Source organism: Dermacentor andersoni, chromosome 1, assembly GCF_023375885.2.
Source record: "Dermacentor andersoni chromosome 1, qqDerAnde1_hic_scaffold, whole genome shotgun sequence".
Classification (NCBI taxonomy): Eukaryota; Metazoa; Arthropoda; class Arachnida; order Ixodida; family Ixodidae; genus Dermacentor; species Dermacentor andersoni.
In genome coordinates this window covers 225,623,177-225,903,838 of record NC_092814.1, presented here as the reverse complement: position 1 = coordinate 225,903,838, position 280,662 = coordinate 225,623,177, and the positions used below count along the sequence as shown (strand labels likewise).

The window sequence follows — 280,662 nt, the reverse complement described above, 5'->3', positions numbered from 1 at the left end:
TAAATCTAGTATGACAAAACAACTTCCCCCGATGGGGAACGATCTCACGTCGTCGCATTACGCGTGCGATGGTATAGCAGTTGAGCTACCACGGCGCTGTTTTCCCATCCACTTTCTTGGGTATTTATGCTTTACTATTAATGACCTTCCACTTAACTTATCATCCAACATACGCCTTTTCGCGGACGATTGCGTTTTATACCGACAAATAACAAATGCTTCAGACTGATCCGCTCTTCAGGAAGACCTCCTCCAAATCCAGGCATGGTGCAGCAAATGGTACATGTCTCTCAATATCAGTAAGAGTTCTCACGTGTGCTTTCATCGACGTGGTAATCATGTAGTACCGTCCTACTCCCTTAACAACGGCACTTTAACACAGTGTGAAACATTTAAATACCTAGGGGTGCATATATCTAGTGACTTATCTTGGACCCATCATATAAATCAGTTAACTAATTCCTGCAACTGATTACTAGTATCTACGCCGTAACTTGTCATCAGCATCTCCCTGAGTCAAACTACTAGCATATAAAACCTTAATCTGAACTAAACTAGAATATACTGGTGCTATTTATGACAACCATCAGGTTAATTTGATTAACACCATTGAATCGGTTCAGAACCGAGCGGCCACATTCATTCTGACTACTCCTACAATACATGTGTTTGAGCCTTAAAATACAGGTTGTGTCTTCCCTCGCTCATCTCCCGCCGCAAAAGTGCTCGTCTTCTTCTATTTTTTAGGTTCTTTCATTTACAGCCCACAGGTAACCAGGTCATCATTCCAGCCTATCGTTTTTCCCGCCACACACATCCTAATGCTGTGTATCTACCACGCACCCATTCCACTACGTATCAACGTTCTTTTTTTCTATACACAGCCCGTGAATGGAATACCCTTGCTTCTGACATCGCCCTCATCATTGACATTTCTCGTTTTCAAGCTGCCATCGAAGACCATCTTTCAAGTCATATTACCTAACCTGACACGCCGTTTTTTCAATGTGCCCAACCCTCATATAATGTCCTGTTCAGGGACCTTTGAGGTATAATAAATAAATAAATAAAAAAGTAACAACCTTCCTTCTCGTGTATACATTATATATATATATATATATATATATATATATATATATATATATATATCGCTCAAAAAATAAAATTCAATTTCAATTTGAAATCGCCACTGAATTTTTTTTGTGCCCATCCGAAAGGATGCTTGTCCAATGATAGTACGAGTGTCCGCATGATGTTGTGCATGTAGCTTGCTTGCCTCGGTGTTGAACATTTCGTCGTTTCCTCAGCCGGTGCCCGACGGGTCACATAGCGCTCACTCATTTCAGCGAGTAAACGCGGAGAAGTGAAGTACATGAATTCACAGGTTATTCATTTCTTTCGGGCACAGGAAATGGCTGTCCATGTTCGATGCAGAAGTGCCTAAACGACCGGCCCACGATGCTAATTTTATTTATTGCAACCGCAGTGGCCGGGGGGGGGGGGGGGGGGATGGCGGAGTTATACCTTTACGTGCGTGAAAAACGCCTCTCGAGAACTTGGAAGTAAGGTAGGGCCGCGGTCTAAGATCGTGCTGTCGCAAAAGGCTGCGCCTTAAGTACGTATGTCTTCAGAATACACGTATGCCACGTTGGCCTCGAACGTGGGCGTCTGGCCGTTTTCTTCTCCTCAGGGTCCTTGTCGGCCATTGTGGCAGCATATACCACCGGGCGCGCTTTTCTATTCTGCCACATTGTACGCATCGCTTTCTCTGGAACCACGCGTGCTGTTTTCAGAGCCGTACTCGAGACGTCCTACAAAACGGCCTCCACTCAGATGCGTGTCCGTGACGAGGCAGTGACCAGGGCGACGCCCATCCCGCGTCGGAAATGGAGCGCGTGCATTTGCTACACGGATGCGCATAGAGGGCGCGGCGCAACGCAGACGAGGCGTTCTCTAGCGGTGCGTCTGCTACGTGCACGAGCAGCCGATGCTGCGGTGGTCCTTGTGCACGCCGCGATGCTCGCTCCGTACAGAAATTACGTTACCTTATTTCGTCTCATTCTGCTTTTTCGTCAGCATCTGACCTAGCCGCAGCAAGCGCCGGGTCTCGTGCTTCGCCGTACGCAACTTGGCAGGTGGCGGACACGCGTTTTCGGCACCGCCGGAGCGTAACCTCGCGGAAAATCCGTAATCGTCACGCCGGTACGCGTTTCGCGTGCCTTCCTTACTTTTTATTTTGTCTCTCTCTCTCCTTTCTCAAGCCGTTCACTCTTGCTCTCGTCAACAGACGAAGGGAAGTGTTTGACTCAAGCACACAACTCGCGTTGGCGCCTGCCTTTCGTGTGCGTTTGAGTGTTTTTTTTTTTTCATGCGCATGTGTAAAAGAGTATACCGGGTGAGGCACGAACTCCCAACTTTATGCGCGTCAGCAGGGAAATCTCGCGTTCGTTTCGCGTCTCGCGTCGCGGAACAAGTCCATATTTCATCTTCCTGGTAGGGTCCTGTTAAAAAAAAAAAAAAAACAAGAGAGTGAAGAAAAATAAACAAATGGAAACGCAGAAGATAAACAGGGTGCCGGACGCACGTACTTCGTTCGCTCCGCCTAGGTTTGTCGCCTATAAAGCCGTCACTTCCCAAAGCGCCGCATAGGCAAACGCCGCTTTGCCGAACGCAGTCCACTGAATACCAGCTCGTTGCTTTTCTTTCTTTCTTTTTTTTTCCGTGTCGAGGATGATTCGAGCCGTTTTATTGATGTGTGAGGTACAGGATTTCGGCGAAGTAATGCATTCCGATGCAAGCGCATGGCATCTTACCGAAAGGAAAAAAAAAGAGAAAGTTTAGCAAAGTAACAAGTGGAAGTATAACTTTCGTAAAGACATATGTTAATGTTACGTGAATAAATCGTGTAATCGCAAGTCGAATTTTTCTTCTAGGTGCGGGAAGGCCGACCTTCGAGCTTCTAAAAACAAGACGTTTATTCGTGTGACCGGGAACAAGGTTCGTAGATCAAGATGGAATAGAGAGAGAGCCCGGGCCTCACTGACATTACGAACATTTGCTTCGTGGGCATTTCTAGATGAATCCTTAAGATATCGGCCTTAGAACTGAGTACAAATGAACGGCTCCGTATGCAAGTATGAGCCGAAAGAAAGATCTAGAGAGAGAGAAAGGGAGAGAGAGAGAGAGAGTGGCACGACAAACCTGTGTTTTTGATACCAGTGATTTATCAACCCTATTCACAGCAAACGAACCAAAGCAATCCTAGCTCTGGATTTAACCAAGGCATTCGACAAAGTCAAGCACGAGGCTATCACGGAAGCCCTTTCAAATCTAGGAGTAGGCGAGCGAACCCACACCTACGTCAAAGCCTTCCTATCCGCTAGGACGGCGGAGATACGCTTCGGGTCACTCACATCCGACCCTTTCACACTGGGAAGCAGAGGAACGCCGCAAGGATCGGTGCTCTCACTCCTCCTTTTCAATGTCGCGCTCATATCCACGGCACAGCGGCTCGAAGGAATACCAAACCTATCGCATTCCCTACACGCAGATGACATTACACTCTGGGTAACCAAAGGGAACCACGGAGAGATCGAGCACCTACTGCAAACTGGAGCAGACGTAGTCTCAGAACAGGCCAGAAAGATACGATTATCGTGCTCCCCGCAAAAATCTGAACTTCTCGTCATGAGATACAATCCACGAGGCCATACAAATACCTCAGTCCCTATATATATATACGTGAACGACACCCTAGTTCCCGAGGTCCAAACGATCCAGATACTAGGTATGCACCTACAAAGCAACGGCAAAAACACAGTGACTATCAACAAACTTACGGCATGCGTGAACCAAACCAACCGTTTGATCCGACGCATCGCCAATAAACACTTTGGGATGAAGGAAGTGGATCTTAGGCGTCTAATCCAGGCTTTCGTGCTCAGCCGTTTCGTGTACTCCCTCCCATATCTCAACCTGTATAAAGCGGAAAAGGAAAGGGTAAACTGCCTCATAAGACAAAGCTACAAGGCGGCGCTCCACCTGCCGAGATACACATCCACCGAGAGTCTTCTGAAAATGGGCGTCCACAACACGCTCGACGAACTAGTTGAAGCACACAGAACGGCGCAATACGAAAGATTAACCAAGACACTTGCGGGAAGACGCATCCTAAGGAAATTAAACATCCCGTACGAGAGCACTCAAACAAACGTCGGGCCCATACCCAGAGACATCTTCAGTCGCCTCAGGGTCGACCCAATCCCAAAGAACATGCACCCGGAGTATCACACAAAACGGAGGCAGGCCCGGGTCAAAGCACTCCAGAAACACTACACAAACCACGAGGAGGTGGTCTACGTAGACGTAGCCGAACTCGGAGAACGCGACGCTTTCTCCGCAGGGGTAGTAGGAAACGACCTCAAACCAATCACCGAGGTCACCATTTTTGGAAGGCACGTGGAAGAAGTGGAGGAAGCCGCGATAGCGATAGCTATCACAAATACCGCAGCCAAAATAATTTTCTGCGACTCCAAGATGGCAGTGCGTAATTTTGCCAAAGGAAGAACCCACGAACCGGCGCTACACATTCTAAAGAAAGTACATTTCACGCCTCACCAGATCAAAATGATCTGGATCCCTGCGCAGTCGTCCCATCCCGGGAACGAAGCGCCTCACAATTTCGCCCGAGGTCTCATCAACCGGGCAGTGAGCCAACCGATCCTGCGATGAACAAAGGAGCGCATGATAACCTACCAAGAAATTACGCAATACTATAAAAACGAAAGACTCGAATACCCACCAGGTGTGTGTGTGGAGGTAACTCCAAACACACACCTTCCCCAACACGTACAAACTATCCATAGTCTACCAAGAGATACGCTCCCCGAATGTACGCTATGCGAGGCCGACAAAGCCGATTTAGCACACATCTTGCACGGATGCCCTGAGCTCAAACCTAGAGTTGAATGGCAGCTATCCAACCGAGAGCAGTGGGAGGCTGCGGTGACCAGCTCGGAACCCGCGGTTCAACTGCGGGCCGTGACCTGGGCTTTAGAAGTCGCCGTAAGACACGGTCTGACGGCCACCTCACGAAGCCATCATGACTTCCCACATCTAATCTCATAAATCATTTTCTGTTGACGAATTAAAGTTTTTACCACCACCACCACGTTAAGCGACCGCCGGCGCATATGGAGATGTGTGTGGCCAACGTGTGACGATTACGCAGGGAACCTGAAAAAGAAAGAAAGAAAAATAATAAGGGTGCCCCTATCGAAAAGGCAGCTAGAACGCACGGGGACTCAGGCACTACATCTGCACAACCACCTCCATTTTCGACAAGGGGAGCACAAAATCGCATCGTCAGCTTTTTGCCATGACAGCCATGGCTCGTGTGCCCCATCCGTATACCGCTCGAAACTCCCTGGCAGTTCCTGTCGTGCACACACGCGAGCATAACGAGCCCCGATGCGTCGAACAGACGCGGTTGCTCTAGCGGGGTCGGCCGCCTAATTATACGCAGGACGCACGATACTACAGTCCACGCTTCCGTATCTGGGCCAAGTACACAAAAGCGCGTTCGACATGCCTCGTTTATTTCTTGCAGCAAGATCAAGAACGACCCCGCCGCGGCTCGAGGCAGCCGCGAAGAACTACGACCAAGACCAACAGCTCTGGGCCGTCCAGCAGGTCCTCGGGGCGCTCGAAAGGCGGGGAGCCCAGCGAGCCGGCAACGGCGAGCGGAGACCCGCGCCGACTAACGGCAACCTCGTAGTCGACGCAGGCCCTCGTCGGGGCGCGCGAGCGCCCAACTGCAGGTACAAATAACGTTTGCTCCAATCCAATCCGATTCTCGATTCGGAGTGGAAACAAATTTGCGTTGTGAACTGTGCCGTAGTTTCAGCATTCCCACACTACATTTGGTGGCATATACAACACGCTCTGCAACTCAGTACCCCATGGCACCCTCAGCTGAAACGATTTGCGCGTGCGCAGAAGCTGCTTCAAAAACCTGCTGTCGTCGAAGGTTTCATTAAAACAACGTCCATTGCTTAAAAAAAAAAGAAAACATTGTAATTGCGTACTGTATGTTGCGAAGTGCTTGTCACATTTTACTAACGTGTTAGTAACTGCAGTTAATAAGAATAGCGTTAGTGACATTTACTAACTAGACAAGGCAGCAACCCTTAGTAATGGGGCTCAGTAACATCAAAACGCAGTAACAGTTACCAGACAAGAGACACGGTCACATATATAAAGGTGAACATTCAATTTTTTTTTAGGTGCGCTGCGCTATTATTTACCGTATATAAGTGCAAGAGACGCGTGGGCTAAGGTATTTTTGCGATTTGTCGTTAGGTTTTACGACATGAATCGATGTTATAAAAGATTGCAGGTGCAATATACCTTCAACTTAAGCTCCAAGCGTCACGTTATGCATGCCGTAACGCAACACTTGGTGCCGCTGTTACATAATGTTCGTCCCTATAAGATATACTCAGATCGACGTGAACTTTAGACTGCTTTTTAGACTGTAGCATGGCTCTACTATCATCTTAAACCACATAGTGGGCCTGTGCGGTGTATAAGCGCCGCTTCCATGGCCATGATAAGGGTGGTGGCCATTTCAAAAAAGCAGAAATTTGAAAAGGAGACCCACATTTTTCCCGTTTTCTCCGTCACGTATTACACTATCAATTGATGCACGGTCGCACCAAGAACGTTCACCTGCCGGTGACTACTCTACCCGAAAAAGGAATAAGCGATATAAGAGCATAACGCATCGCACAATGCAACTAACCCGGGCTTCTACACGCAACATGCCCTCCGTGGCGTTTTCGCGGCTAGGCCGATGCTCTATCTGAGCCCTAGGCTCGATTCCAGACCGCGGCGCCTGCATTTCGTTGGGGGCGTATTGCAAAAAACGTTCGTGTACCGTGCATTGGGCGCACGCTAAAGAACCCCAGGTGGTCAAAATTAATCCGCAATCCCCCATTACGGCGTGCCTCAATATCATATAGGGGGTTTTGGCACGTAAGGTTCGTAGATCAATATGTAATTTCTGTGTACTATACTTTTTTTTTTATTCCGAAATATCATACTTTATTCTTGTGTGGGGAACCACTTTATCTGAAAACTTGGATAGGTTGCTTGTTCTGCAAAAAAGAAAAAAGAAGCCCTTAGAGCCATTGAAGGTTATTATGGCAGACCGCAGAATTTGCATACAGAACCCTTATTCAGGAAATGTACTATTTTACCTGCACATCAAATTTATTATTATTGTCTACTGCAATATATTTACCAAAAGAAACTTTATGTCACTCTGCCTGACAGGCCTGCCGTAATGAACCACTGAGAGGCCGCACGAAATTATTACCTATCACTCGGACTAACTACATGAAATAGAAATTAACCTCTCGGGTACCATTTGCAATCGACCAAACTTCGCTAGATGTGGAAATTCTCGGCTTCAGCAAAAGTATTTAAAAAGAATATCACGAAATATTTCAATGAATATCCTATATAGTTGTACTCGCTGTAGGATTGTACACGCTGTAGTACAAGTATTTGTTTTGTGATCTTTTTTATGCATGAATATTCAGTTGTATTGATGCATCGTCATAGTTGTTTTCTATGTACATTATCAATCTATTATCTGTTATTTTATATCAAGTTGCATATTTGATATACATGCGTATTTTGTTGTTATATGTGCGGTGAATGTGTGTGCTGCTGTCTGAAACAGGGAGCCAAGGCCTAGTCAGGCCTACCGCCTTTTGCCTTGGCTTCCCCTTTCGTTTGAAAGAAATAAACACCAAATAAAAAAAGTAAAGAAAAAGTAAAATGGAATTTAAAAAAAAATTACTACGCAACATGGCTTGATGAACCACCTCGCGTGTATCTGTAGCCGAAATTTCGGGAGCACAGCTCGTACCAGTTAGCACTCATCAGTAACGATAAGTACACCGTTAGGCATACATTTATATAAGCTTACAAGTGCGCCACGAGGTGTCGCATAATGGTTAATGCAATGCTATAATAAGAAACAACCGTTCATCCTAATCTGGCGCACTAAGAGCGACATCGAACAGCAGAATGGACTACAGGCAATCTGTCACGGCGCATCTTAGTCTCTACCTGTGCACTTTGTATAGCTGCTGCCATGTAACGGTCCCCTGGGCACCGCCAAGCCCTTGTCACGGCTCTTAGCCCCGCGGACCTTCCAGCATATTGTCTGGCAAATAAACTTAAATTTGATAAGGTCGCTTTCACTAAATTTGCCTCCGTGCCCCTGCCATTATCTTGCACTTCTAAATAGCTAGGAAAAATTGAATAATTGTCTGTGTTAGGTCTATAACAACTGAAATGGGAACTGTTTTATTATCTTTGTCATCTTGCAATTTTTTCTCTCAGACTTGTGCATTCTTCCCTGTGTGCCAGCCAGGCACCAGGTTACTTAATTTCCGAGGTCCACGACAAGTTTTTGGTTATTCCAATGAGTTGTTGATAGCTTATTTAAAACCCTCGTTGCTACAAGAAGCCGTGAACTTGTTTAATTTGTTCTGGGCTCTCTTAAAGGGGCGTTGCAATACATTTGTAATCCAAAACACTGTGCGCTCGATATGGCATCCCTCGAGTCGCTTTCTCGTGGAGGTTGCTGTCAAGCGCATATTGTGTAAACAAACTTGCAAAGCGCAACACCTTCCCCTCGAAGCATTCATTAGCTCTTTTTTTTATTTTATTTTTTGCTTTTTTTTATTTTATTTTTTTACAGTGCACGAACCAGTGGTTCGCGCACTGAGATGAACGGCGCACGAGCGACCCACAAATAAAATTCCCAAGGTTCCTCAAGCTTAAACGCAAGAATATAAGTGTGGTGCCCCACATTCACCCTGGTGTTGCGTTCACCCGGCGACATGCACACCTCGTTGGTCGCAGTGGCATTGATCCAAATTGCGGGTATTGCGCCTGAAACGTTTGCGCACGTGTCTTGCGTTTGCCACGCGTACGCGCGAAAAGGGTAGGAGCTGGTCGCTTCGACTGAACTCTTCGGTATTAGCCGACCGTTATGTTAGAAGACCTTGTTTCGGGTCCTTAGCCTGGTGCAAGTTGTGCAACAGCTAGTGACTGTAAGCGCAGCTCTAGCATTTTTTACAAGAGACACTGGACACACGGCCTTAGCGATGTCGCAGCGTAGTGGACTCATACATACGTTCTTCTTCCTCGTCATCGCTCATCACTATTTTCGTTCCCCGTCTACTTTCCGTAGTCCGGAGTACCTGACCAAAGCAAGCTAGCTGAGGCCGACCACCTCTCCGCCTTTCTGCAAATAAATCATTGTTTATGTTTGTGTTGTGTTTATTCATTATAGAACTACGTGTTTCTTTAAATTTCTGTTGAAAGATGTTTGTTTTGGTAATGCCTGCTTCACTGCGGTGTCCTTGTTAAGCCTTTGTTAAGCGTGCACTGCATGCATTTTACCATGTCACCGAAGAAAACTTTCTCGAGTGAATTACCTTGAAGAAAGAAAGAAAGGAATCCCCCCTGTCTTTCTTTCTTTATGGTGGTCACAAATCAGTAAAACAGCAAGAAAAAGAAACGAAAACGTGGACCCTCAGTATTTATGTTTTTTTCTTTTTTTTTTTTGTAAATAGGACGACTTTTCTTTCACTAGAGCTTTCCTACTTTAAGCAGAGACCACTCGCGAGATGTACGTACAAGAGCGTACGTTGCCAACAGAAGCCGCGCGTTCCACTTTTCACAAAACAGGGAAATTGTGGTTGGTACCGCAGGAAAAGAATGAGTTTGTACTTTCAAATAGGGTATAGCGTGAGTCCGTCCATGGCGGTGCATGGTGCCTTACAAAGAACAGCACAAGGACGGCTACGACAGCGACGAGGACAGGACGTGGCTAAATCTGCATCATGCTCCCACGAGGCTAACTCTGCTATCTGGCTTAAGAGGAAGCTTTAGCGCGGGTGCTTCTGTCTAAATGCGTGTAAAAGGAGAATTCGTTTTTCTCGGCAACCGCTGCACCAAACTTGACGAGGTTTGTTTCACTTAAAAGGAAAACTTAAAATCTAGTGACTGCCGGTTTCGAATTTTTGAGTCAGGTTGTCAATATTTTACTATATATTGGCAACTCTGACAAGTTTACAACACTGTAACCCACCAATGAAAAATGATATCACAATTCTGTAAATTGCATCTCATAGTACTACTAAAGCGAAGAAAATTCATATGTTACACATGAATCTAAAAAAAATTTAGTAATATGGAAATACAGATTTTACAGAACCATTGTACACAACGTAACTAATTCACGTGATATATGAATTGACATATTGAATTTCTCCACTTTGGATGATCTAATGGATGCAGTTTACAGAACCGTGATATCTGTTCTTGATGAAGAGTTAATAATTTGTAAACTTTGTGCTTTTATATTTTTCGAACTTTCGAGTTTTTGAAAATTCTTTCTACAAAATTCAGGCTTTGAATCGAAATTCCACTTCAAACAGTCACTATAATTTAACTATCTCTATCAAATGCAACAAATTTCATTAAAAATGGTCCATGGGTTATATCAGAAAAGCGTATTTGCGTTTTACATGTATTTGAATAGGCCCCGTCGGAATTGGGCCCGAGCTAAAGCTTCCTCTTAAGTTTCTTGCTCCATATTGGGGAACCAAACCATTCTCGGCAATCTACCTACAGCCTGGGATGTCTTCAGTAGGTTGTTCGGCTTCACTGAAACATTGTAAAACAGAGCACGCACATGTTCTCTTTGGGTTCTAGACTTCAGAGCGGTGAGAGAGAGAGAGAGAGAGAGAGAACTTTAATGAGAACCAGCAGTTTAGTCGGCTGGGCCTAGGCCTCCCACGATGGGACGTCGAGGTCTTGCCTCTTCGCCGCTTCCTAGGCCTGCTGGGCCGCCCGGAGTTGGTCGTCGAGATGGGAGCTGCGCAGGGCGGCGTGCCATCTCGAAGAGAGGGTCACGGGATTAAGGTCTGGGTCTTCATGTTTGCACTCCCATAGTATGTGGGGGAGTGTTGCTGATTGAGTTTTACAGATCTTGCAAGTCTGGCTCGGGTAGAGCGGTGAGGAAAAAGAAGATATTTCGAAAGTCGGTATAGATGTCTCCGACAGCAACTTCAAAGGCGAATTTAAACTCTTTGTAGCGCAAACGTTTACTGCTCTGATTTTCTAGCCGAAGAAGGAAATATAAGAGTTACCGAGAAATCCTAATTTGTAGGATGTTTGCCCAGCGTACTTTGCACGACAAATAAATAAATAAATAAATAAATAAATAAATAAATAAATAAATAAATAAATAAATAAAACAGTTGCTCCTGTGGGACCTATACAGTGCATTGAGTGCATATGACACGAGAGAGACAAAAGGGAAGGAAAGACTGGAGGTTAGCCAGTGTAAGTACCGGCTCGCTAGCCTGTGCTGGGGAAAGGGGGTAAAGAAAATAAAAGTTTAAAGAAGAAACAAATAAAAAAGGCGCTAGAAAAACTAGACGATTGCCACTTCACAGAGGATAAAGTTCTAAGACACTGGTCCGTGAACTGTGCGACAGACTTTGAAAGTTGTAGCGCGCAGCATAACGTTACTGTGCGCATATGACAAGGTGGTCACCACTCCACTCTAGACGAAGCTCGTCAACTTAGTGTTTGAGACCGAGCCCGACCCTTTAAGAAAGCTGCCGGCAGCGAAGCAGCACCACCTAAGACCGCCGTGCCAATGGCGAAGTCATTGGCCTGCACCTATGCAGATGAGTTTGAGTTAGTGCTTATTTTCCCCAACACGCACATGAGACGCACAAATGGTGGTGAGGAAGACAGGGTAACAGTTGCTACGAAGAAGCTCGACCAGTACCCTTCCCCCAGTGCAGGATAGAAAACCAGGATCTTTTCGGATTAACCTGCCTGCCTTTCCCACACAGTTTATCTCTCTCTCTCTCCCAGTTCCCATCTTTTTGCTTTTATTTTTGCACCGTGCAGACAGTGTAATACAAGACGAAATACAAGTATATCAAGTGGGACACAGCGTCTAAATAGAAAAGATATAGATATTATACCATGCAACCATAACAACATATGTGGGAACGCAAGCGCAATAAAAGAATTCTGCTGTATATGTATTACCCATGCTGGATAGCGCAATAATTAAACAATATACTTACATACGCAACAAGAAAAAAATATGCAACTGAATATCATCACAAAGCAAAGTGCAACACAACAGTGCAATCCTAGGTCAGAGGCAAAGCAGCAACAACAAAAAACACTACTAGATTGACAGCAATACAAAATGCTGCAACCTGCTATAACAAGAGCTCGCGCAACCTGTTATTTGGTAAGGCTTGTAATCCTTCCTTTGCTAACTTAGTTTTGTTCGGAATATGTGGGAGTCAATGTTGTAACATATGGAATCTATAGTTCGAGCGTAATGTAGGAACATACCAAAGTTCGTGATGAAGTGAATTAAAAGGTTTGTTTGATTCAGAAAAGGTGCACAGCACCCCAAACAAAAAGGTGCAGGAGGTGCCAGTTATGGTGTGCCAGGCTGCATCCACTCACTGCAAGGTTCAAGGGTGCACTGCACCGCGGTGGCACCTTGCCTTGCACCTTGTGCAGTTGAACACGGGGGTGCAGGGTGCACCGCTGCACCCCGGGGAATCGAATGCCTCGGTGCAGTGTACCGTTCGTATGTGCATAGGATGCAGAGAAACTCGAATAAACCTGAAGTGTTTACCTGCATGCAGGCCTGCCTGCAAGGGTATGTATAACGATCGCCCATTTTTATGAATTTGTGATTTAAGTGTTATGAGAAGATGACATTCGTAAAGAGAAGCGTGTGCACTATATCGCAGGTTCGCCATCGCATGCAATGCATTTCTTTTGCAGCAGTACTAAAATATTGATTGATTTTTAGTGGTGTTTCGCCAGACTATATAAGTGGTCCTAACTCCGGCTGGAAGAGAGAAACGTGTAGCACAGCACCAATTTCTGAGGGACAAGTAATATTTGCTGAACACTTCTCATAACACCAAGTACTTTGCATAATTTGGATCATAAGCTACCAGTTACAGAATGCCGTAACATGTTTTCCTGGAATACTACCCCTAGTGTTCTTTGTCAACGAAAGCCGTATCTGATTGTTATTTAGTGGGAGTGTACCAACTGGAATATTTGTATTTTTAGCATAGAGTAAGACGGCTTGTGATTCCGAGCATTTTATTTGTGGAGAGTTCGCAGTTGACTACTTAAATAATTTCCCTACGAAGATGTTAGCTGCATGAAAAATATCGTTTTCTTTATCATTCGTTATAAATATACTAGCGTCCCCAGCGTAATTTACAGCATTGTCTGGCTTTGCCAAGTCATTAATATACGTGATAAACAAAAGTGGGCCCAAAATGCTTCCTCGTGGAGCCCCGTATTTATATCTTCAAGATATCTGGTTTTCAATACATGCACTCCGACAGCGATGAGTTAACTACTCCTTTATTAGGTCCAAGGCAACTCCTCGTATATCAGAGTCAGTTAGTTGCTTGAATATGATGTCGCCATTAATACTGTCCAATTCTTTTGTGCCAAAGGTCATATTGTTTGCATCTACATTTCGCAGTATTAGTTCTTTTCGGTGGATTAACGTTGACTCGGTGGACATGCCAGATCTAAGTCCATACGGCGATGTCGTGATAACAGAATGGGTCGCGAGGAATTGGGACATTTGCTTGAAAGTGATTTTGTCAAGTGGTTTAGAAAATATAGGTAAAAGTGACATGGGCCTATAATTCCCGACGTTATTCTTGTCACCACTCTTGTACAAGACAGTCCCTTTGGCGGGTTTTATCGCTGGAGAGCAGTTGAAAAGGCCAGCGAAGGAAGTTCTAAACTTTTCTGCGTACTCATGGTACCTTAATTACTTGCTTGGTATCTTAATGAAAAAGTTAAAACGAGAATTCTCATCTACCCAGACTGTAGCACGAAGCTACAAAAGAAGCCCATACGGGTTTCTCATAAAGAAAGCCTCACAGTTGAAGAAAAATTCTTACCGCTGCGGGAATCTAACCCGGGACCAGCGCCTTCCTGGGGTGGTCGATCTACCATCTGAACAAACAAGGAGGATTGCACATGGCAGCGCGAGGGCGAATTAATCGACAACTTGAAGCACAGGGACACTGAATATGGAACAACATGTCTGCGCAAGCCCGGAAGGTGGAGGAAGGTTCAGGCTGCAGTCTGGGTAAATTACAATTTTTCCTGTCATTAACATTCCTCCACCTTTCGGGCTTCCGCCGAACTGATTTGCCTGAATGAGGAAGTGCATTTCCGCGTTGTAATTTGTGGGATCTGGCACTGCACTCTGAGGCATAGAGTGTGTTACCGCGCAAGCAGCTGATTTTTTCTTTGGCGGTCTCAGTACTTGTCAGGCCGTCCTCGCAGCATGGAACTAGTTGAGCAACTGTATTCATGCCTGCCCTCCGGCATCGGGCTGAGAGCCTGAAAAATAGTATCGCTGTAATTTTTGTTGGTCATGTGAAGTACATACCGTTAAGGGATGTCTTATTAGGCGCATAGCGGTATAAGAACATCGTTAAGGAACAGAAAGGGGGGGGGGGGGGGTGAGTACGGGGGGTGGCGCTGTTTGAAACTTTCTTGCTTGCACTGCCAAGCCATTCAGTCAAATAGGATGTAAAACAACCCACCAAATAAGGGAGGGTGCGCAATTTATGGTCATTTTTTTCTAAAGCATTTAATTTGGAGAAAGAAACTGATAATGTACATGCAGAAATAATTGGTGTATTATGTCGCCCCAGATTTGTTCTGCCAATACAGTTAAGTGAATTATAACCTGTTATTACGACGAGTATAGTTAGCTATGCCCATGCTTTTCGATACATGGAAAGGAAAACTAATAAATAAAAAGCTACCGTGTCTCAGAAACATGCGGTCAGGCTGGTTGCGAACGTGCGAGGCCATGTCCATATATTGTAGCAATATTTTCGCTTATTAACATTATCACTGTACGTGGTTCTTATGCTTTCACGTTGATTGCATATGTACCAGAATCTTGTTAGGACCAACACTGTAGAAGTGTTGTCACTGCATGGCCTAAAATGTAGGGCATAAATGTGTTTGTATAATGTGAGGCATAATATAGCATGGTTCACGCCACTTACCGGCCTGTTGCGCCGATTTCATCCATCTATAGACAGCCGTGTTGCCTTAACATGTATGAACGATGTGATATTTGTTTCTTTTCGTAATAAAGGGAAACACATCTGAGGTGCTACCTCGGTATAAAAGAGACAAGGCCAGCTGTAACATACAAGCATGATTAACAATGAAAGCAAATGACACACACAGACCTTAACCTAATAAGAAATTACAACATGAAAGAGCCATGAATATGCACAATGACAATTTCTAAGTAAGATATATTAAAATATGGGAACAAACGAAAGATTACTGAGTTGTCACGTTACAGCAAAGGAAAAGCAGAAGAGGTCACGTGCAAATAAACTGTTTACCAGTTGGCTCTGGAGATGTCATTTGCGAAGTTCGGTTCAGAGAAGTACCAATTGATCGATGCAGGAGGACAGCAGCCGGCTTTGTGTGGCCGACGTGAAGATGTGCTCGAGTGAAGCCTAACCGTCGAGAAGTGGGTCCTGCAGTCAGACGTCCCCGGGCTCTGCGGAAGGGGTGCTGCCATCGAGTGGAAATCCCCGAGGTTCCAGATCCAGGCATCTGGCACGCCGTTTTTCTGGGCCCCATCATCTTTCTCGCAGAGAACGTCGCATAGAACACAGCCCGCCACGAAAGTTCGACAGGCCGTTGGCAAAAGTAGAACCGGCTAGGTAGTGGTCCCGTGAGCCCGGATCCAAGCGCCCGTCATTCTCGCACATCTGTGGTATAAAAGAGACAAGGACGCACACGCCAAATTAACTTTATCAATACAAGCAAATGACAGTCAAGCTTATAAAACCTCACACTATATGGGGGTTACGATACTAAACAAATAAATACAGACCGGTCATTCTGTAATGTGGGTGCCTTTTGATATACCTGTAAGATTGGTTGGTTGGCTTATAGAAAAATGATTTTTTTAGATTTGTTTCGACTACCTGCAAAGGTTTCAGTGCTGCTGTTTTGTCGTCCTTGTCGTCTTTTATTGTTACCGGCCTTCTTCCAACGCACCGTGCTTGCGTACTTAACGCATCACAACATAACAAACAGAATCACACTGCGCTAGTAGAAGAACACCAAAAAATGTGCGATGAACGTTTTGTTCGTTTTATGCTGCCATGTGATGCATTCATCCTATTGCCTATGAATTGAGTGTACGTTTTCATTTTTCGTACCAATATTTGTAGCAATGACACTTATTGCCACTTTTAATGGGTAATTATATTCACGAAACATTCCCATTGCTTCTGAATGTCTTTTTGTAATACTGCCCTTGAATACGGTCGACAATACAGGCAATCGTATATGCTTTAAACATGCCCTGCGACATTGTACATCACTCATATAAGTCTAAGACGCTGTGTTGAGCACTGACCCGTGCGCAAAAATCTCTCATATGATCTTCCAGCCTTCCTTTCGGCTTAATCGACGAAGGGAGATGAGCGGGAGTCTTTTTACTGTGCAAACCAGTAATGCCCTGGTGAACTGGGTTTGAGCTTCCTTGACGTCGCGCTCAGTGCATATTTTAAATTGTTCTCGTTGAGAAGTTAAGAGAGACACTGACATAAGCGCAGGTATCGAGAAGGTCGAAGAACTCAAAATGATATCTGCAAGATTCTTAAATCGCGGAGTGATTATCACAATCATAAATAATTGCGAAAAGTGAATCCGTAACGTTATGATGTAACGCAATAGCATAACGCTCAAAGCGCACACTTTAAATCGTACTTATTTGTCGGTGAAAAACAATGATTTGGCAAATTAGATAAGATTTGTAACAGATAGAGTCGCTGAACTGGAGATTAGATCTGCGAAGTTTTAAGGTCATGGAGTTATTCGCATAATCGTAAGTAATTACTGAAAATACACACTGGGAAGCTTCGGCCAAGTTAAGCTTGGCTATTCGAAGAAGATATTTCATCGCAGTAGTCATTCTCAGCATTCCTCCCACAAAGACAGCTCGTGTCTGTCTCAGCGATATCAGTCAACGAAGTGTAGTTATTCGCGCCGCGGCTTTCGGCACAGCAGTCATTCTCAGCGATCCTCTCACAAAGCCTCTCCCTGTGTTAGGTGTCAGCTGTCGCTTACATTGTGTCGTCGTTGTCGTGCTGTTAACTGATCTGCCTTCCCTGCACAGGAAAATACATGAGAATGACAAAAGTATCTGTGTGTTTTCCATGAGATTCATGGCGCATGATGTCAGTGACTGTTGACACGAGCACATCTGTGTGAGTGCTCTCAGATTTCGATTATAAAAGCTTTCAATACCAATATTCATTCATTCATTTCACTCACTCACTCACTCACTCACTCACTCACTCACTCACTCACTCACTCACTCACTCACTCACTCACTCACTCACTCACTCACTCACTCACTCACTCACTCACTCACTCACTCACTCACTCACTCACTCACTCACTCACTCACTCAGAGACACTGCCACCTTAGTTATGAGACATTGCAGGGTGGATGTTAGAGTCAATATACCAATGCTAATTTAAATACCCGTTGCCTCCCTTTATTTGCCCGAGTCAGAAAATAAGTGCTCATCAAAATGTACTAAGTTAGGCGACATTGCAAAGTGCGAAAATAATCATATCATCGTCGTCGTCATCGCTGTTGTTAAAACAATAAAAAAGGGTGCCGTCTCAACTGGGATAGGTTCTATGTCAAAAAAATCACAAAGAAACACACATCGGCAACAGAAAGAAAAAGGAGAGAAAAAATGCAGCAACGCAATTTGTGCCACGATGGAACGCACTTCTTAACGCCACCAGTCTAGTGAGCAACATCACACCTGCATAATTCCGATAAGCATCCGCACCCGTGCAACCGCGACAAGACATATAACATAATGCCGGGAAGCAGAGCGAACCATCGCATTACATACGATAGCGATCGCTCGTGCCTACTCAGCGGCTCGAGGCTTATTACGAGCTTCGCAGCGATCGTTGTCTCTAACGCGCGCGAGCGTCCGTCTTCCTGCCCTTTCATTGCCACCTTTCTCACTTGGGCTTTCATTTCTCTTTATTCCCTGATATAATTTGTCACGCTTATCTGGGTGATAAAATGAGGCGTATTCAATTAAAGCACGTGTGAGCAATTGTGGTCGTATCATTGCTTTAGCTTAAGGTTCCGTTTACTTTGTTTCTCGCGATGCGCTTTCTAATAGCGGCGATTCGCGCACCGATGCACCGCTCTTGCTATTACGACGCCCAACTACGCATGGGAGTGAGCAACGAGTGCGATAAGAAAACGAAAATTATTTTTTTTTTCTTCACAGTCCACCGTAAGGACCGCGATGTGCGGATTGTCTTTTTCTTCCCCCTCCTTCCCCCCTTATTTTGGTATGCTTTAAAGTTTAAAAAGAAGAGCCTTCAGATGGTATTATGTGTAGGATTCACGTCAGTTTATACTCAAAGTAAGCAACAATTTTCCCGTCCTCAATTTACGAGAAGAGGGATACCGAGATGGTGGTTTCGTTTAAAAATTAGTTATTTACGCCGCTTTTACTAAATCAGAGGAAAACTAAATGGTTGGTTTTATTGAATGCGATATTACAAACACGTTTATGTTGCTCTGAACTAGGCGCAGATAGACTGACCTAGTTGAGCGAGGGTTAAACAAAAAAGGGGAAACTGTCAGGCGCGTCGAGCGCCTCGAGGCATGCTCGCCACGCGGTCATGCGCGTAATCATAGTTGTTCTGGCAAAGCCTCCCAGACTGTCTCGTGGCGTGCACTGACAGATCTTTGCGAAGGTATATCAGAGCACGTTAGCTCGCGTGCTGCTGTCAACTCACTTGGTTGCCTAGAATACGTCTGCGGCTACATACATCATTTTCTGACATGAACTATTTTTAGAATCAGGAATACGCTGGCATATCTATGTTGGCAAGAAATAAAGCAGATATGGGAACAAGAACCAACTGCAGTGCACACTTGAGCTATCAGACACCGATGGAAATCACCTTCAGAAGAGAAAAGGAAAAGATCCCTCTTGACAACAGAACAACTATATATGTAAGTGCAAGCCGCAAAGAAATAACTATAAAAGAAAGAAACAGAAAATGTGAACACCCTTTGGTTTACTCATTCTAAAACCGTCGCTGCGGTCAGAAAACGTCGCCTAATGCAAATTCCGGATCTGGCCTTGCTCTAAGAGGGCCTCAGGTTGTTAGTAAGCACCGGCACGTGCGCAAGATTCACCATATTTCCTTGTGAACATTGGCAGCACAACGTATAGGTGTGCTGGAGCACTGCGTATTCAGCAAAAAGTTTGCAGTAGCATCATGCTCAGCCGAATCTGATGCTTAAGAGCTTGTTTATTCTCGCTCATATCCTAAGCCAAGTCAAAGTGCCATTTTATTATGGCCTCAAGAGGCGGGCACCGCTTTTCCGCATCGCGCCTAGCTGAGGGGATCTTGAAAGTGCACGTCAATCGTTATCATAGGCTTCATTACAACCTTTCTAAACAGGCGAATAGGGAAGCTGTTGGAAGCGGCGATGGTGTTTGATCAGGCTGCCTTGTCCGCCTCGTTGCTCTATTTTGCAGACGGAGAGAAGCGATTCCAGCGTAGTGTTCGGGGCGCTTTTGGTGCGTGGAAAGTTGTTATGGCAGGTGTGCTGTTGCTGCAGTGCGACCACATCAATAGTTGAATGGCCGTTTCGAATCGATACATATGACCCACGCTGCAGTTGGTGGCTCAAGGGCATAACATAGAAAACAACGTACATGTATGTCTGCTGTTATGGCACAGGTGCCATGATTCATGAGGAATGCAATAACCGGTGTGGCGTCGACGGAACTCGGATTCATGCGGACGGTGGTGCGAACATTGCAGAAGTTGCGATAAATGTGTCCAAGTTTATAGAATATGAAAATGCCTTGCAGAGGAAGGAAATGCCACAATACGGTCATTTAATTTAACAACTGACTACATCAGCTGCAGAAGCGACTTCTACGAGCAGCGTGGATGTAGACATTTGTTAAAGATATCTGAATATGCGGCAAAACTAAAGCAATAAGCTGGAGCTTAGCGGCCGTCAACTGTCTTTTCAACGCGCAAAATGTGCATCGATAAACGCGTCGAAACTCTTTATTGCCCAGGAAAGGTGATATTCTTGCGCTAAGTTTTGCAGAAAGTTCAGAAAAAGCTCGTGATATGTTATATAGGCCTCCACGTTTTTTTTTTTTTTTTTCCCATGATATCGGCGTTTTACTAGCGGCACACATTGCTAGCGCGAACACTGGCCGAGAGAATGGGGCGCACAAGCTGAGGAAAACGAAATATAAGACGACTAAATTATTGAACTGGTAGACAATTGAATTATATTAAAAAAAAAAAGCCTGAACATCACTTGTCTTGTTCACCTCCATTGCTTCCCCGTGGTGTTTAGTTTCAGAAATGGGCCACGAACTGCGCGAACGCCGCATAACGCCGAATTGAGTGCGAGTTCGGCTTGTTACTGCACAGAGTTTATTGTGTTACGATCAATAGCGTGACAAGTAAAACGCAGATCTGTACATTTTGTCTTGCTTATGCGTATTATTATATATTATCGGATAAGTTACACAATCCTAAACACTTACTACAATGAAACTCTGTGAGTTCAGAATGTCCAAAACTGATAATAATAATTAGGCTTCTGTGTCTTTGATACACACCTCGTAGCTCTAAGTAAAGGCAGAACTTGTTATGAGGCTGAGTAAAACGCAGCATGTCGCAATTCAAGCAACTACGGTCAGGACCAGTATCCATTATAGTATACGTAACTTTCATACTCATTCAAAGTCTTTTATCTAATAGAGTACGCGTGAAGTACAGACAATACAAGATTACTTTTTGTATGAAAACTTGACACCGCTTTAGGTAAGGGTATCGAGGAATAACATCGCTCCAACGTAAATACTGCTGGTACGTAGTGCTTGTGTTTTACTGCTGCGCCGGTGAATGAGACAATTCCGTGCTGTCCCACGAAACAGGCGTAATCTACATGTATCAGCGTGTTAGTCCGCACGTGTATGTTGCTGTGCTGTCGGCCATTCAGTAATTGGCGCTTGCGGCGTGGCGAATTCATTAACTTTTGAGCGCGTCAAGCACAGCGGCCTCCCCTCAGAACTTTCCTTTCGTCCCCGAACTGCGAAAGGAAAGAAAAAAAAGCAGGCCCTTAATTGGGCGTTGTTATACATAGACCTGGCATGCCTGAGGGCGAAATACAGCGAGAGCGCCTCGCAGGCGGCCGAATCCAGCACGCGCGCTCGACACCCGGATGATCGCTTCGTGTCCGCGTGCTCAAGACGAAGCGAGTCGCACACGCTGCGAATCCGCCTCGCCATCGAAGCCGTACAACCGACAGCAGGAAAACGATTAGGCCGGCCCTTGCGCACAAGCGAGTTCGATTTCGTTCGGGGCCGCCGGCGGGCGCTCGCGCGAGCGAGTCAGCCGCACTGCCTCGAACCCAGTGCAGTAGAGCAAGGCCGCGGCTGCGGCAGCCAGCTGGGCGCTGGTGCGGCCGTAAGCACGGAACGGGACGCCCCGCGTCTTGGGCGCTCTCAGCTCGCCATCGGTAGGCGCTGGCCACCGTGAGGGGGCCCGCACAATGCCTCAGCGCGGTTATTTCGGGGACGCTGATTGATTCGCTTCGGATGCCGGTGCGAAGCATTCCCGCTTCGCTTGTTCCGTCGCTGTACACACACTTCAGGTCGGAGCGTAGTGCGAGTGAGCTGCTCTCCATTTGTCCTTGCCCTCAGGGAAGGACCTGCTCTTGTTTCGTCTGTCATATCCACTTAACAGAATACGGCGAATTCGCGGAATTCTTGGGCGTCCCGCGGCACACGCGCTGGGAACCGGAGACTGGTGCTGCGAAAGTGCGATTTCGTTTCTTTGGTGAATCAAGTCCTCCTCGACATACCTTTCAGCAACGTTGGAACTTTTCTTAAGAACCGCGAACTAAAAGTGCTATATCTTTCTCTTCTGTTTTTAATTTCTAAGCAGAGTTTAAAAGATACTTGTGTAAGACGACACACTTTCCCCAAGTTGGCGAGAGCTAGTACTCCGTTTGCATCTTTCAGCGCCTGTCGGTGGGGCGCCTTCCATGGCAGACGCTGACACGATGGTGACGCTGCCGAAACTTTGGAGAGCTGCTGAGTTATTCGCGTCGCAGTTTCTCTCTCATACATTTTGTCGCTTAACTAAAAAGCAACATGATATTCAGACGCGCACGTTGTTTATAATTGTTAATCTTTTTGCACGGGACCACTTTTCAGGTGCTAACAATGTAATTTATCGCTCAGTGCAAGGAGCGGCTACATGTATGCAAACTTTCTCGAATTTTATGGTTGGTTCTTTCTGTTGCCTATGTTGTAGTCGAACCTTGTGCAATCAGACTGTATGTGCGACGCGAATAGTGCTGTACTTTCTAGAAAGCACGCGGGTACCAGCGATTACGCTGGATCCTTCGCGCTCGACGCGCAGATCAGATTTTTCGACGATGGACGAAAGTGCTCGCCGCTATCATTGTGCTGAGTTACTCGTTTTGCTAGGCACAAGTATGCCCAACAAAGTATTACATTCGTGACTCCCAGTTATGCCAATGTGTGTGTGTGTGTTTTTTTTTTTACAGTCACAACAACGTGACAGTATTGTTATGGATGATAAAATCATGAGTAAGGGGATTACGGGGTGGCATTCAACATCAAACAGACCAAACAATAAATAATGCAAGTGCACTCCTTCACTTATGAAATCAATTTTTAAGACTTTTGTGACAAAAAAATGAGATCATTTCTACCCCAAGGTGGCAATTTTCTCAGTTCAATAATAAGCCGCAAAAAAGAAAAGAAGAAATTAGGCGATTTTCCTTGCTCTTGGCGCGAACCAGTTGTACTGGCGGAGCCATTTAGTTTTGACGTGATTCGTTGTGCGGCCACGCATGTGGATGTTTAGAAGTTGAATGCTTAGAAATAATCCAAAAGTATCGACACACTCAACGGTACATGTTTTATTGATTCGAATGACCGTGTGGTTACCGTAATGTATGCCAAGAACTGAAAGGACTGTCTGCCGCAGATGTTTATTTATTTATTTATTTTCAAATACTCGGGGGGGGGGGGGGGGGGTTGGCCCTCTTGGCCGTAACAGGGTGGGTACAGCAGGTTTGCACAAAGCGTAAAAAATGTAAACACTTTACAAACGTAAATAGGACATGAAGCAATGAATGTTGGAAATACAATGCAAAAGAAATAACGAAATACAAATACAATAGTTTGGCTAAGAAATACATGTTTCTAACATTGTGACAGTGATATTGGAAGCAGCATAAAAGAAAGACTATTGTATGTATTTCTAGAATAGTGTGACAATGTTTGCACGGCACCACTAAGATTCAATTTCATAAAAGGTTTTTAACGCGTTCCTCAAAGATTTTAATGCTACTCGACTGCAAAACAGACGCTGGCAAACTGTTCCATTCCTTAATCGTTCGCGGAAAAAATGAATAAGCGTACATGTCCAGATATGCTTTTGGAATTGAGAACATGCAATGATTGCTTGACCTGACGTTTCTAGCCTGCCTGGGAGCAAGATAGGGTGTGGTTTCAATATTGAAGTGGCCTTTTGATAACAAAAAAAGAAATTTAAGTCTACCCAACTTCCGCCGTTGAGCCAGTGGAGGCAAATCAAGCAACCGAAGCATTTCGGAAACAGGGTCAGTATGATAATACCGGGAAAGAATGAACCTTGCAGATTTTCTCTGTATCTTCTCAATGCGGTCTATTAACCCTGATTGAAACGGATCCCAAATGACACTGGCATACTCTAACGTTCGTCTAATGTAAGTTAAATATGCAAGTAGTTTGACGGGTGTCGTTTCTAGCTTTAATTTTCGGCGAAGGAACCATAACTTTTTTTCTGCAGCTCCACAAATTCTGTCTATGTGTGATTTCCAACTTAAGTCTTTCGAAATTGTTAAACCTAGGTATTTTATCGTTTCAGCTTCGGTTAGAATTGTTGAGTTCATCTCATAATTACACTCAATAACATGCTTTGTTTTGTTTGTAACTCTGAGCATGACTGATTTAGATTCGTTAATTTTCATTTTACTTTTTTGCGGCCCAGACTTTTACAGCTTTAAGGGCTTGACTAAGTGACGCCTGATCGTTTTGGTTATTGATTTCGCGATATAGTAAACAATCATCTGCAAATAACCGGATGGTTATGTCGTTACTTATGTTATGAGCAATATCATTTATGTAAACTAGAAAAAGAAGTGGTCCTAAAACGGATCCCTGTGGAACGCCGTGAGGTTATTTTTTATTGGTTAGATTTGTTACTATTTATTTCAACGTAGTGTGTCCGATCTGTAAGATATGAGCGGATCCACATAACAACATCATAATTTATATTCATTTCCATCAGTTTTTTAATTAATTCATTATGTACGACCACATCGAAAGCCTTCGAGTAATCTAAAAATACAGCGTCGACCTGCTTTCTATTGTTCAAGGAAGCTGAAAAATCATTGATCGTTTCTATCAACTGTGTGACAGTCGAAAGGTGCTGTCGAAACCCGTGCTGGTTGGGAAAAAAAGCTTTCTTGTCTTCAAGGTAGGTGTAGATTGACATTGAAACTATGTGTTCAAGTAGCTTGCAGCATACACACGGGAGTGAAATTGGCCGATAGTTTCCAATATGTTGCCTTTCACCAGACTTATGAACCGGAACCACTTTTGCGACCAGCCAGTCATCTGGGACCCGTTTTTGTTTCAGTGAAGAATTAAAAGTGATCGCTAGGTACTGAGCTACCCATTCCGCATATCTGCGCAGAAAGGCATTTGGTATGCCGTCTGGACCTACAGATTTTTTATCGTTAATTTTAAGCAAAAGAGCTACAATGCCTTCATGCGAAACCTGAATATTAGGCATTGGCGATGTGTACCGGGATTCTAGAGAGAGGGGAGAAAGACTATCTGCAGAAGTGTCAGTAAAGACAGATTGAAAAAAATCATTAAAACATACAGCCATACGTGAGTTGTCCGACACAAGTTCGCCATTAGCGACAATGACACTTGGACCTTCGTTATTATGCGACAAATGGCTACAAAAACGGTGCGGATCGTGCTTCATAAAGTTAGTTAATGTCACGTCATAGTAATTTGTTTTAGCAGCAGTGATATTTGTGCGCAATATAGAGCTTAGCGCCGTAATTTTATTATGATCTTTGTTTGACTTCCGTCTCTCACGGTTAATTTTCCGCTTTAAATGTATAATTTCGCGGGTTACCCACGGGTTCCGTTCATTTATTTTCTTCGTCCGAGTTGGCACAAATCTGTTTACGCAGTAAAAAACAATATCTTTAAACGCAATCCACATCGCATTGACATCATCCGTCGAAGTGAATTCATCAAAACACAGCGAAAGATGATCAATAATGCTTGTGTCATCGGCTCTATCGAAGCACAGAACATGCGTAGTACTACCAGCCTTCGGGTATACAGCGGTAGACTTTATCTCCACATAAACTAGCTTATGATCCGAGGGGCCGGTTTCAACCGATACGTCGTAGTCTTCAAATCACCCGTCTAGGAACACCAAGTCTAATACAGATCTTGATTTCCCAACTACGCGTGTGCACTCATGAACTACCTGTTGTAAATCCTTACTGAAAGCTATTTCTAGAAGTAGTTCACAATGGGCATCTTCGCGAGGCTGAACGCTAAGCGTGGACCAATAAATCCCTGGCAAGTTGAAATCCCAGCAATTATTATGCGACAGCTGCGCTTTTTAAAGCTTTCTAAGTAAAGCTGCATATCTTCAAGATAGGAAATGGGCGATTTAGGCGCTCTATAAACAGTTCCAAGAATTATCCTTGTTTTATCTAGCTTGATTTCACACCAGATGCTTTCATGCGTTGGAATGCCAGTAATTTGCACACAGTCAATATCGGCCTTGAATACAATAGCAACTCCACCCCCACGAGCATCGCGGTCTCTTCGGATGATTTTGTAATTAGGTGGTACGAGCTCTTGGTCTTGTATTTCGGGCCGCAGCCACGTTTCGGTTATTGTAAGCACATGGGGATCGTAATTAGCCAGGGTATATTCTAAGTCTCCAATTTTGTTTACTAAACTTCTAGCGTTCAAATTGATCAAGCGGAAGGCATTCGAATCACATTTTTTGTTCCGTCAGTCACCCGTACCAGCAGTAGGGCGTCTGTTAGGATATGAAACCTTCACACGGCTGCGCTTTGATTGATCCCACGTGTACACGTCAGCGTCCACATGTAGTTTGTCGTAATTCAAACGCACGCGATGCCCGTCCTCCCTTTCTTGTTTCGCGGAATCCCAGAGCATTTTACGCTTCGCCAGCGTTTCTTTTGAAAAATCATCAGAAATGGAGACGCCGCTGGCCTTCAGCATTCTGCATTGTTTGTAAATTTTAGCTTTTTCCCTATAGTCATAGAAACGGAGAATTACAGGTCGAGGCCGGGAGCTCTTTTTTCCTATCCGATGTATTCGTTCCACGGTACTCAAGTCGACGCCAAGTTTTTCTTCGAATACACCTACTAACACTTTCGCTTCAAGGTCAGTTAAGGATTCCTTCTCGCCTTCTGCTATTCCAAATACCACTAGGTTATTCCGCCTGCTTCTGTCCTCAAAGCTGTCCATTCTTTCCTGCTGCTGCCGAACTGTACTCTCTAACTGTTTTGGACAATTGAGCAATTGTACTCGCCTGTTCTTTAAATATTTTGGCAATATTTTGGCTATGGCAATTACGTGGTGCCATGTCGGCACTTAAGTGCGGATATGGCACTCGCATATATTTTAACTAGTTATAGATCTTTTTCTCAAGTTCCAGTCATTGAAACTGGGGAATCCTAACTCCCCTCAGAACGAAGCTACCATTTCTCACTGCCGGTGCCAACGGTCACCAGCGGTGAACTTCAAGCGATCGCTGCAGAGTTTCCGCCGAGCTCGACACGGAGAGCCTCCGGCCGTATACGTCTCAGCCTCACCGACAGCCAGGCTATGGTGCCCAGGAATGCAGCAAGACATTTAAAACGAGAGTTCTGACACGTGCAGTACCAACCTAGGTGTCGGCGCTCAAATACAGGTAGCTTGGAAGCCGCGCTGTGAGTTTCCGCGTAGAAGGAATGTTTTGTCGGATATATGAAAACCTTAGCTCAAGATTTTTCATCCCCGTAACTGTAGATCACCATGTTGCATAATGTTGAATAACAGAAACTTCAAGGTATTTGATCTCGTATAGTGCCACTACTAATGTCATTCGCCGAAGGAGAGTAAAACTCGAAGCATTTGGGGGTGACGCGCGCACTCACTAATGATGACCTCGAATGTGACTGATTTTCTCACGCGACGTCTATTGTGAATATTCATCTTATAAACAAGCCTTATATATTCCACACATAATATATATAATATACACGTAATAATAAACACATATTCCATCTACCAAGCAATGCTGCCGGAGAGCTTATATCTACTGCTCCATTATGTGTTACGTTGTGATACTTATGCGTCAGAGTTAAATAATTGTGCTATATTCCTTCAACCACGTGGATGCCTGCTACTAAGGAGAAAAGCAAATACAAAATGTCGAGATCATTTAGGTCCGATCAAGTCAAGCTTAGGACGTCAGCCGGATACGGCATACGCGTGGAAAAGTAGTTGCGGATAACACGGCAAACTACAAGAATCCCTAGAACTTCCACTGTTGAAGTTTCACAATATAGTTCCGTGTAACAGAACTAAACAGGTAGAACCTACATTTTGTAACTGGGAACATTATACCACATCCTTCTCATGGCATCGCGAAGACGGCCGTGATGTCTACAAAACATGATGTTGAAAAAAACGTGACTTCGTAGTACCCTATATAAGATGGTAATTGGATTTGTCTACTGGGTTTCACAATCTGAAGTCAAACCTTCCTTGCCTAAGCAGAGGAAGCGTAGCGTCCAACGCTTATATGGCACTCACACATGCTTTCTATTGGGTCATTCACAGGTGTCTTATTGCATCAAAAGGTCACTGCTGAGCTCCCTGCTTATGTCAGCACCATACTGAACAAGACAGAGAAGGCTCTTACCTCAGACGGAATGTTAAACAACCGAAATTGTTGGCAGACGCGATGCGAGACTTCGAAAAACTCAAGCATTGTCACTGTATTTTCCACGCGTTTTCATTGTGTCACTTTCCATGTCGTACTAATTGCGTCGTCCCGGTTTCGTAATCATATATTTCTGTCTAAATCATCGAAAATTACTCTAGTTCTTTCAGAACGTTCCTCGAACGTTTTAATTGACAGCTATTTTACAAATGTTTTTATCAGATGTTTTATCTATGTGCACATCATCCATGCATTCACGGACACTGAACATTTCGTCCATTAATAATTTCACAGCTGCGTCTAGCACGCTTGCTATGGGAACGGGTGACCGTGGAAATAGTTTATAAAGAATTAGTCTCGCACTAGTGCGAGCATACCCTGATGACCATTTTGTCCCTATTCGTCTGACTTCAACTTATGCCACCTCGGTTAGGTTTATAAAATCCTCACTTTATGAGAGATAATGAAGAGGAAAGGCAGGAAGGTTAACCAGATATGAGTCTCCGGTTTGCTACCCTACACTGGGGATGGGGGATAGGGGTTAGAAAGATGACAGAGAGGAAAACGCTAAAAAAAGAAAAAAAAACACGCACACATGGAGGCACACACACAAAAGGCGTTCCAGTTAAAGTCGTTCACACAGGCCGGTAGATCGCAAAAAGCGCAATAGCGCTTGCACGGCCTTCTTCTGTGATGGTAGGTCCTTTCGATGTTGTAGAATTCTTTTTTCGGATAGCGCTTGGTCGTCCAGTTGGTCAAGTTCGTGGCGAAGGCATGCCTTCTGTGTACTGTACTGCGGGCAGGCACACAAAATATGGCCAATTGATTCTTCATGGCCGCAGTGGTCACAGGTTGGGCTGATCCAACCTCCCTATGCGGAATGCATAGGCTTTAGTAAAGGCAACGCCCAACCAAAGTCGATATAGAAGCGTGGCGTCTCTACGGCGAAGCTGTGATGGCGCTCGAAGACTTAGTGTTGGATCAAGTGAGTACAGTCGCGTATTTCTTAAATGTGGCTCATTCCATTGCGACGCGGTGCACTGCCGAGCAAGTAGGCGGAGCTTCCGTGCTGCGTCAGTTCTAGAATGAGGAATTGGGACGTGGCGCTCCTCAGTATGGGCTGAGCGGGCAGCGTGATCCGCCCGTTCACTGCCGATAATCCCGCAGTGACTTGGAAGCCACTGAAAGGTTATCTCATGGCCTGCTTCACTTATGTGTTGCAACATCTCTGTAATATGGAATATTAGTTGTTCGTGTGGCCCGCATCGTAAAGGTGACAGTAGAGACTGCAGAGCCGCCTTCGAATCGCAGAATATTGTCCATTTATATGGTGGTTCATCACCAATGTGATGAAGAGCAGTAAAGAGCGCTGCGAGCTCTGCTGTCGTCGATGTTGTCGCGTGGGTCGTCTTAAATTTGATTGTTGTAGCTTTCGCTGGTATGACGATTGCCGCCGCGGAGCTACTTGGAAGGACAGATCCATCAGTAGAAATATGCGTAGAATCACGGTAGTTCTCGTACAAATGTAGTAGCGTGAGCTGTCTAAGGGCTGGCGATGATAGATCGGCTTTTTTCGAGATACCAGGTATTGTGAGGTTGATTTTTGGCTGAGCGAGGCACCATGGAGGAATCGAAGGTCTCGCAGCCGGAGTGAAACAAGCTGGCAATGATTCATCATATGCGGTTATCGTTTGGCTGAAAGATGTGTGTGGTCTGTCCGCTGTTAGGGAGGCCAAGTGGTGACGAGGCGTCCTGGCCAGATGCCTTATATGGGTCCTGAGTACTTCAATTTCAATGTGGGTCCTGACAAGGTGGTCTCCAGCGATTGCTATCGTAGCCACTGTTGAAGCACTTTGAGGCAGGCTTAGACAGATCCAGAGCACTTGACCCTGAAGACTTTGTATTGTGCGTAGATTTCTTTTACCTTTGTTGTTTATTGCTGGCAAGCTGCATCGCAGAAATCCTAGAAAAAGAACCCTGTACAGTTGCAACATGGCACTTGGCGACATTCCCCAGGTCTTCCCAGCGAAAAACTTGAACAGGTGACAGATGTCTGTCAACCGTTTTTTCACGTATGATACGTGTGGGCTCCATGACAAGTCCCTGTCGATTATGACACCTAGGAACTTGTACGATCGGACCCGTCGTATTATTTGGCCATTTGTCATTACACTGTAGTTGGCCATGGGTTTGCGCGTAAATGGCACTAGTGCGCATTTCTCTGAGGAAATTTCCAGGCCTCGATTACGAAGGTAGAGAACAGTTTGCGTGGCGGCTCTCTGAATTCTCGCTCGCAACTGTAGGCGTGTTACTGCAGACGTCCATATGCAGATGTCATCCGCGTACATTGATAGCCTGACTGTAGTTGGCACGTGCTCAAGGAGAGCAATTAGTGTTAGATTAAATAACACAGGGCTAAGTACACCGCCCTGGGGGACGCCGCGGTAGCTATAATGTAGACAAGAATGGCCTTCTTCGGTGCTTACAAAAAAAGGATCGCATGGATAAACAACTCCGTATCCATTTAAACATCCGACCACCCACTCCTACCTCTGCGAGAGCAGAGAGGATGGCTTCATGCGTAACGTTGTCATACGCCCCTTTAACGTCGAGGAATAAAGAAGCGCAGAGAATCTTACGGCATTTCTCATGTTGGATGTAGGTGACCAGGTCGACGACGTTACCACTCCAGGCGTCCTAGGACCATCCTCTCCATTACTTTGCCCACACAGCTCGCCAACGTGATCGGGCGATATGATGAGAGTTCCAACGGCGACTTGCCGGGCTTCAGCAGTGGAACAAGGCGACTTGTCTTCCAGGTTGTTGGTAGTGTGCCATCTCTCCAAGATTCATTGTACACCTCAAGGAGAACTCCTCTCGCTCGCTCCCCCAGGTGATTTAGAGCTCGGTAGGAAATTCCATCAGGTCCTGGCGCTGATGTGCGGCTACACAAAGCTAATGCTGCCTTAAGTTCGTGGATTGAGAATGGTAGATCCATCCGGTGATCACGTGGTGGCGGACAGTTACTCGAAGGCGATGGAATGTTGGTAGCTGTGAGTTGGCCGAATAATCTGGCGCAGAAATCCTCTGCCACGTCAATCTCCGATCTCTTTTGAGAGAGGGCAAGCGCCTTGAATGGGAATCGCTGTACGGGGAGTGTCCGGAGACCGCGCACCGTTCTCCATAGTTGCGATAAAGGCTTGCGTGGATCTAGCGACTCACAGAAGGCAGTCCAACGTTGCGATTCGAGCTTGTCTAACCGGCGCTGTATCTTCTTTTGCGTGCGCCTGGCGGTCCGTAAATCGTCCATTGTTTTCGTACGTCGGTATCTTTGTTCAGCACGTCGTCGGATTGCTCGAAGTCGTTCTAGTTCCACATCAAATTCCGTCAGTATCGAAGAGCATGTGAGAGTGCGCATAGTGTCTTGCACCGCGCTCTTGATTGCCTCTTCCAAGTCGAAAGATGGATTGGCGTCGCAGTGTTCTACCATAATAGACTGAAATTTAGGCCAGTCCACTCTTTGGATCGTATCCCGTATTTTGGAAGGGGACAATCCTCTGATCTTGATGTACGTGGGGATATGGTCGCTTCCGTGCGTCTCTATGTCCGCAAACCACCCTGCACGTCTGACAAGGCTTCGTGAGACGAAAGCCAAGTCAAGACAGCTGCTGTAGGTGGAGCCACGTAAGAAGGTAGGACTTCCATCATTCAGCAGCCAAAGTTCATTACTGGAGGCGAAAGATACCAGAGCTCTGCCTCTTGCGTTGATCATCGGACTTCCCCAGAGTGTATGATGGGCGTTGAAATCTCCAATGATGACCCAGGGATTGGAGGTTGAGGAAAGGATGTCTTGCAGTCTTTTGTAATCAAATCGACTTGACGGAGATAGGTAGGCGCCCACAAAAGTAAAGGCCAAATTCTTTTTCCTTACGTTTAGGCATATATATTGATTATTGTCATTAGGTGGTACAGGCTGATGAGTGTAGGTGAGGTCACGGCGAATACACAACAAAACCTTACTGTTTTCATAAACAGTTGACGACATAAATAATTCATATTCAGAAAGCCTGATTGTGTTCGATAAGTTCGGCTCGCAAATGACGATAATGGGAAACATATTGGCGTACACGAAGCGACGGAAATCCGAAGGGCGCGCTCTGAGTCCGCGCGGATTCCACTGAAAAATAGCTGCTTGTCGGACCTCTTCCCTAAAAGACCGTGGCTGTGGAGCCATGATCTACTCAAGGGTTGCAAGCACCGGACTCAGAGCGTCCAGTACTTGAAGCGCACTTCTGGCAGACGGTATGTGCATGTTGCTTAGCAACACGCGAATGGCATTTATTAAAGGCCTAATAAGTGCTATCACTTGCTTATCTGTTTTCCGCGACTCCTCAGATACAGCACTTTACTGTACTGGGGGCGGCTTCTTCTGCTGCTCTTCTGGCGGTCGTGTACGTGGAAGTGGCGGCCATTCCTTTGTGGAGAGAGATCTGGCAGTTTTCTCCCTTCCAACGTCGGTGTTCGGAGGGCTGGAAACTTCCGCTGGTGATGCTGCTTGACGAGTTGACTGTTCCTGAAAACTGGATGTTTTCCGTCGTGAAGACCTTCGACGGTGACGTCGTCTTCGCCGTACTTTCACAGCAGCCTCTTTGTGGGTAGAGTTGTCTCTCACCATTTGTTTAAGAATGGTGATCTCTTTCTTGATCTGGGGACAGTCTTTGGAAGAGGCGCAGTGATCACCCTGACAGTTAGGACACTTCAACTTCATTGCGCTGCAATTGTCTTCTGAGTGGGGTTCGGCACATCGAGGGCACACGGCCGAATTTCTGCAGACACCCTTCACATGGCCAATCTTCTGACAATTGAAGCATTGCATTGGTCTTCGAATAAATGGTCGAACCTGGTGGCGAAAGTGGCCGACCTTCACGTAGGGTGGAAGGCAGTCGCCTTTGAACGTTAGTCTCACACAACGTGTGTTGCCGAGGCGACAAACATGCACAATGACGTTGCGTTCACTTGCTGGTTTTATAAGAACTGGGAGGTCTGCATCAGGAATTTCATTGTCAATGTCATAGATGACTCCTGTTATTGTGGCACCATTCGTTGGCATGATGGATCGGACCTTGATGTTTCCCAGCTGCGTTACATGTTGTAGTATGGTCAGCGCGCTCGGGTTCATCACATCGATTGCCAGGATGTTTCGCCTAGTGTTTATCCTGACATCCTTGATCTCGTTTGGCACAGTGTTTTCGAGATACACGGAGAGTGCTTGCCTGTTGAGGACGCGCAGGTTGTCGGTAGCGTTCTGTGGCACAAACAGGATGGAGTGAGGCCATCGTTGAGGCGCTGTTTTCACAGTGTTCGAGCTGGACGCCGAAGATGAGTTGATAATTCTTCGTTTGGCCTTGCGGTACTGGACAAGTCGAAAGCCGTCTTCCGACGACTCGTCACCTGACGCAGAGTACAGCTCTGTGTCCTCGCTACCACTCGATGTGTTTCCTCGCTTCCTCGAACCGATGTCCGCGGGTGAACGGGAACCGGGAGGATCCTCGGGGTGTTGTACATCCATCACCGCGATGGAGGGGGCGGTAGACCCCACAGGTGCAGTGAGAAGTCCAGAAAAGCACAGAGACGGGCGAGATGTGTTCCGCAAGAGAAGCACTTCGTCTTCCTTTTTTTTCTACAATACTACCAGGCCCATCTTTATCAGACTTTCTCTGTCTGTTCTTTCTTTCGAACAACCTATGGTCCCACACGTCAGTTATACATTTCTCTCACAAAATTGTGCTGCCGTACGTAACCATCCCATACTTATTTACACAGATTTCGACTCGCCCCGTTTCCTCCATGCCTCTATCGGCAACGAACCTGAATATATCGAGCATTTCTTTGTAATCTGCTGTCAATTTAAAATCCAGAGAAGACAATCTTTGAAGGCGTCGGTCCGTCAACTGGGTATTTGTAATGTCAATAAAACGAGTGTTCTTGAATTCCTCCTCTCATCGAAATTCAACCGCAGTAGGGATTCAAACCTGTTACACTGCCAGCAGCAGACTACCGTATCAACTATACTCCATCTCACAAGCTGGTTGCAGCACTGTGGAAGCTTCACGAATTCTTAGCCAATAGGAAGGCCAAATGCCCCTCGATATGTGCTCAACCGCGCCGCGTCGTCTGCTTAGCGTCTGCTTGCCATCCTGTTATATGCTATATGGTTGGTGGATTGACTCAAAAGATGTTTTGACGTCGTCCCATAAGCTGCGTTTACATGTTTCCTTTTTTCATCTTTTCTTTTCTTGTTCCCCTGTTTTTTTCTTCTCGCTCTTTGTCGTCTTTATAGCCCCTATGTCCCCCACACCCACCCCATTGCAGGGTAGCAAGCTGGAAGCTCCCCTCTGGTTAACCTCCCTGCCTTTCCTCTCTCTCTCTCTCTCTCTCTCTCTCTACGTGTATGCGACAGCAGGGCTTCGCTTTACTTGTACACTTTCCCTGAAGTTGCCTTGCGGCCTCCTTAGCAGGTAGTGCGGGTGAATTCCGTTACAAATGTTCGCCTGCGCCACAGCGCCTGCTCGGCGTCCACTTGGCGTTTGCTCGCTACTATAGAGTATCTAAATAAATACCCTAGAAGAAAATGTGGAGCTAGTATCTACGGGGGCTCTCTTGGGCGTTGCCTCAAATTATTTCCCAACCTATATGAGAATGATGGGAAGTGCAGGCTACGGACTGACTTCGATCTTCAGACTAGTGTCGTTTGCTTGCGGCCCAGTAAAGGAAGCTATACTAAAATATTTTCTCGTAAAACCTATTTTTATTTGGGAAGTATCTTATATAATGCACAATACATCACATAAACTTTTTATGACTTTGACATTGAAGCACGGTTTACCACCAGGGCACACCAGGGTATGCATTGTTCTGTGATTCTGTTCCCGATTTAGCGCCAGTGAATAAATATTTACTCATTTTTACAACAGCGACAACAACCTTACATGACTTATATAAAAATACTCATCAAGTACTTATGGAAATAAAAATGCTGTATTGTGAGACAGTGTTGCGCCTTTGAGAGGAATGCTACAAGTGTCGTGTACTACGACGCCTGCTCGCTGCGAACGCGAGACTTTTCACACAGACGACAGGCACTTGCGAACTGTCTCGCTCTTTCGAAAGGCTGCGTCGACTGTCACAATTGCTGAACGTATTGAAGTACTTTTAAGCACATCTACTGCAGTGCTACCTGCGAGGCTTGTGGCCTCCTACGAGCGTGCTCCATTATATCTTATACTGACGTGCCGCTTCTGAAGCGCGCGCCAGCGGCGGTTATGGAGTGGGTTTGCGCTTACCCATTTTGCGAGCGCAGACTGCAGCCAGGAAGCAGCAACCTTTCCTACCACAAGTAAGTTTTTGTTCTCAAATGTCCTGAAACACACATTTCAATGAGCACATAAACGAGCAATGCTTAATGAAGCGCTCAATGAAATTTGACTGTCAAGCCTCTAGAAGTACGACCGTCTATGTAGTAAACAAAATGCGTCATACAAGCAGTCAGCCATCTTTCTATTATACTCTGCATCCCTAGTTGAACAAAGTTACTGGCAGGTTATTAAACACCCAGCACATGTGTGCAGCCAAACTTTACAGCTTTAAGGCTCGCACTGCAAATATAAGCATGTATACAAGAAGCCAAACAGCTGTTGCAAAACAGTAAGCTGCATCTACATACTGACCACGCAAAGAGCGACCGAATGAAAGATGTTACGTGCAACGGCAAGAGACAGGAAGAAAGCAGTGTGGATGCAAAAGGGGAAAGCTGATATTCTATTTGACATTAAGAGAAACTAATCGAACTGGATAGGTCATGTAATGCATGCGTAGGGCATATAACCGGTGGATCGGTAAACGTCAGCCTGATCAGTCATCCCAAAAGAAAGCACCGGTAGAAGCACAATCGCGACGCATTTTAATGAAAGCCCCACTTAAGCTTGTTACTAGGCACGCCACGTTTTCTACATGTTTTAAAGGTTCTAAGCACAGAACATGTCTATCGTGCTTGTATCAGTAGTGCCTTCTTTTCGCCCTTCCGAGGTTTGATAAAGCACGTAACGCTACAGTGCCAACCTAACACACTTAAGCAAGGTCAAAACGGTCAAAACACGTTCTTTCAACGTTTACGACACTGTCACTTTCTCGTCAGGGCTTCGTCACCACACCGCGACACAAACATCGGCCCAGCCGCTGGACCAGCGCGCTATCGCCACTTCGAGCAACAGAACAAAGGGAGAGAGCTTTGCGTCGCACTGCCCCACTGCAGGTTATAGCAATCGCGCTTGGAGCGAAACCAAACTACCAAAAAATACTTGTAGACTAATTCGCCAATCAACAGAAGACCAATCCGTAGCATGTACTTCCCATCATTCCCATGATAGTTGAACGATCGCAGCGCTAGAGTTCCCTCTAGTTATAGTAATATGAAACTCTATGCTTGCTACTGTCCTCATGTACCATGCTAGAGCGTGGTAATAAATTAATGATGCAGTGAACAATTAGGCTTTTCAAGCATTCTGCATCGTCAACACATCACCACTGCTAATGCTGTGGCGCCACCTGCCAACTAGAAATCAAACCAGTTTTACGGCTCGGTGCCATGCCTGTAGTCCTAGCAGCGTGAAAAGAAACAGCCAATCTCAATAATTGCGACCAAACATACCTAATGATTTGACCTCAACTGGAGATGAGACTTAGCGATGACGTATTTTGCCACTTGCTGCTAGCTGACAGGGCGGAGAGTCGGTAAAAAGTGCGAATTCGGATTGAAGCGGGTGGTAGGCACTGTATGGGCGCTGTCATGTTGCTACGGTTAGGGTGGCTTTAACGGTGACCGGCGGTAACTGCCATAGTAATTGTCGGTACACGATGCAGATGCGCAGAGGTCCAAACATTTCACGTATCGCTGTCTGTACCGTGTCATGTAGCGATCAAAAATAAAGCTCTCTATAGTGTAGCCAATAATCACCCAGTTACGCCCGGAACTATATACCGCTGCGCAAGGCCTGTGTACACCTCGTACCTTCGGCAGCGCTGCAACGTCAGATGGAGTATGTGTAGCTGTGGTGGGCCAAGGAAACCTTTTTCTTTTTATTCGACAGCATATTCGGTAACAGGGCGAAGCAGTAAGTCACACACATATAATTTTCACACCCCATGTCCAAATAGGCTGTACACATGCCTTCCACTTTGTCCTTGACCTGGACTATCTCGAACCGAGACAAAAGTACTTTGCGGACTGTGACTTGGCGTCGCTTTCACAAAATCCTTTGCTTTCCGCATCAAAAGGGAAGATAGTGCTACTTGTGACTACTGCGGCAGCGAGGAAACTATTCAGTATGTTATTAGCCGTTATTCTCGATACAGCGCCCACAGGCAGTCACTCGCGACCCAGCTGGCCCGTCTTGATGACCGGCTGCTTTCGGAGCAGACAGTCCTGGAACGCCGGCCACAGTCGTCACACCTCAAGTCGGCCAAGACACTCGTGAGGTTTTTACGTTCGAGTCGCCTATCAGACACAATATAGTTCTCACACAAATCTTCTAAACCGCCTCTAAATTATTTTCGCGCCTTTTGGTTTATCTTTCGGCCTATTTCTTCCGGATTTGCTTTCCCCCTTACCCTTCCTCCATTGCAAGACGCCTGAACGTTTCAAGCTATCTTTAAAAAGTTGATTAATTTACCTCGGCTAATTACGCGCGTGTGCGCGCGTTTGTGTGTGTGTGCGTGCGTGCGCGTGCATGTGTGTGTGTCTATTGATGTGCTAATTAATAAAGCATCTCCCTGAAGCACCATAAAAGCTGTGAATGAGGCTATTATATGGCAACCGTGACGTCACTTGCAATGAACGTATACGTTGTGTGTCAGCCCCATGCACTATTGCCTATACGCAAGGTGACGCAGCTAATGTTTGAGCGTGTATGAGTTTCCATGTGCGCGCATTTGGCTGCGTTCTCATGCTAATAATTAGTGTTTCCCTTCTTAGTGAGCCCAAGTTCATGAGTTGGCACTCCCCCGCTCCTTTCCGCCTTGAAATTTACGGGCAGCAAAAGCGATGCATCCAGCGCGTTCCGGTTGCCTTGGTCCCCATGGCATGCAGGTCAAGTACGTGGACTCTAGCTGCAAGTGACCTCGTGCAATTATAGAGAATTTTTAGGCTGTTGTTCCCGGTCACAATCACTAAGTAATACACGCTTTTCTGTATATGTGCATGATTTTCTGTACCTTACAAAATTGTATTCGACAGCATAGATAATGAGCAGTGCAGGACGTCATTCCCGTGTTGACCATATGATTCATATAACATTTTATTAGTGAGAAAATTTTTGTATATATATTTCAAGAGATAAGAGCAGGCCAATGATATCCCCTTGAGGGGCGCCCGCAGTAATTTTCTTAAGATTAGACTTAAAATTGTTGTGACTGAATTATTTGTAATGGCAACTGTATTATAGTCATGAGGTCAACGAATAACTCGCACTTCCCTGCATGCCCTATGTTTTAAGTTTAGATGACGATGGCCCATGATGGATGCAATCAAACGCCTTTGTGATACCGAGATATATAGAAAATCCTCTGCATTTTCCAATGCAATAATTATGCAGTCTTTTTGTGCTAGCTGTTGTTATATCCAGTGTAATACACGTGCTATACAGGCACCAAAGGGGACCTTAATGCCTCAAAATTTAACGCCATTCGAGCGGGGCCACGCGGACATACTTAGTAGCTGTAAAACTTGATGACACTTGAGACGTAGTGCGTTCTCACAACTCATGCGGCCGTCGAATGCATACCCTCGCTCCCAATGCTGGTGATTATGGCTGCCCATAGAAGATACATTTCTGAAGTAAACTGGCATAATTCCACATAAAATATAGTTATTAACATTTCAGTGTTATTTGTTAAACTTTTGCCCCTCTGAATATCCTTTCTGTAATATTAGGGTTGTCAAACAATCTTATTGCATTCACTTTAGCTGTGTCAACGCAACCTTTTACGCGAATCATGTGCGTGTAGTGGCAACTTCAGGTATAATATCATTAAGGAAATAAAGGTACTGAGCACATTATGGCACAAATCCGACCCGTGTGGCAAAGGTATAAAAAAGCACACCGAGCTGGCGACATCAGAACAAAATTGCTTTAGAAAACGGGCCGACGAATCAGTCGAATTTTTTCCAACCCTTTAACCCATGTTGGTTCGAATTTTCTAGATGAAGTGAAACCTTTATATTACGTGCATCTCAACGATAAAAGTCAAGGGGAAATAAAGAAAAAAATACCACTAAAGTTTTTCTCATGAACTGCCAAAAACTCAATCAGTTGTAAGCATTACATGGTGCTTCGAACATCGTAATTCTCAATTATAATGGCATGAAACGTGACCGCAGAATATTTGAAGAGAATTTTTATGTCACCAAAGGCAGGTTATATGCATTAGGTAGCAAGCTCCAAAAACAGCGTGCAGAAGCCTAACCTCCGCGCTATGCGAAGCATAGGCATTTGAAAAATTTCGGAGTGAGCCATATTTATTTACGGCACAAAGTCGGCAGATTATGTCATTAGCATTGATGACACTCATATTTCTGAAAAATAGTTGCGCTGTTTTTTCTTTATGTATATCGAATACTTCCAGCAAAATTATTTTATTAGTATTTCTGCAGGAATTACTGTATACGGGAAAGTATTAACAGAACTGCCAGAATGTATATGGAAAATTTGTTACTTATATCGCTGTCTCCACGTGATTCTACTTTCGCTAAGCACATGCTTTGGAAAACTGCTCGTTTGTAGTGCAAACATGCAAATCTCTGCAATAATTGCAGCAATAAGTTCGAAAAGATTGTTTATCTATCCAAATAGTCAAAGATGAGAAGAATTTTGTGTTGCACTCCCATATCATATGAGCGCACTCCCGCAATCTAAAGAATTGCTAGCTCTCCCTTAATCGAGAGTAGATATTAGCATGAAATGGCCACCGGCAAAACAGTGGTTGGAGATGATACTAGCCCCAACCTTAAAATGGGTGTAGTGCGTGCTCTCAACCACACACCCCACCACACCGCACCGCACCCCACTGCGACATACTGTGCACTGGTCCATATGGACACTGCAGAACACCGGCTGAAAGCCGCACGACAGGCAGCGAAAGACGCCAGGGAGACAAAGCGCACAGCTTAGCAAGAAATAAAGCGCCAGAAGGAGGCGCCACTCAGCGTGGCGCCATCTCTCGAGGCGATGCGAAACCCGCACTGTAGAACTCACGGACTGCTGGCATTTATAAGAGCACAGGCAACCCTATCTCAGCTCCAAACGATCACAGTGAAGTGTATGGTGTCCTGTATCTGCTCTTTGAACGTCGCCCCCCATATTGGACATGACAAGTAAAACTTCAGCGTACTATAAGTTACAGTTTCAGTGATGTTGTGAGCAAGCATTAGGAACAACTCAGTACCAATATTTTTTGTAACTTGTTTGGGCAGTAACTACCGTATGTAATGCGGTCCTGTACAAAGGGTTGGGGGCCAGAGACCGCATTTTCTTAAGTTTCGACTGGTCGCCCGGATAATCTCGTTTGGTTCTCGCAAGTTGCCGGATAACGGCTCTAGCTTTTAGCTCAAGGTCACTTGAAGGTCGCCGACAACGGGAGCTAAAAGCATTTCATGCTTAAAACGTGCCGCATAGGTGTCAGCTGGTCACCGGTCGAGCTCAGAAGGCTGCTGGAACCTGATAACAGAGATTCTGTTGATAAAACTCGTTCCTTAGGATAGGCTGGCGCTTCCATTTGTGTGTGAGTGCAAACCGAAGCACTAAACGCAGCTACAACATCACGCCTTCGAAGACGCCCATAAGACGGGAGGGAGAATCACGAGCCTTCGCTGTGCCGGCGTGCGTGAGAAATGGTCGGAGGTTTCTCGCTGCACCACGCACGTTTCGTACAGGAAAGAGAGAGAGAAACTTCGCTTTCTGTGCCGCGCTCCACGCATCTGGGTCAAATTTCACAAGAACGGGGTCATAGCTGGACTTTTTCCTTCTTGACAGCAGCCTCCCTCTGCAGGGAGACGCTGCAGGTTCTCGCCATGGAGAGCAAAAAACAACTTACGGCGTTGCTCAACTCTTTCCATAGATGGCAGTGCGCCTGTGAACTGTCTAGGATTTCTGGCTCGGGGACTGCGGGAATGAAAACTGCCGCTACCCTCAGATAAATGTGAAATATCGGTTATATCTGACAAATATCTGTTTTATATATGACCGTATACGAACATATTAGTCCTGATATACACTCATGTATCAGGATATCCAGGTGCATATAAGGTCAGATTTGCCAATCGCATTACTTGTGCAGCGCCATATTATATTCCTCCCATCTATGCCCATTACGGTATCAACGGACGCCTTACGCATACGTAGTTTCCTACACAGCGGCTTCATTATGTTTCACACTCTTTAAAGGACTTTTAAAGTTCTAAATCTTGCAGCATATTCCCAATTGTAAAGCCTTACAAAGTAGGTTCCTTATATTCCTGGCTTCTAGATAGCTTCCAGATATGGCAGTATATGAGCATACAGGAATAGCACATTCCATAGCTTCTTCCGCAGGGAAACGCCTTCACGTTTCTGCCCGCATTGGCCTTATCAGCTTCACATGCCCCAGTTAACAATGAACACCACAATTACGGAGGACTATTAAAATGTCCCGCTTTAAAAAAATACGTACGTAAACAGCGGAAGCTACAGGACTACAGGAAGACGAAATTACACAGGTGCTGACTGTCAATTGATGGTTAATTCATACGTACATTTCTGAGTAAAAAACACTTGTCTAACCAAGGATCCTAATCATGAGGTTATGTAATAATTGCTGTCTGGTTCAATTTTAAGTGCAATGAACAATCAACGTACCGTTCCTATTTTACTAATTCTATAGTTTTGATAATCGCTTCATATTGTACGTATTGTATATCACGTGCCGCTCAAAGACATGCATCAACTGCATTACGTTCACTGACATGAATATCCGCAATTTGGTTGAGGTACGTGACTTTTCAACAATATTTAACACCTCCTAGTCTCAAAAGGGCATACCTGCTTCAACACATTATACACTGTGGTGACTACAACGGTTGTAAATTGCATTTGAAAACAATGACTCTCTTTTATTTCGGAATGCAAGCACTGGCATACACAAAAACTACATATTTGAAGAGAACAAGTGAGCCATTACGGCGTCAAAATTAAGGTTTTAGTGTTAATTGCTACTTTGCGATATCAGTAGCTGTCATCCAGGTGAGACAAAATGCTTTTCTGGAAGCGTGATTTACATCTACTGTGTACGTGCATTCATTGCAATAAGTGTGTCCTTGACCTTAATTTCAGAACGCACAAAATTCGCGAGTTCAAAGTTACACAGTAAATGTTTTTGTCTGCTCATGTCTGCGGGACGCTCCGGGCAGCTAAAATAAACTTTTGCGTATAAATGTCTCGCGAAGTTTATTTACCATCGAGGTACCCTTATGGGTTTCCTTTGTAGCAATTGCTACAATTGGGTGGATGTCTCATTTTCCCTTAATTAACTTTTCCTCTTTGAAGGGGCGATCGTCCAGTTATTGACCGCAGTCAATAAATATCGGAAGTGCTTTCATCATTTCTGGCACAGCTTCTTCTTTGCAAATTTCTTTCTCCCATATGTGAGGACCCTTAAAGTGTATAATCAAAATCTTAATTCAAGCGAGACAAATGTGTAACAGGAAGGTAGAGACTTCAGGTGACCACCAGCAGAAGAACACGGGAAGCTTCAACTTGAGCCAACAAAGAGCTTTTCTTGTTCATTGACGAAAACAAGTTTCTTGGCCGAAACCTTGGCTCCAAGCTGAAGCGTTCATGGTTCGGTCAATGATTTAAGGTCAACTGCAATAAACCTCACATTGCCTGAATTGATTGCAGATTAGTAGTATATAATATCGAATGAATTCATATGACAAAGCTGCAGGGTGTTATGATTGGCCAGCGGGGATAGTGACCTTCTAGCCTCTCCTCCACCACTGCGACGAATCGCTTCGTGAAGCTAACAATGCTCCGCCTCCGACAGACCTGCGGCGACAGCAAGGCGAGACATTTAGTGGATCGAGTGTTGTTTGTTGGTTCACTGTCGCCGTCACGGACCAATCGGTGCAAGAAACTCCTGGAAAAGGATGTTCTGCGGCGTTTCCTCACGGCCTCCCATAGCCGCAATGGTCGTTTTTTTTATATACGTTCCAGCTAACTTCTGGGTCATCCGAGGAACCAAGGTGCCGAGGCACCTGCTTGAGTCAAGCGTGACAACCCCTGTCTATGAAGCTCCCCTCCTTTCTGGGTGTTCCGTGAATAAATGAGCCGGTATGATAGTGTACACCCTCGCCCTCAGCGTGGGTCCTTCGACGACCTTGAATGCTCCGATTGGACGAAGGGTGGACGGCAGATTTCCCTGACCTAAGGATCTGGGGAGGGTAGAGAGAGTTTAAGCAGACTTTTCCCGCTTCTCAGTGGGCTTCAATTCAGTCATGCTAGACTGGTGAGACGTAACGTTCTTGACTGATCCTCTAGACATTGTAACTAAACCCAGTACTCCTCGTTCTTGTTGAGAACATGTTCCTCCCTTCAACAACGTCCTTAGCGTAGATGAGTTGGACGCCGGCATGGGCCAGCTACGCCTTTTGACATGCCTGACCCCAACTCTTACAAATGGCTGGCAGTGGTGAGACGGACTTTGCAACGTGGTGCTGTGTCTGTGGTGAGTGCTTGGGTTTTGCTCCGATTCTCTAGGCTTCATTTTGTGGTTGTTCAGTTTAGAACAGCAAGGAAGCTGGATTGCTGATTGTTAGCTAGGTTATGTTTACCTACTTGTGTCTAGCGAGTAGCACCAATGCAGTAAAACAGCAATCATGAGTTTCAGGACATTGATGAGAGCCGAATTGTTGGTTGTCGGTGAAGAACTGGGCTTAGAGGAACACAAGGAAATGATGAAATCCGAACTATAAAAGCTGATTTCCAAACAGGCCAGTGTGAAGGACAATGAAATTGGGTTAGAACTCTAGAAAAAGAGAGAAACGGAAGAAAGAAGAACAGGACGGAGAGGAAGGTGAGAAAGATTGCGAGTTAAGAAAAATGCAACTTGACCTTGAAAGTAAGCGCTTGGAGCAGTCTCGGGCGAGTGAAGGGCCTCAGGAACGATCAAGTGAGGCAGAATCATACCGCATGGACAGGCTGTTAAATCCATTTGAAGTCGGGAGCGACATAGGGCTGTTCCTGGGAAATTTGGAAAGGACTTGCGAAAAGATGAACTTCGCTCCGACTACATGGCCACAGCGGTCGCTGTCTATGTTGCTGTGTGAAGCTGCTGAAGTAAGCGCAAGACTCAGTACGCAAGATACATATGATTATGCGAAGGTTAAGGCTAGTCTTTTGAAAAAGTACCGCCTTTCAGCCGAAGCTTTTCGGCAAAGGTTTCGAAACACGGGCAAGAAGGATAGCAAGGGATAGCAAGCACAGAAGCGTACGAGAGCAGAGACATGATTACTGAATGAATGTGCCTAAAGCAGTTTTACAAAAGCATTCCACAATCTCTGAAGCTGTGCGTGCAACACAGAGGAAACTTAAACACTGTGGAAAGGGCAGCTGATTTAGCCGTAGAATACGCTACGCGTAGAAAGCTGAACTCCGAGGACAGTAATTGGGACGATCGAAATGAACCGCGGAAACAATTTCTGTTCAAAAACGGATAGCAGGCGAAACGACCAGAGCATGTAGACGCAGATGTCAGCAAAGAGCGAAGAGAAGTCAAATCGCGAAACCTTCCAAAAAGAGCAGAAAAGGGAATTCAAATCTTTTAGACCGATCCGCTGCTATAAGTTCCACAAACTCGAACATGTCGTTGAGAACTGTGAGAAGCCTAGGGTATTTTTTTCCTACGTGGACGAAAGAGACGAGAACATGGAACTTTTACATCCGTATCTTCACGACCGGCATATTAATGGCAATCCATGCCGGGTGCTACTAGACAGTGGCGCCGCTATGGACACAGTCCATCCGTCTTACGTGACGGTGGATGTCTTCCCTTGAGAAGTAGCATGCATTAAACAGGTTGTGGAAGAACACAACATGCGTCTGCCGATGGCGAAAGTGAAAATCAGTGGGTCATTCGGGGAGCTCGTGACCGAGGCTAGAGTTTCCAAATCGTTGTCGCTGCAGTACCCTTACATTTTTTTCGAATCGGTCGGATCAGTTACTGCGTGAGAAGGGGCTGAAACTTCGACAGGGCGTAGTACAGGCGGTGACGTGATCCCAAGCTCGTCAAATCGCGTCGTTCTCGTCTGAAAATGCGAAAACCTCTCCAGCAAGAATAGCAAAAGAGGTAGCCTCGGCAACAGAAACCGAGCTAGGATCGAGGAATGAGAAAGCGTTTGATGAAATCCTTCCAGCTGACCAACTCAACGAGAGCGCATCACAAGGCATGGGTCAAAGTTCAAGCCTGCAGGGAGAGCAAGCTGACGTACTTGAAAGCGAGACAGGGTCGTTACTACCACCAGCCTCAAAGAACTTTGATCGGCTCTTACGTGGGGACAGAGAGTCACTGGCAGCCGAGCAAAAGAATGACGTCAGCCTAGCTAAATTACATGTAACAGCTAAAGAAGGCATTGCTAAACGCAACGTGACGATGCACGAGGAAGGAGGCTTGTTATATCGCCACTACAGAGACCGAAAGGGCAGTATTCTGGATCAGTTATTCGTGCCTACTAAGTAAAGGAAGGACCTTTTGGATCTGTATCATGGAAATTGGTAGTCTGGCCACCTAGACATAAAAAATCGAAAGAAAGATTGCTTATGGAATACTACTGGCCTGGTTGTTTCAAAGAGGTAGAAAACGTTGTGAAATCATGCGACGCCTGCTAGCACTCGGGTTAACCTGCAGAAACATGGAAAGCTCCACTAAAGGTAGTGCCCTTAATAACAGAACCTTTCAGACGACTTGTGATAGACACAGTATAGCCTCTACCAAAGACAAAGTCGGGTTACAGGTACCTGTTTACAAGGCGGTGTCCGGCTACAAAGTTTCCGGGGGCAATCCTTCAGGAAGAACTCAGCTCCACTGAAGTAGTACACGCGCTTTTGACAGTATTCGCACCAGTTGGGTTTCCAGCCGAAACTCAGGCGGATCAAGGGTCAGTATTCACCAGCTCACTGACTTCCACATTCTTACAAAAGTGCGGGGTGAAGTTAATGCACAGTTCCGTCTATCATCCTCAGTCAAATAGTGTAGAAAGGTGGCATTCGGTTCTTAAGCGAGTTTTGCGGGCACTCTGTTACGAGAACATGGAGGACTGAGAGAACTGTCTTTCGGCTACTTTGCTTTGGGAACGGTTCCACATGAGGCTACAGGGTTCTCGCCAGCAGAACTAGTGTATGGGAGGACACTCGGTTCTCCACTGAGAATGTTAAGAGAGATGTGGGAGGAAAGAGTCCAACAGTGGTAGAATGCGTGCTAAATCTACTGGAACGGCTTAGCGCAACCCAAGAACTAGTTGAAAAGAACGTGGTAGTAGCTCAAAAGAACGCCAAGTTCTATTACTACATGAATGCGAGGCTTCGTACGTTTAACGCCGGAGAGCAGGTAATAATCCTCAAACCTTCAAGAAAGAACAAGCTTGAAGTTCACTGGGACGGGCCCGTTAAAGTTTTGCACATACTTTCAGATACTAACTATGATCTGAAATTACCCAGTCGCAGGAAGGAGGTGCGAATATACCACTGCAATTCAATGAAACCGTACGTGGAGCGGAACGGAGTCCTTAACTTCACCGTCAAATAGCCAGATGACATTAATACCAAGTTTAATTAGTGTAAGGCAGCCTCCGATGCTGAAATCAGCCTAGAAGAAGTTGTAGAACACTCGGCAAGCACGGACACTCTTAAACCCGATCAGCTAGATGAGCTACAGGGGCTGTAAGGGGAATATCTCGATAGATTCAGCAATAGGCCAGGTAGAACCGAACTAATAACGCATGAAATAGAGCTGACATAAACCGAACCCCTAAGATGAAAGCCTTACAGGGTGTCTCCACGACAGAGAAAAATTATTGAGGCAGAGATACAGCGCATGCTAGAGTTGGGGATTATTGAGTCCGTTGAGAGCGACTTCACGTCACTGCTAATACTTGTGGAAACCCCTAATAAGGAACCTCGTCCGTGGGTTAACTACAGCAAGTTAAATGCCATCATCCGGGATCAGTTGTACCCGACAGCCAAGACTGAGGAACGAATCGAAAGAGTCATCGGCTGCTGAGCGACTCTAGATCTCGTGCGGGGATACTGGGAAGTTCCCCTTTCAGAAAGGTCCAGCCCCTATGCTACATTTATCTCATCTGTAGGCACTTTTCGCCCTCTCATTCTCAGCTTCGGGCTGAAGAACGAACGCGCCATTTAGCTTCTCTAAGTTGAGAGATATTGTCCTAAAGGACTTGCAGGAGTTCGCAGCGCCATATCTTGATGACGTCGCACTTTTTTCTGACAGCTGGAAACAGCACATATCGCTCCACAAGCAGGTGTTCACGTGGTTGAGGGAAGCAGGATTAACGATCAAGGCAGAAAAATGTAGGTTTGGCTGCTCGCAGGTTACTTATCTGCGCCATGTTGTCGGCCAGGACATTTGACAGCCGGCCGAGCTGAAAACCGCTACGATTGGAGATATTCTACAGCCGCACACGAAAGCAGACATTCGTTTATTTTTGGGACGGTATTCCGTTCATTCTTTAACAGATGCATCCGTCTTTATTGACGGTTCAACGGTACATCCCGAATCATTTGCAAATAGCAAGTCCTTTAACGGACGCACTCCGAAAACGAGCACCGAGAAACGAGCACTGGGATAAAAGCAAAGAGAACGCTTTCCAAGGTATAAAAACGTTATTAGCTTCCCCTCCTGTGCTTCGCACGCCAGACTATACAAAGGAAGCCATATTTCAGTGCGACGCAAGCGACAGGGGAATGGGCGTGGTACTTAGTCAGGTCGGCGATGATAATGAGGAACATTCGATTCTCTATGCCAGCCGTAAACTAACTGTAAGAGAGGCAGCCTCTAGCACTTCAGAGCAGGAATGCGTCTGTTTGGTTTTGGCAGTCCAGAAGTTGTCGTGTTACTTGTACGTAACAAGCTTCATCTTCGAGACCGACCACTGCCATGTATCATGGCTTAATCAAATGTCACAAAAAAATGGCGGCTTCCAAAATGCCAACTTCTTTGTTAGATATAAGAAGGAAAAGTTACATAGCAAGGCGGATGGCTTGATCAGGCTAATGTGAAACTCCTTCTGCGTTTAGGGATCCCGACTAATTGTTTTTTTTTTATTTTGTTAAGCGAAGACGATCGCCTTTCATTTAGCAGGACTCCATCCATGATTGCTAACTATCCTGGCACGAAATTCCTTCGAAATTCGCATAGCGAAAAGCAAGATTTGCTATTTCTGCCCTCATGTTTTCTTCGAAGCCTGGCGGGTCTAAAGCGAGATCCAAGATGCTTCATCGCTGCGCAGAGCCGTGTTGTGGCGTTCGCTTTGCGGCTGCCTGTCATTGAGAGATGCTTTTGGGTGTATATTGCAGCTGGTTGCTGAAAGCAGAGTCATCCCCCTTGCCACCAGGCATTCTCTTCCTGCCCAACGCTTATCAACACTGGCCAGTCGAGATTTTCCTGGCCATGGAGGAGCTGTTACGATCAGCCAGCGGGAGTAGTGACTTTCTAGCCTCTCCTGCACTACTGCGATGAATCGCTTCATGAAGCTAACAATGCGTCCTCCTCGGACAGACCTGTGGCGCCAGCAAGGCGAGACACGTTTGGCGGATCGAGTGTTTGTTGGTTCTGGTGCACTGTCGCCGTCACGGACCAATGGGAGCAAGAAACTCCTGGAAAAGGGTGTTCTCCGACGTTTCCTTACAAACTCCGGTAACTGCCACGGTCGTTTGAAGCGCGCTCCACCTAGCTGCTGGGTCAACCCAGGAACGAAGACGCGCCAGTTTGAGTCAAGTGTAACAATCCCTGTCTACGAAGCTCCCCTCCTTCCTGGATGTTCAGCGAACAAATATGCCGGTGGGATAGCGTAAATCCTCGCCCTCAGCGTGGGTCGTTCTACAACTTTGAATGCTCCGACTGGAAGAAAGTTGGACGACAGATATCCCTGGCTTAGGGATTTAGGGAAGACAGAGGAGGTTTAAGCAGACTTTTTCGGCTCCTCATGGTGCTTCAATTCAGTTATTCTAGACTGATGAGGCGTAACGTTCTCCACTCTTCATGGAGATATTGTAATTAAACCCAATACTCCTCGTTCTCGTTCAGAACATGTTCCTCCCTTTAACAACATCCTTAGCGTGGATGAGTCGGACGACGGCATAGGCCAGCTACCCCTTTTGACATGCCCGACTCCAACTCTTACAATGGTTGAAAATTGCCTGATTTTCCTATTAATGGCCTTTAGATAGCACCTTAGTAGACGACGTATGCACCCGATGGTCGTCGAATATGCCGTGAAAAATGACGCCACCTAATCTCAGAGGTCCCGCTGAGCAGCGCTGGTCTTCGTTACTGTGGCTTGTCATTACCGGCGAGTGGTCATGGCAGTACTTTTTTTTTAGTTTTCGTTTCAAAATGTTTTTTTTTTTTTTTGCCAGCTTTTCGTGACTCATTCAACCCCATGTAAAACGTTAAATTTTGCACGGAGGTCTGCTCTATCTCTACACAATCTAAAATTAGGCGTTTCACGCGGTACGAAATTTCGTTGCAGTTGGCCTTTAATTGTAAGTCAGAGACGTCTCGCGCTCCTTTACTGTGCTGCGTGTCTTGCGCTGTTTCATGTTTGAAAATTGCAGTGGCAATCTCTTCGCGTTCTGCGTGACGGCGATAGAAGCTGTCGTTAACTTCAGTTAGCGGATGTGATTTTAGCATGACCGTTCTGGCTAGCTACAGCATATTCGATGAAACGATCGTGGCTACAGCATTTTCGATGAAACTGGCATGCACTTTTAGATGAACTGGCGTTCGATAAAACGGCTTCTGTGGAAGTGCCATCCCTTTGATGAAATGACCTTCGATGAAAAGACGTTCAATGAAATGTCGCGGACCGAATAAAATAATAGAAGCAGCTCAATATCATGCGCTATTCCATTAAGAGGGCTGTGTTCTTTAATAGTACGTATGAGCCGACATTAAATCAACATGTTTTATGACGTGATTTATTGTCAGTAAACATACAAGGTTACTAAGTTGTCTACTTGGCGAGAAACGTTCCTTACATACACTGAGAACCGGGGTGATAGGCAAAAAGAAAAGCTTGGCTTTAAAACCCGGTCAAGAAAAATTTTGACCCTAATAACACCAATTTTTCATACTGAGCAAAGCACAAGCTCGCCACCGTAACACATCGTAGTGAAAATAACACATAGGGTCGAGAAGCGAACTAACGATGTTAAATGAGTGTACAGGAAAAGCATAAAATAAAACAGAGAGCAATATCCAAACAACAGCCTTTGAAGAAATGTGATATTAACTAGGAAGGTGAGAAAAAAGTCGCAGTTCCTCCCGAAAGGTGAAGCATTGATTGCGATAGCAAATTACTGGAAAGCTATGCAAAATAAGGATAGTAGATTTATCGGCTGCATTAACTTGTAAACATAGTCATACTATACTCGCGGAGGACTTTCTGTGTCTGTGAAGGGACAGCTACGGACGCGTGGCTGCTGCACATGTGTTATCGTGAGAAGTAGACCGGCAGCGTTTGACAATTCCTTTGGTTACTCGGAACAGACGCTGAATCCACGCTGTCTCCACGTGTGGCGGTTTTAACGCGACAGCGTTAAATGCCCCGTGTCGCAGAAAATCCGGCGTCGCGTGTCCAGCGTCGGCCATCGTTTCCGCAAATTTCATTTGGAACCATGCATACCCAACCACGCAGGCCCTCCATGTAGCGCAAGGCAGTTATTGAAATAATTAAACTTTGAGGGTAAAATACGTAAGAAAAATCGTAAAGTAGGACCTACATACAACTTACAGACATGATAGCGTCGTATTGCAATTTGAATGAAAGAGAAAGCATATTTCTGTTACGCGGAAACTAAAAAACACAAACTCCTTTTACCGGCGTTTACCATATAGCGGCCATGGATTTCGATAGATGCGCGCGCCGGCGCGCGAATCTCAAAGACCATAAAGCGGCGCCCCTTATTCATTGCAACACCTCCAGATGGCGCTCGCCTCCGCCGCATCGCGGCCCACGCAAGGGGCCGCGTTTCTGCCAGAAAGCTCACCTTCGGGCATACTGTTCGCCGCCAGCGTTTCCCTTTAAGCATTACGGTTACATAAGCGCCACTTGCCAGGAAGCGTGAGAAGCAATCAGGGATCTTTGAATGGTATCGCGTTCTACTCTTAAAGGCGAAGCTTAAGCGTCCTCCAAATTTTTGCGTTTCCCCAGATGCGAAAGGGAAAACCCGCAAAATAAGTAAATTTTACATTCAGTTGTGTTTTCTGTTCTATTTAACTGTTGCTAATAAGCAGGGGCGTAGCCAGGGGGGGGGGGGCTTATGGGGCTTCAGCCCCCTCCCCCCCCCCGAAACTTTTTCGTGCTGTGATGCACCGGCCACCAAAACAACCCACGGCGCCGGAAATCATTCTGCATTTTCTCTAGAATGTATTTTTCACGCTCGAAAAGACATTTCAGCGCGGATATTGTGCACTCGCGCTGGATTTCGTGGCAACGCCCATGCACCTGGAGTCACATAACGCAAAGATCCCCATCCGAGCACATTTTCAAGGGCGCTTTAATGGCGAGCGGGCTCGTCACGGCATCTTGCAGAGGCCGCGGAATCTACGGAGTGCATGGATTTCAATTCAGAAACTTTATGCGTATAAAGATCACAAAGTTTTGATGCGAAAGGTGCATTGACATTTCCAAAGTCATGCTTTACATTTTCAATTCCGGATTTTTGTGGGTTTAATATTCTTATAGACATTTGACGCCAAAGCTGCATTGACTTTTCTAAAGTCGTACATCGGACCACACAACGAGACAAGCTAAATCAACACATTATTAGACAAGTTGACAAAGCACGCAGCAAAGTCCGATGAGACGAAACGTTGTGATAGGTCATTTGTGCCATCATGTCACAGAAAAGAATATCAACATCTTTTTCACCTACGCCAAAGCATCCACGCCAAGACACTAACGCCAGCAAAGGTAACTGCGTTCTTACTTATTTTTTCTACTTTGAATTTTATTCGCAAGGACACATTAAGCCTCTTCAATTTTTTTTTTCTTCTCGCTACTCGCGAGCTACCAGAGCCAGCTAGAGGTCATGCGTTTTTTACGTGTTGCCCTGAGAACCGCGCGGCGCACTGCGGTGCGCGTTCATTTTTCTCTGGCCGAGTGGATTTTGGCCTCAGAGAGGTTTGGACGCTTTCTGGCTAGCAGACGAGAAAAAGAAGCAATGGTCGCTCGCCGTCACTATTGTGGGGACTCGACATATTGCAACGCGTTCGCTTGAGGGCATTACCTTCGTTTTGGTGTTATCGCCGCATGTGTGAAGTTTGACGGTAAACTTCCGGCGATAACACCTGCATCCACTCCAGGCCCTTCTTGTTATTCCCGGCATCAAAAAGAATACGGAAATGTCACCTATCGCCCTCAAACAAACCGTCCTTTCATTCTTACATGAAAAACACAACGAACGCACTCACGTTTACACGGACGGTTCTGTCTCCTGTAATAGTTCAGCTGGAGCAGTGGTACTTCCCGCTCAATCTGTCACTATCAAATTCAAGACGTCTCACGTTACATCATCGACGGCTGCAGAACTCGCAGCTATCCGTGCTGCTCTGGAGTTTATAGGTCCGAATTCACCACATTCATGGTCCATCTTTTGTGATTCAAAGGCAGCTCTCCAGTGTCTGCTGTCCCTTTTCAACCACGGACCAAATGTACAATTAGTCGCAGACATCCGACTACTCCACCATTACACAATCGACAAGGGACACAACATCATCTACCAGTGGATACCGGGTCACTGCGGAATTTCGGGAAATGACAGTGCGGATGACGCTGCCCGGTCGGCTCATGATGGTGCCCAGATTGTACCCATACCGCTGTCAAGAACAGATGCAGCCACAAGTCTTCGCTCCCTCGCACGCGAACTTACGCTAACTCTGTGGAACACCAGCGAATTCACGAACACACGTCTTCACAGATTGAATCGAAGTTTGCAACTCCGTCTTCCACCAGGGTTGCCACGAGCGGAAGCAACACTTCTGTGCCGCCTATGGCTCGGCGTGGCATTCACAAACTCCTACTCCTTCCGTATTGGAATGGCCGACAGCCCTGCTTGCGACACCTGCGGCTGCGAAGAGACGATCGCGCACCTCCTCTGTGACTGTCCACGTTACAATGTGCAAAGAAAAGTGCTCGTGACCATGCTCGAAAAACTGGACAATCGCCCCTTCACAGAAGAGAAAGTTCTAGGACACTGGTCCAGACGGGTTTCGGCGCTCAAGGCCTTAAGTGCTTTGCTCAAGTTCTTAAGGACATGTGAATTGTGCGAACGCCTTTGACTATTGTTGCGCGTAACATCGCGTTACTGTGTGCATTTATCTTGTTTTTGTTTCTTCTCTTTTCCTTCTCCTTTTATTCCCTTAACCCCTTTCCCCCGGACAGGGTAGCCAGCCGGTAATTACACTGGCTAACCTCCCTGTCTTTCCTTCCCTTTTGTCTCTCTCTCTCTCTCGTTGGTGTTATCGCAACGTCTACGTAAAGTCTTTACGTATATTATTGCGATAGCAATTAGATGGACACTCAAGGCGCATTCCTGTCGTCGCCGTCATGCTCCGTATGTAGTCCGAGGGCGATACATCGTCAGCGCGCACCGCATGCTGTATGAGCGAGTGAAAGCGTAGCGAGGGGGGGTGTGAGCCGACGATGGTGGGTCAGTGTTGTGTGTGCAACGGAGAAAAGCGGAAAGGAAGCGCGCCGCCTTCCGTCGCGCGCGATGCATTGGGGGAGTGGAAGGAGGATTGGGGCTTAGGATTCTGTGAACTGTAAATCTGTGATTGCACAACATGTTTATTTGCCTTATTTGACCCATTATACAGGGTAGGGTGTTTTAGCTAACTTTAGGCAGAGTTTAAAAATATGCCTATGCACTTAAGACGACGCAACCAAATGCATGTTGCTCACTTTTGTAGGCATTGTGTCACGCTATTTCTATATTTTGTTTAATTAGATAATTAGTCAAGATTAATGAACTAACTTCTGAAGAAACGAAGCTAGGAAATAAATTCCAGTTAGAAAGTTGCAGAGCGTGAAGAGCGGTTTGCGAAACGTCCGAGTAAACAGTTTGTCTTTCTATCTAATAAGTATTAGTGTTTTTCAGGTCACTGCGGATTCCCGCGAAATACAAAAAACACAACGTGACATGCCCGCTTGCGGATCGTGATTGCACTGCTGCCCAGCTTTCCGCGCACAGACAGCCACAGGTGCGCTGCCGCTTAAGAAGCGACAGGGCAGCGACGCAAGCGTTGACTGTTCGGTTTAAGCTAGCAACCGTTACCTCCTGCGCTGCGTAAAGCGACTGACGGACGTGGTGGTGGTGGTAGGTGATAATTCCAGACAGCGATAAACAGACTATCGTGCATCAGCTGTTAAAGCGCGAGCAATTTGGTGATGCCTTTTTCCAACGAGGAAAAAGTAGACATGATACTTGCCCTAGGAGCTGCAGGCAGACAGAGACGGAAGGCTGCAAGAATATTTAGAAGCTGGCACCCCGGTACGCGACCGAGCCCGATGACAATATTCAATACCTAGGAGTCGCTGAAGCAAACCGGCAGCTTCACAAGAAAGAGGCAGAGAGCTTCAGTCATAAATAATGAGGTTCGCTCCAACGTTTTGTCTTTCATGGCGGCCAATCCACACGCTAGCACGCACACCGTGAGCGCACAGCTCAGTGTGTCCCACTCAAATGCCTGGATGATTTTGAAAACAGCTGGACTGCACTCTTATCACCTGCAGTTGCAACAATGCATAGAGTCAAGGGATCTTCAAAAGAGACACGACTTTGCGAATTGTATTTTGATTCAGGAGGAGAAGGATTCTAACTTTCTCACCAAGGTATCCGGACTGACGAGGTGAACTTTTCCCGAAACTGCCAAGTGAATATCCACAATGCCCATTATAGAAGTTAGCAAACTCCCCACTGGCTAGGAAGGTCCCGCCACCCAATATCACTGGTCTTTTAACGTTTGGTGCGGAATATATGAGTGTACAATCATTGGCCCAGTGTTTTTTAACAACACTCTGACCGGCAAGAGGTATGTGAGTTCCTCAAAGGGCCGGTTGAAGACTTCTGCTGCAACATGCCACTAGCCCAGCTTGACGCAATGTGGTGTAAGCACGAGGGGGCCCCAGCCACAGGTGCAGTCAAGCACGAGCAAGCCTTGATGTTGCCTTCCAAGGGTAATGGATAGGGAGAAATGGGCCTGTGCTGTGGCCGGCAATGTCACCCAACCTCAACCCTCTTGACTTTTTCTTCTGGGGCTATATCAAGGATCACGTATACACGACGGAAGCGACGACTCCAGAAGCCTTGCGGGAGAAGATAACTGAAGTCTGCCACAACATTTCACCGACAATGCTCAAGGCAGCGACAGCAAGCGTTCTCGGAAGATCCCAGTGTTGTATTGCTGCAGAAGGTGACCTCTTCGAGCGCTTCCTGTGAAAGCGCATGAAAAATAAACGTAAATTCAATGAAAAACTGCGTCTGACCATTAATGATACTCTTATTCCACCATATTCAGCCTTCTGAAAACTGCGCTTTTTTATTTAGGGAGGTTCAATTTGCTTACAGCTATCGCGAAATGACGGACCTGTTGCTTTCGGCAGCACAAGCGATACCCGCTGCGTCTGCTTATCGCTATAACGAACTTTCGCGAGGAGAGCACATCGCTGGCGTAAATGACACAGTCAACGCCTACGTCGCTGCCTTGTCGCCTTCTAAGCGGCAGCGCGCCTATGGCTGTTTGCGCGTGGAACGCTTGGAAGCAGTGCAATCACGACACGCAAGCGGGCATGTCACTTGTTTTGTATTTCGCGGGCATCATCAGTAAGCTTAAATATACTAATACTTAATATATATATGTATAGAAAGAAAGAAACCGTTTATTCGGACGTTTTGCATACCGTTCTGCAATTTTCTAAATGGAATTTTTTTTCCTATCTTCGTTACTTCAGAAGTTGGTTTATTAATCATGACTAAAAATCTAATTAAGCAAAATACAAAAATAGCGCGACACACTACGTACAAAAGTGAGCAACATGCACTTGGTCGCGTCGTGTTAAAGTGCATCGACACATTTTTAAACTATGGCTAAAATTAGCGGAAACACCCTGTATAAAGTGACTTTTGCTTAGATACGTAAATTTATTGAATTCTTATACGCATATTTAAAGAACTTGTTGCGAGATTTTGTGGAAACATGCAGTGAGCTTTGTTTCCAGAGGCACTTTTCATGCTTTGTATCAAGCTTTATCTTCGCATTTGTGTATTCCATTGTACTTCGAACTTCTTAGGTATATTTTGCAGAACTGCTGTTTTTATATGTGATCTTTGTTGCGACTAAGATTTCGATGCAATTACAATACGCAACCGGTGACAGCTGCTCCTGCGCAGTACATTGGAACGAAGGACAGCGCCACTGAGATTCTTCCCTGGCCGTTGCATATGTACAAAAATGTAAACAAGGCTCTCGAATGACAAATAATCATTAACATATTTGTCCTCAACTTGTTCATTTCACGGCCTTTACAATTATTATATCAGCGGCATGCACTGCTTTGCTGGTTTAGCACTGATATGGTTCTAAAGTTTGTGTGATATTTTGTTTCTTATTAAATAGACAAACAACATGGAAGCATCGATATCAGTTATATCTGGCGCAATTCTTGGGACATAATATATTCCTTTATGAAAAAATGCATATTTACTTGTCTTGACAGTGCGTGCGTTCAAGAATTCGTTTGCAGCATCTTGGGCATTGGCAATGCAGCTATTATGCATGTATTTGATCCCTCGACAAATTCTGTGAGGAGGCCAAGCTCCAGCCTGAGCCCCCCCCCCCCCCCCCCCCCCGAATGAAATTTCTGGCTACGCCACTGCTAATAAGGTGTTGATGTTTTGTCTTCCCCAGCCTAAACTCACGGGGATTAAAACGCGGGACTCTTTCCCTTCGCAGCCACAGAAAGTTGACCGCGAGTATAACTAAATTGACAAGCATGGTGTCAGGCGCGCACAAGCCAACATGAACGAATCTCACGCGATGACCACGGAAACTCGCTGTCAAAACGCTGCAGCGAGGAAACGCGGCAGCAGCAGCGAGTGAATTGACCTGCAATACGATACCGCACGAGCGCAATCACGTGGTTTTATTTCATATTTCGCGGGCTTTCTTTAAACGCCAAAGAAAATGGCCCCGCAGCATGTACATTGCCACCAAAAATTGGATCGGTCGTTTCTGAACCTCTTCCACAACGCAAGTAAACGCACTTTGCCCAAATGTGAATATTAAGAATTTTGAATAATCGATCTTAGTTAATTATCTCATTCAGCGGAATATAAGAAAAAATACTCTAAGGAGTGCCACATCCCCCCAAATCATAAGTCGTTGGTATCATCCAGCTGCGGTTAACCACTTTTTAAAAATAGTTACGTGAAACACCCTGTATAATTGCTCAAAAATAATTTAACTTGTAACGAATTGTAACTTAGAGAAATTAATCAAAGTATGTTAACTTGAAGTTCCGATAACAGCGACTGTACAAAAAGAACGCGAGACGATTGATAATGCTCCCAATCTGCTGTGAAAAAAAGAATAGGAGAAGTGATGCAAACTGATTGCGAACAGAAGAGAGGTGAATCATAGCTGGAGCTTCAGAAATTGACAGATTACAGTAAGCTGCATAAATCTGGAATCTCACGGAATGATTGAAGCCTCCAGATAGAGCACATTATTAGCCACGAATCTCGGCAGCCCGAGACTCAGACGCAGGGCTTGCCTTTCTAGTAGAATTAGAGGGCGTATTTTGTAAGCGGCATGGATGGATGGATACAACTTTCTTGTACGTCCGGCAAGGTTTAACGCGACCCGGGCTCAGGTCTCCCACGGGGGAACGTCAAGGCCCTGCCTCAACGCCACCTCACGGGCTTGCTGGACTGCCCACGTCTAGATTCCGAGGTCTGAGCAGCGCAGAGCGGCGGCCCACCTCGACGACAGGGTCTCCGAAGTAACTGCCATCCCTCCTATAACTACATTGCACTCCCACAGCATGTGTTTGAGTGTTGCTGGTCCTTCCTGGCACAATTTGCACGTGTCATCCTGATGCTTATCTGGGAAGATACGTTTCAGACGGAATGAATTAGGGAAGGTGTTCGTCTGGAGTTGCCTCCAGGCGACAGCCTACCTCCTGTTCGATTTGGGACTCAGCGGTGGGTATATCCTTCGGCGTTCAAATATGCACTGGTTATGTCGTATCTGGTGAGCCTGTCCCGTTCTGCTCGAGAAGCGTTCGCTGTCGTGCGAAAGGCGTTGCCCTGTTCGGCGCGGCGGGTCATGTCTCGCGCCGTCTGGTGCGCCGTCTCGTTTAGGTTCGTGAGCGCGTCGCCTTCCGTGGTGACGTGCGCGGGGAACCATATGATCCTCGAGCTCGAGTTTTTTGGATCTGCCCGCTTTGGCCAGATGGACAGGGCTTCCTTGGAAATTCGACCTTTGGCGTAATTCTTTACTGCCGGTTGCGAGTCACTTAGTACGGCTTCGCATTCCTGTTCTGTGAGGGCCAGCGCAATCGCTACTTCCTCCGCTATTTCCGAGTGTTTGGTGTATACACTGCATGTGGTTCTGATTTTGGACTCTGCGTCTATGACTACGGCGGTGTATTTTTGGCCGTTCGGATATTCGGCTGCGTAGACAAAGCGCGCGTTTCTCTCCCTGCCGAATGAACGGAGCAGAGCCTCGGCTCTTGCCTTTCTTCTACCTCGGTTGTAATCGGGGTGCACGTTTCTTGGGATGGTTACCACCGTAATGGTGTCTCTGATTTTGTTGGGGATTTGCATTTTCTGGCCGTGCTGGTTGTGGTACGTTATGCCGAGCGTGTTCATAATGTACCTTCCCGTCGTGGTGGTCGACAGGCGTTCGAGCTGCGAGATGTGTTGTACTTCGGCTATTTCTTCTAGGGTGTTGTATATGCCCAGCTGAGCCAGGAGGATCGGTGCTCGTCGATTCCGGGAGGCCCAGAGCTATCTTGTACGTTTTCCTTATGAGCGTGTTGATCTTGTTCTTTTCCGCGACGTACCAGTTGTGGTAAGCGGCTACGTACGCGATGTGGCACACCCTAAAAAAGATCGCAGCCAAAGTCAAGAATTGGGAGAACATAAAATATGTAAATCGTCAGTAAAGTAACGCTACGTGTGTGTTAGTGTGTGTGTGTTAGTGTGTGTGTGTGTTCACATTCTTGACCCGTCACCTGAAGTAACATGGCAAGCAAACATCTCCAGCTTTTCAGTAAAGAAAGCATCTCACATCTCTCTAATAACATCATGTATAAAATAATTCAGGGGGGATTAAGCGCCAAATGCGAGATAAATGCGTTAGCATTATGTCGTGCCCCCTTGAGGTTGCAAAGTGTTGTTAGGATCATTCGGCACACGTACCGCTTTTACGAGGACCGAAGTGCAACTGACACGTCAGTTGCACGGTTGCACTACATATACATATTTATTTATACCTTTTTCCACTGCGACACTTCTAACACATTACAAGAAACATCTGCGAAAGCGCGCCGCTGGCGCGGCTAGGAGGCGATAAGCGTATACGCAATTTTGCACCTTAGCGCACGCTCCACAGATGGCGGGAGCAGTGCAAACATCGTGCGGTGGGGCACTCGGCAGCGGGCTAGGCCGAAGGCTACCCCACGCTCGCGAAGCGGTTCAATACAGTCCCCTTATTAAAGCTTTAGTATGAGATTCTGTGGGCTGAGCGAGTGACATCGGTGTTGTCCACTATGCGGGTTTTGCTCTAGACCTACGCATTACTAATACTGTCTAGTGATACAAACATTTTGCGAACACCGTCCAGTTTTCAATGCTGACCTACATTGCAATAAACTTCGTAACGCGCATGCTGTTTCAGCTTGATAAGACCAGCAAAACGTTTCGTTACGGAGCCAATCCGAAACAAAAAGCTCACTTCTAGGTAACTGCATTCACGCCTCATAAGAAAGCGCATTGCTATTGGCATGTTTTACTGGCCACGACAGTTACTACGTCTGTCTGAATGCAACTATTGTACTACATCAGGTTGCTAACAATACTGCCCGAAAAAGATTGGAAATAATTAACTATAATCGCCCGCAAATGCCGCCAGAAAATAACTTAACCCCATATAAGGCATCAGACAAACAAGCTAAAACATTTTTCCATCTCTTGAAATAATTTTACAGGCGCAGTGCTCCTCTAGTGCTTATAACCCATTTAATGACATCTAGCAGTGTAGTAGTCGTAATGCAAGCGGCATTAATAACTAATAATGTAGTGCTAAACCCCGTCCTTACGTTGAACTATAATATTGTAAGAGACTGCAAGAATAACTAGCTCTATATGATAGAAAGAGAATCGGACAGCGTCAGTCTCGTCGCTTTAGTATACGAAGGCAGCCTTTACAGATTTATACGACTGTCTGAAGATGCTGTCACTTACGATAAACAATTGGTATGACTAGCGTCACACAGATTTCCGTTGTGTCGAGTGGAATAATATTTAACACATATGCTATATGCGCAGAAATGTGCACGTAAACACGGTGTGAGGAATGAGGAAGAAGAAAAAAAAACGTTGTAAAGCAAGGACGTACTTGGCGACCATATAGGCATATAATGCGATAAATCGTAAGATGACAAGTGCATTCACCTCACGAAATGTCTCATCGGGGTGCCATTTTGATAAATATATATCACCGCTTTTTTTTGCCCCACAAAATGAATAGCACATCACTTGCAAGTCACAAGGATCGAAACAGTACGCGCGAGCTCCTCTGCGTAGTCCCCTTTTCACTGTTCTACTTTAATCTTTCATTTCAAAGCATTGATGTTAGAATAGCAAGAGCATCCGTCTTGATTTCCGAATGTTTGCTAGACTACCGCACACAGCCTCACCTCTAAGCCATTCTACATGCTTAACCAGGCAACTGAAAACCTTTCAGGGGCTAAACATGGCTAGATAGCAGCTAAAATTTCTCAAATGTAGTCAAATTTGCAGCTAAATTGTTCAAAACGCCTACTTTGGCCACTTGTATTCACTGAATCACGTGTTCTATCCATTCTTATAATGCCCTAAAGCAGCACAAGGGCTGTGAGAGGCACCTCAGTGGAGCGCGTCAAATTGAACTTGCGGCTCTTGAAAGAGTATACTCAAACAAAGATCTTGTGTCTGGATTCGTTTTTGTTTGTTTGTTTTTTAGCCAGTTGTCGACTCCATAATATTGCGATATGACGCACGGCTTCGTAGCTCTATCTAGAGACTGCATACGCTGCGGAAATCAGGCGGTGGTGGCAACGTGGTATCACAAGTCACTCACCGGCAGACGTCGGTCAGCCCGCTGTGGTTCAATGCCACACGATCACCGGTTCGCCGAAAACGTGATCGCGCACCGCGAAATCGGCTTTTCCATCTCGAGTTTTGCTCTTCTCCGCCTTCGACACCGGTCAAGCTTGGTCCCCTGCTGTCGCTTCTCTTGGAAAACAGGCGGCTCCTCTTATCTTGAATAATAATAATAATAATAATAATAATAATAATAATATAATAATAATAATAATAATTGTGAGGTTTTACAAGCCCAAACAATGATCTAATTATGAGGCACGCCGTAGTGGGAGACTCCTGATTAATTTTGACCACCTGAGATTTCTTTTAACGTGCACCCAATGCACGGTACACGAATGTTTTTCCAATCCAGCGTGTCAGTCCTCCAGCTCCATGTTCGACGCCACGTTGCACCTGGCGCACATTCTGAACCGGTTCCATTAAAAGGGAATACAATTAGTAATTTGTAGCGCTCTCGATGAATTCCGGCTTCATACCGTATTTATTTATTTATTTATTTATCACAGATACCCTCAGGGTCAAGTAAACATCACAGAGGGGAGTGTGTTAATAAATGGGCCGATACCTATTTATTAAAAAGATCAAGAAAAGACACGAGACAAACATTTATCGTATTAGTTAGCGTGCACCTGAGGCACGAGTCGCACGACGCGTGAGACACCCGGACCCATGACCCACTGTGGCGGGGGCACGGCATTTTTGGTCGGATATCAGTTGTATTACATGAGGTCTAACGTTTTCTGGTAGCAAGTAGTGGTAAAACTATTATTGTTTCACAAAGGTGCCGATCTCCTCGAAGAAAATTACTACATATAACATGCGTTCTGATAGTATCAATCTATACCGCCTAAAGTTGATGAATAACCAAGAAAATGAACCTGAGAAGAAGCTGGGGACCGCGCGAAGGTTGGTGGAGCAGAAAAGTATAGGCTTAACAACAAAGGGACACTACACATAAACGCTAAACCAGTTGAAACTGATAAATTATTCATCAAAAAGTCAATTTTGTTCATTCGGCGGTGACAGGTTTATTACTAGAAGAGTAAATCAAGTCCAAGCTTTAATTATCAATGTTATCTGCGCACCACTTGGAACGAAGACTCGAGGACGGCAGACAGAAGCGCAAACTTTCAACTGGCTTTAATGGTAGCTAGAAGTCAAGGGATTTATACGCATACATAAATGCGTGTAACGTGAAATACAACATAAAATATGCATGTGCAATCAACAAGACAGACTTGCACACGTACATTCGCAATAGCAAGATAAATTCTAAATAATAATAAATGTCACACTGAAATCACACATGCCGATGGCCTACGAATCTTTCGTTCCTCTTTCGCAGAATCTGGCTCTGTTAGGATAACTAATTTATTTTTGTAATAGTCCCAATGAAGCCACACTGACGCACTTTTACAGCGAAGCTGTTAGCCTGTACAGGCTAACATCCCGGCCAACTACGTAGTTGGCCGGGATCTTTCGTGCCCGCCAGAAAAAAAAAAAAAAAAAAAACCGAAGAACCGAAAAATGTGCATATCTCCTTCGTAATCAGGTCTACAACGCACATTTCCGTATTCATTTAAGTAAAAAATAGCATAAAAAAAGGCGTCAAAACCGCATGATGGATGATAAGGCGCCTGTGAACAATGCGAGGCATGTTCCTTCTCCCCGCGTGTGTTTCCCGGTAAAGATCACGGTTCCATAAGCTGCTCCAGTGGGAAAGCGGCAACAGCAGCATACGAATCAGTAAGTGACGTCCCAAACTTCATATATAAAAGGGAGACCTGCCTAGCAACTCGTTCAGTTCATTATAAGAGGGCTATGGGTATAGACCACGCAAGGACTCCTGAAGACCAGCGTGAATACGATGAGCGTCGAAAAGTGTAAAATCGTAATGCTCAACAAAGGTGTCGTGCTAAGACTAGGCAGCACAATAAAACACTTCATATTCCCATCGACGGCATTTGAGTGGTTTTCTAATAGCTTCACTGGCCATCTACTTTCGCAGAGCCGGGATGACCAGTCAATTTTTTTCCCAAGGCGGCGAATTTTTGCGCTTCAGTTGTCTCACCTCGGGTCTGATTATTGTGCTTGGCTACAACCTTGCAGTCACTGAACAATGGCTTACAGCCGCAATCCCGACAGTGTAAATCCAGGCGCCATTGCACTGTCCTCTGTGCATCATTTTTGCCTTCCCGAAGCCTATCGTTCAGGCATCTGCATGCCCGTCTGATCTCGTATAGCAATTTTTCTGTGCAATATGCGTACTGATTCCTGTGGTTCTTTGTACATGTGGCACTTGCTTGTACTGCTTTCCCCATTTTCTTTACATAGTAACGCCAACTTGTGGGGTGCCGTAAAAACCACCTTTACCCCGACAGGGCATCCAATCTATTTAAGACGGTGGGAGATTTCATGGAAGTACGGTACTGCAGCCGTCCCTCGAGCGAGACTCTTCTCCGTCTCAGATCTTCTCGGTTCGGTACTTCGCCCAGACCGCCTGACAGCTCGCAACAAAGACTCCGCAACAGATGCGACATCCTCTTGATATCCTGCCTGCTGTAGCCGTCCCATCTGAGCATGAAAGCTACTTTCCACTACGTTGCGGCAAGACTTCTGCAGGGCATTCTTTAACCATGTACTTGCTGACCCCTTTTCACCAGCTTCTAATGGCTCGAACAGCAGGGCAGCAGAGGTTTCTTTGATCGTGGCTCCTATTTCCAACAAACATGAGAACCGAAGAAGGTTAGCTCTAAATCCAGGAAACGGATAGGTTCATCTTCAGTTAATTTGTTAGTTAGGATCACTGGACTCAGGCCTGACCTAAAGCTTTCAAGTACCTCAGCTACATCACCTGAACTGTGAGTTTCCCCTCCTGCTGTGACCACTAATAAATCATCCACATAGCGGAACACGTTTCTTTCACGCGGGATGCGTGCAAAGATTTAGATAGGGCTTTGTCTTATTGTGTCAACAAAAGATCACTCAATACAGGTGATCCAATATACACCCTGCACTCGCTTTTGTGTGTACACCTTGTAGTCCCAAACTACGAACATTGAGCTTAAATAAAATTAAAGAAGCTCAAGGAAGCTTTCTACGTTGACTAGCGCACGCCCCGTGAATGATGTAGCACCATACATATCTATGCGTTTCTCAACACGCTTCATTGTCTCATCATGAGGTAACGAATAGAATAGATCTTTTTATGTCGGTAGACACTGCATCAAAACACACATCTGAATTCTCTCTCAAAAACAACCTAACACTGCCAGAATTTCTGATCAAAAACGCGTCATCCACCTTAAGTAGATTAAGGTTATCTTGCAGATACAATGCAACTGTTTTGCGTTAGGTTCCTCGCTTCGATACTATGCCCTGTAGTGGGCACTGTTAAGACTACCACCAGTTGTTACGGTGACGGGGTTTCAGTGACCTTCAACCGCGTCTCCTTGGAGATCGAACCAGGCTGACCATCGGAGAGGGTTCGGCAGGGAAGACGAGTCGATTTAAAAGCTATAACAGAAGTTTAATACATCATTACGGGTCAACAGCGCGCTCCCAGAGATGAAAAATACAGAAACGTTGGGCGTGCGCGCTCCTGCCCGCAAGGGTGGCGAAGATGTGACTTCACCTGGCGGCTCGCTGGCCTTCTTACACTTTCCACCAACCGGGCAACCTCATTCCCTCTTGGTGCCCGGCAAAGGGCCTTGTCAGGACATGTCGTGTCAACCCACACAGAGAAACACGGTGAGAAACCGCTCTTTGGAGTGTAAAGGTTATACGTAGGACAAAGGAGAGTAGGATTTGCAATGGTGCATAATCCCGTCGCACACACCCGACGGACAAGTCTTTTCATGTTGATGAGCGTGATGAGTAGGCACGTCGTGTCTCAGGCGATTGACATCCGTTTCACACATTGCCGCACATAGTGAGCCTTAGCAGACTGCCCCGTCGCCGATGAAGATACCGGTGGGCAGGGGACGACATCCGCTGGCCAGAGGGATGACGTGGGTCGGTGCTTGTAGTCGCCCTGGGTTGTCGCAGAGCGCTGTGGAGCACGAAACAGCGTGTGCGTTCACCCACGTCGCTTAACGCCTCGGTCCGAGTCTAGGTGACTCAGAAGGGTCTGCATCAGTTTCCCGTTCGTAGCCCACGTCTGCAGAAATTTATTTATTTACAGAATACCTGCGTCAACTCGAAGGCGTTATCGCAGGGGGACAGGTAGAGAAAGATGTACTAAATTGTTCACAGAAATAAATAAAGAATACATAAAGTAAAGCAACATCAAAGTGGGAACATACCAGAAGTTAACGTTTTCAAGCGTAACATAATACACCCAGACTCATCCACTCATTCAACAAGCGCGAGACAAATTCTCGTTGAGCTCCACCAGGCTTACTTCCCACTCAAAAGTGAGCGTTTTGCAGAACTTGCAGCAGCACTAAATACACACATGAACTTGTTATACGCTTCACGAGACATGACTCAACCCAGCTGCGTAAACTAAAACAAGACCCTTTCAATCCCTACGTCAGGAAGAAAAAGAAAAGCAAGACTTTCATGAAACTCTTGAAGCTGATTCTCGATTTAGGGGCTTCGACTCAAGCCATAGACATTGCCAGTGAGAGTTCCCTTTTTATAGCGTATCTCAAAAGGCTATTGCTGAAAAGCGAGACTCACGCGCAGGAGACGGCCATTTTTCGAAGACGTTGTCTGCAGCCATTTGAGAGCACCCGACTGCCCGACGAGTTCCACCCTACTTCACCCGACTTCCCCACGAGCTGACATGTGTTGTAAGTTCTTAAAAATTGATCTGCGTGATGGATACAACCTGGCTAATAATACTCCTGTAATAGTCCATCCTTAGTTCTCTTGACACCTAAGTTATTAGCCCAAGAGTGGCGTCCGTGCGACAAGCACAGACGATCCTGTCAATATGCCTGGGGCACGACCAGCTGGTCAAATGTGACACCCCTGCGATCTACATACTTCCGGTACAGTAGGCCGCCTCTCATGAAAATTCACGTTTTTCCGTGCAACACTTCGCTTAGGTCGCACCCGACGTGGTTGCTTAGTGGCTATGGTGTTGGGCTGCAAAGCACGAGGTCGCGGGATCGAATCCCGGCCGCGGCGGCCGCATTGCGATGGGGGCGAAATGCGAGAACACCGGTGTACTTAGATTTAGGTGCATGTTAAAGAACCGCAGGTGGTGCAAATTTCTGGAGACACCCACTGTGGCGTGCCTCTTAATCAGATCGTGGTTTTGGCACGTAAAACCCCATAATTCATTATGTTTTATTTCGTTTTGGTCGCTTCAACGCTTCAAGGCTGAACTGTCTACCGCTAATAGCCTCTGTAAGCCTTCCGACGTAGGCGTTGCAAACAAATCTGGCGACTGCTCTACCAATAACTCGGCTGCAGCCACTACCGGGACTTTTGCCTCAGTCGATCCAAACTCCTGCGGTTCCAACGTGGCGGCGTTCTCGATCTCCGCTTTCTGAGGTTCCGAACAGCCATCCACCTCAGTTAGTGCTCTTTCCGCGACTGCTTTTGCAGTTAACTCACGAGCTTTCGATCTTGTTAGTACCATCACGCTAGCCTCCCCGAACATTAGCCCTTTCTCGCGCAGAATCTGACCTGACCTATTAGAGAACAGCTAAGGGTACTGCGGAGGAAGCGTACGCGATACGGCAGCTTCCGTGTCAAGTGCGCCGAAAGGACCTTTAATAGATGCCTTTGCGACCGGAAGATATGCACTGTGAGCTTCTACAGCTTGCTTAATCCGGGCGCATTCACCCGTGAACATCTCAGGTTCCACATAACAGCTATGAACCACCTCCATAGATCCGAGGACTCGCGCAGTACGCGACATGGTGTCCCGTTTACCTCAAGGTCGCGTATGTGTGGGTCGAGCAGCTTCATCTTCTTGTCATTGCAACCGACCGACAAAAACACTACCTCTGTCTCGTTACCTCGCGCAGCAATGTGGCCTGGTTTTTGGCAGCTGTAGAAAAGAAGGGGTTTGCTCTCTTCCAATTGCTTTTGTTGCTCTGCCTTAACTTCAGGGGTCCCTTCCGATTAGCAAGTAGTGCATATCGAGGTACATACTCTTAATCATAGGCTCGTGCTTTATTTTCTTTTTTTTTCTGGGCTTTGGCCTAGAAGCCTGAAATTGTGGCAGTCTTAGACCGTCGCTGACTTTGCGAGCCCGACGGGTCACAAGTTCCTCTGCTAGTTCAGCGGCTCTGGCTACCCTGCTAACTTCTGGCCTCTCTTGAGCCCAGTACCTGACGTTCTCAGGCAATCGGTTATAAAATTGTTCAAGTGCAAAGCTCTGAACAAACTTCGCGTGTTCACCATAGGCTTTTTGTTCCCTGAGCCATTCTTCCATGTTTGACATAAGATTATATGCAAATTCTGTTGAGGACTCATTTCTAGCCTTTTCCACTTCGCGGAACTTTTGCCAGAACGCTTCCTTTGACACCCTATACTTCCTCAGCAAACTGGACTTTAGCTTATCATAATACGCAGCTTTCTCTCTGGTTAAGTGAGCGATTACGCCCGTTGCCACGCCCGGTAAGTGTGAGCAGGCGCTGTGGCCACGATTCGCGATAGAACCCTTGCTTCTCGCACATCCACTCGAAGGTCACCAAGAACAACCCGATATCTTGTCCGAGCCTAAAGAACCGCATTAGCTCTGTCATCTTTAGCGATACGTGATCTCCTGCACTGTTTCCCTCACTCCTCTGACCTGTTGATCGAGCGTGTTCCACTTCAAGTTCGAGTCGCTTCAATTCAAGTGCGTGTTCCCTTTCCTCATGCTCTTTCTGTTCTTGACGTTCCAGTTCTTCAAGTTATTTCTGTTCTTTACCTTCTCGTTCTTCACGTTCTTCTGCCTGACTTTTCGCTGTCTCCCTCTCTCTAATGACCTCCAGGCATTCCGTAAGCTCCTCGTCCTCAGCCTCTAGAGCTAGAATAGCCTCAGTCAACTGTGGTTTTCAGAGTGCCTCAGTGAATTCCAGGTGCAACTCCTTCGCTAAACTTGGTTCTCCTTCGCTAAACTCCTTCGCTTAGCAATTCATTCGCGCAACTCCTTCGCTAAAGCAACTTCGTTTCACGCAATAACTTCAAATTCATGGCTGTTTTCAGTGGTGCTCTCTCTACTGCGCACAGCTATCTTGTGTCGCAAGTACGTGATCTCGTTCATTAAATTACGATGGCGTCGAATCCAGCAACAGGGGTGCCTTCATATAGTATGTGTGGGTTTATTGACCTGTTGCCTTTACCCAAAACACTTACACTGGCTAACCTCTCTGTCTTTCCTTCCCTTTTTCCTCGCTTTCTTTCTATGCGGCAATTTATTACTTTCATTATTTATTTAACGTGCAGTGCTGATGGGCGATTTCAATGCCAGGGTAGGCAAGAAGCAGGCCGGAGACAAGTCAGTGGGGGAATATGGCATAGGCTCTAGGAATAGCAGAGGAGAGTTATTAGTAGAGTTTGCAGAACAGAATAATATGCGGATAATGAATACCTTTTTCCGCAAGCGGGTTGGCCGAAAGTGGACGTGGAGGAGCCCGAATGGTGAGACTAGAAATGAAATCGACTTCATACTCTGCGCGAACCCTGGCATCATACAAGAGGTAGACGTGCTCGGCAAGCTGCGCTGCAGTGACCATAGGATGGTAAGAACTCGAATTAGCCTTGACATGAGGAGGGAACGGAAGAAACTGGTACATAAGAAGCCAATCAATGAGTTAGCGGTAAGAGGGAAACTAGAGGAATTCCGGATCAAGCTACAGAACAGGTATTCGGCTTTAACCCAGGAAGAGGACCATAGTGTTGAAGCAATGAACGACAATCTTATGGGCATCATTAAGGAGTGCGCAATAGAAGTCGGTGGTAACGCCGTTAAACAGGAAACCAGTAAGCTATCGCAGGAGACGAAAGATCTGATGAAGAAACGCCAATGTATGAAAGCCTCTAACCCTACAGCTAGAATAGAACTGGCAGAACTTTCTAAGTTAATCAACAAGCGTAAGACAGCGGACATAAGGAACTATAATATGGATAGAATTGAACAGGCTCTCAGGAACGGAGGAAGCCTAAAAGCAGTGAAGAAGAAACTAGGAATAGGCAAGAATCAGATGTGTGCGTTAAGAGACAAAGCCGGCAATATCGTTACTAATATGGATGAGATAGTTCAAGTGGCTGAAGAGTTTTATAGAGATTTATACAGTACCAGTAACACCCACGACGATAAGGTGAGAGAGAATAGGCTAGAGGAACTTGAAATCCCACAAGTAACACCGGAAGAGGTAAAGAACGCCTTGGGAGCTATGCAAAGGGGGAAGGCAGCTGGGGAGGATCAGGTAACAGCAGATTTGTTGAAGGATGGTGGGCAGATTCTTCTAGAAAAACTAGCCACCCTGTATACGCAATGCCTCATGACCTCGACCGTACCGGAATCTTGGAAGAACGCTAAGATAATCCTAATCCATCAGAAAGGGGACGCCAAAGACTTGAAAAATTATACACCGATCAGCTTGCTGTCCGTTGCCTACAAAGTATTTACTAGGGTAATCGCAAATAGATTCAGGAACACCTTAGACTTCTGTCAACCAAAGAACCAGGCAGGATTCCGCAAAGGCTACTCAACAATAGACCATATTCACACTATCAATCAAGTGATAGAGAAATGTGCAGAATATATAACCAACCCTTATATATAGCTTTCATTGATTACGAGAAAGCGTTTGATTCAGTCGAAACCTCAGCAGTCATGGAGGCATTACGGAATCAGGGTGTAGATGAGCCATATGTAAAAATACTGGAAGATATCTATAGCGGCTCCACAGCCACCGTAGTCCTCCACAAAGAAAGCAACAAAATCCCTATAAAGAAAGGCTTCAGACAGGGAGATACGATATCTCCAATGCTATTCACAGCATGTTTACAGGAGGTATTCAGACACCTGGATTGGGAAGAATTGGGGATAAGAGTTAATGGAGAATACCTTAGTAACTTGCGATTCGCTGATGATGTTGCCTTGCTTAGTAACTCAGGGGACCAATTGCAATGCATGCTCACTGACCTGGACAGGCACAGCAGAAGGGTGGGTCTAAGAATTAATCTGCAGAAAACTAAAGTAACATTTAAAAGTCTCGGAAGAGAACAGCAGTTTACGATAGGTAGCGAGGCACCGGAAGTGGTAAGAGAACACATCTACTTAGGGCAGGTAGTGACCGCGGATCCGGATAATGAGACTGAAATAATCAGAAGAATAAGAATGGGCTGGGGTGCGTGTGGCAGGCATTCTCTTATCATAAACAGCAGGTTGCCACTATCCCTCAAGAGGAAAGTGTATAACAGCTGTGTCTTACCAGTACTCACCTACGGGGCAGAAACCTGGAGGCTTACGAAAAGGGTTCTGCTGAAATTGAGGACGACGCAACGAGCTATGGAAAGAAGAATGATAGGTGTAACGTTAAGGGATAAGAAAAGAGCAGATTGGGTGAGGGAACAAACGCGGGTAAATGACACCTTAGTTGAAATCAAGAAAAAGAAATGGGCATGGGCCGGACATGTAATGAGGAGGGAAGATAACCGATGGTCATTAAAAGTTACGGACTGGATTCCAAGGGAAGGGAAGCGTAGCAGGGGGCGGCAGAAAGTTAGGAGGGCGGATGAGATTAAGAAGTTTGCAGGGACAACATGGCCACAATTAGTACATGACCGGGGTAGTTGGAGATGTATGGGAGGGGCCTTTGCCCTGCAGTGGGCGTAACCAGGATGATGATGATGATGATGATGATGATGATGATGATGATGATGATGATGATGATACATAGTAGGGTTGATCCAGAAATAAGGTTCCCAAAAAGCTCCAGCCACACGGGAAGGCGCAAAACGAAATCCGGTAACACTGCTGCGCACGGCTGTTCCCCCACTCTCGATTCCCCCCGGCCGCGCTTCGCTGCGCCGCTCATTGTTGGCTCAGCAGCCGTCCGATATGAAGGTTCCCATCGTTGATCCCGCCAAGTGCGAGATTCGTTCCGTAATTCGCTTTTTGCACGCCAAAGTGTCTCCACCCGTGGATATTCATCGTCAGTTGACAGAGGTGAATGGCGACAAGTGTATGTCCGTTCAATACGTCCGAAAGTGGTGCAGGGAGTTTAGTGCCGGTCAGAAGGAAGTCCACGATGAGGAACGGAGTGGAACACCATCAGTTTCGGAGGCGGTTATTCAGATGGTCCAACGTGAAGTGCTTCAAAACAGGAGGATTACCGTGCGTGAACTTGTTGCTCAGATTCATCAGACCACAAGGAGAAACGCCTTGACTGTGCTCGCCAGTTCCTCCAAAAGCGTCAAGAAGATAAGAATGGATTGTTGGACTCTATTGTTACAGGGACAAAACGTGGATGTTTCATTTCACTCCCGAAACGAAACAAAAATCCAAACATTCGCGTCACCCAGATTCACCAGTCGCAAAGAAGTTCAAACATACTCCTTTTGCTGGCAAAGTCATGGCCAGTGTTTTTTGGGATCGTAAGGGGATACTGCTGATCGATTTCATGGAACGTGTGACAGGAATCAACTCAGACAGTTATTGTGCAACGCTAAGAAAACTCAGGCGAGCTATCCAGAACCGCTGGCGAGGACGAATGGCGGCCGGTGTAACGCTGCTTCACGACGACGCCCGACCTCACGTCTCCCGTCAATACCAGGAACTTTTGACAAACTTTGGGTGGACTGTCATGCCCCACCCACCGCACAGTACAGACCTCGCGCCTAGTTATTATCACTTGTTACCAGTGGCGTAGCCAGAAATTTCGTTCGGGGGGCGGGGGGGGGGGGGGGGGGACTCGGGTGCTCCTATGTATTTTCATGTAGAAAATGAATTCGTTTTTCTCGACACCCACTGCATCAAATTTGAAAAGGTTTGTTGCATTAAACAAGAAAAACTTGATTTCTACTGATTCCTGGTTTCGAAGTTTTCATTTAGGTTGTCAATTCTTTATTAAAAATTGGCAAAAATCGCAAATTTCAGGGAAACGAAACTATCACGTTTAATACTCTGTAACTCAACAATAAAAAATAATATCACAATTCTTTTAATCGCATCTAATAGTACATCTACAGTGGACAAAGCTGATATGTCACACATAAATTAAAAAAAATTTTGTATTATGGAAATACTGCTTTTGCAGAACCCTTGTACACCACGTAACGAAGTTACGTAAGATATAAATTGACATACCAAATTTGTCAGGTTTGACTCTTATCATAGATGCCGTTTACAGAACCGCGATATCTGTTCTTGATGCAGAGCTCTTAGTTTGTAAACGTCTTGCTTCTATTTTTTTCGCACTTTCGAATTTTTCAAAATATTTAGAACAAAATTCAGGTCCTAAATCGAAATTCCGCTTGCAACAGATACTAGAGTTTAACTTTCGCTCTCAAATTCAACAAATTTCATTAAAAGCGGTCTAGGGGATATCTCAGAAAAGCATTTCCGCTTTTTACATGTATTTGTATAGGCCGCGACAGAGTTGGGCCCGAGCCAGAGCTTCTTAAACAATTTTCGAGGGATCAAATACATGAACAATAACTGCATTGCCATTGCCAAAGATGCTGCAAACGAATTCTTGAGCATGCACTGTCAAAACAAGGAAAATATGTATTTTTTCATTAGAAGATATACTCGTATGTGCCAGAAATTGTGCCCAGAATAACTGATATCAATGCTTCCGTGTTTTTGTCTTTTTAATAAGTAAACAAAATATCACACGAACTTTAGGACTATATCAGTTCGAAACCAGCGAAGCAGTGCATGCCACTGATATGAAACACGTAAAGGCCATGAAGTGAACATGTTGAGAACAAATATGTTAATGAAACTTTGTCAATCAACACCCTTGTTTACATTTTTGTTCATATGCAACAGCCAGTGAAAAACCTCAATAACGCTGTTATTTATTCCAATGAATTTTGCAGGAGCAGCTGTCACTGGTCGCTTATCGTGAGTAATTGCCCCAAAATTATTGTCCCAACAGAGAGCACGTATACAAAGCCGTTCTGCAAAATATACGAGGGCAGGTGAAATGAAAGTGAGCCAATTCGCACATATGACAAACGGGGTACTTTATTTAAATGTAGTCTCCATGAGCATTTAGACATTTTTCCCATTGACTAACGAGTCGCGTGATTCCCGTCTCATAAAACTCCTTGGGTTGCTGCTTCAAAAAGCCTGCAACTACCTCTTTCACGCAATCTTCCGACACGAATCTGTTTCCCTTGAGCTGTTTTTTCATTTGTCCCAAAATGTGGAAGTTGCAAGGCGACAGGTCTCAGCTGTATAGCGGATGTTGCAGCGCTTCCCATTTGAACTTCGCCAGTTTTGTATCAACCACATCAGCGACGTGGGGACGGGCATTGTCGAGGAACAATTAAAAATTAATTATGGGGTTGTACGTGCCAAAACCACTTTCTGATTATGAGGCATGCCGTAGTGGGGGACTCCGGAAATTTCGACCACCTGTGGTTCTTTAACGTGCACCTAAATCTAAGTACATGGGTGTTTTCGCATTTCGCCCCCATCGAAATGCGGCCGCCGTGGCCGGGGCTCGATCCCGCGACCTCGTGCTCAGCAGCCCAACACCATAGCCAGGTCGTGCAACAAGATGACCCCATTCGTCAATTTTCCACGTCGTTTGTTCTTGATTGCGACACGCAGCCGATCCGGCGTTTCACAATATCGGAAACGATTGATAGTCTCTCCGGGTTTAGCAAATTCTATCAGTAATGGCCCCTGACGATTGAGAAAAAAAAGCCAAAAACACCTTTCCGACGGAAACGACGGCCTTTGCTTTCTTTGCGGGTGGTGAACTCGAATGTTTCCACTGTAAGCTTTGCCGTCGTGTTTCAGGGTCGTAGTAGTGGCACCATAGAACGTCCACGATCACAGTTGCAGACAAGAAGTCGCCGCCTTCATTGTGATACCGGATGAGATGAGTCAAGGCAGCGCAGAACACCGTCTTCTGGCGGTGGTTAACAATGTTATCCATCCATTGCGCACACAAGGGCGGATATCCGAGATGTTCATGAATTATGGCATGAACCGAACCGTGACTGATGTTCACACGCTCTGCTAGTTCATCGATGCTTATCCTCCGTTCTTGTCTCATCAGCTCATCAACCTTTGCAATTTTGTTGGGGGTGATTGCATGATGGCTTTGGCCTGGTCTTGTATCCTCTGTGCAACTTTCACGTCCTTCTTTCAACCATTCACTCCAACGCGTCAGAGTGGCCAATGAAATGCAATGTTCAACGTACATGGCAGCCATACGGCGACTAATTTCTTTTTGGGAAACACCTTCAGCTGTCAAAAATATCATGGCAACACGCTGCTCAACTTCTGAAGAGTCCATTACGTCAGGCAACCATGTTCAGCCTAGTGTATGGGAGCATTAAAGAACATTTACTCTCACTCCTGCGTGTCACTTTTGTAAATGAGAGATGCCTGTGTGCTACGCGCATGCCTTGCATATAATGAACCGAACCATTATTGCGCGAGATGGGTAGGCTCACTTTTACTTGACTCGCCCTCGTTCATTAGAAATGCGAAGGTACAATGGAATATACAAATGCTTGATAAAGGGCAAAAAAGTGTCACTGGAAAGAAAGTTCACTGCACGTATACAGAAAACCTCGCAACAAGATATTTAAGTATACATGTAAATCTCCAATAAATCTACGTATCTAAGAATAAGTCACTGTATATAATGCGTCAAACAAGGCAAATAAACATGTTGCACAATCACGGATTCACAAAATCCTAGATCCCGCCCCCATTCCATCGACTCCCCCGATGTATCGCGCGCGACGGAAGGCGGCGCGCTTGCTCCCCGCTTTTCTCCTTTGCGCACACAAGACTGAACCACCAACGTGGGCTCAAACATTCCCCCTCCCTTATGCTTTTACTCGCACATACAGCATGCAGCGTGGTCACGAAGTTATCGCCCTTGTACTTCATATGAAACATGAGAGTGACTGCTACAGCAGGAATGCGCCTGAAGGGTCCATATAATTACTATCACAATAATATAATAAGAGTGTCCGGCAAATTAAGGGTCCCGTGGCCGATTGCCTTCCGCAAAAGAAGTAACAAAATAGAACTTTCACCATGCGAGAATTTGCTGCTCCCTCCGGAACAATGTACTTTTTTTTTCCTTTTGTGGAGGGGGGGGGGCACCGAAATGAAAAAAAAAAATGCAAAGGAGAGTAAGGTGGCCAATATCCAGTGCCTACTTTGGGCGTCTAATGTGCCTACCGAATGAATGTAGAAGAAAACGTGAGGCGCATGGTCCACCGAGGACCATGCGCACAGTGCTCGGCATCCTACACCGGCGAAACAAGACTTTCCAGAGAGGTTGAGCTCAAGAGAACGCAGTGCAATTCATCGAGTCCTCACAGTGATGGCGCTGAGCGACCATTGTTTCTTTTTCTCGTCAGCTAGCCAGAAGGTGTCGAAAACTCAGCCAGGGGAAAATCCACTCAGCCAGAGAAAACCAAACGGCCACCACAGTGCCCGCGTGGTGGTAAGGGCAACACAAGAAAAACACATGTGCTCTGGCTGGCTCTGGCAGCCCGCGGGTATAGTGTAGTGAGAATGAAAAAATTGAAGAGGCTCAATGTGTCCTCGCGAATAAAAGTCAAAGTACAAAAGAAATTGATAAGACCGTAGTTACCCTGGCTGGCTTCGGTGTCTTGACATTGATGCTTTGGCATAGGTGAAAAAAAATGTTGATATTTTCTATGCGACCTCACGGCACAAATGAACCACCACAACGCTTCGTCTCATCGGACCTCGCTGCGTGCTTTGTCAACTTGTCTGATAGTTTGTTGATTTGGCTTGTCTCGTTCTATGTTCCGATCTAAGACTTTAGAAAATGTCAATGCGCAGTTGGTGTCAAATGTTTATAACAACATCAAACGCACAAACCTCCGCAATTGAATATCTAACGCCCAACATTGGAAATGACAATGCACCTTTCACTTCAAAAGTTTATGAGAACTTTATACCCATAAAGTTTCGGAATTGACATCCACGCGCTTCGTAGATTCCACGGTCTCCGCGCGATTCCGCGGCGAGCCCGTTCGCCATCAAAACGCCCTCGAAACTTTGTGCTCGGATGGGGCTGCTTGCGTTATGTGACTCCCGGTGCATGGGCCTTGCCGCGAAATCCAGCCCGACTTCGCAATGTTCGCGGTGAAATGCCTTTTCGAGCATGAAAAAGACATTCTCTACAAAATTTAGAATGATTTCTGGCGCCGGGGGTTGCTTTGGTCGACGGTACATGGACAGCACGAAAAAAATTCGGGGGGAGGGGGCGGCTGAAGCCCCATAGGCCCCCCCCCCCCCTGGCTACGCCCCTGCTTGTTACCCAAGTTAAAGGAAAATTTGAGTGGCGAACGCTTCCAGAGCGACGATGAAGTCAAAGAAGAGGTGAAACGCTTCCTCAACTATTCGGCGGTGGAGTTCTACGACATTTGGATACAGTATTGGAGCACCGTCTACAAAATTGCGTAGAAAAAGATGGCAATTATGGTGAAAAATAGAACAAAGTTTCATCTTTTCAATGATATAAATTGCCATGAGAATAAACAATGTTGTCTGTTTCTAAAATTGATGGAAACGCTATTTCTGGATCAACCCTCATATACTTATAGGCACAGGCACACTGCGAAGATGGACCATCATTCGAGCTCAAGCAAACTGGCATCCAGCGCCTATAGTGCTCCGGTGTGGCGGACTTCCATCGTAATCCGGATTCGCTACCTGTGCGTCTGTATTACCGATATTTATTCGTGGCAATACTGGTATATCCTCAGGAAACACAATAGCACGGGATTCGATACCTGTGCGTCTGTATTTCCAATGTTTGTTCGTGGCAATGCTGGTATATCCTCAGGAAACACCATAGCACGGGATCCGCTACCTGTGCGTCTGTTTTTCCGATATTTCTTCGTGGCAATACTAGTATATCCTCAGGAAGCACAATAGCATGGGATTCGCAACCTGTGCGTCTGTATTTCCGATATTTGTTCGTGGCAATGCTGGTACATCCTCAGGAAGCACAATAGCACGGGATTCGATACCTGTGCGTCTGTATTTCCAATATTTGTTCGTGGCAATGCTGGTATATCCTCAGGAAACACCATAGCACGGGATTCGCTACCTGTGCGTCTGTATTTCCGATATTTATTCAAGGGAATACTCGTATATAATCAGGAAGCACAATAGCCCGGGATTCGCTACCTCTGAGTCTGTATTTCCCATAAATATTCGTGGGAATACTCGTGTATCCATAGGAAGCGCAATAGCACAGATTCGCTTCCTGTGCGTCTGTATTTCCGATATTTATTCGTGGCAATACTGGTATATCCTCAGGAAGCACAATAGCACGGGATTCGATACCTGTGCGTATGTATTTCCGATATTTGTTCGTGGCAATGCTGGTATATCCTCAGGAAACACCATAGCACGGGATTCGCTACCTGTGCGTCTGTATTTCCGATATTTATTCATGGGAATACTGGTATATGATCAGGAAGCACAATAGCCCGGGATTCGCTACCTCTGAGTCTGTATTTCCGATAAATATTCGTGGGAATACTCGTGTATCCATAGGAAGCGCAATAGCACCGATTCGCTTCCTGTGCGTCTGTATTTCCGATATTTATTCGTGGCAATACTGGTATATCCTCAGGAAGCACAACAGCACGGGATTCGCTAGCTGTGCGTCTGTATTCCCGATATTTATTCGTGGCAATACTGGTATATCCTCAGGAAGCACAATAGCACGGGATTCGATACCTGTGCGTATGTATTTCCGATATTTGTTCGTGGCAATGCTGGTATATCCTCAGGAAACACCATAGCACGGGCTTCGCTACCTGTGCGTCGGTATTTCCGATATTTGTTCGTGGCAATACTGGTATGTCCTCAGGAAACACAATAGCACGGGATTCAATACCTGCGCGTCTGTATTTCCGATATTTGTTCGTGGCAATGCTGGTATATCCTCAGGAAGCACAATAGCACGGGATTCGCTACCTGTGCGTCTGTATTTCCGATATTTGTTCGTGGCAATGCTGGTATATCCTCAGGAAACACCATAGCACGGGATTCGCTACCTGTGCGTCTGTATTTCCGATAAATATTCGTGGGAATACTCGTGTATCCACAGGAAGCGCTATAGCACGGATTCGCTTGCTGTGCATCTGTATTTCCGATATTTATTCGTGGCAATACTGGTATATCCTCAGGAAGCACAACAGCACGGGATTCGCAACCTGTGCGTCTGTATTTCCGATATTTATTCGTGGCAATACTGGTATATCCTCAGGAAGCACAATAGCACGGGATTCGATACCTGTGCGTCTGTGTTTCCGATATTTGTTCGTGGCAATGCTGGTATATCCTCAGGAAACACCATAGCACGGGATTTGCTACCTGTGCGTCTGTATTTCCGATATTTATTCGTGGCAATACTGGTATATCCTCAGGAAGCACAATAACACAGGATTCGATACCTGTGCGGCTGTATTTCCGATATTTGTTCGTGGCAATGCTGGTATATCCTCAGGAAACACCATAGCACGGGATTCGCTACCTGTGCGTCTGTATTTCCGATATTTGTTCGTGACAATACTGGTATATCCTCAGGAAGCTAGCACGGGATTCGATACCTGTGCGTCTGTATTTCCGATATTTGTTCGTGGTAATGCTGGTATATCCTCAGGAAGCACAATAGCACGGGATTCGATACCTGTGCGTCGGTATTTCCGATATTTGTTCGTGGCAATACTGGTATATCCTCAGGAAGCACAATAGCACGGTATTCGCTACCTGTGCGTCTGTATTTCCGATATTTATTCGTGGCAATACTGGCATATCCTCACGAAGCACAATAGCACGGGATTCGATACCTGTGCATCTGTATTTCCGATATTTATTCGTGGCAATACTGGTATAATCTCAGGAAGCACAATAGCACGGGATTCGATACCTGTTCGTCTGTATTTCCGATATTTGTTCGTGGCAATGCTGGTATATCCTCAGGAAGCACAATAGTACGGTATTCGATACCTGTGCGTCTGTATTTCCGATATTTGTTCGTGGCAATGCTGGTATATCATCAGGAAACACCATAGCACGGGATTCGCTACCTGTGTGTGTGTATTTCCGATATTTGTTCGTGGCAATACTGGTATATCCTCAGGAAGCACAATAGCACGGGATTCGCTACCTGTGCGTCTGTATTTCCGATATTTATTCGTGGCAATACTGGTATATCCTCAGGAAGCACAATAGCACGGGCATTCGATACCTGTGCGTCTGTATTTCCAATATTTGTTCGTGGCAATGCTGGTACATCCTCAGGAAGCACAATAGCACGGGATTCGATACCTGTGCGCCTGTATTTCCGATATTTGTTCGTGGCAATGCTGGTATATCCTCAGGAAGCGCAATAGCACGGGATTCGTTTCCTGTGCGTCTGTATTTCCGATAAATATTTGTGGGAATACTCGTATTTCCACAGGAAGCCCAATAGCACGGATTCGCTTCCTGTGCGTCTGTATTACCGATATTTATTCGTGGCAATACTGGTATATCCTCAGGAAGCACAACAGCACGGGATTCGCTACCTGTGCGTCTGTATTTCCGATATTTATTCGTGGCAATACTGCTATATCCTCAGGAAGCACAATAGCACGGGATTCGATACCTGTGCGTCTGTATTTCCGATATTTGTTCGTGGCAATGCTGGTATATCCTCAGGAAACACCATAGCACGGGCTTCGCTACCTGTGCGTCTGTATTTCCGATATTTGTTCGTGGCAATACCGGTATATCCTCAGGAAACACAATAGCACGGGATTCGATACCTGCGCGTCTGTATTTCCGATATTTGTTCGTGGCAATGCTGGTATATCCTCAGGAAGCACAATAGCACGGGATTCGATACCTGTGCGTCTGTATTTCCGATAATTATTCGTGGGAATACTGGTATATGCTCAGAAAGAATAAGAGCATCGGATCCGCTACCTGTGCGTATGTGTTTCTGATAATTATTCGTGTCAATACTGGTATATTCTCAGGAAGCACAATAGCACCGGAGTCACTGCATGTGCGTATGTGTTTCTGATAATTTTTCGTGTCAATACTGGTATATTCTCAGGAAGCACAATAGCACCGGAGTAAATGCATGTCCGTCTGTATTTCCAATAACTGTTCGTGTCAATACTGGTATATGCTCAGGAAGCACAATATGACCGGATTCACTGCATGTGCGTCTGTATTTCCAATAGTTATTCGTGTCAAAGCTGGTATATGCTCAGGAAGCACAATAGTACCTGTGACAAGGTTCAGGGTGGAGCTCCTGGCAAATCTGTACGAATTTTAGCTACAACGCCACTTCAGTTGTGCTTGAGCCTATTTTTTCTAAATAGTCTAGTTTTTCTATTTTAACCAATTTCTGTTGTGCTGCTTAATGTAATGTGTCTGACAACACCAATAAAAAGAAAGAAAACGAGAAGAAAAGCGGCCGCGGCGTAGCACTTAAACCAGTAGGCTTAAAGCCATATGATGGTTGGTTCGATTCCGAGTGTTCCAGCTCGGACATATTCTGTTTCTTAGGCTACGCTACACCATACCTGACCCAAAGCGCGACAAATGAACGAACAGGACGGGCCTATTTTCTAGCTCATAATTTATGTTCACAGTAGAAAATCACTGTGAAATAGTCTGGCCTCTATTGGAACACTGATCTGAATTTTCTAAACCTGCCCGTTTTGAGGCAAATTCCTACTAAAGTCGTCAGCAGATTTCCTTGCCTCGCATATTCCACTTACAATCAGGACCGAGACCACTGACCAGCAGCCGACGAAATCTGTTGACGCTCTGCTGTTCGCGGAAAAGCCACGGTCGTGTACAGCAAAGTCCTCTTATTTCTCTGGGCTGCAATGCACGCCACGCTACTCAGAAGAGAAAGGAACACTTACTGAATCACTTTTTCCTTTGCTGCCACCTACTCAATTTACCATAAGCACGCAGTCTACTTCTCTGTTAATTTCTTCCTCAAGATTAATGTCGGCTTCAGCTTACTGTAGTTGAGCAGTTGCGCGTCACTTCAATATTATTGGTCGCCTTTTCTTGGGGCATGCGCAATAGTAGTAGCATAAGCGAAAGTCATCATACTTCTACTGGATGATCTTGGTCTCCGAGATCGGTCATGTGCCAAACCGCATGATTTGTAGAGCGAAAAAATAGAAACATTGGTTGTGTCGCGGAAGCACTGCAGAATGCGTTTAACGACAGTTCTGTTCACTGGAGACGCTGCTGTTGCACATGAAGTCAGAGCACGACAATGCGCAATGCTAGATATGCAATCTGTCATTCAGCGCACGTCACGAGTATGGAATCACCTGCCCGCTAACATTGCTTCTATCACGAAGTATCGCTTGTTCAGTCAATATTTGCTCGCGTTTTTTTTATTCACATGACACCTTTCTTTATGTCTGTGTATGCGTGTGTTTGTGTTGGCTACTATGATGCGCTTTATTTTTCTCGTTTTACTCTGATTTGTTTATTGTTTTATGACGATTCGAATGTTTTTCCTGTTCTATTTTGCGCTTTGATAAGCTTTCTTTATGTGTGTGTGGATCATCTTGCTCTCACTTATTTTTCTATTGAATAACTTGCCATACTTTTGCCGTACTTTTGTCTTAATTTGTTGTTCAATAATCTGTAACCACTCCCCCCTATAATGCTTTTGCTTTTGAATGCATATAGAATAAATAAATAAATAAATAAATAAATAAATAAATAAATAAATAAATAAATAAATAATCGTTAATCACGTCTTTTTTGAATGGTCACTATGTGCAGTGATGTTCAATATGACCTGCAACGCGGTGCCCGTGATCGAAGGGCCTCCATAACCAGACGGCGGTGCCGACATGTGGAAAATTGGTCTAATGAGTACCAGTAATTAAAAACGTGTTCAGTTCACAAGTGTTCCATATGTCGGTGCCACCGTGTAATCACGGAACCCCTTTGACCGCACACCTTTGATCGGCACCGTGTTGCTACTCATATTCATGGCGACTGAACGTTAACTAAATAATGAAAGTAGTAAATTGCCGCATAGATAGAGAGCAAAAAAAAAGGAAAGGAAAGACAGGGAGGTCAGTCAGTGTAGGTATACCGGCTGGCTACCCTGGGCTGAGGAAAGGGGCAAAGGGAATAAAAAATGGTAGACGAAAAAAACAAACAAAAACTACAGCCACTAATACAACAAGGAGGCTTTCTTTTGGTAAGACACCCGCCGCAGTAACTTAAATGATGTTGCTCTGCCAAGCTTGAGGTCGTGGGTTCGATCCCTGCCACGGTGGCCGCACTTAATTAGGGCGAAATTTAAAAGTGCTGGTGTGCTTATATTAAGGTGCACGTTAAATAACTCCAGGTGGTCAAAATCAAGCACGAGTGCCCCCTGGCGTGTCTCAGAGGTTTCTATTACATGATATCATTTCAGCAAGTGTCGATGATAGTATGAAGATATCCAAGTTCTTTAAAGAACGGGCTGAATATCCGGCATGTCGTTCACGTTGTAGCTCGATGGAGTAGTGTCATTCTAATTTATATTATACATAACAAAACTCAGCACATAACAAAACTGAGTGGTGTGTTTTGTGTATGTTGTGTATATGTGTCGTGAACAGTGCATATCATTTCATTTTTCATCCTACCTATCTGGAGTAGCACGCTAGGGATGCCGCCAGGCAAACCTCTTCTGGGTTCATTAAAGTGCCTCACACACTCTCTGTAATCTACACATATGCTTATCAGTTTCTTCATAATACCTTTTAACGCTTGAATGAACGAAATGTGAATTTGAAACAAGAGGACGTTAACCGTACGTGGAGTCGGCACGAAGTAAAACAAAATTGTGCAGATGGCACTGTACTCGATCAGCCCATTGGCCGAGGTGGCCGTTCTCTACTGCTAACACGAACGTACGCAGATAGATAGAATAAACTTTAATGTCCAACGGATTAGGTGATCTACCCACCCCCCGACACGCAGGGCAGGGGGCGAGTGCCGCCGCCTCAGATGCAGGCTGGGAGGTCTTGGGTCCCAGCAGCCTCTTCAGCCAGTTGGACGAGCCGGAGCTGGAGCTCAGAGTCCGAGCTGCGCAGCAGGGTCTCCCAGGCGTCTCTACTATCTATTTTGTGTATTCCCCCGGGAGAGTACGGACATTCCCATATTATGTGGTCGAGGGTCCCTCTCGCCCCACAAAGATTACATTTATCGCTCCTGGCCTCGGGGAACATGTGGTTCGCCATAACCGGGTGCGGATATGTATAAGTTTGTAGTCGTCTCCACGCGACTGCTTGTGTGTTGTTTAATTTTGGGTCTGGCGGGGATACCAGTCTACGAGCCAATCTATAATGATGCGTGATCTCCCCATATTTTAGCGTGCGCTCTCCGCTCCCTCGGTCATCGAGGGGCCCCGTAGCGGCTCGGCGGTAGAGATCTCGAGCCAGCTCGTGGGCCGCCTCGTTGCCGGGGACGGCTTCGTGCGCCGGAGTCCAAATTATTTTAATTTTTCTATCTAGCTTTCTGTGGCCTAGGATTCTGGCCGCTAAGGGCGAGATCCTTCCCTTGCTAAAATTTTGTATGGCAGTTTTGCTGTCACTGATCACAAATTTCGCGTCCGTTCCAGCGCAAGCTAATGCGATCGCAATTTCCTCGGCAACTTCTATGTTGCGCCCGCGCAGAGTGACAGCGGTCACGGGAGTACCCCGGCCGCTGACGGCCGTTGCCACCGTAAAACTGCCGCTACCTCCCGCCGCGTCTACATAGGCCACCTCATGTTCCGAGACAATTACCGAATCTAATTTTTAATGGTTCGGCTCGTTTATGCCTCCTGTCTTTGCTATGTTCCGGGTGCATGTTTTTTGGCAGGGGGGGGATAATCAGATTTTTTCTAACTTCCCTATCTACTTCCACCTTTTGGGTGGGGCCTCTGTCCGGATTTATTCCAACTTTGGCCAATATGGCTCTTCCTGTCCTCGTGGTGCTAAGTCTCTCAATTTGAGAGGTTCGCACTGCTTCCGCTAGCTCTGCCCATGTGTTGTGCACTCCTAGAGCCATCACTCTCTCTGTTGATGTACACATGGGCAGTCCCAGCGCTCGTTTTACGCACTTTCTCATTAGAGAATCAATCTTTTCTCTTTCCACCACTTTCAAATCGAGATATGGCGTTGCATAGCTCACCCGGCTGAATATGTACGCCTGTATTAGTTTAATTAAATTTTTCTCCTTTAACCCTCGGCCTTTGCTGGCCACCCGCCTAATTAGGCTCAGGGTCTGTATTGCGTGATTCTGCAGCCTCTTGACGGTCTCGCCATTGTGGCCGTGTGACTGGAGAATCAGGCCCAAGATTCTAATTTGCTCGACTATTGGTACCTCTTTACCCGCCACATTAATTTTGATCTCCGATGGTGCCTTGCACCTTAAGTGTTTCGGATTGTATATGAACAATTCTGATTTCTGCGGCGAGCATGCTAGGCCTCTCTCGGCCGCGTAATCGACTATGATGTCGGTGGCGGCCTGGAGCAGGCTTTCGACGGCTGAATCACTTCCCCGGTTGACCCAGAGGGTGATATCATCCGCATATATACTAAATTTTAATCCCTCGAGCTTTGCCAATTGCTCGAGGAGTTCTCTCATAGCCACGTTGAAGAGTAGGGGAGACAGCACTGATCCTTGGGGCGTACCCTTACTCCCTAGCTCAATTGTGGGGGATACCAGCGTTTGGAACTTCATGCAAGCAGTTCTTCCCGTCAGAAAGTCCCTGATGTATCGATATGTCCTGGTACCTACATTAATCTTGTTCAGCCCTTCCAGGACCGCCTCATGTTTTACGTTGTCAAAAGCCTTCGTGAGGTCCAGTCCCAGAATTGCTTTTGCATCTTTAGACCTTGAGTCTATTATATTGACACGTGTACTTATCTTTATCGGGCGACACGTTTTGCCGCCTAACAAATGTTATCGCACAGCGCGGGACGCGCATGCATGTATCCGAAGTTTCTGCAAAGTTATCGATGCTTCTATCCGCTGTCTGTTGTCGCCGAACCTTGTGTTATCTTATTTCATCGCTTGACACGAATGGTGTAGATCTTTGTAGAAGGCATGCGGGTCCCAACGTTTAGTCTGGAACATTCGATGACTGCTCTATAAAAGCCGACGCGCTTGACCCGCTGATCGGATTTTCGACGATCGCCGAGCGTGTTCGCCGCTATCGTTGTGCTATAAGTGTAGCCTGTTTTGTGGGCACAGGTTCGCCCAATAAAAGTTAGTTTTGTCGTTCACAGTACTGCTACTGTGTTATTCAACGTCACGACCACGTGACATCTGGTGGAGGTGCTTGTGCGTTCATGTACCGAACGCCCCCGCAAAGCCGCGATCCAAGCCCGAAGCCCGAGGACAAAACCAACGTCGCCCAAGACCAGCGAGCTAGCCGCCGGCTGCAAGGACTGCCCCCAGAGCACGGACTCCTACCTGAGACGTGCAGGAAGATTGCCACCAAGTCCTCCCCAATGGCAGCCCCAGCATCGCCCGTCGTGCTGCAGCAGCCCAGGGAGCCCCCCACGTTCCGCGGTTCAACATTCGAGGACCCGGAAACCTGGCTCGAGACGTACGAGAGGGTCGCTGCATTTAACAGCTGGAACAGCGACGACAAACTGCGACATGTCTTCTTCGCATTAGAAGACGCTGCCAGGACGTGGTTCGAGAACAGAGAAGCCACGTTAACGACCTGGGACCTTTTCCGAAGTGGCTTCCTGCAGACATTCACAAGCGTCGTACGCCGAGAACGAGCCCAAGCACTACTGGAAACCCGAGTGCAGCTGCCCAACGAGACCACCGCGATTTTTACAGAAGAAATGAGCCGCCTATTCCGCCACGCCGACCCGGAAATGTCCGAGGAAAAGAAAGTCCGGCTACTAATGCGTGGTGTTAAGGAGGAACTTTTCGCCGGTATGGTACGAAACCCACCGAAGACTGTCGACGAGTTTCTTCGCGAGGCCACTAGCATCGAGAAGACACTCGAGATGCGAAACCGGCAATTCGACCGCCGCACCAACGCTACAAACTATGCCGGAGTTCAATCACTGGCCTCCGAAGACCTGCGCGAGGCTATCAGGGCAGTCGTACGAGAGGAGCTTCAGAAGATCTTCCCGTCGTCGCAGCCTCAAGTGGCCTCGATCGCTGACATCGTCAAAGATGAGGTTCAGCGGTCGCTTGGAGTTCCGGAGGTGCAACCTCAATTACCGCAACCCCAACCCGGAGCGATGACCTACGCCGCCGTCGTACGCCATCAAGGCCCTTCTCAGCGACCGCGCCAGGGCCCTGTAACGCCGCAATTCCGTCGACCAGCGCCGCCGCCGCCGACAGCGCGCCCACCCGTCACCCAGCGGAGCTACCCGAGGAAGACCGACGTTTGGCGCGCTCCTGACCACCGCCCGCTCTGCTACCACTGCGGGGAAGCGGGTCACGTCTACCGACGATGTCCATACCGGGAAATGGGACTGCGAGGTTTCGCCGTCAACGCTCCGGGCCCGCAGCAAGGTGAACGCCCTCGCGATATCGCTGACTACCTCGCGGCTACTCAGTGGAGTTCTCGACGACCGTCGCGTTCACCATCACCAGGCCGCTACCTGTCGCCGCAGCACCGACCATACACTGGCCCAGCTCGGGGCCTGTCAGCGAGCCCATATTCGGAAAACTAAAAGCAGCAACCGATGGAGGTGCGGTTGCTGTCCGTCGAACTGTCGAAGATCCTCCGCCGCCGACGAAGACGCCGAAGAAACTACCTCGACGACATAACGACACGCCGCCGTCCCGACGAAGTCTGGAAGGAAAGAATGCGACGACGAAAGACGACCTGACGACGTCACATACCAGCCACAAGTCAACGCGACGCAGTCGTGATCCGACGCCAAGACCGAACTGTAATGCAAGACAAAGAGCCACCGACCTCGACGTGCTTCTCGACGGCCACGCAGTCACCGCCTTAGTCGACACAGGGGCTGATTACTCCGTCATGAGTGGACACATCGCCGCCCAGTTGAAGAAAGTTAAGACTACGTGGGAAGGCCCTCAAATTCGTACCGCCGGAGGACACCTCATAACGCCGACTGGAATGTGCACGGCAAGAATTACCATTCACGACCGGACTTACCCTGTCACCTTCGTTATCCTCCAACAGTGTTCACGAGACGTCATTCTCGGCATGGACTTCCTCAACCAACACGGCGCAGTCATCGACCTGAAGTCGAAGTCAATAACTCTGTCGGAAGACCATGCGATACCGTCGGAGAACCCTCGTAGTCACCACGCCTTGAGTGTGCTCGAAGATCAGGTGAGCATCCCTCCTCGCTCCAGCATTGTTATTTCGGTCGGCACCGAAACACCCGCTGACTTAGAAGGTGTCATCGAAGGCGACCAACGTCTACTGCTAGACCGTGAAATTTGCGTCGCAAGAGGGATCGCTCGACTGCACGGAGGAAACACGAAAGTGTTGCTGACAAACTTCAGCCAGGAGTACAAGCACATCAACAAGGGCACGACGATCGCATACATCGAGGAAATTCTGGAAAACAGCAATGCGTTTGTCCTCTCGGATTCCGCCGCATCTACCCCGACGACCATGGTTGCCGAACCAGACTACGACATTAATCCAAGTCTCCCCGTGATTAAGCAACAGCAGCTCAGAAGTCTGCTCCGGCGATACAAAGGCTGCTTTTCGACGTCATCGAGGATTCGACAAACACCAGTCGCCAAGCATCGCATAATCACCGAGGAGTACGCTCGACCACTTCGCCAGAGCTCTTACCGAGTTTCGCCGCGAGAACGTGAAGCTATAAGAGAACAAGTCGACGAAATGCTGCGCGACGACATCATCCAGCCGTCGAAAAGCCCGTGGGCATCTCCTGTTGTGCTGGTGAAGAAAAAGGACGGAACCCTTCGTTTCTGCGTCGATTATCGTCGTCTGAACAAGATCACGAAGAAGGACGTATACCCTCTCCCACGGATAGACGACGCATTGGATCGGCTCTGCAACGCTAAATACTTCTCCTCGATGGACCTCAAGTCTGGCTATTGGCAAATAGAAGTCGACGAAAGAGATCGTGAAAAGACCGCCTTCATCACCCCAGACGGCCTCTACGAGTTCAAGGTTATGCCATTTGGACTGTGCTCGGCGCCTGCAACGTTCCAGCGCGTGATGGACACGGTTTTAGCAGGATTGAAGTGGCAGACCTGTCTCGTTTACTTGGATGACGTCGTTGTATTCGCCGAAAATTTTGACGATCACCTTAGGCGGCTTGCCACAGTACTAGAGGCCATCAAGTCATCAGGGCTCACTCTGAAGCCAGAAAAGTGCCGCTTCGCTTACGATGAGCTTCTATTCCTAGGCCACGTCATCAGCAAATCCGGAGTACGCCCCGACCCGCAGAAAACAGCTGCCATCGCAAAGTTCCCGCAGCCCACCGACAAGAAGGCAGTGCGTAGATTTCTTGGCATGTGTGCCTACTACAGGCGATTTGTCAAGGACTTTTCACGCATCGCTGAGCCGCTGACACAGCTAACTAAATGTGACGTCGAGTTCAAGTGGGAAACGCCACAGGGCGACGCATTTCAAGAACTCAAACGACGCATGCAGTCGCCGCCCGTACTTGCGCACTTCGACGAGCACGCCGATACCGAAATACACACTGACGCCAGTAGCCTAGGCCTCGGTGCCGTCCTAGTCCAGAGAAAAGATGGACATGAACACGTGATAGCTTACGCTAGCCGATCATTGTCAAAAGCAGAAGGCAATTATTCTACAACCGAAAAGGAATGCCTCGCCATCGTTTGGGCCACAGCGAAATTTCGCCCTTACCTATATGGCAGGCCATTCAAGGTGGTCAGCGATCATCACGCGTTGTGTTGGCTAGCTAACCTGAAAGACCCCTCAGGACGGCTGGCACGGTGGAGCCTCAGGCTACAAGAATACGACATCACTGTAACCTACAAGTCCGGACGAAAACACTCAGATGCCGATTGCCTATCCCGCGCCCCCATTGACCCGCCGCCGCAAGATGACGAGGATGACGACGCCTTCCTTGGAATAATAAGCGCGGAAGACTTCGCCGAACAGCAACGAGGAGACTCGGAGCTAAAAGCCCTAATCGAGTATTTGGAAGGGCACACCGACGTTGTCCCAAGGGCATTTAAGCGTGGATTATCTTCGTTCACGCTTCAAAACAACCTACTCGTGAAGAAGAACTTCTCACCAGTCCGCGCCAACTACCTTCTTGTTGTTCCGTCGGCGCTACGTCCAGAAGTACTGCACGCCCTACATGACGATCCGACCGCTGGGCACCTCGGTGTCTCCCGGACGCTATCGAGGATACAAGAAAGGTATTACTGGCCGCGCCTAACCACCGATGTAGCCCGTTACGTCAAGACATGCCGCGACTGTCAGCGACGCAAGACACCACCGACAAGACCAGCGGGATTACTACAGCCGATCCAGCCTCCTTACAGACCTTTTCAGCAGATCGGGATGGACTTGTTGGGACCGTTTCCGACATCAGCCTCCGGAAATAGGTGGATTGTCGTGGCGACGGACTATCTCACCCGCTTCGCTGAAACTAAAGCTCTACCGAAAGGCAGCGCAGCCGAAGTGGCTAAATTTTTCGTCGAGAACATCCTGTTGCGACATGGTGCTCCAGAAGTCCTCATCACCGACAGAGGAACGGCCTTTACAGCGGAGCTCACTCAAGCCATCCTGAACTACAGTCAGACAAGGCACAGGAGGACAACGGCCTACCATCCGCAGACGAATGGTCTTACGGAGCGGCTGAATAAGACCCTCGCCGACATGCTAGCGATGTACGTCGACGTCGAGCACAAGACGTGGGACGCGGTCCTGCCGTATGTCACCTTCGCCTACAACACGGCGGTGCAAGAAACAACACAGATCACGCCATTCAAGTTGGTTTACGGCAGGAACCCGACGACGACGCTCGACGCCATGCTGCCGCACGTCACTGACGAGGAGAATCTTGACGTCGCTACCTATCTCCAGCGCGCCGAAGAAGCCCGACAGCTCGCCCGCCTACGGATCAAGACCCAGCAGCGTACCGACAGCAGACACTACAACCTCCGACGACGCTTCGTCGAGTACCAGCCCGGCGACCGTGTTTGGGTATGGACCCCGATACGCCGGCGAGGCCTCAGTGAGAAGCTGCTGCGACGCTATTTCGGACCCTACAAGGTCATCCGACGTATTGGCGCACTAGACTATGAGGTCGTGCCAGACGGCATTTCGCACTCACAGCGGCGCCGCGCACGATCTGAAGTGGTCCACGTGGTGCGCCTTAAACCATTTTACGGACGCTGATGAACTTCCTTAATTTGTTGTTTTCTTTGCTACGAGTGCTTTTCTTTGTTACTTTCGTTTGTTAGCAGCATCGGGGCGATGCTTTTTAAGAGGGGGGTAATGACACGTGTACTTATCTTTATAGGGCGACACGTTTTGCCGCCTAACAAATGTTATCGCACAGCGCGGGACGCGCATGCATGTATCCGAAGTTTCTGCAAAGTTATCGATGCTTCTATCCGCTGTCTGTTGTCGCCGAACCTTGTGTTATCTTATTTCATCGCTTGACACGAATGGTGTAGATCTTTGTAGAAGGCATGCGGGTCCCAACGTTTAGTCTGGAACATTCGATGACTGCTCTATAAAAGCCGACGCGCTTGACCCGCTGATCGGATTTTCGACGATCGCCGAGCGTGTTCGCCGCTATCGTTGTGCTATAAGTGTAGCCTGTTTTGTGGGCACAGGTTCGCCCAATAAAAGTTAGTTTTGTCGTTCACAGTACTGCTACTGTGTTATTCAACGTCACGACCACGTGACAATATCATGTTTGATTTGGAGCATGACGTCCTGCGTACACAAGTGAGGTCGGAACCCGACCATCTCATGTGGCCACAGATCGCCCTGCTCCATAAAGCCCATCAGTCTGGTCTGGACGACGTGCTCCATCAATTTCCCCACGCATGAAGTTAAGGAAATTGGCCGTAAGTTTTCCAATTGCGGAGGCTTCCCGGGTTTTGGTATTAAAATAATGCTTGCCGTCTTCCACTGTTGTGGGAGCTCGCCTTTTTCCCAACATTCCTGCATGTACGTCGTTAGATAACTAATGGAATCATCGTCTAAGTTCCTGAGCATTTTGTTCGTTACCCCGTCAGGGCCCGGAGCCGACTTCGTTCGGAGTCTTACAAAATGTGCGCAGAATGCCACATTCCTCATTTTCCTCCAAACTTATATATCTAATTTTGTCAGAACGTATAGGTTGAACAGCAATTTCATACCTGAGTATGAGCGCCTGCCGCTTTTGTAGTATATTTTCTGCATTGCCCGAGACGATTTTCTGCACGAGCCAAATATGCACGGACCGTGGCCACATCTATGGCTGGCGCAAAATGCTATTCGCGCACTAATGCAGCTGTTGCAACAGCCTGATCTGACCGCTTATAGCCGTCTTGTGCGTCCTGCTGCGTGCTCGCAGTGCTCCCCCCTCCCTCTCAGCCACTTTTCATTTTCCCCCTTTTTCTTACCTCGACTGTAGGGTAGCGAACCGGATGCTTCTCTGGTTGACCTCTCGGCCTCTCCTATTCCGGCTTCCTCTCATTCTCTGCAGTGCTGATTCTGCACAAGAAGGTTAGCTTCGTGGGTTGTCACTGCTGTAAAGTTTGGTGCTGTGGACCAGCATGCGGAGTTGTAGACCACAAACTGGGGGCCATCGCACCAAACAATAAAGAATTTACGAAAACGTTACAGTGCATTGGCTCTGACGCCTCAGTGCCCTTCCTTGCTGATAGTTTAACGCCACAACAAAACCGGGATAGCTGTCTTTGAAAGAGGCGGACCAACAAGGCCTGTTCATTTTATTATTATTTATTATTATCATTATTATTAACAGGTTGTTGTCACCCCTGTTATTCAATTTACTTATGAACGACTTTCCGACGATAATTACAAAAGCTACCGTGTATCAATATGCAGATGATACGGTCCTACTCACACGCCACATGCGTTATGAGGAAGCTACTAACGCTCTACAGAATGCTGTTCATAAGGCCATGCAATGGTTTGAAGAAAATTGTGTATATATCTATGCTAAGAAAAGCAAAATCATCTGCTTTCGAAGTCCATTAAAAACTCAGTAAACTTGCCAATATATTTACATGATGAACATTGTATTTCATGTAAATGTACTGCTATAGGCCATGTGGATACATTGAAACACCTGGGTATAACGTTTCACAGCGGCATGCTCTGGCAGTATCACACGGCATTTTTATGTGGCAAACTACTGAGTCTTGCATATCTATAGTGTTCAACATAAAAGGTTTAGTACCTCTACCAATCAAGAAAATGATAGTTCACGCACTAGCGTACAGTTTGCTGAGGCATGGCACAACGATCTTGGCCTTTTGTTCAGAGCGCTGGAAAAATCGGATTGATAAATTACAAAAAAATATATATATTTAAATATGTTGCCTATGGTACTACACTACATTACAATATTATTTTTAATGAATTGGGATTTTGCACTTTCGAGGATTTATTTACTAGTGAGCACGTGCTGGTGGGCTAGTTGCTTATACATGATTACAAAGAAGGCGCCAAATACCAGGATCGTTATTAGGTGGCATAATTGGAGTGATGAATTCAAAGAGGCATACGTTGCACCTCGATTTTTAAGAAACAAAAAAAAAAAACGTTTTAAAGTACCCTATTCTGCTACTAAGTATGGAGAAACGAGAAGAAGTGTATACAGTCCAAAATATTTAATGATTTGACTGATGAATTCTTTTCTGCAACTTCAATATAAAAACTGAAGAAATTTGTGATGAAATGTTGAATTTTAGTTCTGATTCCTTACTTTAGTTATTTGTGCTTTTCTCTTTGTTTGCTATGTCATTGTCTGTTAACAGGTAATACTACCAAATATTATTTCGAAAGTTGGTAAAAAATTTGTTATTATGTAAACATGTAACCACATCGCTGTACCGACACTGGCAGGCCTAGTCGCAGAAGTGCTCGTGGACTTAGACAGGCCCGTTTCCTTGTTTTGATTTTGGGTGTCTATAAATAAATAAATAAATAAATAATATATATATATATATATATATATATATATATATATATATATATATATATATATATATATATATATATATATATATATATATATTATTACTATTATTATTATTATTATTATTATTATTATTATTATTATTATTATTATTATTATTATTATTATTATTATCATTGAATAAAAAGTTGCGTAGTCGCCATAACACTATAATGTAACAGCCGCGAATTGTTTCTAAGTGTTAGCATTTCAAGCTGCACACTCCTGCACATGCGTGAATTTTGTATGCTCACAACATTTTTTTTAATCTATTCTGATTATGCCCCTCTCGGTACGTTTGTCTTGCCTGGAGCTAAAATGTTTTTCAATTATTACACTTTCTTAAGTGATTCTGAATAATCAGCGAATGTGCACTTCACTATGTCTACTCAAGTTGCAAAAAGCCATGGCCCGCTCGCACGAAAAAAAGAAAAAGAAAAGCCTACGCTATAATTGTTCGTAAAAGAAAATTCTAGCCGATCCTGATGCTGGTAATATGATAAGCGAAGATGGACGGCCAATGGCAAAGAGCACTTATGAACGAGAAGCATTGTCAACATAAGCCCAGGTTTGCAATTGCTTCTTGGAATATAGCATCAGAGCAGAGTTGCCGCGCACATACGCTGGAGTTGCAACACACTTAAACTTTCTTCGTGAGACTCCAAGAAAAAAGCCTCGAAGTAATGGACAAGTGTACGTGTGTGTGCGCGCGCGCGTGTGCGTTTATGTGTTAACACACACAGACGAGTGAAAGGTACGCACAAAGGATGAGTGGCCAGAATCTAGCTGCTGGTAGCGCACGCTCTCAGCATCGCATTTCATCATTACTGATTGTATAGTAGGTCCGGAAGAAGGAAAGAAATGAAAACAAAGAGAAGTAATCGCTGGGGGAGAGCGCAGCATAACGACTGCATTAAGGCTACTACTGTGTCTCTCTGGTTTTCTTTTTCTCGAGGCACGCAGACAATAATTCCCGGAAGTAGCGATACACCATGTCTCTACCGCTGCCACGGCCACCGTTGCTTTTACGGGGGCTGCGCTTGTTGGCCGCCGTTGCCGTGGTCCAATTCAGCGCCGCGCGCCAAGCGGCCCCGGCAATGGTCCCATTCTTCGCGGGACTCACCGACCGGAAGTCACGAACGTGCCCTCATAGCACCCGCTTCCTTGCGACGATCGGTGTGAGAAGCGCTTAAAGCGTGGCGCTCACTTTTCGTCCAATCGCCGCGTTCGCCGCCTTTCTGTATACCGGGAACTCCGTACAGCGTGAAGGCTGGGCTAACACAAAGCTCGTTTGCTATACGACAGAATTTAAAACCTGAGAAATACATCTGCACGGCAAGGGAACGTATGTAACGCAGCCGTGCTACAACGGCGCCGTCGTGATGGATTCGGATCGACTGCGGAGGCAACTAATGCCGCCGCGCCGAGACCGTCTACGTACATGCCGAGACAGGCGGCGCTGGAGTGACCGCTCCGCCGGTCCGGGTGTGTAACTATATGGCAAGTGCCGCGACACGTCTCTTCGCAAGCGTCTTCCAATTGCACCGACGTGTAATTGGGGGACGCTTGTATAGTTGCGGGAGAAATGCGACGAAAGACCGCGCTGCTTTGGTATCGTATTGCGCTGCCTGTTCTGGCCTGGTCAGCGCGTGCTCCCTGCTCACCGAATATTGCACCACAAGCGGCCCAATATGAACGGCCGAATACCAAGAGCGTCGCCGCGCTTTCGGCGCAGCTCCGTCAGTAGCTCCGCGAGCCGTGCACTCATCCCGTTCGCGATTCATGCTCATTGGCGTTTTTAGCAACCATACTTTAAAACGATTTACCTGAAACACTGATGCTTGAATATTGCAAAACATCTCCCACTTTTCACATGAACATTTGACTGGTGCCTTATATTAGCATCCAGATTAGTGACTCCTCAAAATAAGCTATGATTAGCGCGGCATTTCGATTAAACACTAGACGTGCTCAGATGCCGCCTTCAATGTGCCGCCGGTTGGTACGAGCTGTGCAAAAGCGCAAGACACAGGAAATAAGGAGACAGGACTTGGTTCGTCTCCTTCTTATGCCCGGCAGTCTTGCGCTGTTACTCGTTTCTTGAGGCAGTTCACATAGATAAGGCACTGTTTCAAATATATATTTTCGCTATGTTCGCGGTGATAAGTTGACGATTAGAACAGAAAATGAAGGTCTGAGTTCCATTCCTCGAATTTCGAACCGAAACGTAAGAGCTGGTACGTCAGTATGAAGTCGTCGATTTCACTCTTCCTTTCGTACGATGGCTTCTGTGAGTCAGTAAAGGCCCTTAAACTTTGCCAAGTTCAGTCTTGGACATTTTAAGACCACAAGCAATGTTCATCTGCGCAGATAAAAAAATTCACTAGGCCAGCTCACAACGTCCAAATTCATGGCGCCATGTACGGCAGTAACTTGTTTGGGAACGCCATGGAAGCGTCGCGCTGCCGCTTTTGCGCCTTTCCTGGCTTTCCAGGCCTCCTCTCTCGAGAAGAGTGGCTTTTTGGCATCGTAAAAAGCAATAATTCGCTGGTGCGCAGCTAACCTTATTTCCTCTCGTTATAGTGTCTTTTCCAGGTATTCAAGGATGTACGAAAGGCATATTCGGCAGGTTACGCCTTTCAAAGGTGTATGCGGGTGTAGAAGTGTCTCATTTTGAGGATGCAGTAACACTCGTGAAAATTATGTCTGCCAATTTGACGTGAGATGACGCTGGATGCAAATTTATAATATATGCCGCTCGCTAGCGCACAAAAAACGCTTGCAATAGGTTTCGCAGGTGTGCGCAAATGTCCGCAGATGAACGTGTATCTATGCAAATCACAGAGGCGTTCATCATTCCGATAGGGGCCCTCTAGTTTACGGCTATAAATATCGACTGGTATTCGACTGGTAATCTCTCTTTCGGCGTCTTGCAAAGTGGGCTGTAACTTTTGCACTTCTTAGCAACCCGCTGCTTGTTAGCATGTGCCGCCTAACGTGTATTACTAAAGTTGTTGCCGTATCACACCTTGGCGATTGTTAGCGGCGATTATAATGATGGTTTCATGCTCTGGCCTTCCGTGTGTCTGCCGAGGAGTCTAAAACATCTGTGCAGACAGCATTTGCAAAGCTATAGCATAGAGTTTTGAATGAAGTATGGGGTAAAGCTTGACTTTGAAGACAGTGTATTGTGCAGTGCTGTCTATATAATATAATGCAGATATAACAAATACTGACGCGGGAAGGTGGAGTGAAATGTCGTGACTCAGCGCCGCGGGATAGGGAGGCGTGTTACTCAGCACTCCTTTCGCCAGCATAGTGTCACTGAGAAATGATGTCAGTGCATAAGCGATCGCTGTGACAAAAGCCAGAAAGGCTGAAGTATAAAGAGCCCGTCGAGTCCGAATGAATGTGAAGGACAAAGCGAAGCGTGCAACTGCCCAACGAGCACAAACAAGCGCAAGAACTGAAGAATAGAAGGTTTGACATGCAACGCACTTCTGTAAAAATTGCACCCCGGTTACTTGTTTCGTGTACTCGGTATTACTTATTATTGCCGGGCCACACGGAAAAGTATCGAAAAAGATTGCACGAGATTTGCAAACGATTACAAGATATTTGGGAAATATCACAAACGACTGAGAAAGATGTCAAACATTTTAACAAGTAGACTGCATCAAGGCATTCCAAGTTGTTTCTGTATTAGAGGTGCGATTACTAGATGCTCGCACAAGTGTGTGCTTTTTTATTATTATTATGTGCGTAAATAGCTTACACACTCGCGTATCAGTACAGCAGGCACAAAACGCACAAGCACGATGCCACTTCAGTCTCAGAACCGCTTTAAGTTTACTTTCGATACCGCACGCGCACATCCTCAAAGCCCAAAGCCATTGTAGTCTGTCGGTTGGCTTTCTTCGTTCCTGTGAGCGAAACTTTCCAGTCCGTGAAAGTACAATGGCGTAGAGCTCAGGCCTTAAATAGACTCACGGCAATTTCGGCGAACGCCATGCGTACACGGTGCAACCTGTCTGGTCAGTCCTCTTTACCTGTATAGTGCCACCACATTGATTTTGTTTCCTTCTCTTTTTTTTTTTGTCTTCTTCAGCACTTTTCCGCATGTTTTCCTTATATTCAAGATGTATTATATTTTGCGCGAAATAAGTTAGTAAACAGCCTGTCTACCAGGAAAGTTTCTGATGCACTCGTTCTATATACAGATAGTGCAGCAGTGGACAAAAAAATCGCTGTACTGCACGTGTCTCTCCATCTCTCCCTCTCCCACGTCCCTCGGTACGATCTTCCTATCAGTTGCAGCGACATTGTGCACAGTGTGTCCTTCTGAACAGCTCACCTAGCCTACTAACCTTATATAATATTGCAACTGTCTTCTCACGCGATAGGCGTTCATCTTCCGAAGTCTTTCTCGTTCGTACGCGCTGCTTACAGTACGGACGCCTTACAACTTGCCTACTTCGGCACCCATCTTTCATTTCTGTTTGTTCTTTCAAACTGGTCGATGAGGACTTCCTTTCAACCCAAACCGTCAATGTCATGTCCAGCGGAAGAAATTACGCGGCCACGAGTGAAGCGCAAGCGTTCGAGGTATGCATCTCTGAGAAGGGCAACCTCTCGGTCTAGAACGGGCGGCGTCCGTACAGCGGTTGGCTATATGTCCCGCTTTCCTCGTCAGCGTCGCAGGCGCCCGCTCGCTCTCGCGACGACGCGCTCCCGGTCACGAGCGCGTGTCGTCGGGTCGCCTCCGCTGCCGCGTCGCCCCGGTTCGAAGGAACAAACGGGACCCACGGTCGGTCAGTCACGAACGCACAAGGGCCGTCACGGCAAAGGTGGCACCCGCGGCTGGCTCACGACACGCGCGACACCGCGGTCGTGCTGTGACCGAGCGGAGCGCACGAACGGTCGGGAGCTCGAGGTCGCTCACGACCGCCGTTGTGGCCCCTTGCCTAGATCGTATTCTAGTGCATTCCACTTGCGCGTGCTGCCTTCCCATTACTCGCGCAGAAGCAAAAAAAAAAAAAGATGCTCTCTAGGGCTCGCTCCGCTAGACACAGGTGTCGTTTAAGGTACGACGACTCCGTTCTGTTCGAATGAATACTGAGTAACTCTCCACGCTTCGGACATGTTCGCACCAAAAAGGCAACGACAAAGTTGGGCAGCTCGTTAAGGGAACTGAAAGACGGGGCAGTTGGTCGTTGTCTGCGTGGGCTTTAAAAAAAGTTATCTTAAGACAGATTGTTAAGAATGGGAAGCTTGCTCTTCGGTTTTGCCCCTGAAGCCAATGCAACGTTAGGCGGCTCAACGAGCTCAGTTGCTATTCCAATGACCTCCGCATGCACGTATTCACGCGCCTAATGTCTAGTACCCGCTTCTTGACTGAAGCCCATATAAACCCGTCTGTCCGTCATTTTAGAGAAAACAAAAGCCCTGGAAAGTCGTGTCTGTGCATTTTTGTCACGGACTTTCGCTACATTATTCGCTCAATATATGCAGTACGTCACTTTCTTCCTGTATATCACGCGCATATATCTGAAGACATTTATATTTTAATGCGCCAGTCGTGTTTAACGGAAATGAGTAGGGGTGGATGAATATTCAATATTTTGAATACGGATAGAGCATTACGGGCTAATTATTTGTATTCGTATTCGAAAATGAGCTATTCGGTGCTTTCGAATATCGAAACTTGCTAAATATTTGGCAACAACCGACTGTCCAATTCGGGTTACTGTTCTCCGCCTACTAAACAAAGTACCGCAAACTATCAGAGGTGAAACAACGACAAAAGCTTTAGAAGCAACGTAGAAACAAAATAAGTAACCCGCCGTGGTTGCTCAGTGGCTAAGGTGTTAGGCTGCTGAGCAAAAGGTCGCGGGATGGAATCCCGGCCGCGGCGGCCGCATTTCGATGGGGGCGAAATGCGAAAACACCCGTGTACTTACATTTATGTGCACGTGAAAGAACCCCAGGTGGTCAAAATTTCTGGAGCCCTCCACTACGGCGTGCCTCATAATCAGAAAGTGGTTTTGGCACGTTAAACCCCGTAATTTAATTTTAAAATAAGTAATGCAAGCTTTTGTTTTTCGTGTCTTGATGGAAGCCTACGTTACGACTGGTGCCATTTGCTTGCGATCTATAATTTGGGGTTTCTTGCAGCCTAGACATGTAGCAGTTTTATTTTTATGCTACAACCAGTCATGTTTGCCTTGCAACGGGCCCTTTTACATGTGTCTACGCACACAAGTTTTTCAGCAGCTTTATCTTTTCATTTTTCTTATTTTATCACGTTTCTTTACCTACCATTTATTTAGCATTTTTGGAAAGCTAGTCATACAGCAGCCATTCATCCTTTTTTGTTGTTGTTGTTGTTGTTGAAAGTTTGCCCTGCTGCGTAAAACATGTGATGAATGCAAGTTATACACAAACGTATTCATTCTCAGAAAGCTTGTTGGCAACCAGGCTTAAAATATGTTGTGAGGCTATTCATTCATTTCTTTTAATGACAATTAGCAATCTTGATTTAAGGCTGTTTCTAATTGTTCGTGATAACTGGATGCCTTTATTCACTAGTCAGTAAAAGTGTGGTACCTAACTCGAAATAAATATTCCTTCTGTAAACATGTGCATCAGGCGTTTGACTATACCATATTCGATTCGTATTCGAAAATAGTTTAGTGTCACTAAGTATCCTTAAGTGATTTGAAGGCGAAAGCATGAGCACTTTTCCAAGTTATCACCTTAAACTAAAACCACCTTGCTCTAATTTGTACCAACCTCAATCCAACTTAACCCCATCTAATACACCTTAATGCACTTTAATTCCTCTTCATTCACTTTAATTCACTGTGGTATTACGGAATGCGAACCGCTGCAGGTCCAGCGCTGGGAACGTGACGTCAGCACTTGGTCACGCGGGCTTTGATACCATCGGATATTAACGCCCGACAGAAGCCGGATTTTTCTCTTCATGGGTCATACAAGGCTTTCGCCTTAAATGTTGATATTCGTCTACCTCTAGAAATGAGAAGACCGAACTTTTTCAACGGTCGTGTATAAAGCCACACATGTATAAAAGCTCACATTGAATGCAGGTGTTCCGAAATGATGGACCGACCGCTTAGCGCTCACTTCTACGAGCATCTAATTCCGTCAGCTCTAAGAAAGCACCGGTTCAGCGCACCCGGCCGTCCTCCGATCCACAACAGATTTCCTGACGCGCTTTCAATTCTTGGTTACTTCGCCCCCTGGCCAAAGCGGAAGTCGTGTGCGCTTTCGCGCACCGAGTGATGAGCCACGTGCTTCCTAAGCTATTTCTTGCCTGATGGGCCTTCAGGAAATGCAACCCCTCGATCCGTTCCGTTTAGTTGTTTCCTGATGCCTTACACAATCGCCAGGCGTCACACGCCGCTTCCTCGTCTGTCTCCGTTTTCGCTAGAAGAAAAAAAAAAGGGGGGGGGGGAGAAATAAAGAAAGGTTGGACGGACGGACGTCGGCCGAGTGCCGCCTCTGCTCCCGGCAGCAACCACGGCCCTCCGCTTAGCACGCGTATTACCACACACGGACCAATATACGAAGCCGCAGGCCTTAGACATACTGCAATTATCAGACAAGAAGCTACACTCCTGGCTCTGCAATCGAGTCCGGAGCGCGCGCCGGAGTAGCGGAGAGCGCGAACGAGAACTCAACGAAAGCGGCGGTATATATTGACGGATGGGCGTCACGGACAAGGCGCTTCACCGGTGGGAGGTTGTAACGACAGGAGTCAGGCAGTGCATGGGCGCTCTCTTGCGTCCCCCCAAAGGCTGCTGCAGACTCTTCGCGCTCGTTCTTAGAGTGTCGTCACTAGACCGTTTTAGTTACACGTACGTAGAGGCTTCACGTACGCAAACGTGAAACGCCTACGTACCTTACGTGCACGCCATCTGAAACGCTTTTAGCTACACGTACGCGACGCACGCCAAGAGGGACCCCGTAGCCACATCTATCGGGAAATGTGAACACGGCGGTAGCCAATTCGATCCTGTCGCCGTGTTTCGATGCAAGCCGTCTGCGCGCGCGCGGCCCGCTATCGCTTATTCGTGATCTCGCGGAACTCCCACGCGAAGCTGTCTACGTGCGCAAGAAACGCACGCAAAGAATTGAATCTCACGTACGTCCGTGAGACGCGCGCGCGCCCGCTACGTTTTACGCATGCGCACTGCTGACACGTAGAAGCTCTACGTACGCAAAGCCTCTACGTACATGTAACTAAAACTGTCTACTATGTCGTGCGTTGGTGGGCGCACATACAGGCAGCTTCACGCACATGCCACATACGCACCCCGACACATTAGACAGTTTTAGTTACACGTACGTAGAGGCTTCACGTACGCAAACGTGAAAAGCCTACGTGCCTTACGTGCACGCCATCTGAAACGCTTTTAGCTACACGTACGCTACGCACGCCAAGAGGTAGAGTTACTGTATATGCTACCACAGGTGGTAGCATATACAGTAACTCTACCAAGAGGGACCCCGTAGCTACATCTATCGGGAAATGTGAACACGGCGGTAGCCAATTCAATCCTGTCGCCGCGTTTCGATGCAAGCCGTCTGCGCGCGCGCGGCACGCTATCGCTTGTTCGTGACCTCGCGGAACTCCCGCGTGAAGCTGTCTACGTGCGCAAGAAACGCACGCAAAGAATTGAATCTCACGTACGTCCGTGAGACGCGCGCGCACCCGCTACGTTGTACGCATGCGCACTGCTCACACGTAGAAGCTCTACGTACGCAAAGCCTCTACGTACGTGTAACTAAAACTGTCTATTATCGACGTGCACACAACACGTCTCGTGTCCACCGTTCCTCCACCGTTGAAGGGGGGGGAGGGGCCTGCACACCAGCCGCACTTCTGACTGGTATCTTCTACCCTCACGTCGATAAAATCAGCTACAGCAGGATAAAATTCACGTCCTCAGCTCATATTACCCTAACGCGATGCATGATCCGCTACCACGATTATACCTCGAGGGGCCAGACGCGCACGTGCCATATCGTTTTCCAGCGCACCTGTCCCCTCGACCAACTTTGGTGTTGTGGGCGCTGACCTACGCTATACGCCCGCCTTTAAGTGGACTTGTGAAATATCGTAGTGCACATTGTCAAGCACAGACGAACGGCGCCGAGTGACAAACGTATTTAGTACTCTCTCACTTACATTCGAGGCCTAACTATTCAATATAACCTCCAGGTTCGCGCACGTAGACATACATTCGAACATAATTTTTTTTCACCCTTCGGTAATATTGCGCCCGCTGCGCACGCAAGACACCGCACCGTCGCCTTCCCAGTGAAACTCAAAGCTGCGTACGCCACGCGCGTTCTGGCGAGCAGTTTTTTTTTTTTTCGTAGAGCGCCGCGAGCCTCGTCTACCGTATTATTTCCTTGAATACCGCCGTAGCCTCTATCCACTTTGAACAGTTCAATATTTGTGTCCTACTTCTGTCCCCTTCCTCTTTAGAGCACGTTTCATTTTATCTGTATAGGTCATCGTCATTAATAAGCCGAGAACAGAACGCAGGCTCGAAACTAAGTACGAAGATGGTTCCGCTGCCACATAATCAACCAGGTTTATGCAAACGCGTGCGTATATGTGTTAAGTGGGACAGATAACACAACAAACTCATTCACCTACACATGGTGCGTGCTAGAAAAAGCAGCACTTGCATAAAGCGATTATGAGGGACGAAAACTGGGCGCCATGACTGCAGAGTGTTTAGTAATTTTAGTGAGCATATCGACCACCTTCTCCTTATCTACAGGAAACAGCCGTCTGACCAGAAAAAAAATAATGATCAAGACACGGGCAAACTGGACGGTTATGGTGGAAGACCGTCCAACAAAATAAGCTCGGTTGTATTGCCGGACTCTTTAGAAAAGCTCGCAAATAGCGCACCAACTTTCTTTCTTTCTTCTTCTTTTTTTTTCGCGTACAATGAAACTATACTAGACGCCATTAAGTTCTGAAGGTTTTTGTTGCGTGTGCTCGTTCGTTATTTCGAGCGTTATGTATATTGGGGGGATGCCAAGCGATGGGCACGCATACATATAGTGTAGTTCGTGTAAGTTCTGGTTTGAAGATGCCAGTACGAACTGCACTATATGCATGCGTGAGGTATAACGCACGATCGCATCTCATGGCATCTGCTCAATACATCTTAACCGCATGTTTCGGGACTTATACCCGGATGCCAAATGTACATTACATCATAATAGAGTAGCCATCCTAGAGCATATACTTTCGGATTGCGAAATAGTTCAGAGGGGAATTGCAGTCCCTCGGATGGACTAGAGGCGCGGTGGAGAGCCGCACTGACTAGCTCAGATCTCCAGGACCAACTTTGGGCCATCCAGCAAGCCCGAGAAGCCGAAAGCCGTTGAGTTCTTTCTGCTGGCCCCGGCGCGGCCCAGACCCAGGCCATCAATTTGCAGGATATTCAATAAAGTTGTCACACACACACACATATAGTGTAGTTCTCATGAACTTCGTTTGTTCTCTGGAACACTGTTGAAATATATATGGCCCAGCTGTTTGAATGACCTGTACGCATATTTAACAGTGTGCCTTTTGTACCTTCCTTTGTTTGGAAGCAGGGGAACGCATAATTCTGTCCAAAGCAACTTCATGGAGGTGTTTTGAATTCTTCACCTCAAGCGTTTATCTTTGTTTTGTGAGAGTTGGGCTTGAGGTATTATACCAGGTCATCTATTTCAATGGAAACACACTCGTTAAAATATCTTCGGTGCAGGGGCGTAGCCAGGGCAGGGGGGGGGGGGTAGGCTTATGGGGCTTCAGCCGCCCCTCCCCCCGTAATTTTTTCGTGCTGTCATGCACCACCGACGAAAACAAGCCCCGGCGCCAGAAATCATTCTGAATTTCGTCTATAGAGTATCTTTTTCACGCTCGAAAAGTCATTTCGGCGTTAAAGAAAAATATGGGGTTTTACGTGCCAAAACCACTTTCTGATTATGAGGCACGCCGTAGTGGAGGATTCCGGAAATTTCGACCACCTGGGGCTCTTAAACGAGCACCTAAATATAAGCACACGGGTGTTTTCGCATTTCGCCCCGATCGAAATGCGGCCGCCGTGGCCGGGATTCGATCCCGCGACCTCGTGCTCAGCAGCCTAACACCATAGCCACTGAGCAACCACGGCGGGTACACTTCAGCGTTAACATTGCAAACTCGGGCTGGATTTCGCGGCAACGCCCATGCACCGGGAGTCACATAACGCAAGGAGCCCCATCGAAGCACAAAGTTTTAAGGGCGTTTTGATAACGAGTGGGCTTGTCGCGGCATTTCGCGGAGGCCGCGCAATCTACGGAACGCATGGATTTCAATTCAGAAACTTTATTGGTATAAAGCTTTGATAAACTTTTGATACGAAAGGTGCATTGACATTTCCAAAGTCCTTCTTTAGGTTTTCAGTTCCGGAACATATTGGGTTTAATGTTCTGATAAACATTTGACGCCAAAGGTGCATTAACTTTTCTAAAGTCGTACATCGGACCATACAGCGAGACAAGCCAAATCAACGCACTATCAGACAAGTTGACAAAGCACGCAGCTAGGTCCGATGAGACGAAGCGTTGTGGCGGTTCATTTGTACCGTCATGTCCCAGAAAAGATTATCAACCTTTTTTTCACCTGCGCCAAAGCATCCATGTCACGATACTAAAGCCAGCAAAGGTAACCGCGTTTTTATTTATTTTTCTACTTTGACTTTTCTGCATTTCTGCAAGTGCAGCTGCCGCTGTGGTGGTACCAAGACGATCCGTCAAAATACAGCTAAAAACGTCACATGTATCATCAATGACAGCTGCTGAACTGGTAGCCCTGCGTGCGGCGCTTCATTTCATTCAGGAGGAACCACCCACGCATGGTCAGTCTTCTGTGATTCCAAAGCAGCCCTACAGAGTGTGCTCTCAGCACTGCGCCATGGATCACATGAGCAGCTCGTCGCAGAGATCAGAGAAGTCCACCATCGGCTAGTTGACGAAGGACACGATATAATATATCAGTGGTTGCCTAGCCACTGTGGCATACATGGCAATGATCGAGCAGACGCAGCTACCCGATCTGCCCATGACGGCGTCAACTGCGTTGCCATCCCTCTTTTGAGAGCCGACGCAGCGAAAAAACTTTCCGCACTTGCGCGTGACCTGACATTAGCCCAATGGAATTCATTCGACTTCACAAGTACACGCCTTCATACCCTGGACCCTAATTTACAGCTCCGTATTCCACCCGAGCTTCCACGACATGATGCACCCTTCTAGTCCGTCTATGGCTTGGAGTAGCATTTTCAAATGCCTACTCTTTCCTTATCGGAATGGCCAGCAGCCCAATTTGTGACTTCTGCGGGTGCAATGAAACAATCGAGCATCTTCTTTGTCAGTGCTCTCGTTTTAACCCACAAAGAGCGGTCCTCTCAGCCACCCTAGACAAACTAGACAAGCGCCCAATGTCAAAAAACAAGATCTTTGGAAACTGGCCTACGCGAACATCAGCGCGATCTGCTATGAAGGCGCTGCTGCGATACTTGAAAAACACGGGACTTTCTGACAAATTGTGACTGTACACTGTGAGACGTAGGACTGTACGGTGACACTGCGTAAGACTAGGAACGCCTTTGCGGGCTGCGTGACAGTGCTCACAGAAACAGTTCGTGTGTACGTGCGTGTGTGTGTTTAGGTTTTTCTTTTCTTTTTTTATCCTTCTCTCTCTCCCCTATTGCAACCCCTTGCCCCTCCCCCAGGGAACCAGATTCGTGTCGCCCGATGACGTGAAAGAGTCAGTTACAGACTGTTTGAAGCAGCAACCCAAGGAGCTTTATGAGACGAGAATCACGCGACTCGTTAGTCAGTGGGACAAGTGTCTCAATGCTCATGGAGACCACTTTTCAATAAAGCACCCCTTTGTCATATATTCGCATTGGCTCACTTTCATTTGACTCACCCTCCTGTATTTTGCGGAACTCCTGCTTTATATATTTGCTCTCTGTTGAGACTACAATTTCGGTTTAATTACTCACAATACACGACCGGTGACAGCTGCTCCTGCGCAATACATTAGGACAAAGGACAGCTTCATTGAGATTTTTTCCTGGCCGTTGCATATGTCCATAAATATAAACAAGGTTCTTGAATGACAAAGCTTCATTAAAATATTTATCCTGAACTTGTTTATTTCACGACCTTTGCATTTTGCATATTAGCGCCATGTATGTACTGCCTTGCTGGTTTCGAACTGATATAGTTCTAAAGTTCGTGTGATATTTTCTTTACTTCTTAAATAGACAAAAAACAGCATTGAAGCATTGATATGAGTTATTTTGTGCACAATTTTTGGGACATACGAGTATATTATTTTATGAATGCATATATATTTTACATGTCTTGACAGTGCGTAGCGTTCAGAAATTCGGTTGCCGCATCTTTGGCACTGGCAATGCAGTTATCAAACATGTATTTGATCCCTTCACAAATTCTATAAGGAGGAGGCCGAGCTGCAACGTGACACCCCCCCCCGAACGAAATTTCTGGCTACGCCACTGCTTCTGTGGGAGATATCGCAGTTCTGTTACATCAACTGGATTATTCGAACAGCGGACACTACTTCCACGCCAAATTTCGTAGTGATATTACCTAATTGAGAACATTTTACTAATTAACTTCACATATATTCACTTTAGAGAGTATCACAATTGCAAAATTGAATCCGTTCAGTCATGAAGTAATATGCGTTTAGCAAAAAATTGTGTGCTTAGCACCAGTTTCGAGAAATATGTTTTCGGAATCTGTCGCAAATTGTACTGATGTTCCATTTAGTACTTATCAGCACTTAATTTTTGACAACAGTGCTGATAAGTGTTAACTGGAACGTGAGCGCATTTCGACACACAATCAAAGGATGTATTTCTCGAAACTGGTGCTATAAGCACACAATCTCCGCTAAACGCATGTCACTTCATTACTGATCGGCTTCAATTACTCAATATATGTTCTAAAGTGAACGGATGTCTAAAGTGAAATGGAGCAGCAGGAATCAAGTGCACTTCCAACCTCTTCCACCTACATGGTGCACCGACTAAGCCTATATGTATACTCATTTATGTTTACGCTGATAACGTATTCCGTACGAAGTCTGAGACACCCTTCGGTATGCCTCTACGTGTTACGGACAACCTATTGACGCATACAGAGAGACCAACGGCGAAACCAAAATAACCAGAACACCTCTTTGCGCATATGCGCTGCCCAGCTGCTCACAGCGTATGACAGCGATTTGGTTATTATTCGGGCACTAAGTACTGGTGCTATCAGTCATGCCTAGCGAACAGTTGCGCAGCAATTCCGCATTTCACTATCGGAGTTCCCTCGTTCGTATCCATCTGCCCGCGTGCCATGCACCGGTGCACCAGTAAACATATACGTCTATAGAGTTCTAGCGATTGTCTATAGTTACATTTACTTTCCATTTGTAGATTTCCCATATATCGGGCGGCCTGTTCGGATCTGCTGAAAGCTGAAATGAATATAGTCTTCATGCTCTCGCAGGGATAGCGAATATATTACACGTGCAGATATTTACATGTGGTGCACCTGCTAGAACTACGGCACGTTTATAGTGCTTATAAATGCCGCAAGCAGCACCTGAGTGCGTTTCCCAAGATAATACCCGCTTGCTTTGGTTCATCTCGCTTTCGTAGACCATTGGAGTGCGCAGCAGCGATATTTTCCCACTAACATCACTATACTTACAACCTTTATCGGCCAGAAATAGAACTGAGAGACCAGAAGAAAACGGACGTCGTTTTTCCCTAGCGGGAGCATAACGCATAATCGGCCGAACAGCTCATGCCAATTGCGTGCTATTTTTGCCGGGGATTCCGCCGAGACCCGTATGAGCAGCCGAGCGTTGCTTTAAGTCCTCGCAGCCGCAGGCTGCTAATAGCACGTGCACTTTTTAATTGCCCGCTTTCCCCGATGGACGCCTTGACCGCGCCAGTGGAACGTCCTCATTCCGCGTTCAAGGTGAGCGAACGAGCCCGTTTATAACACAGGCGGCGCGCCAGGTAAGCCCCGTGGGAAGCGAAAAGAACCACGGCGGATGCTCCTCCGGGAAAAAAGAAAGCAGGGGAATGAAAAACGCGCTTTAAATTGGGGGGCGTGGGCTCGCCGGCGATACCGGCGGCTGCTCGTGCGAACTCCAGCGGTACGCGCGCAGATTCCTCCGCGGGTTCGTATATTCACGCCGAGCGCGCCAAACATGTACTTCGACTCGATGCCATTGAATCGTTGTGGTTCGAAAATATTCGCCACAGCGCGCAAGCGGGAGACCTTCCGAAGAGGGGACGAATTATTGCGTTTCACGCTCGATGGCTCCCGCAGGGCCAAAGTGTCGTCCCGAAACTGCTGCGTAACTTTTGTTTTGATTCGGGAGCCCATTGAGTCGTCGTTGCTTAGAACGCTTGCTTTCACGAGTGAATTGCCGACTCGTCTGGGAGTTGAATGACCCGCAGCCCATTTCTATAGCAGCGTCGCAGTGATCGACTGCGAGCTTCTTCTTACTGCTTCATTCTCACGAGACCACTTTGTCCAAAGTATGTTCTCGCGGCGTTGCTGGCCATTTCGTGGCGCTTCATTACAAAATGGTGCGAACAATGAAGAGCCAGATGTACAGCTGTTTGCCGAAGCGCAATGCCTTTCGCCAAATGAATACACGTGACCAGTCTGTGCATGTGACTTTCGTTCCTGGGGGCATCCAGCTGCTTTATGAATTACGTATTCGGGTCCAGTCTCGCGCCCGCGGGACGCATTTGGAAACCACTCGAGCCCTCAGGCGGCTCTACAGTTGCGGATATCCCATGCGCGAGCACCATGGGCCTGCTCTGAATGCTGGAAACGCCGAGAACTCAGCTGTTACGCCTTGGCGCCGACTGTTTCCTTGTGTGCCAGAATACGTGGATGCACCTACACGTGCCCGATTGTCTCCATGTCCGCGTAAATGTTTCAGTTGGTAATATGCACGCCACGGATATAGACACTTTGCATCCCCCCATCATGGCAATGGAAATTTAAAGCCTGGCTTCTGACTATGTCTTGACAGTCAAGCAATACTAACTGAACATGTCTTGTGCATATAAAATGTCACAGCGTAACCTGCGTTACACGCTCGTGCGTACCCTTATTCCCTAACAGCGCCGACAATGACTTGATAGGTATGGGAACGCTCCCGTAATGACGAAGCTAACTCAAATGCTTTACAACAATAACAATGCTTTCAAGACGCCATCTTTCAGCTGAATTCTAGCGTGTGTCTGCATCTGATGACATTGTTAGGCTGCTAAGCACGAGGTCGCGGGATCAAATTCCGGCCACGACTGCCGCATTTCGATGAGGGCAAAATGCGAAAACACCCGTGTACTTAGATTTAGGTGCACGTTAAAGAACCCCAGGTGGTCCAAATTTCCGGAGCCTCCCACTACGGCGTGGCGCATAATCAGATCGTTGGTTTTGGTACGTAAAACCCCATAATTTATTTTTTTAAATATCGTGGCATGAATGTGCTGACTCGCTTGCTGAATCATGCTCGAAGAATTATCTATGATGATGGCGCCATGAAAAAGAAGAAGAAGAAATTATCGGATGTTGTCATCACCGTAACAAGTAAAAAAAAAAACGCTTTCCTAACTTGAACGATGTTAAATTTGTTCGGAACGAGAAAACAAAACTCGTGCCGCGCAACCGAATGAAGGTTATAATATATACCGTATTGGTCCCTTCCATGGTCATTCGTCAAACCTACCATTCATTCTGCTGTGTGCATAGAACATACCAGAGTAATCTTCCTTTTCCCTGCTGTTTAGGAAGCAAAATGATCCTTTTATCGCGAGCGGTAAATGTGCCGTGCAACCAACCACGTCCTTGTGTGTTTTGTCTTTGTCTTCACCCGCCGTGGTTGCTCAGGGGTTATGGTGTTGGACTGCTGAGCACGAGGTCGCGGGATCGAATCCCGGCCACGGCGGCCGCATTTCGATGGGGGCGAAATGCGAAAACACGTGTGTACTTAGATTTAGGTGCACGTTAAAGAACCCCAGGTGGTCCAAATTTCCGGAGTCCTCCACTACGGCGTGCCTCATAATCAGAAAGTGGTCTTGGCACGTAAAACCCTAATTTAAATAAAGTCTTTGTCTTCGGTCTATTGTTAGAAGAGAGAGGGTTCGGTCTTGTCTTCTCTGGTGCCGCGTAGATACAGAAATGTGTGCTGGCTGTATGAAACCGGCAGGCAGGTGTTAGTGTAGTTACTCCTGCTGGTAACTCTCTAAGCGCTGCCTGCGAGTCGCGCAAGACGAAGACGTTTCTGGTCTTCTAAGAGCCACAGTATACTCGCCGTAGATATCATTGAGCGGCTGCGCGTCATTTAGTGTGCCGCGACTGAGGGCTCATGGAGCGTGCATCTCCTCACCTGTCACCCATTATTCAACCACAAGCAGTGTGTCGGTGCCACACATGGGCACCCTCACGACGGCCTTCCTCATCTACCATCACGTCGCGAGGTGAGGATAACCTTTGGGAAGACTGGCGAGGGTGAGTTGAGGGAGCGCTGAAGTTAAGAGGTGAGGGCGAGGGAGGGTGCGGTGACGATGTGAGATTAAATGAGGAAAAGGCAATTCCTATGGTTGTTTGAAGTACAGAAAAATCACTCGGATCGTATGCGTGCTTGGTTTAAAGCATAAAGTTTTGAAGCGCCGGCAGGAAGTCTCTCTAGAGCAGACGTACGTCGAAGCCCACGTTTAACTGACTAAAGTCAAATGGCTAAACCCAAACACAAAACCTAAACACAAAGAAAAACATAGCTAAATTCGCGGCGGGTACGGAAATATGATACTGGATACATCAAACGAGTGCATAAAAAGATCAAGTACGGGAATGCGCGGCGCTGCGCCGCAACTGCGATTTACCCCTCCCCTTCGGAAAGGCACGCCTGCAGTGCTACCCGCCACTTTCGCAGAGCACCGGTAGCGAAAGTCTGCGCCGCTGCGTCCCGATGCTGTCAGAGTTTGTCCAGATTAGTAGGTCTCGTCAGCGCAATTACCATTCCCGTTCAGCGTTCGTTCGAACTCTCCCCTGTTATGATTGGGCGCTCGAGCCTTCGTGCGGAAGCAGTGGTGGCTGCCGTTCAGCGTGACTTGACATTGTGGCACTCCTCATTCGCTGGTCGTGCTTCTAAACTACGCTTGCGGCATTGCCTATGATGAGTGCTACTACTGTTGCCTCTGTGGAGCTACCGGCCATTTGCATATGCTGTACATGCAAAGAAGCGAGGCCGCGAACATGCACAGTGAGCACGGCGGCATCGAAGCAGAAACGGAAAGGGCGCGAACGCGGCGATTCCCTTCTCCACTTCCAGGTGCCTTTCTCCTCCGGCGCTCGCTCCTTTGCGGCTTCAAACATCATATTGCCAATTGCACAGACGGGCCATCCTTGCTTACGCGTAAGAAAACACCAAATATAGTCGCTATGGATACATACGTCACGGGGGTAATTACTTGAGCTTGTTGGTACGGCGTAAATCGCTGACACACAGCGCTGACTCCCAGGAAGCTCTATTTAGGAAAGCGAGCGAAATGTAACGATATTTCACCATTATCGCCACGGTGCAAACCGTGACGCACAATAAATGGTCGTAGAAAAGTCAAAAGACAAAGGCTATTTGTGGGTTTGCCTAAGGGATCGTAACTCCTCATGATAAAGCAATTGATTTGGTTCTGGTGCAGACGTCGCCGGAACGCGCAATCTTCACGGCTTCAATAATTTCTCACGTTAGCATGATCCCATGTGTCCACTCGGAATGGTGCTTCCCTTTATGAAATGGAGGCACCCCTGCGTGTTGCAATGGGCTGAAAGTCAACCTTCGTGGGTACGCTTCATGTTATAGTCGTGTTTTTTTAATCTGTCATTAAGACAGTGCCTCGTGAGACACGAAAAAAAAAACTTTTTCGTATCTCGTGGGCTTTCTTTCAGGCTTGCAAAATAGTTTTATGTAGCACGTGCAGAGGAACAGAAAGCTTTCAGGATTGTCTACAATTTTCTCATCGACACTTTTGCTCTGAGTGTAATATTTTAGAAGTGAACTAGTTATTCTAAATTATCATGTAATAAGGCGAAATACAAGAAATAGTCTGCCTTGCTCCAAACGGCAGCAACACACACACACACACACACACACACACGCACACACGCACGCACGCACGCACGCGCACGCGCACGCACACGCACACGCGCGCGCACACACACACACACACACACAAACACACACACACACACACACACACACACACACACACACACACACACACACGCACGCACACACGCACACACGCATATATATATATATATGTGTGTGTGTGTGTGTATGTATGTATTATATATATATATATATATATATATATATATATATATATATAATTCTACGGAATTAATGTCAGGAGCAAAGGTTGTATATATGCACAACTGATAACCAGTGCGGTTCACGTAGGTCGATACATGTACAACGCAAGAAATTTGTAGAGCAAAACACAAAGAATTGGAGCAATAACAGCCCATCCTGGGAAAAGAAATATAGCCTCTGTGACTCCTTGTATGCTACCTTATAATTAGGGAATCGTTCCCATTTGCAACGCAGGACAAGCGGGACATTAGGCGCTAGACATTAGGCGCCTCGCGCAATGTCCGTATCTTCTTATGATTACGGAAGGGTTTCAGGTTCGCAAGCAGGACACGCGTACATTGGTTTCCATCCGTCACGCTAAGTGATAAGCACGTCAGTTTTTTTCAGCCACCATTGAGAGCTGCACATTTCGTTTTTCGTTTGGGTTTTCTAAGTTCTGTGCTGCCATTATTTTTTCACCTGAATATGCTGGCTGATGTGAACATGCGCATTATATGTTTTCTTACTTTCTATCTCTCTCTCGAATAAACGGTTCAGTCGAGAGTCAGCCTCGTGCCGTGATTGTTGCTTACTGTCCCATTTTAAATCGTCTATATTTTTGAAGTACTATCGTTTTGCTGTCTTTCTCTTACTGGACTTCGCTCTCCATCCAGAGCAGAACAGGGTGCTGGCAATCTTGCTGTTGCGACCGAGCAGCACCGGAGATTGTTAAGACCAATCAAGTGTTGTTCGCGTTTCACGCGTCACAGCGCTCAGTTAATCGAATCAAAGGCACAATTAATGGGCGACCCTTTAAGCCTCGTTCTCAAGGTGGGCGACATTGCGGTTCCGGTTACATACACAAGAATAAGGTGCGACCATAGTAACCGTGACTGCCTATGCCGAATCTAATTTCCTAACGTCGCTCCGAAGGTGCCGCAGCCAGCTGCGACTTCTAGAAGAAAATTCTTAATGTGCTTACTATACCATAACTGACTTTTCGCTTCGCTCTATCGTGGTTGTCACTGCGGTACTCCGGCAGTATTCCATCTTTGCCCACTTCACTGCCACATGCTCGCGTACATGCTTGCGCACTTTATAATCGGCGTACTGGCGCATTTCGTTTGTATTATGGGCATCGGGAAAACTGATTTCTATCTCCTTTCTTATATAGACCGTTTTATTGAGGACACCGCCATTTTGCGATCACGGCGACGTCTATGATCCGGCCCCATGCTGGTATGTGGGATCGCGCTGGAGGACCGGTGTGCGGCGAAAGTGCTGTTGACGACAAGTGGCAAGCTTTCGCGCTTTCCCGAGAGGTGTCCACAAGTTGTTTGGATTGGGAAACTTCTTAGCGTGTCGTCGCTATGCTTGTAGCTTCAATATAGCCGCAATATCGAACGGCGAAGGGCCTAGATGCGCTCCCGCAGCTCTGCCCACGATCGAAATAGGAGGCGAGTCAAGCCTGAACATTGTCGATACTTAACGTATACATGTAACGTGTTATTATTGTTTATCTAGCCTTGAACTCTATTAAGGTATCACTCAGGACAACAACAATTAGAGGCGTCTCCGTGTGTAATGCGATGTGCCGCACCAGCGTACATCCCAATCCAGGTAACTGCGAAGCTCCGAGGAAATACGTTTTGCTAGGTTTCGCGCTCCTAAAATTTTCGCGGTACGATTTTGTAAACATTGTTTATCTGGAACACCGGCATCAATCTTTACACAATAAATAACTGTAAAATAACTCCATCGAAAGGGCTGTTAACATGGATAAAATGAGCTGATGGCCGCGAATATGCCACGATCAATCAGATGCACGCGACGCGCTGAAAGATTATGCGCACCTTAGGTCTTGAATAGTGCCTGTGCGTGCAAGGGCACCTCACCCACTCGAGAGAACCGAAAAACGAGCAACTACTCTTCGCAACAGCAACTTTATTTTCTGCAGTATTAGAGCGCGCGATGAGCGGCGTCGACAGCTGCCGGCGAGATTCGGAAGCACGGGAGAGCCTATGTGAATTAAAGCCGGCACACGGTAGGCATGGCTTTGGTTATAGAATGGGAAACAAACACACCTTTATTTCTTAGTCGGCACGTAGTTTTCATAATACATCCTCGGTCAACTTCCGCCTGAACGCTCGTTGCCGAGCATGATAATCTTAGAACACGTTTGAACAGAATAAATTTAATGTGTGTGCACAAAGAAATAGTTAACTTCATCCATTCGTGATAATTTACCGACTCGAATGCGCACCTTTCATATCGCAGTTTGATCATGGGCGCCGTGCGCACACTGGCATCAAAACGTTCCGAACATACGTGCGATGGCATCAAGTCCTTTCTGTTTATGCTGGTAATACAAAGCTTCTGCTATCGCAGCGGCGGTGTCCACGAAGTCGCCGGGGATTAAGATGCCCTTCACGCTTGCTTCGAAAGTTACTTTTGCAGCTGAATACAGCAGAGTGATAGCCCGCCGACTTGTCATGTGACGTCGTGTGGTCCGTCGTGTGGATCGGCCTTTAGGCCGATCCACACGACGGACCAAATTGTTTTTTTGGACCGCGGTCCGCGCATCACGTGATAGGACGTCACCAGTTCGTGCGTACCACCGTAGGCCCGCGCAAGACCGCGGCCCTCGCGGTCCAACAAATCGCCGAGGCTTTTCCCGCTTCAGTTTTGGCGGCGGACCGCATGCAAACCGCAGCGATTTTGGCGTAGCCAACGAATGTTGTCCGGCAAGAGAGTGAGTGTCTTCAGCCAAATTCAATCTAGTTTTCGGCTCAGCAAAAGCCAGTCAAGCCAGTCGTTTCATGTCCGCCGTTCCGCCTATATACACGTGCGTGCAGCAGATATAGTTTTTAAACACCGTGTCCTCTTGGAGTGACGAGGAGGTTTTTTTATTTTGTATCCCTCGTTGAGCAGTTCCCGGCTTTGTGGGGCTCCACCCGGAATGACAGCAATGATAACACTCTGGCCGAGAGTGTAGCTGGTTGGTCTACTCTGCCGTCGGTTATGGCGGTCCGCCCGCCGTGTGCATGTGATCTGCGCCGGACCGGACCGCGGCGGGCCGTGACGTCGCATCACGTGACCTATCTGCCCGCAGACTTGGTCCGTCGTGTAGATCGGCCTTTAGGGTCAATCCCCACGACGGACAAATTGCCCTTTTGGACCGCGGCTCGCGCATCACGTGCTAGGACGTCACCAGTTCGTGTGGACCGCCATTGGCCCGCACAAGACCGCGGCCCTCGCGGTCCAACAAAAAGCTGAGGCTTTTCCCGCTTCAGTTTTGGCGGCGGACCGCATGCGAACTGCAGCGATTTTGGCATAGCCAACGAATGTTGTCCGGCAACAGAGTGTCTTCAGCCAAATCCAATCTAGTTTTCGGCTCAACAAAAGCCAGTCGTTTCATGTCCGCCGTTCCGCCTACACGTGCGTGCAGCAGATATATTTTTTAAGCACCATGTCCTCTTGGAGTGACGAGGAGGTTTTTTATTTTGTATCCCTCGTTGAGCAGTTCCCGGCTTTGTGGGACTCGAGCCGGAATGATTACAATGATAACGCCAAAAAGCGTTAGTGTAGCTGGTTGGTCTGCTCTGCCGTCTGCTATGGCGGTCCGCCGTGTGGATGTGCTCTGCGCCGGACCGGACCGCGGCGGGCCGTGACGTCGCATCACGTGACCGATCGGCCCGCAGACTTGGTCCTTCGTGTGGATCGGCTTTTACGGGGCCGCGCTAAAACCGGCGATAACCCGCCGTGGTTGCGTAGTGGCTATGGCATCGCGCTACTATGCCCGAGGGCGCGGGATCGAATCCCGGCCGCGCTGGCCGCATTTCGATGGGGTGAAATGCAATACAAGCGCGCGTGTACCGTGTATTGGGTGCGTCTTCAAGAACCCCAGGTGGCAAACAATACAGAGTCGCTCGCTACGGCGCGTCTCATAATCAAATTGTGGTTTTAAGACGTAAAACCACAGAATTTATTAAACCAGTGATACTGCTATGCATGAGTTTCCTTTTGCGAGATCCGATGGAATGTCGTATGCAGTGATCTAACGGTTGTTTCTCGCTCGCTAGGTTTTCCTGACGGGTGCACACCACTGAGTTTGCTTGCGGACGCGCTCACGTGGCAGTCGTCATTTTCGCTATGCTCACGCGTCTCGTGCCGTATTTTCGAATGATTCCAAGCCAGAGGGTTCCTGGAATAAGGGACCCTCCCACCTCGACTGACAAATCACTACTTCAAATAAAAGTTTCTTTCTTCTTCCCCCTCCACGTGCGTGCGAGCATGTGTATGTGTTCTGCCCTTGCATTAAGTGATCCGAGTGAGTACGTTACGTGACAATGCATTCGGGTTAGTTAAACTTATCCTGTGGTCCATTGGAAAATGAGGGGGCAGAAGTTGTAATGTAAACGAAATCGGAACGACCCTGAAGGTGGGGCAATGAGCCTTCATCGGTGGCCGCGCCTTGTAGGAGTGTACAGAAACGCAAACAGGACGTGCGTGCTCCTGCCCAAGTATTTAGTAAGGAATGTTATGCGGCTTTCATATAGCGCAGCCGTATACCTTAAGCGTCTTCACGACGCTGGGAACTTGGCAGGTATATACCCGAATTGTGGCGGGATCGAATCCCGGCCACGGCGGCCGCATTTTGATGGGGCGAAAACACCCGTGTACTTAGATTTAGGTGCACGTTAAAGAACCCCAGGTGGGCGAAATTTCCGGAGTCCTCCACTACGGCGTGCCTCATAATCAGAAAGTGGTTTTGGCACGTAAGACCCTATAATTTTTATATACCGCGAGAAAAGGAGTATAAGAACGCTTCACGAGCTCCTGCCACGTTAAAAGCGATTTTAGTTATTTCGCCACTATTTTTCTTTTCGCTTTTGTTCTCTCTTTCTTTTCTGCACTATTTAGTTGCTAGACATTATTTTTTTATAATTGATATAGCTGGTCCTTCTGTGGCCTATTTTTCACGAGGTCTCATTATTTAATCTACTTCCTTCAAAAGTGACCGTTGACGAACGACAAACTTCCGCGGGTGCTTTACTCCTGCTTGTTGCTGTCTGCAGTAGGAATCGGCAGCACCACACCCTGCGGAACGGACTCACCTACCGCAGATCCCGCTGCCGGCACAAGCAGCGAAGCTGTATTTTCTCGAATTCCAAGTAGCCCTCCCGCTAGTCCTTTGGAAGGCACGAAGCGAATCAGTGAAGTCATTTATCTGTGGCGGTCATCCGTGTTGATATTGTTGCCTCCATAAAGGTGGAAAAACCTGCCGTCTGCTTCCGCTCCACTGCGGTCTATTTTCGGAAGAAACAAAAAAAACAAAACAGGCCAACGCGGTCCAGCCTAGTCGATAGCGCGCGTCGATGAAGGCGGGCGCGCGCGCCGGCGAGAGACGCAACAGCCGCCCTCTGCGCTGAGCGTGCGCAGCGCTTTGAGCTCACGCGGCCACCGCGAGGAAGGAAGCCGATGTGTATCGTGCAGTTTATCGGACGCCGCGAAGCGAGTGCCAAACCCGTATCTTATCGACACAAACTACAAAGCGGCGCACAAAAGTAGGAACACGGTGAAGGCTCTAGCTATAGGCGCTATAAGAGACACGGCCAAGCGGATCCGCCGTTGCGTGGCTTGCGCCTTTTCTTAGAGCGGGAGGAAGACGTAGGGGGTGCCAGTTTATAGCGTCTAACCTTTAGTCGAGCGGGAAAGCGCCTCCAGTTATGGCAAATAGCGACTTGCGCCCCATGCATAAGATGTTCTTCTTTTTATTTATTTATACTATCGCACGGAGTGCATTGAGGAAGAGACGGGCAAGACAGGAGATATCTTTTTGCTTCTTCTACGGAGCTTGTGGCTTTCTTGGGTTCGCGGTGTAGTCAGGTCTGTTTTATTGCCGCGTTCAGATCGGGACGAATAAGGCAGCTCGGCTATATACATCTGCACGTGGTATGAATGAACGTGGCGCTCTGAAGCTCTAAAACAAAAATAAAGACGGCGCGTAGCCAGAAAGGATAGGAAGATGATATCAGGGAAAGTACCATTATTTCAATCCTGGCTGGTTCCGTAGTCGCCGAAGGCGCAGTAGACATTTGCCCGGAGCGGACACTGTTTTTCTGTGCCGATAGCAATCGTGCGGCCTCTTGCCTCTTTAACTGCTCTGCCGGGGTGATAAACCTGATGGAAGGAAGTTTGAATTCCAACGGTGCCTGCACTTCCACTGTAGGAAACCGAAGAGAGAGAATGTGCTTGCCCCGTGAGGGACATCGAACGCCACGTCGTGCGTCAGGACTTGCATCTGGGTCAGTCTGCAGCCGGAACTAGTGCCCACGAGGCCCATCGCTCTCTTATCCCAACAACGTTATGCCCTCCGTACGTCTAGGTCACTTCGCGATAAACTACCGCGGATCTAGCTTCAGCATCTAAAATATAACGGCACGTAGACGTTCAAGTGCAAATTATTGTTTACATGCATGCTATGCGGATGGAGCATATAGACGCGCCGTCTATGTAAGGATCCCCTGACCCCCCGACATTCGCTTTATTGTTTCTTTCGCGACTCCCTTTCGTCCATATTAAGCTTACTCGGCGTTCCTTGTGACGCGATCGTAATGCAACTAGCAGATTCAGAAAGATGAGCGATTGCGCCATAACGTGTGGAAGGAAAGAAAACAGAAGCAAAGCAAAAGGGGAATGTGATGGTAAAAAAGAAACGTAATATACGTCCTGTGGGAGTCCAACGCCATCGGCCAGCGATAGTATACCTTATATGTCTTCTTGAAGAATCGAAAAAAGATGTGAAAAATATGGCACGCCGTAGCTGGGGGCGGCCGGGGTCTGCTGGCCACTACTTCCCCACACTGGAGCTCAACGCGGGGTCCCGACTATGACCTGGGACGGACCGTGAACGTGAGAGAGGTCGCAGCAGGAGGTTCGAATCTGTTTACCAAGGCGCATGCACAAGTTGCGTGTCCATAGAACCCGGATCATCGACAGTGAAATCGTAATCATGGATACTTACGTAGCTGTACGTGAACGGTAGCAGCGGTGGCGGCCACGTTCTGCGTCCCCGCTGTCGTTGGTGCCGGGCCTTAACGGTGGTTAGCCGCATAGAAGTGTAACGCCGCTGCTACCAACCTAAGGGATATACAGGCATGCGCTTCTGCTGGCATAATTCTTGGCATAAGCATCGTCATTGGCGCCGGTTTCATTCTGGCCCGTGGCCCCTGGCCGCGAGTCCTAGCTCCCCTGACATTTCCTGCCACGTTGCAATGTCTTTCTCTATGGCGTTGCAATGCAGGTCTTGACAATTTTACTTATGTTACTTATTCAATTAAGTATTTTGATTTGTCGTAGAAGTAATGGCTGCCTCATCGAGTAAAAGGTTAGAACTGTGCTATTTGTAGCAGGCATTTATTGTTTTAAATTTGGTGCAACGAGCACACGCTCGACTTGTATAGGGGGGTGAAACGAATAAGCTGTTCCGTCGGCACTTTCACCGCCGATAATGCCGCAAAGGCACGGCAACTATAGAAATTCGATCATGTACCCATTTTCAACTACGAGGTGATAAGATACTTTCTGCTTTTGGATACTAAGTGTTTAGTTCTATCGTATAGGCTTGACTCCAGATTGGCTCCAGAGTTCATAGAGCCGCCTTGGAATGTCAAAATATCGGCCACCGGTTCGGTCACTTTCGATGTATGAAATGAACAGCGCCTCCGAGACTTTTCCTATGCTTGCTCGTCGCACTGCATTGGAATATTGGAATTCACCGAAATGTGTGAACTTTCGACTGCTCTCCCCTGACCCTTCATTGCGCCTTCGACTACCGTCTCGTTTACCTCTACGCGACGCACCTTTGCTGCATTGCTGGTGGCTGGGCGTCGCATTTACAAACACCTACACTTCTTGTATCGGAATGATGGGCAGTGCCTCAGACAACTTTTGTGATTCAATTCTGAATTCTGCGGTTTTACGTGTCAAAACCACGATTTGCTTAAGAGGCACTCCGTAATGGGGGACTCCGGATTAATTTTGACTACCAAGGGATCTTTAAAGTGGGTCCAACGCATGGAACCTGGGCGCTTTTGCGTTTCGCCTCCATCGAAATGCTAACGCCGCTGCCGGGATTTGATGCCGCGACCTCGTGCTTAGCAGCGCAACACCATAGTCACTAAGCCACCGCGGCGGGTGTGACTGTGACGAGACCATATTGCATATCCTCCAGTGCTCTTCTTTGTATAATGAAAGACAGACTTTCCGTACTGCTTAAAGCCGACTGGACGACACAGCGTTCACAGAAGAAACGATATTGAGATCAGGGATTCGACTGTCGTCTGCAGGGATGGCCACCAGAGCGCTGCTGCACCTTTGAGGAACGACTAAGCTGTGCAACCACAGCTTTAATTGAACTAGAGGAGCTACAAAACTAGAGGAAAGAAAGAAATCCTGCGGTAAGACTCTCGCTATTCAAAAATCATGAAAGGAGGCATCGCCAATGCTTGCATCAGTCAAGGAGTTGAAAAATGATGCCGCCATGCTGTGGGGGAGATCACTGATTTCAAAGCCGCTTAAAAAACAGTGGGTACCCCAAAAGCGTCGTGGTGCAAATTTGTGAAAATATGTTGCCGGAGATTAGGGCGAATAGGAAAAGGCAAAAGACACCGGAAAAAGTAAATTCGAAAATACGAGTGGTGTTGCTTTACATGCATAGACTGTCACATAGAATAAAAAAGATAGTCAAATGCCGTGACGTTCAAGTACTGTTCTCCGCTCCGCAATAACTAAAAAGCATGTGCGAGAGGGTGAACGGAGGAACCAAAGAAGAAGAAAACAAAACAAGTGCTACATTCTGTCAGACTAAACACGTGAAAAAGTACGTGGAATGCGCTAGTTGCATGGTTTGCCACATCCCACTAGATTGCGGGAAAGTATATATTAGGCAGACCGGACGCTGTCTAAACGACAGATTACGGGAGCACAAATACACGTACCAGCTCCTGACAGCACCTAGCAACTTGACTGCGCACTGCAAACAGTGCAAATGCTCTCCGCAGCTAGACAGCACCAAAGTCATTGGCACAGCAAAAACGAAAACAGAGCGAGAAATATGCGAAGCACTTGCGACAGCAAAAGAAAAAGAGAAGTGCGTACGCAGTCTGTCCATCATGCCCACCGAAGCTGAGGTCGAGTTTAATAATTCCTTTATTTTTCGTCATGAAGATAAGGGAGGCTGGGAGAAAAAGCTGAAAAGCAACTTGACTAGCTCCAGCCTCCCAACCCGTTGATACGGTGACACGGTGATGATATGTGATGATGCGGTGCGCTGGAACAGCAGCGTTCGCTTGCACCCATTGTGAACGCTGTTGTTCCGGCCCACCGCATCATCACATGTCGTCACCGTGTCATATATTACATTTCAGCCACCCCAACACCCTGTATATAAGCGTGTTCCCTAACAGTATTAAGCGATTTGGTAGTTTGCGGCATGTACGTCCACGTTTTATTCTTTTATGTTCGTCCATTGGTTCTACCGTCAATGTAACACTAAGCACAATACAATCATGAACGTATATCAACTAGCCCCATTCATTCCTTTAATTGAACATTGAACGCTGTTGTGTGTGCCCGGTGCAACACTTCTTATCCATTTCCTATTCTCTTCCTTCTTTTTACCTTTTCCCCCTACCCCCTCCTCAAGTTAAGGAAGCAAACCAGGTTCAATGTGGTTATCCCCCTTAACCCCTTGCCTTTCTTTTCTTCATCCCTCCCTCTTATTTCCCGCGCACCATCGAGGCGGCCTCAAGACAGACACATGCACTCCGCAGAAGACATCGAACCTTGCACAAGGTTCATCTAAACATGCCGTATCATTCTTTACTAGAGTGTTTTAGTTGAGCGGGTTTACGCTCCGCTCAGCAGCTGAGCGGAGCGGAAGCGCGAATGCGCATGCGCCGTCCGCTTAGCCCTAAGCGGGCTAGCGGAGCGAGGAATACGGTCCGCTTAGAAGCTGCCTGAGGGGAGCGTGCTGCGCAGTGCTTTGGCTAGCGTTGGCGTCAGAGGGGATTGGATTGGATGCAGGAAGCACGCTCGCTGGCTATCACGGGGCGTTCCCCAAGACGGCGCTTTATTTTCCATTGAATAAAATGGACCGGTAACGCATTACAAGCGCACGTCTAGATACTTCATGGACAAATAACTTATACTTTTATATACATACGTTTCACTGTATAAAAGGGATCAATAGGTGTTTTTATTTTCTTTCATTACCATGAATTTGGCCAGAGGGCGCTGCAACTGCGAAAGGTCCACTCCGCTACGCTAAACGTATAACTAAAACGTGAAAATCGCCCGCCGCTCCGCTTTGGCTTAGTGGGGCCACTCGGAGTGGAGTGTACCGTAAAGGCGCTCAACTAAAACACTCTACTATCTCCCGCCACACTCCACAAATGGCTTGCCGCTCTGCGTTTGGCAAACCGGCAGTCCATAATGTTTAAAAACAGCACTAAAAACGTTACACCAGACAACAGAATAGAAGATGGGACACAGACGGCGCTGACTTACAACTGTGTTTATTGGAAAAAACCCGATGGGTTTTTGGAAGCCTTACATCAAGCGTGCGTTCATGCTCGATGTGGATAAAATCACTTGTCATTCCCAAAACATTCCCTCGTGGAAGCGAGTGAGATTACCACCGTTGTTCACCCCTGTTCAGCCAGCCCACTTTCCTTCAAAGATAAGAATACGGAAGGCTGACTACACACCCACTACCTTTTCTCATTATGTGGAATGCTTCCGCCACTTCCCTTGTAACGCTTCCGCGACGCAATGTTTTGGGAATGACAAGTGATTTTATTGACATCGAGCATGAACGCACGCTTGATGTAAGGCTTCCAAAAACTCTTCGGGTTTTTTCCAATAAACGCAGTTGTAAGTCAGCGCCGTGTGCGTCCCATCTTCTATACTGTTCTCCGGTGTAACGTGCTGTTTTTTTTAAACATTACGGAAAACCACCAACACGCCTAATCTGCCGTTCTTCTTCAAACGGGTAGTGACTGTGCGGCTTCATTTGCAAGCCTGCACCCTGATATCGGCACACGGTCGAGCGTGCTGTGGCGAGGTGTCCATATGAGAAGTCAGCCAGGTTTAGAGATTTAGAACAACTGGAACGATTTTATAGACTCGGACCCAGTTTAACCGGCCCTCGCGGCTCTGAACAGCTGCACCAGTAAACTAACTCTGTCCCAAGCGGAATTGGCCGACGGCCTAAGGTTGTAAAACTTCTTGGGAGGGAGGTCGACTACGAACTATAGTGGCCAGTTACAAGAAGGAAAAAAGTTGGGCCAAGGTTGTTTGTGAACTATGTCGGCACATGAGTATAAAAAGTCGTGGGACCGAGGTTGCAGTACGACCATTCTCCAGGGCCGGCTGTGACAGGTTGGTAGGCGAAATGGGAACTACGTCGTACCGAAGTATGTTGCCAACGTGCTGTACCAGGCACATTCAATAGCAATTTTGCGCCTGTCGACCACAGCATGAGGCGTTTTCGAAAGTGCCGAACTTATATTAGATTTCATTGAATAATAATTGTGAAAATTTTCCTGGAATGACAAGTGCTTTTTTCTACTTTCTGCTAACAAGGATTTTTTTCATCACTTAATTGAGTGCAGTATATTGTCTTCCCGAAACCAGTGTGCCACATAATGTATCTACATTCTTTTTAATATATCTTGCTTATACGTCATCTTGAATCTCGTATAGTTGCTTCTCTACTGTGATATCATTAATGGCACCAAGTGCTACCTTTAATGCAAGGAAGGTAAATCCACAGTCTTCTTAAAATAGGTATTCATATCTTGATAAGGTAGTTTCAGTGATCCATTTGTTCTAGTCTATGTGCACAATGTTATGTGGCACAAGCTTCATCATTTTGTGCGATTTTTATTACTGTTTTGCAATAATTTTTTAATGATTATGCTCTCTGTGGTTCAGCAAATTTTGAACTGTGCATGCCGTACAGCAAGACGGATGCATGCTTGCTTGTTATCGGCTAGGAATATGCAGCTTTATAAGACATGCTAGAAATCCATCTGAGCCCAATGTAGGCCCATACGTAAGCAGACCGACAAATTGTCGTGGGCCATCTCAGTGAAAATACTTCGTCCGTGGGATATCCGAATCATGTCCCAATGTCCATGCACAATTTTGTAGACAAATAGTACATCCACCCACGTCCGGTTACGGATATCCTATAATAGATGTGCCAATGTTATCCAATGTGCACCTTTTTCGGCATACGAGTGAATATTTGTCCTACAATTGAGGCTTTATCTTTGAGTTTCCTCGTAATAGAATTGTTTTCTCGCATCTTTGATTTACAATCCCAAGCTGTCGTGTCTGCAGCTCGTATGTACGTCGTACTTTACGAATTTTCGGAAGCAATTTACTTGGAAACTTCAGTTAGTTCAGTAAAAGTCACTTTCGCTTAGCGGAAGACCTAGATGAAGGAGGAGGAGTATGTTGCACTTCTACAGGAATGCGTGCGTGCGTAACGTGCGTACAAAATGTGCCTGTTCTTGATGCCTGGGCTGCGACCATAAAATACATTATTGCAAACGCTGTGCAAACGGCCCTGACATGTTCTTAAAATACACGCATAATGTCCCCACGATGTCCCTCGCGGATGTGTAAGGGATATCCGCAGGACACGGAAAATGTGCCCTAATGGTTATGCGAGAGGCGACCGCGGACGTGATCGACACATCCCTGGGATATCCATGTCCTGGCAATTGATGTTCATAAGATACCTATAGGACATCCTTCTTGTCATTAGGATGTTAGGTTCTATGTAGGCCCAGACATAAGCCGACCTACAAATTTTCGTAGGCCATGCTAGGTTCGATGTAGGCCTAGGCTCAGACATGGACCAACCTTTAAATTGTCACGGGCCATGCAAGGATTGATGTAGGCTCAGACATGGCGCGACCCACAAATTCTCATGGGACTTGCTAGGTTTGAAGTCGGCCAGGTTGACAGCAATGATCGGCCCTATGTCGGCATCCTAATGATTGGCCGATGTAAGGCCGATGTCAGTCCCCAAAAAGGGCCGAACCAAAATGGCCAAGCATGGGCCACACGTGTCACTATTCGCCACCATATACTTGCCCGACATTGAGTCGAGCAAGATTTTCCCATTGAACTGACTGCAGTGCGCCGTAGGCCAGAACCATTACGGAAGGATGGGCAATGTTAGAGTGCCAGCAACGCCAGACCTCGCTGCAACTACACCCAGCCGGCATTGCGGCGGAACGGAACAGGGCGAAGATGCTGAACACTCTTTCTTTGGCCGGTTGACCGTGCACGACCATGAATCCTGCAAGGCCTACGAAATAACTGCGAACTGCCTTTGTCTCAGAAAGAACAGCGCTTCAAGAGGGGAAACAAGGGAAGAACCACACACACACGCGCTGCGCTAACTAACAACTGCGTGTTTATTATCTTGCTGAGCCTTTCATGCAGAGCACTAAGGCAGAGTACTAAGGAGACTAGAAAAGAAAGCACACCTGGGTCAGAAGGAAAAGAAGGAAAAAAGACCTCGCGCCTAGCACGTTCTTGTTACATTGCAGTATCAAGAAAATTGACATGTTTCTTGGTCAACTTAGGAGACGGGATGCTGACGTAATCAAAATTTCGGCGGTTAATCTCTGAAGCCTCTAAGATTTCCCTGGTGGATGTATCAAGGTGTCTGTGCAATGCTTGACTTTGCGACAACATAGGCGTACATTCACGCTGCCGACAATGCAAGGCAAGGTTTCCTCAGATTGCAAGTTATTTTACATTGTTGTTATGCTCTCTAAGCCTTTCGTTGAAGCAATGGCGTGACTGACCAATGTATCATTTTCCAAATTTCAACGCCACCGAATACACTAACTATTGCACACAGTCAATAAAAGTTTTTTTGTGTTTGGTCATGCACGCTCGTTGCGTACGCGTGTCGGAATTGACCTTAGCGCATAAGCCAATTAATGAAAAGGTAACAGAGAAACGCCGACCAAAAATGAAAAGGTGTAAAAATTTCAATAAACTTGCACGGCGCAGAAAAAACCACGCTAAGGCTCGCAGCCTAACGGGTCCTTTTATTTCATTTCATTTCATTTATTGTACCTTCAAGGCCCGAAGGCGTTACAGAAGGGAGTGGAACTAAATACAGAGCAAGTGCAGATAACAGAGTATAATAATAACAAGAAAAAAAATTAGAAAGTGCGGATTAACAAAAGTATTCTTCAATAGAAGTTCTAAAAGCATATGTATCGGTTATGTTAACAATTCCATTCATTTGTTCATTCATTCCATTCATTGGTAGTTTTAGGAATAAATGAATAAAAAAATAGATTCGTGCGACAGTGTGGAACGCTCAATTTATGCCGATGGTCAGTACGAGATGATATATATGCAGGTTCGGACAAAAGTTCACTTTTTAATTCCGGATTGTAATAATAAATTTTGTGCAGCAGTGATAAGCGTGCTAACTTCCTACGGGATGAGAGGAGAGGGAGGTTTAAAGTAGCCTTCATAGATGTTACGCTTGATGTCCGAGAATAGTAAGAATGAAACGCGCGCTACGATTTTGTATAGATTCTATTGCATTTGTTAAGTAATCCAAGCCAGGGTCCCATACAGAAGAGGCATATTCAAGCTTAGGACGTATTAGTGTTTTGTACAGAAGTAGGTTTAAGTTAGCGGGTGCCATAGAGAAATTGCGACGGAGGTAACCAAGCGTACGGTTAGCATTATTAGTGATGTGGTTTATGTGTGTTTGCCAGGAAAAATTAGATGTTATGTGGACGCCTAAGTATTTATAGGAACTGACTTCTTCGAGTACGGAGTTCTTTAAGTGATAGTTCAATATGTTAGACGAAGCAGTATTGCGGGAAATCCTCATTAGTTTGCACTTTTGGCTGTTAAGTCGCATTTTTCAAGTGTCGCAACCAGTTAGTGACCTTGTCTAGATCAGATTGTAGTTTTAGAGTGTCAGAATTTGATGATATTACTCTGTAAATGACACAATCGTCTGCAAATAACCTTATGGAGGACGCCACAAAGTTAGGCAAATCATTAATATAAATGAGAAAAAGCAAGGGTCCGAGAACGGAACCTTGCGGCACCCCGGAACTGACAGGACAACGTGAAGAGTCAAAATTGTTAGCCGAGACAAATTGTGTTCTATTGGATAAGAAGTGTTCAATCCATGAGATAATGTTACGGTCAATGTTAAGTGTATTTAATTTTAGACAAAGTAATTGGTGAGAGACGAGATCAAATGCTTTAGAAAAGTCTAAGAAGATGGTGTCAATGTGAAATCCATTATCCAACGCGGCACAGATGTCATGTGTAAATGAAATAAGTTGAGTATCACAGGAAAACCATTTACAGAACCCATGCTGACGAGATGAAAAAATGAATTTGTTTCTAGGTAATTGATGAGATTAGAGTATATTATATGCTCTAGAATTTTGCATGGCACACTTGTTAGAGAAATTGGCCTGTAATGTAAAGGTGAATGCACGTCGCCAGACTTAAATAATGGAACCACCTTGCCGACTTTAAAGTCCTTTGGTAATGAGCACGACAGAATAGATTGCGAAAAAATGTTGCACAAAATTATGGATGAGTACACTTCGGTATTTTTCATAAATTTAGAGTTAATATCGTCTATTCCTGACGAAATCTTTAACTTACGAATCAAGTTCACGACACCATCGTAATCAATTAACAAGGGCTCCATCTGAGGAAAATTCATCTTAACAACTTCAGGTAGAGAGGCACAGAGCAACAGGTTATTCAAAAATGATTTAGAAAACACATCATTGAGCACAGAACAACATTCTTCTTGTGGAACAACAGCACCATCTACATCAGTTAACGATATTGTGTTACATTCGGAACCCTTGACAGTTTTCCAAAATTTTTTAGTATTTTCAGTCAGCAGAGATGGAAGTGTATTGTAAAAGAAAACGCGTTTAGCTTATTTGACTGCGTTTTTAAACAGTGAAGCAACCTGCTGATACGCACGCCAGCTATCAATTATGTTCCGTTTTTTAGTTTGGCGAAACAGCCGCTTCTTCCTGTTCAAGATACGTTTTAGGGATGCATTAAACCACGCTGCTCGATGGTTACACCGGACAACTCGGAGGGGTATGTATTTTTGTACTAATTCATTAACCTTATTTTTAAAGAGCGACCAGTTCTGTTCAACGCTCCGACTGTAAAAGTCCGGCATATATTCTTCTACAAAAGCTTCAAGTTGTGTGTTCATTGATGCGTAATCGGCTTCACTGTAGTCTCGAATGTATTTTTGTTTGTTATCGGGACGGTTGATGTTTTCCTTAAGCTGCAAATGAATAAAACAACGATCGCTAAGCCCTGGCAAAATACTTAAAGAATTGACAAGATCCGGAGCGGTAGTCAAACTAAGTCAAGGATGTTAGCACTAGCTGCTGTAGTTCGAGTTGTTTGAGTAATCAGCTGATTAAGATGGAAATCAAAACACAAATCGAGAAAAGCCTTGCTATCACTGGATGAGTCGGATACAGTTGGCACAGGATGGGACCAGTTTATGTTGGGGTAATTGAAATCCCCCATTAGGAAAATGGGTGAGTGTGGAAACCTTGTTACGATGGTATTAAGCAGGTCATGAAGTTCAGCGCAAAACGTAGAGGAAGCGCTCGGTGGCCTTTAACATGCGCAAAAAATAACATCGCGGTGGTTTATTCTAATTCCTGCGCAAACTGCTTCTAAACCGGAAGAAAGAGGAATGTGAAACGAATTGAGCCTGTCGGCCACTGCGATAAGCATGCCACCACCTAATCTAGTACCACGGTCACACCGATAGATACAATATTGTTGGCATTCGAATACTTCTTTGTTCGATATTTTTGACGATAGCCAGGTCTCTGTCAAAGTGACAATATCGGCAGTGCATGTATCGATTAAGGAAGATATGTCATCACGTTTATTTACAACACTGTGAATGTTAGAAGAGAGCAGATTAATATCAGGTGCAAGGCGGTGTGTGTTCGAGTTTAGCTATGCCGTAGGTGTGTCATGCGCAGAAGATCGAACAGCGGCTAGAGAAGGATGCAAGGATGATTCATCAGCCTCGATTCTGGACTCGATCTCACAGACACTATTAGTTGATGGGTGGTACATATCAGCCTTCTTTTTGATTATCAATTTATTGTAGCGTACTGAAAATTGTTCACCGCTAGCTTTTCCAAACTCGATTAGTTTTTTGCGGGCTGTGCGGGTGGAAATGCAAAAATCTTCACTTATAGTGATACCTTTCGTTCTCATTTGGGATTTTGAGGAAAATATATCGTTTTTTGTTTTAAAACTAGTGAACTTAGTTATTATCGGACGGCATTTATTTGGCGAAAACTTTCCCAGTCTGTGGGCACGAGATATGGCCTCATTCGACAGTTCCATGTTGAGCGCTGAAGAAATTATGTCCCGCACTTTTTTTTTCAGAAGCAGCCCACGTTTCTGTACGGTCATCAGCGACGCCATAAAATATCAAGTTATCGCGCCTTGACCGATCTTCGAATTCATCGAAACGACTGTAAATGCAGGCCGTCTCCCTACCCACAGCCTGTCACTGCTCGGGCAATTTCCACCTCGGCACAGTTTTCAGATGCTTCTAATTTTTTTTTCAACAGCTGTCAACCTGTCATTTAAATCTGTCATTTGCTTTTCCAGATTCATCTGAATTTCCTTTACTGTATAAAGTTATGAGAGCACCTCTGCATGATTTTTGTCTATTTTAGCATTAAGTGTCTTCATCAAAGAAAGAAGTTCGTTAGAAGTTTTGCTAGGGTCCTCCTTCGGAGGCCCGGGATTCATTTCGACATCACCCCCCAAAAGCAAAAGTTTCACGACATAAGCACAGTCACAAACAATGCTAAACATGGTGTTTGGGCATGGAAAGAGCAGCAAGCTAGTATTGCTAGAGCGTTTACAGTGCAAAGGAGGGCCAGCACTGACCTGCATCGAGAAGCAAAGATAGATTTGGAACGCCCGCATCGTAGCCGCTCTTTCCTGCCCACTGAAGACGAACGATGAGAGCCCGGTCTTTAAAGCCAGTTGATCCGATGATGTCAGGGACGATGGCGATGCCGGATCCATGGGAAAAGAGGTGACGGTCCAAGCGTTGTCCTTCGATGAGGCCGGGCAACATTGTTCTGGCTGCAGCACTGGGCTGCGCAGGGGTAAGCGGCACCAAATGTCTGATGACGCATCAGGCTGTGGTTGTGGCTCACCGGGGACGCACATCGATACCATCTGCATCGAGAAGCAAAGATAGATTTGGAACGCCCGCATCGTAGCATCGTAGGTAAGGTAGCAAAACCACTTTTCTTTGTCTGCCATCTTGCATTGCCACGTTATGGCTGGCGTCATTGCGCAGGCTTAGCAAACACTCTGCCACAGAAATTAGCACGTGTCCAGGATATCCTGCTGATACAAGGCAACCTGCCTGCAAAAGCTGTCCGGTGCCTTGTGTGCACAGGATTTGTCGATTGCATTCCGAAAACAATGCGACACAATACTTGTTTTTAACTGTTTAGTGTGCGCCCATGTGAACGGGAGTAGCGTCTTGTTGCCTCTAGGCACGTATGACCAGCTCACATGTCTTTGGCCAAAGAAAAGTTTCAAGTAAAGAAATCTGATTGATTCCTTTTCCAGCGTTTCATGGATTAAAATCGTCATCGTTATGTAGATGATTATTTGGTGCTTTTAGATTGTAAACATGTTGACTAGAATACGAATGCGCAGATGACTCTTACTATTTTTCGTCAGTGCTTGAAACCCTTGATTTTAACTCATGAAATGTTGGAAAATGAATCAATCAGATTTCTAGGCGGTGCTATAGCTGTTGGCTGTTGTGACACGGTAGTAGTTGCGTGACGCTGTATGATATAGAGCAATGCGCACCGGCTTCCAAAGAGCCCTGAGTTTGTGGACAGTCTGCTTAGTTGTTTCTAATACTCCATTCGTGCTTATAATAAAGAATATAGAATAAAGAATATTGTGTCTAACATTCCTGTGAAGATTATGCTTTACGTTGATGATTGCGTCATTTATACAGAAGTAAGAAGTGTCTCAGATCAAATACTACTAAATAGCACGTTGGAAAAAGTTTCTGCATGGTGTGAATCATGGCAAATGTCCATTAATTTTGAAAAAACTGTATTGATGAGGATTACTCACAAAAAGAATGCCTTACCGTTTGATTACAGTATTAATGATGTGACACTTGCAGAAGTAACAGAATATAAATATCTAGGGCTCTGGGTCACTAACAATCTCAGCTGGAACAAACATATTGATTTCATAACGTGTAACGCTTATCGTAAATTGTTTTTCTTAAGACGGGCATTGCGGTTATCCACTCCATCTGTCCGCCTCCTTGCTTACAAATGTATTGCCTTGCCTACCTTAGATTATGCTGCTATCATTTGGGACCCATTCACTAAGACTAACATAAACAAAGTAGAGAGGGTTCAAAGGAGGGCTGCTCGATACATATATAATAATTACCGACGTACATCGATAACACATCTTTTAATCAAAGCTGGTCTGCCGACAATAAGTGAGCGAAATCGTTCTGCAAGACTTAAATTCATGTACCAATTAATTAAAGGACACTACAGAACTGAAATCACCCATTTAGTTCATTTTTCGTCAGGGTATGCGACCCGACAACGACATCAGCTAACTTTAACTCCTTTTCGCATCCGTAATAACTGTTTTAAATACTCATTTCTTCCACGAACTATTACCGATTGCCATAACCTCACTAACAATGAAGTGTTGCAACCATCACTGACGTTATTTGCTCAACATATTGCCTAGTCTGTGTTACTGCATTTCATCACTTTACTGTTCTATTGTGTATTTTATTTTTTTACTGTTTGATATCTTGTTCAAATGTATTCCTGATGCCGGCTGCAGAGTTTCAACCTGCACCCTTATTTCTTTTGTTTACATTTTGCCATTTTTGTGAAACTGCTTAATTCTTTTTCCCACCCTGCTATAATCCCGATACCGGGATTGCAGTATCAATAAATAAATAAATAAATAAATAAATAAATGCTTGATACTGTGCAGTGTAATGACAGAATCTTTCTATTGTTGGGAATACAGGGATATTAAAATGGATTGATATTAATGGAGAAGGATGTACATTCCTCGCAAGCTATTCGCAAAAATATTTGATTCGATTCACTTTTGGTAATATTCAATACGTATTCGATTCGGTCTCAAAAACTGCTTTTCGCATGCCCCTAGTTAGTTCCTCGACACCTCTTTCAAGAACGCTGCTGCGCCGCGCACGAGGCGTGTGGGTCCACGTTCACTTCGCAATCTTTATCGTGTATTGTGCCGCAAATTTGCAACGCGGCAATATAACTAGGGAGTGTTACGTCTCAACACCACGAAGGCGTTAATCAGACGTTTGCCACGACGCAAACACCCACCCATCCATCAACGCCTATCCAGAGGTCAACGCAGTGTGGACACCAACTGTTGACGCGTCCACCAAAGGCCACACCCCCACCACTACTTGACAGTCTGAACTAATGATCAGGGGGGGGGGGGGGGGGGGGGCAACATCAAATGCTACCGAACAACGACAGCGACCGTGGATTCGCAGATTGCTGTCCTGCCGCATATTCGATATCATCGGGCTTCGGAGGCGGGACTACTGCGGAGCGTTGCGATAGCATGGATTCCACGATTGTGATTTGCTGCTAGACAGTCTTCGGAATTCCCTAGTCGGCTCGCCTAGGGAAGAGGACGGTATTAAAAGCGGTGACTTCATGCAGCTGGCAGAGGGTCCTGATGTGAACTCGGACGTTTCACTTGCTCCTGCGTGGAATGGGCTTCCGTAACTGGAGCCGTGTAACTAAGCCAATAAATCCTTTTTCCTTCATTCCTACTACCGGACGCACTCGTAAATGAGCTTGGTGGATTCATTGCCCTAACGCTACCATAAGCCGCGACAAGAGAATGTAACGAGTTGGAAACTATTGCACATGATGATTCGAGCTTATTCAATTACGAAAGTATTCAGATAATAAAAAAAATCTGTAGCTATTTAGTGGTAACTGGGAGAGAAATGGGTCAGTATTACGTCCTACTTCTTTGAGGTACTGGATCCATGATATAAACCGCGTTCACCACATCGCAAAGTGTTTTTGAGGATTTCACCCGACCCACATGCTGCCTCTTCGACGAGCCAAGTGCCACTGACAGTGGTCACACTCGTACTGCCAACGCATTACAAAAAAAAAAAAAAAAATCCCTAGTTTGCACATGGGAACTGCTAACAAAACACAGTTGGTCTCACCCTCGTAAGGTGAAAGATTGAGCCTGTCGGTTTTACATCATGAGGTTATAGCAGCGCTAACTAAAACATGTGCAAAACGAAAGAGACACGCGGGGACAAGCGCTAACTTCCAACTATCGGCTTTGCTTATTTGCCGTATTTATATATACAAATGAAACGAAAATTCAGAAAACAAAAGCACGAAACCATCTATGTGCGCATGCCTCTGCTTTCTAAAAAAGAATAATTTTTTTGCTGGCAATGCCACAGAAGGCCTAATAACACAATTTTCTTCCCGCGCCATGCGCGCAACCTCAGCGATAGTGCGAGTATATTCGTCCTTATAATATGTCTAGATACCACGTGGGCACGCTCGAACTCCTGTTTGCACCCACAATCACGGCAATGGATAGCCAAGAACGCTTCTATGCTATTTCTTACATTGTTACAATGTTCGCGCAGGCGTTCATTCATGTACCTGCCTGTTTTCCGCACCTAAGATGCACCACAAGAGAGGGGCATTCTGAAGACAACCTTGCTCAGGCAGTCTACAGTGCCTTATTTTCCGAATTTTCTTTTCATTTGTATATATAAATACGGTCAATAAACAAAAGCCTATAGTTAGAAGTTAGCGGTTGTCCACGTGGGACTAGCCGGGTGCGCGACGAGTTCGCGTCCTCGCCGGACCTGCAATAAAGTTTCTTCACTCACTCACTCACTTGTCCACGTGTGTCTCTTTCTTTGTGCATATGTTTTAGTTCGCGCTGCTATAACCTCACCCTCGTACTTCGTATAGCCCCCTTTTTTATTTATTTATAGCTTGACTGGCGTTATATGCATGGGATAAACACCTATATGCTTTCTTCCCAAACAGAAAGGAGTCTAAAACAGACAAGTATAGCAGTCGATTTTTTGAACGTTGTTAGGTTTATCGCCCACTAGCAGTCGGCAATGGAAGCATAAGAGCGAAATAAGTTTTTTTTTACTGCGTAAGGATTTCTATGCCTACCCAACGAGGAAACCAGTCCGTCTGTCCGTCTGTTACGAAGATATCGCGCAACACAGACCGATAAGCAGTCAATGAGTTGATAATGATGACAGGAATGGATGAGGGGTCATCACGGTTGATAATGGTTCGACGGGCATAGATACGGTGCTAAAGAGCGATCAGGCCTTATAATGGTCGGAGCAATTCTGACATGGTTAATAGGCACAGGTAAGAGTTGATAAGTGTTGGATCAAGTCCAATAAACTTGATAAGGACCGATAAGAGTTGATAAAGGTCGGATAATACCTGATACGGTCGATAAGGACAGATAAGGGTTTATAAGGATCCGATCGATTGCGATAAGGTGGATACCGACTGATAAGGGTTGATAAGGCTCGGATCGAGTCCGATAAGGTTGATAACGACCGATAAGGGTTGATGAGGGTTTATACTGGTCGGATCAAGTTTCATAACATTGATAATGACACCAGGCTGCGTGGAGATGAGCAAGTTGCACAATGCTTACGCATACTTAGACAACTGATGTGCTGATTGATGTGCAATGTATTTCCTTTGACTTGTTTCGCTCATTTGTGTCATGTATCAAACCTTTTGTCTGTGCAATAACTTCATGGCGTTTGTAAATATGCCTTGTTATCTGCCCTTCCTGCTTCTGTCGGTGAGGCTTCAACAGTCGACTGCCAAATGATCCCGGTGCTGCGATCCATTGTGAATGTCATCAGGGCCATGCTGACAAGCATTGACACTCCATCTGCTCGTAGTGGACTACAAGTGCTCGACGCGCTGAGCCCCGTCCTAGCAAGCCTTGAGTGAAGCCATGACTGACAATCACAAGTCATTTCGTAAGGAGGTCAGAGAAGCGTCGATCCTTCAGTGGAACGCGAGAGGTCTAAGATCTCGCATCGCCGATTTTCGTCAATTTGTTCTCACTAACCGCTTTCCAATCATTGTCATCTGTGAACCAAGATTATCCCATCCAATGAGACTATCCGGCTACGAGACAATATTCTCATCAAGCGACATCAAAAGTAGCAAGGTGGTCGTGTTTATTCGCCGTGAACTCACTTACGTCGTCCAACCGGTGCAACATCATGACGACAATCAGTATGTGTGCATGACTGTTAAAAATAGGAAAGTCACCTTTGCACTCTTGGGGGTGTATCTATCTCCATCAAGTCGATTTGACATCAAAAGACTAGAAGACATCTTGAAAACACAACCTGGTCCATGGATTATCACCGGGGATTTCAACGCTCATCATACCATTTGGGGAAGCTCAAAGGTTAACGCGACCGGAAGACGACTAGCTTCATTAGCTTCCAACAATGGTCTCTACCTGCTGAATGACGCAAGTCCAACATTTCTGCGGGGAATAACGTACAGCAGCTGCCTCGATTTGACTTTCGTCTCCCACCACCTCGCCACACATGTTAAGTGGTTTTTGGACATTGAAACGCACGGAAGTGACCACATCCCCACTTACCTCAAGATCAAGGGAATGTCCAACACGTCTACGTTCACCACGATACGAAGAATAGATTGGTCTGTCTTTAAATCCCAGATTGAGGACGCTTGTCACAAAGGCCTCTCTTGTGGACTTCAACAAGCTATTAAGAAAACGGCACAGACGGCCACGCGCACACTTACGTGTTCTCCAAGGTATTCTGAATTCGACCTGGAATTGGAGCGGCTTCGTGCGATTCGCCGTCGTGCCGAAAGGAGATATCGACGCACTAAGTCAATTCAGGATCTCAGAACAGCCAGGCGAATGCAAAAGAAGATACAACGCCGAATGGATAAACTTGAGGCTCAGCGTTGGTCGAAATTTTGTGCGTCGCTAGATCCACGCAAACCGCTATCTCAAATATGGAGAACTGTGCGAGGTCTACGTTCTGTTCCGGAACAGCGTTTCCCGTTTAAGGCCCTAGCACTATTCCAGCGCCGACAAGACATTGATGTGGCGGAAGACTTCTGTGCTATGATTGCGGGCCAGCCAACTCGCGCAGGTTCGCTTACATTGAACCGTATTCCAGATTCACGCGATTCACGCATGGATCTGCCTTTCACGACGCAAGAGCTTGACGCGGCGCTCGCCCTATGTAATCGGTCGTCGTCGCCTGGTCCGGATGACATATCTTACCGCATGCTATGTCACCTTGGTGAACGGGCACGAAGTGCACTCCTTCATATCTATAACGAGTCCTGGCAAGAGGGCAAAGTTCCTCAAGATTGGAAGCTCAGCCGCCTGGTACCGCTTCTTAAGCCTGGCAAGTCTCCCTTAGAGATTACTTCATACCGACCAATTGCGCTGGCAAGTTGCGTTGGGAAGGTAATGGAGCGAATGATCCTCGCCAGACTTGAGTGGTATCTTGAACATTACGAAATCTACCCGGACGCCATGGCTGGTTTTCGACGTCACCGATGTTCTATCGACAACGTTATCGATCTGGTAACCTATGTTCAACAGCAAAAGACGTGTAAGAGGTTATCTGTCGCAATGTTCTTAGATATAAAGGGAGCCTACGACAACGTTCTTCATGACGCCATACTTGAAGCATTGGAATCGGTGGGCCTAGGCGGTCCATTATATCGTTGGACTCGCAGTTATTTACATAGGCGGTCTCTATTTCTTAACACTGAAGCTGGCCCAACCTCGCAATATTATACGCACCACGGAGTTCCACAAGGTGGTGTCTTGAGTCCCACGCTTTTCAACCTTGTACTCATTGGTCTCGTGGAACGACTTCCGAACACAGTTAAAATTTCAATGTATGCCGATGACATCTGCGTGTGGGCATCTGGTGTGACACGGCCGCAAGTACGCGCCAGGCTTCAAAAAGCTGCCACGTCAACATCGGCCTACTTAAATGAACAAGGCCTCAAGATCTCGCCAGAAAAATGCGCATTGGTCGCGTTTAGCCGGAAGCCAATGAGATCATACGATGTCTCTATCGACGGTCAAAACATTCCTTATGTCAGGACGCACCGATTCTTAGGAGTAATCATTGATCGCGACCTCTGCTGGAGTCCTCATGTGGCCTACCTAAAGAAGCGCCTGACGGATATTTCTAATGTGTTTAAGTTTCTTGGAGGAAATGTCTGGGGTACTTCAGTACATGCAATGATGCAACTGTACAGGGCGCTCTTTCTTGGGTATTTGCGATACAGCTTGCCTGTGCTGACCAACACCTGCAGAAGTAATATCCGTACACTCGAAAGCGTCCAGGCCCAGGCGCTTAGAGTGTGTCTTGGATTGCCGCGGTGTTCGTCAACGGCTGAAACCATTGCGATTGCACACGATTTCCCAGCCAAGACCCATATAGTCATGGAAGCACTCAGAGCACACGTAAGACACCTTGCTCGAGCCCCTGCCCATCATCTAGCCACACTGCCGGAGGATCGACCACGTGCTTCCTTTTGTGAAACTGTCCTGCCCTATCGTGCATACCTTCCATCAGGTTATACAGCTCCAGCGAAAGTTCCGTTTCCACCATGGTGCTTGGCTCAAGCAAAGGTTCGACTTATCGTACCAGGCATACGAACAAAAGCCCAACTCTCGTCTCCAGCACTCAAGCAGCTTTCACTGCTCTTGCTGTACGAGACGTACAACGATCATCATCATCTGTATACTGACGCTTCAACCACGGTGAATGGGTCTGCAGGATCGGTGATCTTTCCTGCAAAACCTTCCACCATAAAGATTCGACTCTCTCACCAGACTACATCGACTGCCGCGGAGCTTGCTGCTATTCGTTGTGCACTTCGTGTAATTTCTGAAGAAATACCCAAGAAATGGAGCGTGTTCACTGACTCCAAGGCTGCACTTCATTGTTTGGTTTCTGCCTTACGCCGAGGACCCCACGAACAACTAGTTCTAGAAATCAGACTGCTGCTTCACCACCTCGTCGAGCAAGGACACGACATCACATTGCAGTGGATTCCAAGCCACTGTGGCATAATGGGCAATGAACTTGCCGACGCGGCAGCACGATCTGCACATGAGGAGGGCTTGCAAGACTCCATTCCATTCTCAAGAACAGACGCTGCAACGAAAATTCGTGTGCTTGCAAATGAAGCCATCAAAACTTTATGGAACACACCAAGCTTAAAACATACACGTCTACACCGACTGGACCCATCCCTTCGACTTCGACCCCCATCTGAACTCTCTCGACTAGAAACAGCAGTACTTTGCCGACTGTGGCTTGGTGTCGCCTACACAAGATCCTTCGCCGTCCGAGTCGGTATGGACGACAGCGCGGCTTGCAGACACTGCGGCGGCGAGGAGACCATCGAACACGTGCTCTGCCACTGTCCTCAGTACAGCGCGCACCGGCTGTCACTAGCGACCACGTTGGCACGCCTTGACGACAGGCCACTTTCAGAACAGTCAGTTTTGGAATGCCGACGTGAACTGTCGTCGCAGCAAAAGTCGGTCAAGGCTTTGCTGACTTTTCTACGTGACAGTGGCCTATTAGAAAGACTATAATGACCCCATTTCATCCCTTTTCATATTTTTTTTTCTCACGCTTTTATTTTTGTCACGCTCTTCTTTCCGTCTTTACTTCCCCTTTCCCTTCCCCTAGTGCAGGGTAGCAAACCGGAGGTTTTAAGTCTGGTTAACCTCCCTGCCTTTCTCTCATTTGCATCTCTCTCTCTCTCTTCCTGCTTGGACCACATGAGGTCTGCAGTATTATGTAAATAAAAAAAAGAAAAAAAACTTCCACATGAGTTTCTGGGTGAAGGTTTTTATTGAACGACGTAAGTAAATAAAGATAATAGCTTTACCAAACTTCCTGGAAATGTACATTAACAAACGACAACGTTGCTGAACCATCGCTTCGCCAGAGTTCCCTCTAGTAATTTCTGCATAGGAGACTCCATTCCATGGTACGGCTGTATAGGCACTGCTTTCGGTGAGCGCTGCCTTCGCGCGTGAAGTCACGCCTCAACGTACGCAGGAATGTTCACCACATAGCGTACCGCAGCTGATAGCCGTTTATCAGCTGGCTGGTTAAGAGGGAAGAAACGTAACTAATCCGCGTGCTGATCAAAGCTAGAAGTGACGTCGGGGCCGTCATGAAATTTACAGAATAGAGGCTCTGAGCGAATGTAGACGCTTTAAGTCACACATTGAACAGCAGGCATCTTGGCGTATAATAGCGTCAGGATGGTCTTAAATTTCAGGAAGCTGTTGTAGAACGCTGTAGCTTCAACCTAAGTATATGTACTATACGAAGTAACCCGTACTGTAGCCGGTGAAATCAGTCGAGTAGTGAACAATTTCCAGTTTGTCCTGATACTTGTGTTCATCGTTAAGTGTTTGTAATCCTTGCTGAAATATGTATTTCCTAGATGTGCTACGTAACAACATGTAGAAACCTATTCTGAACAAATGGAAGAATACAATGAGTAATTCTGCGATAAGTCCTCGATACCACGTACAACTGCCTTTTTTTTCTCAGTCGCGTTTATCGCTGTGACAGAATTCTGGCTTTCCGTTCATTCCCCTGCTTTTATACTTAGTATGGATCTCCTTTAAATGGCTACGGTTATCATTAGCAACATTTTCCTTAACGGTACTGAGTTTGCTGGTAAAATTGTACCACACATTTCAGCAATTTTCTTTTCGTTGTCGGCCCAACTTCATGCTCGGGCATATACGGGCTGATAATTTGTAATTAATAAAAATTAGGGAATTTTGAAAAATGGTGTCTTGCAGATAACGTAATTTTAGTCATTGAACTGCATTATTCATAGAGGCGGACATTACTTGCACGAGAAATGGAAACGCATACTTAACTAATTAACAAAAATGCATTTGTTAACTTCTAAATAATTCTCTTACTGCACAATGGCAATTTACAAATCGTATCCGGTGATTTTGCAAGGCTTGGAATGGATTTCTTCGAATGAATTTCCACAATTACATAAGTTTGGAGATATGCGCCATCAACCTCGCCCTAAAAATGCACAGTTGTTCCACTTACGTTTTTCGCAAAACGCTCTTTTATGTATTGAAGCACAAACGTAACTGGGACGGCCAGGTATTCGTCCCACACATTGGGAAATAATATCTCGAAAATGGTGCCACCCTGGAAATTCATTTCAAGTGGATACGTCTTGCAAACTCACCGGCTACAATTCGTAAATTGCAATACGGGCCGTAAAGTAATTAATAAGATAATTGGCGAATTTTCGTTAATTAGATGAATATGCGTTTCGAGTTCTTGTGCTAGTAATGTCCTCCCCTACGAATAATTCCGAACAACTTCCGTAAAACTTAGAAATGATCCCCCAGTATATACTGCGCGTCCTAAAAGCAGCACTTGGAACGCATGCTAGCACTCGTCACCTTTTGGTTCAGGCACAAGTTCGACCAGTGTAGAGGCGCGGAGTTCTGGTCGCTTCCTTGCGCGATGGCTTGAGAGAAACTTCGCGCGATCCGCGAAAGCGACATGAATGGCGAGACTCTGCTATCGCGGATGGTAACTCCGCCCGGAGCGCCGCCAGTTGCAAAGGCGCGTGAGCCTTGCTTGAGTCACTGCGGCCATTCGCCCTTGAAACAGGCGTTAACTGCAAGATGTTGATCGTCACACCCCTTCGCACCTTCCCTAAAGGAAGTCGAAGAATTAGTCTTTAAAATAAATGTTATCAGCAAGTGTCTCGCATGTGCAAATTCAAACCGCTACGCCTCTTCCCTTTCTACCCCGCTGCCCATTGTTTCTCTCCCGATCAATCCGTATTGGTAAGTCAAAACCACGTACAGCGCGAACGACGAGCAATGAGAGAGACGACACACAATGCGCAGTGTGTGTCGTCTCTCTCAGTGCTCGTCCTGCGCGCTGTACGTAGGTTTAATTATGAACAACCAACTAGCCCAAGCATCCACCCTTGTATTGCTATAAGGTTTGGGACCTCAACTTTCTTTTTATAACAACGGCGTCATTGGCTATCAGTAATTACAACTGTATCTGTAATAATTTCCTCTTATAACTCCTCTTATATATTTTTTCTGGCTTTATTGTTCATTTTCTTCGTGTGGTTGTAGCTCACAAAAAATGTAGCCTCTCAGTTCCCCTCATTGTTTTTGCTTATAACTCGGGAACTGTAACTGCGACTTGCCTCCCCCTCCCCTCCTTTCCTCCCATATTCCTGATTAGTCTCCCAGAATGTGTTCCCTTCCGTCTCTCAGATGAGCGCACACGCGTGGCTCTTTTAGTCCACTTTTCCCGACCAGTTTCGTTTGTTTTCTGTCTTGCTCTTTCTTGCCCGCTCTGCGCTGTAAAGCAAGTAAGAACGAGCTTTCCATACCAACGTGCAATCGGTGACCCCTGACGGTAGTATATATGTGTCACGCATTTTCAATGGCAGGGCTCCTCCTCAACCGGTTTTAGATCTAGTATGAGCCGCGATTTATTGTGCGCCACAAAGCGATGGAGGAAGAAAAAGCTCATCGGCGGCCACAAAGGCACACCCAGTTGAGCGAAGCTCCGTCCTGTGCTGCGCGGCTTTAAGCGCGGAGCGCACAGACAAGCCTCGAGTACTCGAAGAATGAGTAAAACGAATTGCCGTATAACAGGGAGCAGCGCAACGGCTAGCGACCCCCTGCCGACCCTCCGACGGTGCTGACCCGACACAAACGCGCGTGGCAGCGCAGCCCAGCCCTTCTTCCCCGCACCACCTCTTGCTTCTGCTTGCATGAATAAGGCTACGGAATGAACGGTCGTGCCCACAACGTCGGCATCGCCAAGTGTAGCATTGCGCGCGTATTCCGTACATGCATGCCTGCCCTGCGAGCGTATATACCTATATACGCGCGCCGGAGTAGGAAATGAGCGCACGAGCTCGCGTTGCCGTTTCCTGCTTTTTCTCGGCCGGCCGGCACCGCTGGAGCGATTGTTTTTTTGCTTGGATGCGTGAATAACGTTCCCGCTCCGGGAAGCTATCCTTGAACGAAGTCCGTTTTGAAGAGACAACCGACGCCGGCGGAAAGAGAGCGCCACGGTGGGCCGCTTTTAATTTAAACTTTCGGAAGCAGATTGTGGAGAGGGAGGAAAAAGCCGGAGCACGCGGGAGGAAAGAGTCGCAGCATGCGGTCGGCAGCAACGGTGTGACTGGCGCACGAGTTGTTGAATGCGTTACGCAGCTCATGCATACGGACCAAGAATAAAAAATCAAAGTGCAAGCCAAAAACAAAAACAAAACTAAATGTGTTTTCGTACGGTCAGGAGAGATCTAGTCAACCATGCGCTGGCTTTTTCTCTCTACATCCCCATCGACCTTGATGGTAAATAAAGTTATTATTATTATTATTATTATTATTATTATTATTATTATTATTATTATTATTATTGTTGTTGTGGTTGTTGTTGTTGCTGTTGTTGTTATTGTTATTGTTGTTGTCGTTGTCGTTGTTGCGAAATGGGTGGTTCGTAGACGAGCCGCGCCAGGTAGACCAAGCTTAGTGCCCGACTTGTCGTGATGCTGCGTAAGTAAGGTGCGGAACACTATAATATAGTTAAACTTTTGATGAAATATTAACATTAGTAGAAGTAAGCCCGAAATCAAGCCACTTCTTAATTCATATGCAGGAAAATTCTTACAGCCGTTTTCGAACACGGTTGCGAAAACTGCTGACAACAGAACCAGCGTACCAGAGACTGCTGTTAACGCTGTCAGACAGCCGTCAGCTTTCAATAAAGGATTGTTTTGGGGAAATCCGTAGGGTGAAGAACGTTTTGTAACGCTATAGAAAGGCCACCCTGGGGGCAACCCTCCGCGCTGATAGTTGAGAATTGGTGGCTTCAAGTGTCCACGGCTTCTTTCCAGGCCCCTGTTGCAGCAGGAGCCACGTGCTGAGGCTGCAAGGCAGCACTTTCTTTACAGCTGAGCGTACCAGCCGACTTAACTTTCGATGCCGGGAAACAATAATTCTGTGCCACGAGTTGTTAAAACTGTACAGAAGCGCTATTCTTGCCTCTTGTCCAAGGTGTCCCAGGGCATCCTAGGTGACGCCATCGGGGCCTGGAGAGGAAGATCGTTTAGAGACAGCCAGGACAACTTCCAGTTGTTCCACGGTAAAAAATTATCAGTTTTACCCAAAGGCGAAATATGGAAAGGGATAGCATGGTTTAGCGTTGCACTGAAGGCGTCTCAGGAGGCTGGTGTGATGAGCATGCTAGTATCGTTGCAGGTGTCGCCCCTCGATGGCCCGCGAGATGGGATTAACGGAAAACACACAGACGCTGTGCGGCGCCATCAGCGCTCTCTGCGCGTTCCACTTTGATCTTGGATGAGCTCAAAGGTCATATTTATGGAAGCAGGCGTTTTCCATGTTTGTACCTGGAATAGCAGAGCTATCACTTTAAATGTTCGTCCATTTCTGGTACCCGAGCCGCAGCGGCACACTAACGTCGCCGCTGGTGTTGACAGGCTCGCCAGTGATTCTCGAACAGAATTCCTTCGCCACATCAAGCTCAGTTCGGCCAAGCCGTGAGCGCATATCAGTTGCGCTCCTTCTCGACGTGAAAGGAGCGTATGACAACGTCGCACATGACGCCGACATCAACTCCCTGGAGGCTATTGGAATCGGCGGTCGCATGCTTCGTTGATTATCCGACTACATAACTCGCCAGCCGTTTTTTGTACAAGCGGAACATGGCGCCACAGCTGAGCATTACACGTACTGTGACGTGCCTCAGGGAGGAGTATTGAGTCTCACGTTGTTAAATGGGACCCTCATTGGACTAGCTGAAGTTTTACCAAAACCAGTCTACCTCCCGATACGCAGATGACATTTGCCGTTGGACTTCTGCGGTTACTCGACTTCAGATACGCGCGCGACCGCAGTGGGCAGCAGCCTTGACATTAGCCTACATTCAAACAAAAGGCTTAACTGTATTGACTGAGAAATGCGCCTTGATTGAGTTCACACGTGAACCTATGACGCGATGCCCAGTATCAATTAATAGACACACTATCAACTATGGAAAGAGCCATCGATTCTTTGGTTTAATAATCGACTGAAACATTTCGTAGCGCCATCACTGCGCGTACCGGAAGAAAAAACTATCGTTGATTGCGCTTGTACTGAGATTCATGTGCGGGAAAACATGGGGCACATCTATACATCCCACGCTTCAGTTGTGCAGAGCTCTATTTCTAAGATTTATACGCTACACCCTTCCCGTGTTGTCCAGTACGCTAATTAAAGAGTTTACCGCGCCAAGCATTGTGCGCGTGTTTAGGACTTCCTCGCTGCGCGTCAACAGCTGCAACAATTGCGCTCACTAAGGATCATCCCATCCAAGCATACGTTGCTGTAGATTGCCTCAGAGTGCATATTTGTTATCTTTGCGGCATCCCCGATCACCACTTGGCGTTCTTGCCCTTGCATGCTGCAGAGACCTCTTGCCATGTTTTCTGAAACTATCACCGCCCGTCAAGATTGTCTTCCATCCGGATACACACCAGCAGCAAGGCCTTCACTTGCCTTGTGGTATCTTCGACAGTCTCAGGTATGCCTAAATATTCCAGGTGTAAAGAAGAAGGCCAATCATGCCAAAATAGCGCTGAAACATATGACACTGGTATTAATGAATGAGCCGTACGGGGACCGCGAATTCGCATCTATACGGATGGTTCAGTTTCATCTACCAGCTCTTCAGGTGCCGTTGTCATTCCAGCTACGAAAACTACAAATTCAAACTGTCGCACATGACAAGCGGCCGAGCATGCTGCCCTGCGTGCTACTGTGAAATACCTACTGCTATATAAGAGACACCTCAGAAATGGGTCATTTTTTACGACTCTAAGGCAGCACTTCAGAGTCAACATTTTGCCCCGTATCCCAGCACTCATGAGCAGCTAGTACATGAGACAAAAGAGGACCATTATCAAGCTACCGATAAATGACCTCGCCGACGAGGCCGCCGGGGCCGCCGGGGCCGCTCATGTATAAGCCTGACCAGAACCCCTTATCCCAAACTGACGCTAAAAGAAAACTAAATTTCCTCGCTAAAGTTATAACACAAATATCACTTTTCGCCCAACCTCCCGAAGTGTCATATTCATGCACTTAATCCATCCCTAAACCTATACAAGTGCCATAGAAAGTTTCCTGGTCTGAGACGACATTGTTGTGCCGCCTCGGGCGCCGGGTGACATTTACAAAGGCCTAATTGTTCTGCATAGGAATGGGGGATTGGCCCATGTGCGACTCTTGTGGAACAAGAGAAACTATAGAAATCAGTTTGTGTCTCTGTCCCCGGCACGACGTCGACTGTCAACCTCTCCGCATAGCATTGAACCGGCTGGACTCTAACCATTTTCTGAAATGAAGATCCTTGGACCATGGCTGTGAGCGTCGATGGCACAGAAAGTCAGGAAAGAGTTATTGCATTACATAAAGTCAACAGGTCTAGGCCACCGTTTATAAACTCGGTGTGCACCTCCAAATGAGCGCGAAACTGTGCTCTCGCTCTCTCTCCTGTCTTTCTCTCTTAATTCCTGTATCCCCTATATCCATTTTTGATCCCTATATCCCTATAAAGTAATCAACAATGGCAAAAACGCGTGGGGAGCCTTAGCTGTTTTTGAGAGAGAGAGAGAGAGAGAGAGCAAGGACAAGAAATGCAGGGAGGTCAACCAGACGAGCACCTCCTTTGCTACGCTACACTGGGGGTGGGGGAAAGGGGAATAGAAAGAGGGAGAGAGTGAGCACTGATTGCGTGTGGGAGGATGCACAGGGACACTATAGATGGTCTCTTAAGCCGGTGCACTTCAAGTAGTGTTCTAGTACACGAATCGCTTTTCGTGCCAGTGACGGGTGTGGCCACGGTCCGAGTATCTTTGACCCGGAGAACGGTCTTGAGTCCAATCTGTTTAAAGTTGTCCTCAAAGAGAGGCGTTGTACGCAGTAGCCAGGCCAGGTACACAATAGGTGCTCGATTGTTTCCTCGCGCCTACAGGAGTCGCACATCGGGCTCTCGGCCACTTCGATCCGATAGGAGTAGGCGTTCGTGAACGCCACTCCCAGCCACAAGTGGCACAGCAAGGTGGCTTCGCCGTGGGAAAGTCTGGATGGTAGTTGTAGCCGTCGCATTTGGTCTAGTTTATGCAATCGAAAATTGAAGCCGCTTGAATTCCCGAAATCTTGCGACTTTCTGCGTGCAAGCAGGCGAAGTTCTCTGGCAGCGTCCCACCTCGCCAAAGGTATTGGACGAGTATGGGTGTCTTCTTAGGCAGACCGAGCAGCCCTGTCAGCAAAGTTATTGCTGACGATGCCACAGTGAGCAAGAATGTTGTGCCCAGTTTACGGAGCATGGTGGTGTACTTCTCTGATGTCGGATATCATCTGCTCGTAAGTTCTGTGATGTAATGCAGACTTCAGGCTGTGAAGAGCTGCTTTAGAGGCACAAAATACAGCCCATTCCTCTGTCGGCTCTTCGGTGACGTACGTCATAGCGGCACGGAGAGCTGCAAGTTCTGCCGACGTAGATGTAGTCATGTGTGACAATTTGAATTTAACTGTTACCTGCTTAGCTGGAACGACGAATGCGAATGGTGAGGTCGAACCATCGGTATATATATGTATGCGATCATGATACGTCTGGTGCAGTAATAGGAGCGTCAGTTGCTGAAGAGCCGGCGATGGATGATTGGCCTTCTTTGCTATTCCGGGAGTAGCAAAATTCACTTGAGGTTGTCGCAGACGCCACAGGGGAAATGAAGGCTGCGCCGCCGGTGTAAGATTACGGCATGCACTCTTGATGAGCGCTGATCACTTTCTAAAATGTCGCTTGAGGTCTCTCGGCTGGTAGGGAGGCCAAGTGATGGTCGGGGATCTTTGACAGATGGCGAATGTGCGCTCTGAGAAAGTCGACAGCTACGTGTGTCTGGATCATATGTTCTCCCGCGATGGTAATTGTTGCTGTTCTTGAGGTGCACCAAGGCAGCCCTAAACACGTGCGTAGGGCTTGACCTTGTATGCACTCCAAAGCGCGAATGTTCGTCTTGCATGCATTTGACAAGGCTGGTAGACTGTAACGTAGGAGTCCGAGAAACAGTACCCTGTACAGCTGCAACATAGAATGGACTGGTGTACCTCAGTTTTTCCCGCAGAGAAATATGAAGACCTGAGTAATGCACCTAACTTCTTCAGATAGACGCAGTGAGGTCAATGATGACACCAGGAAAACCATGCGTCTTAATATAGGACACAGCTTTACCATTGATTGAAAGGGGATACAATGACTCTTTGCGCGTAATGCCAACCTTTTCGGTAGACACACTGAGGCCTTGTTCTCGGAGATTCTAAGACGCCGTCATCGTTGCCGTCATCGTTGCCGTCATCGTTGCCGTCATTGTTGCTGTCATCGACAAAACTAAATTTTTGAAGTTTGGAAAAGACAGGTTCGAGCGGGAAATTGTGGAAGCCTATTTCATCAAGAAAGAGGGAAACAAATGCGTCAGCAGGCCGCCCATTGTGCTTAGTGACAAGGAGACTACTTTTTTAGAAGGTTTCATTTAGGGCTCATGTTGGGGTGATTTCATTTAGGTTTTCTCCGTCTGTCTTCCTTTTATTTAACTAGTTTTTATTTTGTTGACGATTTTCTAGTGGCTCTTATGCTTTTGTTGCGTTTTCTTTTCTTTTTTTTCTTTTTTGACGCAGACACTGTTCTTTACACCCTTTATCGTTCAACTGTTCTGTCCATTTCATTGTTTGTCACATGGTTCATTTTTCGCGCGGTTACATGTTTTATCAATTTTTTAGGTGAGTGACTATTAGAGATCTTAGTTTTGACGCAGACGCTAATAATAATAATAATATATGGGGTTTTACGTGCCAAAACCACTTTCTGATTATGAGGCACGCCGTAGTGGGGGACTCCGGAAATTTTGACCACCTGGGGTTCTTTAACGTGCACCTAAATCTAAGTACACGGGTGTTTTCGCATTTCGCCCCCATCGAAACGCGGCCGCCGTGGCCGGGATTCGATCCCGCGACCTCGTGCTCAGCAGCCTAACACCATAGCCACTGAGCAACCACGGCGGGTAGACGACGCAGACGCTGTACTTAGACGCCTTTATTCATGTTTTTTCCGTGTTATTCGTTGGTTATTATTCCCATAGTCGTGCGGGTTTTATCACTGACTGGGCCTTAGGCATTTGAAGTGTGTTATGTTGTGGATAGTTCTATAGTGAAGCGTAGACGGTACTTTTTATGTCTCGTTTTTTCTCCCCGTTGGCTTGGAAAAGACTATGCTCAATGAATTGCTTGCGGTGCTGCTCCACGTACGTGTGGTTCTTGTTTGCTCATTTGATATTTTGTGCCAGATATTATTCCTGAGTGGTCGATAGATTGCTGTATTGTACTTCTAACGTTTCGTGTGTGATTCGGCTTGATTGACCTACATAAGGCAGGCTTGTTGCGGAAATAAACTTAGCTGTGAGTGGCGCTGGTCCTGTCGTGTGTGTTCTTCTTGAGTCCTGGTCTTCTGCGCCTTGCCTTTACTAATTAAAGGGATTTGGTTCGTGATCCCCTGGTCTGTATGCTCGTGGAACGAGTTGCGGTCAGAGAAAACGCCACTTGCGTATACCTTTTCTTTTTGCTTCATTATTTTCTCGAATGACGGCTCGCCACGACGCTGGCAGATCCTCGGAACCATATACCAGCGATATAGTGTAGGTAAGGTGGAAAATAAAATAATGCGAGACAGCGTCCATCATCAAACCCATAAGCAATGTGACTGTCACCCGTTACCTCGTCTGGTTCTTCCCTAATTATACTGCACTTTTCGTACAAAATTGGCAACTGGAAACAAGAGTCGCAAAGAGTTAAGAAATTAAGCGATCTACTAAACGAGAGAGCCGAGGCAACAGCCAAACAGGAAGGAAAAGTGAAAATGAACAATTTTAACCGTCGTTTATGTAAATATATTGGATCAACACCTTTTTATTTAAAAAGGAAGTAGAGAAAACGCCGCCGAAAGTGGAGAACAAGTTCGTCTAGAGCCATTGTGTCTTGCGTTCTATGCGGTTGGCGGCCACGCGTTCTATTCGGTTGGCGGCTACGCGATTGGCGGCCACGCATCGTTGCGTAACTTCCCAAATAACAATACAAGTCGGTTGTGGCACTTAACTTGTTAGAGCAGTAAACGAGGGATCCAAAAGAACTGTGATTATTCCCCAAATATATATTTATAGTTCTTCCAGACCTAATTCAAAAAACGCTACTATAGTCGGATACAACTTAAATCTGCAATGAAGCCCCGCCCACGCTCTCATAGGCGCCAGCCACCGTTCCTTCGCGATGCTACAAGCAATTCGTACTTCAAACTTTTCCTTTTGCCAAAATAAGGTGGTAACCAGAAAAAATAAAATTATTAGCCCGTAATTTTATACGGTTTCCCTCGCCTATTATAGTGGAATGGCGAAAGCCTAATTTTTTATTCAAATGAAATAAGATGCTTGCTTCTCTGCAACTATTTATTGTCAAGTTTCACTTAAGTTGGCAGTGAAGTTTCATGAGTAAAACGGGTTCAGCAGTGAAATGAACTGTACAACACACTTTTGAAGAGTGAAATCCTCAGACTCCATACACTTTGTCCATGTCTGTTGCGCACCTTATTGCTTCCGCCGATGAAAAGGCTCTTCAAGAACAGCAGACGCTCCGGAGGTATCAAGTACAACGCCATTTTGAAAAGGCCGCATAACGACGATTTTGTTTGCTTCTGTGAGTGGCTTGCGGAGTAATACAACCCCGCGCGGTTTGTGTGCCTTGGTTGCCAATTGCTGTTTTTTTTTAAGTTGTGTTATACTAAAGTAATCTTTATTTTACACTTTCGCTTGTTTACTTGTTCGTGGCATTGTTCTTCCTGCGCTTCTTTCCTGCGAGAGTGCATTTAAAGTGGTTCCTTGTTTGCCAAGTAAAGGAGAGGTGTATCTCACAGGCGTATATGTGAGATACACCTTATTTCGTTTCTCTTTTGTGGGTTTACGCGTCTTGATGGAGAATGGTGGGTGCTATTCACATTTGTACTAGTAAAGGAACCCCCCCCCCCCCTCATTTGCATAGAAAAGTTACCTTGGGTTGCTCCCCCCCCCCCCCCCCCCGAAAAAATATCCTGGGTACGTGCCTGATATATATATATATATATAACAAATTTATTTTCTATAGGGAATGCCCTTATTAGATATTTCTAGCTTATTTCTGCGCGAGGTCAGCGAATTTTGCAAAATGTCTATGTCGTGATGACGTGTGAAGGTATTCGTGTCCATAGGCTGCAGGCCATTGGTTTCATTTTGAAAATCGGCGTGTCGCTGGGCTCGGTGGAGGCGTTACGTGGCATGTGACACGGTCACGCCGGCGTGCTGCATCCGGTCATCGTGTGCTGCATGCAGCGTCCGCTAATCTTTGCGGTGGCGGAACACCTTTCACTGTTCAAGGGAAACACCAGATAGGCGCGTTTGGTGTTCGGCTACTCCATGCAGCAAACAGCACTGCGTGTCTAATGCTATGATGCAGAACTAAATCGACGTAGCCCCAAACGTAATAAACAGAACGAAAGGGCGGGGCTTGGTACCTATATTCCCAGTACGCTTACCTGATGCGCTTTTCCCAGCTCTAAATGGCAACTTCCTTCGTGACGAGTACAGGCACACGAGACTCGGTACTCTAATATTCATTTCCACAGAAATGAAATGATACACGGCTGTGCAATATAGCACAAATGACCAGGACCCCCAACATCAGATGCAGTACATGTTTCTCTGACATACGTGAACATCAACAAATTCACAAATTTGTCCTTTATGATTTCTCTTGGCTGGGTATGGGACGGGGCAAGCGCAGGATGAGTATTTGTGAGGGTGTTGAATGGCCGCTCCAATTTCTATGAAATGCGCTAGGCACACTAGTCAGACTATGTAGCAGCGAGAAGTGGCATTTAACACACCCCTACTGATGTAGCCGAAAACCCAGTCGGGATAACACTATCTCGAATAGGTTGGTTGCTACAGAGAGACTCTCTTTGTAGCTCAATGATTCGAATCGATAACAAGCGTATGTGTGTTATGAAGCAGGAGCCGGTGGAATAAGGAGAGTGCCGATGCCTGAAATTTCTCTGGGCTCAGACGGTTTTGCTCATCGCAAGTTTGGTTTCTCAAAAACGAACGAACCAGTGGACCGAGTTAATTATTAACGCGTGTCCTATAACCACTGCTCGTCTCACTTCGTTTCAATCAGCGCTTTTCCTAACGGCCATCAATTCGTTAATTCGTGGCGCTGAATTTCACGAAACCAAAATATGCATACCGGCGGCCAGAAGGCGAGAAACACAACAGGACAAGGAGGAGAAGAAAACAATAACAAAGTCTGGTCCACTTCAAGCACACCGTGCTTCGGGTGCCCCCCTTTCTCTATCTCTTTCTTATTCTTATTCTTCCATACTAAAGGAAGAAGTTGCGGGGAAGGGCCCAGAGGAAGGGGGAGGGAGGTGTGCTGAAGGCGGTGCACCACCCCTCCCCCCCCCCCCCCCGAAAAAAAAGAACAACAGGAAAAAAAAAGAAAAAGAAATCCATCCACGGTCTTTCCTTCCACTTTCACCCCGCGGAGCAGGACGTCGAGGTTTCGGCGGGGGTGAGGAGCAGCGGCGGCGGTGCACTCCTTTCTTGCCGGTCAAAAGCCCCTTTCTCGTGGCGGCCAGCTAGCAGTGCGTCCTCGGATATTTCGGCGCGCCAAGAGTCACTCGCGAGGCACAGGCCAGTACAGCAGTGTGTTACGCTTGCGCGATGGCTCGGCCCCGGTCCTCGGTCGTGGTGGTCGCGGTTGCATTGGCCGCCGCGTGCGTTTTCTTGGCCGAGGCCGACGAGGAGCAGCACGCCGACGGCGTCGGCAGCACGGAAGCCCCATCGGCGTCAGCCGAGTCGTCCACAGTGGAAGACATCGAGCCCATAGTGGCCGATGCCGTGCAACAGGCCTTCAAACTCGGGCTGCCCGTGTTCACTCAGTTTGGTTCCGACCCGAACGTGTCCAGCGAGTGCTCGGCCGCGCTCGTCAAGACCATGCTGGGCCTACGCCGCATGGAGCCCTGGGCCATACGCAGTGAGTACACGCGCGTGCTTGTCACGACTTCGGAACCTCGTGCTCTGTTTGCTTCGCTTGTCAACCGTGGTCGTCTCCGCGTGGTCACGGACCGGCTCCACGGAGGCTGCAAACGGAGATACAGACACAAGTTTGTTTATCATTGAGAACCTGATGATGCCTTATAACACAGCGTGATAATTTGTTGAGCGAAAAGAAGGACAAAAACCTAGAGATGACAGACATCCTTGGGGTATTAGGCTATGATGGATCGAAAGAAGAAGGAAAGAAAGGTTGATGCTCTGATGACTGAGTGGCGTTTCTTTAGTTAGTTTCATTACACCTTAAATATACAGCTGCACTCGCGTGCATTCAATGCTCTGTGCACGGCAGAAGGTTTGCTGCTGTAAGACGTTCGTAATTCTTAGAAGAGCGCTGATAAACGTTGCTACGTCCTCCAGATGCAGGTAGTGTGACCGGGCACGCAGGCTTTTGCTTTACCAATGGTTTAAACAAAAGTCTGCGTGCTTGGCGGTGTCCCGTGAAAAAAAAAAAGAGAGAGAGACAGAGAGAACAACTTTTCCTGTGTCTATATCCTTTAGGCTGCGTTTTTGTGGATTTTGTATGCTACTGGAATGATTGCTACGTCACTTATCATTTAGAGGCAAATAACCTCGAGCATTTGTTCTTTCTCTGCCGTCCCGAGTTTCTTGCCATCTTAGCCTGGAAAATATTTTGAGAGCACTATACTGGTACACTGATTTCCTGCGTCATTTGGTCAGCTCCTCTTGCTTCCAATAAATGTTATTTTCTTCCTTTGTTTTGTTCGCCTGGCTAGCCACGAGGCGTAATGCCGGAACGATATTAAAATAAGCACAGACGTCCGTTTCACTCCGGTCTATGCCGAAGTTTCTTTATTTCTATAGCGGATCCGTGTACGGGGGGCGGTGCTTGAACAAATATATAGCTGCAAAAACTTTGCAACGTTGCCAACGTTATAGTGTAATATCCTGGAAAATATTACACTGTAACGGCACGCCGGACATGTTCACCCCGTGATAACTACGGAAATTCATCTTGGCTCACTTGACCATCCATATGAATCGCAGCATAACTGTCGACTTCTCCCAGTATGATTCGCATGCTCAATACATAAGTTCTTCGTCCTGTCATCTCACCAACTGCATCCGCAAATATACCTATTTTATGCAGTGGGCTTCTGACACTACGACACTCAATTTCCATCCGCGTCAGAACGAAGCGTATACCGTACACGCTCCCATTTACTGATGGCCGGAGAAAGGGGAACAAAGAGGGAGCAGTGAACTGGTGCAAGAGAGCGTGATCTCCTCCTTGTAGCCCTGGCACTAACGAAGAATGATCGCCTTCACCTGCTCCTTTTTTGGACGTTGTTTCCTTTCTTTCGTCTTCGCTATAGAAAGCGACTCCCTCCCGCTACTATTGACTTTCACGTGGTATAGCCCGTTTTGGGTACGACTGGGTTGAGCGCTCGGCTGTCCGTGATGAATGATACCGGAAAACGAGGTACACCTTCGGCGCAGAAAAACCAACAACAGATAAACAAGGAGGGTCGAGGCGTAACAGCCCCTAAAGTGGGCATGCAGTCAGCCGTCTCAATGTGCGGTCGCTATTTCACGATTGCTTCGTGCACGTTAATTCGTTGCTTCACCTCGCTACTCACCCTCCTTTATACTGTAGTATTCTGTGTAGGTCGTGCGAGTGCCGCGTGATGTCAGCAATACGGAGAACCTCCTCAGGTCTGCAATAAAGCTAAGACAGGGATATGCGCGGCAGTCCAGTCTTCCTGCTGCACTCGGCCGCTAACTCAGTGGATGCGTTCAAACCGAATGCGTGTAAGTCATCTAAGAGAAACGAAAAGCTGGTATTTCTTTTATCGAATTATTTTTTTCTTTTTGTTCTGGTATGCAAACGGCACGCGCTCCGAAACTTCATAATTCAATGGCAATGACGATTCACTGTTCCGCAGGCTCGTCATTTTCTTTCTTTCTTTTTCTCTTTTTTTTTGTCCATCTGTTCTCCTTACAGTTTCACGCACTATTTCTTGCCTGTCAGTGAGCATAGTCTTCTCAACGTCCTTTAAACTGCGTGAGCAATGTACACACTGAATGCCTGCTCATGATTGAAGGAAACCACTTAGGTAGTCGCAACGCTTCCTTACTTTTTCCCTTCTTCTCATATGTTATCTTCTTCGCCACATTTAGGCTAGGCCCTTTTCTTCTCTTTCTCTTTCTTTTTTTTACGTTAGAAAGTGGGGATAAAGCACCCTTTATGGGCCAGACGCACACCACCCCGCAACGTGGTTAGCTGTGTGTTTTATTATTATTTTTTTTTAATTTTTGCACCTGTGTACAGAAAATGTGATTCACAGCCCGATAGTATATCGCGATGGTCGTAGGCCAACCCGCTGCCCCTGGCATAGAGAACGTGCGAGCGGAGCGGCTCCTGCAGTTCTTTCTGCCAAGGTCGTGAAAGCGAAACACACGCGTACGACGCGCACGGCACGCGTTCGTTGGCATTTCGAGCGGTCTTTGCCGGTAAAAGAAAACGTGCGTACCACTCGAAATTACCGAGATCTCAGCTTGTGGCTCACGCGAAGCAAGTGAAGCGAGAGACTTTTGCCTTGAAAAGGGATTTCCTTCTGTGCTTCTCGGCACTCGCGAACGCGTGCGGGTGCACAGCGGGGAAGAGCCGCGCGCAACCAGCCGTGCAGTTCTGTGTAGTCTTTAAACGCGTACGAATATATTACGTGACGAGTGGATTTAATGAATACCGAGAGACTTCTATTCGAAGGCGCTGTACTTTGAACAGAAGTGGCGCACCTGTTATGCCTTAAAGCCATCTGTTATGCTACGCCATCTGTAAGCGAGGAAGTCTGGCTCGGCATTTTGCAAATGCCGTTATGCGGGTAAGATAGCCCGTCGTCTAAGAACAAATACGATGTCCTCTGTTCATGATTACCATTATTTTAGCGAAATTTCAACAGTGTGAGTTAAAAAAAAGAAAAACGAGGAAAAAAGTTACTTATATTGAAAGGGTTGTGCGAAAACCTTACGCGCTCATTGCCCTGCCGACAATCTTCGGAAACAGGTGGCCTGTGCGCTACACTGTAGGGAATATTTAGCCTGTAAGCGGAGAAATTAGTCGTCATTAATGTATGCGAGGAACACAGCGCAACTGTTAATTCCCAGCCGCTCGCCTGAGGCACGAAGCTTGTTTTGAGTTGCTCGTGATGGGGCGATGTATGGGTGTGCGTGTTTGTGTGTGTGTGGGGGGGGGTAGTAAAGAGAGGATGAGCTGTTGTCCAACTCCCCCCCTCCCCCCTCACAAACACCCTGATATATTTTCGCCAGAAGCTCGAAGATCTTATGCGTTCAGATACTCGTGACATCAGGCCACGCTCTTGCCTCGGTTCACATTCCCTGCAATACCTGCTCTCTGATCTGACACCTCCGCGGTAGCACAATGGCTGGCGTAGTGCTGCTCAGCTCGTGGTCGCGCATTCGATTCGGACCACTCCTGCTGTATTTCAACGGCGGCGAAATGCAATAATGGTCGTGTACGTAAATTTATATGCATGTTAAAATTAATCAAAATGGGTCAAAAGTAATCAGGAGTCCCCCAATACACAGGGTGTCTCATAATCAGATCGTGTTTTTTATCGCGTAGAACCCCCAGAAAAACAACAGACAATACTGAGCTAACCCAGTATGAAGCCTTTGTTCACGATCAGTCGCGCTATGTAAGAAGAGGTGAGGCCTCAATGTGAAGTTGTTATTATATATGAAGCGCATGTTTTCTTTTCTGTTATAATAGCGACGTCATCACTCTGTTGCACGTTGCTGTACGCTTAGTTGCTTTAAAAAAAAAAAAAAAACGCACGAATCGAGATGATGTTCGCAGTACCCAGGGGGTGCAGTCGGCGGCAGCATGCTAGCTCACTTACTGCGGACGTTCGCGTCACTCTCGGCCCGGATCGTCACTTTTGTGGATGCGCGCGTCCGCTATTGGTCGCGCTTCTCCGCTATACTCATTTCGAGAGTGAGCGATCGATCTCTGAGCAGCCATGTTGTTCAAGGACGGTCACCGCCATGCATGCAGTGCGCGCTTTTGCGCGGCCCGGAGCCACACGCACGTATGCACACATCGGCACAAAACGAGCGGTGCTTGGTATAGGAAGTGAGGGGCCTCAGTGGCCCCGAGAGGGGGCCAAAACGGCCAAACCCCGACGGAGAGAGCGCTCTACCCCCTCCACGATTAAAACAATCGTTACGTAAGGCAACCCAGTTCTGGGCGTTTTGGAGCGTTCCAGGAAAGGCATTTCCATCCACAATGACTTCCTCCTTCGTGCAGTCGAAGGCAACAAACGGCGGATCGAAATGTGGGCCACCCTCGGCGGCCGCTGCTCCGGAGCGACCCCAGTGCCAACGGCCATTCAACGCGGCGCTCGTCCCAACACCGAGGGCTGGCGGTCTTCAAGGAAGGTCTTATAGCACTGTCAAGAGGGCGAGTGAGCAAAGCTGATCACCGAGTCAATCTACAAAAGCCGCGGTTATGGCATCGACCTATCTTGTTGGAGATCACGCCCAGTGCGCCACGAGTAACTCGTGGCCGTTCATGGGATGGCCCGGATGCTGCGCCCTTACAGCTTACCATACTACATGACGCTTGACGGCCAAAGACTGTAAGCGCCACGTGGCCTGCTTCGTCCAAAGGGTCGTGAGTCGGAAGGCGCCAGCCCTCGATGCCTTTGTGAATGTGCACCTCCTTGGCCAAATGGCCACTGAGACAGATGGGCGCATAAGTGCTGTATCTCGCGCTATTCGCCGGAGCTTCACTGCATCGTGCTCACAGAGATGTCATCAAATAGCTTTTCATTTCGGAAGCGTCTAGAATCTTCTCTCCGCGCAAGTGAAACATCCTTCGGTTTTCTCTGCGCTCTCAAATATCTTCTCAGGTAGGCCGAGCATTTTCGCTGTGCTGCATATATTGCGCTCGCGAATCGACTTTTCCTGTGATTATATATGAATTTTACCTGCGGATGCCCGCCAGCGTTAATAATCTCCATCCCAAAACATTTGTGAATTTCTAGAAACAATGCACCGTCTACTTGGAAGACCAGGCAGTTCTTTCTGACATTTCTGACAAAACAGTGGTTACTGCGACAGCCGAGTAAGCTACCATGTTTTCAGTGGAAAAGCTTTTGTCTTATTCGACATTCCAGTGAGTGGTCCATCTGATAAGAAGAGATGCACGGAAGGTGGTACCCAGCCATTAGTATAGCGTCACTAGGAAGCTTTCTTCGAACCGAACTGTGGGGCAACGAGGAGGAAACAAATAGGTGCAATGCTGCAGGTGGACATCCCTCCCTTGCACGCAGCCCAGGAAACGGAATGCCGGTGAGCTGAACGACTTCCCCCGAGACGTTCGGGTTCTGATCTCTCACGCGGACACCGTTGGCGTGCCTAAATGGCACCTACACGCTCGTTCTATATTTCTCTCCACGCATTCTCTCTTCACCGTGTAAAGCGCGTTGCGCTGGGCGTGTTTATCTGCCATCACGATCTCAGCGTACGTATTCTTGGGTAGCTCGGTTACGCAATTCCGGAAATCGTGTGAAAGGTGCGCCATTCCCTGCAGTGTAACTCGGAAGCGAAAGCAGGAGAAAGGCCGAGAAGGGCACTTTTACGACCGCTGCTTGAATTGCGTAAGCGGCAGGCAACCCAAGCCGCGTTTTGCAAAAGGTCAGTGCTTTAACGACGGTGCACGGCTTTGGGACGAAGCGGAAGAGGCGGTGCGCAGTCTCTTCCGGCCTTCGTGCGTGTCCGATGGCTCTGGAAAAGAGTCGTGTACGGACCCGCGAAACGTCCCACCCTCTAAGCCCAACTTCAACCCCTTCGACGACCCAGGGCCCGCTCCACACCGCGGTGTTGCCCCTGCTCTCAGTTCGCGCTCAGTCCAGCCCTGTTACGCTTTTGTGTCCACGGGACAAGATGAATCACCCTTTAAGTTACGTGAATGCTTCTCTCGTGACGCGAGCCCCATGGCGAGAACCAATACGACAAGCTCAGAAAGCGACACACGCAAATTGACGCAATTCCTGAGGTCGACCGACTTAAGTAGCCAATTGTTATTGTCTCGATGTGCACCTCCGGATGAAGTGGCACCCTCAGTACTCTCTCCTTGCTTTCTTTCTTTCTTTCTTTCTTTCTTTCTTTCTTTCTTTCTTTCTTTCTTTCTTTCTTTCTTTCTTTCCATCCCTAAACTTCCTTTACCCTGTGTAGGCTAGCAAATCTCACTGCGCATATGGTTGACCTCCGTGCCTTTCCTCGCTCTCTCTCTCTCTCTCTGTTATCACGCGAACACAAAGCAATTATCACGGTTGGCCAGAGTCCATGCGTGCGCTGTGTTCACGCGGATCTAGTTGGCTCATATCACCGCAAACGTGACCAACCTGTAAACAAAATATTTACAGCATAGAGTCCATCGTGTCGTTCTCGTCGACTAATTCGAAGAATAGATACAAAGCAACCCTTTCTTAATCTGTCCAGAGATTCTCTTCGGGAACCTGATGTCTACGTGATTTCGTCGAAATTGCCAAAATTACGTTTCTTTGCCGTGCTGTTTTATGCAGGCCGCTTTTTCCCCCACGCTCTATGCATTCATTATCGCTGTCGAATACGATAGAAGGTATCCCCTTCACTTGCCACTCGAACATTGTAAAATTAAGCTTATTATACGGTTTCACGGAGCAAGTAATAGATTGTGCTGGTGGTGCTGGACGATAGAGAAGAAAGAAATTCCGGAAACGCCTCTCTCCCTTGCCACTGCCACTGGCAAGCGAGAGAGGCGTTGCCACTGTTTCAGAGCAGAGCTAGGGATATTTACGCCCAGTGCTGTATTTTCTAATCTCTCTCTTTCCCTTTCCCTCTCTCACCCCTCTCTCTCTCTTTCTTCCTTTCTTTCTTTTTCTCCCTTTGCCTAGCACAATAATTTTCCATATTTCTTCTGACAAGGCATTCCAGACATCCGGGCTCACACTTGCAAATGCGTTCGTGCGTTGGAGCAGTTCTTAAAAACAGGCTCTAGTCATCATGATAGTGAACATGAAAGACAGAGAGAGAAAGAGAGAGAAAGAGGTAAATGATATACGGAAGGCAGGGAGGTTAGGGGAGAAGAGGATTTATAGAAAGGCAGCGAGGTCAACCATCAGTGGCTATTGTTAGCTACCTTGTATGGAGACAAAATGAGAAAGAAAGTGTAAGGGGAGGAAAAGAGAGATAGCGAAGATGAAATTCGCCAAGCCGGCCGCCTGCTGAAATAGAGTTCTCAAGAAAGAAACGTTTTGTGAACACGTCCAGCTATCTCATGTCGGCGAAATTTGCGCTCATCCACTACTTGAGCCAGCGTTTGCGCTCACGATCAATGTTCCGCGCATTTTTCTATACATAATATGAGCTAGATTTTGCAACTATGTTGCGAAGACATCGATATGGTACACATTTCTAGGTTTCTCGTAGATATGATACACGTTATTATAGAGCGGTGACAGTTACGACCTCGAACTTCATATAGCGTTCGGAAAACTGCAATTCTTCCCATTGGTTTTTACCAAAACCAGGCCTACGCGGGAAAGGACGTCTCCGTGGTTTTGCGATTTCCACTGTTTCTTGAAGTTTCGGATTCGTATGTATACTTCCTGGCGCACAAATTTGACAGTGAAATACCACGCATATAGCAAGTGATTCAGTTTATAAAATGCATTTCCATGGTAAAAATTCCGGCCCGGTGTCCACAAAACCGTTCGTACACTAGAACGACTCGATGGGTAACAATAAGAATCCACATTTGTGGCAGCGAAACAGTTCTTACGAGTGAACAGCTTCGTCAATTCGGCTCCCCTTTCGTATAGTGAGCGCACTTAGTTTACGTAAAACGTCACTTTCCCATGGAGGCTGTCGTTTCTTGCACGTTGGCTGCCGCCACTGGTCGTTTTATTGTCCTAACCTTCGTTGCATGGTCATCCCCCTTGATATGTAAAGTTGCTATGTTCTATTCAAGTCCTTCAAACGTTAGCGTCTTACAAAAGGTAGCATGCGGTATAGTGCTATTCCCGCGTGGTTTTTTCTCACTTGCGGACTGTGTGTCCTTCAGTTATAATAGTACACGTTTCGCTCTCAATCTCGCGCAATCGTTGCCTTTGGTGAACACCGTTACACGGAAGTCCCAGTGTTTATCGATCACACATGACGACTTTCCTTTTAGCCTCGATCGCAAACATATCCTGCTGTTCTGGAAGCCGACATTACATTGTTCCACGTAGAGGGCAGACAAGCGTACAAGACACGACCTCGGAGACCCTCTTGACGTCTTCATCTCGAGGGTTTCTTCGGGACTCACTACTTACGTTTTGTTTTGGCCTCCTCTCGACCGCTTCTTCGCACTGCTTATTTTTTTCCCCCACTTTTTTTTTCTCGGGCCACACATTCGTCCCTCGCCGACACCCAAGGAGTGGAGCGTTCTCCTTCGCGGCGTGCTTCCACGCGCGCGCTTGGGCGAAGCCGCGTCGTGCCGGCCGGCGCGACTGCATGCAGCCCGAGCGCCTCATGTACGCCGGGGCCCGAAGAGGAAGCGGAGAACGCGCCGCAGCATGGCAGCACGCCGCCGCTCTCTCTTTTCCGCGCCGTTTCATGTCGCTTGGCCCAATGCTCCACTTGCGCGGGTAACAGTTGTAGCGCTTACGGGAAAACAAAAGAACGGCACGTAAAGCGCGCGCACGCGGGCAGTAGACACGACGATGGCGGGAAGCTCACCCGCCGCTGGACGCGGCGCCAACGGACGGCGCCAAGCGAGACGGCCGGACCGTGCCGCACCGTCGTCCCAGGCTGTGAAGCGGCCGCGCGCGTTCGTGGGTCACGCTGGATTTCAAACGCTGATCACGAAAGACGACACATCTGTTTTAGGCGTAGAGAAAAAGAAAGAAAGAGCATATATGGCGCCGCACTAGCATTCATGCAACGGCAGTAGCAAAGGCACCTTGCGTGTACTTATGCAGTCGGTCGGGTCGGCCCGCGCAGGCTCTGGTATGGAATACACGAGAAGGAGGACTGAGCGATCGCCTTTTTGAGATCGCATTGCCTGTCATGGCTGCTACTTTCTTGTGAACGAGAGTATTTTTGTAGCGAACCTTCCTCGCCCACCGCAGTGCATTCTCAGATAATTCTCCCTTTCTTTAATACTCGGCATTTCGTGAAACGCGTCCTAGCATATCTCAATAGAAATGGGGTACACGCTACACGCATCCTCGATCCTGCCACGCGTTGCTCGTACCGGCGGTTTTCTTTCGCTTCCAAGACGTGCTTTTGGCTTGCGTTGAGCTCGTATTTCTGCGGAGGCTGGAGTTATTTAGTTGCAGGAGAAATTTGAAGCGAACACAAGGGTGGTGCACTGTAGAAAGCTCGTGGACTCTGGTATTAGTCACCAAAGATACCGCCACGTCAGTGGCCATTACGAACTTTACGCGGCGGCTACGTGGTGTCACACGTTGGTCAATATGAATACTAAGTGCGCAACCTTAGCTATATACTTACGCAACTTCGTAGAAAGCCACGTTTCAGCATATACCCGTGCAGCAATCTTAAAGGTGTATGTTTCGCAAAAAGCGTTGTTGGACGCCCACTGGTAAGCCGGTCCTTCTGTTCGCCACTCTAGTGCTGTAACTTTGTTTCATTATTGTAATACCACCTGATCTTCGTTAAGTAAAAGAAACATAATTATTTGTTCGCCCATGCATGTCTGTATATAAACAGTTGTTTTTGTTATTGCCAGACAAAGTTTTCTTCGACGCTACCATCATATGTGCATAGAAGATCATAATACACACACTGCCGGATATCTCTCAGCATTCTCATTCCCACGTGTCGGCAACGGAAGTCACCTTCGCGCGACCTGGCTCATTTGTAACTGAGCCGCATCGGTTTGAGTTCTCTATAATTTTTAGCAGTTTATTTCATTTTCTTGCGACATGTTCTGAGGTCGGCCTAATTGGCAATGCACGCACCATCGCACATAGAACCATTTCCGTTGGGGGAAGGGTCTCCCCTACCGCGAACCCGCAGACACCCAACAAACGCTCCTACGGGACGCGTCCTCGGCGCGCGGTGAACACTCGGCGGCGCCGCGGGCACCAGAGATCCACGATTCCGTGCAGACAGCCGAAACGCCTCAGCGAGCGTAACTCTCCTTCGCTCTCTCGTCGCTGCTGCTCGCAAATGAGAACAAGTCCACGGGGAGCCGCGATCGAGCTCAGGCGTCCCTAATGCCACGCTTCCGGAATAACAGCTTCCGGTCAGCGGCTAGCCGTGTAAAGGAGCGCGCGGCACAAAAAGACCCGCGATCGGCTGCGACTTTATGTGTAACAGTGCCCGCCCGAAACTCGTCCTCACGTCCCGATCTCGCGTGGAGACGTAGGCGCGGCGTGCGCGAATTCTTTCCAGAGACAAGCGATACACCCCGGGAGCCGACACCAGCTGCCACTTTACCGAAGGGTACCATCATCATCTCTTCTGCGCCAGAAGGGTGCACAAGCTGCGAGCGTCCGTTATTCGAGAAGAGATTCGCGATGAAACGGAAGTGTCATGGGTTCGCCGTCCCGATCATGCGTGGCGGCAACGGTTGACGTTGCGCTGATGTTCTCTCCGGCCGCCAGGCATTTATTTTTTATTTTGTGCCTCTGGTTTTACGTCAGAGCGAAACACCGCGTGTTATGGGCTTCCTTCCTGCTGTCTGGCCCAAATCACCCGCGAGCCACGCGGCACCGTGAGTCGACCGGGCGTTGCTGTTACGTGTCCCATTGGTTTTGCGGAAGTGGGGAAGCGGCGCCAATGGAGTCATCTCTCTCCTGCTTGGACGGAGCGGCGGAGACTTGCAGGCTGTGTTATAACGTTTTGTTTTGTCAACGCAATCAAGTACGAAGCCGCAAGCTTCTTGAAGTGTAGCTGCGCAGCGTAAGCAAGACTGCTCACAACGTTCCTATGCTTGCTGAAAAGCGGTTTCTCTCTCCATAAACCGACTAAAAAAATAAATAAAGAAAGAAAAAGTTAAAAAGAAAAGAAAACCTAAACTCGAAACAGTGTTCACGCTTTTATCCGGCAGTGATGGTGGCTCACGTTTCAGGCGTGACTCTCTGACTGCAGCAGGTGCTTGTTTGTCAAGTTGAGCACGCGGTCACAGGAGCAATGTCTGTCAGTATGTGTACCTACGTGGCTACCACGACTGCGTTTTGACGAGAATGCAAACCGATTACCCGTGCGGTGAGGCTCTCAGTGGATTTGAGGCGACAGCTTTATGGTCGACCATACTAAACCACTCCCTCTCGTCCACAATATGACGCTTTGTTTCATGTCTTTATTCGAACTAGTTATGGGACACAACAGGGTATTTGTATTACCTTCTCCCTCTCTACGTCATGCAGGGGTAGAAGTCGTATATACACACAAGTACGTGCACCACGCGCCCACACCTCAAGTGTAGGACGGTGCACGAATTGTATTGCTGAAAGAATTGATTGACCAATCAATCGCTGGAGAATTTTGACCGGCCCTCTTACAGAAGAAAAATCTTCCCCCCCCCCCCCCCCCCCCCCCGGTTCACGACGTATTCGGCGTGCTTACAGAGCGGCTACTTTGTGCTCTCGCGCGAACTGCGGCGCTCGTCAGTGCGGGTTCCAGTGGTCATTCTCGGTCCCGTATTATTCGACGCACGCCCAGCGGCGTCTCGCGCCTCGATTCATTACGCGGAAATGGGCTACATGCGTTCTCGAAATAGCTGCAGCGCTCGCCTTTTCGCAACAGCTTGCATGGCGCCAGGAACGTTTTGATCCCACCCTGTCTGCAGCTACGCGCACTCGTAAACAGGGGGACGCCTCGAGTGCGCCCGGGGCATGAACATTTCGATGAGGTGCTACGATGAGATGCCCGACGAGTGCTCACGTTAGCAAGGAATAAAAAGAAAAGAGAAAACAACTCTTCCCTCAAGTAAAAGACGGTTCCTGCGTTTCTTCTCAAAGCAATGGCCACGCATCGTAGAATGCGCGCGCACGCGTAGTGAACGTGCGAGCAACCTAAATCCGTCCGCATAGCACAGCCGGCGCCGCTAACAAGCCACCACCGACCCCAGAAAATTTCCATTGGAATAACAGCTCGTTTCGGCGGGGAGAGATCAACTGCCGCGCCTCCCCTTGCGGCTTCCTGGCGTTCGTATACTTATCAGATGGGCGGCCGAAATAAGCGAGCGCTGGAAGCGTCCTCCGTGCAGGAAACGTTCGTAAGGATATACCTTGATTGCGCCGTGGAGCAGACGGAGACCGCGTGCTTCTGAGCTGCTCGTTCTGACCGTGTATACGAGCCGTTCAACTCAGCTGTGAACTTCACGAGCGGGAACATGTTCTAGCACACTTATCTAAATGTAGTAAAAGGGAAGGCGCGGCAGCGTAAGCCAGCTTTATCTTTTCGCACAAAGCAACCTTTGTGAACGCTCATTGTAACAGCCTATTCCTATTGCCTACTTGGGTAGTCGGGCCGTTTTTCCTTGTGTTCTGGCGCTTCTTCTATGCCAATTTTGTAGCACTCTAACTCCGCATGAACTATAGATAGCCGACCTGCTCATGAAGGGGGGGGGACTGCTATTGTCTGAAAAGACGCCTCTTTTTTACTTCCTTTCCTTATGGCAGTTAATCAGTTCCTGATGACTATTTCTCTTGTTCGCAGTAACCATTAGTACAAAAAAATTCTTCACTGGCTTCGGAATGATTAAAGTGCGTGAACGAGTCGCTGGCCTATCACGGAACGCTATATGCGTCGCTAAATAATCACATTCAGTTGAATACACGCTACCACGAGAAATGTATCCGCACTAGTCTTGCGAACATGAACTGTCACCAAATGTTTTGCACGTATGACATGTGCACGGAGTAATGCATAAGTTAATAAACAAGCTCACCTTTGCATTTACTCACCTACGGAGGAGGACAACATAACAGCATCAATCGTAAGCATGTGCTTCGGTATATACAAGATTTCCAGTACTTTCCCGACTATGCCGCATTGTCCTCAAGGTACCGTCGCATCTAGGCTACTGCATGTGTTCATTTTTTTTATTGATATGATATAAGAAGATGTTGACACACAATTTAAGGCGCCGGCTACTCCTTATCTCTTGAATGGTTCCTTCATACAACATACTGGGTTCAAGATTACATATCAAATAACCTTTTCACACAAGCACCAGGACTTGTCACGCAACGTTTTCACAGGAAGACTACGACGTAAGAAACACATGGTACATACAATATACAAGGTAAATGTATCCACAGTTATGTAGAAAAAAGTCCCGAAAATGCAAACGATACTGTCGCCTAATAACACAGTCTCTAGTCAGCGGGTAGTACATATATCGTGTAAATGCATTATCACATACAGTTACAACATCACAGTCAACAACATAATCCACGAACACATACATATATACAGCGACATTGAAATGAAATTAATAATAAAAGCGTTGATAACGTCCAACAATGACACTGTCTTGAAGAAAGGTCTTTAGTGCTTTTAAAGCGATTTTCTGCAAGGACGTTGTCGGCCAAGGACCCAAAAGTTTCTTTAAACTGAAAGGTCTGTGGTTTAATTTAATCAGGGTTGATTTAATTCGGCATCTTGGTGGTGTCGTGGTGTGGGCAATCTAGAAGGAGGTGATATATATCTTCGTCGACAAATCCACAATCACATTCGGGGGTTTCCGCACGGCCAATTATGCGTAAGAAATGCTTTGTGTAGGTAGTGCCCAGCCTTAATCGATGAATAAGGGTTTCCATAGTTCTGTCTAATGACAATGAAAATTTGAATTCAATAAACGGATCAATATGACATAAGTCCGAGCTCTTAGAATTCTGGTCAAACCAAGTGTTTCTACACATTTTGAAAGACGTTGTCCTTATAATGCAGCGTAATTCATTCTTTGATATTGGGAGCGGAACCGCATCATCTTTGAGGTGTGCTTGTCGTGCTGCTTCATCGGCTGCTGTGGTGCCAGGAATGTTACAATGCCCTGGTATCCACTGGAATGCTATTGCATGTTTCGCTTCGCTTGCCTTTGTGAGGTTTTTAAGTGTTTCGTATATTATACTGTCACTGAATGTTTTCCCTTTTGTGCCGCAGAGTGATGTTAGAGCCGCCTGTGAATCGCTGAAAATTACCAATTTTCTACGCATCTCATAATGACAATATAAATTTTATCGCACATAGGATTGCGAACAGTTCAGCCGTTGTGGATTAAGTCGCACGAGCTGACTTAAATGATTCTTGTTTGTTGAGGTGAGGTATAATGAATGATGAAGTTGAAGAGGTTGCTGTACTGGAGCCATCTGTATAGACGTGTGTGTATCCTGAATACCGCATATATATCTGGTAAAGTGCTAGTTGTTGAGCAGCTTGAATGAACATGCCTCTTTTTCTGAATATCCCGTCTACTGACAATTCGATTTTTGGAAGTGTAAGCAGCCATGGAGGATATTCGACGTCTGAGTTCCAAAATTCATATCTTGGCACTATGTGAAGATTTTCTCGAATTTCTATATGAAGATAACTTCTATCTCGTTTCATTATGTCTAGAGCCAATGAGTGGCTTTTATGCTGTGTTTGAAGAGGGAAATAATGTCGGCATGTTTCTGTAGTTCGCATAACTGGAAATGATGATTAGCGAGCTTCAGCTATTACAAGAGAGCTATAAGTCGCTCGTGGAACTCCTAGACATATGCGTAGTCCTCTAGGTAAAAGTCTTTGAAGTCGCTCTTCTGACGTGTGGGAAAGTCCGTGTAAGATGGGCGCGTAATACGCAATTTTTTGTCGTATTAATGCATTGTAAATAGTCAGCATGGACGATACTGATCCACCCCATGATGCGCCTGCAAGTCTGCGAAGTACAGTCACTATGGCATTGACCTCGTTTTCGACTTTTGTTGTGTGGGGTGGCCAGGATAGCTGCCTATATATCAAGTATTATGCCAAGAAATCGATGCTGTGCGACAATCATTAGAGGGTGTCCTTCCAGATTAAGAGTGAAATTTTTAACTGCCTCCGAGTGAAGGGTAATACAGCTGCCTTTGCTTGTGATAGAACCATTCCTCTTTCTCTAAAAAATTGGTTAACGATATTTATGCCGTCTTGCAATGCCATCTGAAGTAGTTGAGCATTAGACCCAGATGTCCAAATACACATATCATCTGCATATAGTGAAAACTTTAACTGTGATGGCAGTCTTCTTGTTAAATCAGCCATGACTCTCGCATGTATTCTTTATTCACCCCAACGAACCAAGCAATTTTTCTTGCCGCGCTCCCCCTATTCCTGTTATATTCTATTCAACGAGTAAGAAGACGGCATCACATAAATTCATTGGATACGTCCCTTAATAAACAACCGATTTATGCAAACTGCGTAGATATAAAATAATTTCAGCCTCCCCCCCCCCTTCCCTCTGCACCCGCAGTACATTCTTCCACTCCCTCTTTGGAATTTGTCGATCGATCGGTCGGGCAGCTGGTGAGCTAATAGTGCGCAGCGCAACTAGTTCGAAACAGTGCGAACGTAATCTGGAGTGTCCGATATTAAACGCCGCTTCGTTCAGTCATGGAAGCTTTACGGCACGACACACATTAGCAGATCAACATCTAACTTTCTTTATCAAATGAGTTACCGTTAGATGAATTATTTTTTTAATTGCGATAAAGACTTGCGGCGTAATTCTTTGTGTGTATGTGTGCTATATGCATGCTGTGAGGCCTGCTTTGTGCATGAATTGAAGCAGTGCTTTGTGGAATCTATTATCAACTATCCAGCAGTCGCAGCTGGATGTGACACTGTAGTGGAGGCCGGCTTGCAGTAGGAGAGGTGAGCGTTCCGATTGTAAGTCTGCACATGTCCATATTAGGTGGTACTCACCTGCCTCCATTACTGGGACTGAGCAGTATGGACTCGTAGCACCCAGCGGTAAATGCGACCAATTCCCCATTGAGATCACAGCCGGTGTAATGGCCACCCCGGCTCGAAGCCTCCTAAGCACAACCTCCCTACGCCCTAGTAACGTGAAGGGGGAGGGAGCAGACACACGGTGAGATAAGAGCGCGTGTGTCCTGCCGGAGAAAATTTTTACGGGCGCGGAGTGAGTTAAGGGGTTAAGGTGGGTGGGGAATAGACGAAAGATCTGAAATAGGAGGGCAGTATGCCTACTGGACGGCAGCAATCAATGTTGTGAGGGTTCGCAGCATGGCCTTGAATCGAGTGTATCTTGACGTAAGTAGCTGTTTTACTATTTATAGTGTGTATAGTCTCGCAGATTTCTAGCGCCTTGTGTAACTTCTTGAGTTCTTGACAAGCCCTTTTTGTTGGCCTCTTATTTCATATGCAGTCGGGGCGATGAGTCCCCCGCCGATTTCTCTGCTTGCGTTACTGCAGAACTGCATCGTCTAATGTCACGCGTAATGATAAATTATACCGGGCACCTTGACGAGACAAGCGGTTTCTCTGTATACGGCGTGGCTTGCAACTTAGTGTAGGGCACTAGATAGAAGAAGGTAGATGATAAATGCGCAAGAGCACATATCGCTACCACATGCCGAGTACGTATTGAGTTTCGCTTGAGATACTCTCGACGAGAGCTTGACAAGTTCGTCTGGCTTGTTGCAGCGAAAAACGCGAGGGTGACCGGCGAATAAATACGCACGCACTCATATTCTTGCATGCGCACATTGAAGGAGCGAGGACAAGGCACACGCACGCGGGTGCCTGCTCTGAGCAACGCACGATGGCGTTAACCCAGTTATGCGGTGCGTTTATTTCGGGGAAACTCTCGTCACGCCTTCGCCTATCAACTCCTTCGCTACCCGCCATAAGTGCGGAAGGAGTGACAGAGAAGGGAAAATATAAAGAACAAGAAAAAAAAAAAACGCACGCGCGCGCGCGAACAAGGGGCGCGCGCTGCCCGAATTGTATACGAGGATGGCGGATCACCGGAAGCCGACACCAGGAAGGAAGTCGCGGACACACCGGCGACCGGCGAGGGAGGTTACCTTCAAGAATCCGGCGCACGTATATACGTACCACGGGGGCATTCGCCGCTCGGACGCCGGAGTTTTTTTCTCCCTGGCGAGAAAGAAAAGGTCAGGAAATGCGGCAGTCGCGAGCGCGCGCTGCGCTTGGGAGCGCTTCATGAGGTACACATATTTTTGGGCGACGGGAAGAAAAACAAAGGAGAAAAACGGTAAAGCAAAGCAAAGAAAATAAATATAGCGAAGTTCTCCTTCTGTAATACGCAATAGATCAGTGCAGCAGGAATTCGAGCCTTGGTATGCCAAAAAGTACGCACGAACGAAAGGTGGGTGGCGATCGAACGAATTTCCTGCACCAACTGTCCGTGACGTGCGTCGTCGATTTTGACAGCACCTGCTTGGTGCTAACTGCTTGTTTATCAATAACGAGTGATGGCGTTGTATTTTCAATCAAGAAAAAGCTTAATATGGATCAAATTCACAAATGTGCAATGAAATTACTGACGTTGTACATAAAAAGCATGCCCTCTAAGCTGCCTTCCCGAACACCTATGGAGGTGGACGAGTTATGCAGGTTGCTGAATTTTCGCCTGCGTAAATTAAACACACCTCGCATTCAACGACGTATACTATCTATACGCAAGTCGCTTCACATACAAGCCACAACACATGTGATAAATGGGGAACGAGGCAATGTGCCCGACATTTAGTACACATGCTCACTGCGCCACTTGCTTCGTACATAAGGTGCAGCCACAGCTTTTCATAGACATCCTGAGTACGGTAGCCTTATGGGCCCGGAAATTCGAATTATAGCTCCATGAACTTTGAGCAAAACCAGAGTCCTTTGATGATTTGTGGTGAAACTAACGTTGTAAAACTTGTGCAAGTGCGTAGTGAGTTCTACAGCAACAGTCAGGGCGCTAAAAAAAAAAAATTAAAGGTGAACGAGCGTCAGCTTAGGAAGGCTATCATGTTTTTCTTCTTAATTTTCAAGTCCTGCTGGAAGAAGAAATAGGGAAAACACTGGAATGCATTGCCCGGCATTTTTAAATAGGGACAAAAGCGACGGTGTATGAAATCTGGCAGTCAGCAGAACTATGCTGAACAAAGCAGCACGGTACGAACGAGACACTCAATGATAGAAAAATATGCGTTACGCATTTTAAATCCGCGCGAAGATAGCGGCGCACGATGTCATGTCTCTCAGTTAAGCGGTATTTCGAGCGTTCCGCCGGGCTTTCCTCGCATCATCACATTCAGTTTGGCACATTAGGCTTCTTAGACTCGCTGTGGAACATTCGCTTTTTGAGGCAACTGCATACAAGCGCGCACGGAAACCCAAACCGCCTTTGACGTCATATGTGTCAGCTGAATTAGCAGGGCCAAGTCTCGTATCTAAGATTTAAAAAAAAAAAATTTTAATTTTTATTTCATAGTGCCTCCTGTTAATCGCTTAAACTAGCTGCTGCGCAATTCAACGATAAACATTGTGTAGGAAGAAAAAGATCTGCATCAACTACACTATATGCAAAAGAAAAAAAGAAAGAAAGCCGGATTTGAAACTTCCACTCAAATCACACGGATGCGTATTGCGCGTGCAGCAGTGTTCCGTACGCATGTCTTTTATTTAAGTGTCATCTCTAACCCCGCGCGTGTAGGCATCCTTTACCGTCTCAGGCGGTGCAAATGGCTCGAGCATTGCGATGAGCTTTGCTGTCTGCGTCGCCAGGTACCAGAATTTATCTGCTCCGAAGTTCCCTGAAAAGCGTATCTGGTTTTTCAACTGTTGCTTGCCCGACCAGTCCCCAGAGGCTCGAAAAGAGGCTGTTGCACCAAAATTCTCATTGCGTTTTCTTCTCTGGAATAGTGCGTACAACGCAGCAGTTGATTTTCACTATCATGTTCGCTTGTACGACGCTTCCGTTCCGGCTTCTCAAACCATTCAAATCTATGGTTCTCAATCGACGACAACGTGACGCCCCAGTACAAATGCTGAGAATCCGCGAGGTGCGTAAAATGGATCTGTAGGGGGCGCGCACAGGGCGCGAAGTTGCGCCAACTGTTCAGTATTGTTGACCTAGTTGTAACGCACGCTTTGCGGGAAACGGGAACCATTGCAGAATGTAAAGAATTATTATAAAGGTCGAAGCTCGATATGAAGTTCGACATTTGATTCTATAATTTGCAATGACATTTTAAGTATTCAAAAAATCTGGAAAAGAAAGAGTGTCGAAAACAGAGACTTCGGTGTTACAGCTAGTCTCTTCAAAAATGTTCTATTGACAGCTTCGAGCGTTTCGCTACATTTGAGCTGCCTTTAAAAGGAGCGAGAAAACGTGCTGAGAGTGGGGCAAGCCTCAACCATACACTGCGTTGCTCTGAAAGGAAACTATGCCTCGCTATGGGGCCGTCATCAGGGCGACAGCTATGACACTGATAGCGGGCTTCATTCCTGTTCGGGGCGGATGCATTTCGGCCCGCATAGTGCAGTGAGAAAAGTGTGTAGCGGCTATATTTAGCAGCCTAGGCGCGGCGCATAGCCGCAATGTGCAGTGCCGTACAGTGTTCTGGTTCCCAGAATGAAGGACTGCCGGCACGCCGACGAGACGTGCGGAGCTCATTGAGGACTAACCCTTGAGGGCCAGCTCGCGCCGAAGAAAAATGCCGGCGTCCATTTTGGTAATTGTCGCGCTCGTTTTCTTCCCCCTTTTGCATCACGCAGTTGGACGGCCAGCAGCGTCTATTTTAAGAGCGCGAACAGCTATATCGCGACTTGCGCGGAGGTATAACGCGCACCTCGGCCATGTACGAAGGCGTTTAACCCGTTCACTCTGCGCAGCTCCGTCACAATTTGGGTGGGCGCAACAACGTCTTCCCCTTTCGCTGAATGCTTGCTCGCTGAGCTATAGGGCTAGAGTGCGCGCCTGCTCCCTTGTTGGGAGGGCGTGCGCTCTTGTTTGAGCCATCCGAGCCCTCTCCATAACTTCCGCGGGGCGGCGTGTGGCGCCGACGTGCTTCTCCGGCCATGTACGCATCCTCATATGCATACCTGTGAAGCTGAACTCGCCACGGGCGAAGGTGAATTGCCGCCCAACGCCACGTTCTTTAGTTCGCCCGTTGTTTTACTTCACGACCGGCGGTCACTCGCCACGGTCTTGTAATGAGTCTTTGCACCGAACAAGGTCACGCATTGTCCAATCTATTTCATCGTCTCCTTCCTCGAATGCAGTTGTAACGCAGAATAACGCCCTGTTCAGTCACGAGACCGCAATCTCGACGCATGGCTTTCACCAAAGCCGGGCCGCTGGGTTAAACGCGAGCGTGTTCAGTTCGAGTGACCCTTCACCCTTCGACCCAAAGGCGCCTTTTGTGAAGTGCGAAGTGCGGCAGGTGCCGTCTGCTTTTAGCACGGTGCGTAGGCTGCCGGTACTTTCATGGACACGTCGTAGTCACGCATTGGGAGCCCCAGAAACGGAAAACGCGAGAAACCTAACCGAAATAAGTACGTGTACGAGCACTGTGCGTGACCTCCCTGTATAGAGCCGCTCGTTGGTAAGAGAACACAAAAGTGTGCGCTCGACGTTGTCGATCAGCGGCCATCCGCATTAAAGGTGAGCGTACTAGGATCCTTAATTTGGCAACCCTCACGCTCTAGATGGCTCGTTCAGTCGTCAGAGCTGATCAATTGCAATAACCTTTTTCTGACCCCGGTGGTATTTGTAGTACATATCAATACCAAACACAATAAACAAAGGAATATGTAGAAGCCCACAAGGTAGAAGTGTTTTTCACGATATAAAAGAAAAAGAACTGTCATTTCACTACTGCGAAACGATGAGTCAACGGGAGACAATATGAATTCTTCAAAAAGCAAACATCCTAATTGAAGTGGAGCCTTCTTTTTTCACGAAACGAAATAACACAATACGCCCCACTCCTTTATTTTTTTGTATTTAGCCTGTGCTTCTATCTTGCTAACTAATCTTAAATGTCAACGTATTTTTTGTTAAGACAAGAAATGTGAGCCACATGTAGCAGGCTCCACATGCCCCGAAGGTTCCTGGCTGAATCCTTCAAGTGCAATGGCGCACGCCCATAAAAAAAAAAAGAAAGTACAAGGGTGACCCTAGCACGTGTCAGCATTGTGCCACTTATCACGGTGGTGTTGACATCACGTAAACCTATATTTCGATCAATAGCCCATAGCTTATTTTTAATTCGTGAAGTATATATGGCAGAACTTTAAAAAAAGAACGAAACCCGCTGTGGTTGCTCATTGGCTATGGTGTTAGGCTGCTGAGCACGAGGTCGCGGGATCGAATCCCGGCCACGGCGGCCGCATTTCGATGGGGGCGAAATGCGAAAACACCCGTGTACTTATATTTATGTGCACGTTAAAGAACCTCAGGTGGTCGAAATTTCCGGAGTCTTCCACTACGGCGTGCCTCATAATCAGAAAGTGATTTTGGCACGTAAAACCCGTAATTTAAGAAGAAAAGAAGCGTGTTTTTTTTCGCATGTATAGTACGCCCACGCAATAGATAGATAGATAGATAGATAGAAGAAACGTGGGGTCCACCACAAACGAAAAATCTGGTGCGCGACAGCTAGCAGGACACCACAGCTTTCTTGTCAGGACATCTCACATACATTTACAATGTGTACCTGTTCGTCGCAGATGCTTTCCTGGCGTCAATTTCTGTACTGCATGGAACAGCGACTCTAGCAAAGCATCCAATTCTCTGCTGACTCATTTTTTTTCTCTTTTTTCTTACAGCGAAGCTGTATATGTCTAGGTTCTGGAAAAAATTGCGTGCGTCTGTCGAGCCTTGTAGATCGAGAATTTCTCTCCATACGTGGTCCGATCCCGAAGGTAGTGCAATACCGGGCTGACCCACGGCGGAGTTGCAGCAGGCTTTAAGCACTCCACCAACTTGCAAAAATAATAAAAAAATAAGTTTAATATCGTAGGCCCAAATACAACCCGTATCAAATATTACGCTGATAAGAACAGATACTATACTTTGAACCGCGTCGGCCATGTCTACGTTCGCACCACCCTCTCTTTGTCGGCGTTCCAAGCGCTTGCATATCTCCTTTCCTTTCCTTCCACTCTCCCGTGGTGGCGGTGCCGTAGGCGTGCTGCCCACCGGGACCGCGAGGCGGAAAGAAATGCGCACCGTCCATGTGGTCCCGATACCTCAAATTAGGAATATATTTCACTGGAGCAACGGCCAGGTTTCAGAGGGAGTTTGTGGGGAACCAATTTTGTGTGGCCTGTGTTGTGTGTGGCCGCTTCTGGTTTTCGAGTGACCTCAACACCATTATTGCACTGCGGGACGTCGACCGACGCACGATCGCCTTGGCTACGGTGAAGCAGTGTGTGCCCTCGGAGTGCGGTGGGGTGCTTGTCTGTTCTACGTGCCGGCATTCATTAGTGAAAGGCGTCGTGCCGCGTTTTGCAACAATACTTGGATATGTATACTACCCCGTGCCTCATCACCTTCTGAGGCTCAACATCGTGGAGGAGCGGTGTTTGACGCACGGTAAAGGACAGTTCGCCATTAAGGGGCCCACATACACAGCTTCGCTGGTCACCTTCACAGAGTAGAATGGAACTGAAATTTTTTATTATTGATTTGATGGTATTCGAAACGTTGGGAACTATCATCGTCGGTATTTCCACATTTCGTTGTCATATGGACAATATAAATGAAATTAGAAAATTATAATATAACACGCGCACAGGCGCACGCACGCACACACACACACACACACACACACACACACACACACACACACACACACACACACACACACACACACACACACACACACACACACACACACACACACACACACAGCACGCACGCGCACACGCACACAATGACGAGCATTTAAGCGTCGACGCGCTTGAATGGACGACAAATATAGTGGAATCCTTAGAAACAATGCACACTTAAATATGTACAATTGAAGTAGAGCTGTCAAGAAAACGCTGGAATACATAAAATAGGAATCAATAACAAATACAGGGGCTGCCTCGAGACGCTTGCACTATAATAACATAAATGGACAGCTATGACAAGCCATTGGTAAAAACCATACAAGCTGATTAATGCCTATAGGAAAGCAAGAATAAGGAATAAGGAATAAGCAAGAATAAGTAAATTAATATATATTAATTTACTTATTCTTGCTTATTCCTTATTCTTAACCCCAGAATATAGAAAAACGTACAGAGAAAATAGTAGGGGTGAGCGAACATTCGAAACTTTCGAATAACGAATCGAGTAGTGTCCTATTCGATTCGGTCTTGAAATCAGATGGTGACTATACGTAAATGGCGAATGTTTTTCGAATACATTTCGAATATTTCAAAACGTCAACTGCGCCCACTTCAACATAACATTGGAGAAAAGGTACAGTAAATCCGCTCCTCCCCCCACCCCCCGTCCCCCGTGGCATTGTACCGACATAAAACGTGAGAACTTCTGTAGGGGGTAGGCTACGTCGCTTAGGTAGCCATACTTTAAAGGCTATACAGCGATCATTCGTACTCTCTGAAGAGTCGTGTACATGCGAATAACATAATTGTTTGCTCCATTTATGTTTTAATGCATAAGGGAAAGAGGAAGAGAAAGAAGTTCGATGCCCGAGGCACCAAACCAAACCGAACTGGTGCTCTGAGCTTCTCGCTGTTATCCATTTTCTTTTTACGACTTCGCCGTTTTCGTGAGAGTTATTTCATCAAGGATGAGCAAGACGACGCTCCCACGACCACCTGAACAAGGTCAGTCGTCTGCTTCATCGCTCATTTTTGGACGACGTGCCTTTGGAAGCTCGGACCAACTCGATTCCTGGGAGAGCTCAACCCCGGAAGTCATGGACTCTTAACAGCGAGTACACCGTAGCTATGGGCCGCCGTCTGAAGAAGCTGCGCCTTATGTCGACTAAGACGATTTCATCGAATCATAGTGAGCAATAATCATTCATGGTTTCTTACGTGCCGCTCTGGACGTCACACAGCATGAACTCTTCAGCAGGCAGTTTCTGACCGAATATTTTGAAAGCGTGGCCCCTGGGCAAATCAACGAGATCAGGATCAACGCTCTAGAGAACATCCTGACACTCTGAATGTGAAAAATTCCGCAATACTGGAAAAGTTACCGATCAATCCGCAGTTAAGTGCAATCCCCGTCCGCCCCTTTTTTACTTAGGGGTAGGACACAACGACTGGTGTGATTTCGAACGTGGTGCTTGAAATAAAATATGCGGACCTCAAGAGTCTTTTGATCTCATCGGTGCGCATCCTTGAGATTGACCGCTTAAGGAACTCCCGATGTTTCAAGTTAATATTTCCTTCTTCGACACTACCAGCGTCTGTCAAAGGGGGCTACGTGATACACCGTGTACGACCATTTGTTCCGAGACCTCTTCAGTGCCGGAAATGTCTAAAGATAGGACACGTGAGCGCTGTTTGTAGGAGTGACGGGTTTTACGTGCCAAAACCACTTTCTGATTATGAGGCACGCCATAGTGGAGGACTCCGGAAATTTCGACCACCTGGGTCTCTTTAATGTGCACCTAAATCTAAGTACATCGGTGTTTTCGCATTTCGCCCCCATCGAAATGCGGCCGCTGTGACCGGGATTCGCTCCCGCGACCTCGTGCTCAGCAGCCCAACACCATAGCCACTGAGCAACCACGGCGGGTATGCGGCGGAGAACACAATACCGCCGACTGTGATGTGTCTTCATTTAAATGTCCCAACTGTACTTGCTCTCACCCAGCGACTTCGAAGGAATGCCCGAAGATTAAACAAGAAGCTCGTAGTCTTAGAAAAATCTTCACGTAAAGCGACCGCTCAATCTGTTCGCCAAAGTGACCAACATTCGTGAAAGAGCGCCACACCTCTGCCTGTGCGTGCATCGAGGACGGTAACCGCGCCTACTGCTAATTCAAAATTGGTTGAGAGCACGCAGCGAATATTCGCCTCCACCGGCTGATACAGACACGGAATGGCCTTTGCTGCCCTCTAGGCACACGGCCATGACAGCGGGCCCTAGTGGTCCTCTGCATCAAGAAACCAAAAATGATAGGGCCGTTGAAACCGGTGACACTACGGGCAAGCAAGGAGATGGACACAATGAGAAGGAAAGTGTTCAGAAAATGCTGACGCACCTAGTAGAGTCAATGGGCGTGATTCTTGGCGGTCTCCAGAATCCGGCCACTAAAGGTGCCCTGCAGGTGCTCGCCGTACTGGAGCCGCTTATCGAAGCTCTTTACATGCTGTAAAGCTTTTGCTTGGCGCCTGTGCTGCTCACGCAGGGGAGGCCCACACGCAAGCTTCGGCTTAGCGCCTTTATCACTACAGACAAGATATGGAACCCGGTAGTGGCTTCATGGATGATATTTCTGAATGTTTATAACCAGAAGGTTGAACGCGTGCTTTCATAGTTGTGCATTCCTCTTTCTATGCCATCATCATCCCTCATCACACCTTAATGTCCCCGTTCCCCCTCCCCCTGTGCAGAGCAGCATGCTAGAGCGCGTTAGTTCAGGCCGACCTCTCTGCCTTCTTTCAAATAATTTCTCTCTCTCTGTCTCTCTTTAATGCATAAGCATTCGTTGACGAGTACCCCAACAAACTCTATCAGTCACGCGAAAAGGGCGATGCCTTGTATTTGCACAGAACTTTCATCGTTATAGTAGTGTCAATGGAGACGATTGGTTGCATTATAAGCGATAAGGAACAATTGAAACCAAAAAACAAATTTATTAGTGTTAATTTTGTTAGCAAAATCGTGTTCGTAATGCGAAAAGGGTGACACGTACCTTGCTCATAGGGATACGTATGGCTCCATAGAAAATACATGGGGAAGCCTGTAGTAGGGGTGGGCCAAGTGAAATTTGGAGGTGGGGCAACTTGAAATTTGGGGGTGGGCCAACTTGATATTTGGGGGTGAACTAACTTGAAATTTGGGGGTGGGCGAACTGAAATTTGGGGGTGGGCCAACCTAAAGTTTGGGGGTGGGTAAACTGAAATTTGTGAAACAATATCAAAAGCCAACTAACAACTGAGCCAATGAATGCTTACGCATTTGTAAAGAATGTTCAGAATTTCTGTACAATTTTTCATAAACAACGCTTCATAACGTACGAGGGACGCTCCGAAGGTAAGTTTCGTCATTTATTTTAGCACAATAACTTTATTGTCAAAAAACAAAAATACACCGTTGCATCATGAATTATACACCTTGCGCTATTTTTCCACATAGTCGCGACCGTTAAGGGGACGGGGTTATGTGAACCTTCAACAGCGTCGGCTTGGAGCTCGAACCAGGTTGACCATCGGAGAGGGTTCGGCAGGGAAGACGGGATGATGTAAGAACAAATAACAGAAGTTTAATACATCGTTACGGGTGAGCGGTGCGCTACAACAGAAACGAATATAAAAATGTTCAGCATGCGTGCACCTGCATGCAAGGGCAGAGATGATGCGACCGCACGTGGCGGCTCGCTGGCTTTCTGATGCCCTCCACCATCTGGGCATCCTCATTCTCTGCTGCCCCCTGGGGGAGGAGCTTGTCAGGACACGTCGGGTCAACCCACACAGAGGGGCACGGGAGGGTATCCACTCCTTGGCGTAGACGGGTTGAGCGTTGTAAAGAGGGGAGTAGGATTTGCCCATTCCACGCATACTCCTGTCGCACACACCCGACGGGCAAGTCTTTTCATGTTGACGAGCGTGACAATTAGGTACGCCATGTCCCAGGCGTTTGACATTTGTTCCATTCATTGCCGCACAAAGTGAACCGCAAGACAAACGACATCGAGACCTTTGTTGTCGTGTGCAATGTGCTTGAAGAAACCAATCTGGTAAAACTCGGTGCCCTGAGATGCAAGGAATCGTCGCACAGCCTGCTCCGCCTCAGCATTGTTTTGGAAATGACGTCCCGAGAGTGCGGCTTTCAATGCAGGGAACAGGTGCACCCATTCATACCGGATAACAGGGCACACTTCCATTGGCGACCACGTTGTCCGCACACTTCTGTCTGCCATCGTGATTTGTACTCGAATAACCTCGGGCACCTCGACCTCCCCGACAACCCCGACCTGCTGCTACTCCCTCTTCCTCGGCGCTCTGCGCACGCGTCATTCCTTCTTCGCTGACGCTCCTTCCTCCGTTGAACCAGCGACGGGCGTGGATTCTTATGGCGATTGTTTGTTTCACCTGGTGTACCATCCTTTCTTTTAAAAAATAACGAAACTTACTTTCGGAACATCCCTCGTACTGTGTACAAATGACAGAAACTTGCTAACTTTAAGAATATTAGGATGTGAACAACATTTTATAATTACCGCGATAACAGCTATTCATTATTCGAAAATTATTCGAAAACTCTTGTACATTCGATTAAGTTCGTTTGTGGCACTATTCGATTCGTATTCGATTCGGTCTCGAAAATCACCATTCGCCCACCCCTTGAAAAAGTCGTCAGTAGTCAGGCGCACTGCCACTTGGTTAAAAAAGATTAAAGTTTCTAGAGTTTTTCTTCGCGCTTGACGGTCATTCCATGTCCCAAGAACTTTTCCTACAGCAAAAATACGGTCATCAAGAGCGTTCAGTGTCGACCTCAAAGCGGTCCTTTGATATTTATGAAGACGGCAAGTCAGGAAACCGTCTCTACGTTCTCCCATAAGTGACTGCGGATTTGATCCACCGCGTGGTCAACCATATCCTGTTCTTGTTAGCTAACGACGATTTCTTTCCACACGATGACCAAATAGAACGAATGCGCCTTGTTAAGATGCGTTTGTCTTGATTCCCTAACGTCCGTTTCGAAATGGCTGATCATCTGTAAGAGTCGTTAAACGGGCACAAGGAAGAGACTAGGCTCACGAGTGTTGTTTACGAATTTCCATGGTGTTGTTAGTGGAGCTTTCGTAAGCTGTCATACGCCGCAGACGGCCACATTACTTAGGAGACAAACGACAGCATGCACTGCTCGATACGGCAGAAAACATGCAGACAGTTATTGAAAATACTTTTGGCTTATTTCAAAGCATCAGTATAACTCGCGAGGGCGTTTAGGGGGTGATTAATTCAAAAGGGCACTATAAATGCCTAGTAGTGCTGGGTTCGTCGTGGATTCATGTGGCGATCACCATCATCAACAAATCCACTGAAAAAGGAATGCCTCTCTCAATGAGGTGGGAGAGGCATTCACACATCACGCGATTGGCTCTGCGCCAGTTATTCAAAGTTTTAACGCGGAGTTCTCGTGATTTTTCTTTATTAGAGGCGGACAGCGAATGCTTAAAGAAAGAAGGGAAATAAATCACGCAGTAACTCCTCTGGGAAGCATATACTTAGACAAGCACAGAGCCACTGGGCTATGTGGAGAGGAGAAAGTGGCGCAATGCTTGCGCATCATCATCAGCAGCAGCAGCAGTGGGTGTAACCAGGCTGATGATGATGATGATGATTCGCAAGCATTGCGCCACTTTCTCCTCTCCACATAGCCCAGTGGCATTATCAAAGCTATGAGACTAATTCATCCGGCGAGTACAAACGGCAGCGCTGCGGAGACACGAACTGGTGCGGACGGGCCGCAAGAAGTATGGACGACGCAAGCAAAGTACTGCGGGTGGCGGCGCCAGGTGCGCTGATGACGTTCCGATCATTATAATCGTTATCACTCTTTAGTGCCTTATCAATCCGCGTCGATCCATTCTGAACCGTGACCAAACGTACTCCGCCGGCGGCACTTCCGCGCTGACCGCGCCTTCAAAGCTATCTGCGATGCCTACAGAGTGCCGACTGCTGATCGCTTCGCGCCCTGTGTTCTCGCCGCTTACTTAGCGTTGAAGATATACGCGTGGGCCCCTATCTTGGAAGCGATCTGCGAAAGTGGCTGAGTGCGGCGTCTGCTGAGAGCCCCGTGAGCACTGTGTTCCAGCCGATTCGGTGGCGTTGAAGCGAGAGGCAGCACGAAGGTGAATTTGCTCGCTGCTGCGGGCACTATCTTGAAAGCGGTCGTCTTGCGGGACGGACGGTTTTCTCGTTGGGTAAGCATAGAAATCTGACGCATTTAAAAAAGCACACTGACATAATTGCCACATTCAACACGACCTCAATGTGATTCGGGCGCGTGCATGCTCTGACCTTGTGCAGATGGCGCTACAAGGAAAAAAGAGACACAGGCATCGGTAACAACGCAGATACTGCTGGCATTTCTTCATTGACTCAAACGTCTTCTTCTGGACAGCACACGGTTAGGGGCGGGTGTGCTGACCGAGTGATGACAGCCATGAGGAGAAGCATTACGGCGCCTGGGTCATTTCCTTGCGGGTGTTTGCCACACCTGTCTCGAAGAAGTCTCCTTTCCGGCTCACTAGCTGCCTATATTTGCGACGTCGCGCTTAGAAGCTGCCGAGCCAACTCGACTTTCTGAAAGCCCAGTTCGCGCTGCACTTTCCCTGCTGCGGTGTCAAAACTGCGGAGCGGGCCGCGAACCGTGACGCTGAATGCGGCCACAGTTGTGGTTCGCTACGCCATTAGCGAGATCGTTAACCCGAGGAGGTTCATTTTTTCCGGTCAGCTGAAGTCGAACGCAGACCTTCTCGCACAGGTCTTGTTCGTGAGCTAAAAGAAGGAGGCAAATGAAGTAAACTGCTAGGCCGGTCCTGCGCCATAGGAAGACCACATGGAAGAGCCCCTGGTGATTGTCTTTCCGCACTGCCGAGCTGCCATGTCTTCTTTGCTTGTTTGTTCCCACAGTAGAAAATAGCAACACGATAGTTCATCTCCAGTGCACAGAGCTCCATCACCAGTAGGTGTCCTGAAAGCGGCTCTCTCGGAGCACCTTTCGAGCAGAACGCAAAGCCGACACATTTCGCGGAGAATAGCAGAATAGTGCGTTATTGAGTGGCTATGTAAGTGTCCTTAGATCATTTAGTAAACTGTATAACACTTAAATAGGGTGTGCTTGTGCGTGTGTTTTGCTAGACAAAGGATCAACATTATCTGGACTGTGGAAAGGCATTCTAGAAAAAATCCTGGAGCGAACCGCTACCGTCGTCGTAACGTGCACAAGCAATTACGCAATCGAAACACCAGCGCGATATGTGGGAAATTGTGAGTCCAAATATAAATATCAAGACAAGGCAAAAAAGAAAATTATTTTCCTTGTGTGCATATAAACTGTCTTTAATACTGTTGAAATCGACCGTTGAAGTCGACTGCTGCTGAAAAACCGATACGTTATCCTTGTCCAACCGTGCACCTATTAAAAAAATGAAAGAGAGCTCTAGAAATATCTTAAATAATGCCCCAAAAATCTCCTTTACAATTAGCAAGCGCAGGAGGCTCGTTTTGGATGGTTATCATTTCACGCCGCCATGTCGTAATGTTGCGTTTGGAGCGGATCGGTATTGCAACGTGTGAAATAACACTGATTCAGCCCGCCAGTGTTCTACGGCGCAATTACAGGTGGTCTCTTTCAAGGAGACTGGCATGTACTCAAACGGCCAATTACAGTAAGAGCGCATTCATTGTGAGAAGTGACACAGAACTTTCTTAGGCTCCTAGCTGAGAACGAAGAAAACTGCGAGATATAAGCTGTCTTTGTTTATAAATAGTATTTAGTATGTACGGTTCTGTTTTAGTTCCTACATTTTTTTATTATTGCATGGAACAGCGAGTGCAGTTCGACCTGTTCACATGGATTACCTGAACAGGCTGACATTACCAGCAGGACTAATCGCACTGCCTAAGTAGCCAATTAAAAATAGTGCCTAATTAGATTTTAATTATTCTATTTAGGGTAAAAGTTGGAATTGTGAAATTGAAGTCCTGCAGTTTTGATGCCATGCCTGTTTAGCACAAACCCAAAGCTCAGCACCAACTTTCGGGATATCTGTCCTCAAAATCTGCTGAAGGACGCATTGTCGCTCCAGCCGGAACTGTTAGAGGGACGGAAATCTGGAAAATGGTGCTAGTTTTGGGATTTATGCTAAGCGGGCATGACTTCACCACTGCTCGCCTTCAGTTACTCAATCGCAACATGTGTCCTAAACAGAATAATTAAAAAGTAATTACATCTAAAGGAGTCCCAAGATTCTCTTTAGCTGACAAGGCATTACACATTCTCCCAGAGGTAATGTCTGCCCCCCCCCCCATGTATATATATATGTATGTATATATATATTCACTTTTGTTTCGTGCCCATGGTGATCAAAGGTGTTGAGGGTTCTCAGACTCTAAGTAAATCAAACAAATTACGCAATCCAAATTATTACGTAAATTTATTAACATTGGGTGAACAAGGGAAGCCCAGCCCAGAGTTGAAATAGCAGAGTGTAGGTGCAAGCCAGTTGGTGATTCCTCATTTTGGGAAGTTACCGCAAGCAAAACACGAGACTCGAAGAAAGGGACAACACGAAGCTTCGTGTTGTCCCTTTCATCAAGTCTCGTGTTTTGCTTGCGGTGACTTCCCAAAACCAGAGTTGACGTTTCGACAAGGGGTTTGTCTTCGTCCGAGCAAGAAAAATAATTTCGTTATAGATAACCTAAAAAAAGAAAGATAAGTAAACAATGCAAGGTAATTTCGTTCACAAGGATAAAAAAATGCGGCCGAACCAATCTCACGATGAATGTCGGTAAAGAGGTTCATTGAAGAGCGACACATACCCAGTTGCAGATACCCAGTGACCCAATTGGCATCAAAGAGGTTTATTGAAGTGTGGTAGATACCTTGTTTCACATACCAAGTGACCCAAGATGGGGTGAAATAGGTTGAAGAGTGGCACGTAAGCACTGGCACATACCCAGTAACACGAGTGATATGAGCGGCGCATACCCAGTCTTACATATCCGCATATCCGTGACGCACGTTGACTCCACAGTTTGTTTCGATCCCGGTTCCCTCATCACGTCAACCCGATGTTCTAACCATTAGACCATGGACTACCCAGTTACCCATGTTGGCGGGAACACGGTTATATACAGACACAGATAGACTGCCACCGAAAGTGCGTCAAGCACTGTAAGAATGGCAGTCCAATAAAATGTAACTATCTATGTAAGTTGATACTCGCCATCGCTACAGTCATTTATCAAGCCATTCAATCGTGTCCCGATAGTTCATGCAGAGTTACTCATGTCACAGTGTGAGTTGACCTTCCTGCTGCACTCTGTACCCCGTGACAAAGTACCCTTTTCTTCCATCGAGCCTGTTTGTGATGCCGCGCTTTTCGTAAGATTTCACAGCGACATGGATGGAATTTCATTTTTAATACGGTAGCATTCTTGGGGTTTTTGACAGGCTTTCAGCGTTCAGCGTTCGCAGGCACCGACGTGCTACGCTTCTCGTCTCGGAGGCCATGCGCAGACTTCTCAGCAGCGCCACTAGATGGGGCAGCGTGTACAGAAAAAAAAAAGAACGCGAGAGTGCAGCACGGTTGCCGCATGACGCGTTTCTAAGCGTTCGCACGCACCGGTGTGTCATGAATTTCGGAGGCCATGCGCGGGCTTTGCGGCGGCGGTGGTGCTAGCACCGCGCCGAGTGTTCTTAGGAAAGCGCGAGAGAGGAGTCCCGCTGCAGTTCGCGCCTCATACATAACTCGTTTTGACGGTGACAATACGTTATGTCGCTATATTGATTCAATGCTAAACGCACTGCCGTCGACAGTCATCGCGAGATGGGTTCCACCAAATATTTTCCCACATTCATATACAAAGGAGCTGCTCCTATTCGTGTGCAACGTTTGCACGGGCGCTTGTGTATAATAATGGGGTTTGGAAGCTGCTTACCATCGAGAAATGAAGGTGTGTTATAACATATATAGCTTGATAACTATTATAAAACACTTCCGGGCAGGGTTGTGAACATGGTCGCTGGCTAGACTACCTGTCGTATTGGCCGTATTTCGGTTGGGGCGGAATGGAAAAACGATCGTGTACTTATGTGTAGATGAACATTGAAGAACCCGAGGTGGTCTAAATTAACGCACTATGCCTCCTCTGTGGCACCTGTTAAGGTTCAGATAATGCTTTATTTATAGAGTCCTTCATTTTTGGGGTAAAACCAACAATTCCCGATTTTTTTTTCACCCCGAACAAGATTTATGAAAATCGTGTTACACCCCATATGTCCCCGAAGTTTTCCTTTTCGTAAACGATAATGATAAAAGCATGTGTTACGAAAATAATTAATTTTGCCCACCTATTATGAGCAAGTGGTCAATATGCAGGATGTCCTAGCTAACATTAGAGTTTTAAAATATGCGATTGCCACGTAGCTGGAAAAAACCAAGGTAATGTTGTTTGCCGTCGCTTTCAGATACTCAAGTTAATTTTTCATTCCGTCTAACTAGTTAATTAATCTTAATTAATTAATCAACTTCTCAAATATTATAGTTAGATGAAGAGTGTCAATGAGAAAATTGTAGAGCGACATGAAAAACTCGCTGATACAGCTTTCTTTTGCTCAATACGTGCTAAATAAAAGTGTTTTTCCGAACGTTAAAGAAGCCCGCGAATACACGCCAAGTGCCTCGGGCAAAAGTCGCGCGGCAGTTTTGCGTGCATTTGCGGTCGACTATCACGCTCGGAAAAACACTTGTTCTGGTTTTGCTCATTGTTTTCGCTTAACACTAAAGTGAAAACTGGCACATGCAAACACAAAACGTATATTCAGCGTCTACCGACGTTGAGAGAAGGATATAGCTTGTTGCGTTCTTGTAGCTTCGTTTACATGAATACGATATTGATGCGTTGCATCGCACATCCCGCACGACGCATATATTTCAACGGTGGTAATGCGCTAGGAAGCGAATTATCGCAGCGCTGACGTTGTTCTGCATTTCAAACGGTAGATGTGACGTTGACAGGATACTTACCTAACTACGTTACGTTCAACGATGGGCAACTGTCGCAAGAGCGGAACCAGTACGACGACAACCATGAAAGGCACGGCAGGTCTAGGGTGGACGCAGAAATGTTCCCACTGCATATGAATCAATCAGAAATCAAGGGTGAAGAGCGCAGTGCATTTTATCCATCGTTAAGGCAGGTCGATTCATAGCTTTCTTTTCCTAGGTCTCACATGCTGGGTAAATTCTTGCCTCCGTCTCACAAATAGTACTAGCATGCGCTGTCTAAGCGCTATCATTCTAGATTTAGGTATTATTACCGAAATATAAATTTTCCTTTCGTTTTAGAGCGCAGCTCTTATAGACGCCCGTTCCTGCGGCGAGCGGCGTAACCGAGCGAACGAGCACGTAACCGAGTGAACAAGGAGGGTGCACGACGATGGCTACGAGATGGCGCCAGGGTAGCGCACGTCATCTGGTAGATTTGGCGGAGGCGGCTGCTGTGAATCGAGCCACGCATCACCCATGCACTGCCTCTCGCGATCGCCAGATTAGCAAGGCACTCGCGGCACACTTCGCTCCGTTTGCAACGTGCCGCACGAGACATATTGTCGGCGCCAGCCAATATATTGCGAAATGAAAACACGTATACAGCTGCGCTCAAATTTCACATAAGCAAGTATCGTAATCATGGGTTAAATTTTTCAGCGCATAATTCCGTGTGAACAAAAATGTCCATTCTTTATTCTTCGTAGTTTCTCCTCGCCTGTGGCGCTCTCCGGTTGAGCACGAGGTGGTGCGGGTTCGATTCCCATTCTCGACGCCGCCATTTCTAGGAAGGTGCTTTTGTGTGTAAATCTCGCTTAACACTATGCGTCGTCCCAGTTACGCAACCGAAGCTTTGAGACCTAAAAGCCCATTAATCAACGTCCGTCGCCTTTTGCGGGACGTTATAAGCATACTCACTCTTTGTCTTTCTTTTAAGCTAATAGCTGTAAAAGATTATATCGACCTCATTCTTCATTATCGGACGTTTTAACTCGCAACCACCGTTGCGAAAGGACGAAGCTCGTTACCTGCGGTGTGCGTAACGCTCAATGTAAAGCAAGAGAAACGCACGGCGAATGAGGAGGAGGTGGAGCAGGGCTTAGGAGGTGGAGGTTGGCGTATAGACGTTGGCGACTATAACCGCAGGCTTTCCCAATGAAACCAGTAAGCGCCTGTGCCCATCCGTTTCCATGGCCGCTCGCGGGCTGACTGTCGGGGCTGGCAGCTGCTTCCTTTTTTGCTCCACAGACAAGGCCGCACGCTTGTGCTGCGGAGCGGACGCGCACGTATACGTGTCGCTTCTCGCGAAGCGCGTATACCCGGTGGCTCGGGTGTCCACGCTGTTGCTATATAAAAACCCCTTCGGCGCCCGACCCTTTCCCGCCTCCGGCCATCCATGCGTGCGCGACAACAAAGCAAATGCGATGGACGGCGGCTGCGACGGAGAAAAAGGAAGTCGCTGAAGATATCGCACGGATGGCCAACACGCGCTGAACGAGCCACGCCGTGTGTGCGGGAAGGATGCAGTATACCAGCCCCTGCAACGCTCGCGCCTTCCCTATAACACGTTGCGCGAGTACGGCTCCCTCGCCCGAGGTTGTTTATGTTTTCTTCTCGTTCAACGAGATACACATGCTCGCATGTCCAGAATACGTCGGCATATCATATACGCATACGGCATGCACAGCGGGAGGGTGATCGCGAACGGGTTTTCCTGATATTTAGAAACGGGCGGAAGCAACAAAACAAGGGAGAAAAAAAGCCACAGAATAGCGCCAGGCCGTGAATGACAACGCGGAAAATAACAAGAGAGAGAGAGAAAAGAGAAGTAGCACACACGCGACGACGTCCCGCGCCGGATAACGTGGCTCGTTGACTGAGGGAGGACTGAGAAGCGTGACCAAGTCTTGTTTCTCCCTCTTGCAGCCACATTTATATATATATATATATATATATATATATATATATATATATATATATATATTCAGTCTGATGCTCAAAGAAGCCTCGTGCGATAAAAAAAAAAGATAGAAAAAGCGCTCAAGTCAGATAAAGTTCACGCCGCTTAGTTGCGTGCGAGACGCTCACTATTCGCTTTCCCGATGGCGCATTTATACATGGTTCGCGCGCCCGCACGTTGGCGCCTCGGAACAGTGGTGCACGGGTCACAAAAAAGAAGGGCGGCAATACGATGTTCTTTGGGCACCGATATGCGGCTTGCGCGAATGCGTGCAGCCGTGCTGTATGCATAATAAGGGCAAGCAAGAAGCTCAACGCTCCCGGTAGGAAGGAAATGCTACACTGTAAACGGAAATCACTCCGAGGTGGGAATATACTGCTTGTCCTCTAGCGAACCCCCGGTTCGGAGTTTATTATGCTCCGTATGATCGGAGTAGAATTTTTACTCCGTACGAGCGGAATTTTTGCGTGGAATAATGGGAGTTCTTTTTCTGTCTGTTCTTTATTTTTTGGTTTGCAATTGACGGAGTTTTTTCGAGGTGCAACGGGAGTATAAAAAGAGGCATCACGTGAGTTTGCGCGAACATGTTTACATGCAGAGGCTACTGGTCAAATTTCGAAATATGCACACGAGACCGCGTCAAATTCGACGAAACAAGTCATTGAAAGCACATATATCATGACATACATAAACATTTCAGAAACGCCCAATGCAGAAATTCGAAAGACATCCCACGTAGACGCGATACTCAAGAAGCGACGGTGCCAGTATATATAGCCACGATACTGTGTGCCTCGAAACCGCCTAGGGAGCAGCTGGGCTGTTTTCAGAATTACGACTCGCATGCTCGTTCATACGAGATCTGCCTCTCTGAAATTAACAGAATACCTTAATCAGCACAAAACTGTTAATTCAAAATAGTGAGAGAGAAAAAGTTAATGCGTAATTTTTCAAAATTATCATGCCATTGTGAGTGCTGAAGCGACTTCGCACACTGCCGGCATTCGCGGCCAAAAAGTAGTGCGTTAGCTACAGTATGCAAGAAAAATGTAAGTGCATGTGCTGCATAGCAAAATTAAATTTTGCGATATAGTGGTAGCGTAGCAAGAAATTATTACGTGTGAGCATGACCCGCAGCAGCCGACGTAACACCGAAAAATGCGCAGTCATACATTTTATACACCGCACTACTTCCTCTGCGTCCAAGCAATCTGTCTCGGTTGCGAAAAGGAGCTACATCGCTGATCTGTCGAGTGAATCCCTAAACTCGGAGCCAGCAGGCATGCGTCTAAATCAGTGTCTCGGATAGAGCGTAATGTTAATGCAATATCGGAAGCAACGACGTGACCAAAACCTATATGCGCGATAACAATTCGATTCACATCGCTCAATAAGAAGCTTTATTTTCAGTACGCATACTTATGTCCTACCGTTTTTCTTCGGGCGAGGATATCCGTTCACAGATACATAAAAACAGTTGCTTGCACTCCGGTCTTTCTCACTGGCAACACAGCACCACAACGAACTTGGGTTACGCCATTCATGGGCGACTAGCACGGATGTCGTCGCTCGAACAGTGGCTGCTGTTGCCATTGCTACGCGGTCCTTTCAAACACTACACTGGACGTTGTCAGCATGTACTCAAAAGGACGTAGAAGTCGCATTTCACGTACTGAAAAACACAAGACAGGGTGACGCAGCACGAAAACACAGCCAGAACGTGAGCCGACAACACGAGCCAGTGAGCAGCTTCCAGGTATACCTAAGCCTTTTTCCGCACTTGAAAACGTGGCTCTTGCAATCATCGTTGTCAGCAAAGTGATCACAGCTAATGTACCTGAAGCTGAGATACAGTGAGCTTCAGGCATGCCTATAACACTTTCTGGAAGGAAATACGGGAAACAAATTGACGAGACGCTGTCACGGAACGACACTTCACACACGTAAACAAACCGTCAGCCATGAGCACTGCCCGCTCCGCCGAACGCGCCCGGTCGCTGGCGAGGCGCACAGCCTCATGGGAAGCGCCACGTGACCAACCTGTATCGGCGGAGGGGAGTTTTTTAAAACTCCCTGTCGGAGTTTCACGGGAGAACAAGATTTTTAAGCGGAGTAAAATCGCGTCATGTCGCCTTAATACTCCCGCAGCTAGCCAGCGGAATGAAACGAGGGAATGGCCCTGTTTTGCTCCCATACATCGGAGTAAATATTAGAGGAGGGGAGGTTTGGGGCACATCACCTTTTAAAAACTCCCAGGTGGGTTTATTTTCGTTTACAGTGTATCCGCTCAGCTGCCTCGAAGCTGCATTTGCAGGATTTCTGAAGAGCGTGCCAAACTGACGGTTTTCGCTTTCGCTCGATATAGCTCGCACAAAGCAAGCCATACAGGCGGCGCTCGTTCCGAGTGCCAGAGGCGTCGTTTCTCGTATAAACTCGCATCAAGTCGGCGCCACGCGAGCGCTGCGGCGAGTGAACGGAGCACAGCATCAATCAACGGTAAGAACTCTGTCATTCGCTGAGATGAATCTAGTTTTCGCTAAGAAGATTAACAGGGGCATACTTTTGCAATATGTATTTCTAAACGAGCGAAAGCAGGGAACATTATTAACTGCTAAGCAGGAACTGCTCTGTAGCCTACGATAGGAAGGGGGAGTGATGATTGCGTATATTTATAGGGTGTCCCAGCTAACGTTAGGCAAGCTGTTATAAGAATGGAAGAAGAAAACACGCGGTGCAACGTACGGTTATAAGACCTACGGTGTTCGTTCATTAGACTTGTGACGAACGAACACCTTAAGTTTTATAAGTGTATCTCGAACCGTGTTTTTTTTTCTCCATTCCTTTTATTATTTTAACAGCTCGGCTATCGTTAGCTGGGACACACGGTATACATCACACCAGCATCCCGTTAAAGCCAAAGCGAAAGCTGTTTCGCGTCTCAGCGACGTTCACTGGTATGTTAACACACTGTCATCGTTGCGGAAATAAAAGAACGGGAAGCTTCCAAATTTAGACGGAGAAGCTGAGGACGCATCAGCCATTTGGCCGTTGCTGTGACGACATAAAACAACGCGATGCCACGAATGTCCCTTAGTTCACCTTTTATACGGCACTAAGGTCGCCAGTCCGACGACGCCTACACTTCCGACTAGCAGATGTCCCCAAGCATTGGTACTGATTGCGGTCTCGTATACAACGCAGCCTATTCGCGAGTGCAGTCGCGTGCCCCCGACTGTGGCAGCTGGGTGAGACAGGCTGCACAGCTGTACTGCGCCCCTGGAAGGCTAGCAAGTCGAATTTCCCGGATTTCGTAACCTGTATGCTGTGACATATGATATAGTTGTGGTTATCGTTATGGGTTTTTTCTACTGTTCTTTTTTGTTTTTTTAATTAGGGCGGATAAAATTCGATTGCTAGTTTTAAAACGCGAAGCCGGATAGAAATCAGGGCTTTTGTTTTCTGGCATCCCAAATTAGGAGATTTTCTGGTAACATTCACAAACGATTAGCACAGGCAATAGTCTCTTTTTGGTAGACACAAATGTTTCGGGCACAGACAAGTGAAATCGCTCAAAGCAACATATAATGACAAAGAGAGCTGCTCGCCATTTATGTTACAAACTAATCTATACAAATCCTCGTTGGCAGGCGTACATTTTTAAGGAAACCACATACGCAAAAACACGAAATAGATATGTGTTTGACGATTCCTTCTTTGCCTGGATTCTTTTTAACAAAGAAAAAAATGCACAAATTGTAGTAGATACGTGCATGCTTCGCAAGGGTTTTGATGCTTAAAATTCGTTATCTTACAGGCCCTTGTTGACGTACAATATAATTTGCACGTTGAGAATTTCTCTGTTCATCCTAGACACGTCGGGCCTTTCAACACACCTCTGTTGGGCCTCACAAGGTCACGTGTGCCAGCAGCACTGCAGAGAAACGTCCGCGCGGCGGTCGGTTCCATGACCACCGTGTATGCCCCCTGCGGGAAACGCGCTGCGTGTCGCAAAGCGGAGAGCGTTCATTCGCCATGTAACATCCACATTTAATGTTTCCCTCTTCGAAAAGGCGGATCTTCGGGGAGAAATCAGGTTGAGCCCGACTTCGATAAAACTTGCGCGGCGTGCAAGAAAACAGTGGTTATAGAGTTTTATCCAAAAACTGAAGGACCCTAGTGTTAAGCGTGTAAATCTACCTCTTAACTCACTCCAGTTACTTTGATCAGAAGCGTTATAAGGGACACCGATCTTAGTTGCTGCGGTGCAGGTGGTCCCTTGCATTATTGTTGCATATTCCAGTTTGGTTGGGATATCAAGTATAAGGCAAAATACCAATTCATGACTTGAATAATTAAACAGACATTCAGGCCGGGATGCCATGGAAACCTTCGAGTTGAAGCGCTGGCAGCGCAAGCACAAGTGTTAACGCGGAAACCAAACGTTGCGTTGCGAAATGATAGATCAAGTTCCCACTGTATTTTACATCTTCGCGAAATAATTCGTGCTGTTTATTTGTCCTTATTTACTCCTTGCGCGAAACCTTTCAAACCGCAATGTAGAAAGTTCTGGACGAAGACTGGACTGCGAACATCGCAGCATTGTTGGACCATCGCTCTGAAATCGATGACCTTAGGTATGAATTAATGGTCGGTGGAGAGTGCGGTTTTCGAGGACAAGAAAAAAAGAGCGTGCTTTTGAAGCGTCACGCTTTGTGCAGGATTTTAACTCGAACAGTGTTGATTGCTTAAGCGGAAGACGTCATTTATATGACAGCGTAACACGGCGAAGCCGCCTTTCTGTGGTTGTCGGAAGGGCCCAGACCAGGGAGATAGAAAGGAGGTGGAGAGATGACAGCGGTGGTGCCCGTGACCATTTGTCCGTCGTTTCTCTGTTCGGCATGATATGTGCCTAGGCTGGCGGTAAGGGGGTGAGAATACTTCGGCCGCCTCTACATTCGCTCCTCGTGCACGTTCCGATACCTCTTGAGAAGTCTTTCGATCCGCTGGGAACCAGCCCTGCTGCGCTAGCACTGCGGCGACCGTTCGCTGTCGGTGTCCAGGAAGACGCGACTTCCTCCGAGGATGCGAACAAAGCGCCGCGCATCGCTGCAACGTCACGCGAAAGGCGTGCGAAATGCGCGCTTCCGGCATTGTTAGCTGTTTCTCGAGATATTGGCCTCCCTGTTGCATCGCATGTGCTGCGCTGGTCGACCCCTCTGCCTTTCACTTAATAAATGCTTTCTCTCTCTTCCCTGTTTGCTTTATGTGAACATACTGTCCTAAATGCCAAACGTGCGCTGAAATCAAATTAAAAAAAAAACATATAACAAAGGGGCGCTAGCACACACAATCGCGAAGCGACTACAAGTCGCTTCGCGATTGTGTTTGCTAGCACCCCTTTGTTATATGTTTTTTTTTAAATTTTTACTGCTCATACAAATTCCGTTGTAATCCCACACCTACGGAGCACGGTGCTTCTTCGCTGAAGCTGCAATAAATGTGATTGCATGCAACGCTGATTAGCGGCAGCTACGGGACACCACTACATTTAATGCATTTCGTCTCGCACGTGTTATACAATCTCTTCCTATTCGGTAGATGCGCAGGAAATCGCAAAGACACATTTAACTGACGAGAACAGCATACGTCCTTATTAGGTAGCCAGCGAAAAAAAATCCTAGCTTTGAGACAGCTGCCGCACGAACACCTCAGCTATTCACTATATACTATATTAGCTGTCTTCACTGCATGCCCAGGGGATGTCAAAAATACGCTCGAGAACAAACGCGTGCTTATTTCTCTATGTCACACAGGCCCGTGTAAAGTCCCGTGTAACTGGCCGTGAACATGGCCAGTTTGTTTAAACGTGAACGCGTTTCTGAGAATTCGTTATCGTAGGGCCTTCCACTCCGTGGTGTTATATGCTCAGCCAAGTTTTATGCCTACAGTGAACTCGAGAATGGGCGCCCCGTCGAGGAAAGGATGAGCCAACATTTTTTTTTAATGACGTTCCCTGGGATCTAATGCCAGGGCTGCGTTGTTATATGGCTCAGAATAGAAGGATTCGAGGAAAGAAGAAATATCGTCAGCCTAGCAGGGATGGCGAAATTGCGTGCAAGCTCGATATATTCCTACTGCAGACCGGCACAAATAAAAAAGCAGCGCACCCTGCCGCATACAATACAAATCCTTTGTCGAGGTGGCACGTATCGTCGGCATCTGCCTCTACAGCAACGCAGGACCACACGAAAGAAAAGAAGGCACTATCATACACACGCCAAAATGGAGAGCTAGATACGAAGCAAAGCACGTACGAGCAGAACGTTGGCCGTGCACGGTCCGAAAAAGTAAAAAAAAAAAAGGAAAGAACCAGGAAATAGGGAGAAGGGAAGGGGAGACTCTTTGTCGAAAAGATCTTGTTTTGCGTTCTCGCTTCACGCGGTCAAGGAAACGCACGCCTATCACAATATCAACAACAAGAGGCCCAAGCACAGAAGTGGCTGGCTCTCTTTTTGTCCAGCCGTTCAAACAAACTTGCCCCCCTTTCGCCGTCCGCTAATAAGGAAACACTTTCGAGACCTATATACATACGTGCTACGTACCTACGGTCCACGTGCATGTCGAGTCTCTCCTCCCGTAGCGTGAATTGACGGTGCTGTAAAATTTTACGAATAGCCTGAGGGGTGTGAGCGAAAGATCTAGATCGACCGGTTCGGACATTTCCGAAGCCGGTGCGGCAAGCAAAACGCAGCTGGGTCGTTTGCTTTTATTTCTTTCTGGCCACCTATTCGCATTCCCACTGCTTTCCGTTTCTTTTCTCATCCACAATGTCCTGATTATTGCCTTCATTTGCAATAATGAGGACATCTTTTGTGTAAAGGTAGCTTTTGGGCAGATTTTGTGTAAACTTATTGGCCCAGAACAAAATAAACAGCCTTCACACGCCGCGTTCTGTGGTAACCTTGTGGACTATTACGCATTATTTTATATCCCATATTTAAAATCTAGAATATATCAGTCATCCAAAACTCTCTTCCAATAACAATTTCCATGCTTGCATTGTCAGGTTGAAAGCTTGCTCAACTACAATAGAGCACAGAAAATATCCTTCAAGAAATGCTCAACGTATCTGGCTAATGATTAGTAGTGATTAACGTATCGTGCCAAGAAGGAAATAAACCCGAAAATAAGTCGAGTGAAGATATGCGCATGGACGTCCCATCTATCTCTTCAGTTTGGGCCGTCTTCTCAACGCATCACATTGCGCCCCGGGAAATCAATCAAGCTTTCTTTTTTTTTTTTTTTTAAATCTTAGATGTGAGCAAAGCGGTAGGGCGAGTGAATGAGGACAGTGAGAACATTTTTTAGCTAAAAGAGGGCACTCGCATCTCGACGACCTCTAAACCACACGCAACGTCGAGGTATGACGTCGACGCTCCTGATCATTACTCCCGCGAGACGATCAGGATGACAAAGAAAGCTTGCTGCAGAACCTGCGGCAGCGCGCGACTTACCCGGTCCGCGGGTTCTCTAGAAAAAGAAATGCACTGGTACAAAGAAAGGTCCCGGGGGTGTCCGAGGTTGCGGGGTATGCGTGGGCCGCTGTATGCCTCAGGTCATCACTATGTGCCCTTCCTTTAGTCGCGGCTCTTTTCGTGATCACCGCGCGGCCTACTTAGTGCAGGGCTGCGCGCGCAGTAACACTGGGATCTTTGTCCTCGCTCGTACTTCTCAAATTATACACAGAACAGGCCAAGAGCGGAGAAAAACAAACTCAGTTACTTGTTCGTGCCTAGTGGAAGAGGGCACGATATAGGAACCGGATGAAAGAAAGCAGCACTCATCGAAGCGCCAGGTCGTGAGTCGACGCAAAAAAAAGTTGTGGCAACAAAAGCAGAAGGAAAGAACGTGTATGTGATGCGTATCACCTTGGACGACTACTTCTCCAAGAAAATATGCGCGCGAAAAGTACAAAAAGAAAACATTTCTTGGATAATTTACTTCTTATTCATAATTTGCTCTCCCGCTCGACAACAGCGTTGCTTGTTAATGAGCGGTTGTCTTGCGATTTGCTGAAAACGTCGTAGTCTAAATATTCGTTTTGGTGCCGTAAAAAACGGTTGAATGTTGCTTCGCAGATTTAAAAAAATGCACCGACTTCTGGATGTAAGCCGGTGCAACAAAACTCGACTCAACTTAACACCACAGTTGGTCCCCTGATACTGGTTTCACGTGTTCCCATTAAGCTCACATGCTCGCACTTTTATGTGCTATGATACCACCCACGTGCACCCTACTTTAACTCAATAGCTTCATCCGTGCTATTGCATTTCTCTTTTAGCGCTAGACGCGCTCACTATGGCAAACTGTTGCATAGGGATTGAGAGGTGGATGCTCCTGCTGTAGGATGAGTCCATGTCGTCAGGCTACTTCGAAGTAGGCAACATCTGGAACTGTCACGACAACCATCAGTCAATCAAACGAAAGGAATGGATGTGTAGCGTGACACGAATGCAAAATTATCATAAATTATAGTAGAATATTGCTAACTAGATGATCGGTTCATGGGGTTTAACGTCCCAAAGCAACTCCGGAACTGTGAGACAAGCCCTATTCGAGGGCTCCGGATTAATTTGAACCCCCCGGGGTTCTTCAACGTGCAACTAAACTTAAAGACACGAGCGTTTTTTCTTTCTTTCTTTTTTTTTTTTTTTGCATTTCACCCCCCTCGAAATGCGGCCGCCGCAGCAGGGAATCCAACCCGCTAGACCTCTTTCTCAGCTGCAGAAGGCATGGATAGCCACTCAGTTAGCGCGGCGGGTCGATAACATCGTTCACGTAACAATATTACAGGCCATCCGTGAACGTCTCAAAAAATGAAGCGAAAACACGGGGAAGGTGGGAGATGGAAATTCAAGACGATGAGCAAAACGAGGACAATGTGAAAGCAGGAGCCAACGTTTCGACAAGTGGAATTGTCTTTTTTAAGGCCACATATGCTTTCCTCGGCATAGTATATATATGTAGGGTTCTTCTAAAGGGGATATGGGTAAGGCGGGTGGGTGAGGCAACACGACCGAAGGTGTGTTAGCGGCGAGGGTGTAGAATTGAAAATAAAGGGGTGCTGTGCACGCGGCCAGTGACACGGTGTCATGCACACGGCCGTGTCACCGGCCGTGTGCATAGCGCCGACCGTGGCCACACGTAGGACTGCTACCACGTGACGCAGCGCTGGCACAAGCGCGTCCGTGGAACTTTGTTTTGTTTCCCGCTCTGTGCAAGCGCCAGGGCAGCCCTGCGAACGTGCACCGCAGACTTTTCTCTTGTGGACGCAGTGGCCGACTCGAACGGCAAGCCTCCGCCGGGCATGCTTCAAGGGAGCGTGGCCGACCTCGGAAACTTCGACGAGTGCCTGGACGTGGTGGTGCGCGATTTCTACGGCGACGTCGACTTTACGGGCCAGTACTGCAGCCTATTCGTGAACCCCAAAGGTGTCCCGTTCCTGCGAAAGATGATCGCCAAGTTCCAGGAGCAAGGCGAGATGATGGTACGCCTATACCGCTACTCGTTGCTTGCAACCGAGCGAGAAACTTGTTGTCCAACGACCGGACAGAGAGAGCATGTTTCTAGGCGGACCACGCGCCTATAGGCTGAATTCCGCTTTCCTTATAGGTTTATCCACCGTGAGCGGTTGCTTAACTAAGGCACACAGTTGTGACGTATGCTGGTTAGCTATACGGAGCTTACGCGAGTGACAAAAAAAAAGTGTCACCTTAAATCTCGGACACACACTATAGCGTCTTAAGCGCGATGCATTACTAGCAAGCCACCGTTTGCTTCACTACAACTTATGAGCAATTTTGCAGCGCTCACAAGAATATTGACCACAAGATGAGGAGAGAAACATAGCGATTTTTTGTGATTTATCACGAACACAGTACTTGAAGCACATGTAAGTAGCTTGGAGCGTGCGTAACTTCTGCGCGATGTACGTGAGTGTTTTGTGTGTTTATGTTCTAATCTTTCGTGCTTTTCAGCCTGCCCGCTAGTTTAGTGGTTACGTTAGCACGTACCCCTTTAGCAAACGTTCTCATTCTCTATTAAAACATTATTTCGTCGCCATAATTCAAACCGCGCCTATGCATTAAAGCAGTGGTTTTGTGTCAAAAGCGTGTTCTTATTTTTCTAGCTACTCCCTCCCTCATTTACGCTATCTCTGCAGGTTAAAGACAGAAAGAAAGAAAGAAAATTCAGAGAGGAATTTCACTACAGCAAGTGTACTCATATGATTGGTTCTCTGGTTACTGTGCCCATTCCCCATGTGTTTTACCTGCAGACTATCAGGCACCGTAAAGCAAAATTTAGCATTAGTAATATACATAGTGCATTCGCAGTTTTACCTTATACGCAAGAGAACGAATTATAGACACTACAACGACATTAAGAAAAAGCTTTAGCTCCCGGCCAACTGCGATTTCCCTATTCAATTAAATCAAATGCTTTTATGAGAACACTAGAATGATTTGAATCAAATTTGTTCCATTTAAGAGAGAATGCTAAATTATAGCAACTCAAGGATGTTTATTTAAGACCTTGAATTTCTTCCAAAATTCACCAACAATCAGCAAGCTAAAAAAACGAAATTTATATATTTGAGGTATAATTTTACAGTTTACATCAACTTGTTAAAATGTCCCCGAAAATTTTGCAAAAGTTCTACGCAAAAATTAGTGGTATACTTCAGAGCGGTGTACGCATACAATACTCGTACATCACTTTTGTCCCTTTTTACGTATTATTAGCTCCAACTTGCAGAACTGTGATATTGGCTTTATTGCCTTGGTTCATGGTTGCAGCTACAGAGTTGTAAACTTGATATTTGAATTTTTTTCAGAGTTTGCAATTAACAAGGACGTTTTTCTTAAACAGAGGCCATAAGTCGAAAATCCCCTGCCTGCAGTTACTAGATTTTAACTTTCTCTTTCAAATGCAACAAACCTAATTAAAGGTGGTGCAGTGTTTGCCGAGAAAAACGATTTCTCCGTTACCGTGTATTTAGTTAAATGTTCCCGAGCTAATTTTCCTTCTCAAGGCATCGCTGTCCATGGAAGGGGCATCAAACACGGATCATGCACTTTGCTGCATATACAGAGTGCATGCTTGAATGCTGGCTGCACGTTGGTATCTTCCGTTGCTTATGGTAGAATTGCTCGTGGTTCTGGTAAGTGAAACAGAACAGTGGGCGACAAGGCTCTTATGACCTTCGCAGGCCATAACAGCCTTGTAGACACATGGACTGTGGCGCTACTGCGGGCTCTAGCCAGCATTAGAGCCTTCTGTCCCGGAACCCAAGAATGAGCACAGGGCCATAGTGTCCGTCCGTCAGGGCCGTCCACAGCAGTAAGCCGTAGCGCGCTACTCACACAGGGCGCCAACAACCCGATGAACTGGCTGAACCAGGACCTGTTTTTCGGCATTCAAATGGGCATATGCATCCCGTCCAAGTGCTCGGGCACCGAGCTGCGCCACATGGCGGCCACGCTGCTGCACCGGTACGGCTTCCACACCGTGGTGCGCGGATGCCAGGTCAACGAGACCCGACCGCTCAAGCCCTACCAACGCGGCCTGCTGTGAGCGAAATTTTTTTACCACGTCATATATCCTCTCGACTTTACTACACACAAACGGCGTCACCCCACGCCCTATAAATTTTTCCGAAAATATATGCTACAGATGTTATTGGAAAAGTAGAAGAATTCAATAGTACGTAATGAAAAAAAGTTGGCGCTCTTTTTTCTGTATAATGCCCCCTGCCTCTGTCCTCTCCCGCACATGAACACACAGTGCGGCGATACTTCATAGAATGCAGTGAGCAATTAGGCAACAAGGGCTTTTTCATTTCTTTGTGTATTTCTGTTACCGCTGGCACTAGATTAACCAACTGACATAAGTGCGTGTCAGCCTATCAGGTGAACTGAACGCGAAGGAGAGATAAAATGCCCTCAACGTTAATGAATCTCGAATTTCGAACTTATTTTTGCCCGAACGGCTCAGGTTTAGCACGACTATATTTTACGGATATGCGCGTAACGCACTGCCTCTCTGTACTACATGTGTATTTATTACCTGTTTGGTGATAGGTGCCGGTAGTAGTTTCCTCCCCACAGACAGTAAATATTCTGTACGACACGACATGCACACAATATTATATTTCCTAGTTATTTTTCTCAAGCAATGTCCTAGGCAGCTCTGCAAGCTCATTAGGCACATTTCGAGGCTCGGCTTGAGAATTCGTGTTTTCTCGAATGTCTCTTACGCAAAAGCTTAGTGCACAATCCACTTATTACAAAAGCTCAAAATACGCTCTTTCGTGGTGTCATGGCTTTTGTAATTTTAAAATTGCAGTGAAGAAGCCTTTGAATGTTTATATAGACAGCGAAAATTGTTTGAGGTACTGCTGACTGTCCGTACGCTCCGGGAAGCAGCCGGTACACCACGCTGCATGACCGATACGAGCGCTTGAAAAACGACACTCAACTATGTACACATTATCTTGGCCATATCCCTGCGGGGAAGTAGGATAGCAGAGGCTGCTGTGCAGAACCTGGAAGACTCAGCTCGAAACAACAGCCGTGAAACTCCATGCATAACAGATAGGGACATAATTGCTTTGGAAATAAAGATGCTTCAGAGGAGGAGGAGAAGGAGGAAAGAAAGGGAGAAGGCAGGAATGTTAACCAGAAGATCGTCTGCTTGGCTACCCTACGCTGGGGACGGGAAAAGGAGAATATAAAGGTCAGAGAGAGATGGGAAGAAAATTTGCGGTGATATCGCGCACGCGCGCGAAGGGCACCACTAATTAAGTCAAAGGCGTTCGCACAGACCAATTGCCCTCAAGAAACACAAAAGTGTCTTCACAGCCTTGTGGGCTGACGAGTGACGGGCTCTCATTTACGCAAATACGAAGTAACATAAATTTATAGTATACGTTTAACTATACGCATTTTGCCAATACTGCTGCCGATCTTACTAAAGCACCCTTCCGCTACATTTTTCGAAGCTGCAGCTATTTTATCACTAGGTTTCTGCACTTTCTCGCTCTCTTTCCTCCCTCATCGTATTTTGCACCTAGAGTAGCGTCCCAAGCCTGTAAGTAGGATAAAAAATCCAATTAATATTAAAATGTCATGTCTCTCTCGCTTTCCCAATGTGATTGGTGGCATAAGTCGGACCGAGATAGCACGACCCGTCACCATTTACGTCCTTCTGGCGGGCATAGGTATCAGCGGCAACCTCTGTTAGGGCGTGAAAACAGAGCTTGAGAACAAAGCGTACGGTGCGTCGTCGCTGGCTGTGAACGACCGACTCGATCTACCGGGGATCGACATGCAACTTGCCATGCGGGCCGAATTGAGTCAAACTACCCGTGAAGAAAGGCTGACGCAGCCAGAATGGGCGCTTGCTCAGCCCTACCGGCGAGCATTTGCACCATCCTGAGAGGTAGTCCGGTAAACTGACTGGGCCCACCTTTGGAGCCTTCATGTAAATGCGTTATCTGAGGGCCTTTCCCCTTGCCCTTGCGAGCGCGCTGAATGGTACATGGCCTGTGTGGGGCCAGCAGGTACAACGCCCACGACCCTCGGCTAGTAGTGTTGTTATCCTTTCATCCCATGACTCATGTCCCTTATTGTGGACTGTCAAAGAAACGGATGGGGAATACGAAATAATGATAGTAACTAAATAACATTTGCAAAATGCTATCAATGATGAATTTTACCATTATAGCTCCCTCGCATTACCACTATTCCTTCAACAGTATGGCAGCCTCTCAGGCACTGGAGATAAGTAGCTTGGGGTTGTCATGTCTTCGTCTCGGTATGTTGATTATGTAACCTGAAATGCGCCTAAAAAATGTATATCTTTAAAGCGTACCATATAGAATGGTCCGAAGGTCACCAATCTGCTAACGCCCATAATTCTTATTCACCCTGTTGTAGATTATGCATCATGTGTATAGAGCCCTTGTAAGCAGCATGCCAATGATAAATTTGAATCAGGTAAAAAACGATAAAAAAAAGATAGGTAACTCACTTTATTTTTTGTACTCATCACCGGGATTCTTCACTAAAGTCTGCTTTCCCCTCCTTGAGTTTACCGTAGCTCACCACAAGACGCCAAATTGATTCAGTAATCCTCCTACACTCTGTTAGTCATTCATCTAAGGACTCGTCTTTCCCTTGAGGCATACCTTACGTTCTCAAGCGCTTTCCACTACAAGTCGTCACAGCCTTAACCTGAAGCCAACTGTTGATTACACAATCGGTCACGACTGTAATAACTGCATCGTTGTAGCAGAGTGTGTAGCTTTTATAGGTAAAGCTGTTCAAGTACGACCCGTAACTACAAGCGTTCCCTGGAGCGCCTTGTCGTGAACCCAACACGTGCGCAGTATTCACGGCCCACACCTGCCGTTCCCGTTGCTATTGTGCGCACATATATCATGCGTAACTTGCTTCGTCCACGCGGCCTGGCACCTGACTTACATAAGCTGGCTGTGGCGGCTTCACTTGGCTAAGCGTACTCCCTGACATGACAGACTGCTTCAAACCTTGCCTGCACTGCACTGCGGTCGTGCCTGTCTCCTTGCGCACGTGCGCGTGTTTGCTTAACTGACATTCTCGAAAGTGTGCAACCGTGGAGAACGCCGCAAACAGAAGTGCGTTTTGTTTTGTATAGTTGCACACGCCACACAACAGCAAACACGTGAAAACGGCCACTCAAGCGGAAACGGCGAGAAAATTGCGTCTTGTACACTTGCAGGAGTTACGCCCTCCTAATTGCGGGCGCTTTTCCTTTAGTTCCGGTCGTGCTGCCGATGCACGGCTCACGACTAATCGCCCTCAGGTCGACGGACCTTGTCGGGTACATTGAACGCAGTTTCTTTCGGGTTCCACATCGGATTCTGGAAAAAAACAAAAGCGGTGTAAATATTTAGGTCATTAGCCTATACCGCGTACTTCGAGTAAAATACTTTTTACATAAAGTAATAATGACAGCAAAAGTCATGCACTGTTTCTGCGTGCACTACTGGCGTGGCTTCTTTTTTTTTTCCCCATCAAGTTCAAATAATCTTGCATCGTAAGGAAGACCAGACATACTGGTTTGACTAGCGCGCAACAACATCCCTTCATTTTATATCGAGGAGCTTATAAGAGTAGGAGAAATTCGCCGAGAGGCTCGTTTAGGCTGCTTCATCTGACTAACCTAAACGTCCTAAAAACAGTTTAAGTTGCTGAATGTCTATTTAGTGAAGCCATTGAGAGTGTATCGACGAAGTCGACAGCCAATCGAAGTTCGTTCACCTCCTGACTCAGTATATATGCAGTGCCGCCGTATTTTCCGTGCTGGGAAAACTAAAGCGTGACTGAAAGACATGAAACACATTTACTTGACATGGACTAATGCTGTCATGTCCGGTAAGCACAGATTATCTCTCTCTCTCTCTCTCTCTCTCTCTCGATAGTTAGCTGTCTTACAGGAATGATGCCTACTTTCATTGAGTGCCATGAAATAAAACCAAATTCAGGACTGACTGTTGGGGCCAAATGTAACAGACGTGGATCAGCATACACCTCGTCGCAGATTGAAACTCCTGTCAATTGCCTCGATCGTTTCACACAATATCTCTGAGATCTAACTGATTCAGGCGCCAGTGTTTTCTAGCTAATCATTGTTTCAGCACTATCAGCTAACACGAAAGACAGAGAGGGGTTGAAATCCCGCTTTAAGCAACAACAAAAAAAAAAGAAGAAAGAGGGTACCAAAGGCACAAACATAGAGGTACCAAATACAGGCCACCCTTTATTGAGATTGAGCGGAGTTAATCGGGGTAAGAGGTGCGCGCCTTCTCGCTCAGACGCTGAGACAATCGCGACGAATTGTTTATTTGCGCGGCGCAATGAAAGCTGCGTAGAGACAGGATTAGCCGAAGCTGCCACTCTGCCACCAACCACAGAGCTCAACGAATACCGGCCGGCATTCAAATTGTAAGTTGGTTGGCCATCTAGAGGCCTTAGCTCACTGCATACACCGTCGGTCGTGAGTCACGCGAAACAAGGGCAATTTTGACTTTATTTCGTGATCAAGTCATCAAACACACAATGTACAGGTTGCGCCGAGTGTGTATGTCTGTGGGCGTGGTGCGCGCTCGCTTATTTGGGGTGTGTACGACGTGCCTCGTCTTTCATCCTTTGGGGTGGCGTGCTTGACGTGTGGTCAGGCAATACGGCTTTTTATCGTGAAAGCGCATCTCGATAACGTTCTACATGCTGTATTTGCTGAAAGCATGCCACCCCCTTCCTCCCCCCATCAACAACAGCTCCGAACGCGGCCGGTTCAGGGAGGGAGAATATGAGACGAGCGTCTAAACAAATGCACGGCTGTCGCTTTTTCTCTTCTTTTGTCGAAGAGCGCAATGGCCATCGAGCGATTCCGTCTATCCACGCCGGAACGGAGCCTGTTTGCCAGCAATGCAGACAGATTGCACACACTTAGGGCGATTTCAAACAGCACCTCATGAGTGATCCTCTGGGACCCGCCAGGGCTGCTTACTGCCTTTGGTGTTGCGCTGCTAAGCCCGAGGGCGCGGGATCAAATCCCGGCCGAGGTGGCTGCATTTAGATGGGGGAGAGATGCAAAGACACCCATGCACCGTGCATTAGGTGCACGTCGAAGAACCCCAGCTGGTCAAAATTAATCCGGAGTCCCCCACTATACGACGTGCCTCATAACGAAATCGTGGTTTTGGCACGTAATACCCCTGAATTTAATTTCATTCTTTAAGGATCCTCTAGGCGTGGCATAGAGTGCGTCGTCTGACGTGCATATATGCTAGATCAGTGCGCTTGCATTCAGCGTCTTGGAATGGGATGCAAAATTACACGAATTTAAGTCGTTCTTTATAGCCTAAATAAGACGGCCACGTTGTGCTTCACTCTGACCATCACTCGGAACTGTGATCATCAGTGTAAATGCAGGTAGCTATCGCATAAAGGGCGACGTAAATCTGGTCGTTCCACGCTCAGCTGAACATCTTCACACCGCATCACACAGTGTACACATGTATGTGCGCGAGTGTATTAGCCCATGCGTTTGAGTATGTGTGTAATTTTATACATCAGCCAAAATTATTAAAGTGTGGGGTTTTACGTGCCAAAACAACGATATGATTATGAGGCACGCCGTAGTGAGGTACTCCGGATTAATTTGTACCACCTGGGGTTCTGTAACGTGAACCCATTGCACGGTACACGGGCTTTTTTTTTGCATATCTCCCCCATCAAAATACGGGCACCGCGGCCGGGATCGAACCCGTCACCTCGTGCTCAGGAGCACAATGTCTGCTTTTATCTCGGTGTGTGCACATTTTTTTTAAAGATTGGACATTTATAACGCTACTATGTTTATAATTCTTTTCTTCATGCAGCATATTCCTCGGTGTTCTTTCTGTTATTATTCTACTCGCAACTGCTTACGACGTTGCCCGCTACTACCTGCCAGAGGAGAAAAAGAAGTTCCTTCCAGGTAAGTTTAGAGGAAACCTATGCACATATGAGATATCGTAAAAAAATTTTACTCACTTCGTGCAAACCTTATCACAGAAGTGAAACGCTTCTTACAAACTGGTACAGCTGAATGACTTTATTCTATATGGAGGACGAAATGGGGCTCTGTCCAGGAACAATGGCAACAGAAGAGAGAATTATCAGAGTTGCCAAGCTAAGAACTAAGGATGGGCGAATAGTAATTTTCGAGACTAAATTGGATACAAATTGGATAGTGCCAGATTCGAATCGAATTGAATCGAATCGCATATCGAATACTTTTAGAGCAGTTCTCGAATAACGAGCTGGCCGTTCTCACCAATAATAATAATAAAAAAATCTTCACATCCTAGTATATTCACAACGTCAGCAAGTTTCTATCATTACACTGCGCGTCATGAAGCGGTCTTTAATATTATTGGGGGTGAGCTCCACCACTGGAAAAGCTAGCGCCACCGTCGGCGTGACGTGGCATGAGGGATCACGTGGACACAGCGGCCGCGTCGGCTGCTTCGGAAGGGCCGAAGCGAGCTGAAAACGAAAGTTTAAAGTCCCACCTGCGCCGCGGTTCTGATTAAGTGGTGAGGCTTTGCCGCCTTGGGTGTCTGCTTGACAACATTTGAAAGTATTATAATAGGTATTGGCGCCCTTTTGAGGCGTGCAGCATGGTAGGTTAGTGATCCCTCGTACCCTCGTACGCTGCGGTCCTCACATATTGGCGAGATTTTCCCGCTTCGAGTGTCTCCTTTACAACGCTTGAAAGCACTACAATAGGTAGTGGCTGCCTTTGAAGGCGCGCAACATGGTAGGCTACTGCTCAGTGCCGCAGTGCCGGACGTACGCAACGGAGGACAAGAAGCTGCGTGAAGCTTGGCTCGCGAAACATAAAACCGGCAAACAGTCATCGGCTACAACTCGGGTATGCAGCAAGTACAAACGCGAGGAAGATTTCTGCTACGGCGTCGGGTCTGCGATGTTCGGAAAACGCGCACTGAGACGCTCGCCCGACTAATCTCATGACGGTTTGGTCTATGAACTTGTCGATGCTATAGAATTCACTGGAGAATTCACTGGAGTGGAAAGGGAGCGGTAAGAAGCACATTAAAAAAAAAAAAGCATGACATATGGTCATGCTAGCGCTTGTATTATGAATTAATACACTGTATTACAAAAAAGAAGCAGCGGGAAATCGCACCCTGAGAACACCGATAAACATACAGTGCGACGCAACTCGAGAAATAATATTGAAACGTCCAAGAATTTAGAAGAAAAAAAAAGATTGAATCGTCGCGACGGCACATCACAGGCGTCGAAGTCTCTACAATGAAATTATTTTTGAACAGCTCTGATAGCGCCCACGCAACAATGGTTGCTTGTATACTGTCAAAGGCTCATATTCTGCGGCCTAAAGCTCATGGCACGGCGCGAAAACGCGCACGCGGCGAAGACGAAACTGTGCGCGGACAAGCATGCAGACGCGCAGTCGGTCGCTGCGAATCTGTGTGATCGCTGCATTGAGGCTTCATTCTATTACGCTCCATTTAGTTATAAAAACACTATAAGAACATATTTCACATAGTTTGCTCTCAGCGTTTACCAATCTTTCACGCAAGAAGCCGGTTCGGGAGACTCCATTCCCCATACTACGCCAGCGAGGCGCTTCCGACAGGTGGCGACTCCGTAACTCCTCGCCGCCAATTGCAAGTTGAACATTAGGAGCAAATAAGCATTTTATTCTCATAATGTAAGGACTAATTGTTGAGTGCGAATGCTATAGCGGTTTAGCCGAAAAAGTCTGGCTACCTGAGCGACGTTGCGTGCTCCACTATGCAACTTCTCGAGTTTTATGACTACTATGACTATGGGAAGAAACTTATCCCACTTTTGCTTCAACTTTATGCTCGATCGCGCGAAATGGGCTATTTTACATATTCAAAATGTGTTCGAAAAATATCCCTGTTTCGGAATAGTGACTATTCGATTCGGTCTTCGAATCGATTAGGGCAATATTCGAGTCAGTATTCAAGAGTTTCGAATATTCGCGCGCCCTTTACTAACAAGTCACCCGGCCAGCACGCATTGGCTCACGGACAACAAGTTTTGTAAGCCACTCCTTCAATTCTTAGATAAAGAGGGCCATCCACGCTTTCACTTGGATACTCCCATATGCCGCAGGACAAGATGTTGGAATAAAACAAAATTAGTAGCAGTAATAGGCTAGTTGTTGCTTTCATGTTTCTTATATTGTAGCAAACATTGCATTAGCACAATGGTAGTTGTCATGTCCGTTCTATTTACATAATACGCACAAGTTTAAGCCCCTGCGAAGCGTGTGTCCCCAAGGCACTTCAGGTGTAATGCGCGGGGGTACACTCGTCAATGGGGCATAGAGCGCGACAGGGGTGTGCAGCAACATGTGTTTGCGCCGTCCAGTGCAGTTCGCTGGCTCGAGACAATTCCCTTCTCAGCGAACTGTCCTTCACTGGCAGGCTACCGCCGGTCGCACTTCCTTCTGCGCAGCGAGAACAGCTTTTGAACAGTGCGCCATATAGGTTAGCTTTACCGGCTTTACATCTTGGCGACTGCTGAGGCTGGTGTAACATAGGGCAGTATAGTTGATGAAAGGAATCGATGAAATCCAGTTGCGCAGCGAGAAACACCAGCAGCGTGACCAGCCCATGTGGCAACGCGTGCGCTCAAAAGCAGGTTATCTCGAATATATGGTGTAGATCACGCAAGCGAACTCTAATTTCGAGTGCGTAGTTCCCGCTCTACTTTTTTTGCCCTCAACGAACATAAAAAAAAACTTGTCTTGCAACCGCACTTCATAAAAAAAATTATCTAAGCCTATGCCGAGAATCAAACTCGCAACGTCGTGCTTAGCAGCTGGTCACCATAGCCAATTAATCACCGCGGAGGGCAAATGTCGAGAAATGCGAGCAATAATGAACGACGTTGAGGGATGCTTGTACTCTACCCAGCTACCATAGGAGCATTATTTAAAAAAAATTGCCAGCTTCGTCCGAAGGCGAAGCATTGAAATCAAGGTGTAGCGTTGCGCTCGAGCCCCTCACACAGAGTTCTAACGACATGTAGAGACGACGTGTCGTGACGCAAAACGTGAGACCACTGGTGCTGCTGCGCAGCAGGAACAGCGGCCCGGCAAATACCAGGCGTGCCACAAGGCTGGCGTAACGAGGAACACCGGGAGGAGCGTTGCAGGCGTCGCAAGTCGTTGGTGCACGAGCTGAGACCGACCGAAAATCGTCGGTTTTGGTGCAGCAGCCAATGAATAGATTGCATAGATTTAGGTTGACCTTTACTACCCGTTCCGCTCAGACCGGTGTATGCACCACGGTGCGATACGCACACAGCTGCTCCACAAGAACGCTAGCGTGTGCGCGCACAACGCTCGTGCCAGCCGCGGAAGGCAGAACGCTGCAATGGCTCCACGTCGAGCCAACTGAGTAGACGGTGCGCCCCCTTGGCCTCGTCGTTTTTTGCAGCCAAAATAATCGCGCGTCTCTGGAGACCAACCCTTCAAGCGGGGCGGGCCGTGCATGCGCCTGTCGATATCGGAACGGCACAACGGCGCCGGCGCGTGCGCGTTTCTAGTATCTGTTTATGATTGCTATCGCAATGAAATTGCGCTATGGGTGTTGCTGTCACGCTGTGCGCTGAGCTTCCCCCTGGTACCTGGTACACCGTGGGTGTACCGTGTGACCCAGCTAACGTTAGCCAAGCTGTTCAACGAAAAAAAAAAAAAAAGAAAGGTTAGACAAGCCCCACGAAAGATGCAGTTATAAAGCCTACGGCGTTTGGTCGTCAGAGGTCCGACGACCGAACACCGTAGGTCTTAAAATTGTATCTTGCACTGTGTTTTTTTTTTTTAAATCTTCTTTTTTCTTTGAACAGCTAGGCTAACGTTCGCTAGGACACCCTAGCTATGAGCTCCAGAGCGTTACGAGTATAACAAACTCTCACGATCTGGTACTCGCAAAATGCCCTCTGTAAGTTCACGAAAGCTCTAACTTAGTAAAGAAGAAAAATGTTGCTTTCGCTGTCCTCTTGCTGATTACACTTCGTTGCTGTGCGCTCGCAGAGCCGCTGACCAAGATCCTGACGGCCTTCTCGGTTGTGGCCAACACCAACATGCTGCTTACGACGCATGCGGACAGCGAATCGGACAGCATGAAGCTGCGCTTCATTCACGGCATGCGCTTCTGGAGCTCTTCGTGGGTCATTTTGGGACACACTTACTTCCTTGTCAGCGTGACCTCGCTGGGTGAGGCTGCCTGGAGCGAAGGACGCGGAGTAACCCCCTGCTGCTATAGTGTGCTTTGTATAGGGGTGCCGGAATTTGCGCTTTCAAGCGAAGCCGCTAGTGGAGCTTGAAAAGTTCAACAAACTGCGGCACGAAGGCCGCTGCAGCCACAAGAACTCAAAGTTCACCAGACATCTCACAAATGTAGTGCGCCGTCTCAAGCTGCCTGCGAAACTCTTTCAATAAGCCATCACGAAGCGTTATGAAGCGCGTGAAATACCTGCGGGAAGTCTTAGAAATGTTTAGAATAGGTGCTTTTGCTGCTGCAGCATGTTTCCGAAACAATGCTACCATGGTTGAAACCTAAGCCTTGTGAGGTGAGCGAGCTGCGGCTGCCCAAGTAAGGTAAGCAAAGAAATATCGTGACACAAAAATCCGTAGGTTGCTTTGAGGAGAAAACACGTAGAAAGGAGCCCAGGGTAGGACAAAAGAAGTTCAGTAGCCTTCCTTGCTGCGCTAGTTGGTTTATTTTGATGGGTGGAAGGGCTGAGCGAATAAACACGAACACAATCAAGAAAAACTCCATAGGAACCGCGCTGGTTTCCACCAACGCTTGTACTGTCCAATTCTTTGTGTTCGCGTTTGTTCGCTGGGCCATTCCACTCACCGATATCGTGACAGAGAGCCAGGCCTTTCTCGCGCCAGTGCACAAATCTGCGAATGACAGGACGGATGTCTACACGCAGAGAGAAACAGTCGCCGCTTGATGAGCGCAGTTTTTTTATTTGTTCCGTGAGGTTCGTTAATTTGAAAGACGCTCATAGCAGCGCTTTTGAGTCTATCTTGTTACCGAAATCAACTCTTAAACGCATCATGCTTCCTCTTTTCGGCAAAGCTAGATGTAAGTTCAACAGTAACAGCCACTGCGGTTGAGTCTCGCTGACACCAATTAATAATCAGGCACACGTACACGCTCTGCACAAGGCTGAATGAGTTGAATGACAGAGAGAGAGAGAGAGAGAAATGAGATGCGAAAGGCCGGGATGTTAACCGGAAGATAGATATCCAGTTTGCTACCCTGCACTGGGGAAGGGGTAAGGGGAGACAAAAGATCAAAAATACACACACATAGAAAGAGAGGCAGATTATAGAAAAAACAGAGAGAAAAAAAGAAAGACATGCACACACACGAAGGAACGCAGGAGTGTCACAGTCGTTCAAGCAAGTCGCTTGACCAGAGGGATCTCAGTAGCGCCTTCATCGCCTTCTGGTGTGAAGACCGCATCAGCCGGCACTCAAAGATTGTCTGCTCAGAAAGCGGCAGGTCGTCGAGGCGTGCCAACTCCGCCACGAGCGGCTATCTCTGGTAGCTGTAGCGGGGACAATGATAGAGGATATGTTCGATTGTTTCCTCGCTGCCACAACTATCACAGGCAGCACTGTCAACCATCCCGATGCGACAAGCAAATTTATTGGTAAAAGACACTCCAAGCCACAGTCAGCAGAGAACAGTTGTCTCAATTCGGGAAAGTCCAGATGGAATGCGTTGTCAGAGGGATGGGTCCAGGCGGTGCAGTGGACTATGCCGGAAACCTGGCGTGTTCCGCATGTATCGTTTGGCATCACGCGCGAGTAGTCGAAGCTTTGTTGCTGCATCGGTTCTGGATAGCGGAATGAGTTCCTTTACGGCATCTCCATGAGCCCTCCTAGCAGATATAATGACAATTTCATTTGAATGTGCCAACATTTTCACTTACGGGTCAATTAAACCTGCAAACTGAAAGTCATTGTACTGAATAGCAACGATTAAATTAAGCGGGTCAAGGCTTCACACATTTTCACACATATTTGTATGTAGTTTTTCACCAGCGTTAGGTTAGAAATATAAGTGCTGAACCTGTCACATGGCATGGTATACGCCACGCGCTGCAGGGCTAATCTATCAGCTAACAGTGTAAAATGTGTTTTGATGCCTTTTCCTATGTATTACCGCAACGTGGCCCCGTAAGTGTTAGCCTGACCAACGCACGCCCCTCAGCGACCTGACCAAATCTCGACGTAAATACAGTGAATGAAGCACTCAGAGATATCTGCCGAGAGACTGGAGTATATTGTCACTAGGCGTCACGAGCCAGCGCTAAGAAAGAAGTTATGACTGGGAGGCACGCTATGCAAGATGCAGGCGCTGAAAAAGAGGAAGTGGAGACTGAGGACGGGGGCTTTAAAGTATCTTAGATATTTGAAACAATACTGAGATACTTTATCATTCATATATGTAACGGTAGATATTTTAATTCACACTTATAAGGTACTTATGTCATTTCACCTTATTTTCCTTAAAAAATGATAACAGTTTTCACTGCCCGATTAATGGCCAATCCCCTAAAATGTGTTGCGACATTTTACTAAAAAACAAGAACAAGTATCCACGCCACAAGTGAAGTAACAAGCAAGCAAGCGAGTATTCACGCCATCTTGTCCAGCTGTCTGTCTTGTCGATACTGCGCACATCTTTAACTTTCAAATTGGTGGAGGTGCGGGATATAGTTCATCCGATGGCACAAACCCCTCCTGGTAGCAGGAGTACCAGCCCACCGGGCCAGCAGGCGAATTCGAGGATTGCCTCCGAAGCGTGTTCATCACTCCGAAACAACGTCGGCGTCCTCACGGACCGGTATGGAAAGACTTCTTTTTGAAGGAACGTCGACGTCTCCACCGACCGTTATGCAAGGCACGGCCACAACGGCAACTCAGTAGCTGCTTCAGAATCTACGAGTGCCGATAGTGTTTCATAGAGATATCTTCGAAGATCTAGAAGACTGGTTGGCTCAGTTTGAGCGCGTTGCAGATATCAACGAGTGGAGCGACGCCGCGAAGTTGAGAGACGTGCACTTCAGCTGGGAGAAGGGTGCTTAAACTTGGTACGAGAACCGAGTAGGGCTCATCAAATCGTGACTCCAGTTCCACCGTTCCTTGCTCGAAACCTACACCAATGGCTGATTGCTGCGAATGAGCCGAACGGGCGTTCTACTCCCGCATCCATCTGCCGAATGAGAGCATGACGTCGTACATCGAGGATATGACGCACCTCTTTTATGGGTAGACCCAACCATACCAGAGGAAAAGAAGCTGCGCCATTTGATGCATGGAGTTAAAGAACAGCTATTTGCTGGCCTTTTTAGAAGCCCGCCGAAGACCGTGGCTGAATTCTTGACCGAAGCCACCAGGATGGAGTAGATGCTACAGCAGCGCTCAACTTTGCATAACAGGCAAGTGAACGTTACTTCACCGACGGTGCAGTGCTCAGCTCCGTATGACAGGCAAGCGAACGTTGCTTCACCGACGGACCCGATTGCCCTTAGAAACACTGACTTTCTTCGGAACCTTATCTGTGGTGCGTGATTCTGCTGCCCACTTCAGCTCACGCTGCGTTCCATTTCTGCTGTCGTGAGAAATGAAGCTGAGGAAGCGATCTAAGGTTCCGTTCCAAGCAGCAATACGCCACCTGTGTCAACGCAACTGCAGCGTGCATCGTAGGCGCAAGTTTTGGGGCGAGCCTCTGTCCCCTCTCCGACGCCTTTCGTCGTCCTCACCACGTCTGACACGACGTCATACGTCCCGCTCCCATCAGTGCAACCGATCCAACGTATGGACGAAGTCTGACGTCTGGCGTTCCCCGGACAGACGGCATCTCTGCTATCACTGTGGTGAAGCCGATCATGTATACCGCGAGCGCCCATACCACCGCCTCTAACTGCAAGGTTCTGCCGCGGATTCACCAAAGCCCAGATATGGCGAAAGGCCCAGGGCGATTGAGGAATATTCCAACCAGCACAGTATGCCACTGTTCCCGCGGCGGCAGTCACGTTCATCGTCTCCCAGGCGATCTTCCCCAGCTCCTCGGAGCCCTTCGATGGCAGCGCAGATACGGTCGCCAAGCCCTCGCCGGGAAAACTAACAGCCACCGCCTTCGGGGGCGACGTCGCTGAAAATCGTCATTCTGAAGACCTCCCATCGACGCTAGTGCAGTCTATTCAACGCGATTCAACGACGACAGCAGCTGAACTCAGTGAGAGACTCTCGTTAGACATAGCTGTTGTGCTCCACGGCAAGCCTATTAGTGCGTGATTGGACAGGAGTGCCGACTACTTAATATTTGCTGAAAACTGGACGGAACTTGGGAAAGTTATGACGCCTTGGTCTGGAATGCAAATTTGTACTGCTTGCGGGCATGTCGTAACACCGTTGGGCATGTTCACGGCCAGTTGCCTTATATATAATCCGCGATTGTTCTCCGGACCTAATCTTGGGAGTAAACTTTCTGCGAGAGTGTGGAGCCATTATAGACCTCCTGGAGCGCACAGTCACCTTCTCGACAGAAAGAGCAGCGAACAGCCTCGACAACTGCCGCCGTAAGGCGCATCGCGTTTACGCGCACAGTGTTACATTACCACCACGCGCAAGTGTCCTGGTAGCGGTCGTGTGTGACGACTTGCATGACGGCGAAGCTGTTGCAGAGATCAATTTCTCTCTTATGCTGACTCATGGTGTATGTGAAGCCCGCAGTCTCGTCATCCTTCGAGGTGGATGTTCTGTGCTTTTCGTGACGAATTTCAGCCAGGAACATCGCTACCTATTTCATCGTACTGCTAACGCTTTCGCTGAGCCCATAGCAGACGTTGTTGAATGCTTTGCGTCTATGACAGGCTCGACACTTAGCAATATCGGCACCAATTGAGATCTTTTGGAGGAAAAGCAGAAAGCACTGCGGAAATTGTTACTTCGGTTCAAGGAGTGCTTCGCATCTTCTTCTAAGGTACGCCAAACGCCTATAGAGAGACACCGAATAATCACGTGTGATGATTCTGGCCCTATACAGCAACTGCCTTACCGCATTTTGGCGAAAGAGCGCAACGTGATTAATACACAAGTCAAAGAAATGCTTGACGATGACGTCATACAACCATCCCAAAGCCCTTGGTCGTCGCCGATGCTCCTCGTCAAAAAGGAAGAGGGAACGAGTTTATCCGCTTCCGCAGATCGATGGTTCAAATTAGATCGACTGCTGCGAACCAAGTATTTTTCATCCATAGATCTGAAGAGTGGATAGTGGCAAATCGAAGTTGACAAACGAGATCGTGAAAAGCTGCCTTCCTTACCCCGGATGGACTGTACGAATTTAAGGTGCTCCCATTCGACCTGTGCTCTTCACCGGCCACATTCCAGAGAATGATGGGCACTGTTCTGACCGGTCTGAAGTAGGGCAGTTGTTTAGTATACCTCGATAGACATCGTCATGTCCGCGACCTTCGAAGAATATCTGAAGCGTTTAGAGACGGTACTTGAGGCGATCCGCTCCGATAATCTCACGCTAAAGCCATAAAAGTGTCACTTTGGTTACAAAGAGTTAAAGTTTCTCGGGCATGTCGTGAGCGCCGACGGCGTCCAGCCTGACCCCGACAAAACATCTGCTCTTGCTGCTATTCAGGTTCCACGAGACAACAAAGTAGTTCGCAGCTTTCTCGGTCTGTGTGCATACTATCGCCGCGTCATCGCTAATTTCTCCCGGATCGCCGAACCATTCATTCACCTCGCGCGACATCACACGCCCGTTGTTTGGACTGGGGAGCAAGACGCAGCGTTCACCGAGTTACGGCAGCGCCTGCAGGAACCTTGCTCACCTTGACGAGGACGCCGACACCGATGTATGTACATACCGACGAAAGCAACATCGGTCTTAGCGTTGTACTCGTTCGACACTAGCAAGGCGTTGAGCGAGTGATCGCGTACGCCAGTCGCACTCTTTCACGCGCCGAAATCATCTATTCCACCTCCGAGAAAGAGTGTCTAGCAGCCATGTGGACCATCATGAAATTTCGGCTTTATCTCTATGGTCACCATTTCAAGTTTGTGACAGACCACCATTCCTCGTGTTGGTTGGCCAATGTACGAGACCCGTCCGTGTGACTGGCACGATGGAGTCTCCGTGTGCAGGAGTTCGATCTTATCATCGTCTATAAGTCGGGCCTGAAACGCGAAGATGCGGACACGTTGTCGCGCGCTCCCGACGAACCTTGAAATACTGATATGGACGAAGACGGCGGATTCCTTGGGGCCCTCACCGCATCTGACTGACCTTATGGCAGCGCGAGGACACCGAATTGCGCCCTCTCATCAATAACCTATAGAATGCAAGAATGTTACAATACACCGACACCTTTCTCGCAGTCTCTCGACTTTGTGCCTTCGAAAGGGTGTCATGTACAAGAAAAACTCGAGTAACAGCGACAAAGGTAGTACTTGCCGACCTCTGTGATGGCATTCTCCTTGCCTGCCATATTGCGCCCACATCAGGACACTTGGGTCTTTCACGTTCTCTTGCCAGAGTAAGCCAGACGTACTATTGGCCCAGACTCTCCACCACGGTCAAGCGTTACGTGCAAAGCTGCCATTTGTGTCAACGCAGAAAATAACCCAGGGGGTTACTCCAACCCATCGCACCACCTAGCGCGCCGTTTGATCAAATCGGCACGGATCTGCCGGGGCCCTCTGCCCTGTGAGCCAGCGGAAACAAGTGGATTATAGTTGCCACAGACTACAATCGCTACGCCGAGACAAAAACTGTACAACGTGCCATGGCCTAAGAAGTTGCCCAGTTTTTTACAGATCGCATAGTCCTCAGACATGGTGCCCCATCATACGCCATCACCGACAGAGGAATTGCTTTTACAGCCCAACTGATAGAGGACATCTTCAAGCTGAGCTGCACGCAGCATTGCAAGGCGACTGCCTATCATCCCAGCAAACCAACGGGTTGACGGAAAAGTTAAACAAAAGCTCTGCTGACATGCTGTCGATGTATGCAGATGTTCAGCATAAAACATGGGATCAGGTCCTGCCATACGTTACATTCGCGTACATCCCCGCCGTTCAGGAAGCCACACGATTCACGCCGTACAGTCAGGTCCAGACCACGCTAGACGCAATGCTTCCGACGACATCAACGCTTCACTTACTTCCGACGCCGAGCACCTTATTACGCGCAGAGGAAGCTCGTCAACACACGCGCATGCGCATCACGAAGCAGCAGAGTACAGACGCACGGCGCTAAAACCTTTGGCATCGGCAAGTCGAACACTAGCCACGTGATCAAGCCTGGGTGTGGACCCCGATCCGTCTCCAGCGGTTGTCTGAGAAGCTGCTTGGTCTATACTTTGGACCTTAAAAAGTGGCACGCTGCGTTAGTGAACTACGAAGTCATTCGGGATGGTGCCGCGTCGCCTCGGCGTCGACAGCACCACTCAGAGATAGCCCACGTTGTTCGCCTCAAACCGTATTTCGCACGTAAGGCGGGGCAGTCCCGACCTCACGCGACTTCTACACCTTCACTTCGCAAAACGCCCAATGTTGTCCGCATTTCTGTGCGCACATTGCTCCGTTCTTCTGTTCTTTCTAGTTTTGTAAGCATCGGGTCGATGCTTTTCTTTGGCGGGTGAATTATGCCACTAGGTGTCACGAGCCAGCGCTAAGAAAGAAGTTACGACTGGGACGCGCGCTCCGCAAGAAACAGTCGCTGAAAAAGCGGAAGCGGAGACTGAGGACGCGGACTTTGGAGTACATTATTATTATTATTCAAAATTTGACTTGCTCATTTTTACGTCCATCCTTCACTTTATGTATTTTATTAATAAGTTGGTGTTACTATTCCTATCTAGGCAACGCTGACTACCTTATTATAAACTACTTTATTTCATTTAATATCGGTTTACTTCTCATTTCCGATTATTCATTTATTTTCCTTTTTTGTTATTTATTCATTAACTAAGTTATTTCAATCATATTACCAGCCGGCTCGTGGCCTATCCCCTACAGTGGGTTTGTATCATTAATTTAGGCTTCATCACCGTCATTTAGAATATCTACGCCATCTTCTCCAATTGTCTGTCGTACCGACGCTTTGCGCATCCTTGTGACTCATTTCGTGACAATATAAGCATTATGGGCTCCCACATAGTACTATCTCGTATGCCGCGAGACACTCACTGCTGCCGACGATCAGAGATAGCCGAGGCTGCGCTGGCGCGGTTTGAGTCCGCAGCACGATAGCAGGCGTGCACCGCTCTTCGTTGATTTTAGGTCCAGGTGTGGGTTCGTATGGAAAACCCTATTTTCAGTTTATTCAGTAAGAAAGGAAAGAAAACACCAATGATGTCTCTGGCGCACGCGCAGTGTGTTTCTGTCGCATAAACAAATGATAAATCTTTAGTTGGATTATAGTACACCGCCACAAACTGGCAGTTTCGCCCATATGGTACCTCATGGACATACGGTTCTTAAAAGAAGTTTAGAAACACATATTTTGGCGCAAAGTTCGAAGGTGAGCATGGAAAATGGTCACGGAAAGGTCACGTTATATTTCACACTTTAGGATTAAAAATATTTCATTGGAGAAGCGCGACGCTTTATTTATTCGCGAAATTACGTGTACATCCATATGTGAATCCGCCTTTGTTTATACATATATTATTTTTAATGTTTGACAGATATTTCATGCTATGTAACGTTTACGTCTAAGCAGTAATTACGCTTGTTATCTGTGAATTGGTTTGTTTTTACAATATTTATATTCTTTCCTGATTTGCTTAACACATGTACTGTCACTGTTCATATTCTTATAGTAATTTTGCTCAATGTGCGTTGCTCCGGGATGTCTCGTATTGGCCCATTAGGTAATGCAACTATAGATCGCTATTCAAGAAATCATGGTTTTGTTAAAGGCAACCACTATGTTGGCGTGAGAACAGGCCGGACAAGATAAGGATAATTTATCTAAATAGCAAAAAATACTCATAAGGCTAGTAATTTGATTTGATTTGCGATTGGCTTTGCGTTTGAATTATTGCAGCGGACTCGCTCAACATAATCAAGTACCACAGCCAGGCCGCGTTCCTCATGATTGCAAACGCCTACCCATGCATCCAGACGTTCCTTTTCATCAGGTGACGAACGTTCTCTACCGACGCTTGCATACAGCGGTGCGCACGGAACACGCGAAACTGACCGGAAAGCTCATTGGCGCCGCATGCTCAGTGCGCACCGCTGTCGTCTTGATGGCCCTCCAACCTCCAGCGCGTTCATTATACGAAGCCCCGCTTTCACTTGTGTTTATTTTTGGCTCACAGCGGATTCCTTGTGGCATACAACGTGATTAAGCACCTCAAGGATTACAAGGGAACCCTGGCCATTCCTATCGTGTTGCTGCTGGTCCGGCGATACATCAGGTACGGACACCGGCCGCCTTTCAAGAGGCGTCCTGTAGACGCTTGCAAATAACACAAGCAAATACCTCTGATGTAAGAAAGAAGGCTCACAATAATCATAATTAACGTATAATCAAAATGTTTCTTTTTTCAGAGAAATTACAAGTGCACAGAAGAAAAATGCGCTCGTTGCAATAAAAAGTGTAGTACGCAGCCAACAGAAGGATTCGCTAATGAAGGCTGTCCAGAACTTCCTGCCTGCATACTAAGCAATGTTAAGCATTCTTCCTGTTTATGCGGCAACTCGTCATATTGCGGGCGTGTCAGGCGCTATTCCCGTCTGATGTGAACAGAAACCGGAGGATGACGGGACAACGACTTGGCTAACAAAGGCTTGCATTCCGCAAAGCCGAACAGACAGACCACTTTCTGAGAAAAATAAATTACAAAAGAAGCCGACATATTAACTGCGCAGGTCACCGGTTTCCATGTATGTCAAGAAACATGCTGCTACTTCTGTTGAAATTAAGAGGCCACGTGTGATCGTGTACGGCAGGCGTATATACGTGTCGTTATGCCATCCGAACCCCTCTTCCCCTTCATTTCTATGCGGCCTTTCGGCGGGACTATCAGGCATGTTATGCTCAATCAGGCGTGTTATGATCCCCGAAGCTAAGCTGCATTTAGATTGCTCACTGCTCGGTAGAAAGACTGCCTGACAGCACCCCCTGATCGCTCCTCGTCTGCCGCGCAACAGGGCACATATATTCCAAAAAACATCTAAAAACATATTTCTAAAAGCGCTCCTCTTTGCAAAATCATCCTACCCCAGAATTTCTCGCAAGAGAAAATTTCAGCCAGTCCTCATGCTTGGCATATTATTACTGAAGGCTGCCAGCCAATGAAAAAAGAAAGGCCCTTATGAACGAAAAGCTTTGTGAAATCGATCCCCGAGCACAGTTTTGGACCTGTGTTCGCAAAAGCATTCTTACTCTTGAATTGTTCGTAAGAGTGGGCGTCAGCCAATCGTGATGTAGCACATATTAATAGCGAAGGAGGCTGGCCAATGGCAAATGATTTTTACGAATGTGGATCTTTTGTGAATTCGGGCCCAGGTGTCCGCATTACGTGGCAGTTCCAGCGTCCGCTTCTGGAGATTGTTCATCGCCGTACCTACAGTTATAAGACAATATTTTTTTTTTCAGAGCGTACACCGTGAGTAACCGCACTTACTTCTAGTGAACCTTTCTGTTGTTGCTTTTTTATTCATTTCAATTCATGCATATTTGCAAAGTGAATGCCCCCAGCGGCACTCTGAATCTGTTTATGGGCACTCGTCCATAGAATCACAGCACCGGTGATGTTCCTGGTGGGCGTGTGGCTTCTGCTGCCGCTGTTCCTCACGGGACCGCTCTTCTCCGAGTACAAGGACATCCTTTTCGGCCAGTGCGAAAAGAACTGGTGGCGCGTGCTGCTCCACATCAACAACTGGGTGCCCTTCTTCGACATGGTGCGTGCGTACCCCTTGACAGCCAACCTTGCCGCACGACTCGATTGCATAGGTCAACTCTCCTTCACGAAAATTAGAAAAAAAAAGGAAAGTACAAAAGAAGAACTGCTCGCATAGCTAGGGATAATTTGGCCTGACAATCTGCAGAAAACTGTTACATCATTAAGTTTCAAAGAATGTTAGGCGAAGGTTTTACCTCTTTCAAACTTAACGTCGAAGGTTTTCGCATGCTGAATACGCCATGTGCATCGAATACAGGTTGAAGAGTTCACATATTCTCGCGTTCTATTCGATTCTAATCCAGTTATTAACGTTCTTTTTTTTTTTTGCTTATTCATGGCGTAAGTTCTCTTCAGAACACATTCGGATACTATATTTAAATCTGCGTGCTAAAAGTAAAATATTCCCATCTGTTTTTTTCTAACTTCATTTTCGGCCAAACCAGCAACGTTATTGTCCTTTATTTTCTACAAGTTATTGATATAGTATAACAGCAATACGACGTAAAAAAGAAAGCAAGACAAAATCGCCTTCTGGTAGCGCACAATTGCAGTTCACAGGAGACAAGTACAGGTCTCATATTTTGTATATTCCTGGAGTAAAAACACGTACAGCGGTGCCTACGCTGAACAGGGGACACAATCAGTCGCCACATATAGGCTGCGTCTGAAGATGTTACATATTTAGCTTATTGATACGTTCTGCTCGATAAACATACACAACAATGAACTTTCTTCATAAAATAGTCCAAGGTTTGGAAGACCTATTGAGCAAATTTGTGCAAAAGTTCCGAAAATATGGTCGCCATCGTATATTAGCCCGGCACCTTTGGCTAAATTAGTATAACTTGTAGGCAGCATACTATAAATACTGCTTGAGATGCGTGTTTCAAAGAGCCTGCCATCACAGGCAACTTGAACAAGCCATCAAGTGAAAGTGCTTCTTCAGCCGAGAATATACGAATATACTATATCAAATTACCATTTTAAAAGCAAAGGTACTCATACTCATCCATGCCCAAAATTATCCATAGTGACTGAATAATCTTATGATTGCAGAAAACTGACAAACACAAGTTCACTTGCAATAACACAATATCATCCACCTTAATCTGCACGTAAATCGATTTCTAACCTTTATTTATTGTATTCCAGATATTGCGGCTTTAAAAAATACCCTTTATATGAATTTTTTTTTTTGCCTCAGTGTCTCGGCCATCTGTGGTACATCAGCGTCGATTGGCAAATCTATGCTTGCCTTTGGGTCATCCCCATGTTAATGATCAGGTACGCCATTTTAATTTATCTACTTTATCGTTGTTTCCGCTGTCATCTGTTTTCATTCCGGTACATTTGGGAGCTTACAGGCTTTTTACTACAAATTCTTCGACATAAGTGCAACAGAGTATAAGGTTCGGTACATTATTATGCCTTCCGTGCTTTGTGTGTGGAAATATTCTTACAGCGCAACCAAGAGTGGCACCGGTCAGAAGAAGACGATTTGACGTGTGTAGGGGGAATCGGTCTAGAGAGCCACCGTGTTTATGCATCGTTGTCTATCTTCTAAATATTGTAAATACATCGTTATATGTGACTTCTGCAGCTCAAGAATATTTTTAACTTCCAAAGGCACAGTTAAAGGCACAGTCTGCGCCCGCGTCGTGTGGTTCTTTCTTTGTCTTGTCCCTTTTTTTTGCGCAGTTTTTTCTTGGATCTCACAGTTAATAATTCTGACAAAATGAAGTCCCTTCGGATTTTCTGAAATCTGTTAAAGTCATAGCACGTTAGGATAAGCCTGTGAACCGCTGTTTCATTGCTCGTTTTCGATATGGCAAAATACTGCCGTCAACACTCTTCCCACTTTATAAAGGCAAAGCAATGGCTGAGTTCACGGGTTCGCTTTTCATGAATTATCACTGTCGCGAAAGGACAGTGAGCGTTAACGATAAGCGAAGCTAATTCACTTGAATCCTATAAGAATTCGTATATTCATTCGGAGAACAAAAATATTTAAAATCTTCTTTTAATAGGGAACGACAGCGATATAAAATTTTAGACAGACCCGAGAAGAGCGGTGGAGAAGTAAAGAGTACGTGACACGGATGAATATTTAGCGTAGCAGACTGATATCTGGTTGTTTACAAGGTGATCATCCCGCTCAACAAACTTTTATTTTTGCTTATTATGTATTTAGGAAGCAAACTATTATTGTGTAAGTTAAAGCAATGACGTCGGCCAAAATTCCCTCCTAAGCTGTTAGTGATGTGCCCAGCATCGAGTGGCACAGTTACCATGGCTTTCTCTTTCGGATAATCACTTCTAATGGCAATCAGTTCTGAATAATAATGTACAAATGTTATCGGTATCGGTTCCTTTTTGGGATGAATACAAAGTCCTATACTTGGAGTGGAGCGCATGAGCACACTGTTGAACTACTGTCCACACACTATTCTCTTCCGTTCCGCTTGGTTTTACATCATACAGTAGTTACAAGACCAAAATCATGCTTATCCGACCTGCTGGTTCTTCTCGCTCCGTCGCGAAGAGACATTTTACGGCGTTTTCTGTACGTGTGTCCGCGGTAGCACCGTTACGAAGCGAAACAGCAGCCAGATCCAACCTGATTGGCCCTTCTCTTGTGCGTCATTTCAGGTACAAAAAGGTTGGCTTCGCCGTGCTCACCCTCGTCGTGCTCGTCACTTCTGCAATGGTCGCGATACAGACTCGTCTCTATGACTATGGACCCACAGCTATCTACATCGACACCAACATCAAGTGAGCCTCGCATCAATCTTTGGATAGCGACGCACAGTGTCCCATTCACAGAGCTATAAGTTGAGCGTGAGCTGTAGTTCACCCTCATTAGTTGACTGCATGAACCATTAGTCAAGGGACAGTACGAGCACTGGTGATAGCTGAGAATGTCTGAATTGTAAGGGGTACTCAAAAGAAAAGCCAAGAAGTAGGATGTTCAAAAGTGTTCAACTATCACCGGGTTATATTTAGGCTGGATACAACAAGCGTGTACGTAGTACCTGAAGAAGTCATGTCTATTCCATGTTAACCGCGCGCACTCGTGCAACAGCCGTTTTAGTTAACGTTTGATTCCCAATGGCCTAAAACAAAAACTCAACACAGCACTGCGCAAGTATTCTAGAAGAAAGTGTATGTTTCTGTAACTAGGCTTGTTGAGGCGGGAAGGACGCCCTAACTATTGCGTAACCTGAGCAACGGTCTACATCCTCACTTATCAAGACTTCCTGCGCTTCCATTAACAAGGGTAGCCCGCTTCGCTGCGTCTGCAACGACAGTGAACATAACTCGCTCCAGTTAGGTAATATTAATCAAAACAGGAAAACACCTAAATGTAATCACAATTATCCATGGATATTCAAATATATGTGTTGAGCTATTATATAGCTTATACTGTGGGGTACACATTTGTTGGCTGTTAAATGTAATATTATACTCATAAAACACTGTAAAGATAGCTAGCTTTTCATTAACAGTTGCTCAGTTATGATTCTAGTTCATATGCAACGAATACGTTAAAAAGCGCAGCACTACGACCCCGCGTATACTATGGTTACGCGTGTTCAGCTTGCGCTAAGAATTTGCTTTGTTCCTAGACGCATCACGCTCAGCTTCATTCATAAACTGGATGAACGAGAACGAGTGCCTTTTGCTTGTTTTCAACCCATCGCAGCAAGACGATAGATGCTGGTAACCAGGTGTACTTCAAGCCTTTCGCCCACGCCGGAGCCTTCTGCGTCGGCATCGCCACGGGCTACGCTGTCCTCGTATTCGGAGCTATGAAAATCAACCTGGTAATTCAGTTTCACCGATCCATTTCCCTATGTGCTTTTGTTGAGCCCTGGGGTCCTATAACGTAAAACTATTTCGATATGTTTTTATTCCAATCTCCTGACGTCAAACTTGCGTAACCGCCGACGCAATCACCGGGCGGTGACCCGCAGGGTTGCCTGAAAAGATCAATCAAATGCTCTCCTCGTTTATAGGAGGTCACTTTTGCTTGCTTAAAAACGAATAGCATTGTCTACACTGAGCGGCTTGTCTTATCTAATTGGCTGACAAGAGGCGCGGAGCACGCTCAAGTGCAGAGAGATTCGATGGGGCCGAGCCAGTGCACTGAAAATCGATAACCGGATGAAAAGGGTGGTGCCGGCGTCTGCGATTGGTCCACTTCCCTTACGTTGCTTGAGGTGGCTGGTCGAAAATCGTGGCGGCATGCAACGGACGGTTAAGATTGCAGCTAAGACGGATCCTCATCAAAGAAGAGTTGGCTGAGCGAGGTCCTAAAGGTACCAAAAGTGCTCGAAAGCGTTACACGGCCATGAAAAAAGTTTTATTGTACGCAACAAAACCCATGCTTTCCAGCAGGTGCGAGTAGCCAGTACCTGAGCGATCGGCGGCAGCCATCTTTTATTCCTTTCGGAACGGGGCAGCCTGCGGCTGTTCAGCAAAAAATTCACTTTTTTTCGGCATATGATAGCATCTTTAACGCATACCCGTCACTTTGACGTGGTGAGTTTTCGTGGTGTTGTGACGTCGCGTGACAGGCAGGTGAAGTGGGTGCAGCCCGAAAACTTTTGACCAATAGCCGAGGACTAATAGCGAAAAGGCGTCGAATCAGAAATGGCTATTTTTCTTTTGTTCGGTCCAACGATGCATAATCAGTGTGTACGCGTCATATCAGATGGGGAGCTATCGCGGTTTTCGTGACATAGCGCGACATAGAGGCGAAGTGGGGGTGGTTCAAAAAGTTTTTGAGCAATCGTGGAATGCTGATTGCAGAATTGGAATGGAAAAGTTTGGAATAGATTTACGTTTTAGCGCTCCTGCATGCGACTAGAGCCACAATAAACTTGGTCAAGTCATTTATCATTTCACTGAGCCTGACGCGACATTCAAATTATCATGAGGTAAGAGCCCCGAATCCATGCCTTTGGACGCAAAGCACACTTGTCGGCTGCGAGAAGGCATACAACCTTCCAGTAAAACCTGAGCACATAGTGCATATTTCGGCAATCGGTATTGCAGAGGACATCTCGAGGAATTATTTTTCACTTCTTTTTTCGTCTTGCTAGTAAGCTTTTGCAGTCCCTGTGTGCGGTCGATTCATTTACCATTGCAATTCGTCTGCAGTGGCATGCCTATCCGGGGGACGATTACTCTGCGCAAGGGTCATTTAACTACCACTACGGCCATATGAGGCTGTGCACCCAAAAAAAGACCCCTCAGTACGCAATGCGCCGTGGATGGGGTGCTTTATGTTCCTAATGCACTATTGCAGCCTTATTTTTGTAGCCATTGTGTGTGAAAGTAGGCAACCAGCACCGATGATATGCTTCCGTGGTCGTGGTGCGCATTGTTTGGGTGGCAGAGAACACAGTGCTTTCTCTGGCTGGCTTATTCGCATTGCTTAACATAAAACACAATGATACACAGAGGATATAACGCCACGTTTATTCTTATTTCATTTCCTATTACGTTTCTCGTACGAGTGCTGTGAAGAGTGATGCGCCTATTCGGCACAAGTCGTGAGCCGCCGTGCATTAACGAGACGGCGCGACTCTTGCGACAGTTGATGCAGGCGGCCATGTGGGTGCTGTCGGGCGTGATAGCCGCCGTGGTGATCTTCGGGCCATTCCGGTGGTACAAGGGCGCCGCGTATGACACGGCCGACGCGCTTCTCTATGCGGCCACACACCGCACCGCCTGGTCCCTGAGCCTGGCCTGGATGACGTTCGCCTGCGCCACTGGCCGCGGCGGCCTGGTGAACCGGTTCTTGAGCTGGGCGGCTTTTGTGCCACTCAGCAGGCTCTCGTTCTGCGCATTCCTTATGCAGACCGTGGTCATCCTCAGTAGGAGCTTGGTCACCCGAGAGCGCATTCACTACTCGCATACCTCCTTGGTGGGTGTACATGTGCAAGCTGTGAGCGCTTGCCTTTGCTATTACAGTGAACTTGTCAAAAGCGCGCTATGAACGGGACATACAGGCAGAGATACAGGTACAATAAACGCGTAGCTTGTTTGTGGTAGACGTCTCGTTGCCTATGCCCCGTTCGTAATGTGCTTCCGCAAGTTTACTATATGAATTACTAACTAGCCCGAGTTCACACCCTGTTTGCTATTACATTTTACGTGCAACCCAAACCACACAGGTCTAGCGGTGTTCCTAGGATTGCGGCAGCAACGTTAGCAGGCAACTGAGAGCTGAAAAGTGCCTTTTACTCCCAAGCACGTGCACTGCAGCCCATGTTCTTGTTCACTATTCGATTCCCTTTTTAGGCTCCAAGAGAATTCTCGAGTCAGAAGGCATCGATTACTGCATGTTACTGCCATTCCGAGTGAACCATGAGGATATGCTCTCACGGATTGGGGTTATGCTGTACAGCTATGCCACTCCTACGCTTAATGCCATGCACTGCCAATTTGAAGTTAGGAGTGAACTGTGTTGGGGCTCAAAAGTATTTCACGTGAATTGAAGTAACACCTTGAAATTAGTTGGACGATATTTGCTCCTTTAGTATATCTTCGCCGCAGCGTGCTTATACGCACGAGACAGGCGCTTGCTCGTATTTCGCCTATCTAGAGCTTCAGTGACAGTAAACTTTGTCTATTCTGTGTGCGCGCAAACCGTGCAATGCGGCCGCTTTGCGTTATTTTGTCCGTACGGTCTCAAACTGGGTATGCACGCTCCTCCTGCGGCGCAGTTCCAAGACTTCCTGTTCGCCTTCATGATGACATACATGTGCGCCTTCCTGCTGTTCCTGGCCATCGAGGCACCCATCGGCAACTTGGAGAAGATGCTATTCCTGGGCAGCACCAAACAGGTGGCTCAGGCCTCGCAGCGCGCCAAGGCGCCGCATCAGCAGCCGTCATCCGGCATCGCGGCCCCCGTCGAGGTGGTCATGATGCCGCACAAGAGGGCCGACAGCGGGCCGGACACAGACAACTACGACACTTCCAAGAGCCGCCTCTGACACCCGGGGGCCACTGTTCGCGCTTTTAGGAGTGCCTATGTACGAGACCCGCGTTTTAGCAAGGACTGATGACAAATGCGGTCTAGGCTGCGCCAATATTCGGGCTGTGCACTACGAACGGAAAAAAAATAGGAGCAAGGGAAGCGCTCGTCAACGCTGAGGCTTACTCGCTCACACATATTTCACCCCCTTAGAGACTTGCCGTGTGGAGCATTGCACCTGAGAATTTATTCTTGCGCTGCAGGGTCGAATGATGGATCAGTCACTTCCGGTGCTACTTTCACTTTCAGACGACGTTGCATAAAGCGCGACGCCTCTTTTTCTGTCGATGTGAACTAGTGGACGTCGCAATACTTTTGATGCACATTTTATTAATGCATTCTTCAGTAACAAGGCGTGGAACTAAAGCTGGCGGGGAATGCAATCACCCTCGAGCTTTTTTCGTTACATCCACTTTTACCAGCATGGGCGCTCGGAACGCTCGGAACGTGATATGCCTGAGAGTTGTCGATCCAAACCCTGGACCAAAACTATGTAAAAGGCGGAGTATAGATGACTGATGAGTGGAGTTTGCACTCAACAGTGTTTTTGTGTTGTAATGCGTAGGTCTGCCAACCTCGGTTAAGTAATGCATTTGGTCTTGTATATGACGCCGTGAACAACATGCTCAAGCGTCTCATAACAGCATGTGGTTGATTAACATTATTACTGCCGCTAATGACACCGTATTTCAGTGCACGGGGCGTGCGAATTTAATAATTCTGCTGTAAATATCTCTCTTGAGCTTTTTTTTTTGGCACAATGACACAATATGTACTTTGCCTTCAACGTACATCTGTCAAGAAAAGCACAATAATTGTACCGTTTTGTAATAGTTGTAATATTTGGTGATATGAAACCATCATGTGGTTCTCATGAGGCAGGTCCAGAGCGAACAATTTTTTAGATGACACAGTGTTCAGACTTTTAGAGAGAATGTTAATCCAATACTGCAGGGAAGGTGTGCAAAGAGGAAACGAATATAACAATTGTTTAGTGTATAACGTTTTACACTTCAAAAAGTTGATAAAAATTTGCTTCACTTGGTAAACTCTTCATTTGCTACAAAAAAGCAAATTTGTCGGTCAGACGTCTACAAGCAACACTGCCTGCAGAAGACGCCAACGATTTTTGTTTTTATTTCTTCTTGGCACCTGACGGTGCTGACAGTCATGTCATGCATTAATATCGGTTTTCGAACAGAAACACAAGAACGAAAGTGATAAAGAGCAAATCTATGAATAGATAGGTGCCACGAACTTATGCGTCTTTTCTGAAATACTGAAAGTCATGCTTTTAGGCAAAATCTGGTGCACACGGCCAGCATTGCTGGTTTATTAACTGTTTCAGGGAGATGTTCAGTGCCTCACGACAAAGGCACATCGATGATAATTGAAACACTACATTGGATGGCACACCGAGCAATGCATATGTTCTACTGAGATTATCTTTCATCGTTTACTAGAGATAAAATATCTTACATATCGTTACTTTACATAACCCCGCCACAGTGATTGTTGCTCAGCTTGCAGACATGCGTTTTATTATCGGATAGCTCGTTTTCTGACCTTATTGCTTAGTAACAGGAATGTTAGCAGAATGTTCTAATAAGTGCAGTCGCTGATCACCATCTCATGTAATGCCAACATTCCTTCGTCAAAATTGACAGCGTGCCTTAACATCGCCACGCAACCCTTAAAGTCATACATGGTAGCACTTCTATTCCACCATGATGTCCTTTTGATTAAAGCAAGGGCCGGTTCACTCATGATTGAACACCATGACACCTTCTTTAATGCACGCAAACTAAAGTACACATGTTACACTCGCTGCCAGACATGCGTGTTTTTTTTTAACTTATAAATGTTTCTGTATTTCATGTTTCCTTAAGTTTGATCGCACTACTATTTTGCGTCATGGCGCATTCTGTGTTTCAATTCATTCGCGAACTGAAGCATTGTAAGCGATCACTGTATACATGTATAGCAATTTCACTCGCGAATAATGAGCAAATGCTGTTAACAATTTCATATTTTCGAACTTTTTTCAGCGATGCCTTCTTAGCGAAAAAATTCAAGTGAACAGAGAAAACATTAAACCATTTCTGACGCAACGTGATTGAACTCCGATTTTGTGTTCTCGCTAGCTCCAACAGCACCGATAATACAAAATCGAGGCTCTGCGGTCCTAACAATCACTCATTTATATGACTCCGTTATAAGTAAAGTTTAAGGATTAAACGGGAATCAAGCTTATGTGATAAGTTGTTTAGACTTTAGTCAATCGGGTCAGAGAGCAGAAAATATGATTTCAAGCATGTCCATTATTATCGGCATTGAATATCTCGAAGCAAACCTTCATTTGCTTTCGTTAGTAACAAATGAACGCTAAAGTACAACCACAAAGCAAGAGCCATGCTACAGTTCTTATTGTCGGCATAGGTCAATAGAGGTAGTCCAAATTAAAAGATGCTACAAGAATGATTAAGTCAAATTATACTGGCGGATTTCTCTCTGAGAATTATCGTTTGCTTGAAGAGGGAAAGCATGACTTATTATAAAAAAAAAGAAGGTCTCAAGTGAACACAGGATTTCAGTTTGCGGGTGTAGACCGTAAATATGTCATGTCGTCTGGGCGTTCTGTGACGTTACAGGAGCCCAGGGCGCAGACACAAAAATAACAACGCTAGCAAAAACTAATTGAATGCACCGGGTCGAATGTTGGCTTGTCATCGGGCGCCGAACGGCACCGGTAGCCGAGGCCATTTTATCTCTTACTCAATCCTATGTATTGGTGACATTCGCATTTTTTTTACAAGAGTTGTGTGCCAGTCTGGCCTGACCTAAGGTTTGCCCCGTGGCTTTGGCAATGTCACGGTCGCTACTCAGTTACAAGAATCGGAATAGAGTATATCGCTTACTTTGTACATTCCTCATAGCGCAAAGGAGAAAAAAAAAGCAACGAGTCATTAACGCGACACATTATGGGGCTGGTTCCCATATCCTATTTGCTGTGTGGTGACACGTTTGACATGCTCATACCATGCTGCTTCAATACTTTACACAGGCCTTTGCTTCATATTCTGGAAATATAAAGTCAAAGCGCGACGCATATCTAAACAAATATGTTGGTCAAGTGTATATTCCATGTACAGAACATCATACAGAGCATCTTCATTACAAATGTTACATAAGTGAAAGAGAAATAATACTATGGAGAAGGGAGTATCTGCTAGGGCAAAAATATCAAATCGATGGTGATTGTTCACTTACTCTTCACGCCTGTGGAGAGCATTGGACAAATACTAATGCATTGTGGTGATGCAGCACTTGTCCATAGTTCTGAGTTCTCTTTCTTTTCTTTTTGTTTACTGCATCCAAAACACAATCGCAGAAATCATTGCAATTTTGTAGGAGATTATTTCATTCTCAGCCAGCAAACACATGCAAAATTCCACAGTTCTCACCTTGCACTAAAGTATCATGCCTGTGACACCAGTTTTAATCACAAATAGCTGTTACTGCCGCCTTTAACGAAGACACCTTATAAACAAGCTTCTATATCACTAATAATCAAATGTTCGGAACTCTGGTACGCCACATTAGGTTCTAGAGACACAAAAGCGGTCATCCTGTAGCTTCTTAAGGCCTTTTGTGTCTAAGTTTGAAATATAAAATGGCAAAGCAGTGCATTTATGAATTTATGTAATGAAAACACGAAGAAATAACAATGTATAGAATAATCTGATACACGATAAACAAGTAGGTTCCGCGACTGGTTAGTCGACACAATGTTTACGCGGGTACTATAATCCCCTGGCACTAATTGTACATCAGGTTCCTTAGCCTCTTAGTGCTACGTCTCTGAGCAACAGCATCGTTTGGCATGTCCTTCATCTATGCTACGTAGAAAGCAAGTTCTCAATTACTGATGCAAAAACTTATGTAAATTCAACCTATAGCTGTGTATCTGTAAGCCAGTTTTTTTTTTCTGCGTGTGTGGACTAATTTAGTTATATTTAGGCACGGTTATGTAGTTTTATTTCCGTAAATGCGTTTGACAGCTATGGTATACAAAAAATTGTGGTACCAGTCGAAATATTTTGGTGTAGATCTCCCTTCGAGTCGTTGTCCTGCGCACTCAGAAGCTCACATCTTTCATTTCGTTGTTCCTTGGCATTTACGTGTTGATAAGCGCACTGATAAATGGAGAAGCGATTTCGCCAATACCATTGTATAACTGAACCCACAATAACGTTATGTAACAACGTTTAATTATGGCGGCATCTTTGACAGCAGTTTCAAGCACCATCAGATTGGATATTTCACGTAGCTTCCACCAAAATTTTTAATTAGAGCGGTATATCGTGGGCACATGCGACCAAAGGTGTACTGTTCACAGTTGCACTGAGCAGTCTCAGTCTTTTCGTAGTTAGCGCCCTTAACTAATTCGTTAAGATTTTTTATGTAAATCCATAGGTATCATTTGGCGTCTCTAAACACGCTCCACAACCTTTCGAAGTAAAACTTATGCCCTAAAATGAAATAGACATAGTTGATTTTAACTACTAAGTTAATTAAGCGCTCTGCAAAAAAATAATCTGAGTAACTCCAGACGACTGCAAACAATATGGCGCCGGTCATATACACCAACAACGTACCTATTCCTTTTTTAAATATTGGTCCAAATTAATTAAAGCGCCCGTATGTTCGTACCATTTTTCACAATGAAAATATGGAAATCATATTGTGTATTATGCCTTAACTATTTTTCTGTTCCCTAGCTTTGTACAGTGCACTTTTAAAATCTTAAGGATCACCTTTTCAGAGGTTACTGTGTGCTAAGTAAATCATTAAATTACACTTACTTCAAAGATGCTTCAGTACAGATTCTTCTGGAAGTGGTGGTGTAAGCAGTTCGTTTTGTTGAAGTTGATGTCGCAGATTGAGTCACCAGTACGTACCTAAGAGGGTACACATGCGTGCGTTCATTGTCGTCAATTTATATTTTTTTAAACAATCAAGAAGGTTTCGTGCAATGTTTGCGGAAATAGATTGAAGTATTTATTGATATAGACGAGAACGTGATGATTAGAGATATAACCTTGATGTATACGCTCTGGAGCAGAAAGCTTGTTCTTACATGCACATATCAAATGCGTGAGACAAACTAACCTATTCATGGATGATCTGTAAAACTATAATCCCAGATTGTCTTAAAAATATCTCTACAACGCTTTGAAACATGAATGTAGTTTATTGCATTCTCAAACTGTATACCGGCCCTCGCAAGTTTTTTTTTACTCGTTATCTTTAGACAAGTAATCTGGATCCTACAACGGACAAAAGCACGTCGATGTTGATTTCTATTGTTTCAAAGAAATTCAGGGATGCTTGCTTAAACAATTTCTCCTTATGGCAATATGTGCCCCATCTCCAAGAACAGAAACTAAACGTTCTTATGAAGTGACAAGGTGTATATGTTCCACTGGACCATGCTACATTACCATGCAGGCTGCGTTTCTTTTTAGGTTATCCAGGTAGGATAAACTGCGCAAATAGTGTAACAGTATGAGCCCAACGAAGCGCGGCTACACAAACACTAATCTTCGGCGGCCGCTCCATTACCCAGCACGGAAGCATTGGCCACTGCAGACAACTGCTCAGCCTAACTTGCCCCCAACAAAAAGCCGTGTCATGTTGAAAAAAAGGAGTACTCAAACGTCATGCCAGAAGCTGGAACCGCTTTACGGTTAGGCTTTAAGACTTGCCACTGTAAGAGCTTAATTTGATGTGTAAAAAATTTCACGGTAGTATCCCCCGAGGCCTGAAGGTTAGGCATGCTTAGTTTAACTGGCTTTCTGCTGATTGTGATTTGTTTCATATTGTGCAACAAAGCGCTGCTGGCTTACCTGGACAGCTAGTGACGCATATTGGCTCGGCATAGCAATTAAGATTAATGCTTAGGATTCCAGCAGCTGTGTAGCCGTATCTTGCTGACGTGCAAGCTGACTGCCGCGCAAACAAGGATGTTTGTGGCGACATTGTATGTACGTTTACAAAAAGCAAAAAAAACAACAACAATGCAGTCGTTTGCAGATGCATAGATAGTTAATTTAGATACAATTCAGTGAATTAGAGACTTCTCGGTATTTGTTCGAGACGTTTTGATATCGTTTATTCCAAAAGAAATTTTGCATCAAGGGCAAATCATTCGAGCAGAATCCTAAAGAACCATTTCATCATTTTTCTTCATGCAGTATACTAGACTACATTCAGAATGCTTCCGCAAGTGCTTGCAAAATGTAACCCTGTTGTATACAGATCCAACTTCTTGTAAATAAAGATATCAGAAAAATATTTCCATGTGTCCTTGACGATTGAACGCAGTACATATTCTTCATGCAATATGACCATTACTTACTTAATTAGCCAAAGGAACTTATTACTCTAGTGACGACATCCACAGTCAAAGCAGTAACCATGCATATCCCGACTGAACCCATGAAAGACAGCAAAGCTAGACGCCGGATAACTGTATGGTTTCTGTGTGGCTTAGACAAGAGTTTGGTTGAGAGGAAGGGTAAGTCCTATTACCTGAAATCTTACTCGATATTTCAGTGCAAAACCACATAAACCACCAAAAATTTTAATTTACTTTCGTTTTCTATTACTTCACATATACAAGGTGTCCCAACTAACATGGACAAGCTTTAAAGAAAGATGGATCATTTGACACCCACGAAACTAAGTACATATTGTTCACAGTCGAGTTGATTTATTTTTTGTTGACGCTCAATTAACTGGTTAAAGCTAAGTAAACTTCTTAATTACTGTTCTAATACAGACGTCGATTACGAAGTTGTTGACAACTATAAGGTACACCGAACAGGGTTTGTTCTAAGCAAGGTGCCATCACGGGTCCTTAATGTTTGAACTGAAAAAGAATGCCCGCGATATATAAAAACGTACCACGCGATTATACGCCCACCCAAACAAGAAAGCAGCCCCTCAAGCAGGTCCCTTGGTACGAAAGGTATTGTGAAACGTATTGCTGCGGCACAAAGGAAGAGTGCCCACGCACTCTTTCCACGACGCGCCGAGATCTCTCCGTGAGCCTGCTGGAGGTCACTGTTTTCTAGTGCGGAACAGTGTTAAGCATATAGAGTAACACTACTGCCGGTGCATGGGTGAGTAATCACGTGGTATTTTTCACGTTCCGCGGCCTTTCTTTTCGAGCTGGAAAAATTGGGCGTTCTCATTGTACCTCGCTAAAACATGCCAGTTCGATGTTCTTGCAACTGTATACAACCTCCTAATTTATATCTTATCAATTAGGACAATAAATAACGAGTTAGATAAATGTTGCAATAAACTAATCAAATGCAATGAACAAAGAACTTACTGGAGGCTTCTCAACTGAACTATGAATGATATCTACTTTGTTTTAATCGCGCAAAATGATCCACCTTTTCTTTTAATGCTCGGTCCATGTTACATGGGACCCTCTGTGTATGTAACTGCTTAGTGCATATAATAAAACTAAAAGGGTGCAGTAGTCTGAGGAACACGCCGCCGAATGTCTGCATAGCGAAAAAATGCAGCTACAACAAATGAGATCACGCTTCAACTCGTAAGTACCCCATAATTTTAGGCAAGAAGATTCTTGCTTTACGGGGATCGGCTGTAGGTGCGCGATAAGATGCAGCTAAATACTTAAAGCAGCATTTCTTTCGTCCAAAAAGGAAGATGCGAAACTGTTGACTCATCTCTTTTTTTTTTTTCAAAGATCAGTCAAAGTTTGCAACCCAACCCTCAAGGAGGCAAGCAAGTACACGCCGCGAGATGGCAGGTATGCAGAATTTGGCCGAACCCGGAAAAAGAGCCCTTGTGGTGTTTATAGCTTGACATATGATACAATGGTTTGGTATATGGTACAACGCAAATATTTCGGTGGCCGTCACGAATGCTTACTCATTTCGGATCGGAATGGCCAACAGACATGCGATAACTGTAGCTGCACCCGCCGTGGTTGCTCAGTGGCTATTGTGTTAGGCTGCTGAGCACGAGGTCGCGGGATCGAATCCCGGCCACGGCGGTCGCATTTCGATGGGAGCGAAATGCGAAAACGCCCATGTACTTAGATTTAGGTGCACGTTAAAGAACCCCAGGTGGTCGAAATTTCCGGAGTCCTCCACTACGGCGTGCCTCATAATCAGAAAGTGGTTTTGGCACGTAAAACCCCATAATTTTAATAACTGTAGCTGCGAGGAAACAATCGCCCACCTTCTCTGTGAGCATCCTCGCTACAGTGCGCCCAGGAAAGAACTGCCAAGAGTATTAGATAGTCTTCACAAACGCCCTTTGTCGGAGGAAAGGATCCTGGGACACTGGCCGAGACCGTCCTCAGCACAGAAGGCTTTGAAAGCGTTGTTACGCTTCTTGCAGAGAACTGGCCTTAGAGACAGACTTTCAGCAGTGCCGCATTTTCCTTTCCTTTTTTCTCTCTCTTTTTTTTTTTTTTGCTTTTTCCTTTTTTTTGCAACACCTCTTTTCGATTATCTTTTACTCCCCTTCCCCCTTTCCTTAACACAGGGTAGCTAGCCGGTCTGAGAGCTGGCTAACCTCCATGTCTTTCCGTCTATTCCTGCTTCCTTCCTTCCTTTCGGTGGTCTTCATTTCAAGCGTCCCCCTAGTTCCAAGCACAGTATTGGCAGGCAATATTGTTTTCCATCTAAAAAGGTTGATGATGAATTCTATTAATATTTGCCATAACGGTATTGTGTTAGCGACTGAGGCTAAGGGCGTATTTCCGAGCTTTGGTCCGCGCGAGGCAATAAGACTCTGAGCGGAGTCTTTCTTTCTTTCATTTTTTTAAACGCTGCTGTCAATTTGCAATGCGACTATCTGCAATGCTTTCAACACTACATATATGAGCTGCAAATAAATAAATAAATTCTCAGGTTTTACGTGCCAGAACCATTACGATCGCGAGGCACGCCTTAGTGGGGAGCTGTGGAATAATGTTGAAACCCTGGGGTTCTTTAACGTGCACCCAGTGCACGGCATGCGATCTTATTTGGATTTCGATCGAAAAGCGGCCGCCGCGGCCGGGAATCGAGCTCGCGACCTAGAGCTTAGCAGCTCAACGCCATAGCAAGCTGCAACGCTAGCACGGGTTCATATGAGGCACTACACAAAGCAATAGCGAAAAACGCATCACAACAAGTTACGTCTTCACCGCTTATTCAGACAGTTAAAGCGTTCCCTCGTCGTCGTGTCGTCTTTTCACCGTGTGTTCGTCCTTTTTAGCGCTACCATCAGTTTTAAAGAACTCTCACAGGAGTCTCACCATGCCTCACAGCTGGCCTTGGAATCGAGCACCTGCCGTGGCGTGTGGTCGATATTGCTACTGAGCATATGCTCATCGTTCATGGGTGAGCGTCTGTCTTCATCCACGTGGGCTTCCGTCTCGTTTGTAGGAGGTACTGAGTTCGAACCTTTGTACCACCGGAAACTCGCCGGCTTTTCTATCGGTAGAGATGTGCCCCAGTCTGGTACTCTTTTTCTTGTGGGGGGTCATCCTCGTCGTCGTGTCGTCTTTTCACCGTGTGTTCGTCCTTTTTAGCGCTAACATCAGTTTTAAAGAATGCATCACCAACTAGCCCAGCACCAAGTTTTATTGAAGCATAATCCTGTGAGAGGTTGCCCCTGAGCGTAGAGGTCCGAGAAGGCCGAAAACCTGGCCAGAAGCACGCTCAATCGTACCTATTTTAGCGGTATGTACCCGGCATCAGTGGTGTTCTGCCTCCATAGGATGGCGGATGCCCAGCAGTGAAGCCACCCGTGGTCGGAAGGATATGGGCACCTAGAGAGCTGGAAAGGAGCATGCGGAACGTCCGCCAGAACCACAATAGGCCGCATTTGAGATGAGAATCCTCTTCATACAGCCGAGCACCAGGCCGGGAGACACTTCTACCCATTAGAAAAGCTGCTGCCAGCGCTGCGGGCACCGCTGCGGCAGTCGTCAAGTCAGCTGACTTGTTCCGCACTAAAGGACAAGAAGCAACAAGGTCAGGCACCGGAAGAACTACTGCTGCCTGCTACATCTCCCTTAAATGTAAAGATTTATTCGCACGAAAACATAAAAAAAGAGAGATAAACAGAAAAAAATATATGAGCGGTATGTTTGAGTACAGCACGTTCGCCTTTTCAAAATTTCTTGCACACATGAGCCAAGACAGCGCAAAAGATGCTCGAGACCACCAGCCGATTTACACACGTGCTAAGTTCCACTTCATCCCGTTTCACTTTCGAGTGATTTACTGTGTGGTCATCCTATGGCAGGATATGGCTGTCAAGGCAGCGCAATGCTGTCTGTAGGCACCTTGCACTGAAGCTTTACACAGGGACAGCAGTGCCAGAACACAAAGCTTAGCGAATGGTAGAAACAAAATGGAGACACCCGATGCACAGACTGGGCGTGGCAGCCACGATTGCTTATCACGGGGGAACGGTGTTTGAGATTTGAAAATATCGAGGTGCTCACGCCCCGAAACTGAGCATGGTTTCGCTCCGGACCATAAGTGTGAACATACCCGAACTTGAGCTCGGCAAAGTGCGTCGCACAACTGGCACAACACTCCGACGAGCCGCAAAGCGTGAGTGCCTCTCTTTCATATTGTTTGGAATGATGTCCCATTAGAGAGCTTCAGATTAGGGGACGCAAGCGGCTTGCGCACGTAAAAACTAGGGGCGACGGTACTGCGCATGTGCAGTACCGTCACCCTTACTTCTTGCGTACCCAAGCCGCTTGCATCGCCTTATCTAAAGCTCTGGGCGCTATTCTGGGCACGCATGGCGGCTGCACGGCCGCCATTATCCGCCATGTTTACTCTCTGATTGGCTGTCGAGAGGTCACGTATTTTGAAATTTGTGCCGGGAAGCGGAAGTATTGCAAAATGCAATTTTGCGTTTTCATCAAGATGACGAAACGTGACGTGGAGCTGCAAGTTTTATGGACTAATACATTTTTTTTTGGTCCTTGGCAGATATATTGGGATGTTAGCGCTTCAAAAAGAATGTGAGCGGTAGCGTGCAGAAGCCAGTGCAATGCATCCGCAATTGCGCGAATATGTGGTGGCGATCCAAGATATGCGCCATGCCAGCTTGCTGATTGGCTGAAGGAATATCTCATGAGGAGCGTCACAGGAAGGGCTGTTTCGTAAACGTCATTTTGACGATGCGTGACGTTGCGCTGGGCCGCCATTGCTGAGATTTTCCGCCATAATTTTTGCTGCGACGAGCCGCGCGAATTATGATAATGAGCAGCCATATGCAATGGCATCCGAGAGGAATGCGTATCGCCACATTTTCCCCGTCGTTTGGCACCACGAAAATCTTTTGTTCATAACGCGTGCTCATAGTATTTGCATCGCTCTCGGGTGGTGTTGGCATTTGTGTTTGGGGCCATCATTTTTTAAAAGAACGCGTTTATACGAAATAATATTGGTTGAACATAGCAAACTTTCGGCAATGTTGTCCACTTTTCACTGCTGCATTTGTATTGTAATCAAGATTAATGCCTTTTCGCACAATCAAAAGTTATGACAACGGCCTCTTTCTAATTTATAAAAAGAAATGTACGCAAGGCGGCGCCTTGAAGTTTCCTCCCCCGCTGCGAGTAACCAGCGAAATGAACAAGAGATGGCAGCGCCGGCGCTTGCGTGGATATCTCTGGCGCGCGCAACGCTATCGGTGATATTCGGCCGTTTCTCAGCCAGCAGAGTCGGGCTGAGTCACTTGCGTTTCACGAGATAGCGATAACGTGGCCTAGAACGTGCGCGCATCACCACTGGTAGGTCGCGTATGTTGTCTCAAGCAAGAAAACAAGCGCGTTGGCGCCAACATGCGATGATTCATTCCATTTTCCGGGGACACGCATCCTAGCTATTGAAGCAGACGACGGAAGCGAGAAGCCTTTTCGACGGAATAATCATATGCTTTGAGATAGCTGCTTTATTTTTACTGCGGAGGAAAACTGTTTTGCTTTACCGATAACGCTACATTCAGTGCCTTCATTTCAGTTTCTTAGGCAAAACGTCAAGTTGGCGTCACGTTACGTAAGCAAAACTTGGCCACCAGCGCCATTTTGTTTCCGTCGCGCCTACGTCACGCACCGAAAAAAATGGCGGAATGTCCAGAATAGCGCCCTCTATCATGGGTGGGCGCTATTCTGGACATTCCGCCATTTTCTTCGGTGCGTGACGTAGGCGCGACGCAAACAAAATGGCGCTGGTGGCCAAGTTTTGCTTACGTAACGTGACGCCAACTTGACGTTTTGCCTAAGAAACTGAATTGAAGACACTGAATGTAGCATTATCAGTAAAGCAAAACAGTTTTCCTCCGCAGTAAAAATAAAGCAGCTATCTCAAAGCGTATGATTATTCCGTCGAAAATGCTTCTCGCTTCCGTCGTCTGCTGCGTACAAGCCATCGTCTGCTTCAATAGCTGGGATGCGTGTCCCCGGAAAATGGACTGAGTTATCGCATGTTGGCGCCAACGCGCTTGTTTTCTTGCTTGAGACAACATACGCGACCTACCATTGGTGATGCGCGCACGTTCTAGGCCACGTTATCGCTATCTCGTGAAACCTAAGTGACTCAGCCCGACTCGGCTGGCTGAAAAACGGCCGAATATCACCGATAGCGTTGCGCGCGCCAAAGATATCCATTAGAGCGACGCAAGCGCCGGCGCTGCCATCTCTTGTTCATTTCGCTGGTTACTCGCACCGAGGGAGGAAACTTCAAGGCGCCGCCTTGCGTACATTTCTTTTTATAAATTAGAAAGAGGCCGTTGTCATAACTTTTGATTGCCCAAAAAGGCATTAATCTTGATTACAATACAAATGCAGCAGTGAAAAGTGGACAACATTGCCGAAAGTTTGCTATGTTCAACCAATATTATTTCGTATAAACGCGTTCTTTTATAAAATGATGGCCCCAAACACAAATGTCAACACCACCCGAGAGCGATGCAAATACTATGAGCACGCGTTATGAACAAAAGATTTTCGTGGTGCCAAACGACGGGGAAAATGTGGCGATACGCATTCCTCTAGGCTGCCATTGCATATGGCTGCTCATTAGCATAATTCGCGCGGCTCGTCGCAGCAAAAATTATGGCGGAAAATCTCAGCAATGGCGGCCCAGCGCAACGTCACGCATCGTGAAAATGACGTTTACGAAACAGCCCTTCCTGTGACGCTCCTCACGAGATATTCCTTCAGCCAATCAGCAAGCTGGCATGGCGCACATATTGGATCGCCACCACATATTCGCGCAATTGCAGATGCATTGCACTGGCTTCTGCGCGCTACCGCTCAAATTCTTTTTCAAGCGCTAACATCGCAATATAGCTGCCAAGGACCAAAAAAATGTAATAGTCCATAAAATTTGCAGCTCCACGTCATGTTTCGTCATCTTGATGAAAACGCAAAATTGCATTTTGCAATACTTCCGCTTCCCGGCACAAATTTCAAAACACGTGACCTCTCGACAGCCAATCAGAGAGTAAACATGGCGGATAATGGCGGCCATGCAGCCGCCATGCGTGTCCAGAATAGCGCCCCATCTTCGCAGCCCAAGCGGCTGGTGTCGGCGACGCTGGGGAAATAAATGCAAGCGTCGCAGCGCCATCTGACCGGTGTGGGCACCTGAGCGGTTCGGTGTTTCGTGCGGCTCATCAGTATCGCGTTGCGTTGACGTTGCTGAACGCCTCTTTGCTTGATTGTTAGGCGCTCGAACACCTGCTGTTGCCTTGAGTTCCTCGTTCTGGCTAATTTGGACGGCGATGGACGTGCCTTTGGAATCGTCATTAGCCTCGCAAGAAATTACCGCTGCGGACGACATTTACGCGGCCAAAACAACGTAACTAACCTCAAGTCTGCTTCGAGCGTATAAGTTGTTTCGGACGCATCAAGGAGAGTACAGGTACGTAATTGAACTTTTAATTCTACTCGACTTCTCGCAGAACGCAGTGGTCGTACCTGTCTTTTTATTTTATTTTTCCCGCTTATGCTACACTTCGACAGCGAACAAATCACGTTTGTCGAACAAAAAACTTGGCTTGTTTTCTCAGCCACTACATCAGGTAGCTTAAAAGCGGGCACGCGCACAAGTGAACCTCGACATAATCCTTTTTTTTTTTTTTTCATCGCGCAATGCTTTTTTAGCGAAGCTACACAACTATACCAACGCAATTCGATAGCACGCTTCTGGTTTCTGTGAAAGAGCATTTTCTTATATTCTCCGCGGTGGGCCAGTGGGAACGACGTTCCGCTGCTGAGGATGCGGGATCACATCTCACTCGCAGCGGTTTAACGACCCTGCTTTTTCGTTGTCTCCCTGATGGAGGCGGAATGTAAAAAAAAAAAAAATTGTCTAGTTAGGTTTGCGCACACTTTACTGGCTCCAAGGTGATACCACTGCCATCAGGCGCAACGGGTTACCAGAGCCAACTGTCTCTCAGGCAGTGTGTTCAAAAACTTTAAAACTGATGGTCTTGTATTCTGCTGATGTACGGTCGTACAGGTGTCGAAACGACATAGTCGTAACTCAACAAACGTTGCATTTTCGATCAAGAATAGCCGTGCAGCGCTGTAACATTTTAGATAGTTCTGGCTGAACAAAAAAGCAGCTGACATTAGCCACAACCCCATCGGTCATCACTATATTGCGAATTTCTTGTAGCTGTTGTGCAGATGCTGTTTGTTGCTGGAGCAACAAATAATTTTTTGTTTTGTACCAAGTACCTGTCTTGGAAAACGTAGGTTATACAGAAGTTGCAGATTTTCTGTTACTACATCCGTTATACGGTGCAGTATACTTTGTAATTTTTCTTAAAAAGGGTCCTGAACCACTTCTTGTCGACGTGGAGAGGCATTTGAAGTGAAAATAGGCTATATCAGAAATACTTTGCCGCAAAATGCGGCAGCATTTGCGTTCAGCACAAGCGGAGTTATTGGCAATCAAACACGGCCTCCGCTGTGCTCCCGTTCCTTCTTCAATGCCTTGCACTGCGAAGGCTATAGCGCAGGGGGGAGTGCCCACAACGCTCCACCTTCTAAATGTCACCGCGGCACGCAGTTCAAATTTCATTGTGGACGTTCGCTTGACGCCACGACTTATGCCCTTGGTGCCTACGACGCACTAAACATAAGCCAAACGCTGTTGTCCTCGGCGAGCCGCAGTGCGCTTAGCCAGTGGAGTCGTGACGGCACCCCGCGGCGGCCGTGGTATCTACGCCCTGTAGCCGACCGCAGCTTGATGTCAGCTACCGGCCAATAGCAGCCGTCTAAGGAAATGACGAAATAGTGCGTCCGATGACGAAACAGTGCGCCTAGAAGAGAGTGAAGACAGGGCCTACTGTTGAAAAGAGAGTTTGAGAGAAAGGTGACTTCGCGATCCGCTTGCGAGCTCCACGCGCCGCGTACGTCAGCAAAACTTGGCCGAGATGTTCGCACCAGCGTATGCTACCCGCGGACAATGTTATTTCACCAAGTCCGAGAGGTGGTTCAGCGCCTCTTTAATTGCTTCGAAAAATAACGACATACGTAGTTCACATTAAGCACATTTCACACGATATTTTGCAGCCTTTAGATGTAACTTCCTAGAACTTGAGATTTGCGCTATCACAAGAATTAATATTTGCATTACTTAAAGATGCCCGTTTGCTATATTCCATTTTATTCCCTCAACGAATCTTTCAAAGCAAATTTGCAAAAGTAATTAAATGATTCTAGAGGACTTTTACGGCTGTTCTGGTGGCTTTTCTTTACACTAAGAAAAATGACAATATTGGTCATGGCATGGTCACAGCGTTGGGATACACAAACCCATCATAAAGGACGCAACTCCTCTCTCTGTACGTGGGTCACTGTAATGCGTTCACATTATCAGGGTCGGCTTCACCTCCACCTAAGATTACAATGGCACCGGGATCGACCCGCTTTGAGTCGACGCGAAGAACAGGGGCCTGCGAGCGTCCTGTACAACGCTATCGCTTTAAAATAGACAATACAATGAAACCTGAATGTCGACAACAAGAATTATGGTTACAAATTCGAGACAGGCCGTAGTCGCGCATCACACCCACACAGCAGAGAAGGGGCCGCGGGGAGGAGAATAAATTTATCTGCACAGATGGGCGCGTACGAAACAAGAAGAGTCGTTGCGGGCGTGACACATATTGCGGCGCCCGGACGCGCGTCGCGATGGAGCAAACACAATGCTGGGAGCTTAGATATTTGGTTGCGCGCAGAGGAACCCATGCCGCCGCATCCAGTGCGGCTATATCACAGTAGCCCGTTGCACAAATAGGCGCGCACGCAGGAGGAAAGACGATGCGTCAAGTAAACACGCGGCGTGAATACGCGCGCGCCAGGAGTGTTTAAAGAAGCAAGGTCTGCGCGGTCACTGGGAAAACGCTATCGTGCCGTAGAATAAAAGCAATAAAATACGCTTACACATGGTACAAGAAGTGTACAGGACGAACGCCGGCGTTCTCTGCATTTTGTGTTAGTCTCATACCCACATATTGCGTTGGCCACACAGTTTGGGGCGCCGCACGCATGTTGGTCGGCGGTTGACGTAGGCATCAAGCAACGCGCCTAATAAGCAAGTGCGCCCACATGGACGACCTGGTGCTGTTGACGTTTTCAATGCCTAAGCATTCTACTTGCCTCGGAAATCTGTCCGTCTGTAACGCGTGACATGATGGTTCCATAGGTATGCATGGGGTCCCATGGGAGTTTACAGGGTGTCCCACGTAACTTGAGCCAAACAATAAACATATGCAAATGCCATGCAGCTGGACAGAACCAAGATTTGCTGTCGCCTGGAGATACTCAGATTATTTTTTTCATTCCGCCTAATTAGATCAACTTAATCAACTTCTGAAATATTATAGTTAGATGAAAACTGTCAATGAGAAAATTGTAGGGCGACATGAAAAACGCCCGATACAGCTTTCTGTTTCTCGATACGTGCTACATGAAAGCAGTAGGTGAACAGTGGGGCTAGTTTCGGTATTGGCAATAAATCGTCGCCACGGCACTAGTAGCCAAAGGAAAATTCAATAACTTCGCATATGTGGCTCTCTTTTCGAACTACATAACAAAGTGAACTGATGCAATTATGTGTAGAAATAACATGTGCATTTGGCTATTTTCTTTTTCGGCGTCTTCTATCTTTATCTGGTCGCTTCAATTATTGCGCCAACGGGCGCCGTTTTCGCTCTTATCGCTTCGGCTGCCGTTCGCTTCGTCTGCTCCTGCCGCTTCCTGTGCACGTGCACGCTTTTTCGTATGATCTGCAGTTTAAAGCTTTCATTCTGTGCCTGCAAATGTTCCGGCTGTCTCGGAAAAACTGAGGAAAGGATACAAGGCTTGCTGCGCGGTGGTGTGATGTGGCAACTCGGGGAGCTCTGAAGGGCGAAATTTTTCCGTTTCCGAACGGACGAAAGGTAAGCACCCTTTTTCTGCAGTCGTTGTGAAAAAATGAGTTGTGCTTATCAAAACAGTTATAGGACGAAACGAAATATGTTCCGCACTTGTTTTCAAGTGAATATCTTTTTTGGTTTGGTGCGGCGCATTTTTCTGCGGTGCTGTAAGAAACTGAAGCTACTTGGCCGATTGATGCTAGCTGACGCACAGACTGAAATTTCGCTTTGTTTTATGTTAGCGGTTGCTCTTCATTTTTTCCACGAGTAGAAAACTTGCAATCTATATGTGCCGAAGGTATTGAATGCTTGCTGCACAAACTGGTTACGCTGGAGAGCATTCCGGTGACCAGTCTTTTGATAGTACATTACCATCTTTGAATGGTCATAAACCCGGCAGAAGTAAAAAAAAAAAAAAGAAATCAATTACATACCACTCACCGTTTGCGTTTTGAATTACAAGAAGTTCGCGTTAACTGTGTGACGACATAGGATCGCTTCACTTTTCAACCTGTGCCAACAAGGGCAGAATTTTTTAGTAACTTCTTCATGCTCTCAACTTTGGTTTCGCTCGTAAGTGTTCTTCAATCATAACCACGCTGTATTTTGCCCATATTTCAGATGTGACATATGCCGAAACTACGCTAAATCGGGAGTCCTGGCGGTACTGACATGGGAGCAGATGTATGTATAGTACAACGGCTATACGGCCTCTGATCGGACCACTTCAGAGGAAGGGACTACGTCGACCCTCTCGTGGTCGGCTGTGCCGAAACGAAAGTATGCTGTACTAGAAACGAGTGTTCTTGAAAAATTGAAATGCTTTTGCCTCCCTATTGTGTCGATACCGAAATTCTCGTGACGGATGACCTCCAGCCAATGATGGGGCTCGTAACATTGCAACAATTGCCCTATGTTCGAACAAGTTGCACGAAATTGAGCCTATAGGCTCTGTTAATGGCTCCCTCACCAGGTCTGGCCATTTTGAGCTTACAAGCGCTGAGCATACAATGCGCGCTAACCATCGTGTTTTCAAAGAATTACATCTCTACGCGCCACGGAAATGTCTGAAATTTCAATCCGAACGCCGTTTTCCCTTTCTTTAGCCGCGACCGTGCTCCAAGCCGGACGGTGACGCACTCGTGTCCTTGCGCCTACGTACTTGTGTCCGCAGTGTGACGTCGCTCGTGGTGACACGTGACTTCGAGAATTATTCAAAGCAACATCTGTTATTTGTGTGATCTGTTGATTGAATTGATGAAATGAAATTTGGAGAAATAATAAAACGCGCAAACGGAATGTCTGCGTGTTTGTTTTACTTCGCACCAAGCAAGAGATGTACTTCCGCTTCGTCTGCTTTTCCCACGGTCGTGCGGTCACGTGCGCAGGTACCGAAACTATGCCATTTTCGACCGTGTTCCAGCGCGTGATCATGCTCTGTGATCCGCTTGTTTCTGCCTCAGTATCCGTGTAGCACTGAATTATACCGCTAGTGATGTGTCCTTAGCGCGCGAAATCGTGCACTGCGCGAAACCACACAATCTGAACAGCTTGCGCGCGTCGCCGTCAGCGATAGGGTGCCTCGCTGTTGCGCGCCGCCGTACAGGGTGGTGCCACCTTTTGGCCTGCGCCGCGCTGCCGTATTGCTCCGCGGTCGCCATATCGGGGCGAGTCGCTTGCTGCGCCCGTTCCTTCCAGCGTTGGTAAAGCAGCATTGTTGAGTTTGCGAAGGTGCTGTGTTGTGCGCCAGGTGCTGGGTGATTGAACTGTGTTCAGTCCAAAAACCAGCATGCCAGTGTGTTGTGTACCGCTGTGTGTCGTCACAATGAAAGGCATGCGCTGTTTTCGCTTTCCATGGCATAAGGAACAGAGAAGAGTATGGGAGGCGAAAGTGAGGCGTATAGACTGGAATTCGAATGATAACTCGAAGATCTGCGAGGTAAGCCATAACCCCTAGGCTGCTTATGAGTATTGCACCTGTCCGCTTTTAGGTACCAGGATAGTGTCGTTAGAATAATGCCATGAAGCTTGCTTTTGTTTGTTTGATCATTCTTAAAGCGGCCGGCACGCCGCATTATCAGTTTTTCTGTGACGCGAGATGCGACCAAATTCATCTCTATTAATCCGAGCCACGCGCGACTATATCGGGTTCCAGAATTTTGTCGTATTTAGCATGTTATCCCCAAGTTTCCTTACCGGCTTTAAATCGAGCTCGGCCGAGAGCGGCAGGAATCTTGTTCATCGATGACAGCCGAGCACGTTTGCTGCTATCGCGGCCGCGAAGTTGTGCAGTTCTTAGTAGGCGCAAGCCAGCCTAATCAAGTGTTTCTTTCAATGTTTTTGTTCTCTTATTTGTTTGCGTGCGCACGACATTAGGCACAAAGTGACTTTGTTTGCCTCTCATATTAGCGAGTAAATGTGCAAGATCTTTATACACTCGAATTTCTCTGGCACAAGCGCATGCTAAACAAGAATATCGGCCGACGCTCCATTTCCCGCCGTATCTGCGGTCGCCCCAATATGGCGGTCACGAAGGCAGTGTCTCTGCCCTGTACGGCGGTGCGTTACATCGAGGCACAATAGTCAGCGAAAGTGTGCAGCGCTGAAAAAGAAAAGCGAGGAGAAAAAAATGAAGGCGGAGCCCGTGACGTATGCGTCACGCGATCTTAGAGGTCCTCGAGGTGTTACGCGTGTTGGTTTAGTTACTAATTGCGTTAAGTTAAAGTTAAGGCAAACGTCAAGGAAGCCCTTAGCACCTGCTTGATTTGAACGTAGTTGCGCAGAAGACCAGTCAATGTTTGGATAGTTGAAATCTCCGAAGAGCAAGATACATGCATTCGAGTACTTTTTCGCTAAGTGGACCAGGATATTGTTAAGCTGAGGGCTCGAGTGCAATTACCGCACAAGCAATTGCAGATTGTAGCTCCATGTCTACTCCAGTTCCCCCGCAGCATTCTGGAGGCTACGGGCGTAGGCAGTGAGCAGCCTGCAACGGCATCCAGAAGGACCTTATCCGCGCCCCGTCGCCTGCTTGCGCCATCGCTCCTAGCCCACGATGACGCCCTACGCACAATCTACGCCGTTCGTTTGTCAGGTGAAAACTGCCCGACAGGCCGCAGCACACCGAGATCGAAAACCCCAGGTTTATTTTTCTTATTTTGTTATGCGCTCTGCTCTTGCCGTTTGGGCAGCAGCACTTTCCCGGCTCGACCCCCTTTTTCTGGAGTACGCCCAGCACGTTAAAGCTACAATTGTTTCGCCGCGTTTGTATTAAAACAATTTCGAGCGGTACTGTGTGGACGTCGCCCAACATTATATCACACAAGATAGTGCACTGCTCAGTCATCGATATCCACTGTTTACTACAGCTTTCGCAATAAATGTTGACTCTTTGTTGTCACAGTCGAACGTTGAACGGTTTCTTGTGTTGGACGAGAAAATATGCTATAGGTGGTAGTTTCCTACCCTGATTTGTGTTTCATTATTGCAAAAACTAATGATCCATGGCGGAAAACGGGATGAGGAAGACCAGACTGGACGAGCACAGACTACCAACAGCTGTATTCATTTTGCGCGCACACAAATATATACGCTAATGGAGGAGATAGGCTGCTCAAACTTCGAAACCGCGCGTGCGTCCTAGCAGTAAAATAAAACCAGAGCACTGAATCGTTCACTCACTAAGATAGCTAGTCTCTTCGTCATGGCAACCAATGGTGGCTGCATTTCGACGGGGGCGAAATGCTGAAATGCCCGTGTATTGTATTGAACCGCGCCTTAAAGAACCCCAAGTGGTCAAAATTATTGCCGGAGTCCCGCACTACGGCGTGGTTCACAAACATAACAGCACTGCCTCAGCACGCCCCGCAGCCTCCTGCACGACGCGCGTGTGGCTCTCGGCTGCATTATCCGAAGGCCCTCCTGAAGGAATATGCTCTTCTCACGATTCCCGTGTACAGCAAATTTGTCCACAGGAGCACATACTGTATGTACACCATGCTTGACGAATTAATGTGAAATAAGTACGGACATGTTCTAACAGGGTACAGTTCGAATGTAAAATAAGCGAACGAATAAACCCCATTACATGAGGATGGCTCCCTGAACTAAATGGAAAGTCCACTTATTGAACGGCACAAGGCCAATGTCCTGTATTAAGAATAAATCCAAAGCACTGCTACACCTGCCGGAAAAGTATGGAGGCAACGGGTCCTCCTCGTATGAGACCGAAAGTAAGGGTGTGATCTTATTGGCGGCACAGCATAAGTGTGCTCGCGAATTAATGCACTGGAAAAGGAAAATAAAGTACTTGTGCACTGTTCACGTGTGCTGCAAGTATTATGCATTCCCATGAACAGAGTGTAGATGAACTATGGAGAAAGATAATTAACCGTTCATCAGCGTTATATGGCTTGAGTTCAAATCCCATATTAATACATTATCATTAGGAGTGCGAAATGTGCGTGTATATATATATGTATATGTATATGTATATGTGTATATGTATATGTATATGTGTATATGTATATGTATATGTGTATATATATATATGTATATGTGTATATATATATATGTATATGTGTATATATATATATGTATATGTGTATATATATATATGTATATGTGTATATATATATATGTATATGTGTATATATATATATGTATATGTGTATATATATATATGTATATGTGTATATATATATATGTATATGTGTATATATGTATATGTGTATGTGTATATATGTATATGTATATGTGTATATATATATGTATATATATATATGAGGGAGAGTGCAATTGACGTCGAGACCGCAGTCACACAGTCAGTAGCACTTCGCTCCACAACGAGGCAGGACAAGTGCCGAGTCAGCTCTTTAATAACACTTTGCAATGCGGTGAATGCAGTTTAATTCGTGGATCCGGAACCTCAGAGTTGCGACGTAATGCTAACACATTTATCTCGCAGTTACAGCTAAATGGCTACTAAATTTTTGGTTCTTTGAATACTGTTCCCCTTGTTAGATCGCAGTATTCGGCATGCCATCGAAATGTGCGAATAAAAAGCACGTATAGACACGAGTGAGTGAGTGAGTGAGTGAGTGAATAAACTTTATTGTAGGTCCGGTGAGGACGCGAACTCGTCGCGCACCCGGCTAGTCCCACGTCGGGACCGGCAGGTCTAGACACGAGTAAGGGCCGAACTTTTTTTCACAATTTTGACCAGGTGGGGCGCATACACGGGACCGAACCTTTTGTTCAAAATGGTGCCGGCATAGCCCGCGACTTATGCACACCCAGGATACTCTGATGTACCATTGCGTCAGAGGTCAATGCGTAGCTCTTGCGATCTAGTAGCGGCATGCGGAAGTACGCAGTGCGCGGCTTCGGTGCACCAAACGAGAATGCTTCTCCATTGGAAACTGTTTTGCAAACTTTGGGCTGCCACGCCGAGGGTGCGGCCCTTACACGAATCTATACGGTGTATAGTAACACTTCAAATAACCGATCTTCTCCCGGTACAGATGGCAATGGAGATTGTCGTGACTCCAGCCGAAGAAGCGCCCCTGACAGAGGAGGAGAGTCGACACTCCTCGGACAGCTGCTCACCGCCGCCGCAGATCATGTGCAGCAACCATAGTTACATGGGCGTTCACTCTGGCGCCTTCCTGGACATGCACAGCACCATGGAAGTCTCCACGTCGGTGGTGCTCAGCTTCTGTCGGGAGAACGTGCTCCGCCACTACTTCCGACTCCTCTCCATGGTCGGCTGGCGGCCCCTGGTGGACGCCAGCGAGCACGAGCGCTGCCAGCCTGCGCTGCAGACGCTCAACATAATGTATAACGTGGTCGTCTTTGTCGTGCTCGTGATGGGACACCTGCTGCAGTACGCGTCCTGCTTCCGCAGGGACGGCATCGTCAACTACCGATCACCGGCGCTCCACTTCCACACCCTCAAACACTACGGCTGGGTCGAAGGAACTGACGCGGTAATCCTGACGGCCTCCGCTATAATTTTGAAGGAGTAAAATGAAGGCGAGCTTATCAGTAACTCGGTATCAGCCGTGTACTTGCATGAGAAATAATTATCTGGCTGATAAAGCTTAGGAGGGCGTTATAGAGAGTTCCATATGAAGAGCGAGTACGCTTTATTTGCAGGAAAGGCAGAGGACGGCCTGAGCACGCGTGCTTTCGCCTGCTACCGTGTACCGGGGTAGAGAAAATGGGAGAAAAAGAACTGACATTTCGGCAGTATACTGGAGTAGTAAATAAGATATAGGTGAAGGTGTAAAAAGAACTGACATTTCGGCAGTATACTGGAGTAGTAAATAAGATATAGGTGAAGGTGTAAAAAGAACTGACATTTAGGCAGTATACTGGAGCAGTAAATAAGATATAGGTCAAGGTGTATCCCCAAAAGAGCATAAAACTTCACTTTAGCCTTGTAGAAAAGACGTGGAGGTGAACGACAAAAATTTGTGCCTACACAAAGTTATTTTCATTTATTTTTACGGTGTCCTGTGAGTAGGGCCCGCTATTATCCTCAGGTGCAGCACTCTCGTTCCATGGTGAAACTAACGCAGTGCTCAAAGTGATAATTTACGCATAAGGAGAACCGATAATGTTAGTATTCGTAATACTGCAATAACGAGAAATGGATACGCCAAAGCAGTTCATCTTGACGCCGGCGGATCAGTCAATAACGAATGTTAAGCCTGGGAATAGTTTGGTGGTGGAGTAATTACCATTAAACAAAATATTTTTGGCGCCTGACTGCGTCTTTTCATTGCAGACATGTGGAGGCAGCTGGTTCGCCGTGTACGTCCTACCCGCGACAATGCAGGTCTCTGCGTACGTAGTCGCCTTCGTGCATATGCGCTCGCACGAGAACGAGCAGTTCCAGGCGCTCGTGGAAAAGGTGTTCCTGCAGCTGACCGCCACCGGCGTCTGGAATGCCGCCAGGAAGCGCATAACGCGCCGTCTCCATGCGGTCTACGCCGCCGGAGTGCTCTGGATCGTCGCCTCGGTGGCGTCGCAGGTGCTCAACATCTACGCCGGTGGCACGCTTAACTTCGAGTGGATCTACGTCTCCGAGGGCGACGAGGACGTGCACTACTTCCTCCTCGTGGCGCTCGTGGTGATGCTCATGTTCCACGACGTCGTGGGCATGACCATCGCCACAAGCTACGCCATCCATTGCCAGCTAGTGCTCGTCTATCTGCAGAACATGTCTCAGGCCGTGCGCGAGAGGCGGATGACGTTCCTCGAGTTCTACCGCGGCGTCGGGGAGGCCCGCAAGAGCGTCCGGTATCTCAACAAGACGCAAGCGCTCGGGGTGACGGTGCAGACGACGTGGGTAGCCTCTAGGACGGTGGTCTGCTTCTACGCCCTGCTAGGCACGCCGTGGATGCAGTGGCAGCGTTTCGTGGCCGCCTGGCTCAACGTCGCCGTCTGGTTCTCGCTCCTGCTCATTCCCCTGGTGCAGGCAAGTCGGCTCAGCTCTGTATGCAACCACGTCAGGGAAGTTGGGCTGGAGCTGCTGGCGCGCCCTTTCGGCTACGCCAATGAGCCGCAGTCGGACCTGGACACGTTCCTCCTCTTCACGTCGTCCCTGAGGATGCAGGCCAAGCTCTGCGCCCTGCCCGTAACAAAGCGCACGGTCGTATTCGTGTTCCTGTTTATAGGACTCAGCTTGTTCATATCCGTGCAGCTTGACATCGTTCATTTTAGGCCTTAGGCGATGCTTCGGAGACTTGTGCTACAGCGTGTTAACTTAAAGAATTTTCTTTGTTCGTCTTTCTGTTCTTTTTTACAATTTGCATGTGCTTAAAAGGAGCTTAACGCTTTGCAACTTCCCCTAAGAAACTTGTACAAAAGCCGCTGCAAACAAAATTTCCATAGCGAGCTGTCCGATTTGAATGTTACTAAAGATGCGCAGCGTTTAGTTCCCAATCCAGTTTACTGTGCTGTTTCTGTTAGCGCACAACCAGTATCTCATCCCGTGCACGGTCGTCGGTAAAAGAGATTATCACAGGTGGCTAGCAGCTGTAGTGGCAAAGTTCCCGTAAGAGGCGCTATGTTTAAGAAACCATCGACAGCGAGAGTTCAGGGCAGCACTGCTCGGAAAATATATGTAATGGCCCATTTTCACTCACAAATATAAAGGAATGACGCAGAATGCCTTGTTAGAATGCCTCGGCGAAAGGACAAAAAAGAATTGCAAGCGGATAATGACTCTCTCAAAGAACACAAGATTGAAGAGAACATTGCCATCGGTGTGCTCCTAAAACCATAAAGCTGTCGTCATGAGCTGGTATCGTCATGAGCTGGTATCTTCCCACTTCGGCCACCGGTCATTTGTGCTACTAATTGTTTTTCAAGAACTGTACCTATTTTATCGTGAACATTTTATTTCTGTGAACATCTATTGGTTTTATCAGATTAAATGCATTTCAAGTCCAGGAATCCTAGACATCTACTTCGGCGAAGCCGCCCCTGGAGCGATGCGGTCGTCGTAACTTAATGGGAACCATTAAATTTACGCGAAGCTGTATACCTCTACCGTCCAAGGTAATTTTCGTGTCGTTGTAAGCAAAAGCACCCCATACGTTGGCTGATCCAGGAGATAGTGCAATGCCGGCCCGACCCGCGGCGGAGGTGCAGTTCGCCATTAAGGGGCCTATATACACAGCTTCGCTGGTCATCCTTCTTCAAAATGTGGAAGGGCACTGAGTTTTAAAAAAAAAATTGATTACCGAGCAATGCCTCATTTTTCGCTAATTGCACTTTAGGCACCTAATTCACACAACGGTCTGTTGGAATCTCGCTTTGGTGGAGGTAAGGAATACACGCTTTGACCGCTTGAGAACGGAGAGTCGGCTGTCTTTATTCAAAAGTAAACAGGTTTGCCGAGTGGCAATGGTGTCGCCCCAGCCAGGCAGCCGCTTTCCTTCCAAGACAAAGCAAGGGGAAATGGCCCCCACGGTGGGGACAGCGAAGTGGCGGACGGTCGCTACAGGTCTGGCGCTATATGTTGCCTCTAGTGACTGGCTGAATTTTTTCCTGGGACAACTTTTGTAGACCCGTTTTAAATGCATGGGACGATTTTTGTTTTAAATTGCACTCCAGTGGCATATACTCTAGGTGACCCTCTATGTGTAGGTCCAGTTTGGTTTTATTCCGCTTGCCGATTTTTTTTCGTGGGGCGCTTTTGTTCGGCTACTGTGCGGCAAAGCAGCACTATAGGGGCAAAGGATTGAGTGAGTGAATAAACTTTATTGTAGGTCCGGCGAGGACGCGAACTCGTCGCGCACCCGGCTAGTCCCACGTCGGGACCGGCAGGTCTAGCCCACCGGCCCGGTCGCGGGCACGCCGGACGGCCAGGATTTGCTTTTCTAGAGCGGGGCTACGCAAAAGCGAGTCCCACTCCTCCTTGATGAACTTGGGGTATGTCGACCCGCACTCCCAGAGCATGTGAGGTAGAGTGGAGGTCTGGCCGCAGGACGGGCAGGCGTCGTCGCGATACACGTCGGGGTAAGCCTCGTGGAGAGCGGACAGACACGGATATGTGCTGGTCTGTAGGAGCCTAAGTGAAACGGCTTGCGCCCTATTCAACTTGGGGTGAGGGGGTGGAAAGACCCTTCTGGACATGTAGAAATATTTAATAATCTCATTGTGAGTAGCGGGAGCGTCCCTGTGACCGTAGAGAGGAGGGGAGTCAGTGCTCCTTATAGAGGAAGCGCGGTCGGTGAGGTCACGCGCAGCCTCGTGGGCAGACTCATTGAGGTTCGGGGGAGCACCCTCGACCGATCCTACGTGAGCGGGAAACCAGTGAATTGAATGGTTTGTGAGAGCATGTGGACTCGAGCCGCTAAGAAGACGAACAGCTTCCTTGGCGATGCAACCCTTTTGAAAAGCCCTAACTGCCGTTTTGGAATCACTATAAATTTCGGACCCACGACCGTCTAGCAGGGCGAGGGCGATGGCGACTTGCTCGGCGACTCCGGGGTCTGAAGTGCGAATTGAGGCGCTATTGGAAATGTTGCCGCCCGAGTCGACCACAACGACGGCAAAGGTCTTCCCGTCACTGTACTCCGCAGCGTCGACGAAGCTTGCGCTAATGTCGTGTCGCTTGATCTGTTTGAGGATGGCGGCTGCTCTGGCCTTGCGTCGGCCCTCGTTGTGGACGGGATGGACGTTTCGGGGCACAGGGGCGACTTCGAACTTGTCTCGAATGCACCTAGGGATCGGGGTACTGACCATCGGGAATCCCGCAGGGTGGTAACCCAGCTCTACGAGGATGCGTTTACCTGCTGCTGTGGTGCCCAGGCGAGTGAGTTGCGCGCGTTCTTGGGCTTCGGCAATCTCCTCGGCGGTGTTATGTACCCCCAGCTTCAAGAGATCCTCGGTATGGGTCCTGATGGGTAGCCCGAGAGCCCTCTTGACTATTTTGCGGATAAGAACATTGAGCTTGTCTCGCTCCGCTCTGAGCCAGTTGTGCATAGAAATCGTGTACGTGAGGTGGCAGAGTACGAAGGCATTGATCAGCCTGAGAAGATTGCTTTCCTTCATGCCTCGATGCCGGTTTGCGATTCTGCGAACGAGGCGGAAAGCGTTGTCCGTCTTCGCGATAATCTTGCGGAGAGCAGTTCCGTTTCCGCCGTTGTATTCGACAAACATGCCCCGGACCCGAATAACGTCGACCCTGGGTATCACCCCCCCGTCACAAGTGCGAAGTCTGATGCTGCTTTCAGAGACTGGCTTCCAATCTTTGGGTCTGCCTCCCTTCTCTTTTCTGTAAAGTAGCAGCTCCGACTTTGCGGGGGAGCATCGAAGTCCGGTGGGGCGGAGATACTCCTCGATCACGTCAATCGCCTCCTGCATGGCTTCTTCGACTCTGCCCTCGCAGCCGCGGGAGCACCATATGGTGATGTCATCGGCGTAAATGGTGTGCTTGACGTTCTCGACGCGCGCCAACCTCTCGGAAAGACCAATCATACAGATGTTAAACAATGTTGGGGAGATGACGGCGCCCTGAGGAGTGCCCCGCCCTCCGAGGGGCACATCTTCGGAGCGGAAGTCTCCAATGCGAAGCTTGGCCTTCCTGTCAGTCAGAAAAGAGCTGACGTAGTTGTGGAATCTGGAACCCAGACCCAGGTCTGAAATGGTCTTGACGATGAAGGTGTGGAGCACGTTGTCGAAAGCCTTCTCGAGGTCCAGACCCAGCAGAGCCTTGACGTCTCTGGAACGGCCATCCACAATCTGATGCTTGATTAGTTTCATGGCATCCTGCGTTGAGAGTCCGGCGCGGAAGCCGATCATGTTGTACGTGTAAACCTCGTTGTCTTCGAGGTACCCGTTAAGCCTGTTGAGGACGACGCGCTCCATGACCTTGCCGACGCAGGAGGTTAGAGAAATCGGCCTGAGGTTCTCGATGTTCGGGGCCTTGCCGGGCTTGGGAATGGATTTGTCCGTCGTTGTATTGAAGGGAAAGGGTTCGTCGATCGCGTTAAAACTCATGTACTCGAATGTACAGCTATGATGCGTATCCGCGCCCTGATGTATAAAGAAAGATGACACTGCCAGGTACTGCATCAAGCAGCGGACCGAATGGCTGGTTGAACGAGTTCAACAATGATGCCTGCTGAAACTGACGCGATGAAGTCAACAGTGATAATAAACCATTTATTTACTGGAACAATGGTAGTTTTGATTCGTGCACGTTAAATGAGCATTTTGATTACCATTGCTAACTGATAACGCTGAGTCTACCTTTCGTACAGCATTGCGTCATTGATATCGCATGAAAAGTCAGTGACTCGATTATGATAACTAGGAGTGGCACGGCTGAGTTATTGGTGATCACGAATCACTTTGTTTAGTATGACATTGGTGTCATTTATTCATATACGTCTTTATTGATATCAATCCAAAAGTTATTAAATGAACATTTCATTGGTTATCGCTGCTGAACGATTACGCCCGGTTATTACTGATCCCTAGTGACACACTAAGTTCGATGTTCTCGTAATTTATACAGTATAGCTTACTGGATATCAAATGCAAAGTCATACATACACTGATTTAAATACAACAAAGAGATGGTAGGGCCGAGTCACTAGTGATCGCAAATCATTTCGTATGAATGCGGTAGCCTTGATTAGTGCACGTCGTCAATGGCATCAATCAAAAGTGAATACATTAGTATTTCTAGTTACAATTGATGACGCCGAGTCAATAGTTAGAACTAGTGATACGCTACGTTCGATGTCTAGTACTTTCAAGCAGCATCACGTCATGGATATCAAATGAAAAGTTATAAAATGCTAATTGCCATATTACAAGGAGGTGGTAGGCATGAGTCACTAGTGATAACGAATCACCTTGTTTACTATGACAGCAGTAGTCTTCATTTATTCAGTGTCATTACTATGAATCAGTTTCATTAAACTTTTTTCTGAATATATATCAGACATAGTCGATCACATGGCAGACATGGTCACTAGTGATTAATTCAGTGTTCTCAGCTATTTACAAGTCTTAACTTTATGGATATAAAATAAAAGGCAGTTTAAAAGGTTATTCAACGGATAATTAAGAACAGAGATGTGTGAGTCGCTAGTGACTGCAAATCACTTTTTACTAAAATTGCCTTTATTTAAAGGCAGTCGACAAAGGATAAAAAATGTCAATAAACAAGCAGTTAGGTGAACAATGACAGATACCTAGAGTGACTAGTGGCAGTGATTTTGCAAATTTTTTCAGGTATATACAACCCATAACTTTAAAAGTACCACGTGAAGAGTTATTGACAGGGAAAATCGCATTTCTACTGTGGCAGCTATAGCTGTCGTTCGCCAGTGGAAGCTATTGAAGTGAAAATAAGTGAACGAGTAGCTCAGAAATATTGCGAATAACGTCGGGTAGCTAGTGATCACTAATAATTTTGAGCAGTTCAATATCCTTGCATTCTTACGCAGCACAGTATAATTAACTTATGCTATGAAATGTTAATTAATCAATGGCTAATTCATTTCATATAAAAGGAAATGCTGCGAGGAACAAGGAGCCGCAACACGCTGGCTGCCTGCCTCTGGCTGACGTCAGCAGAACGTTGCCTGGAGAACCGCGGCTATGCGCGTGCGGAAGCCTCCCAGTTACGGTTTCGCTTGCTCTGATAGCCGAATTTCGTCGTGCCACAGTTCCGCGAGCAATCGCATTTTTTTCCTGACGCAGAAAATGAAATGGCTTGTACCTAAAATTTGTACGGAGATCTGTCTCCAATGGCCCACATCAATGAGCCCGCTGAAGTTACAAGCTTAGATTTTTTATTAAAGCTTTGTTAAATAGCAACCAATTACCTCGTATCACCTGTCACCCTGCATTCGACATGTCTCTAAGGAGCCGTCCTTTTGTTTCAAAACAGCTATGTAAAAATATTGCTGAAAGTTTTCGTAGAAACACCCGGTATAGGCGCACTGGCAGGCAGGCAAGGTAGTATGCTAACAGCTCTCGAAAACTTTTAATTCTAATGCTTGCCCATGCACCGGCGTCTTTGTAGCAACAGGTGGGTTTAGCCTGGCGATCAATGCCGGCAATTGCTCCGCCCCTAGCCAACCTTGGTTATAACAGATTTGGTTATAGTAGTGTCGTACAGCTGGCGCGTGCTGACCGCGTCTTTTCACGGTCCTGCAGCGTCCCCTTGTTGGGCTCCATTGTGGGTGGCTGGCGGCGCTGCTGAATTTTCGCATATATCTAGGGCAAGTTCTTTTCCACCACTTCCTGATCGTCCTCATAAACGAGGGCGCACCAAAGAAGTTCAAGTTTTTTGGCCGAAATATTGACAATTTTCCTAGATTTCTTGTAATACATTCAGATAAAAAAGTCAGATTGTTAAATCAGGAGTAGCGATGCTCTGCTTAGAATCGGCTCTCCGCAAGTCGTGTGTGCCCAAAATGCAGCTTGCCTTTGACAATCAGATTTCCCGTCTTAAGACGGTAGGGTTAATTCCCTGACTCGATCATAACGCCAGTGGTGCAAACCCTCCTGCAGAAGGTAAAAGTATCTAGGTGCAAAGCAAGGGTGAGGACGACTACTATGGTCGTAAGACCTGAAGTGGTACCGTATATTCACAGGGTCACTCAAAACCTAAGGAAGGTGGCAGGCAGGTTTGGAGTCCCCCTTGTCTATTCAGCCCCTTTTACGCTGGCGCGGCTCTGCCCCCACACCTATCGTTATCCTAAAGGAAGGCAAGGCTGTGGCAAGAACCATACCAAGCCGTATGCAAAATGCAATGTAGGAGTTGTGTACGAAACCCCCTTGGCGTGTGGCAAGTCCTACATAGGGCAGACAGGACGGTGCCTGAATGATCGAGCCAGGGAACATGAACAAAAGGTAACGGAAGATGAATTGGCGCACTTGCCTCCGCACTGCAGTGCCTGTCACTGTGCACCTCTTTTTAAGGAGGTAAAGATTCTGGGGAGAAGCCAGGACCAGACTGCAGGCGAATTGATGGAGGCTTATCACATAAAAAAGAAAGGCCAAGACTGTGTTAGTGACACTTCCATTAGGTTGTTTCAATCGGAAAGAGACTTTTTTTGATAACTGGTTGCCCCGCTAGGCTGATGAGGGTTCTTGTTTGCTGCGTTCTGCGCATGTTCTATTTGTGTATATATGCCCACGGGCTGCCGTGAATAAACCAGTTGAAAGTTACCGCCCGTGTTGTGTTTGTGTGTTCTCTTCCGCTGTCTCCGTCTTTATTTGCGGTCAATATGATATGCTACAGGCCAATAGCGCTAACAACCTGTCTGTGCAAAGTTTTAGAAAAAATGGTAAACCGGAGCTTAATCAGCTTCCTAGAAAGTAACAACAAACTAGATCCCCTTCAGTGCGGTTTTCGAGAGAGAAGGTCGACAATAGACCACCTTGTCCGCATTGAGGCAAACATTAGAGATGCGTTCATTCATAAGCAGTTTTTACTTTCAGGATTTCTAGACCTAGAGAAAGCGTACGACACGACATGGCGATTCGGTATCCTCCACGATCTTTCTGCGATGGGCGTCCGTGGGAACATGATAAACACAATTGAAAGCTATCTGTCTAATCGCACTTTTAGCGTAAAAGTTGGTGATGTTTTATCTAAATCATTCACCCAAAAAACTGGCGTTCCGCAAGGAGGCGTACTTAGTTACACTGTTTATTGTAAAAATGAACAGCCTGCATAGTCGTTCCACGCGCAATGTTTTATTCCGTTTATGTTGATGTACAAGTAAGTTTCAAATCATGCAATATTGCTATCTGCGAACGACAAGTGCAGCTTGGGCTAAACAAATTGTCTAAATGGGCGGATGAGAATGAGAACGGCTTCAAAATAAACGCCCAAAAGAGTACCTGCGTACTCTTTTTAAACAAGAGAGGGGTAGCACCACTGCCTAGTATTACCATCAAGGGAGACCTGCTCTCGGTGAGCAGCCAACATAAATTCCTGGGAATCACTTTAGACTCAAAGCTCACGTTTATTCCCCATATTCAAAACCTGAAAATAAAATGTCTGAAAACAATGAACCTCCTCAAGCTTCTGTCACACACTACATGAGGTAGTGATCGAAAAAGCCTTCTGAACTTTTATAACAGTCTTGTCCGCTCGCACCTTGATTACGGAGCATTAATTTATAATTCTGCAACACCAAGTGCATTAAAGATACTAGACCCCGCCCACCATCTGGGTATCCGTCTCGCGACCGGTGCTTTCAGGACAAGTCCAATCCAGAGCCTCTCGATAGAGTCAAATCAGTGGTCACTTCATCTGCAGCGGTCCTATAGCAGTTTTACATAGTTTCGGAGAGTACAAGCGAACATTGAACATCGTTGTTATTCAACCGTAAACGATATCGCCGCTGCTACGCTCTTCCACAACCGACCTGCAGTGAGGAAGCCGTTTGCTTTGCGTGTGAGGAACCTCATTGAGGAAATGGGTGTTCCACTTCTTGAACATTGTCCTATGACTCAAGCGAAACTGTTACCGCCATGGAAGTGGCAGCTCATAGACTGTGATATGTCGTTTGTGGATGTCACTAAGCGTGCACCAGAGGCACATATTAAAATGCATTTTTTAGAACTCCATTATAAGTACTCTTGCGCTGAGTTTTACGCGGATGCTTCCAAGTCAGATGCAGGGGTTTCTTACGCAGCCATCGGCCCATATTTTTTACAATCCGGCGCACTGTACCCGGAAACTAGTATATTTACGGCAGAAGCTCATGCACTATTGTCGACAATGAAGTATATAATAAAATCAAAACTTCGAAAAACAGTCATATTTACAGACTCTCTAAGTGTCGTAAAAGCCATGAAGTCACTCTGTAAACACAAAAACCCTGTACTTATGGAGCTCTACTCCGTTCTGTGTAGCGCATACATATCTAACCAACATATTATATGCTGGGTACCTGGCCATAGAGGCATTGAGTGAAATGTTCTAGCAGATCAAATGGCCAGATCAACTACATTGCAAGCTACTCTTACCGCTGCGGTCCCTGCTACTAATCTGAAGCCTCTCTTACGAAGGAAACTGCGGAACCACTGGCAACGCTTGTGGGACGCGGAAACAAATAAGCTGCACGTGATAAAGCCACAGTTAGGTTTCTGGCCCTCCGTAACAAAATCACGGCGAACAGATGTCCTATTCTATCGACTGAGAATAGGACACACATTTGGAACCCATAATTTTCTACTTTCTGGAAATGAACCTCTAACCTGTGGTAGATGTGGTGAGAGGCTGACTGTGCTCCACGTCCTACTGGAGTGTGTGGAAGCCGAAGCTGAGAGAAAGAAACATTTTCCTTTTGTATACCGTTATTACATCCCTCTTCACCCAGCTATGTTTCTTGGTAAGGAACCGCTTTTTAACACCAAGGCAGTCCTCGGTTTCTTAAATGATGTTATCTTACATGTTATAAGTCCATTAAATTCGTAGAGCATCCTCGTTCCATAGGATGCCGCTGCGATAATTGTTTTGCATAGCACATGCCTCCAGGTTCTTGTTTTTCAAGGGCACAAGGAGGCAGTAGTGCTCTAGCCAATCTTAGTATTTGATATATCTTATACATCGTATCATTTTTCGAAATCCATCTTAATGTTCATAGTACACGTCATATGTCATCGCCACAATCTTATTGTACAGATTTTACTCACCTTAGAGTGACTATTTTTTAGGTTCCTTTACAGCACGTCACTTCAACTTCATAGAATCCATCACTACACTGCGAAGTCACTAAAACTGGCATGGCGCTCTTTGGCCATACCTGGCCCTTGCGCCAATAAAGACCACACATTCATTCATTTATTCATTCATTCATTCATTATTCCTGGGTATGTCAATCAGTCAATCAATCAATTAATTTAAGGTTTATTTACGAGAACACCTTGTTGATTATATTCATAACAGATAACTTAATTATGCTTAGGCTCATTCCACACTATTCCCACCCCAGTCTTCATAACTGTAATCCCTGGTGACTCAAGTGTTTCAGTTCCTAGTTATGATAATTGAATAACTCTTTAAAACCCTTTCACTTGATATTCATAATGTTCTGATTTGTAAACAGCCGAGAACACAGAAGTGAACATAATTACTAGTGATTACTAGTATTTCGACTCTGTGTGCTATTTAGTCTGAAAATAGAACTTTATAACGACGCTCATTTAAAGAAGTGATAATCAGGAATTGAAGACTACTACTGCCATACTAAACAAAGTGATTCGTGATCACTAGTGATTCAATCCTCTCATCTCCAAATTATCATGTTCGAATCACCAATTTTTCACTTTACATTTGATGTGTATAACGTACGTTATGCTGTTTAAAATTATGAGACATCGGATCCAACATATCATTGGTGATCACGAATGACTCGACATCATTAATTAGAAGCGGTAACCAAAAATACTTATTTAATTATTGCATGGCTGATACCAATGACGACGTACACAAATAAAAGCTACCACTGTGAGACTAAAAGTGATTCGTGATCGCCTGGCTCAATAATACCTTCTCCTAATTATAATTCAATCACTGTTTATTTGATATTCATTTTATATCCATGACGCTATGTGTACAAAACACGAGAATACCCAACCGAGCGTATCACTAGGGATCGCTCATAAATGGGCTTTATCAATTAGCAATGGTAACAGAACCAGACTCGTGTAATCAATTTCTGATTGATGTTAATGATGACGTGCAAGAATGAAGGCTAAGATTCGCATACTAAAGAAAGCGATTTCTGATCACTAGTGGGTCAACGTTACCATCTAGTTATAAACAAATCAGCGTTTGTATGAATGTTCATTTGATATCCATGACGTTGAGCTATACGAAAGTTCGAGAGTTATCGAACTGACCGTCATTTTTACTGTAAGTAATCATTCAGCAGCCGTTACTAAAGAAGTATTCATTTAATTACTTTTTGATTGATATCTGTGGCGACTTGCACGAATTAAACCGACAACTGTACCACTAAAATAAATTATTCATTGTCACTTTTGACTTAATCATACCAGTTCCCAGTAAGCATAGTTGTACTACTCGTTTTGTGACATTTGGTTTGATATCCATAACTATATGGTGTGCAAAAGAGGGACAACTTAGCATAGTATGTTAGCAACTAGTGATTATTCGTGTCTGTAGTCCTATTAGGCATAAGGTGTAGTTGCTTAGTAAATTGCTCATTAATTAAGTGTGATTACTGATTGGTTTTCATGACGCCGTGTTCGATTGGTGGCTGTCGATAGCCTACCTATATAGTAGAAAAGGTTACTTCTGTTCACTGGTGGCCAAAGCCTACCAGCACCTAGTGATCATTATATCCCTCTGTGTCGGCTGAGAGACACGATGACATCGCCGCGTGCGTCATTCCTTCTCTTAACTATCCCATATGATAAGATTTTCTCGCGTTTGTTTACTCGAATTGACATCAGCTGTCTGTGTCACTCTCTAAAAAAATAATAAAATGAAGAAAAATAAAAATAAAACCCTGTAAACGTTGTCGTTCATCGCATGGGAGGAAAGGTACGCTGGTTTCGCATGTTGCTCTTTATTCTGAACGAAGGTTTTCAACTTCTGACATTTTCACAAAATTTTGTTTGACTCGGCATTCGAAGGTTCTTGAAGGACGTTCTGATGGGATTAAAGTCCCTGGTGCCACAAATAAGTCAGCTGGCGTTTGCATTAATTTGAGCAGCAAAACCTGTAGTTTGCATAAGCGAATCCAAGTGCCGCTACAACGTCCCCCTCAGTACTGCATCTGTATGTGATTCGCAAGGTTATGGTCTGCCATTTCGTTTCAAAAATTGCCGTGAATGCATTCCCACTGCTTCTAATAACACCACCACTTAGATATTTCTAATCATAGTGGTTAAGGGGAAGGTAAAAAGGCACTCCAAGAGCGCGCAGAAACTACGCCGGTCTGTGGCGAGGGGGAAAAACTCGCTTAGCGCTGTGACGCAGCAGGCGCTAGGCGAGTCCAGCTTGCAGCATGGGGCCGGCCCAAGTACGGGCGGTGGGGGCGCAACTCGGACATGACGGGGGACGCATGCCGTGTCGTTTCTATCGCCTAAGTTTCGCTTGATCCCACACGCTTTCTTTATTCCGTGTGAGTGCTTAATTTTGAATGAAAAAGCTTTTAAAGTGAATAGCTCTATCAGTGGTGTATCTCACGCTTATGGCTTTATCTGATTTGGTGAAGACACGGTGGAAGTAAACGAACGAATGTGACGTAGCATGAGTTCTGATTATGATCTACAATAAAAATTTATTTGAGTAAATGTGTCGCAAAAATTTAATAAAATTCCAAAGCGTTCGCTGTCGCCTTGTGTATCCTATAAGTGTATGACTATGCTATTGCTTCTGTAAGAAGTAGCGAAACTCAATGGAGGCTGGCGTTGCTACGCGAGGGTGAGGGTTTTGGATATGACGGAGGTTGGTTCAGTTAAATTTTAAAGCGATAGCTGTGCACTATGATGTAGCCAAACTCTACTGGTTGTAACGTTGAATTATGAACGCTATTACTGCGAAGGTTTACTCCAAATATGAAACATCTCCGCCCAAGCACCCCGTGCAGACGGTTAACCAGCGAAGCTGAAACGTGCGGCCCCGGTGTATAGCACTGGGTTAATTCCGACGGTTTATTAAACAACGGCTTGGTAAGCTGCCGAATCCTCGGTACGCAGTTGCTGCTTGCGCTCGGCTGCACGAGCCTGTTCTTGTGCACGGGCTGCAGCATCGGCACGGTGTAGACGAGCTCGTTCCCGGTTCTGCTCGCGGCGTTGCTGATCGAAAGCTGCCTGCTCCTCAGGAGTATGTATGACGCGTGGCCTACCCATTTTGGAGCCAGAGAGTGTAAAGTTTGGAGTCGGGCATGGAATAGATGGTAGCTAGCCCTTGCCGTCGTCCAATTATCCACGCTGAGGACGTTGTTGAAGGGAAGGACTGCTTCTCATCGAGAATGAAGATTATGGGTTTATTCACAGTATCTACATAAGGACGTTGCAGTTCATCAGTCTAGCATGACTGCGAGAGAAAGCACACTCAGCAGCCGCACAACAGTTGCTTATAAACACTGTCCTCGCTACATCCCTAGGTGAGGGAAAAACGGCCGTTCAGCCTGGTACAAACTCGGAACGTTGAAAGTCATCGTAGCCGACCCGCCTTTGAGGGGGGAGGGGGGGTTACACACGCACATTTCGCACAGCTTTCACTGACCACGCTGAGGAGAGCGGGTTCTCGTTGACACGTGTCTTGCCCCGAGCAGACGCCTCTTAAACCCCGAGCGGACCTCGCACAGTGGCCGCCGCGGCTGTCCATTGTCTGGCGTCTTCAAAGACCCGTGAGAAGGCATCGCAAAGCATCTCCTTCCAGGAATTCGCCCTGCTTCAGTCGAACCGCAAAGGCGTTGGCGATTTCACGAACAATAGTTGGTCCGCCGATCGCGTTTAGCCATAGCGGCGCCGAGGGGGTGTTCACGCGGCACATCGTCGTCCCTACGAAACGAGTCACCGCGGCAGGTAGTGAAGGCTTCCATGGCATCTTCGGGGAAGCTCGCCACGCTCACAGCTGCAGCTGACTGAGAAAACTTTGCATGTCGGCACCTCTGCAGGCCGTTCCTAACAAGAGGAACTGCTGCGCGCGCGCTTGGCTGTGACGAAGAGCAACGAAGTCATTACTGGCGGAGCCAATCGTGCGCTTTTTTTTTAGCATGTGCATGAGGTTGCGCCGGAGGTGTTTTCGGCGTACAGGCGACAGACGGACGGACGGACGAATCGGCCAGCCATATACAGTTTCGCTGTAATACAGCGGATCGAGGCGCGGTGGGTTTTAAAGAGATAGCCCAGTCGGGCTCATACGCAATAACTGCTGGGGACAACGGTGCGTCTGTACGGCACGGAGTAAACAGCTTTCCCTCTGTCAGTGCGATTCGTGCAGCGCCGGTGCGCGGCACGCCGTTATGCTGAGAGATGCTGCAGGTATGATATCGCGCGGCGAAGAGGTTGAGCGTCTGTACTGTTCCAGTGCACACGATGAAATGCGACCGCTGCTCCGGCGGAAGCGGCCAAAAGTGCTTACTAAGCATGGGCTACTGCTGCCATGGCGGCAACGTGCCTTTGCCGATACCGATGGCACAAGAGCTGAAGCAAGCGGTATGCCAGCGTTGTTTCCGCCAGGTTGGCTTCTCTACACCGAGTAGAACGGCTGATATAAGTGGTTACGACGTGATGACGCTCGGCCAACGGCGGTGCGGGTGGCGCGAGGGAAAGAGGCCCTGCGATGGCACATACAGGGACGCTATCCCTTAGTATACGTAAGCCCAAGCCCAGAGTCCACTTTAGTTCGCCTAGGAAATTTGAGATTGTAGGTTTGGTTCATGGTTAAACGTAAAAACAGCCCAGGTGAAATTAGCCACATCAATTCAAACAGTTCATTGTGTAATAGCGAATGTCTACAGCTTTTATCCTAATGACCTTGTAGGCATTTTATTGCTAAAAATGAAAACTCGAATTTTCCATTCGAGCTGGTTGAACATTTTAACCCCCGTGCGACATGGTAAGTGACATTAACCACGCCCGTATTAAGTACATAATCATGCGTATTTCCCCGGCTGTGAGGCGTCTAAATATCGGCGTAAAATATCGGTAGTTTTCGTTTACTAATTTTAACGACCTGAATCTGAACAGGAGACAATGGGAGATGCCGTAGTTCAAGGCACGGAATCATATCCAATGAGCCCAAATTATTTCATTTTCTTATGGGCGCTTCTAGTACCGGCGTTTAATGGGTTAAACTAATGCGCCTGACTTGAAGCCTTTCAGTGATGCTAGTTTTCGAACGTTGACCAGTTACAGGTGAATTTCTGGATTTGCTCCCGTTGCTTACGAAGCTCTCAGAAAAGGTACTTGGAATTCAACACATCTACCTATGCAAAAAAGAAGGAAAATAAAACAAATCGATGCTTGTGGCAGTGAACATAACGCGACCAGGCACCTGCACAAAAATGCGCAAATTACCCGCCCTGGTTGCTCAGTGGCTACGGTGTTGGGCTGCTGAGCACGAGGTCGCGGGATCGAATCCCGGCCACGGCGGCCGCATTTCGATGGGGGCGAAATGCGAAAACACCCGTGTACGTTAGGTGCATTTAGGTGCACGTTAAAGAACCTCAGGTGGTCGAAATTTCCGGAGTCCTCCACTACGGCGTGCCTCATAATCAGAAAGTGGTTTTGGCACGTTAAACCCCATAATTTTTTTTTCTGTTTTAAACCAATACACTGCATGTGTCATCGCGCGAATTTGGATAATGAAGGTCCGTACGCCACGTGGTGTAAAGCTGTTAACTAATAGCGATGTCGAGAATTGATGGGGTTGATTAAAACAAAGTTGATTAATGCAGAGGAAGCTAAGCGCTAGAATTAAGCATTACTTTGCCAGAAGGTTGAAGCATGACGTTTTTTTTGTGCGCGCGCGTGTCTGTGTGTGTGTGAGAAAGAGGGAGAGAGAGGTGCGAGCGTTCTTTTCACGTTCATAGTAATACATGTTATTAAAAGCGAAACGCTTGCACAGACTTCAATTATCTGAGACTCCCCACATCTAGGTACACTAATTCTATTTAGTTCAAATGAATATAGAAATTAACAGAACCTTATTTTTGCAGCAGTTTGGCCAAATGCTTATAATTTATTTTTATTCGGCGTAATACTACTCTTTATTACTTGAAAATCAGATATTCTTGGTGCACCACGCTCCGGAAAATCTTGGTGCACCATTCTTTCTTTTCATTGTAAGGGTCGTAATAGCGGAACACAAGACACGGACAAAAGGAAGGTAGAAAACGACGACACGGCGCTGACTCTCGACTGATATTTTATTAAGGCCTTGTAAGGCGAAAGCCTTTCTAGGCTCATGGCAAAGTTTGTGTCAGCAAACCTGACCGCTGGAGTGTCCGCCGAAGCGTCATCACGCCATATAAAGAGAGATTAAAGAATGAAAAGTGATTTATAGTGACAGTGAATGATAACGTTATAATAGAGATTGGTAGAGGTTAATAATGACTATAGTAATGACTAATAATGACTACTAATGATTCCGAAATGATCAATATGTCTAACGACAACTTGTAACGACTACAATTGATTAGGAATGACTAAACATGCTTAGTAATGACCAGTAATGACTAATAATGACTGAAAGACTTGTAATGACTACTAATGACTATGATTTGACCAACATGTCTAGCGATGGCTTCTAATAACCCCAATTGATTACAAATGACTAAAAATGCTTAGTATTGATAGTGAGCAGTAATGACTAAAAGAAGAGAAAGAGAAGAGGCAACGAGAAAGAGGCGAATGATAGGAGGATGAGTAGGCCTTCGCCGTTCACCTCTTCAGAGAGATCTTACGAGACGTACCCTGGGGGGGCGGGGGGGGGGGTAATTTCTGATGATATGTCTAACATGTATATATATAGGTGCCAGTTCAAAAACCATGACATGCACGAGACATAGAGATACATCAAGGCAACTGTCACCAACTGGCGCATAATCAAGAGTGACAAATGTAGCGCAGTTCCTTGTCATGAAGAGCGATAGAAGGTTAGCTGATACATGCCTGGTCCCTAACCTTCATATTGTAAGCCTCATCGATTTCTCTTGTCAATTGGCTCACGTGTGTATAGACGACATTAGTTTTTTTTTTTTTTTTTTTTTTTAATAGGGGCAACAATCCCACGACTTGCAGTGCTCCGGGAGATGAAGTGGCGCAACCCCTTGAAGAGATAGCTCATGCTCCTTAAGTCGAACATTCACACAGCGCTTCGTTTGTCCCACGTACTCTCTACTACAAGATAATGGAATGGCATATACAACCTGTATAGCTGATTCCACCAGTGAATTCCTTTGTCGCACTGTTCGACCTAGGCTCCCTGTGAAGAAAAAAGAAAACATGTTCAGGGCCATCTGCTTAACCTGAGCACGACGCCTATTCCGGAGGAACACAAGCGGGTATTGGGTCTCGTCCCGAAGTACTGCATCGAAACTCACCTGACCCCCCATGAGAAAGTGGCGTCAGCAAGGTCGGTCTCAAGATGTGCCAAAGATGACGAACGTTCAAGATGTGTTTCTAAGTGTGCAGATACCACTGCTAGGACTGGAAGAGGGCGGGATGGCAAAGACGTGCTTAGGCCCCTAGTTCATTTTTGTGTGAAAATAATTTTCATGTGTTAGTAGCAGACAAAGAAGGGTACTTCGATGTCATGAATTCTGATGTGTATTCACAAAAGTCTGAGGATGCAATTCGGAAAAATTTCAAAGGTGTAAAGGTTAAGGCTGCGAAAGTCAAGCAGCAAGCACTATCTTTGTTGGAAGAAATGAATTTGCAACGTTTAGCTGCCAGCGTAAATAAAGCAAGAATTCTGGAACTACGGCTTTTCTTTATTGTGAAATCGCACAAGGTTGACATGCCGTTCCGGGCCATAGTTTCGGAAAAGAGCAGCTGGCACTTAATTACGTCGTGATTTTTGCAGAGGAATCGTGTGCGCTTAACAATAGTTGATCTTTTCCAGATAGCCAGTTGGGATACTGTGTGCAAGTGCCTGAAAAACGAAGAAGAAGAAGCTCGAGGCGTGCAGACGTGCTTCGCATTGGCTCCGTGATTTCGAATTTTCCAAGCGCCCAAAATCTCCTGGCACCACTGGGATCAGCGGAATATCTTTGTAAACATCAAGGGGACTCAGTGAAACCGAACCTTGGTGAGCCGCAGTTTTTAAGACCAACGAGAGCCCTATTCGTTCGGCCACGCCGACGGTAGGGTTAGCCCTAACGCCGAACGCTGGCGCGCGGGAGCTCGGAGACCCGCAAGCAGCCACCGTGTCGACGGTGAGCTGTGGGGGCGACCCAGCCCGGCACGCTACGATCGCGGGAATCCCAGGCACCATTGACCATCAACCCACCGACACCTAAACCATGGATGTTGTATCCGAGAGTCACCCGAGACCCCTGCCTGACGAGACCTTGCCCGGGCCGTCTCCCGTCCTCTCGGTGGAGCTCCACAATGAAGAATCCCAGTGGCGAACGGGCGTTTCCCTTCATCAGAAATGCCGAATGCAAAAACAACAATCCACTTGTGAGCAAGACCAAGTCGGGCAAACAGCAGCATCGAACACCACGCCGTTAGGGCTATAGTTCTAACCCAGGCGCCAGCCGCCGCGAAAGCCATGCCGCGAGCTACCTGCGAGGAGCGCGGAGCCGGAACACCTATTTCTGAGGACGCGGCTGCAAGGAGCAGGCCTCGCCGACGCGTGCCTCCACTCCTGCGCACTGACATGAAAATCATCATCCGCCCAAACCCGGGCCTCATCGTTCGAAAACTACAGACCCACCAAATGGCTAAGGCGATCATCCAGGCCACCGTAGGGGCGCCCACTTGCAAGGAGGACGACTTCGTCGTCCACCTGCGACACGGCTCGAACATCATCATCGTGAGCACCCCTCACGAGGCCACGGCGGCCACCCTCATGAAAATTAAGAGTCTCACCTTCCACGGACGATCACACCCTGTGAAGGTGTATCTATCAACACCCGAGGGCCTGCTTAAAGGTGTCGTACACGGCATCGATGCAGGCACCGGCGAAGAAGAGCTTATGGCGAATCCTCGGTCCGCATCATGCGGGCCCGTATGCTCGGACTATCCCAGACAGCCTTACTCCACTTCGAGGGACCCCAGGTGCCTAGATTTGTGTACTTCTACGGAGGGGAGATGCCTTGCCGAGACTACCAGCCAACAAGGCAGTTCTGCTCCATCTATAGAACCAGCGGACACCGACCAGACGTCCGCCCCAACCAAACGGTTCATGTGTGCAACGTTTGCAACCACCTTAACCCAGACTCCCGACACACTTGTGTTCCGAAGTGCGCCCTGTGCGGAGGGGCCCATCTCACGGCTGCAACAGAGTGCAACAACAAGCTCAAGTGCATTCCTATCAGATGGAAGCCTGCCTCCAGCACCACACCCAAACCCAACGACAGCCTTGCCCGGTCACTCAGTCGATCAAGGCGGCTGACCTTCGCCCGCGATGATTCAACTCCGAGCAGGACTACTCGGAGACTTCGAGCATCTACGAATGTCGGTCCGGTTCCAACCCGAGGTCCAGGTCCAGCTCCTGCTCTCGCCCCCGGCCTCACTTTAGGTCACCCAGACGGCAATCTCGGTCGACACCCAAGCAAGAACAGCAGGTAGCACCAACCACCGCGGCACTTAAAGACAAGGGGCCCCAGCAGCATTAACGAACGACCAAGGAAGCCTCACTAAAGAGGACTACCACCAAAGAACACGAGGTAAGCTGGTCAGCAGTAGCCTCCCCCTCGTATAAAAAACCACAGACGCCACCATCAATGAAATTTGAACAGGAACTCGCGACCAAGCGCGCACAGATAAACACTCACACAAAGAACAGACAACTCAAACAACAAGTGATACAGCGCACACAAATACCACAAGAGATGGCTCCACACAAGGCCATCATTGACCTACAAACCCATGTCGATGCCATCCGCACCTAGATGCAAGCCTTCATGGACGTTACACGCGCCCAGTTGGAACAAATAACACAGACTGCAATAGAACGCACAGAGGCAGCAATAAAACACACGGAACCCACTGTAGACAGCAAGCTTAAGAACCAGCTTCACTCCACTCCAAAAACAAGCCTCTAAAGACACTACGACAGAACCTTTACAAGGCCACATCTGTGGCAGGACCGAACCAGATTGTAACATTACCGACCACAACGTCCAACAATGCCTAGACCATGCACGCAAGCCAAAGAAAACTTAAGAAATTTGGCAATGGAACTGCCGTGGGTACCGAAGGAAGAAAGGGCTGTTGACAGAATTGATCGCTCATTCCTCAAAGCCACCGGGGGTCATAGCCCTACAAGAGCCCGGTACTCGACCAACACTACATGGCTACGAAAAATACCACACAAATGAAGACGGCAAGTGCAAGGTAGCCACACTAGTAGACAGAAACATCACAACCATACAACACAAACCCATAGACGATGTGGACGTAGTACGTGTACTTCTCCAAATAGTATATAAAGGCAACCAGAAACACAGCGCATTCGTCCTCAACATCTACTGCCCCCCCCCCCCCCAGCCAAAGGCGGGCAAACATAGGAAAACCCTCCGCCTCGCTAAAGACAGCCCCCTGGTAATCATAGGCGATTTCAACGCTCAGAACACGCTGTGGGGGTACCAGAGGCAGGATTGGAAGGGTCTCCAGCTAGAAACACTAATTGAACAGTGTTACCTCACACTCATCACCGACCCGAACATACCGATGAGGTAAGGGAACAGCGTAACACGCGACACGACTCCCCATCTCGCCTTCATCACTCAAACCACGCGAGCCGAATGGCTCAACACACTTGAAAACTTGGTCAGCGATCACTAAATATTAAACATAACACTACAGACTGGACGCCTACGCAGGCAGATCGGCACAGCTAAACTCACTGACTGGCAAAAAATCAGGGAAGCCCAAGAACAGGACGCCGACACAATCACGAACCTGGAAGGCTGGTGCGACAACCTCCGTCGACATAAACAACACCACACAAATGAACTCGCCAGAACTGAAGAGACCCCAGAGCTGGATCCCCACTTACTACACCTGTGGGATGCCAAACGGGGCCTCACCCACCGCTGGAAAAAATAGAAAAACAGGAAACTGAAGACGCGCATAGCAGAAACAACAGCGGAAGCACAAGAATATGCCATGCAACTTGCCTCCACGAACTGGTATAGATTCTGCGGCTCTTTCAGTGGCACCCTGGATACGGCCAAGACGTGGCACAATCCTCAAAGCCATCTTGGACCCCACCAAAACCAAAGGAGAAGGACACAAGGCTTTGGAGCGGTTACTACACACCTACCCAGGTAGCCAACAAGACCTCATCGACGCCATCAAGACCAAGTGGTATGGAGATCTCGCTCCCACACAACCATGTAGAACACCCTACAAAGGACAACCCAACCCACTAACGGACGAAACTATCACACAAAACGAAATGACAGCGGTCATCGCAGCCACCACCCGTAACACAGCGGCAGGCACCGACCATATCACGAACTCCGTGATCAGAAACCTGAGCGACAAGTCTATCTCCGCGCTCACGGCCTTTCTCAACCAACACTGGGAACAAGGTACAGTGCCGGCGATGTGGAAACACGCACGAATAATCATGATCCCCAAACCGGGCAAGAAATTGGCAATTGAAAACCCCAGGCCCATCTCGCTCACGTCCTGCCTCGGCAAGGTGTACGAGAAAATTATAAACACGAGACTACAGAGACACTTAGAAGATAACGAACACCTGCCGGACACAATGTTCGCTTTCCGCGCAGGCCTGTCCACACAGGATGTGCTACTCCAAATCAAGGAAGAAGTCCTCAGCAACGTTTCCCGCAGCGGCGAACACGTCCTCCTAGCAATCGACATCAAAGGGGCTTTCGAGAACGTCAGCCACCAAGGAATCCTAGACGGGCTGGCCAACACCAATTGCGGTGAGCGAACGTACATGTTCAGAGCTTCCTGAGCCACTGCACGGTGGAGCTGAAGATGGGAGAGATCCAGACTCCAGTGTACCACCCTCCCAACAAGGGCACACCAAAAGGTGTTGTCATCTCGCCCACGCTGTTCAACGTCGCCATGATCGGCCTCACAAGCAAACTGCAGGACGTAGCAGGTATTCGGCACGCAATCTACGCAGACGACATAACACTGGACCACAACAAGGTCCCTCGTTGAAGAAGAACGGCTTGCAAACTGCAACAAATCTCTTCCAAGAACACGTCAGCCAACGGGGACTACAATGCTCCCCCGAGAAATCTGAGCTCCTACGAGTATGGCGAGGCCGGGGTAACCACCCCACAGACCCAACAAGAAAACTCGAGGTACGCCTCAACGGGGGCCTCATACCAGAGAAGCCATTGCTCAGGGTGCTGGGCATGTGGCTGCAGTCCAACCAGTGGGCCACACACTTACACTCCTCAAAACCAGTGTCAAGGCGATATCACGCATGATCTCCCGTGTAACATCCAAGAACAGAGGCATGAAAGAAAGGGACACCCTCCGACTGATCAAAAGCCTGGTGGTGAGCAGAATCACATAGAGCCTGCCCTACTACCATCTCACACAGTCCGAGACGAAGCAGGCCCACACACTTTTGAGGATGGCTTTCAAGACCGCTCTCCGCCTGCCGATGAGTACATCGACTGAAAAATTATTCGCGCTAGGGTTGCACAACACCCTCAGCGAACTGACAGAAGCCCTTTACGTCTCGCAACAACAGAGACATGCGTAGACTTGCACGCACCGGCAGATCCTACAAACCTTGGGGTTCCCAGCTATAACACGAACCCAATAAACCTGCTCGATACCTCGTCACAACTAGGACAGGTATCACGTTGCCCCGATACCACGCATCATGAACCCAACCTACACTCCGGCAGGAGGAGAGCAAGGGCCCAGTACATAGAGAAAGCATTCAGGCTCAATACCACGGCCCGTTTTACGGACGCCGCCATGTATGGGACGACGAACAAGGGCGCAGTGGCAGTGGTATGCGACCACCGAGGCCACGTTACCTCCGTTGCATCGACCCGCCCCTGCACGATTACGGAAGCCGAAGAGCTGGTCGTCGGGTTAGCCATCCGCGAAGGCCAACACGCAAACCAACCACTGACGATCCTCACGGATTCCCAGCAGGCCTGCTGCAACTTCCTACAGGGAAGAATTGGAAGACCTGCTGCACAAGCCCTAGCCCGAATACTCAAGGAGGACCCTGAGGACTTCGCCACCCAAACCATCATCTGGATACCGGGCCACACTGGCATCACGGGCAACCTGCAGGCCGACAGAGCAGCTCGAGGATTCGTACATAACCAAGCACTTATCACGCCGGCTGCAGTAGACCCGGACCCTGTCGACCTCGAGTATTCAGCAATCGTGAACTACCACAGAGGGAGTCGCTTGCGATATCCACCACCCCATCGAAATCTAAAGACAGAAGATGCCGCTGTCTGGCGTCTGGCGTAGGCTCCAGACAGGCACTTACACGAACCTACAAATATTACATCGCATACACCCCACAGTCTACAGGGACGAATTCCCGTGGTGCGGGGCCACACCAACTCTATACCACATTACGTGTGAATGCACGCTACACAACATAGAACACCCCGACATGAACACCACGAGGGAGCAATGGGAGGCACGGCTGTCCAGCTCGGCCCTCGACGACCAGCTCAAGCTGATAAAGAGAGCTGAGAAGATGGCAAGAACCATGGAACCCTGGACTAGAATCCCCGACCATTAGCGATTCTTCTTATTATTCTTTTAATAAAGTTTATCTATCTATCTATCTATCTATCTATCTATCTATCTATCTATCTATCTATCTATCTATCTATCTATCTATCTATCTATCTATCTATCTATCTATCTATGCCTGAAAGACAGTTCGTTGAACATTCGGTACGATGTGGAAAACATATTTATCCCTTCCGCATGCCCAGGTTATGAAGTGTGTTAAAGACTGCATAGTGCGTGACAATGATGAAGATGCCTTCATCAATGGTCGCGGTATTTCAATAGAAGCCTTCCTTGAACTTCCTTTTACTTGAGATCTGCCTTCGTTTCATGGAGAGGGGGTCTGTATGTACAAAAGTCGGGGGTATGCATTGGCTCGTGTGTAGTTTCTATCATTAGTGACATTTTTCTAGGTTATATTTATAGGCAACAAAAGGGCCACCTTGCTAAACTTTCCAATAAGGTTTTCCGCTATGTTGATTATTTCTTTATATTTCTTAATAGTCCCGTTCCCCCTGGGGGTGTTGATGAAATTTCGACAGTATTCAGGCAGCCGGGCATGGGCCTTGATTTTACTTTCGAAGTCCCTAAATATCATCAACTCCAGTTTATGGGTCTGAGGTTAACCTTTGGTAAAAATCATGTGTGCTGGAAGCATGGTGCCAAGTCGGTTCAGCTCATTTTGAACTATAAATCCGGTCATTCTAAGGTAGTAAAGCGGGCTATAGCGAAGACTATCCTAAATGCTGCATTAAAGAAGTTGTGTTTTCATATGTCCAAGGCTGCTTTTTCTGATCAGGTAAATCGTTTACTGGACGCTAGTTACCCCGAAGTGATTATTTCTTCTCTGTGTGAAAGTATGGTTCGTGGTGTCAAGAGTATAAATGACCAAGGTGGTAAAATTAGAGGAAAAAAAGAAAAACGCAGTAGTACCGTATGTACACAAATTGGCGCATATGGGCTTAAGAACGTCGTTTCAAGGTACAGCATCGATGTTTGTTTTTCTGTGAAACATAAGATAGGTCGCATATGCCCGTTAGTTGATAATATGCTGAAGAATAAGCAAGTAAAGGGAAAGTGCACTGTCAACCCTGTGAACGTGTACATCACTTGTGTTAAGCAGGTTGTATATGCCATTCCATTATGTTGTGGTAGAGAGTACGTGGGACAAACGAAGCACTGTGTGAATGTTAGACTTGGCATGAGCTATCTCTTCAAGGGATTGCGCCACTTCATCTACCGGAGCATTGCAAGTCGTGCGATTGTCGCCCCTATTTAAAAAAAATAATGTCATTTGTACGCACGCGAGCCAATTGACAAGAGAAATCGCTGAGGCTTACACTATAAAAATTAGGGACAAGGCATGTATCAGCGAACCGTCTATCGCTCTTCATGACAAGGAACTGCGTTACCTTTGTCACTTTTGATTATGCGTCAGTTGGTCACAGTTGCCTTGATGCATCTCTGTGTCTCGCGAATGTCATGGTTTTTGAACTGACACCTATATATATGTTCGACATATCTTCAATAAAATATCATTTGAGAACCAGCGCCGTGTCGTCGTTCTTTACCTTCCTTTTGTCCGTGCCTTGTGTTGCGCTGTTACCAACCTTACAATGAATCGTAACCAATTCGCCCAACTTGCCATCCTGATGCTTTTTTTTTTCGTTTCTATGTGTGTCATGGTGACGGGTGCCTTGTGTTCTGTGTAATAAGTTGCGAGAACTTAAAAACAGTCATATCTCCCGTTTTCATCATTCAGTAACCTGCCGTGTGTAACCGCAATGTGATGCCCTTTTGTCAATACGTGGTTCCGGCACGTATTGGCAGCGATATGACCTCGAAACTGTAGGGATGCGCGACTCTCACGCGTCCCCTGATATGTTGTTTTCTCGTATAGCTCCCGTCTCCCGTAATCCAGCTTCGCCGCGTGGCTTTACTGCGGCGGTCGGTATGCTTGCAGGGTAGTATGAGAGATGGCGCGAGTGTTGCTCTGCTAACGCCACCTAACGGCGGGGTTACTTGGGCGCCAAAAGGAGAAGGCTCTTCCTCTTTGGCTCGGGTTCGGCAAGCGGCGCGGACCTTCTGCGCGTTCACAGGTCCATGCTTCTGCGAGACCGTCTCGCAAGGC

At 46.9% G+C, this 280,662-nt stretch overlaps 2 protein-coding genes and 1 non-coding gene across 5 annotated transcripts; 2 read left to right on the top strand and 1 right to left on the bottom strand.

Annotated features, from left to right (window-relative positions):
• Positions 1-147,049: 147,049 nt before the first annotated feature.
• On the top strand, positions 147,050-236,477 carry LOC126547962 (nose resistant to fluoxetine protein 6-like). The gene is made up of 15 exons (XM_055063258.1): positions 147,050-147,069; positions 151,784-151,817; positions 154,029-154,422; positions 199,772-199,983; positions 201,864-202,066; positions 207,922-208,019; positions 212,142-212,324; positions 221,209-221,302; positions 221,486-221,584; positions 222,908-223,073; positions 224,280-224,359; positions 225,725-225,847; positions 226,779-226,899; positions 228,678-229,007; positions 229,810-236,477. The coding sequence occupies exons 1-15, from the start codon at positions 147,050-147,052 to the stop codon at positions 230,077-230,079; spliced, it is 2,427 nt and encodes an 808-aa protein (XP_054919233.1). The 3' UTR covers positions 230,080-236,477.
• On the bottom strand, positions 176,399-176,589 carry LOC126548662 (U2 spliceosomal RNA). The gene has a single exon (XR_007603008.1). It is a non-coding gene; the product is annotated as a U2 spliceosomal RNA (small nuclear RNA).
• A 7,341-nt stretch (positions 236,478-243,818) lies between the features above and the next one.
• Positions 243,819-256,079, top strand: LOC126548543 (uncharacterized). 3 transcript variants are annotated; one of them, XM_055063628.1, is made up of 4 exons: positions 247,529-247,640; positions 248,238-248,396; positions 253,139-253,603; positions 254,407-256,079. In XM_055063628.1, exons 3-4 carry the CDS (start codon positions 253,139-253,141, stop codon positions 255,349-255,351), a joined length of 1,410 nt encoding a protein of 469 aa, XP_054919603.1. In that variant the 5' UTR covers positions 247,529-247,640; positions 248,238-248,396; the 3' UTR covers positions 255,352-256,079. The 3 variants fall into 3 exon arrangements, with proteins under 3 accessions (XP_050052729.1, XP_054919603.1, XP_054919602.1); XM_050196772.2 differs by lacking the exons at positions 247,529-247,640; positions 248,238-248,396 and adding an exon at positions 243,819-244,108; XM_055063627.1 differs by lacking the exons at positions 247,529-247,640; positions 248,238-248,396 and adding an exon at positions 249,286-249,555.
• Positions 256,080-280,662: the final 24,583 nt, after the last annotated feature.

Bases quoted from the DNA above. Each gene is read 5' to 3' on its own strand.
- LOC126547962 (XM_055063258.1), top strand. From the start codon at position 147,050: ATGCTGCCCTGCGTGCTACT. The intron at 199,984-201,863 runs GTACGCCTATAC...CTACTCACACAG, and splicing joins AGGAGCAAGGCGAGATGATG to GGCGCCAACAACCCGATGAA. The intron at 202,067-207,921 runs GTGAGCGAAATT...TTCTTCATGCAG, and splicing joins CCCTACCAACGCGGCCTGCT to CATATTCCTCGGTGTTCTTT.
- LOC126548543 (XM_055063627.1), top strand. From the start codon at position 249,406: ATGCCAGTGTGTTGTGTACCGCTGTGTGTCGTCACAATGAAAGGCATG. The intron at 249,556-253,138 runs GTAAGCCATAAC...CTCCCGGTACAG, and splicing joins ATAACTCGAAGATCTGCGAG to ATGGCAATGGAGATTGTCGT. The intron at 253,604-254,406 runs GTAATCCTGACG...TTTTCATTGCAG, and splicing joins GGGTCGAAGGAACTGACGCG to ACATGTGGAGGCAGCTGGTT.